The sequence below is a fragment of the Gigantopelta aegis genome, chromosome 10 (genome assembly GCF_016097555.1).
Source record: "Gigantopelta aegis isolate Gae_Host chromosome 10, Gae_host_genome, whole genome shotgun sequence".
Classification (NCBI taxonomy): Eukaryota; Metazoa; Mollusca; class Gastropoda; order Neomphalida; family Peltospiridae; genus Gigantopelta; species Gigantopelta aegis.
The window spans coordinates 60,709,900-60,964,020 of NC_054708.1; the positions used below are offsets into that span (position 1 = coordinate 60,709,900).

General features: G+C 36.6%; 6 protein-coding genes and 1 long non-coding RNA gene across 16 annotated transcripts; 2 read left to right on the plus strand and 5 right to left on the minus strand.

The window, feature by feature from the left end:
• The first annotated feature begins 2,790 nt into the window (after positions 1 to 2,790).
• LOC121383423 lies at positions 2,791 to 11,713 on the plus strand. 2 transcript variants are annotated; one of them, XM_041513441.1, is made up of 4 exons: positions 2,791 to 2,940; positions 4,336 to 5,381; positions 6,895 to 7,062; positions 10,172 to 11,713. In XM_041513441.1, the coding sequence occupies exons 2-4, from the start codon at positions 4,344 to 4,346 to the stop codon at positions 10,544 to 10,546; spliced, it is 1,581 nt and encodes a 526-aa protein (XP_041369375.1). In that variant the 5' UTR covers positions 2,791 to 2,940; positions 4,336 to 4,343; the 3' UTR covers positions 10,547 to 11,713. The 2 variants fall into 2 exon arrangements, with proteins under 2 accessions (XP_041369375.1, XP_041369374.1); XM_041513440.1 differs by lacking the exon at positions 2,791 to 2,940 and having other exon boundaries at positions 3,736 to 5,381.
• Positions 11,714 to 17,478: 5,765 nt separating this feature from the next.
• On the minus strand, positions 17,479 to 69,882 carry LOC121384006. 2 transcript variants are annotated; one of them, XR_005959325.1, is made up of 4 exons: positions 69,648 to 69,882; positions 58,391 to 58,527; positions 21,585 to 21,755; positions 17,479 to 18,151 (listed from the first exon to the last, which is right to left on the minus strand). It is a non-coding gene; the product is annotated as an uncharacterized LOC121384006 (long non-coding RNA). The 2 variants fall into 2 exon arrangements; XR_005959326.1 differs by lacking the exons at positions 58,391 to 58,527; positions 69,648 to 69,882 and adding an exon at positions 25,335 to 25,644.
• A 14,492-nt stretch (positions 69,883 to 84,374) lies between these two features.
• On the minus strand, positions 84,375 to 124,703 carry LOC121383369 (vacuolar protein sorting-associated protein 51 homolog). Its single transcript, XM_041513356.1, has 20 exons — positions 124,606 to 124,703; positions 122,418 to 122,713; positions 121,403 to 121,558; positions 121,142 to 121,215; positions 119,470 to 119,602; positions 119,067 to 119,155; positions 118,064 to 118,184; positions 117,629 to 117,738; positions 115,239 to 115,338; positions 114,278 to 114,378; positions 113,548 to 113,627; positions 111,454 to 111,596; positions 103,509 to 103,631; positions 93,351 to 93,455; positions 91,021 to 91,161; positions 89,595 to 89,824; positions 88,930 to 89,050; positions 86,925 to 87,037; positions 85,912 to 85,990; positions 84,375 to 84,854 (listed from the first exon to the last, which is right to left on the minus strand). Exons 1-20 carry the CDS (start codon positions 124,622 to 124,624, stop codon positions 84,825 to 84,827), a joined length of 2,364 nt encoding a protein of 787 aa, XP_041369290.1. The 5' UTR covers positions 124,625 to 124,703; the 3' UTR covers positions 84,375 to 84,824.
• Positions 124,704 to 124,831: 128 nt separating this feature from the next.
• Positions 124,832 to 184,211, plus strand: LOC121383103 (dynactin subunit 1-like). Of its 4 annotated transcripts, none has more exons than XM_041512884.1 (37): positions 124,832 to 124,905; positions 130,059 to 130,178; positions 132,148 to 132,263; positions 133,553 to 133,700; positions 134,714 to 134,928; positions 135,455 to 135,745; positions 136,639 to 136,710; positions 137,276 to 137,383; positions 138,060 to 138,156; positions 139,594 to 139,672; positions 142,158 to 142,317; positions 142,872 to 142,976; positions 143,807 to 143,908; positions 144,886 to 144,975; positions 146,097 to 146,216; positions 150,059 to 150,158; positions 151,005 to 151,090; positions 153,506 to 153,633; positions 154,015 to 154,129; positions 154,826 to 154,879; positions 155,907 to 156,038; positions 157,703 to 157,786; positions 158,961 to 159,023; positions 159,673 to 159,775; positions 161,603 to 161,632; positions 165,490 to 165,589; positions 167,019 to 167,112; positions 167,690 to 167,818; positions 170,341 to 170,483; positions 171,384 to 171,526; positions 173,289 to 173,306; positions 176,223 to 176,299; positions 178,989 to 179,060; positions 180,994 to 181,149; positions 181,843 to 181,992; positions 182,430 to 182,525; positions 183,479 to 184,211. In XM_041512884.1, the coding sequence occupies exons 2-37, from the start codon at positions 130,070 to 130,072 to the stop codon at positions 183,611 to 183,613; spliced, it is 4,020 nt and encodes a 1,339-aa protein (XP_041368818.1). In that variant the 5' UTR covers positions 124,832 to 124,905; positions 130,059 to 130,069; the 3' UTR covers positions 183,614 to 184,211. The 4 variants fall into 4 exon arrangements, with proteins under 4 accessions (XP_041368818.1, XP_041368819.1, XP_041368820.1 ...); XM_041512885.1 differs by lacking the exon at positions 161,603 to 161,632 and adding an exon at positions 162,955 to 162,981; XM_041512886.1 differs by lacking the exon at positions 173,289 to 173,306.
• A 3,848-nt stretch (positions 184,212 to 188,059) lies between these two features.
• On the minus strand, positions 188,060 to 204,178 carry LOC121382828 (arsenite methyltransferase-like). The gene is made up of 9 exons (XM_041512454.1): positions 203,830 to 204,178; positions 201,905 to 202,055; positions 200,816 to 200,952; positions 198,165 to 198,234; positions 197,181 to 197,262; positions 196,684 to 196,815; positions 193,730 to 193,869; positions 191,884 to 192,003; positions 188,060 to 189,654 (listed from the first exon to the last, which is right to left on the minus strand). The coding sequence occupies exons 1-9, from the start codon at positions 204,000 to 204,002 to the stop codon at positions 189,580 to 189,582; spliced, it is 1,080 nt and encodes a 359-aa protein (XP_041368388.1). The 5' UTR covers positions 204,003 to 204,178; the 3' UTR covers positions 188,060 to 189,579.
• A 9,441-nt stretch (positions 204,179 to 213,619) lies between these two features.
• Positions 213,620 to 229,147, minus strand: LOC121384352 (arsenite methyltransferase-like). Of its 3 annotated transcripts, none has more exons than XM_041514712.1 (10): positions 229,019 to 229,147; positions 226,473 to 226,662; positions 222,782 to 222,932; positions 221,427 to 221,563; positions 220,731 to 220,800; positions 219,996 to 220,077; positions 219,338 to 219,469; positions 216,824 to 216,963; positions 215,248 to 215,367; positions 213,620 to 214,177 (listed from the first exon to the last, which is right to left on the minus strand). In XM_041514712.1, the coding sequence occupies exons 2-10, from the start codon at positions 226,646 to 226,648 to the stop codon at positions 214,106 to 214,108; spliced, it is 1,080 nt and encodes a 359-aa protein (XP_041370646.1). In that variant the 5' UTR covers positions 226,649 to 226,662; positions 229,019 to 229,147; the 3' UTR covers positions 213,620 to 214,105. The 3 variants fall into 3 exon arrangements, with proteins under 3 accessions (XP_041370646.1, XP_041370644.1, XP_041370643.1); XM_041514710.1 differs by having other exon boundaries at positions 228,947 to 229,087; XM_041514709.1 differs by lacking the exon at positions 229,019 to 229,147 and adding an exon at positions 227,044 to 227,104.
• An 8,484-nt stretch (positions 229,148 to 237,631) lies between these two features.
• Positions 237,632 to 254,070, minus strand: LOC121382769 (transmembrane protein 230-like). Of its 3 annotated transcripts, none has more exons than XM_041512353.1 (4): positions 253,864 to 254,070; positions 249,143 to 249,294; positions 238,883 to 239,005; positions 237,632 to 238,051 (listed from the first exon to the last, which is right to left on the minus strand). In XM_041512353.1, exons 2-4 carry the CDS (start codon positions 249,227 to 249,229, stop codon positions 237,914 to 237,916), a joined length of 348 nt encoding a protein of 115 aa, XP_041368287.1. In that variant the 5' UTR covers positions 249,230 to 249,294; positions 253,864 to 254,070; the 3' UTR covers positions 237,632 to 237,913. The 3 variants fall into 3 exon arrangements, with proteins under 3 accessions (XP_041368287.1, XP_041368288.1, XP_041368289.1); XM_041512354.1 differs by lacking the exon at positions 253,864 to 254,070 and adding an exon at positions 253,570 to 253,696; XM_041512355.1 differs by lacking the exon at positions 253,864 to 254,070 and adding an exon at positions 253,622 to 253,642.
• Between the last annotated feature and the right edge of the window lie 51 nt (positions 254,071 to 254,121).

Sequence of the window (254,121 nt, forward strand, 5' to 3'; positions counted from 1 at the left end):
TCTAATGTCCAGGAATATCTGACTTTTTTGGTCTTTGGTGAAACCCTTGCTCATTTATTATTTGTTCATTGTTTTAGACGAAGTGACAGACGGCAGCTGTGGTGGCAGCACTCATGACGAGGCAGGATTTGTTCAACTTTCACGAACACATGCCCCGAGTTCAGCCAGCAAAGGTTTTGCTAACGTTCGCGAACTATTTGATTGGATTTCTAAAGTGGTACTTCGGTTTACTGTTTAGCGTAAAATCAGCGTGACGTAAAAATCAGTCTAGCGAATGTTAGCGCCAAGCGGTTGACTGAACTTACGCCGGATATCATCACTGTTATAAAAGAGATTCGTCAAAGCATGTCATCACAGCTGTGCCTATTCAATTAAGCTCTATTCGATGCTAGTGTTTATTTAGTAAATTTAGTCAGGAGTGACAGTCCTCCAATATAAAGGATGTCCGAAAATTTCAACAACACTTAGTCTTATAAGTAAACTATGAAATTACTGTAACATATAACATTAAGGTGTTTCTAAGTTATATATTATTAGGCCTAATTTAAAACTTTATTGTTTAAAATAATACGTCTCTTCTTATTTTTCTTTACTGAGATTTCAAGATATTCTGATATTTATATTCAAAAAATGCTTCAAAACCCAGCAAAACTTTTGTTAACAATACTCACTCATCAGCTTCATGTTTACGTTTCCTGAAGAAGAAAAAAAATTAGTCTTACACTTTACACTTGAAAACGTTTTATGTGACAGAAAGGAATGCGTTGATAACCTGCAAAAAGCGAACCAGCTTTGATACAAATTTCAATCTATCCAGTCTATATTTTCATTCATACAACTGATTAATATACACAAAAATAAAATTTAAACTACTCTTTTAAGCATAACTTAATACCAAAAAGCCAATGCTTTACCACTGGGTCACATCTCCCCTCCCCCACCACATGCAAAATATAAGTCAGATAGTCAAACCTAGGTGATTCTTAATTAATTTTCAGGTTTATTATTTCACGTTCCTGTCCGTGCACCACGACTGGTATATCAAATGCCATGGTATATGCTATCCTGTCTGTGGAATGGTGCATATAAAAGATCCCTTGCTACTAATCGAAAAATGTAGTGGGTTTCCTCTCTAAGACAATATGTCAAAATTACCAAATGTTTGACCACCAATAGCCAATGATTAATAAAGCAATGTGCTCTAGTGGTATCGTTAAACAAAACAAACTGTTTAACTCTAAGACAATATGTCAAAATTACCAAATGTTTGACAACCAATAGCCAATGATTAATAAATCAATGTGCTCTATTGGTGTCGTTAAACAAAACAAACTTTTTAACTCTAAGACAATATGTCAAAATGACCAAATGTTTGACAACCAATAGCCAATGATTAATAAATCAATGTGCTCTAGTTGTGTCGTTAAACAAAACAAACTTTTTAACTCTAAGACAATATGTCAAAATGACCATATGTTTGACAACCAATAGCCAATCAGCGTGACGTAAAAATCAGTCTAGCGAATGTTAGAGCCAAGCGGTTGACTGAACTTACGCCGGATATCATCACTGTTATAAAAGAGATTCGTCAAAGCATGTCATCACAGCTGTGCCTATTCAATTAAGCTCTATTCGATGCTAGTGTTTATTTAGTAAATTTAGTCAGGAGTGACAGTCCTCTTTGTGACGGTGCAAGAACGATGACATCTCCAGTAAAGGATCTCCTCGGCAGTGGCTGTCATGGAATCAACTACATGTACTATTTTGCGATATGGACGATGTGCAGAGATACGGCCCTGATCACGTATTACGGTTTTGTCGGTCAGATTTTATACTTCTCAACTACAAAACAAATACATGTAATCATAAAAACATAAAACAAAAAGCTTACTTAAAATATGTATATCAATGGATAAGAACTCTGTGGGCGTACTTCTGTAACGTTAGAGTATATTTTCTACATACAGATGATGACATAAATCAAATAGGTATACACGTTCATTCGTTCGTTCATTCGTTCGTTCATTCATTAATAGTGTACTGACGAAAGAGAACATATATATGCATGTATATGTATATATATAGATACATACATACATACATACATACACTACATACATACATACATACATACATATATATATATATACATATATATATATATATATATATATATACACACACACATACATACATACATACACATACACACGTGTATATACATGTATATACACACGTGTGTGTGTGTGTGTGTGTGTGTGCGTGTGTGTGTGCGTGTGTGTGTGCGTGTGTGTGTGCGTGTGTGTGCGCGCGCGCGCGCACACGATATATATACGATATCCCACAAAGATATGCAAGAATATACTATTTATTACAACCCTCAGGGTGGTATTCTCCCAAGTTATTACATACACATTTAATATTAAAGATATTATTTTACACATATAAAGCTGACATTTTATGACCACACACTCGCACATATGCTCACTGACACACACATACACACGCGCGCGCGCTCATGCACGCGCACACGTTAAATAACAAGTGATCATTTTAAAAACAGTTCTTGGCATATCTTTATCTAATCTATTACGCCTAAATGCTGTGCAGACTGTTTATCTCCATTCTGTTCAAACCCACTTCATTACAGCAACCTGTTGGCGTTTGTTCGCGTTCGTTTCACCCACTGACCTATTACGAATAAAGGGGGTGAGTTCGCGCACGTGTGGAAGTCACCGCAGACAAATGGAACACCTCGATTTTTTACCTGCCTTTCGCCCATTATAACAGGTGACGTCACTTTCTCTTGTTGTTGAGCAGACAGCCTCGCTCTCGAAACATCACGTGTGTTTTGGTTCTATAAAACTCTGATAATGCTATTGCACCTTACAAAATCTCTTTTTACAACAACCTACCACATTCAGTGTTTACTTGAAGCAGGTAAAGTGGTTCTTTAGTTCTTTAATTATTTGCATGTTTTGAAAGATTATTTTTCTGTTATCAATCAGATCATTTGTAAATATTTATATTGGGCATTGACTATAAAATGTTATCATTTTTTTAATAAATATTTTTGATATATTGACATTTGGATAAAAAGTCAATATATTCCATAGTAGCTGGTGGCATTAATAATTAACATTAATATACAGTTATTGCCCATTGTTCGTAAATATTGTATCATTTCTTAATCTGAAAAAAACTATTTTTTAATATATCAAATTATTTTAAAATAATTCCAATGTCATTTACACAAAAAGAAAATGGTATTAAAATGTATATATTAGGCCTCCCGACAAATTTGGCTAAAAATTAAATGAAATATTCGTTTAAATATATTGACAGTGCAGTTTACATTATTTGTATTGTAGTAGTAGTAGTAGTAGTAGTAGTAGTAGTAGTAGTAGTAGTCGTCGTAGTAGTCGTAATAGTGGTGGTGATGGTGATGGTGGTAGTGGTGATAGTAATAATAGCAGTGATATTTACCATGACAAGATTCTCTATGTATGTTTATTCAACATTAATTTGATCAGCGCAGTTTTAAAGCATGTGTTTTCGAAGAACAACATGGTACCTTCAATAACATTCAAACAAAAAGTACGATTGTCATCGAAACTAATAATTATGCCATATAAGTTCGCTATCGGCACAGTTCGAAATGGGAAAGGCTATATACTTCGGGTATATATAAATATGTCAGGCCAGAAAGCTAAACGACTTATTCCTTGTGACGAATAAAACCACCCCATCTCTACCCTACTTAACATGTTCTATCCCCGTGGTGTGATCTGAATAGTTAAATAAAATAGAATTATTATATAACTTGATCATTTTTGTAATCTTCTTGTTCACTGATTTATCAGAGAGCAAGAAACTTAAAAGCATTTAAAGAATGCGCTTTCGTGGCTCTTCAGATGGAGGAAGTGTTTCTCTATTAAACAGCGGATCGAGTTGACACACTGCCAGGATTGGATTCCAAGTTAAACAGCCCTTTATCTTCGGTGGCATAAAGAGCATGGTGTTCTATATTCCTGGTAGATTATGTTAGTAAACAAAAGTCACGTGCGGTGCTGGCGGGCTATTTTTAACCTTTTCAAATCGGAACTGGACCGAAATACGCAGTTGGCAGCACTAGCAGACTCATTTCTGGCAGACATATCGTTGACATGGCAACGAACTGTTCACATCTGTTATATTTTGGTGGGGGAAGTTGGGAGGCAGGAGGGCACTTCTCTTGTACATTGAACCATGTGTTTTACAGAGAGATCGTGTTACACGGTAGCTATGTTTTCGCTCTCTGACTCTGTGTGTGTCTCTCTCTCTCTACGTTTGCAGGGTGAGTTATGCCAGCCTGCTTCATGACGTCAACACATCGCGAGATTACCGTCGAGAGGCTCGTCGGCACGGTAATGGCGACAGCGCCCTCTATCGCCCAGCCAGCATGTCCCGCCTGTCCGGACGTCGTCGCCCAGAAGGCGATTCTCGAGCAGCTCTTTGACCGCAAGTTCGTGGAGGGCGAGTACTGGTACGTGTTGCTGGCGGAGTGGATCGAGCACCTCAAGAAGTACCTGGGCATCTCGAGCACGAGGAAGTACTACCAGAAGCGCGTCTCGTCCCCGCCGGGGCCCATCGTAACGCGGCGCGACTACGCGCACACGGTGGACGCGGTGCACGAGGACGCGTGGCGCATGCTCGTGCAGTGGTACGGTCTGGCGGAGGGACACAAGCCCATGAAGCTGATCGTCTACAGCTACTCGCGAGCCGCCGAGATCGAGCACAACCTCAACTCGTTCAAAGTGATGCTGACCACGTCCCCGCTGGAGGACTTCCACAACGTCAGATTCAGCAAGATGGAGAAGGTGGGCCACGTGGAGGCCAAGATCCGAGACCTGTACCGCATCCCCAAGAGCCACGCGTCCAGACTGTGGGCCAAGGCGGACGTCGACAGCGACTGGAAGCCACTCTTCTGCAGGGACAAGTCGATCGGAAAGTGTCTCGAGATCGACTCCGACTTCACGCGACCCATCTGCGCCCTGGAGGTCAACGACGGCGACGGCGTTTGGAGCCACAGCCCCGAACACGTCGAGGCCAACTACGACTTCCCCGTGGGCCCCCTCTACGAGCACAACCTGTTCGAGGACGTGACGTGTGCGTGGGAGGTGGACATCCACGAGCAGATCGAGCAGATCGGAAAGGTGTTTCTCGAGAAGCTGCACGCCAATTTCAGCGGCTTCGTGATGCGAGCTCGGGAGTACGTCGACGACCGGGAGAACCACGTGCGTGAACGGGAGCGGGAAATCTGCGACAGAGAGACGGTCACGGACAGGCTCAACGTCAGACTGCAAGAGAAGGAGCGACATTTGAATAACGAAATTGTCAAGGTGAGTGATGTAAAGCTGTATCCCAACCGGACGCGTGCGACGCGAGCGATGCGAGCGACGCGATAATATTCATATCCTAACCAGACGCGACCATAACGACAGTCTTGTTTTTAAAATTGTTATCAACAGTTGAAACCGCCAAGTAAAAGTTGTTTGATTAGTATATAGAAACAAAAAATAGACACAATTCCTATCGGTATTGTATCGCGCGCTCGACTATATCAATCTGTCGCGCCGTACGCGGATGCAGTAATAATTGAAAACAATGGTTTCTAAAAAAAAAAAAACCCACCAACAACCTAACCGGCAGCGAGCGATTATTTTTGAAATTATTGATTTCAATTGCAGTATCCTAAAGCTGTATCCTAACGGGACGCGGACGACGCGACCATACCGACAATCTTCTTTAAAAAAAATTGTTATCAGCAGTTGAAACCGCCAAGTAAAAGTTGTTTGATTAGTTAATATATGTTTGTCGCTCGTGTCGCGCGACAAAAAATAGAAACAATTCCTATCAGTATTTTGTCGCGCGCTCGAAATGAACCAAATGTCCATAGTTTAAAAGTTACAAGCTCGCCTTACCAGAGTATAACAGTATTTTTGCTAATGATACATACAAACAACTAATTTTAATTAACTCGAATATTATCGCTATCAACTTTATTGTTAGTGGCCTTTTAGAAAGTAAACGTTTTGTGTTTTGTTTAACGACACTACTAAAGCACATAAATATATTAAATACTTAAAACACCACCTTAAAATGTGTTGCGTTGTCGTTTAAAACAAAAACTTTCTTTCTTTTCTGTATAGGGGCGGATCCATGAAATATTTTGCAGTGGGGCGGGGGGACAAGGGGAAAGTGAACATGGAACCAAATGGGAAAAACAAAATTAAAAGTGGGGGAAACGGGTCACTTGAATATTTTAGGGGTTGACGGATTCCCTGGTCCACCCTAGACCCGCCTCTGCTTAGCTTCATTCAGCAGTGCGATAGAGCGCTCGCCCAAAGTGCTTTCGTCGTAGGATTCATTCAGCAGTGCGATAGAGCGCTCGCCCAAAGTGCTTTCGTCGTAGGATTCATTCAGCAGTGCGATAGAGCGCTCGACCAAAGTGCTTTCGTCGTAGGATTGAATCACCTCAGTGGACCCTTGCTCTAATTGGGGGTTTTCCCGCCCCAATCAGTGCACCTTGGCTGGTACACCAAAGGCCGTGGTATGTGCTGCCCTGTCTGTGGGGGAAACTTCATACAAAAGACCTCTTGTGCTGATGGAAAAATATAGCGGGTTTGCTATATATATGTCAAAATTACCAACAAATTTACATCCAACAGTCGATAATTAATACATCATTGTGCTCTAGTGGTGTCGTCAAACAAAACAACATCCCCACCCCTCTAAGAGTATATGTCAGGTTTACCAAATGTTTGACATCCAATAGCCGATGATTAATAACTCAGTGTGTTCTAGTGGTGTCGTTAAACAAAACTATAAAACCCTTTAACTTTTATTCCTTAGTGCGAGCAGACGATATCCGAGTACGAGAGCAGACGACTGGAGCTGGAGAAGCAGTACAGCGAGCAGATAGAGACGGCGGAAAGGACGCTCAGACAGAGACAGGACGAGTTCGACAGAGACAAGACGGAGCTATGCAAGGAGAGGGAGAGATTTGACGCAGAAATCAAGGTAAGCTCTACAGCAGTGTCTCCAAAAGTTAACATGACAAGAGAGAGAGAGAGAGAGAGAGAGAGAGAGAGAGAGAGAGAGAGAGAGAGAGAGAGAGAGAGAGAGAGAGAGAGAGAGAGAGAGAGAGCGACAGAGACAAAGAGACCGAGAGGGTAAGCTAGCACTTTGCCAATATCTCCAAAAGCTATTTGGCGACAAAACAGAAATATGTACGGAAAGGGACAAATTTGACACAGAATCAGGGTAGCCTGGACAACTTATCACCGAACTCTAATATTTAACTATCTAAAACGTGTACGTCAATATCTCTAAAAGTTAACAAAAATTAAAAATTCACAATATAAACGTTTTCTTTTAGACTCGTTGGATTGCAATCAATGAACTCTTTGCGCCAATTTCTAGAAAATAACTTGCCACAGTCTATATTCCTTTTCATTGTCTCGTATGTAGACTTTTTAAAACCACTGGAATCCTTGGAAATAATCTGTTAATGAAATTTTAAAAATATATTCACATTTTTTTTTATTACGTGTATATTTATTATTTAAATACTTATTTTTAGAAAAAGGTTTTTGACACTATACTACGTTTGCCTTTGTTGTTTTATTTAATTAAACTTAACCTAATAGACCGGCCTCGATGGCGTCGTGGTTAGGCCATCGGTCTACAGGCTGGTAGGTACTGGGTTCGGATGCAGTCGAGGCATGGGATTTTTAATCCAGATACCGATTCCAAACCCTGAGCGAGTGCTCCGCAAGGCTCATTGGGTAGGTGTAAACCACTTGCACCAACCAGTGATCCATAACTGGTTCAACAAAGGCCATGGTTTGTGCTATCCTGCCTGTGGGAAGCGCAAATAAAAGATCCCTTGCTGCTAATCGGAAAGAGTAGCCCATGTAGTGGCGACAGCGGGTTTCCTCTCAAAATCTGTGTGGTCCTTAACCATATGTCTGACGCCATATAACCGTAAATAAAATGTGTTGAGTGCGTCGTTAAATAAAATAAAAAAATCTTTTTCTTTCTTAACCTAATATTTGTGAATACTAATTATATAGAGCGTATCCTTCGACAAAGATGCTATGTAACTGTCTGGTACAAACATCTGGTTTGGATCAAAGATCACCGATATATGAAGGTAGCAAGTTCAGGAACAAGGAATAATAAACAAACAGCACATGTCTGGTGCGAAGTAAACTCACTTCTCTCACACTACATTAAAAACAGACATGATTATGGGTTTAGCTGGTATAAACCTCATCACTTACAATTACAGTGGCGGGGTCTTATTTCTGTCATAGAAATATTACACACGCCACAAACACGCTAGCATCTTCTGTTACAAAGACGATACTGCGTCTGCGTGTGACGTGTCTTGTCAGGTGATGTACCAGTGTATGCTTGATGCTGAACATCCATTAGTTTGAATGCAAGTCAGGGACCAGATGTTCAAATGTTAGTTCAGTTTAACCAGTGGTTAACACACATGTTGAAAATCAAGGACTGGATCAATACAAATAATACATGAAAACAACGTTGAAACATGATTTAGAACAGCCGAAGGTATCCATACAAAATCAAATCTAAAGTTTATTTTGTATTTGTGATAAAAATAATTAATGCAAAACTATTGGACTAACCCAGGATTAATTTAACTAGGCTTTGAAAAATTGCATCAGCGACAACGTGCAATATAAAGCCCCAGTCACACTGTCAAGGATCGCTGGAAGGATCCACGTCGGATGAAAACCTCACGGATAACCCCGGATAGTGGTTTATCAGCGGTGCCCTACGGATGCACCACGGTTTACTAAGGTTTTCGACGGATAATCCAAGGTTTATTAAGGATAGGGGTTAGTTGACAACGGGAAGCGCTACGGGTCGCTACGGATCACCAAGGATCGGTACAGTAGCTAACCCGGCGTCCTGATCCTTGACAGTGTGACCGGGGCTTTAACGTTCAAGAACAATTTTATGGTCAAGCGAACATGCTTTCCTTTTCTGATTTGCTGAACTCGACCCAGTATTTTCCGAACATTTCATGCACGCGCCACAAGATGGGCTGAGTGTGTAACTTTAGTAGTAGAGCATTCGCCAGATGTACGATAGCTCGTAGGATCGATTCCCCTTCTTGAACCCAATATGGTTTTGTTTCCCAGTTAATACCAGAACCCTACGACGGCTATTCCAAATCCGTTGTTAAAGAGACTGTTCTGAGTTTGCTACATTGTAACATGTTTACGACTAACAAATCCTTTCAGATGACTAAAATTACATATTAAAGACATTTTCTTGTTCAGAATATCAGTATCTGTAAAAACAAGATGTTTGTTATAAATATATGATATATATATATATATATATATATATATATATATATATATATATATATATATTACTACGAAGTAAATTGTATATGTAATTTTAGTCGCCAAAAAGGTTCTGTTAGATGGAACCGTGTATCAATGGCTGCAAACTCTCAGGACAGTCCCTTTAGATGCTTTTCTGTAAGTCAAAAAAACCCAGCGCATCAATTTTCTCTTACTGCTTTTAGGTAAGAAAAATCAATGTGGCAACAGTGGATTTCTTTTCTAAAATATGTTGAGGTGTTGTTACAAAAGCATAGATAACATTTTACATAGAATCGGCATAAATGTATATCCTAGGTATGGTGAATTGTGGGATGGAAGCAGTTCAGTAGACTCAATGAATTCTCCTAATTCACATACACATACCTCTATTAGGTAACATGTATTCCACATGTGTTCTGATGTATGTGACGTATACGTTGGTATTTACCGATTTACACATACATGTATCTAAATACCAAAATGCATATACATATAGTTTTGTACAAGTAAAACTCAGCGGTAAATATTTGATAAAGTCGTCTATTGGCAAAAGTTGACTGCGTCTTGCCTTAAGCCTGCTCATGCCATGTACATCTGGATAATCGATCAGAACTACGTGTTTTAAAATAACCATTTTCATAAATGTACTTTGTTATCAAGCTCCTTAAAGTTCAATGACTAATGTCTTCTGTTTCCCTCTAGTGCTGGGGTATCATTAAACATCCATTAAGTTTCCTTGTTTTTTTTTCTCTTTTATTTAGAAAATGTCAGAAATCTACCGCATCCAAGACAGCCGCATCAAGCTGGATATTGGCGGCCACCAGTTTACCACGTCAGTACTGACACTTACGAAAGACCCTCTCTCCATGCTCGCCGCCATGTTCAGCGGGCGTCACGAACTGAAACGAGAACCGGATGGGAGTTATTTTATAGACAGAGACGGCACGCACTTCCGGTACATTCTGAACTATTTGCGAGACGGGTGCATCAAGGAAGGTGTTCTCCCGCAGAGTGAGAGTGTGTGGCGAGAGTTGCTCACGGAGGCCGAGTTCTACCAGCTGGGTGGACTGGTCGAGTACCTGACGTCTCTCGTCTATGAGAAGTCGTACACTAAGGAAGGAGACACGTTTGTTTAACTTTCAGGACATGTATTAAGGAAGTAGACACATGTGAAAGAACATACACTGGAAAGATCGTCTGCTGCTTTTCGGAACGAGTAACCTGTGCGGCGATAACGGAGTCTCCCCCCCCCCCCCTCCCTCCCTCCCTCTCTCTCTCTCTCTCTCTCTCTCTCTCTCTCTCTCTCTCTCTCTCTCTCTCTCTGTCTGTCTGTCTATATCTCTCTCCCTCCCTCCCACTCTCTCTCTCTCTCTCTCTCTCTCTCTCTCTCTCTCTCTCTCAGGTACCCCACTCTCTATCTCATTCTTTCTTTCTATTTCTCTCTATTTCTAGAGGGCACTCTAATACCCGACATTTCGAATTTCCAGAGCTCTAGTTACTAATAACTCGTTACCAGAAAGGGTGCTAAAATTAATAATAACTCAGGGCGCAAAAATTAATAATAACTCTATTATGAAAGGCTCCCTGCGTTCAGCCAGAACGAGCGATGCTAACGTTCGCGAACTGTTTAACTGGTAACACGAAGCGCATAAACCAGTCTAGTGAACGTTTTTTTGCTTGGTCTGGCTGAATTCGGTCTAGGTGCTAAAATAGCGGACAGTTTAGTTTGCTCACGGTGTTATTAATATAGTTGAGTGATGACTCAATGTAGCGTGAGGTAAAATCATATTTAACTGTTGGGCAATACTTCGGTGACTCATCTTTCATGTTCAGGCAATTTTTAAAATTTCTTATATCAGTATTTTGGTAATTTTTATCTCCAGGCAATACATCAGATTGTCTTGAGTGGTCTTTAATGACTATTTAATTTAATGTCACTGGCGTTTTCTAAATACGATATTTGACGGATTAAAAATGCAAAGTCAGTCAAGGCGGAATTGTCATGTTTCGTTAGTCATAATAATGGGAGGGATTTGTTTGTTTTATTGTTTTGTTTTGTTTTTTATTGCTGAGTTAATATTTATTCCATCCACCATTTTAAATACGAGCATGCATATTGTGACTCAGGGCCTTGTTCGTTCATGTCGGTCAAGAATGAAGACTTAAACCCAAAATGTGGACACAAAATGCACCGACATTTCGAATAGCTCTACTGTGTTAGGCCCAAAACCTAGCCAGTTCTGAATCTGGATCTGGCGAGTAGGTCTATGGTACAAGTCAAAAAATAAACGCATTGAATTGAATGTGACAAAACATCACATCTGTTGTCGTTTTAACCAGTGCATCACGACCGGTATTTCAAAGGCCTGGTATGTGCTATCCCAAATTTCAACATATCCAGTCTATATTTTCACTCATACGATTAATTAATATACACAAGAATTAATTTTAAACTACTCTTTTAAGCATAACTTAATACTTAAAAGCGTGCACTTTAGCACTGGGCCACATCCCCCTCCCCCCCCCCCCCCCCTCTCCATGTGAAATATAAGTAACAGTCAAAACTAGGTGATGCTTAATTAATTTCCAAGTGTATTATTTCTCGTTCCAGCCAGTGCACCACGACTGGTATATTGAATGTTATGGTATGTGCTATCCTGTCCGTGGAATGGTGCATATAAAAATTCCTTTCCTACTAATGAAAAAATGTAGCAGGTTTCCTCTCTAAGACAATATGTCAAAATTACCAAAAAAAATTACATCCAATAGCCGATTATTAATACATCAGTATGGTCTAGTGGTGTCGTTTAACAAAACAAACTTTAACATTACGTCTGTGGCTGGCGCGAACTACAGATCTGACAGCAGACGACTTTGAACTTTCTGCTGACTACGTCTCAGAATTACCAAATGTTTGACTGTTCAAAGGCCGTGGTATGTGCTTTCCTGTTTGTGGAAAAGTGCTTATAAAAGATTCCTTTCTGCATTAGGACAAATGTAGCGGGTTTCCTCTGATGACTATGAGTCAGAATAACATCCAATAGCCGATGATTAATTAATCAATGTGCTCCTGTAGTGTCATTAAACAAAACAAACATTAACTTTTTAAATTTTAACATCGAACTTACGCTACATTCTGACAGCGCCAGACTGACCGGATCCAAACCTAGATTCGCTCTGTTTTGGCCTAAAGTAAATTTAAGCCACGATAGAAACTCGTAAACCTTTTAATAAGCACTGCGCCAGGTGTTGCTGTCGTTAGCTCTAGACGTGACTAGGTAACATGCACGTTTAGTCGATTATACCAGAAGTCGTCATTCGGAATAATAGCAATCTGTGATTTAATAATACAGTAATAATAATAGACGACAGAATTTGTGTTGTGTGTTGTTGTTTTTTGTTGAATTTTCAAAGATAGTGTTCTACAAACGAATCACTAATAGTAGTCACATGTGGTATTGTTACTAGGGCCTCCACGAGTCCACAATATTAGATTCGAGTACTCGAGAGTCAAACTCGACCCGGACCCGAGTACCCGACACTTACACTAGATGATGATGAGATTAAGGAATAAAGTTAAATAGAATTATGCATCTTAATTCCAGCGCTGATGATGGATGTCAAATCATGCCATTGTATTGCGTTCCTCACATTCTCATAGACCTATAATGTAACCAGCTGCTAGCATATACATTGCAAAATGACGTTAAAAATATAATTAAATGCACGGGTACTAGAGTCCTGTGAACGGACTCGAGTCTTGCTAGACTCGGCCCGTGCCCGAGTACTCGTGGAGACCTTATTTGTTACTGTGGAGGTTTTAAAGCGACTGTCCTGACTTTGTTGACATTTTCGGCCTCGACGGTGTCATGATTAAGCTATCGGACATATGACAGGTAGGTACTGGGTTCGCAGCCCAGTACCGGCTCCCACAAAGAGCAAGTTTTAACGAGTCAATGGGTAGACCACTACACCGACTTCTCTCTCACTAACCACTAACCTGGACAGATAGCTGAGGTGTGTCCAGGACAGCATGCTTGAACCTTAATCGGATATAAACAAGAAAGAAAGAAATGTTTTATTTAACGACGCACTCAACACATTTTATTTACGATTATATGGTGTCGGACATATGGTTAAGGACCACACAGATATTGAGAGAGGAAACCCGCTGTCGCCACGTCATGGGCTACTCTTTTTGATTAGCAGCAAGGGATCTTTTATATGCACCATCCCACAGACAGGTTAGTACATACCACGGCCTTTGATATACCAGTCGTGGTGCACTGGGTGGAACGAGAAATAGCCCAATGGGCCCACCGACTGGGATCGATCCCATACCGACCGCGCATCGAGCGAGCGCTGTACCAGTGAGCTACGTCCTGCCCCTGTAAAAATTAGACCACCATGAACTAAAGTAATGTCACACACAAGTTTATCAATACAGTACATATGCAGAGTATCTTTACTATATACGTGTTTCCACGCTCGAGCATTCAGCACACAGAAAATCAAAGTCGAACGAGAAATAGGCCAATGGGCCCACCGACGGGGATCGATCTCAGACCGACCGCGCATAGAGCGAGTGCTGTACCCACTGGGCTACGTCCCGCCCCCGGATATAAACACGAAAGTAAGTTGAATTAATGAATGTGTTGCCATTGTTAGATGTTGTCGACCAACAGTTGCTTTAATAGCTGAAATTCCCTATTAAATATGTTTTCTGCATAAAATATCAGTAGCTGTATATTAAACGTGTTTCTGATCGCCCTGGTGTTTATACCAGGTAAACCTTCGTTTCATTTCCTGGTACATATTTTTGTTTGTATGTATGAAATTAATGAGAGACCAAATCTAGTTTGGGCTACTTACAAACATTAGGACGGCCAGAAACACGTTGAATATACGGACATAAATAGTCTAAACAATTTTATTAGTCGGAAACTAATGGACAGTAAATGGATATTTAACGACACCCCAGCACGAAACATGCATCGGCTATTGGGTGTCAAACTAAGGTAAGGAATGAATGAATGGATGAATGAATGAATGAATGAATGGATGAATGAATGGATGAATGCAAACTCGGGACAATCTATAACATATCTTGATGAGTAATGGAAGGAAGGTTTATGGTTTATTTAACGATGCACTCAACACATTTTATTTACGGTTATATGGCGTCGGACATATGGTTAAGGACCACATAGATATTGAGAGAGGAAACCCGCTGTCGCCACTTCATGGACTACTCTTTTCGATTAGCTGCAAAGGATATTTTTTATGCACCATCCTATAGACAGGCTAGCACATACCACGGCCTTTTATGTATCAATCGTGGTGCACTGGCTGGAAAGAAAAATAGCCCAATAGACCCACTGACGGGGATCGATTCCAAACCGACCGCACATCAAGCGAGCGCTTTACCACTGGGCTACGTCTCGCCCTCTAATGAGTAATGGAGTCGAACTTGAAAATAACACAATACAAAGAAAGACGCACTTAAAATGGGCCCACCGACCGCGCATCGAGCGAGCGTTATACCACTGGGCTGCGTCCCGCCCCAAATACAATACAACGACCTGGCGGAAAACGGATTTCACATAAGTGCTGAAGTGTAGGTGAATCAGTTTGTTTTCTTTAACGACACAACTAGAGCATATTGATTTGGTAATTTTGACATATGGTCTTAGAGAGGAAAACCGCTACAGTTTTCTTTTAGTAGCAAGGGATCTTTTATATGCATCATTCCACAGACAGGATAACACATACCACGGCCTTTGAAATACCAGTCGTGATGCACTGGCTGAAACGAAAACAGACAGGATAACACATACCACGGCCTTTCATATATCAGCTGTCCAAAATTACTCTTTATTTAATTCAAATAAATGTAAATAATTATTATGTTATGTAGTAATTTTGTATTTGATATGATACTGATAATGGTTTGACTATTATAAGTATCATAGCAAACACAAATTACTGCATAACATAATATTATAATAATTATTTACATGCATGTTTAACAGGCTTCAGAATTGGTGAACCTACGTGCCATGGGAGAGCACTCTGTTCAGACTGAGAAGTATGAGCCAAAACGTATAGTGAAACCGGTGTTAAACTGCCACCCAAAGACGTGTATAAAACAACACGTAGTACGGGTGGGATACCGGCTTCGTTGATGTCGCGGTTAAGCCATCGGATATAAGGCTGGTAAGTACTGGGTTCGTATCCCGGTACCAGATCCCACCCAGTGCGAGATTTAACGACTCACTAGGTAGGTGTAAGACCACTACACCGACTTCTCTCTCACTAACGACTAACAGCTAACTCACTGTCCTGGAAAGACAGCCCGGATAACTGAGGTGTGTGGCCAGAACAGCGTTCTTGAACCTTAATTGGATATAAGCACGAAAATAAGTTGAAATGAATGAATGAATGAATGAATGAATGAATGAACGAACGAACGAACGAACGAACGGATGGGATCTGTAGGAGGTAGACTGGTGTTTGCCCGAAATAAAGGAAAATACCCGAATCTGGATAACAACATTTATTCATATTAACATTACTGCCAAACAGCTATAAAGGTTACAAACGAATCACTACACATTTTTACGTGGATTACAACTAATTTTGTGGGTAGAATGATGGAAATACATGATAAAAAGGTATCGGATTAGCACATTTTTCCCCCAATATCTCTATCGTTTTTGCCTGAATGGGCAGTCAAACCCCCCCCCCCCCCCCCCCCCGTACACTTATGACTTTAATAGTAGATTATGTCGCAACATTAGGGTGAAGGGTAACCAATACTCAAATAGGAGAATCAGTGAATCTCCTAGCTTTTAACTGTTTGCCATACGACTACGAATATATCTATTGGGATTGCCCGTCATTTCACTGCGTTTAATACATAAATACCTTAAAATATAAAACAATACACATCTAATGAATTCATAATAATGATAAAAGTGAATATATATAAATTCAAGGGATACAAAATAAATGATAACTCATGTCAAATTAAGTATTATGTGTATGTACTATTTTGTCTCGTTATTTGAACCTTGATTATACTCTTACTCAGAGCCGTACATAGGGCATCTTCTTAAATCAAGGCTAATATTCGTTCCTCGTATTCAGCCTTGATACATGTCGTCAAGAAATCGTGCTACAAAATGCTTAAATTTCATTGGATGCGATGAGATCTGATTGCAACGAATCGCAACGCTCCTTATAGATTCCCTTGTTATTGTAAACAAAGATGGCAGCGTCAGCGTCCGGCGGTTAATTTTTGATATTGCTTTCAAGATTGTCACATGTTACCGATGCTGTGATTGGTCAGCGATGTCATCGTGTAAGGGACATAATCGATGTTACAAATGTTCTTCCAATAGAGGGCGCTAGTAGTGGATATCAGTAATCTTGACTACATGTATCAAGGCTGAATACGAGGAACGAATATTAGCCTTGATTTATGAAGATGTACATAGGGGTGCGGATGGGGCAAAGGAGGTTTTGTACCTCTAGACGAAATTGAAATAAGGAAAAGTTTTTTTTTTATTACGGTGACCTATTTAAAAAAAATTATTATTACTTCCTCCCCACTTATAGCCTAGTCTTGTATGGTTGTTTTTAATTACGCCTTTTCAATAAGCGTTTCTTAATTAATGAAATTTGCTACATTTCAGTAAAAAGTGCATTTCTGACGATTTGACTGCTGCGGTATGTACTATCCTGTCTGTACAATAACACAACCAGTGTCTCACTACTGGTATATCAAAGGTCATGGTACATGTTGCCATGCCTGTGGGTAAGTGCATATAAAAGATTATTTGATGATAATGTGAAAATGTAACGGGTTTCGTCTAAAAATATGTCAGACTTTTCAAATATTTGACATCCAATAACCGAGGATTAATAAATAAATAAATAAATAATGTGCTCTAGTGGAGTCGTTAAACAAAACAAACTTTAATCTATAAGACGTTATTCCCTGCAATCTGCAGCGAGCATGACATCTAATAACTGGTCCACATATATTACAAGACAAGACAAGACAAGACAAGAATTTTATTCTCATAAACTGCACCGAGTGCAGTATGGAGAAAATATAAACAAAATAAGTTACAAAGTGTTTTCTGTTTTGGTAATGGACATACTATTTAAGTAATATTAACCCGGAAGACTGACCCTCTCAATGACAATTTGCAAATATTTACATAGTTTACACAAAAGTGATTTTTTAATTGTAGAAAATAACTGGTAAAAGGTAATTGCACTTGCTCTATTGGTATAGTAACTAGGTATATACACATTTCGATCAGTAGATAAAGACGTACATTTAAAAATATAGTGAAACTCATCACCAACATCAGTGTTGCACAAGTGACATATTCTGTTTTCTCTCTCAATATTAAACCATCTACCGGTTTCAATAGGAAGTCTGACATTTCCAGTTCTAAATTTACAAAGAATTCTAGCATTTTTTGTTGAGTTTCAACAAATAATTTTCTAATTTAAATTCATGCTTGAACATTCTGTAGTTAATACCTTTCGATGAGTCAAATTTATCACTATTCCATTTTTGTAAGTACTGGTCACATAGTATTCGTTTAACTGCATGAATGTCCATCATGTTCAGTGCTGAGTGGTTTAACCGAGAACAATCGGTCCCGTCCCTCGCGATCGGCGCTAAGTAGATTCAATGCATAACACGCTGCAAGTGTGTTAATCTGTAAACGAAAGAAAATTAAATAAATATACTGAGCACCAACTGAAACGCGAGTTTAGTTTAGCCGCTAAGTCGTATGGTTAACACGTTAATAATCAACATAATCATAGGCTACCATCCGGACATTCTTATCATTCCAAAGAATTGTGTAGGCCCTATATGCAAAAAAAAAAAAAAGACCCCCCCCCCCCCCCCCCCCCCCCCCCCCCCCAAAAAAAAAAAAAAAAAAAAAAAAACCCCACAAAAACACCCCCACACCCAACAACAACAAAAAACCTATTCAAGTAATTTAAATAAACTAGATGAAGAATTATCAAATGTTGGATATCAAATAGCCGGTGATAAATAAATCAATGTCGTTAAACAAAACAAACTTTAATTTTCAAACTGCAGTCAGTGTTTCCTCAGGGACCGGACGGACCCCGCACCGATCCCGCATCGACCCTGTGAATTTCTTTGCCGGGACCGTAAAAAGGTGTAGCCATTAAAAAATGGACCCACCTCTGTGATCAATTCGTACATGAAAGATTTATTCGCTGTTCTGTTTCAGACGTTTAACACATATTAATATAATTATATAGAATTAATAGATCAATGGATACACAACAGCGCCAAGAATAGTATATTAATAATAAAAAAATTACCGTTAAATGAATACCAATATTGTAATCAGCAAAAATGTCAATATTGCCAGCAGATTATTAGTATTACTGTTTTTACCAATAAATCAGCATTGCAGATATTACTCGTGAGCTAATATATTATTGCTGTTAATAATAGTAACATTTAATAATTCAACTACTGGCAGTATATCTGTATCACTAATGTTAAAAAGCAATCAATTTTATAATTTTAGTATCATGATTTCCGTGCTTATATCCACTAATGTTCAAGCACGCTGGCCTAGACACACACCTCAAGTATATGAGTTGGCTGCCCAGGATATAGAGGTTAATAGTTATTAATTTTGTTTGTGATTAGTGCGTATACATGTGAAGAAGTCATAAAACGCAAGTTCTATGTGGAAGCCGTTACCGGGTTGCGAACCCAACATCTGACAGTCCAGTATTATTCATGTAATAAGTAGTTCAGTATCACGGATACATGTATCCATTAAACATAAAATCAATATGAACGATATTAGAGATGTTTTACAACCACACAATTACTGTTACGGATGCCGATAGCTAATCATATAGGGCCGAATTTACAAAGCCTCTTTATGTCTTAAACGCGTGTACACCGGCCTCGGTGGCGTCATGGTTAGGCCATCGGTCTACAGGCTGGTAGGTACTGGGTTCGGATCCCAGTCGAGGCATGGGATTTTTAATCCAGATACCGACTCCAAACCCTGAGTGAGTGCTCCGCAAGGCTCAATGGGTAGGTGTAAACCACTTGCACCGACCAGTGATCCATAACTGGTTCAACAAAAGCCATGGTTTGTGCTATCCTGCCTGTGGGAAGCGCAAATAAAAGATCCCTTGCTGCTAATTGGAAAGAGTAGCCCATGTAATGGCGACAGCGGGTTTCCTCTCAAAAAATCTGTGTGCTCCATAACCATATGTCTGACGCCATATAACCGTAAATAAAATGTGTTGAGTGCGTCGTTAAATAAAACATTTCTTTCTTTCTAAACGCGTGTTACTACATACATTTATAATACTTAAACATTCGCGACCGGCCTCGGTGGCGTCGTGGTTAAGCCATCGGACACAAGGCTGGTAGGTACAGGGTTCGCAGTCCGGTAACGGCTCCCACCCAGAACGAGTTTTAGCGATTCAATGGGTAGGTGTAAGACCACTACACACTACACCCTCTTCTCTGTCAATAACCACTAACAATTAACAACTAACCCACTGCTCTGGACAGACATCCCAGATAGCTGAGGTGTGTGTGCCCTCGACAGCGTACTTGAACCTTAATTAGATATAAGCACGAAAATAAGTTGACACACACCACACTAAAGGGGAAATGGCGCATAGACCAACTTGCAAAAAGGGCAACTTAATGTGTGTTTTTTAATTTAAAAAATGTGGCACTTTAATTTATATAAGGGGGACGGGTCCTCTGGTCCCACCCCACCACATGGATCCGCCTCTGGGTATTGAACTCGCGATCGCCTGCAACTCAAACGGTCCACTTATGGCATGTAGTTTTTTTCAAAGTGTGTCTGTACTTGGCCAATAATATTAAATCTGGAATCCCGTAAGGCGACAGTCGCACACGTTCTGTTGTTGACTTAATGAGTAATTAGCGGTTGTTGTCAAACAAGTAGCTCCACTGTCCACGCGACTAGCTTGTTGACTGGAGTATGCACTCCTTGGCACTGACTGCTCCCCGAGTACAGACAGCCTAACAATAACCCACATCCCACAGAAAGTGTTACAACTTATAGTATAAATAACGCGCTGGACTAAAACCGCATCTTGCAGCTGTCAGCGCAAACAGTTTCCAATACGGATGCATCACGTCCGCGCCAGTATCGAGATGTGTACGGTATGGAGTGCAGTGATGTGCGTTATTTGTAAGTGCGATAAATAGACGTCTGCTTAAAAGTCATGTGGTCATTTGCATAAGAATCAAATATATATATACATGCATTCTAGTTCACACAATGCCATCTGACTGACCTACAAATTAATGTGTAATGTTTGTGTCTGCAAATGTGGAGTGTACGAGTCTATATTGTCTAATATATAATGTTAGCTTATTTCAAGTTGATTTTTTAAAGAGTTAAAGTTTGTTTTATTTAACGACACCTCTAGAGCACATTGATTTTTTAATTATCGGTTATTGGATGTCAAACATTTAGTCATTTTGATATACAGTCTTAGAAAGGAAACCCGCTACATGTTTCCATTAGTAGCAAGGGATCTTATATGTACACCATCCCACAGACAGGATAGCACATACCACAACTTTAATATACCAATCGGGCACTGGCTAGAACGAGAAATAACCCAATGGGCCCACCGACGGGCATTGATCCCAGACCGACCGCGCATAAGGCGAGCGGTTTACCACTGGGCTACGTCCCGCCCCAATTTTAAAGGGACTGTCCAGACTTTGCTGCCATTGTGTCATATTTACGACTAACAGATCCTTTTTCATGACTAAAATTACACATTAAAGATATTCTGGTTACAGTAGCAGTATAAACAAGGTGTTTATAATTGTACCAATGTTTGTAGTAGCTCTAACCAGATGTTACCTTCCAATAATTTCCGAAGTACGAAAGCATATATATTACTAAAAAAAATAAACAATGATTTCTACAAATATTAGCACACGACCGCAAACACATTGGATATACAAGCACTTGTATTATAAACAATTAAAATAATAATACTAATAATATGTACTATTTAGAAAGGTCACACACACACACACACACACACACACACACACACACACACACACACACACACAAACACCATTAGCATGTCCAGGGGCGAGCTCTAGTTCAGTCGGTAGAGCACTCGCTTGAGGTGCTTGGATCTTTGGATCGAATCTTCTTGGTGGACGCATTCTCTGACTGGGCTTTTTCTGTCTCATTCTGTGCCCCACAACTGGTATACCAATCGCCGTGGTACGTGCTGTCCTGTCTGTTGGGAAAGAAAGTGCCACAGAATTACTCAATCCTACTTGACGACAGATTCGACCTATAATTGTGGCAACGACTCCCAAAATATACCTTGTTTACTTACCACCCCTCTCCTAAATGGATTTTATATTGGGGGCACCCATATTGGTGTGTTTCTGTGTGTGTGTGTTTGTGTGTGTGTGTGTGTGTGTGTGTGTGTGTGTGTGTGTGTATGTGTGGTGGTGGTGATGGGGGGAGGGACAAACGCTGTGATTCGTAAATAAGTATGGGGTGACAGGCAAATAAAAAAGGTGTTGAAATAAAAAGCGCCATAATTGGCTTCTTTTCGATTAGCAGCAAAACAGATCTTTTATAGTCAGACAAAAATTACTTCTTACCTTGTATTTAGATTACAAAACTTAATTCAACAACAACAATAATGTAATAATACAGAAAGAAAAGGATTTATGACAGACTTTACAACTATTAAAAGACTATCATAAATATTTTTAAAGTTTTACCAAACATTTATATATTTTAAACCATAAATTTTGTACGTGTCTATATATATATATATATATATATATATATATATATATATATATATATATATATATATATATACACATATCTTTGGCAACTTTTGGCTGTAATTTTAATAATATTCGAGTGGCTTTGTACGCAGCAGCATCCCATTGGCACAATATTAGAATTACAACGTTTAGCACGTTCTAGTTGTATGTTTCCCTGTAGATCAGCTGTTAGCTGGTGGTGATCATTTAATGACTAATATTCTAAATATACATGCACATAACTAATGAGAAATTTCAGTATCTGATAGCAGCTGTCATCAAATCGATGAATTAGAATATTCATACATATATGCGTCGCACGTTATGCGCATTCAACTACAGATGCCATAAACAAAACAGTGGCTGTATTATGCATAACAATGACATTTCATTTTGCATTTTTAAATTGATGTTCGTGCTTAAATCCATCTAAGGTTCATCTACACGCCCCATCCTAGTGTATGGATTTTTATGTTCTACATGACTGTATACCAGATGATCCAGATGGAGATAAGGGGCTAGACATCTGAGGCTTCCAGAGTGTATGGCTCTACACGGGGGATGATTACCCGGCATGCACTGCATTTTCTGTGTACCCCGGGCTCGGGTGATACCGAGATAGGTCAGCTGACAGCAAGTGTGGAACAAAACATCTTTGTCTCTGTGTTAAAAATTTATGTTTGTTGTGTTTTTAAAAAAAAAGAAGAAAACGAATGGCTAATATATACATTTATGTACAATATATATGTATATATGTATGTATGTATGTATATGTATGTATTGATGTATGTGTATGTGTGTGTATGTGTATGTATGTATGTATGTATGTATGTATGTATGTATGTATGTATGTATGTGTGTGTGTGTGTGTGTGTGTATTTGTGTGTGTATGTGTGTATGTATGTGTGTATGTGTGTGTATGTATGTGTATGTATGTATGTATGTATGTATGTGTGTGTGTATGTATGTGTGTATGTATGTATGTATGTGTGTGTATGGTGTGTGTATGTATGTATGTATGTGTGTGTGTGTGTATGTGTGCATGTGTGTGTGTGTGTATGTATGTGTATGTATGTGTGTGTATGTATGTGTGTGTATGTGTGTGTATGTATGTATGTATGTATGTATGTATGTGTGTGTATGTATGTGTGTATGTATGTGTGTGTATGTATGTGTGTATTTATGTGTGTGTGTGTGTATGTATGTATGTATGTATGTGTGTGTATGTATGTGTGTGTGTATGTATGTATGTATGTGTGTGTATGTATGTGTCTATGTATGTATTGATGTATGAATATCTATATATTGTATGTGTGTCGAGGTTGACTATTACATACATAAATATTAACGCACTGGCGCAGGGGATAATTAAATCCTTTCTGGCCTCAAAAATTGTCCCATGCCGTTGCTGGGACTCGAACCTGTGGCACCGATTCGCCCGCAAATTGCAAGACTAACCACGATACGCTCTGAGCTATCGAAGCTTCCATAAAAAGGAAGTTTCTTTAACTCAACCATATGCATGGGGCCTACAATCTACGCGGTACCATGATGTACCAGTTTGGTTTGTTGTATTGCTATTATGTTAATATCCGAGCATTGCTTTAAATAGATATATATTGTATCACAGGAGGGCGCACGCCACAAAATCAAATCTCATAGATGATAATAGTAACACGTGGTTATAGCTGCTCCATGCAACCTATTATTCAACATATATAAACCACAAATATAAAGACAGTCATCAGACCCATATTTATGGGGGGGGGGGGGGGGGTCGGGGATTAAAGCCAGTCGGGCAATACACCAAATACCTAGTCGACCCCCCAACCCCGACCCATTCTAAATGCTGGCTACGGACCTGTTCATCGACTTCAGCGTTCAAGTAAATCAGAGATAATAGGGTGGTAGTGGTGGTAGTGGTGATAGTGGTGATGGTGTCATGTTGCTAGTTTAATATATAATAGGAAGCGTATTTTGCTATCCGAGTTTCGTGCATTTTTTAAATCCTAATTTTAATGGCATTCTGGACGTTTTAAAGTTACAGTGTCTGGTTACCATATAATAATATCATGCACAAATATGAAATACAAGTTCTACTGTACTTTTAACAAATTCGTGTGTGTTCGCTATGAACGAAGAACGTCAAAAGTATACGCTCGATTCGTCGCCTGTGCGGCCATTGCTCGGCAAAACACAAACGACAGCCTGTTGTCAATTTCAGAGGAGAGGACAATTAAGGCATTTGGCCTGGTATGCATATTCAACGATATATAATGCACATTATTGCTTAATATCAACACGTATAATCGTATAGTTAATTAATAAAACGGTTAAATGTGACGGCTATTATATATTTTTATCATAGCCCATTAGTATTTAGCGCTCGCTTGATGCGCGGTCGGTCTGGGATCAATCCCCATCGGTGGGCCCATTGGGCTATTTCACGTTCCAGCCAGTGCACCACGGCTGGTATATCAATGGTCGTGATATGTGTTATCCCGTGTGTGAGATGGTGCATATACAAGATCCCTTGCTAGAAATTAAAAAATGAAGCGGGTTTCCTCACTTAGGCTATATGTCAAAATTACCAAATGTTTGACATCCAGTAACCGATGATTAATAAATTAATGTGCTCTAGTGGTATCATTTGACAAAACAAACTTTTTAATTTAAGCAAAATAGTTTAGAACTTTTCTTGGAAACTCCTTCCCTCCCTTCACCTTATCTCACTCAGCCCAATCAGACGCACCAATTACTTTCTCTCTGTACTGCTTCGAGATAAGCGTTGTTCATAACATCCAGTGCAAAGGGGGGTAATATTAATTTTCTAAATAAGTAAACAAAAAGAACAACACAAATTTGCTTACAAAGTTGTTAATCGATTTCTATAAATATTATTGCTATTGTTATGATCATTATTTTTTTTTTTTATCACTATTATGATTATCATTATGTAATACGTGCATATATTTATGAACGTATATATAATTACGTAGACTGAGCGTATTAAAAATGTTCGTACTTACAGTAATAAATTCCGGCACATTTACCAGTGTGTAGTTTTGACGAGATAGACCACGAGACTTGTCACTGCTTAGAACAGACGTGGGTATAATTCGTTCACGCCGATTGAGTTCACAAAGTAGTACAGCCGAACCAGAATATATTAACCCTCAGTGTGCCAACTCAATATACTCACTGAAAATAGTTCCTGCATATTTGTGACAGCTATGGCCAGTGAGTATTTCGTCACAACAAATAATGATCTTTTTATTTTCGAAATAACAAGGTTAATGTTTTAAAAAATAAAATTGTTTAACGACACCACTAGAGAGCATTGACTTATTAATCATCGGCTATTGGATGTCAAACATTTGATAATTCTGACATATAGTCTTAGAGGGGAAACCCGCTACATTTTTCTATTAGTAACAAGGGATCTCTAATATGAACCATCCCATAGACAGGATAACACATGCCACGGTCTTTGATATACCAGTCGTAGTACACTGGCTAAAACGAGAAATAGCCCAATGGGCCCACCGACGGGGTCGATCCTAGACCAACTGCGCACAAAGCGAGCGCTTTACTACTGGGCTACGTCCCGTCCCTTCGACATAACAAATAGCATAGCATAATAAGAGTTTTTGTTATATTATTTATTATAATTTGTTAAACAAAGAAGAAAAAAGAAATATTAAACTACATCTCATAATATTTCAAATTCTTTGGCTATATTTGGTGGCTAACTTATGGTTATTTCAGTAATTAGTCTACATCGTAAGTGAGGAAACCCACTGCCTTTACACTAAAACATATTTCAAATATGCGCTTTCCCTATTAATAGATTGATTACCAAAATGCGCCCTTGTGCGGAAATCGTGATAAATAACTGGGAAACCATTTAATGACAACTTTGGAATTGACAATAGAAACAAAAGGTGTAATGAAATACTGCTCATATGGAACAAGACAAATTAATTCGGATATCTAAGACAGAAGAAAGAAAATGTTTTATTTAACGACGCACTCAACACATTTTATTTACGGTAATATGGCTTCAGACATATGGTTAAGGACCACACAGATATTGAGAGAGAAAACTCGTTGTCGCCACTCATAGGCTACTCTTTTCGATTAGTAGCAAGGAATATTTTATATGCACCATTCCACAGACATGATAGCATATACCACGGACTTTGATATACCAGTCGTGGTGCACTGGCTGGAACGAAACTAAGACAGAAAGACATATTAATGATTAGGAGCGGACCCGGAAGTGTCTGTGGTGTCACACCCACCCTGAACAATGCAAATGCCCTACTAGGCCTACAAATCTAGCTTAAGAGAATATTTCATCGGACATAATAAACATCATTTTTAAATCTTGTTTTAGGTCTGTTTTTGTTTAGTTTTTTGCGTTGTTGTTAGTAGGGTTTGTGGGTTTGTTTTGTTTACTACATCGCGTTTAACATTTAAAATTATTTTACAAAAATGAGTTGGGGAAAAAAACCCCCAAAACACCAGACAACAACAGACAACAATAACAAATAGAAATGAAACACATGGAGCAGATCGGAATTATTTTTACATGCTCATATACCACTTTGGTTTCGTGCATGTCGTCCCGGATCTCGTACCTGGAGATAGCCAGGGGCCCGATCCGGGACAAAAAAACCCATAGAGCTTCGTTTCCTTTGTATGTGATTACATAATGTTACATAATCTTACAATGTGCAACATCCAGTTTCCATTCTGAAATGCAATTATTCTTTGTGTTTTTGCAAAATATCATTATATATTAATTAAACTTTATTGTAACTGCAGAGTACTTCAATTAAATCAAACTTTATTGTAACTGCAGGGTACTTCAATTAAATCATTATTATTGTTATTAAATAACTTTCCGCTATTTCTGAATACAGCAATTTCATAATTATCAATATTGATATTCCGGTTAGTACTATATGTGTACAGAGTACCGAGCTACTCTTGAAGACCCTCTGATGACTCATCTACCGTCTCAGATAAAGTAAGGATTCCGTCTAGAATTAATCTTAATTTAAAAAAAAAAAACATTTTGATTTTAATACTGGTGTATTGGTAATGTATTGTGCTTTTACCCACTACACTTTACATTGTGGGTTTTTCTTTTTACATAATTATATAAGTTTTATTTTTATTGAATATTTATTTGATGGAAGTATGCAAACATTTACCCACACCCACCAACAATCATTTATATACATAAAAAATAAAAAGGGTGATAATATTCCACCTTGCACTCAACCGACATTAAAATCAAAGAAATCTAAAACCGAGATTCATTGACACACTTTAAAACTGTTTTTTTTTAAATCCCACTGCTCCCTTTCCATTTACTCCATTGAATTCCATCTCATTTCTTCCCGACCTGGCAACTCCTCCTATCTTTCAACTTCTTTCGCTGTCCACCTCCACATCCCAGTCCTTGTCTCACATTTTAAAACTTTCCTGTACACAGATTTTAAAGTATCACTATCTTTCAGTATTACCTGGTCGTGCTAATTTGTATTCAGGACTATTCAGCATTTATTTACAATTTTCCATAATCTATAAAGTAACAATACAAAATCATTTTATTTCACAGCATTATAGGGTGTATACTACCAAATCAAATCCCATAGACGACAATAGTAACATATGCGGCTAAAACTCCTACCTGCAACGTATCAACCGACATAAACGCCACGGATATAAATACTACCACCCCTTACACTTAAAGTGAATCAGAAAAAAATGGGGGTCAAGCTGCTCGTTTCTGAGATAACGGGTAGCGTCTATGACTACCCTAGTTTCGCACAAAATTTGAGTACTTTTTTTTACAGGTACCCCATACATGTTTCAAGCACAAGGCTACTTGACACATTGGTACTAGATGAAATAAAATTGCACATTTATTTTACCCAGATGAAACTATTATTTTTTACAACCAACACACTCACATTTATAACCAATCACAGGACTTGTGGTGTTCACTTCTCTATCAAAAGTTCGGTGCACCTCGAACTTTGACCCAGCCGGAAGTTATTTGGTATAGTACTACCTATACTGATAACATACATTTTTCAAAAAGTGTCCAGCTATGTGTCTTTATGACAACCAGGATCTGGTGTATTCTGACATAAACTGACAACCTCACTGAAAGTGTTGTTTCTACAGTGCAACCTAATATAATGTACACCTCAAAAAGCATATATATTGCATATAGTTTTGTACAAATGCAATATGTCATATTAAACAACAAAATGTTTTAAAATAAAACTCCTGAAGATATTTACTTTCAGTTGGGTGTGTGTACTCAGGTATATATGTAGAGACAACAAAGATAGTCAGAGTACCTCTACCCCTTTAAAGAATGCCATTAAAACACATGCACTTGATTGACCCCTAGACTATGAAGACCTTAACAGGCACATCAAAGAAATATCAGTATTAAAAAAATACACTGTCTGAGGAAGGAAACACAAACATGACTGTACCTGTATGAAGTAATGACTTAATGTCCTGAACATTAGTGTTGGGAGGAAATCCTGTATGCTAGGTGTGGGTGTCTTCAAGTTACCAGGTGTGGGAATTTCAAATCCATCGGCCATGCTGATTTTCATAATGAACCATCAAAACCATTGGCAGCCACCAATATTCCTGACCATATTTTATTTATAGCCTACTGTAGTTGGAGGTTTTAATAGTTGTGATATCTGGAATAATCATGCAGCTTTAACACATTTATTTTTGATTAATTACTGAAAAAAACTATTTTAAATGACAAAATTACCCGAACATTTATTTTCTTGCATTATTTTCTAATCCGGATGAATACAATATGTACATTAGATGTATTCCTACAATCTGTAATCCAGCATTTTATTTAGCTAGTAACATTAGGTAATACAGCTTTAACAATAAAATAAATTATCAACTTAATCCAAGGCAGATAATCAAATCTGAAAAAATTGGTTCTGAATCTAGTATAAACTCAAAATGCTTTTCATGAGAGCTAAGTGATTATTAAGAAACAAAAATGATCTGGAGATCTAAGTATATGTTTAACAACCTTATTGTTATGTACAAATAAGAACAGAAGGCACAATAGTGACAACAAATTTAATTATGTTTTTGGTAAAGTTTTTCTTCAAATTTACTTTAAATTTTGCATAAAACTACAAATTTGTCTAAAATATAACTTAGCACCCTATAAATATGTCAAAATGACAATAAAAATCAACTTCTTTACAAATTTGAGTTTTCAGAATTTCATACATAAAAAATTAACAATGTTAATGGAAACTAAAGACATTAACCCACTATTGGCACATGCTATTTTTAATATAAAAATAAATTGCTATTAAAATCTTAGTTCAGGTTGCCTATATATAATACCATATTTAAGAGCAGTTGTATATGGCAAGTCAAATACCATGTAAAAAGAAATTATTGAAATCTTTACAGTATGAATTATAGGCCAAAACCAACTTTTCTTCAGTGCTAACTTTGATTCAAACTCCATTCAGAGCCATGTACAGAGATTATTGTCAAGGTCAAGGTCATTGTGAACTTGCATGATCGAGTGATGGCTAATTAATCAACCAGTATAGTTTAATTAAATAAAATGACAAAATCATAATATTTTTTATTATGCACTGAATATGTGCTATAGGGTGTATACTACCAAATCAAATCCCATAGACGACAATAGTAACATATGCGGCTAAAACTCCTACCTGCAACGTATCAACCGACATAAACGCCACGGATATAAATACTACCACCCCTTACACTTAAAGTGAATCAGAAAAAAATGGGGGTCAAGCTGCTCGTTTCTGAGATAACGGGTAGCGTCTATGACTACCCTAGTTTCGCACAAAATTTGAGTACTTTTTTTTACAGGTACCCCATACATGTTTCAAGCACAAGGCTACTTGACACATTGGTACTAGATGAAATAAAATTGCACATTTATTTTACCCAGATGAAACTATTATTTTTTACAACCAACACACTCACATTTATAACCAATCACAGGACTTGTGGTGTTCACTTCTCTATCAAAAGTTCGGTGCACCTCGAACTTTGACCCAGCCGGAAGTTATTTGGTATAGTACTACCTATACTGATAACATACATTTTTCAAAAAGTGTCCAGCTATGTGTCTTTATGACAACCAGGATCTGGTGTATTCTGACATAAACTGACAACCTCACTGAAAGTGTTGTTTCTACAGTGCAACCTAATATAATGTACACCTCAAAAAGCATATATATTGCATATAGTTTTGTACAAATGCAATATGTCATATTAAACAACAAAATGTTTTAAAATAAAACTCCTGAAGATATTTACTTTCAGTTGGGTGTGTGTACTCAGGTATATATGTAGAGACAACAAAGATAGTCAGAGTACCTCTACCCCTTTAAAGAATGCCATTAAAACACATGCACTTGATTGACCCCTAGACTATGAAGACCTTAACAGGCACATCAAAGAAATATCAGTATTAAAAAAATACACTGTCTGAGGAAGGAAACACAAACATGACTGTACCTGTATGAAGTAATGACTTAATGTCCTGAACATTAGTGTTGGGAGGAAATCCTGTATGCTAGGTGTGGGTGTCTTCAAGTTACCAGGTGTGGGAATTTCAAATCCATCGGCCATGCTGATTTTCATAATGAACCATCAAAACCATTGGCAGCCACCAATATTCCTGACCATATTTTATTTATAGCCTACTGTAGTTGGAGGTTTTAATAGTTGTGATATCTGGAATAATCATGCAGCTTTAACACATTTATTTTTGATTAATTACTGAAAAAAACTATTTTAAATGACAAAATTACCCGAACATTTATTTTCTTGCATTATTTTCTAATCCGGATGAATACAATATGTACATTAGATGTATTCCTACAATCTGTAATCCAGCATTTTATTTAGCTAGTAACATTAGGTAATACAGCTTTAACAATAAAATAAATTATCAACTTAATCCAAGGCAGATAATCAAATCTGAAAAAATTGGTTCTGAATCTAGTATAAACTCAAAATGCTTTTCATGAGAGCTAAGTGATTATTAAGAAACAAAAATGATCTGGAGATCTAAGTATATGTTTAACAACCTTATTGTTATGTACAAATAAGAACAGAAGGCACAATAGTGACAACAAATTTAATTATGTTTTTGGTAAAGTTTTTCTTCAAATTTACTTTAAATTTTGCATAAAACTACAAATTTGTCTAAAATATAACTTAGCACCCTATAAATATGTCAAAATGACAATAAAAATCAACTTCTTTACAAATTTGAGTTTTCAGAATTTCATACATAAAAAATTAACAATGTTAATGGAAACTAAAGACATTAACCCACTATTGGCACATGCTATTTTTAATATAAAAATAAATTGCTATTAAAATCTTAGTTCAGGTTGCCTATATATAATACCATATTTAAGAGCAGTTGTATATGGCAAGTCAAATACCATGTTAAAAGAAATTATTGAAATCTTTACAGTATGAATTATAGGCCAAAACCAACTTTTCTTCAGTGCTAACTTTGATTCAAACTCCATTCAGAGCCATGTACAGAGATTATTGTCAAGGTCAAGGTCATTGTGAACTTGCATGATCGAGTGATGGCTAATTAATCAACCAGTATAGTTTAATTAAATAAAATGACAAAATCATAATATTTTTTATTATGCACTGAATATGTGCTATAGGGTGTATACTACCAAATCAAATCCCATAGACGACAATAGTAACATATGCGGCTAAAACTCCTACCTGCAACGTATCAACCGACATAAACGCCACGGATATAAATACTACCACCCCTTACACTTAAAGTGAATCAGAAAAAAATGGGGGTCAAGCTGCTCGTTTCTGAGATAACGGGTAGCGTCTATGACTACCCTAGTTTCGCACAAAATTTGAGTACTTTTTTTTACAGGTACCCCATACATGTTTCAAGCACAAGGCTACTTGACACATTGGTACTAGATGAAATAAAATTGCACATTTATTTTACCCAGATGAAACTATTATTTTTTACAACCAACACACTCACATTTATAACCAATCACAGGACTTGTGGTGTTCACTTCTCTATCAAAAGTTCGGTGCACCTCGAACTTTGACCCAGCCGGAAGTTATTTGGTATAGTACTATCTATAGTAATAACAGTTTGAAGTGAGTTGTGCCGCAGACAGGTTTTAAAATGTGCATCATGTCAGGTCAGGTCAGAGTGTTTAACATGCACATTCAGAACAAGCTGTTGTAGCGCACGCCTGTCCTGGACACAGGTGCCAGCCTGGGCCAGGTTCCCCAGTCCAGGACAGGAAAGAGATGTGATGCATCTGTTACAAAATTATTTTATATGACCCTTTCAATAGTATGGTGTGGCAGTCCTCTTTGTGGCGGTGCAAGAAGGATGAAATCGCCAGTAGAGTGGCTGTCCTCCTATAGACAAGGCACTAATTAGAGATTCATGGAACCCACTATTTTGCCAAATGACCATACAGTTTTGTTGTTCAGATTTATTTGAGGGGTTTGTGTGTGTGTTTTTGTGTATGTTTTTTGTTTGTTTTGGTCAGTTTGTTTTTGTTTTGTTTTTTGGATAGAAATTAGGTGAACACACAGCTGTTCTCTTGTCCTCTAGAAACAATGCGACAACATCTGTATTGACGGAGCTGCGTCATGATGTTGCAATTTGAGGTAACCTGTTGTTATAAGAGAGTATTTTGTATTTATCATAAACAGAACAACACGTGCTAATGCCTTTAATAAACCAGCCGTGGCGGGACGTAGTCCAGTGGTAAAGCGCCCGCTTGATGCGCGATCAGTCTGGGATCGATCCTCATCGGTGTACCTGGTTTGGGACAGAAACCAGTGCAGCACGACTGGTATATCAAAGGCCGTGATATGTGCTATCCTGTCTGCTGGATGGTGGAAATAAAAGATCCCTTGCTACTAATGGAAACAATTTAGCGATTTTCTCTAAGACTATGTCAGAATTACCAAATGTTTGGCATCCAATAGCCGATGATTAATAAATCAATGTGTTCTAGTGGTATCGTTGAAAAAACCTTTAGACTCTTAATAAACCAGTCGTGTATCATATTTACCACTTTACCAACGGCTTTTGTTCTTGTTTGTTTTGTTTTTTTAATGAATATTATAACAAAACTGTACGTATTTCAAATTATATACATGCAATTGTAAAGTATTTTAATATCATGTCAATAATTGTTTACCTTATACACATTTTATTTTGCCAAAAAATATACATTTTGTAGGCATACATACATATTTATAGATACAATAATATAGTGTGCACATTGCGGGGAATGGTAAGTAGCAATGGGTTACAATCGATTAAAGTCAATAATAAATAGGTATTACATGCATGGGCGTCGATCGGTTAGGGACAGGGGGGACGCGTCCCCCTCACTTTTCAACGCCGGGGAACAATCTATATAAATGCCCCCCCCCCCCACTTTTTCGTGTTTCGTTTAGCAAAAGCAACAACAACAACAACAACACCACCAACAACAGCAAAAAAAGGAAAAAAGCGACACACGACGTACTGTTTTTGGTCGATTTTAAAACATAGACAACTATTTTGTTAAACTGTCAGACAGCAACGTTTTGATGCAATTTTCTTGAATTAAAAGTTTAACCACTAATGTTTAGCTTTATGATTTTCATTCACATTCCTTTATCACACACACACACACTCACACTCACACACACACACACACACACACACACACACACACACCCCCCCCCCCCCCCCCCCCCCCCACATTTTTAAAGCCGGATTGACGCCCATGATTACATGTATAGGAATAATATACAGTATAATAACATGTCATGTATCAATGTTGTCTGTTCTATGCGTGGTAGCAGTTTCAAATACTTACACAATTTAATTAGCTGTTTTGTATTGTCGCTGGACAGCAGTTGCGTTAATTTAAATGTTGATGGTTTATTATAATAAAAAGGTTCAATATATTTATCTCTTAGGGTACTGTAGAAAGGACACACTAGAACAAAGAGATATTCATCTTCTACTACGTTCATATTGCACATACAAATTCTATTATTCCTGTCAATATTGTGGTATCTGCCCGTTTCTATAAAGAGATTATGGGAAGATAATCTATATTTTCAGGGCAATAGGTTTCTGAAGGCAAGGTTGTAGGCAATAATTATTAACAACGAATTTGTATAACAGACATTTTGGAGAATTGTTGAATACAGCAAACATAGATTGGATAAACTGATCAGTCATTCTCTGTTTGAATAGTGATATAAATGTGTTGCACTTTTCTACATTTTGATTATACCATATGTGACCAAAACCATTAGTGAGAAGCAGGTTTCGTATTTGACTAACCCAGTTAACAGAACGTGGTTTTCTTATGCACTAGTTATATTGGGTGGCATAACACTCTTTTAAAATACAGTTATTTGTATTCAACAAATTTATCCAATATTTAACAATACGAATGTTCCTACTTATGTACAAAGGTGATCTACCTAATTCAAAACAGACCATCATATTAGTAGTGCTCATTTTTACGCCAAAAATACGTTTATATAATTGTAAATGTAGGATAACGTGGCTATTTGCTTTGTTAAAAACCCAAACTTCACAGCCATAATTTAAAATACTGCTAACATATGTATCAAGCAGTGATAGTAATGGTTCTGTATTTTAAAAAATAGTTACTAGTTTTACCAAATAAGAGCAGCCATAGCTTTTCTAGCTTGGTTGTATATTACCTTCTGAGCGGTATTAATATTATTAATATTATTTCAGTAATAAAGACGTTAAAGAGAATGTGCCAGTCTGTGTTTCGGTCAACTAAGACAGATTCATGTGGCTGATGAGATAATTACGCTAGAGATTGGATTAACCTGCCGCAACAGACAGACGTTTATAAGATTAACCCATTTATCCCATGTTTCTCAGTTCGGTTTGTCCACCGAGACTATCTCATCCCCTCTGGGTGCAGCTGTCGCCGTGGTGTGTTTGTATAACCATATCTTATCATTGCCATAAATTACAAAAATGTACATAAATCTGCTGAAGTGTTATTTTGATTCACTAACCACTACCAATTAAGCACTAACCCACTGTCCTGGAGAGAGTCCAGATAGCTGAGGTGTGTGCCCAGGACAGCGAGCTTGAACCTTAATTGGATATAAGCACGATAATAATTATAAATATAATGAAATATTTTGGGTGGTGAAGTAGATAAGCCATCGGACTTAAGACTGGTTGGTACTGGGTTCGCAACCCGATACCGGCTTTCACCCAGAGTGAGTTTAGTGACTCAGTGGGTAGGTGTAAGGCCACTATACCAACTTCTTACTTTTCATTAACAAGTAATGATAAATCACTAACATTGTCCTGTACAGACATTCCAGATAGTTGTGGTGTGTGGACAGGACAGCGTTCTCGAACCTTAATTGGATACAAGTACGAAAACAACTAGAAATGAATGGATATTGTGTTTATGTGTGTCCGTCAAAGATCGGCATCTCGGTATGTAAGTATTACGTTATATGGATGAATTATATGTTTTTACATTTTACATATTCTGAAATCTTCGCTAACATTTCTATGAAACAAGTAAACATTCTTTAAAGTTAAAACTTCAGAAATGATAACAAAAAATTAAATAATTATTAGCAGTTAAAAACAAAGTTTTAGTCGAGTCAACCAACATAACGTAATCTAAGTGTCAAATACCACCACCCGAAGTTTATCAGAGGATTGGGGAGTCACTTGTTAATCTAAGTGTCAAATACCACCCGAAGTCTTATCAGAGGATTGGGGAGTCACTTGTTAATCTAAGTGTCAAATACCACCACCCGAAGTCTATCAGAGGATTGGGGAGTCACTTGTTAATCTAAGTTTTAAATACCACCACTCGAAGTCTATCAGAGGATTGGGGAGTCACTTGTTAATCTAAGTGTCAAATACCACCACCCGAAGTCTATCAGAGGATTGGGGAGTCACTTGTTAATCTAAGTGTCAAAAACCACCACCCGAAGTCTATCAGAGGATTGGGGAGTCACTTGTTAATGTAAGTGTCAAATACCACCACCCGAAGTCTATCGGAGGATTGGGGAGTCACTTGTTAATCTAAGTGTCAAATACCACCACCCGAAGTCTATCGGAGGATTGGGGAGTCACTTGTTAATCTAAGTGTTAAATACCACCACCCGAAGTCTATCAGAGGATTGGGGAGTCACTTGTTAATTTAAGTTTTAAATACCACCACTCGAAGTCTATCAGATGATTGGGGAGTCACTTGTTAATCTAAGTTTTATCACTTGTTGATCTAAGTTTTATCACTTGTTGATACTGTGGCCCAGGGGCCCAATTCACTAAACTTGCAACTTTGCGATTTCTCTGTACAATGTAAAAAGACATATAAATAAGGACGATGCGATTTCTCTGTACAATGTAAAAAGACATATAAATAAGGACGATGCGGTTTTGGTTATTTTAAGAGAGCTTAAAATAGCTTTGTGAATTAGTCCCAGGGCTCTATTTTACGAAGCGATCTCAGCACAAAGATCACCGTATGCATTTAAGGTGATCTTAGCACTGTGATCACTTCGTAAAACGGGGCCCTGGCCTGGTGCTTATAAAACTTTTAGAGTCTAGATTCGAGACTTTAATAAGAGTCTGAAATACTAATGTCATGACAACGACATACAAATTGTATGCGTGTGACGTCATTAGAGATTGAGTCTGGACTCTAAAAGTTTTATAAGCACGAGCCCTGGTCCTCAAACTTCGGATGGCCATATCTCCCTGGACCTCTGACGTCCGCCCCTACCCTATTAGATCATAATATATAAATAAACATTCGGCATTACATGTATGTCTCAAACATACTTAACATATAATTCAACAGCTTATAGAGTCCCTTTTTTTGGTAATGTTTATGTCAAATAAATTAATATTCATTAAAGTTGGGTAAACTGTGTGAAGATATGTTTAATATAAAAAATTGTACGTTTTATTTCCATTTGTTAATCAATATTTTCTTGTCAAATCCAAAATTACAACAAACACCACGTGCCTCTTCAATCAGGTACATAACGAATGTACAAACTGTGACCACTGACCAGTTCCCTTAATGGCATCTAATTAAAAACCTCTTACTTCTCCATTACAGTTCAACGTTTACACCACCATAAACACGAGCGTCGCGGATATATTGTACAGGTGCCAATAGGTCTGACAATAGCATACGAATCCTATCCGGACACAAACAATGTCAACAAATCAAATTAGCGTGTACAACAAATAGTCCCGTGTACATTAATATTTTCATTTCGGTGTTCCATAAACATAATACACCAAAAAAACTCTTCATTCCTACATAATGCGGGATGCTTTTAAACAAACCTTTACACAAAATGTTATACACTTCATTAAAGAGTGCAGCACCACTAAATACAATTTATTACCCACACGCAAATAACCTTTTAATGTCGAGTGGCAACGGCTTGCGCCGGGACGTTTAGAACAATGGCTGCTGACAACGCTGTAATGACAAGGTGCATACACAAAAATGTGAATGTCGTCGTCGACATAATAAAAAAAAAAATTGGATCCATGTTGTAGAATAATTGTCTATTAATATGATCAAAAGCGTCAGCTTGTGATTGGGCCGCGATATGCAACACGTGTGTCCACCATTGTTCGGGCGTATGGCGGAGGGATAGAAATACAACGTCCTACCCAGCCCGGGTTAGTGTCATTAGCGACAGCCACCTCTAGCACACAGCACCACGTGTCGGCGCAACTCGACGACTTTTGTTGGTTTTTTCCCAGCTAAAGACTTCTCGGGAAGCGGTGACCACGGACACTCCGGTGGTACTGGGTTGTCTTCTCCTGGCGGAGCGCGGGCCACTGCGACGCCGGACCAGATTGAGTGAGAGAGAATTACGTTAGATTTAAAAGTATGGGACGGCAGGTCACGTCCGCGGCGGGAGAGATGCACTACGCCGTCTCGCTGTTTGTTTTCTATGTTGAGACTATCAGAACCTGCACTGGACATTTAACTCACAGCCACGAATAGACCCATCTGCAGCTACCACGACGCAAGAATGTTTAGATTTCATATTTGTTGTCGCTCGTCTGCATATCAGTTTGGTCATTACACAGACTTAGAGGTGCACACTTATCCAAGTAAGTCTTTGAACAATGATTATATATATAGATATTTTTTAGTTTTAGTTTTAAATCATAATGAATATTAGTATGGTTTATTTTTAAGTATATTTATTTATTTAGTAAAATCACTCGAATTTAGAAGTGACTATTATTAAGTGAGTTTTCAAAGTAGGCCTAAGTCTTTAAATTAGATATCTATTTGTGATTTTAGTTTCAAATAATATTTTAATATTTTAGTTTTTAATAAACCAGTTAGTACTAGTATAAGTATAATTTATTTGTTACACTTTACATTATTTTCAAAAGTATATATGCTACTGATAATCGACGATAATTTTGAAAATGCATTTTTGTTTTGTACATGTATTAAAAATCATGGTGAATATTTGGATAAATATGTATGAAATATATCATTCATAGCGTGTTGTGTTCAAGGGTACGAGGAAATTTTTATTTATACCAAGACTATTCCAGGGCCGTAGCTAGGATTTTTTGTTTGGGGGTGGAAGGGTGGGGGCAACTGAGTAGTTAATAGTCTAAAACTCCTTAAACGGTTAAGAAGCTATAATTTTTTTCCGGATTTCCTTGCCCCCCCCCCCCCCCGCTAGCTACTGCCCTGTATTTTAAAATAAATTAAAATAAATACATTTAAAAAATTTAAATATATGATTATGTGAACATTAAATGTATTTCTACAACAGCATTTTTGATTTATATCTCGTAATGGTGTATCGTGGATAAATGTTTTGTTTTTTAAATGTTTAAAATGCAGTATCGAGTATCCATGAAACCTATAAAAAAATATATGACTAAAAGCTACAAATTATCTCATTGTTCTTTCTTTTACTGTAAGATGGGAACTATTCTTAAAGGAATAGTGTCACAGATTTAGGAACCTTATTTCTCTAAAAATGGATAATGAATGAAAATTACATTAATATTTGGAAACCAAATCTAGCTATCGCATCACCTTAACTGAACCACGATGGAGAGAAAGCCATGTCAAACCTCTTGGCAATATTAGTTTTTGAATTATAGACCATTGTAATAATTCATTTATTTTTACGAAATATCATTAATAAGTGGAGTATGGTGGCTACGTAGATGGTTAAATAAAGTACATTTAGAGACAAATCAAATTTATATATTTTCAGGTAATAATAGGTCAGTGGTCTGTGACAATATGCCTTTAACCCAGTGTTCTTCGGTGCTTCGCTTACAGAGCATTATGTGTGAAAGTGGTCTCTAGTCTATATTTAAGGGATTATCCTAAGTTTGCTGTATTGTAAGATGTTTTCGACTAATACAATTTTTAATAACTAGTAATACATATATATTATAATTTGTGTTAGAATGTTAGTGTCTGTATATTCAATGTGTTTCTGATCGTCCTAATATTTGTAGAAAAAAGTTTGTTTTGTTTAACGACACCACTAGAGCACATTGATATATTAATCATCGACTATTGGATGTCAGACATTTGGTAATTTTGACACATAGACTTAAAGAGGAAACCCGCTACATGTTTCCATTAGTAGCAAGGGATCTTTTATACGTACCATCCCACAGACAGAATATCACGTACCACAGCCTTTGATATGTCAGTCGTGATACACTGGCTGGAATGAGAAACAGCCCAATGCGCCCACCGACGGGTATCGATCCAAACCGATCGCGCACCAAGCGAGCGCTTTTCCACTGGGCTACATCCTGCTATGAATGTTTGTAGAAAGACAAAACTGGATTTGGTAACCCAGTACTTTCGTACGTAAACAAAAATTATATATATTAGAAATAAAATGTTTGACCTAGTGCAAACACTAGGACGATCAGAAACACGTTTACAGAGGCGGATCTGGGGGGAGGGGGGGAGGGGCAGGGGCCCGGGCCCCCATAAATCCTAAATGTTGCGTAGTTATAATTTTATGATATATTAATTTTCATTTTTTTACGATATTTTTTACCCCCCCCAAAAAAAAAATCCCTTGGCATTCCACCTCATGTAACTGCCCCCCCCCCCCCAAATGGATTTTCTGGATCCGCCAATGGGTTAATATATAGCCACTGATATTGTATTTAGAAAAAAGTATTTAACATGTAAACACAGGCGATAAAAAGTCTGTTAATCGACATCATATTAACAGCCCCTGCGCGTGCTGTAACCTCACCGTGGTGCAGGGGTGTAACATTCTCTTTGAGAATGGCCAATACAGCACAAATTGAAGTTTAGAGTAAAATTCAGTATCCGTATAATTCTGTGATATTTGTATTTGTATTTATGCACAGTTCTTTACACTGTTTTTGTTTAAACCTTGAATTTTTATATTGATGTTGATCATCACTTTATTTATTTGCATTACCATAGTTTGACACCCAATAGCCGATGTATTTTTCGTGCTGGGGTGTCGTTAAACATTCATTCATTCATTCATTCATTCATATTAACATTGACAGCAAACTCAGTATAGTTCCATTTCTGTATACAGTATTTTTTTAAACCAATACTATGATAACCTTTTAAAAGGGGGGTAAAAAAACCCAAAAACAATTTATTGATGAGCGACCAAAATTACTTTTGTTCGTTTTAATCCGTTTAGACAGTGAATGGCGACTGCACTTTACGTTTTTGCAACACAGAACCTGTTGCACGTCGGTTCGATTGGTCGACACAGCTGTTGAACAGTCAGGTGATTCACTTATCGCGCGTCTATCGATCCCTCCGCAGCATGGCGGCGTGAGCGGTGCAATTTCACTGGGTTTGTCACCCTTTGTGAATAAAACCCAGTCCCGGTGTATTCTGGGATGTTTCATGAGATAATAATGGCTATTTACGAACCAATAAACGTCCATTAAACACTAGGACCCCTATTATTGTTGGTTTGCTGCATAATTACTAATATTTAATTAAATTCGAATCATACCGCGGAAGAATTAGCGAAACTTGTTTTCTTTCTGATTTTAATATTTCATTAATTAATTTATTTTTCAAAACAGGTTGCTAACAGGCATACAAGTATGGTACACTATTACTAGATTTTAAAAATACAATTCTCTCTCTCTCTCTCTCTCTCTCTCTCTCTCTCTCTCTCTCTCTCTCTCTCTCTCTCTCTCTCTCTGCGTGTCTCTTTCACTCTCTCTGTCTCTCTCTTTGTCTTTCTGTCTCTGTCTCTGTCTGTCTGTCTGTCTGTCTGTCTCTCTCTCTCTCTCTCTCTCTCTCTCTCTCTCTCTCTCTCTCTCTCTCTCTCATATCTTTGAATTTTGCATATAACTGTATACAGGTACATGAAATCGTTTCGCATTTATCATATATCTCCGAGGGAAAAAAACGATCAGATAAACTAACATGCAGTGGCAGTAATGAAATCCATGCAGGCTGCGTCGAGCATGGGCGAGATTTTAACACTGTACATATTGAACCTGTACCCCATATCGCGACAAACGCATAAATTACTAGTAACACCCTGGTCGTGCGCAATTTATGCGCCACGCTTCAGTAAATGTATCTGGGTCGCGTGCCGATCGCGTGCCCACTGTGCCGTGTCTGTCGCCCGAGTTGTCAACAATGACAGCTATACTACCTCTAAATAACCAACCTGTTGTTATCCATTGTCCATTTTGTTATATATATATATATATATATATATATATACTACGGCGCAGTCTCTTTAATTTTATGATTTTCGGAATATATCGGCGACTATACTAGAACTTTACTTAAAGGGACATTCCTGAGTTTGCTGCAATTTTTAAGATGCTATCGACTAACAGAGACCTTTTTACAATTGTAATTACATATCAAATATATTTTCTGCAAAAAATATTAGTAGCTGTATACTAAACGTGTTTCTGATCGTTCTTATATTTGTACTAAGTTAAACTTCATTTTATTTCCTAAAATATTGTTTTTCGTACGTACGAAATTATATGAAGACAAAATCCATTTTGGGTTTCTTACAAATATTAAGACGACCAGAAACACATTGAATATACAGGCACTGATATTCTAAACAAGAAAATATATTTAATATGTAAGTTTAATCGTAGAAATATTTTATAAGTCGGAAACATCTTACAATGCAGCAAAGTTAGAAATGTCCCTTTAAAGCGACTGTTCGTAGTTTGCTGCTAAAAGTAATATGTTCACGACTGGTATATATACTTTTTAACGGTTACTATTATATACTTAATGCACTTTCTCATTTTGAATATCGATGTCTTATATTCATTACATTTCTGGCCGTCCTAATGTTTCTAGAAGTCTAATGTTTCTAGAAGTCTAGAAGTCTACTTCTTTTTCATTCCTAAACATTTTGTACGTACCAAAAATATTTTAGGTACGGTAATAAAAAGACGTTTAAGCTACTACAAACATTAAGATGATCAGAAACACACTGGATAGAGATTTGTCTGTTTGTCTTGTTTAACGACACCACTAGAGAGCATTGATTAATCATTCATCGGCTGTTGGATGTCAAACATTTGGTAATTCTGACTCGTAGTCATCAGAAAAAACCCGCCACATCTCTCCCAATGCAGCAAGGGATCTCCTATATTCACTATCCTACAGACAAGACAGCACATACCACGGCCTTTGATATACTAGTCGTGGTGCACTGGCTGGTACGAGAATATTGGCTATAGAGTGACTGCGGTTCTAAACACGGACATTTATTTGAAGTGTAAGTTTATTCGTTAAAAGGCCTTATTACACAACATTAGTCGCAAATATCTGATAATGCGAACAACCACAGGACATTTCCTTTAACACTCAGGGTCAAACCTATGAACACTTTAAAATAAACTTACTAAATACTCTAATATATGTGCCTATATACACGCAACACATAAAGACACACACACACACACACACAGACACACACACACACACACAAAACCACGAACGTCTAGGAACGTACGCACGCAAAGGCAAATATGGGATTATACAACTACAATAAAACTGTATTTTAGCAAAGCTTTTTAGACTTTAAAATTAGTTGTACATATTTTAATATTCTTATATATGGAGTATGGGAAAATATTTCGCGTGCTTCGAACAGAAAACGGTTCAAGCACGCCCGTCATAACACAACTTCTGACTTCGCCAGAGCATTCTGTTTACGACAGGTTTCGTTATTGCATATTTTACAAATATCAATTAACGTGTTTTATAATAGTTTTATTATCTTTAAACAAAAGTACCTATTAACAATACTATTAAAAAAAAAAAAAAAAAAAAAACAACAACAAAAAAACAATACTATTAATAATTTGATATTTGGAAATCTTCTAATCTGTATAATTTATACTAGATAGGGGAAAGTCGCTGGCCTGAATTCTAATACGTCTGTGTCGTGTCGTTAAATATATGTGTCACGTAGATCAACGTGACGTCTCCGTGTCAGCTGACTGTCAAGTGACATGTTGCTATTGACGACCAATTATATATCGTGACATACATACACGTAGATCATATGTGGTGCCTCTTATTTAACATTCATTTTAGTTGTCTATAGGATCCGTGTATAGCTGACTGGGTCAAGTGACAACTGTTGCTATTGACGACCAATTATATATCGGGACATTTTACATACACTGATGTCCTTGTGCTTGGAACATGTATGGGGTACCTGTAAAAAAAATACTCAAATTTTGTGCGAAACTATTTGCAGAAACATCTGGTTATACCGAAAATGAGCCATGAAATACCATTTTCTGCAGTTAATACTTTGAGGTAGGGGTTGTAGTACTGATATTTATGGGTCACAGTTTGGTTGATATATTGCATATAGTGTTTTTAAACACAAACGTTAACATGGTAGCCTATGGGATTTGAATTGGTATAGTCCAACCTACATACCGACTGTATGTTCTTTCCTCGGACCGTTTTATTGCTAAAACAAATTTTGCAAATTGTTATAGGCTTACATGTATCTTTAAAATTATTTGAAATAAACCCAAGTAAAGAATGTAATTTCAGTCAGGTTTTTTTGGTAATATATAAAATAATCACAACTCATCAGTCACTGTGACAAATGTTTCACTCCCGATTTCATCCATCCATGTTGTATACAGACTTGTTATGTGTTTAAAACGATTTTATAATTGTAGGCACAATACTATTTTGATAAATCATATTATTTGGGAGATGAGGGGCGGATAAAATATCGGAAAGCAATTTAATGAATTCCATATTTCACATCCCATGTTAAATGTATCTTTAATGACAATAGCTACGAGTGGCCTCTTGAATATTGTGCATATTGCAGCTGTAGACTAGACACCAAAGAAAATCTAATCGCTAGAAAAAGTTGTTAGAAAAACAAAATTCGACAATATATTGTAACGAATTAAATGAATAGAAGCTTTATTTATGTGGGGTAGAATAAGTATGGCAGTAATTTAAACTGTATTTGTCATTCCTGTACATGGAACACAGCAAAGTGCATGTAATCTAAATATGCATGTTTATTGTATACCTGTAATACTGTATCTAATTTTCAATATTCACTTTAGGCTCATCACAAAGATACGATTATCATCACATACCTTAGCTATTGAAGTTGGTCGCTATCATAGCATATGTAGATATAAAAGATTGTGTGTTTTGTGTAACTTAGGTGAAATTGAGGACGAGTTTCATGCTATATTATGTTGTCCTTTTTTTTTTTAGCGACTTTAGAGTTTTATATATCAAGAAATATTACAGAATCCATCCATCTATGTTTAAATTGACAGAATTACTATTAACTAACAATGTAAAAGAATTATGTAAATTAGGGAAATATTTATTCAAAATGTTTAAAAGACGAAAATCAACAGTTAAAAAGTATCTACTAATACAGAGTTTTATACACAAGCATTTATATTCTCCGTGTCCTTTTTATGTCGACACCTTTCATTATACCATTATACATCTCTTGTATATGTACATGTATTTGTATGTAACACTGATGAACTGTAAATGTTCAAAGTTAATAAATGAATTGAATTGTAAGTTTTCTGTCCTGAGCATACACCTTATGAATCTGGGCTGGCTGTCCAGGTCAAAGGAATGAATGAATGAATGAATGAATGTTTAACGACACCCCAGCACGAAAAATACATCGGCTATTGGGTGTCACACTATGGTAAAAAAGGTCAAAGGTTAATGAGTAGTGTTTAGTAAGAAAGAAGTCGGCATAGTGGCCTTACATCATCCCACTCAAGGGAAATTCAAGGGAGGGGATTCGACTAGTTCTAAAAACAATTAAAGTGCTCGCTTTTTGTCAACAATTTGTTTACAATTATCATTGAAGTGCCCTCTTCAGGGAATTGATCCATGTGCCCTTGGTCCCGTCCCTAAAATATTCCCTGGGTCCGGTACCGAGGTGCGAACCCTGTTCAAAACACAGGATTTCACTTAAGCATGTCAAACACATTTAGTATTGATCGTTCGTAGTGGGTATTTAACTCAGCATTTATTGCTGCCGGGCACAGCTGGTATAAATGAGTCACGGACTGGCAGTCGGGGACTCCATCATGTCCAAATAGCTGTTGCCCCTTCACCTGTCAAACAACCACAGTTAACCACCAGCCTCGGCGGTGTTGCACCTGGTAATGGCATCGGCTTTATGGCTAGGTACTGGGTTCGCATCCACCCAGAGGCGAAGTGCGAGGCTACTACACCGTACCGCCTTCTTTCGCGATAACCACTATAATTTTACACGCGTCCCTGTACATGTACAAAAATTATACTGAAAGAGTAAATTTTAACGACTAAAATTACATATTATATATATATATATATATATTATACTTTTTGAATATCGATGTCTGTATATTTAGTGGATTTCTAATCGTGCTAATGGTTGAAGTAGTACAAACTTCATTTTCAATTCCTAAATTAATACTTTTTATCCGTACGTACGAAATTTCTAGGGTGTAAACTCCAGTTTAAGCTTATATACAAACAACTGAATAAACAGAAATACACTGAATATATGATACAATACATTTAGTATTAATTGTTGGGGTTATATGTATAATGATAATTGGAGTATTACATATATACAGACAGACAGACAGACAGTACAACAGTAACTGGGTTGTTCAACTTAAACAGATAATAAAGGAAAGGAAACGACTGTTCCTTTACACCTCATCACATTGTACACTGGGGCTATTTCGTATATAATATGTTTGTCTATTTCGAAAGATAGGAAACTTTCTACCTCCACCGAGGCTATTCCTTTCTAAAATCAGCAAGCGATCTTTTATATGCCCTTTCCAATAGACAGGACAATACACACCACGTCCTTTTGGTGTATTAATCATGGATCATTGGTTTGGACTGGGAGCGGGTAAAAACAGTAGTTCACCGACATTGGTATACCAATGACTGGGGACTGAGTATTTTGAAGGAGTTCTCAATGATACCGACATAAAGCAACATTGGAGAAGGTTTGTACATGGATGGGTATTACCATGCAAGTGTAATGCAAGCGGTCACTATTTTTAAAAGGCGACACAGATTTCGCCCTCCAGTGACTGACATGGCGAAGTCAAGCTGGTCAAAGCGAAGTTTGGGCTCACTTCGCCCGCTCGCGTGATTCCTGGGGTAACCAATCTAATATATTTATATAGGTTTAGCACCGAGGTACATACACAGTTAAGTTAGAATATATTATTAAGAAACACCGAGGAACGAGTATCGGTATGTAAAATAACGTGTACTTGATAGTATATGTAAAAACATTAGATTAAGCTATACAAGTGGAATTAACCGTGTAACAACATTCCATGACGATCTTTAGATTTGTTGAAGTAATTAGAATTTCTATTAGTTTCATGTCTTAGACGAATCAGTTGTAAATACTGGTGTTTGTTTTTGTTACAAGTTAATAATATAATAGTTATTTGGATATAAGCACGAAAATAAGAATGAAAGTAAAGTAAGTAAAGTAATAGTAAATATAATACATGTGTTTGTAATTTATAAAATTGAAAATTTAATATAACAAACTATACTAGTATTAGACGGCCGCCTAAGAAAATAACTCAATGATCATTTTGAGACAGAAAATTCACCGTGCATAATTTTTAATTTTAGTGTGTGGTTCCTGGATAGTAGAGGTGTCCATTAAAACAAATCCCTCAAATAAGGATCATATCTAGCAAGGAAGGGGTGGGTAGGGGTGTACGAAAACATGCTCTTTTTAATCTAAAATATGCCCATTTTGGCTAACAAGAGAAAACGTTATTTAACTTACTCCGATTCCCTTTTTACACACACACACACACACACACACACACACACACACACACACACACACCCATCCACCCGCGCGAGACAACTATTTTACGCCTTGCCTCTACATTAATTCGTATACCGTCCTGTTTAATATACTTTTTATTGACAAGTCACCGGCTAACACTTTTCACTTTCTGGGATATATTTACGTCAAAGTCTATGTAGCTTACGGTGACACTTCCACCGTGTAGCTTCCCTCACCTGTCGGAGTACTTCGACATCTGTTACCAGCGTGCATCCGCCAGGTACAACCACTAAAATCGCTTCTGTCAATACGTGCAGGTTTTATGAGACTAACAGGCTAATAAACTATGGTGGTGTGCCTGAAATACGTTAGTTTAATTCCGTGATCGTAATGCTAAAATTTATATTTAAATGTTTTATATTTCCAAATCGGATGTGTCATATTTGTGTTTAACTGTTTGACTGTGGTCGGGGTTTTTTCTTCGTTGGTTTGTGTGTGTGTGTGTGTGTGTGTGTGTGTGTGTGTGTGTGTGTGTGTGTGTGTGTGTGTGTGTGTGTTTTGTTATGTCAGCATGATCTTTAACATCTTCACTCTCACAAATATCATTTTCCCCTTGATATTTCTGGCGATTATGTCTGGACTTCAAGAATTAGAATTCAAATTAGCTAAAGGACATAAACACTAATAAATATATATATATATATATATATATATATATATATATATATATATATATATATATATTAACACACTTTGTTCATGTCATGACATTGCAAACGTGTTACGCTATCCCACATCAAAACATAAAACATATTTTTAAAATAATAATAATAATAATAATAATAATACTAGCCTTAATAAAAAGAAAACCTAAAAATTCTTAGGAATTATAATTAATTTTTTCACGAAACTGTATCCAGTCGGTAAATATTTAGAGAAAAAACTGAATAGTGTAAAAACTCGCTCTCATGTTAGAAACAAACTGAAATTGAAACAGTGAAATTATTATATAAAGAAAAAAAAGACGGTTATTCACCTTTCCTGTCCTGGACGGAGGAGCCGGCCAAGGCGGGCACCTGTGCCCAGAACAGGCGTGCGCTACAACAGCTTGCTCTGAATGTGCACGTTAAACACTCTGACCTGACCTGCTTATTCACATTATTCAGAAATTATCTCTTATCAAAAGACGGTTAATTTATTAATTATACACATTCTATTTTCCTCCTTTATTTCGGGCGGCCCTATATCTAAGCTTCACAAATTTTCTATTTTTATGAATAATTTGTTCGAGAACTACAATTTAATGACTTGCTAAATTCGTGTCAACGTTGTCAAGCGTAACATATATCTCATATTACATCTTTTATAACGATGACAAAGAGTTTATAACAGTAATAAAGTACTCTACAATTTGCTATAAATTATAATTTGCGCTCCAAATTTTATCCTGCATATTTATGTTAGAAATAACCCATATAACTGTTAATGTTAATACTATTGACAGAACTAATATACATCTGCATGCATCCGATAATTTGCTCTACGGAATATGCATGAATCATATTTTTGTTAGTTGCCATGGACACGGAAACAGCTGGTATCATTGATCCGTCATTTGTAAATTAAAATATTCAAACTTAGTTTACGTTTTTGTAAAACAAAAATGTTAACAGTTGTACAGATGTCACTTTTAAACTGTTATTATTTAATTTTATTTTGCGGTTTAATTTAGCAGGGTTTTTATTTTGTGTGTGTGGCGCTGTTAGCGATGTTTCTAATATGATTATGGAATAATAATATACTGTACATCTATTACACATCAGTTTACATAAGAAAAGATACTTATTGTCTCTGCCGCTTCCCTTTTTTTCTTTCTTTCTTTAATTATTTATATTTATTATTTTCGTTTTTACTTTGCCGGCCCGTAGTAACCGGGGTCGTGGCCCAGCCCTACCCCCCTCTCACATACACACACAGGTACACCTGACCACACACACACACACACACACACACACACACACACACACACACTATGACGTAGCATGCAAACACATTCACATATCATTCATAAAGGTCTTCTTTGTATATTTATGTGTTAAAAGCAGGAACATTGTTTATTTGTATTTAGCCGTTTCGTCTTTATGATTTCTCCAATTAAGGAAATAACATCAGCTAAGAAATTCCTGAATATCGAAAATTTAGCGTTGTGGCTATGATCAATTTAAAATGTAAATGTTGACGATGACGACAAAATTTATCTTCGTGCTTATATTCATGTTTGTAAGCCGTCTTCACCACAACTCAGGAAATAATTTTGTTAATGGCACGGGCGTTCGGGTCCTGGTTGGAGTTTGTGGGTGTTTCGTTAGTAGCGCCATGACTCGTTTCATCGAGTGGGACTAACAGTTCTAGACCACTCAGGAACTTAAACCAGGGCCCAGGTTGATAAAAGGGCAGACGCAATCTCTAATGACGTCACACGCATATAATTTGTATGGTGTTGCCCTGACGTTCACGTCTCAGACTCTAGACTCTAAAAGTTGTATAATGCACGAGCCCTGGACTCGAACGCCCGTGTGTTATTTGACAGTGGAGACCACGACATGGACTACTTCTATCCATTATGATTAGCAGCAAGGGCTCTTTTATATGCGCTTACCATTTCATTCATTTCAACTTATTTTCGTGCTAATATCCAATTAAGGTTCAAGCACGCTGTCCTGGGCACATACCTCAGCTATCTGGGCTGTCTGTCCAGGACAGTGGGTGTAGTGGCCATACACCTACCCATTGAGCCCTTAAGAACTCGCTCTGGGTTGGAGCCGGTACCGGGCTGCGAACCCTGTACCTACCAGCCTGTAGTCCGATGGCTTAACCACGACGCCACCGAGGCCGGTATGCGCTTACCAACGGGCAGGAAAGTAAATACCGTTACCACAACTGCTAGTGTATGAGGTGTACACTGCTGGTATTAATATTATGTACAGTACTTGATGTCCCTCTCGATTTACTTTTCAAATTATTCACAGAGTGCAACCTTTTCAGGCGTGTGTATAGGAAATTATACAGGGGGTTGGGGGGGGGGGGGGGGGGGGGGTCAAGACCGTGGAGAGCTAGGTTTGTAGGGGACTGCATCGGAAAATGTTGGGGTTTTTTGTTGTTAGGTTGGTTTTTTTGTTTTTTTGTTTTTTTGTTATTTTTTGTTTTTGTTGTTGTTTTTTATTTTTGGGGTGGGTTTTTTTGTTGCGTTGATGGGTGGTTGGGTGGCCGGTGCGTTCTTTTTGTTTTACAACTTTGGAAAATAACGATAGGCTACCTGTCAATCATTTATCGAAGGTTCAGCAGCATTTGCCCTGGAAGACACCCGGATGTATCTAAGACAGAGAACCGGTGTTTGAACGTGGATTGATCATATTCGGTTTCCTTTTAATTTAACTTGATTGTCCTGCTTATATCCAAGCAAGGTCTGCCAAAAACATAAGGTTATATTAATGGTTAACAGTTCGTAAGAAAGAAGTTATGTAATGCTTAATATTCACTCTGGCTGGGATCCGGTACCGGGTTGCGAACCCAGTGCTTAAGCAGTCTTATAGCTGATGGCTCTGCCAATGTTTCGCTACTGATCTGAGATGCCTTGTTTAAAATAGTTTTAATACTTGTAAACGCAACAATCCAATTATACCAGCAATACTGGCAGGGATCTAAGTGAATTGATTATGATCATGGTATTTCACAGAGCCAGGAATAATCAGTGATATTAGTAATCCAAAAAAAAAAAAAAACTGTTATCGAATCCATAATTGTATTTCTCTATAACATCGTCCAAGGAATATCACGGCATTATGCTTCGTGGAATAACACCATACTACAAGCTTTTTACTACAATAAATAATTTACCGCATATATGCAGTTAAGATTCCAGGAATGATATCTTTTTGGTCTGGATGAGAATTACTGTCCAACTTCAAAAGCATACAAATTCAGGGATTAAAGAAATGCTTCAGTTCATGCTGGACCAAAGTTCGGAAACAGTTGTGGAACTAGTTATATATTAATTTGGTTCTTGACTGGGGTTGGAAGCAGTGCATTATCTTCATAGTTAGGGGTAGTGCTCCATCCCACCCCTGGTCAGCCCCTCACACTTCCGACGCCTATGCATTGTTCTCATCTAGATAATTCTGCAAACATAACGCTGAAAATTATGAACTACGTATTTAATCATTTTATAATGAAACTCTTTTAAATTGAATAGTGAAGTTTCATTCTGTGAAATATGTCATGGAAAATCTGTTGCCACCTTGACACCACACTTTAAAATAAAAGACCGCTAGATTGTAGGTGTGGCTTCATACAGTTTCATTTTACGGATTGTTGGTGTTTATCAATTTAATTGAAGTCCCTGATAAATATTATTGAACCATAGCCACGTATACGTCCCAGTGTACACAACACTTATATCATAGGCAGGAATTCATCACATACTATCCATAACTGGTTCAACAAAGGCCATGGTTTGTGCTATCCTGCCTGTGGGAAGCGCAAATAAAAGATCCCTTGCTGCCTGTCGTAAAAAGAGTAGCCTATGTGGCGACAGCGGGTTTCTTCTAAAAACAGTGTCAGAATGACCATATGTTTGACGTCCAATAGCCGATGATAAGATAAAAAATCAATGTGCTCTAGTGGCGTCGTTAAATAAAACAAACTTTACTTTTCAGCATATACTTGTCAAGTTCTCGTGGAGGTTGACTTATAGTTCGTCCCACAGGGAGCGCCATTTTTTATACTATGTAATTACTACAAGTTATTTATTTCCGAGCCGATTGTTTTTGTAACTTGGACACAAAAATAGTATATTTCGAAAACACTTTTACTTTTCTTCTTACATCAAAGCATACAAAAATTATTAACAAAAAACCCCAACATTTTTATAGAAGGAGGGAAGGACTATAGATCTCGCAGAGGCTGGTGAAATTCTGGTGGAGGTTGGACTTAGTTTTCGTAGACGCTAACCTAGTTTTCGTGGATGCTGACTAAATTCTGGTAAAGGCTCATTAAATTATTTTAGAAGTTGACCTAGTTTTCGTGAAGTCTGACCTAGTTCTCAAGGACACTGGCCAAGTTTCTTCGTGGATGCTGACCTAATTCTGGTGGAGGCTGATCTAATTCTAGTGGATTCTCGTGGAGGCTGACCTAATTCTCGTGGAGGCTGACCTAATTCTCGTGGAGGCTGACCTAATTCTCGCAGAGGCTGATCTAATTCTAGTGGATTCTCGTGGAGGCTGACCTAATTCTCGTGGAGGCTGACCTAATTCTCGCAGAGGCTGACCTAATTCTCGTGGAGGCTGACCTAATTCTCGTGGAGGATGACCTAACTTTAGTGGAGGCTGACCTAATTCTCGTGGAGGATGACCTAATTCTCGCAGAGGCTGACCTAATTCTCGTGGAGGATGACCTAACTTTAGTGGAGGCTGACCTAATTCTCGTGTACGCTGGGGCTGACTGAATTTTCGTGGAGGTCGACCAAGTCCTTGGAGACACAATACATGGCATAGTCTCGATGTTGTGACCGTTATAATGGGCATTTTAGTTCGATAGAAACAATGCTCGTTGTTACGTCCACAATATCGCGGCGGTGCCACTCATCTGACATCGTCACATGTTGCAGGACACCCGGAGACAACATCCGCATCTGTCGGTGATTAATATGATGTATGTTATCTGTAGCATTGCCAGGGTGTGACGTGGGAGTGGACGGAATAAGGATCAGAACACATTAACTTGTATACAGGTTGATTAATACCATTAGTTATCAATGTCCATGAAACGGACTTAGATGGAGTTATTAAGCAGACTGGATATTTGATAAAGGGAAAGAGAATATTTGTGTGTATGTGTGTGTTTGTATATGTTTACTTTGATTATTGTTTTTGTTTTGTTTTATTTTTGTTTAGTATTGGGTTTTGTTTTGTCTTGTTTTGTTTGTTGTTGTTTTTTGTTTTGTTTGTTTTGTTTTTGTTTTGTTTTTTGTTTTGTTTTTGTATTTTGTTTTGGTCGTTTTGTTTGTTTGTTTGTTTGTTTTTGTTGTTGTTTAATTTCTTTAGCATTTTTTTTTTTTAATTGTAGTTTTTTTTACGAATCACCGAGTACATAATATGTGTTTCTTACTTCCAGAAATCACCAAGTAGCAATCACAACTGATATTCTCTGTCAGTCTAAAAGTAATCTCAAATTCATAACTCTTCATCAAGAAAAGTTTGTGGAATATTTCGAGATATCCATTTGGAACTAATATGCAGAATACCAAGGCGTTCTTGGCCAAGAAAGGAATGAATCGAAGACAACAGAAAAGGTAACAGATAGCAAAGTCCCATACGTATATGGGTCTCCCATTGGCTGTTATACAAAGTATTTTCTGATAGTTTTTGTTTTCATTCGACACTTTTGAATGAAACTGTAACGAAGTTAAATGCTTGTTTGTAAAATAGCAGAATTGTCATTCACGTGGCAGTAGTGTTCAAATTACTTCAGTCATTCAGGCCTACTAACCTTTTTTTTCTTTCTTTTTTTCTTTTTTTCCCCCCCAAGAGGTGAATATAGGCTACTTGTTAATGTATTAATTCGATTTATTCTATACTATAACAAAGATACTATACACTATGTATGCATCTTTTTAAAGCCTGACCATGTAAAATTAAAAGTTTGTTTTGTTTAACGACACCACAAGAGCATATTGATTTACTAATCATCGGTTATTTGATGTCAAACATTCGGTAATTTTGGCGTATGGTTGATCACGTAGGGATTCGATTATTGTTTCGCGAGGAACAAAGCACGCACGACAGTGGTCAAGGATGTGTAAATGGGTCCATGCGACAATATATTTTAGACAATGGCCTGCTATATGTTCGCTGAAAGACGAATATCACTTCGCTCCAGATGCCACAGGTTCTGTAACAGTTGTATGCAGATGTTACCGACCGCTTCACGATTCGCCGGCTTCACGAGCCGTAGTTTTATTGTTTTTGTTTCGGGATGTCGCCTGTTTAGCGGGGCTTAACACTTGTTCGTTTTTTATTCGCCGTGATTTGCGATACCGAGAGACGAAATAAGCGGCTGAATGCGACGACATTAAATGTAATTTCCACCTGCGTGGTTTTTGAAATGACACGGTCCAGATGGCATTACATTAATGCTAAACTCCATTGAAATCGCACCGTCCTATTTTTAGTTGATATATATATATTTTTTTTATCGCATATGCTGTATAACACAGAGTAACATTTGTTTTAACAACTATGATTTTGTTTTATACCCCAGTAACATTCATTATTATTGTTATTATTAAAATCCTATTTGTATCCAATATTGTTTTTTTTAACTTCCAAAGCCGTCTATATTTTATAACCTTACTGGCTTGTATAGATATGTCCACCAATTTGTTTATTCTCTTGATGTTAGTTTTACATAGACAAAAAGTCGAATATTTATGTGTACATTTAATTTTAAGGTGGTTTCAATGAAATTTAAAAAAAGTTTTATACAACAAAATAACCCTCGATTGTTCAGTTAAAAATACATTGAGTTGTACAAAATTAATTAAATGTATTAATTTTTTCTTTTCATATCCTTTTATTAACTACAAATCTGGTTTTCAATTGATTTCAGTAGTAATTTTAATAATATAAAAATATTTTATTTGCCGAAAACCTTTTAAAATGAATCGGTGTCATCGTTCAACTGATAGCACACAGAGCATTTCTGAGCAACAGCGTTCAGTGTTTCTGGGCATACATACAGAGAGTGTTTTCGAGTGTCAGCGTTCAGGCAATAACACGCAGAGAGTGTTTCTGAGCAACAGCGTTCAATGTTTCTGGACAAATATACAGAGAGTGTTTTCGAGTGTCAGCGTTCAGGCAATAGCACGCAGAGTGTTTGAGGGCGTCCCGTCTATAAGTAGTGGTGCCGCAGGTATGGGCTAGATCTACCTGCACCCCATTGCTTACCGATGTGGCGCCTAACACACACCACGACGTCTGCTCTTAACACTCTAACCAAGATGGATAGCTCCTATGGCCAGTTGATCCACCATGATGGATATCAGTAGATCCACCAAGATGGATATCAGTGGATCCACCAAGATGGATATCAGTAGATCCACCAAGATGGATCAATCCTACGACCAGTGGATCCACCAAGATGGATATCAGTAGATCCACCAAGATGGATCAATCCTACGACCAGTGGATCCACCAAGATGGATTATTAATTGTTAATTGTTAAAAATTAATTGTCACACAGCTTGACGATTCAATGGCATATATTTTTAAAGGAACAATAACTCGATATCAAACATTGTTCTATAAAAAGGAATGAATGAATGTTTTATTCAACGATGCACTCAACACATGTTATTTACAGTTATATGGCGTCAGACATATGGTTAATGACCACACAGATATAGAGAGAGGAAACCTGCTGTCGCCACTTCATGGGCTAATCTTTTTTATTAGCAGCAAGGGATCTTTTATATGCACCATCCCACAGACAAGATAATTACACCAGTTGTGGAGCACTGGCTGGAACGAGAAATAGCCCTATTAGGCCACCGACGGGGATTGATCCTAAACCAACTGCGCATCAAGCGAGCGCTTTACCACTGGTTTATAGTTTTGTTTTGTTTAACGACACCACTAGAGCACATTGATTTATTAATCATCGGCTATTAGATGTCAAACATTTGGTCATTCTGACATGCATATCCCACAGACAGGATAGCACATACCTCGGCGCACTGGCTGACTATTAATAAGAAAGAAAATGTATCAACCAGAAAGTATGTACAATGGTGATTGTGGGCGTTTTGTTTGTTTGGTGGAGGGTTTTGTGGGTCACGTGACTTTAATGTTTTCTATAGATTTGTTTAACAACGTGTAAAAGTTTTAAAAGTTGTTTTGTTTAAAAACACCACCAGAGCATACTGATTTATTAATAATCGACTACTGGATGTCAAACATTTGGAAATTTTGACATATAGTCTTAGAAAGGAAATGCGGTATATTTTTCCAAATAGTAACAAGGGATCTTTTATATACACCATCGCACAGACAGGATAGCACATACCACGGCCTTTGATATTCCAATCGTGATGCGCTGGCTATAATTAGAAATAACCCAAATGAGCCCACCGATGAGGATCGATCCTAGACAGACCGCGTATAAGGCGAACGCTTTAACATTGGGCTACATCTCGTCCCATTCTGAGCAAGAAACTGTATCGACAAATGTATTTTTAGAAGGCCACGTGCCTTTAAAGTTTTATATAAGAAAAAATACCTGTTAGATTCGTTAAACAACGCGTAGTGCCAATATATGATATTGATTAAAGGTTCGGTTTCCAGTGTCCTCATGTTGGGGTGGCAGGTTGTCACGATAACGTGTACAGTTACAAACAGCTGACACCGCCTTCACCTTGGAGCAAATTAAGTTCATTTTGTTGTTTGTCAGGCTGATACCGATTGGTGTTCCATATTAAACATAAGGCTGGTAGGTACTGGGTTCGCAGCCCGGTACCGGCTCCCAACCAGGGCGAGTTTTAACGACTCAATGGGTAGGTGTAAGACCACTACACCCTCGTCTTCTTTCTCTCTAACCACTAACAACTAACCCACTGTCCTGGACAGACAGCCAGATAGCTGATGTGTGTGTTCCCAGGACAGCGTAATTGAACCTAAATTAGATATAAAGCACGAAAGAAAGTTGAAAGGAAATGTGAAAATGATCGTTTCGTTCGCGCATTGTTCGTGAACGTATCGTTGTACACAACCTATAGTACGTGACTTACATAATGAATTATTCAAATTTAAATGGGTTACCTGAAACTGAATGGTTTACCAAATGATCCAATCGAATCGAAGAAGAGTACGTAGCCCATAGCGTGGTGTCAGCTGGTTTCTACTGTCATTATCTATCTGGTCCGTAACCAAATATTCGTAATTATATCCGTAAATAGAAAATGTCATGAATGTGTTGTTAAATAAAACAGTTTTCTGAACCAAGTGTATGCCGAGGTATTGTTAAACAAGTATATTTTTTGCTTTACTTATAAATTCCATGTTTATAAAATAACTCAATGGTCTAATCAATAGAACATTTGGGTACCAACAGCTTTCCTTTACTCTGTAATATATCTAAAGATTAATACAGTTCTATAAACATGAATCAAATTTTAAAACAAGGTTGATAATTTTTCAAGCTAATTGTTACCACAGGCACATTAGTGGCAGACAATTATTAAGTTTATGGATATTAAATAAATGGATTGCTATAATTCAGCTAGCAAGACAAAGATTTAGTTTATACGATACTAGTAGTATGCATTTCTCTTAAACGTAGAACTGTAGCGTACATGTATACAAATTAGACGAGAGATAGCTCTTGCGAACGCTCACAATCCACCGTGTTCGCCCTCCTGAACACACGACTATTATGCAAGTCCTCATTAAGTGTTCACTATGAAGGTAAATTGAAATGCATTTTTAAAAATGTCCAAACTTTTAAAATTATAATAATGTTAAACTCTTACTGTTTTCAGATTTGGAACTGAGTTCAATTTTGTCTTTGTAAATGGAATACGAAACACAAAGTGATGATCAGCTACTTCGGAACCTCTGGTTTTCGGAGATCCATGCAATCCGACTTCATCGAAACATCTCTTCAACTCTACATTATAAAACATACGGCCTTGACTATAAATGTTTCGTCAGATCAAATACAGAAGACTCGGATGTTTCTCAGCGGAAGCTAAATGCTGTTCGTTAATAAGTACTGGTGCCGCGGGAGGTCATGTTAAATGCTCCTGCGACTCTGGTGCTTACTATCAGGACAGATACAACTACATGATACTACTGAGACTGGTACTTACTATCAGGACAGATACAACTACATGATACTACTGAGATTGGTACTTACTATCAGGACAGATACAACTACATGATACTACTGAGACTGGTACTTACTATCAGGACAGATACAACTACATGATACTACCGAGACTCTGGTACTTACTATCAGGACAGATACAACTACATGATACTACTGAGACTGGTGCTTACTATCAGGACAGATACAACTACATGATACTACTGAGACTGGTACTTACTATCAGGACAGATACAACTACATGATACTACTGAGATTGGTACTTACTATCAGGACAGATACAACTACATGATACTACTGAGACTGGTACTTACTATCAGGACAGATACAACTACATGATACTACCGAGACTCTGGTACTTACTATCAGGACAGATACAACTACATGATACTACTGAGACTGGTGCTTACTATCAGGACAGATACAACTACATGATACTACTGAGACTGGTACTTACTATCAGGACAGATACAACTACATGATACTACTGAGACTGGTACTTACTATCAGGACAGATACAACTACATGATACTACTGAGACTGGTACTTACTATCAGGACAGATACAACTACATGATACTACCGAGACTCTGGTACTTACTATCAGGACAGATACAACTACATGGTACTACTGAGACTGGTACTTACTATCAGGACAGATACACCTACATGATACTACTGAGACTGGTACTTACTATCAGGACAGATACAACTACATGATACTACTGAGACTGGTACTTACTATCAGGACAGATACAACTACATGATACTACTGAGACTGGTACTTACTATCAGGACAGATACAACTACATGATACTACTGAGACTGGTACTTACTATCAGGACAGATACAACTACATGATACTACTGAGACTGGTACTTACTATCAGGACAGATACAACTACATGATACTACTGAGACTGGTACTTACTATCAGGACAGATACAACTACATGATACTACTGAGACTCTGGTACTTACTATCAGGACAGATACAACTACATGATACTACCGAGACTGGTACTTACTATCAGGACAGATACAACTACATGCTACTACTGAGACTCTGGTACTTACTATCAGGACAGATACAACTACATGATACTACTGAGACTGGTACTTACTATCAGGACAGATACACCTACATGATACTACTGAGACTGGTACTTACTATCAGGACAGATACAACTACATGATACTACCGCGAACTCTGGTGCTTACTATCAGGACAGATACAACCACATGATACTACTGAGATTGGTACTTACTATCAGGACAGACACACCTACATGATACTACTGAAACTCTGGTGCTTACTATCAGGACAGACACACCTACATGATACTACTGAGACTGGTACTTACTATCAGGACAGATACACCTACATGATACTACCGCGACTGGTACTTACTATCAGGACAGATACACCTACATCATACTACTGAGACTGGTACTTACTATCAGGACAGACACACCTACATGATACTACTGAGACTGGTACTTACTATCAGGACAGATACAACCACATCATACTACTGAGACTGGTACTTACTATCAGGACAGATACCACTACATGATACTACTGAGACTGGTACTTACTATCAGGACAGATACACCTACATGATACTACTGAGACTGGTACTTACTATCAGGACAGATACCACTACATGATACTACTGAGACTGGTACTTACTATCAGGACAGATACAACTACATGATACTACTGAGACTGGTACTTACTATCAGGACAGATACAACCACATGATACTACCGAGACTGGTACTTACTATCAGGACAGATACAACCACATGATACTACCGAGACTGGTACTTACTATCAGGACAGATACAACTACATGATACTACCGAGACTGGTACTTACTATCAGGACAGATACAACCACATGATACTACCGAGACTGGTACTTACTATCAGGACAGATACAACCACATGATACTACCGAGACTGGTACTTACTATCAGGACAGATACAACCACATGATACTACCGAGACTGGTACTTACTATCAGGACAGATACCACTACATGATACTACTGAGACTGGTACTTACTATCAGGACAGACACACCTACATGATACTACTGAGACTCTGGTACTTACTATCAGGACAGATACAACCACATGATACTACTGAGATTGGTACTTACTATCAGGACAGACACACCTACATGATACTACTGAAACTCTGGTACTTACTATCAGGACAGATACAACTACATGATACTACTGAGATTGGTACTTACTATCAGGACAGATACCACTACATGATACTACTGAGACTCTGGTACTTACTATCAGGACAGATACCACTACATGATACTACTGAGACTCTGGTGCTTACTATCAGGACAGATACAACCACATGATACTACTGAGACTCTGGTACTTACTATCAGGACAGACACACCTACATGATACTACTGAGACTCTGGTACTTACTATCAGGACAGACACACCTACATGATACTACTGAGATTGGTACTTACTATCAGGACAGACACACCTACATGATACTACTGAGACTGGTACTTACTATCAGGACCGACACACCTACATGATACTACTGAAACTCTGGTACTTACTATCAGGACAGATACAACTACATGATACTACCGAAACTCTGGTACTTACTATCAGGACAGATACAACTACATGATACTACCGAGACTCTGGTACTTACTATCAGGACAGATACAACTACATGATACTACTGAGACTGGTACTTACTATCAGGACAGATACAACTACATGATACTACTGAGACTGGTACTTACTATCAGGACAGATACAACTACATGATACTACTGAGACTGGTACTTACTATCAGGACAGATACACCTACATGATACTACTGAAACTCTGGTACTTACTATCAGGACAGATACAACTACATGATACTACCGAGACTCTGGTACTTACTATCAGGACAGATACAACCACATGATAGTACTGAGATTGGTACTTACTATCAGGACAGATACAACTACATGATACTACCGCGACTCTGGTGCTTACTATCAGGACAGATACAACCACATGATACTACTGAGACTGGTACTTACTATCAGGACATATACAACTACATGATACTACTGAGACTGGTACTTACTATCAGGACAGATACAACTACATGATACTACCGCGACTCTGGTGCTTACTATCAGGACAGATACACCTACATGATACTACTGAGATTGGTACTTACTATCAGGACAGATACACCTACATGATACTACCGTGACTCTGGTGCTTACTATCAGGACAGATACACCTACATGATATTACTGAAACTCTGGTACTTACTATCAGGACAGACACACCTACATGATACTACTGAGACTGGTACTTACTATCAGGACAGATACAACTACATGATACTACTGAGACTGGTACTTACTATCAGGACAGATACAACTACATGATACTACTGAGACTGGTACTTACTATCAGGACAGATACCACTACATGATACTACTGAGACTGGTACTTACTATCAGGACAGATACAACCACATGATACTACTGAGACTGGTACTTACTATCAGGACAGATACCACTACATGATACTACTGAGACTGGTACTTACTATCAGGACAGATACCACTACATGATACTACTGATACTGGTACTTACTATCAGGACAGACACACCTACATGATACTACTGAGACTCTGGTACTTACTATCAGAACAGACACAACTACATGATACTACTGAGACTCTGGTGCTTACTATCAGGACAGATACAACTACATGATACTACTGAGACTGGTACCTACTATCAGGACAGATACCACTACATGATACTACTGAGACTGGTACTTACTATCAGGACAGACACACCTACATGATACTACTGAGACTCTGGTACTTACTATCAGAACATATACAACTACATGATACTACTGAGACTCTGGTGCTTACTATCAGGACAGATACCACTACATGATACTACTGAGACTGGTACTTACTATCAGGACAGATACAACTACATGATACTACTGCGACTCTGGTGCTTACTATCAGGACAGACACACCTACATGATACTACCGCGACTCTGGTGCTTACTATCAGGACAGATACACCTACATGATACTACTGAGATTGGTACTTACTATCAGGACAGATACAACTACATGATACTACTGAGACTGGTACTTACTATCAGGACAGATACAACTACATGATACTACTAAGACTGGTACTTACTATCAGGACAGATACAACTACATGATACTACTGAGACTGGTACTTACTATCAGGACAGACACACCTACATGATACTACCGCGACTCTGGTGCTTACTATCAGGACAGATACAACCACATGATACTACTGAGATTGGTACTTACTATCAGGACACATACAACTACATGATACTACTGAGACTCTGGTACTTACTATCAGGACAGATACAACTACATGATACTACCGAGACTCTGGTGCTTACTATCAGGACAGATACAACCACATGATACTACTGAGATTGGTACTTACTATCAGGACAGATACAACTACATGATACTACTGAGACTCTGGTACTTACTATCAGGACAGATACAACTACATGATACTACCGAGACTCTGGTACTTACTATCAGGACAGATACAACTACATGATACTACTGAGACTGGTACTTACTATCAGGACAGATACAACTACATGATACTACTGCGACTCTGGTACTTACTATCAGGACAGATACAACTACATGATACTACCGCGACTCTGGTGCTTACTATCAGAACAGATACAACCACATGATACTACTGAGACTCTGGTACTTACTATCAGGACAGATACAACTACATGCTACTACTGAGACTGGTACTTACTATCAGGACAGATACAACTACATGATACTACTGAGACTGGTACTTACTATCAGGACAGACACACCTACATGATACTACCGCGACTCTGGTGCTTACTATCAGGACAGATACAACCACATGATACTACTGAGATTGGTACTTACTATCAGGACACATACAACTACATGATACTACTGAGACTCTGGTACTTACTATCAGGACAGATACAAATACATGATACTACCGAGACTCTGGTGCTTACTATCAGGACAGATACAACCACATGATACTACTGAGATTGGTACTTACTATCAGGACAGATACAACTACATGATACTACTGAGACTCTGGTACTTACTATCAGGACAGATACAACTACATGATACTACCGAGACTCTGGTACTTACTATCAGGACAGATACAACTACATGATACTACTGAGACTGGTACTTACTATCAGGACAGATACAACTACATGATACTACCGCGACTCTGGTACTTACTATCAGGACAGATACAACTACATGATACTACCGCGACTCTGGTGCTTACTATCAGAACAGATACAACCACATGATACTACTGAGACTCTGGTACTTACTATCAGGACAGATACAACTACATGCTACTACTGAGACTGGTACTTACTATCAGGACAGATACAACTACATGATACTACTGAGATTGGTACTTACTATCAGGACAGATACAACTACATGATACTACCGCGACTCTGGTGCTTACTATCAGGACAGATACAACCACATGATACTACTGAGATTGGTACTTACTATCAGGACAGATACAACTACATGATACTACTGAGACTGGTACTTACTATCAGGACAGATACAACTACATGATACTACTGAGACTCTGGTACTTACTATCAGGACAGATACAACTACATGATACTACTAAGACTCTGGTACTTACTATCAGGACAGATACAACTACATGATACTACTGAGACTGGTACTTACTATCAGGACAGATACAACTACATGCTACTACTGGGACTCTGGTACTTACTATCAGGACAGATACAACTACATGATACTACCGCGACTCTGGTACTTACTATCAGGACAGATACAACTACATGCTACTACTGCGACTCTGGTACTTACTATCAGGACAGATACAACCACGTGGAACTACCACATCAACAATGACTTCACAACAACGCGTCAGTTTACTTGGGTTGAATAGTGTTAAAGGGACATTCCTGAGTTTGCTGCAGTGTTTAAGATGTTATCGACTAACGGAGACTTTTTAACGATTGTAATTACATATCAAATATATTTTTATGCATAAAATATTAGTGGCTGTATATTAAACGTGTTTTTGATCGTTCTAATATTTTTATTTGGTTAAATTTTATTTTATTTCCTAAAACAAAATCCAGTTTGGGCTTCTTACAAATATTAAGACAACCAGAAAGACACTGAATATACAGACACTGATATTCTAAACAAGAAAATATATTTAATATGTAAGTTTAATCGTAGAACTATTTTATTAGTCGGAAACAATGCAGCAAACTCGGGAATGTCCCTTTAAAAAAAACACCTAATGATGCTAATTTGGCACCTTTCGTGTACTAATATATAGGCCTACATGGTCCAAAAGATAAACTAGAAGACTTCGCAATCTATTTGTAATCAATAAAAAATGCAGAAAAGAAACTGAGAAGAGAGAGATAAATAGAGAGAGAGAGAGAGAGAGAGAGAGAGAGAGAGAGAGAGAGAGAGGGGGGGGGGGTTACCGTGAGAATTTTTAAAATGTGTGCGTTCGTGTAGGGTTAGAATTAATTTTAGACTTAGAATAAACATTCTAAAGTACTTTATAGTCTTGGATGTAACCTACGGCGGAACTTAATATTTCCAGAAGGACTCAATATATTACCATTATAGTCTGAAGGCAGAGACCACATTCTTAGGTTTTCGTTCTACCCGAGACAGTCAAAGCGACCAACATCGTTATTAAAGGTAGGATGATGTGCTGCATCATATTCCAGCGGATGTCAACTTTGAAAAGTATGTGGTCATTAAAAGTCAAGTGGATACAAATTTTAAGAAAAAATACGGTTTTAATTTCTTCATAAATATCATCTTGATAGACATTACTTTTATGTGGCATTATTTATAAACACAAGCAACACACTGAATTTGCCAAACTGTTGCTTTAAAATTTCGATTTGCATAGTATTCAATTCAGTTTTACTGATTTTTCCATTTAAAAAAGGAGTTTCAAATAGGATATCGTTCTACCAGAGAGCAAGTAATCCAATATAAAAGGTAGGGCTATGAAGATAATATTTATAAAGAAATGACCTCTGGTGATCTCCTCACACGTTTCAGTTGAACTCGACTGGGATATGATGCAGCACAGCATCCTATATGCAATAACCATGGTGGTTGCTTTCACTCTTTCGGGTAGAACGAAATCGTTTTCTGAGCCACTTTTTCTTTTCTTTTTTTGCCTCTAGACTGTTATAAGTAATAAAACTAGAGCGATAGCATAAATTAGAAAATATTCGTGTATCGGAATACTTGATATATTTCTATTAATACACCATGAAGTTCAATAAAAAAAAAAAAAAAAAAAAATTATTTAACGACGCACTCAACACATTTATTTACGGTTATATGGCGTCAGATATATGGTTAAGGACCACACATATAATGAGAAAGGAAACCCGTTGTCGCTACTTCATGAGCTACTCTTTTTCGATTAGCAGCAAGGGATCTTTTATATGCATTATCCCACAGACAGAGTAGTACATACCATGGTGGTGCACTGGCTGGAACAAGAAATAGCCCAATGGGCCCACCGACAGGGATTGATCCCAGATCGACCGCGCATCAAGCGAGCGCTGTACTACTGGGCTACGTCCGGCCCCTGCTAACTTGAATATGACTGGGTATGTTATAATATGATTCATTTAATTTTCCAGTTACAGATATTGGGCAATAACCATAACAGTTTATCCAATATAACAATCCGTTTTAAAATAACTAGCAACAGACAAAAGAAGACATTGATTTTGCGTTCATACTTGTCACCTGTCGTTTCAATCTGATTAAAATTTGCTCTACTGGGTCTACCAGTAGATCTAACAGCATTGCGTGGACTGCCATTTCCAGGTGACATTCCATCTACAAATAACAATTTAAATATCGACCAATTACACTTCGCCTTTATAGCGTTATTCGGGAGCATACAAATTCAAAAAATATCGGGCGAGACTATTTATGCAATAGGCGAACTTGTTGGTCTATTTCAACATTGAAAAAACAGGGGGGGGGAGTGCAGTAATGAACTCTGGATTATATACTAGTATAAACAGATTGTATGGCTATACCATCACGATTTTTTTTTTTTCGTCTTGGAAACGAATTTTATATAAAATTTTATATTGCAATTAGTTTCGGGCATACTTCGTAATTCACCCGAATCATTTCGTATACCCTTAGCATAACCCCGAATGTTTTCAAATTATTTTCAAATCATTGGCATAATTTTGCAAGTAAGGTTTTGATTGGTCGAATGAAAGGTCAACTGGACATGAGCTCCAACGGGCTGCTGTTAGATCCACATGTAATAGTGGAGCTAATTTTAATTAGATAGCTGTCGTTTTCGATATACATGTGAATGATATGACCAGGTGGTCACCAATGAGTGATGTGGAAGAGATAACTATGTTAAATTAGTATCACAAGGTACGAATAATGGATCCACCTAAATCATTAGTTTGTGGGATGTTGACTTACGGGGAACATTTTGTTGTCAAAATGTTAACGGTTTCTATCAAAGGTAAATAATAGTAAAAAATAATCGTTCTTTTTGTTTTGAAATATAACAGTTATACGTTAACCAACATGCCATACGAATTGTAAGTATGATCTACTGATTTAAGTGAAGGTAACGTTACATTTATTAGAGTATTTACGATTTCTCTACGTAAAACGTCATTGAAACGTGTGAGAGGCGTGTGTCTCGCGGACATGTTGCGTACACGTAGTTAACAACAACAAAACAGTTAAGATTTTTATGTTTCATGTTCATGTGTGATATTACAAAAACATAAAACATTTGAAAGTACTGTATTCTTAATTATATTTTCATTTCTTTTAATTTGATGAGGGAACAAATGTATCAGCTTACATGTGAATCGTCTTCACGTAAAAGTGCGAACCACACGTCCGTGCAAAGGAATTTCTCTGACCTAGATATACGTCACGTATGAGGCGCGTTACGCAGGAACTCACTTAGAGAAATCTTATACGTTTAATTTTCCACGTTTCGTAGTGTAGCATACAATATTTGTCTTAGCGTTCTTTTGACTGGAGCAGTTGATCATTGTTTGACCAATCCTATTAGTTGTAACAATAGATTTAGTATAGAAAGAAATGTTTTATTTAACGACGGTTAAGGACCACACAGATTTTTGAGAGGAAACCCACTGTTGCCACTACATGGGCTATCTTTCCGATTAGCAGCAAGGGATCTTTTATTTGCGCTTCCCACAGGCAGGATAGCACAAACCATGGCCTTTGTTGAACCAGTTATGGATCACTGGTCGGTGTAAGTGGTTTACACCTACCCATTGAGCCTTGTGGAGCACTCACTCAGGGTTTGGAGTCGGTATCTGGATTAAAAATCCCATGCCTCGAATGGGATCCGAACCAGTACCTACCAGCCTGTAGACCGATGGCCTAACCACTACGCCACCTAAGCCTAGATTTAGTATAGATGCATGTGTATAAGTTCGTAGACACATGCGAAATTGCTAATTTCTAGCACCCATTTTGATAGGACAGCCATGTTGATAGAACAGCAAACTTTCCTATTGTTTTTTTTTTTTTTTTTGTGGTCTGGTATTCTCCAGGAGACGGTGTCGACATTTCCCATGTGATACAGGTTTTCAGAGATTTTTGTCCCTTTTTGATATAAAGTATGGAGGTTTGTTTCTGGGGGTTTTCCTGGGCGATCGAATCGTATAAGAGTCTCTTTTGCATATTTTGTATATTTATCCAGGGCTTCTAGAATTATTTTTAAATCCACTAGCCATGGGATCAGTACTTTAAATATTTACTAGCCACGATTAAAAATTCACTAGCCCTACTTTACTTTAAGTTAATACAATTTTACTAAATAATAGTAATAATCAAATATGTCACCTAAAGAGGGAGATAGAGCTTTAAAAAACTAACATTATGGGTTGGAGTGGGGTCAGTATATTCATATTTACAAAATAGACTTAACTGCAACATTTGACAATTGTTCACCAGCCGTCGGGCATGGCAATTGTAGTTATTTACTAGCGCAACATTGAATATGACTTGCCACGGGAGTGGGGCTACCATAATCTAGAAGCCCTGGTTTATCATTGTACTGAAATAAACACGTTGGCGTCCATCTTATCGGTACGGCTGGCTAGTTGGCATAAAAGTGTTTTTTGTTGTTTGTATAGAAATTTGTAGTGCTTATTTACAAACAAGTATCGACATTATGTAGCTAGGACTGAACTATATTTTGTGTATGAGTTATGCCAATAATTGTTCATGGTGAACTGGACGATGTGTGGATGCAACGTGAATTTTTCTATTTACTTTTTATTTTTAACCAGAACTGTTGAGGAAGCTACTGAACAAAATTCTCAAAATGCAGACAAAAACATATATATGTGTTATACAGTCATTGGGTCAAACGTAGTACGTTTTCCGTGTACGTATTGCGTAAACCCGCGAATAAATTGATGCAACAAACTGAAATGAACTGAATTAACCTAGCAAACATTTCTTGCATTTTTTATTAGTATGTATTGGCGTAGCCGACGGGGGGGGGGGGGGGGGGGGGGGCATGGGGGCAATGCCTGCCAATCCACCCCAACATACGTTATATGTACCTGTCACCCCATAACACGACGTATTGACAGTGTGGGTTTCTGCTCCCAATGTGGGTGTCAATCTACAATATAAAATACTGGCTACGGTAATGCCTACGCACCCCACACCCTACTTCAACGATCCTGATAAAGAAATAAGTAAACAATCAATTACTTACCTCTAGTGATATATTCACTCAACATAAATTGCAGGAAATATCGGAACAGAACAGCACAGAAGTTAGATGTCATCATTAGGTAGTATTAGATCCATGCACAGATATTTAATATGTATACACATTTAAAATAAATATGGTTATAAATGTCAAACAGCGATACTTTCACACATTTCTGAAGTAGAACTATCTTCTGACGAATGTGCGTCGTATCCCTTTGACATCAATAAACGTATTAAAACGTAAACGCATTGTTGACGTCACGTAAACGGAATGTTAACGTTTTTATGGTAACGTCTTCGGCAATTTTCGTAACTACATGTAAACGGAAAACTGTCGAAATACCATTGGAATGCGCACCTCCAGCACCCTCCCACTGGACCCGGGCCTGGCAGGGAATAAAAGTAGCGCAGAACAGTTACTATGTGCAGTTATAATCCATTGTCCGTCACCGGCAGGATTGAAAGAAAGAAAGAAAGGTTTTATTTAACGACGCACTCAACACATTTTATTTACAGTTATATGGCGTCAGACATATGGTTAAGGACCACACAGATTTTGAGAGGAAACCCGCTGTCGCCACTACATGGGCTACTCTTCCGATTAGCAGCAAGGGATCTTTTATTTGCGCTTCCCACAGGCAGGATAGCACAAACCATGGCCTTTGTTGAACCAGTTATGGATCACTGGTCGGTGCAAGTGGTTTACACCTACCCATTGAGCCTTGCGGAGCACTCACTCAGGGTTTGGAGTTGGTATCTGGATTAAAAATCCCATGCCTCGACTGGAATCCGAACCCAGTACCTACCAGCCTGTAGACCGATGGCCTGCCACGACGCCACCGAGGCCGGTCCGGCAGGATTGATGATGTAAACAATTATTAAGTACATAAAAAATTATATTCGTGCACTAAAACAATAGCCAGTTCTTTGTCAAATTCAAAATGTAATGTAATATCTTAACCAGTCGGTAATTTTTGTGCACTTATCCTCTGGATTGATTGTTATCTAATTTTCGCACAGAATTACAGCATAACGGAAGATGGATTAGTGTAAGGACCACAAAAAAGAAGAAATAAGTATATTTCAAACTATATAAGTTGTACTGTTTGTAGTTATAAAAAACTTGGACAACTCGCCGGTTGTCTTGTAATTTTGCCAACTCCCGACTTACGACGGGTCCGCTCAGATTAACAACTAATGGTTTATTCGACGAGAATAGTTGTAAGAATGCTCAGACTAGCAACTGGACAGTCATAAAGTCCAACTCGCCAACTCTATAATGCTAGAATCAGACTACCAACGGCCAGCACAAAGTTGGTCAATCTTCTGCTGTCACGACTGTTCAGTTGCCAGTCTAAGCACTTTTACAACTCGATTCTAGTCGTAAACAACTCCTACGACCAATTAGTTATTAATTTGAGCTCACCCGTCCTAAATAGGATGTTGAGAAAATTACAACGAAACCATCGACTTAGCCAACTTCGTCGTGACAGTTGATAGTCTTAGACTAGCATTAGGCTGATCTCGGTCAGATTGAACAGAAAAGAAGACACACTCAAGAGACACGAGCCTCAGTCGCCAGCATCTCTTTGGAAACAAAGCAATTAAATACATAAAAAGTAATCTTATAACAGATCCAGTGTCATAACTTGTTTATCAGTTGTCACCAGGGGCGGAACGTAGCTTAGTGGTAAAGCGCTCGCTTGATGCGTGGTCGGTTTGGGATCGATCCCCGTCGGTGGGCACATTGGGCTATTTCTCGTTCCAGCCAGTGCACCATGACTGGTATATCAAAGGCCGTGGTATGTGCTATCATGTCTGTGGAATGTTGAATATAAAAGATCCCTTGCTACTAATGGAAAAATGTAGCGAGTTTCCTCTCTAAGACTATATGTCAAAATTAGCAAATGATTGAAATCCAATAGCCGATGATTAATAAATCAATGCGCTCTAGTAGTGTCGTTAAACAAAACAAAAAAGTTGTCACCAATAGGGCATCTTGGACGACTTGTATATATCAGTTACGTCATCAAAACTCCACGACCTTATTATCAGTTATATGTCACCAATATAGCATGTAGCAGGCTGCCACGACAGGTCAAGTGAAATTTATAACTACATGTTGGTATAACACGAAGTTAATTATTACGATAAAGTGGGCATTCCGAATAATAAGTTACCATAGACCTTAATCCATAATTTATTCATACCTCGGGGGGGGGGGGGGGGTATGACGAGAGTAAAAGGTCATACGACCCACCCTCCTGTAATATAAGAATCACGGACTTCTCATACAAACTTTGATGTCCCAGCGTGCGTAATAAAACAACAACCTTCACCACTACCCAAACAAAACAACAGCAACAACAAAAAGCCAATCTAGACCTGGTTTGAGGACAAAGACGCCATACGTGGTTTTAAAAACGGTACTCAACATATTAAACATATTTCTTTTTTTAACATTACAAAGAGAAAAAAAGAAGAAAAAACGCCAGCCACCTGTTGCACTTTCATTGTCCTTAGAGCAATTCCATGGTGACCGATGTTAGATGTTCAGACAATGTTTGACTTTTAAATATCTGTATTTTGGAAACTTTAGTGTCCAGGCTTTTCAGAAAAAACATAGCTAAACAATTCATCCGACTATCTTTAGTGGTCTTTGGTGAACATTAAACTGATCACCACTGACGTTGCAAAAATGTTATATATATATTTTGCAATGTTGGCCATGATAAATTAAATGATCATCAATGTTTATTTAAGGTAGATTGTGAATTTATTTTATTAGCATTTTGTAAGGTCTGATATGAACTTAAAAGAAACATATGCTTGGATAAAATAGCGATGAAAACAAGTATTTTGAAAATAAATATGGACTAAAAATGTACCGTCAGTCACCTTAGAATTTCCCTTTAACTATCGAGTGATAAAATACCCATCGATTATTTTATAATTAACAAGCCAAGGTCATTTTCATATGCTGAATTGTTAAGCAAAGGCCCCTCAGATTTATATTTTTCGGGAATAGACTTCTACGTTTACCTTTTGAATCCATTGCGAAATAGGGGGACGGGACGTAGCCCAGTGGTAAAGCGCTCGCTTGGTTTTGGATTGATCCTCGTCAGTGGCCCCATTGGGTTATTTCTCGTTCCAACCAGTGCTCCACAACTGGTGTAACAAAGGCCGCGATATGTACTATCCTGTCTGTGGGATAGTGCATATAAAAGATCCCTTGCTGCTAATCGAAAAAGAGTAGCTCATGAAGTGGCGACAGCGGGTTTCCTCTATATATAATATTATGTGGTCCTTAACAATATATCTGACGCCATATAACCGTAAATAAAATGTGTTGAGTGCGTCGTTAAATAAAACATTTCCATCCTTCCTTCCATTGCGAAAGGTGTTCATTAACATGATATAGTATATGTGTGGCAACATTCTCATGGTGGCAACATTCTCATGGTTTTCCTCGAGTGGCGAATACTGTACTGTAAAATATGTTATATTATATTTTTTAATGTTTGATCTGCAGCCTTTGAATTGTCCACTTTGGATGTACAAAAATGGATAATGTAAACAATAAAATTTAAGTAATGTCCGATTTTAATTATAGAAAAAACGGCTCCAATAGTGAAACATATCCTGTAGTGTTTGAAATACTACGGTCCAACTTTTAAGAGTATTCTGGGACATTTGAAATTTAGCTTTTTTATTATGTTCATACTAAGATGAACAAAAATGTCAGTGACACAAGCCCCCCTTCCTTCCCCTCCCTCCAACATACCTGGATAACTCTCCAATGTCCACAAGTTAAAACATCTTAAATAACAAAACCATTAACAGTTTCAGTCTAAACTTAAGGCTGTCTTGACAAAATCTTCACTACTCCCATTAGTTACGGTATTGTAACGGAAACTTTCGCCTACGTCGATGTTAGCGCTACGTTATCGTATCTATGCTCCCATGAAAAGTGTAGCACTTGTTTGCAGCGATTTAATAGTCACATCACTGTTCTGTACAATAAATTATCCTCTAAAAATATGATACAATGAAACCTGTGTAAACCGGACCCTCGACAAACTGGAATCCTGTCAAAACCGGCCAAGTTTCAGTCCATATTTTCTAAATCGTGACCCTCTAAACACCGGATCCGGTCTAAATCGGATAAATATTAGATCCAGTTTAGGCAGGTTTAACTATATATGATGACTGGATATATCCCTTTGTTGAAAGCAAGGTTACCTCCCTTACCGAGTTACCATGCTTCACCGCAGTAACTAGGATAACATCTTTCTCCACACTCCTCCTTTCCTTTCCATAATGAATGAAAATTTCCGCTTTACAATAAAATGTAAAAATTCGAAGTCCATAATCAGGTACAATCTTTATAGTCTACAGATAACTTCATTAACTTGTCTGTGAAGCAAAAACTGATCTGATATCACTGCAAATCAGATCCCTTTCAGCCAAACTGCCATTAAGCATCAAGTTGGTAATCAAGAATTCCTAAAAGGATTCTTTGCTTTATTGCATTTGTAAATGCTAAATATTCAAAATGTCAACAACAACAAAAAATATATACATGTATATATTTTAGTGTAACAATTCTGAATTATAACGAAACGGAATACCCATGTAAAAGATCATTAGCTGTATTCCGTCAGCTGACACACTCACAAATCAATAATGTGAACACTTAAACAATGGAATTCAATGAACAAAGCGCTCTACTCAGGTATGCAGTAAAGCAGGGGAATTCATACACTAACAGATGGTAGAGAAAGGAAAAGGATTCTTGTTTTCACACACCATTCCACTGCTAATCATCAGATATTAAATTTAAAATGAACAATAAAACTCTGTTAATACAGTATTTTATTAATATTATATTAGGTATGGAATGAATGTAAGTTTAGGATGTAAATCATGGAAATCCACTGTGCTATCACCTGAGGAATTTTGAAGTAGAGTTCGAGTGCTCGCTAGGCTGATTTTTTGCACACCTAATGTTAGATGAATGTGATGTGTATGATAGATGATGATGGTACCAGTTAAATTGTTCCCAGGCACATGACCTCCTGAACACACCATTGAACTACAAAAGACTTTAGGTCTGTACCAAAACAGATAACATTGGGGGTGGGGGGGGGGGGGGGGGGGGGGGGGGGGGGGGGGGTCGGGAGGCAGTTATTTTGAACAACCACTACACACAAAACATTTTTATTTAAACCTAGTATGCAATTTTTTTAAAATCCACTAGCCATGGGATCAGTACTTAAAATATTTACTAGCCACGATTAAAAATTCACTAGCCCTACTTTACTTTAAGTTAATACAATTTTACTAAATAATAGTAATAATCAAATATGTCACCTAAAGAGGGAGATAGAGCTTTAACAAACTAACATTATGGGTTGGAGTGGGGTCAGTATATTCATATTTACAAAATAGACTTAACTGCAACATTTGACAATTGTTTCACTAGCCGTCGGGCATGGCAATTGTAGTTATTTACTAGCCCGACATTGAATATGACTAGCCTCGGGAGTGGGGCTATCATAATCTAGAAGCCCTAGTTTATCACTGTACTGAAATAAACACGTTAGCGTCCATCTTATCGGTACGGCTGGCTAGTTGGCACAAAAGTGTTTTTTGTTGTTTGTATAGACATTTGTAGTGCTTATTTACAAACAAGTATCGACATTATGTAGCTAGGACTGAACTATATTTTGTGTATGAGTTTCGCCAATAATTTTTCATGGTGAACTGGACGATGTGTGGATGCAACGTGAATTTTTCTATTTACTTTTTATTTTTAACCAGAACTGTTGAGGAAGCTACTGAACAAAATTCTCAAAATGCAGACAAAAACATATATACTGAACAAAAAAAGAAACTTCCGATTTGTACATATAGTATTTGTTGTGTTAAAGAATTCATTGTGTAATGAAATTATATAGGTAGTATTAGCCTTGAGCTGTATTATCAGGATTCATGAATTTTATCGATTATTTTTGCACTGTTAATCGTCGACAACGTGAAATTCAATTTGCACGTGCATGCATGGTTCGACATGTCCCGTGTAGTATTCGGTCAATTTGTTTTACTTGTCTTACTGACATTGTTGTCAAGTGAACGAAAACGCTTCAAAATTTGTAAAAAAAATTAACGTTTTTTACATTGTAGCATTTTTAGTATGCCAAGAATACCCATTGATTTACGCAAACGGGCGATTGGCATGCTTGATGCTGGCATGTCGACAGAAGACGTTGCAATGCATGTTGGGAGTTCTAGTCGAGCGATACGAAATCTTCGCGTAAGATTTCGAACGACAGGAAGCACCAACGACTTGCCACGTCGTGGACGTCCGCGTGTTACAACGCGTGGTCAAGACCGCTATAACATGAACACGCATTTGCGCAATCCATTCCAAACTGCCACTGCTACTGCTGCTAACACACCTGAGCTTCATAATAACCGAATCAGTTGGCAAACTGTTCGTAATCGTCTGCGGGAGAACGGTTTACATGCACGACGTCCTTACGTCGGATGCGTTTTAACGCAACGTCATCGTCTAAATCGTCTTAATTGGGCACGTGTACACACTCGATGGATACGGCGACGCTGGAATACCGTTCTTTTTTCGGATGAATCCAGATTTTCTTTACAACGTGGTGATGGCAGGGTGCGCGTCTTCCGTAGGAGAAATGAACGCTATGCTGACTGTTGTGTTCTTGAACGAGATCGTTTCGGGGGTGGGGGTTGTGTCATGGTCTGGGCAGCCATTGCCCATGCTTATCGTTCACCACTAGTCGTCATTGATGGCAATTTAAATGCTCGACGTTACCGCGATGACATTCTCGCTCATCACGTCATTTCTCTGTTCCATAACAACGCCAACATCTCGATTTTTCAGCATAATAATGCCACCTCTCATACAGCTAGAGACACTGTAAATCTTCTTAGGACAAATAACATTGATTTCATTGATGACTGGCCCGCTAAAAGTCCTGATCTCAACCCCATCGAGCATGTCTGGGATAGTCTGGACAGATGATTGAGGCGTCGTCGTCCCAACCCACCCGCTAACGTCAACGAACTTCGTCAAGCGCTCATTCAAGAATGGAACAATATTCCACAGGCAGAAATCAACACTTTAGTCAATTCTATGCGCCTGCGATGCATTGCAGTGGTCAATTCAAGAGTTGGTCATACCCGTTATTAAGTGGGTGGGGTTTTTTTTAACCCCTACCACACTTGGTCAAAATTTCTCCCAGTTTCTGTTAACCTATGGCTATTATTTTTGCACCAAACGATGCATCATGGAACACTCTTTAAACGCATATATAACAATTATTCCCCCGGTTTGTGTTCATCAAGTTATGTTCAAGCAAAGTTAGCGGAAGTTTCTTATTTTGTTCAGTATATGTGTTATACAGTCATTGGGTCAAACGTAGTACGTTTTCCGTGTACGTATTGCGTAAACCCGCGAATATGTGTCCGTGTTCAGTGGCAGATCCAGGGTGAAATCGAGCAGGGGTCACAACAAGGCTGTGAAGCTGGCGATGGAAAAGTAGGTTGTGATAATTTCGCTATTTTTTTAATAATGTCATAACTGGCAGGGACGGACGCAGGATTCTTCAATGAATGAATGAATGAATGAATGTTTAACGACACCCCAGCACAAAAATACACATCGGCTTGGTAAACACGCTTAAAAGGGGCATCTACAGAATTCAAAAGTAAACTAATATGTATTATCTGTATAGTAATCATCATGCACAGAAATATTAAGCTGAACATTGTAAACATGTTTACCGCAAAAAAAAAAAAACCCAAAAATAAATGCATTATTTTCATTTACTAAACACTGGATTTTTCGGGACACTTTGAATTTCGGATGGGGATAGGGTGGATACCCTCCCAACAGCCTCCTCTTGCTGTCCTTCGGAAACCGTTATTATGCTTAAATTGATGCAACAAACTGAAATGAACTGAATTAACCTAGCAAACATTTCTTGTATTTTTTATTAGTATGTATTGGCGTAGCCGACGGGGGGGGGGGGGGGGGGGGGGCATGGGGGCAATGCCTGTCAATCCACCCCAACATACGTTATATGTACCTGTCACCCCATAACACGACTCACTGACAGTGTGGGTTTCTGCTCCCAATGTGGGTGTCCCTCTACAATATAAAATACTGGCTACGCTAATGCCTACGCACCCCACACCCTACTTCAACGGTCCTGATAAAGAAATAAGTAAACAATCAATTACTTACCTCTAGTGATATATTCACTCAACATAAATTGCAGGAAATATCGGAACAGAACAGCACAGAAGTTAGATGTCATCATTAGGTAATATTAGATCCATGCACAGATATTTAATATGTATACACATTTAAAATAAATATGGTTATAAATGTCAAACAGCGATACTTTCACACATTTCTGAAGTTAAACCATCTTCAGACGAATGTGCATCGTATCGCTTTGACATCAATAAACGTATTAAAACGTAAACGCATTGTTGACGTCACGTAAACGGAATGTTAACGTTTTTATGGTAACGTCTTCGGCAATTTTCGTAACTACATGTAAACGGAAAACTGTCGAAATACCATTGGAATGCGCACCTCCAGCACCCTCCCACTGGACCCGGGCCTGGCAGGGAATAAAAGTAGCGCAGAACAGTTATTATGTACAGTAAAAATCCAGTGTCCGTCACCGGCAGGATTGATGATGTAAACAATTATTAAGTACATACAAAATTATATTCGTGCACTAAAACAATGGCCAGTTCTTTGTCAAATGTAATGTAATATCTTAACCCGTCGGTAATTTTTGTGCACTTATCCTCTGGACTGATTGTTATCTAATTTTCGCACATAATTACAGCATGACGGAAGATGGATTAGTGTAAGGACCACAAAAAAGAAGAAATAAGTATATTTCAAACTATATAAGTTGTACTGTTTGTAGTTATAAAAAAACTTGGACAACTCGACGGTTGTCTTGTAATTTTGCCAACTCCCGACTTACGACGGGTCCGCTCAGATTAACAACTAATGGTTTATACGACGAGAATAGTTGTAAGAATGCTCAGATTAGCAACTGGACAGTCATAAAGGCCAACTCTGGCGTGACAGTTGGTAGTCTGATGTTAGCATAATGCTAGAATCAGACTACCAACTGCCAGCACAAAGTTGGCCAATCTTCTGTTGTCAGGACTTCTACAACTGTTCATTTGCCAGTCTAAGCACTTTTACAACTCGATTCTCGTCGTAAACAACTCCTACGACGAATTAGTTATTAATTTGAGCTCACCCGTCCTAAATAGGTTGTTGAGAAAATTACAACGAAACCATCGACTTAGCCAACTTCGTCGTGACAGTTGGTAGTCTTAGAATAGCATTAGGCTGATCTCGGTCAGATTGAACAGAAAAGAAGACACAATCAAGAGATACGAGCCTCAGTCGCCAGCATCTCTTTGGAAACAAAGCAATTAAATACATAAAAAGTAATCTTATAACAGATCCAGTGTCATAACTTGTTTATCAGTTGTCACCAGGGGCGGAACGTAGCTTAGTGGTAAAGCGCTCGCTTGATGCGTGGTCGGTTTGGGATCGATCCCCGTCGGTGGGCCCACTGGGCTATTTCTCGTTCCAGCCAGTGCACCATGACTGGTATATCAAAGGCCGTGGTATGTGCTATCATGTCTGTGGAATGTTGCATATAAAAATCCATTGCTACTAATGGAAAAATGTAGCGAGTTTCCTCTCTAAGACTATATGTCAAAATTACCAAATGATTGACATCCAATAGCCGATGATTAATAAATCAATGCGCTCTAGTAGTGTCGTTAAACAAAACAAAAAAGTTGTCACCAATAGGGCATCTCGGACGACTTGTATACATCAGTTACGTCATCAAAACTCCACGACCTTATTATCAGTTATATGTCACCAATATAGCATGTAGCAGGCTGCCACGACAGGTCACGTGAAATTTATATTAACTACATGTTGGTATAACACGAAGTTAATTACTACGATAAAGTGGGCATTCCGTATAATAAGTTACCATAGTCGTTAACGGACCTTAATCCATAATTTATTCATACCTCGGGGGGTGGGGGTATGACGACAGTAAAAGGTCATACGACCCACCCTCCTGTAATATAAGAATCACGGACTTCTTATACAAACTTTGATGTCCCAGCGTGCGTAATAAAACAACAACCTCCACCACTACCCAAACATAACAACCCAAACAAAACAGCAACAACAACAACAACAACAACAGCAACAAGAAAAAGCCAACCTATACCTGGTTTGAGGACAAAGACACCATACGTGGTTTTAAAAACTGTACTCAACATACTAAACATATTTCTTTTTTTAACATTACAAAGAGAGAAAAAAGAAGAAAAACGCCAGCCACCTGTTGCACTTTCATTGTCCTTAGAGCAATTCCATGGTGACTGATGTTGGATGTTCAGACAATGTTTGACTTTTAAATATCTGTATTTTGGACACTTTAGTGTCCAGGCTTTTCGGAAAAACATAGCTAAACAATTTATCAGACTATCTTTAGTGGTCTTTGGTGAACATTAAACTGATCACCACTGACGTTGCAAAAATGTTATATATATGAAAACAAGTATTTTGAAAATAAATATTGACTAAAAATGTACCGTCAGTCACCTTGGAATTTCCCTTTAACTATCGAGTGATAAAATACCCATCGATTATTTTATAATTAACAAGCCAAGGTCATTTTCATATGCTGAATTGTTAAGCAAAGGCCCCTCAGATTTTTATTTTTCGGGAATAGACTTCTACGTTTACCTTTTGAATCCATTGCGAAATGGGGGGACGGGACGTAGCCCAGTGGTAAAGCGCTCGCTTGGTTTTGGATTGATGCTCGTCAGTGGCCCCATTGGGTTATTTCTCGTTCCAACCAGTGCTCCACAACTGGTGTAACAAAGGCCGTGGTATGTACTATCCTGTCTGTGGGATAGTGCATATAAAAGATCCCTTGCTGCTAATCTAAAAAGAGTAGTTCATGAAGTGGCGACAGCGGGTTTCCTCTATATATATTATGTGGTCCTTAACAATATGTCTGACGCCATATAACCATAAATAAAATGTGTTGAGTGCGTCGTTAAATAAAACATTGCCATCCTTCCTTCCATTGCGAAAGGTGTTCATTAACATGATATAGTATATGGGTGGCAACATTCTCATGATTTTCCTCGAGTGGCGAATACTGTACTGTAAAATATGTTATATTTTATTTTTTAATGTTTGATCTGCAGCCTTTGAATTGTCCACTTTGGATGTACAAAAATGGATAATGTAAACAATAAAATTTAATAATGTCCGATTTTAATTATAGAAAAAAACGGCTCCAATAGTGAAACATATCCTGTAGTGTTTGAAATACTACGGTCCAACTTTTAAGAGTATTCTGGGACACTTGAAATTCAGCTTTTTTATTATGTTCATTCTAAGATGAACAAAAATGTCGGTGACACAAGCCCTCCTTCCTGCCCCTCCCTCCAACATACCTGGATAACTATCTAATGTCCACAAGTTACAATATCTTAAATAACAAAACCATTAACAGTTTCAGTCTAAACTTAAGGCTGTCTTGACAAAATCTTCACTACTGCCATTAGTTACGGTATTGTAACGGAAACTTTCGCCTACGTCGATGTTAGCCCTACGTCATTAGATTGGCGCTACGTTATCGTATTTATGCTCCCATGAAAAGTGTAGCACTTGTTTGCAGCGATTTAATAGTCACATCACTGTTCTGTACAATACAGTATCCTCTAAAAAATATGATACAATGAAACCTGTCTAAACTGGACCCTCGACAAACTGGAATCCCGTCAAAACCAGCCAAGTTTTAGTCCACATTTTCTAAATCGTGACTCTCTAAACACCGGATCCGGTCTTAATCGGATAAATATTACATCCAGTTTAGGCAGGTTTCACTATATATGATGACTGGATATATCCCTTTGTTGAAAGCAAGGTTACCTCCCTTACCGAGTTACCATGCTTCACCGCAATAATAATAATAATAGATTTTTATTTCAGATCAGAGATCCATAGAACATATATAAACATCACGTACAAAACTGATTACATAATATACAGCAGCTTGTCCCAGCGATTTACACATACAGATTTGACGTACACAGTTGTACACCGCAGGTGGGCAAGTAGGTTGTTTGAAGTTGTTTCGATTCTGCTCTTCAGCGAATATGCTGTTGAGCGAAGTAAAGCGCCAAAGCTTTTTACTCGATGACTGACAAACATCTTGCTGGCACTGTATGGTCGTCGTTGTCCGATCATCCATCGGTATGCATTATTATAACATATGTTAAGATCCTTCATGGTATCCTGCTTAAATTTCACCCATAATGCACCCGCGTACAAATTACTACAATAACTCACAAATAATTGTGTTTTAACAGATTCTGAACACTTTGCAAATCGCCGCAACAACATGTTTGCACGTACACAAAGGGCTCTATACTGTCGTTTAATGTCTTTATCGTCTTTCATGTTTTTGCATATAATATGACCTAAATATTTATAGTTGTCAACAAATTTCAGTACATCACCACACAAATATATCGAAGGCACATTGATCAACTTCAGAGTTTCTGGCTCAATACACATACAAACAGTTTTCATTGTATTATATATAATATCATAATCTTCTGCAAATTTCTCGCAAATCGTTAACATTTTTCTTAATGCAGAAATAGATGGGCAAAGAAGTGATATATCATCAGCAAAACTGAAGTTATTTAGAAACACCCCACCAACATTACACCCAACTGCACATTTTGACAACTGTAGGTTAAGGTCATCAATATATATATTAAATAATAAGGGTGACATTACCCCACCTTGACGGACGCCATTTGTTACATTAAATTTACAGGAAATATATGCACCCCATTTTACACTAAACAATTGGGTTAAATACCATGCTTTGAGAAAGCGAACTACAAAAGTAGGCACGCCTTTTTTCAAAAGTGTCGTATATAATGTCCAGTGATTTACTCTGTCAAAGGCCTTTTTCGCATCCAAAAAGCAAATGTACACAGGACTACCTTGTGAAATGTAAAAGTTATTAACTTCCTTAAAAGCAAATAAACACATATCGGTGGATGTCCCACTTTTAAAACCAAACTGATAGTCCGATGTACTCAGGTCTGTTCGTGATAACAGTACATGTTTCATAACTTTTGATATCACAGTTGCTAATGCAATTGGACGGTAATTGCCTTTATCTGTTGTCTCCGGTTTTGTTTTTCACAATAGGAACAAGAATAACATCTGTCATACTACTAGATACATGCCCGTGTACAAGCATGGCACTGAAACAAACTGATAATAGAACGAATAATCTCTTGGACGCAATAACTAGGATAACATCTTTCTCCACACTCCTCCTTTCCTTTCCATAATGAATGAAAATTTCCGCTTTACAATAAAAATGAAAAAATTTGAAGTCCATAATCAGGTACAATCTTTATAGTCTACAGATAACTGCATTAACTTGTCTGTGAAGCAAAAACTGATCTGACATCACTGCAAATCAGATCCCTTTCAGCCAAACTGCCATTAAGCATCAAGTTCGTAATCAAGAATTCCTAAAAGGATTCTTTGCTTTATTGCATTTGTAAATGCTAGATATTCAAAATGTCAAAAAAATATATATACATGTATATATTTTAGTGTGACAATTCTGAATTATAATGAAATGGAATACCCATGTAAAAGATCATTTGCTGTATTCCGTCAGCTGACACACTCAACAATCAATAATGTGAACACTTAAACAAAAGCGCTCTACTCAGGTATGCAGTAAAGCAGGGGAATTCATACACTAACAGATGGTAGAGAAAGGAAAAGGATTCTTGTTTTCACACACCATTCCACTGCTAATCATCAGATATTAAATTTAAAATGAACAATAAAACTCTGTTAATACAGTATTTTATTAATATTATATTAGGTATGGAATGAATGTAAGTTTAGGATGTATATCATGGAAATCCACTGTGCTATCACCTGAGGAATTTTGAAGTAGAGTTCGAGTGCTCGCTAGGCTGATTTTTTGCACACCTAATGTTAGATGAATGTGATATGATAGATGATGATGGTACCAGTTAAATTGTTCCCAGGCATATGACCTCCTGAACACACCATTGAACTACAAAAGACTTTAGGGCTGTACCAAAACAGATAACATGGGGGGGGGGGTCGGGAGGCAGTTATTTTGAACCACCACTACACACAAAACATTTTTATTTAAACCTAGTATGCAAATAGAAAACACTGTATCAAATCCACTTGACTAACCCTATGTTGTAAACTCTGGAACAGCCCTTTACTAACTCACATAGTGTTTGGATGGACAGGCATGAAGGAAGGAAGGAAGAAAGGAAGGAATGTTTTAATTAATGATGCAGTCAACATATTTTATTATACTTATACAATACTGGATATATGATTAAGGATCACACAGATAATGAGAGAGGAAAGCCACTACCACCGCACGCACAATGGGCCACTCTTTCCAGCAGGATAGTACTTATTACGGCCTTTGTTACACCAGTTGTGGACACCAGACGGAGAGGAGCGCTTTACCACTGGGCTACGTCCCACCCCTGGACAGACACACCAAGACTGATGAACAATCTAGGGCTTCTTACAAAGCCCCATAAAACAAATATTTATTATCCATATAGTTCAAGATTAACAATTCTGTAATAATCATGCCACAAACATGTCGTTAAGTGTTTGTAATACTTATAAAGTAGTTGTGATATCATGTGCATGCAGAACATTCAAGTTTCAAAGGCTTTTGCAGCAGATGGTCAAAACTATTTTGCAGATGTTTGTACCCTCCACCAGTTTCTGTCAATCTTCATCCAGTCTTAAATATGATTCTCAGAAAGCCTGTCACCTCACAACTATTATTACAATGTTCATTCCTTGATAAATATCATTATCAACAGAAAGTTCATTCTCTAGTAGAGATAATGCTTTTTAAAAATATATAATAGCATCGTGACAAAGTCCAGAGTGTCCATCCTCCCAAACATCATCACCAGAAAGTTGATTCTCTCCTAAACAGGATGATCATCCTCTCTCACAAATCAGATCAATCACCTGAAAAACAGACAAACAATTATATACTTATAATTGAATACTTATCTCATATACATACATACATACCAGACAACAGTAAAACATTGGTAATTAAAGTAAATAATGAGAGAGAAAACAGACATACAGAAAGGGAAAGACAGACAGAGGGAGGGAGAGAGAGAGAGAGACGGAATGAATGAATGAATGAATGTTTAACGACACCCCAGCACGAAAAATACATCGGCTATTGGGTGTCAAACTGTGGTAATGGAAAAACAATGTGATGATCGACATCAATATAAAAATTCAACAGTTAAATTAAAACACAGTGTAAAGAACTGTGCAAAAATACAAATATCACAGTGAGATAATATTTAAAATTTACAATAAAATGCAGTATCATGTAGGAACTGTAAAATAAGGTCTGGATGGAATCGAAACGATTCCATCAGAGAGACGGAGACAGAGAGAGAGAGAGAGAGACAGACAGACAGACAGACAGACAGACAAAGACAGGGAGTGTTTAAAGTGGAGATATTTTATATTTTGCCAAGTATAATTGATATCTCTTTAAATAAGTTTGCAATTCACAAGCGGAAATATATGGTAAAATGCCCAATGCTTTAATAGACATTGTTTACTAAAACTGAAATAAACTGAATTGACTTTTAAAATCTTTATTATTTCAGAAGTTTGATACTTTATAAAATAAAATTATTGATGAAACAGCAACAAACGTAAACAGTTGTTAAATAATTGTTTTATATATAAACTGTTGGATTTTTATTTTGATAATTTTTTGCCAAGATATACTATTGGTGTCATTTGTTATGCTGTGACAACATTTGTTACAAGTGAAAAGGGTGTTATCTTCACTTTCTTAACCATATTTCACAACATATTTTCAAATCACTGGATATATTTTCACCCCAGCTGTACACTTTGTTAATTACAAAAAAGTGCAGCCAAGTTTAACACAGAGAGACTTGTTAATATTACACAGAGATAAAAATATTCTCTGGCATTATAAGGACAGCTGAAAATGGCAATGTGACACTGAACGATGTAAGTGACATACACTTGGCTCCATCATGATGGCGTCCAGACATCGGTGCATCGTGCTGCAGACAATCTCATCAAGTAACACCTGAACCAGGCTGTAGAAGAAAATATTATACTTTACAACACTTGTCTACACTAAATACAATTTATTTACACCAGGTTCTCACATGAAATATATTTGATTACATTTGTCTTGTTTTGTTTAACACCACCACTAGAGCACACTGAGTTATTAATCATCGGCTACTGAATGTCAAACATTCGGTAATTTTGATATATAGTCATAGAGAGGAAACCCGCTACATTTTTCTATTAGTAGCAAGGGATCTTTTATATGCACCATCCCACAGACAGGAGAGCACATACCACAGCCTTTGATATAACAGTTGTGGTCCACTGGCTGGAACTAGAAATAGCCTCAAGAATGAAAGTCAATATTTTATTACATTTGTCTACACCAGGTTTTGAAATGAAATACAATATTTTATCACATTTGTCTACAGCAGGTAGTAAAATAAAATACATTATATTACCTTTGTCTATATAAAACTACATTTCCCTGTATAAATTAAGAGTATAATATTATGTCAAATCTGTGACATTTACAAAATTAATTTGCAGAAAAAGAATCTATCATCACTAACATCACCAAACATTAGTTTTATTTAACTGGAACAATGAAAATATAAAAAAAAGACACCCTACCCATGAGCCGAATCTATTAAAAGAGTCGGTTTGAGATCAATCTCCATCAGTGAGGCTATTTCTCACTCCAGCCAGTGCACCATGATTTGTATATCAAAGGCTGTGGTATGTGCTATCCTGTCTATGGGATGGTGCATATAAAAGATCCCTTGCTGCTAATCGAAAAGACTAGCCCATGAAGTGGCGACAGCGGGTTTCCCTTCTCAATATCTGTGTGGTCCTTAACCATATGTCAGATGCCATATAACCGTAAATAAAATGTGTTGAGTGCATTGTTAAATAAAACATTTCCTTTCTTCCTATTAAAAGACATCTGTGACTTACTTTTCATCAGACACAAATCGCCAGAGGTAAAGCTGCAGGTAGTGGGTGTCCACCTGTATCTGCTGGAAACCATAGCGACCAAACGTCCGCAGACGAACACACTCGAGGAATGTCTAAATAGAGGATTGAAAGTGTTTGTTAGTAAGTATTCAATGCAGTCTTTGTGCTGGTGTAAACACAAAAGTGTGATTGTGTCCAAGCAAGGATCAAACATGTCATAGCAGAGCAGTTTATTTCCCATGCTGCATCCCTAAGAGAGATAGTAATGGGCCAACATGCAACCACCACAAATGGCTATTCTTACTCTTGCCCTATTTATTGAAGTAGCTAGCTGCATCCCTAAGAGAGATAGTAGGGCCAACATGCAACCACCACAAATGGCTATTCTTACTCTTGCCCATTTATTGAAGTAGCTAGCTGCATCCCTAAGAGAGATAGTAATGGGCCAACATGCAACCACCACAAATGGCTATTCTTACTCTTGCCCTATTTATTGAAGTAGCTAGCTGCATCCCTAAGAGAGATAGTAGGGCCAACATGCAACCACCACAAATGGCTATTCTTACTCTTGCCCATTTATTGAAGTAGCTAGCTGCATCCCTAAGAGAGATAGTAATGGGCCAACATGCAACCACCACAAATGGCTATTCTTACTCTTGCCCTATTTATGAAGTAGCTAGCTTCCCTAAGAGAGATAGTAATGGGCCAACATGCAACCACCACAAATGGCTATTCTTACTCTTGCCCATTTATTGAAGTAGCTAGCTGCATCCCTAAGAGAGATAGTAATGGGCCAACATGCAACCACCACAAATGGCTATTCTTACTCTTGCCCATTTATTGAAGTAGCTAGCTGCATCCCTAAGAGAGATAGTAATGGGCCAACATGCAACCACCACAAATGGCTATTCTTACTCTTGCCCATTTATTGAAGTAGCTAGCTGCATCCCTAAGAGAGATAGTAATGGGCCAACATGCAACCACCACAAATGGCTATTCTTACTCTTGCCCTATTTATTGAAGTAGCTAGCTGCATCCCTAAGAGAGATAGTAATGGGCCAACATGCAACCACCACAAATGGCTATTCTTGCTCTTGCCCTATTTATTGAAGTAGCTATTCCCTAAGAGAATAGTAATGGGCCAACATGCAACCATCACAAATGGCTATTCTTGCTATTGCCCTATTTATTGAAGTAGCTAGCTGCATCCCTAAGAGAGATAGTAATGGGCCAACATGCAACCACCACAAATGGCTATTCTTGCTCTTGCCCTATTTATTGAAGTAGTTGGCTTTTGCATGGGGCTAGAAAGAAAATTCTCTCTGACCCATGGGTTAAACAATTTCTATATAAACCAAGAAGGGCAAATAATGTTATAACTTTATGTTTTACGATAACTGACATGATCATAACTTATGGTTAAAGAAATTTTTGGAATCATCGTTTTCGAAATATTTAACAAATTAACATGTTAAACTTAATATTTATGGCGAAGTTGTTAATTTTTATGTTACTGAAGAATGACAACTGTATCTTTATGCATATGATTAAACACGTTGGTTGGTGAAGTACTTACGAATGGGTCAAGACTAAACATATCTCAGCTTACAAATATTATTTGTTGTAATTAAGTGTGCATGAAAAGGAATCAGTCAGCATTGTGAAGTATAGATAAGGCAATTCCAACCTGAAGGACAAATTGTTATGACTATGCTGTAGGATCTAATCACAAAATATAGAAATCTTCAAGGCGATTTTGTAGACTACATCTATAAGTTTTGTTGTTTTTTTCCCCAAACTTAAAACATTTATGCCTTAAAAAAAAAACTAAATAAAGAAAACATTATCAAAATGTATTCTCATTGCATAACCATCAACAAAACAGAATAAAGGCTGTAACTGGCACTGATACCAAATATCTGTCATAATATGTATAATTATGTTAGCATTAAAATACAATAGAACTTAAGAAACAGCCTCAGTGTCCAATTCTATGTGTTCTTACCTTCAGACTGATTTTTATGATGCCAGTTAACACAGACACCTTGCTGAATTCAACTGCACTGAAGATCTCAATTTTCTCAGAAAATAATTTCTGAATGTTGCTGATCAAGCTATTGTCCACACTAAAAAACCCCAAGAAAACAACAAAACAAATGATTAAATAAGTCACTAATAATAAAATATTCAGACATATTATCTAATACATGTACCTAATTCAATTTCAAAACAACAACAATGTGACCATATTAGGGTACCCTGAATTAATGCTCAGCTCAGAAAACAGTAATCTATAGTCCATCCCACAGCGAATGCCTTTTTTCATACTATGAAATATACAAGTTATCTATTTCTGAGCCGATTGCACACAAAATTAAACATTTTTTGCTATTTCCAAAACACTTTTACTTGTTTTCGTACGTTAAACCAAATTGAAATTATTTACAAAAACAATTTTGTAGGATGAGACGGACTATAATATTTTCTTTAAAACTTACATGTAGCCTAGATATACAGATTTAAATTTTATGAAAAAAAAACACAATAAAATAAATGGCTCATGCATTTTGCAGTATTTGGATTATTTTCACAGCAATATGCTACATGTTTGAAGTGTTCTATCTCTTATGTTTTCTCCACTATTCAGAGAGTCAATCAGAGTTATCTAACCTTGGTGAGTAACTCCACGCGGGTCTCTTCTGCTGCTGCGACAGACTGTGTGGGTGGGTGCGACGACTCGAGTCACTGCTCCTCTCCTTACGCACCCCCTCCACAAAGAACTGACCCACCTGGCTGTCAATCGCCGATATGTCCTCAACAACACGCTTCATTACCGCTCGCACGTTCCGCGGTTCAATGGTGTTCAGCCAGTCCCTCGTCTCCACACTCTTTCTTAACATCTAGATAACCAAAGCACATTAAATAGCAAACTAAGGTTATTTCTTCAGACAATAATACTTTGATCTTTGAATGATAAAAAGTTAGTCAGTGAAAAAAGCTCCTTATAATTAGGGTTTAAATCAGTACTGTATATTCGTTTCTAACTAATGACTTATTAGCAGAGAATTCGTGGAAAATACATCGAAGCTAAGTTTCTCAATTTTTGCTCAATATCAATTGATAGTAAGTGTATGTACAGGGGAAAGGTTTTGGGAGTCGAAACCCCTCCCTGCTCAAGCAAATTTTATTTTTTCATATTACATTTTCCAGGAGAGGATGATTTAATCTGCCTATAAACGTCCGTCACAACAGTCTAGACCCATCTCTGCTAAAATTCATGCACATGCACCTGATGATATAATAAACAGGAGTGGGAATTGGTGAACTGTAAAAAAAAAAGAGGAAATCTAGAGGGGTCCGGGGTGGTGAACTGTAAAAAAGAGGAAATCTAGAGGGGTCCAGGGTAGTGAACTGTAAAAAAAGAGGAAATCTAGAGGGGTCCGGGGGGCAAGGACGATTAAAATGCGAGGAAACGCAATGTTCCAGGAGAGGAAAACCGTGGATCCGAGGAGAATTCCCACCCCTGAATAAAATTCAGTAACTTAAATTGACACACATTTAAAGAGGAAAATTGATAAAAAAAATAAAAAGATTCCATATAACTAACCATTCCTCCACCTTTCTGATACTTTATATACTTTTGACTTATGAAATGAATGAATGAATGTTTAAGAACACCCCAGCACACATCAGACTTTTGACTTATGGATGCATTATATTAAGAAAGAAAGAAAGAAAGAAATGTTTTATTTAACAATGCACTCAACACATTTTATTTATGGCTATATAGTGTCAGATATATGGTTAAGGACTACACAGATATTGAGAGAGGAAACCCGATTTCGCCACTTCATGGACTGCTCTTTTCGATTAGCAGCAAGGGATCTTTTATGTGCACCATCCCACAGACAGGGTAGTACATACCACAGCCTTTGATATACCAGTAGTGGTGCACTGGCTGGAACGAGAAATAGCCCAATGGGCCCGCCGATGGGCATCGAGCAAGCGCTTTACCACTGGGCTATTTTAAGATAGTATGTAACTTAATACTTTCACTTATGGATGCATTATGTAAAAGACAGTATATTAAAATTACCTGTGAAGTCATAAGACCTTGAACTCTCACATAGTGATTTAGCAACTTCTGAGCGGTATTCTTCGCCATTTCAGACAGCTCTGATTCCGGGGTCATGTGACTCTTATCAGCCAATAGGAACTGTTCCTCGGTCAATGTTAGCTATAAAAAATATATAATAAGTACTGTTATGTCTTAGAGACTGGACTCGCTGAGGTTGTGGTTTAGCCATCTGACTTAAGGCTGGTAGGTACTGGGTTCCCAGGCTGGTATCGGCTCCCACCCACAGAGTTTTAACGACCATTACACAGACTTCTATCTCACTAACAACTAACCACTAACCCACTGTCCTGGACAGCAAGCCCAGATAGCTGAGGTGTGTGCCCAGGACAGGGTGCTTGAACCTTAATTGGATATAAGCATGAAAATAATGAATTAAATGAATGAATGAATGAATGAATGAATGAATGAATAAATGGATGAATGGATGAATGGATGAATGAATGAATGAATGAAAGAATACAATAATAGTGACCAACAATGCAGTACCCTACTGCCCTGTACAGCCTGTTCTGATAGCCGAGAGGTCTGCATGGGTAAACCAATGGAAGCATAAAAATAAAGTCTAACAACAGATCAAAACAGGCATTAATTTAGTGGCATAGTAGTGAAGCGGGTAGGTACTGAGTTTCTTTGTAGTACAAGCTTCAACCGTGTTTTAATGGTTCAGTGGAAATGTTTGATGTATGCTGTCAGTGGCAGGTATAGGATAATCTCAGAAGTACCCAGGAAAGATATGCTTGAACCTCTATTGACTAAAGTTTTTTATTTTGTTTTAACGACACCACTGGAGCACAACGATTAATTAATCATCGGCTGCTGGATGTCAAACATTTGGTAATTCTCACTCATAGTCATAAGAGGAAACTCGCTACATTTTTTCTAATGCAGCATGGGATCTTTTATATGCACTTTCCTACAGACAGGAAAATACATACTACAGTCTTTGTCCAGTTGTGGTGCACTGGTTGGAATGAGAAAAAACTCATCAGCTGAATGGATCCACTGAGGTGGTTCAATCCTGCAATGCAAGCACCTCAAGCGAGCACTCAACCGACTGAGCTAAATCCCGCCCTCTATTGACTAAAAAAAGAGAAATGTTTTATTTAACGACGCACTCAACACATTTTATTTACGGTTATATGGCGTCAGACATATGGTTAAGGACCACACAGATTTTGAGAGGAAACCCGCTGTCGCCACTACATGGGCTACTCTTCTGATTAGCAGCAAGGGATCTTTTATTTGCGCTTCCCACAGGCAGGATAGCACAAACCATGGCCTTTGTTGAACCAGTTATGGATCACTGGTCGGTGCAAGTGGTTTACACCTACCCATTGAGCCTTGCGGAGCACTCACTCAGTGTTTGAAGTCAGTATCTGGATTAAAAATCCCATGCCTCAACTGGGATCTGAACCCAGTACCTACCAGCCTGTAGACCGATGGCCTAACCATGACACCACCAAGGCCGGTTCTTTCTCTATTGACTAAAACAAGCCTCTGAGAATTTTTAAAAAGTCTGGTTTTGAGGGGTTTCACTGGACTATTTAACTTTTCTGAACTGTATGGTGATCTCTAAAATTAGTGTAGCGAATGGTGCCTCAATACTGAACAAAATGTTTCCTGCCAATGTTTTTTTTCCTGGTAGTCCTAATATCTGTAGTAGCTCAAATTGCACTTATTTTCAAATATATCTTTTTTCATACGTATGGAATTATTGCAAGGCGAAATCCAGTTTGGGTTATTAGAATCATTAGGATGACCAGAAAAGCAAAGCATGTACAGACACTGGTATTCTAAACAAAGTTTGTTTTGTTTGACGACACCACTAGAGCACATTGATTTGTTAATCATCGGCTATTGGATGTCACACATTTGGTAATTATGACATATAGTCTTAAGAGATGAAACCCGCTACATTTTTCCATTAGTAGCAAGGGGTCTTTTATATACACTATCCCAGACAGGATAACACATACCAAGGCCTTTGATATACCAGTCGTGGTGCACTGGCTGGGACGAGATATAGCCCAATGGGTCCACTGACGTGGATCGATCCCAGACCGACCGTGCATCTAGCGAGTGCTTTACCACTGGGCTACGTCCCGTCCCTCCAGTATTCTAAACAAGAAAATGTATTTAATATGCAAGTTCAGTTATTATTAAGCTCTGTTAGTAGGAAATATGTTACAATGACAACAAAATCGACTCAGGACAGTCCCTTTAATTATTTTAGAAATGAATTAAGATGCCACAATCCATTTCATGTTTATGTATATGTATTTACTTACAAGGTATGAAATGATGGAACTTTCAAGATCTAAACAGAATCTGGATAGAATCAATAACAAAGCAGGTGGTATGGAGCCCTTTTCACCAAAACCTTCACAAAACTCCTGAAAAATAATTAACTGTACATTATTAAAAAAAAACACACACAAAAATTAATACAAAATACAACTGTTACAGTTATTCCTGTGTGCATATCAATTAATTTTATTTATAAGCAATAATATATGAAAAGAATACCTTAAAAAATAAACCATTTTACTACTAATGAACAAATAATTCCACTATGCTTGTTAATAAATCAACAATTCCTAAAAAAATACAATAGTTAATTTAGTGTATTATATCTGCACTGAATGATACTAGTATTACACAAAAACTGTGAAGAACATTGTTGCAATAGGTTAAATGAAGCCAGTAAATATAAAACTAAATCATTGATTCCACAAAATCAATTATGTGCACCAGCTTACAGAATTAATAATACAACACTGCATATGGCAGCAGTATATTTAATAAAGGCTGTTGTGAAGAAATAAATAACTCAACAGCGTTTAATAAATGCATCAAGGTTACATTCCTAAATAAAATTATGAACTACTGGTATGAGCTATTCAGTTTAAATGTATATTTTGTATTCCCAATAACGAGAAAAAGTGTTATTCCTACTTTTGCTGTCACGTAAGTATTACATAGAATAGAACAGATGTTTAACGACAACACCCAAGCATGAAAAATACATCGGCTATTGGGTCATAAGTCTTGCGTTATCATCTTACAAAATACCTAAGTTAAATGTTACAAACTTTATTCGAAAACAAGGATGGCATCGTTATTCATTATGTGACATCATTTGTGATAATTTTTAGTATGTCATTACACAGCCGCAGTTGTGGAAAATCCTCACAACTTTTGTCACTATTCTAGGTGGGTTTTTTTCTTTTACCCATAAAACAATATTTTAATGCAGGATTTTCAATACATTTTATAAAAATGAAATAGCCTTTATTAAAAATAAAAATGTACATGATGTCATCTCCTGATACTTTTTTTTACTTTTTTTTTATTTTATTATTATTATTATTTATTTTTTATCCCAGTGCCCCCTTTCCTTTCTCTCCTTTGAATTCCATCTCATTTCTTCCCAATCTGGCAACTCCTCCTATCTTTCAACTTCTTTCGCTGTCCAACTCCACATCTCAGTCCTTGTCTCTCCAACCACGACAGGTGCTGGTCTCTTGTGGCTATCTGTGCCACACACCTGTTCCCCATCAGCTTTTAGCTGTGGGCTTAGTCTGACCATTTCGGTGTTCAGTAGTTACTTCTGGCATTGTTAAGGAGCCGTCCATAATTTTCAACATTTTCACAAGTGTACAAAGAGTACTCTTTTGACAAACCCCGTCAACCCCCCTAAAAGTGTACATCCCCAAATGAAAAATGTTGATCAACATTTTTCATTTTCAAAAAAAGTGTACGCTGGCCCCTTAACCCCCCCCCCCCCCCCCCCCCCCCCCGTACAGTTTGTATGCTTGTGAGGCATTTGTAACCACCTACTATGCACCACTACTACCGGTGGTCGTTAGTTAGTGCCATGGGTCAGACCAGCTTTATTAGCGGCATAGGACGAGGATGCCAGGTGGGTGCAAGGAAACTATCTCCTGATACTTAACTACAACATTTCAAGATGGGTTTTTTTGTCCAGTTTTAATTTTACTGTATTATGAAGTTAACCGTTATGGTTCCTGCACAAACCTGTTTTACACAGAGTGGCATTACATTTAGGACCAAGTGCTGAAGAACAGTTCATAATTACATGATACTGTATGTAGGTTGCTATAGTTGTGGCAATATGTTAATGAATGCAACACAAAGATCCACCAAAATAATACTGGACAGCACTTCAGAAAGTTTACATTGCAAGAGGTGCTAATATGTTTAATTCAGGCCTTGAAATTCTAACAATTTTACTACGGCAATTATGTGCCGTTGTAAATGAATTTTGCAATTTTAAAGAAAAGACTAATGCTGTCAAAATTATTCATATATGATCTACTGCAGTAATAATATGCTAAAACATGACATGTCAGTGGTTTGGTTATTTCTGTTTCATGAATACTGTCTGCTAACACACAAACCATTTCACAACATGACTTGTCAGACAAACAGGCTCTCCCTAAATCAACTTCATGAAACTCCCTTTCAAATTTTGCAAAACATTCGTAGTCTTTGAATGGCTTATTATTGATAGCAATGAAATTAGTTGCTTTCTTTGAAAAGCTGTATTTAAAAAAAAATTGTAATAGTTTCCAGTATCGTTGACTGGATGACAGGAATTACTGTGATAAAGAAATGCACAGTAGTTCCTGTCATCCATTTTCCACTTGGGCAGCAACAGTTCCTCGAATCCAAGACCATCGAAAACACGACTCATCGCCGTATACATCGCAATATACTCTCACTACTTCCTCGCCACTTTCATAGCCAATACAGTCTAAGTTCCACCCATCAACTGTTGTTTTCTTAACACTCATGCCCTATGTCGGTGCTGGCAAATACAAAACGTGTCGAAAATCGACAAACACATTTTTCGTCTGCTAATCTTGAATAACTGTTTCCTTAGTGTTGTTCTCGCGAGACTTTACTTCCGTACAGTTCTATACCGAAATGAGCCAATTAATATTATAGCAGTTATTTAAATAAAGCAGTTATTTAAAAAAAAAAAAAAACCATTTGGGTGTTGATAGAAAAACCTTTCCTTTCTATCCTTTCTTTCCCTTTCTTTTCTCCCCTCTATGCTCGTTTTATCTATCCATTTTTGACCCTCAGATCATTAAAAAAAATATATACAAAAAGTATATGGATATGCTTGTGCAATATAGACGACAAATGAAATGAATGTAACTACCATATGTATCATATATGTATGTATGTATGTATATACCGGTATGTGTGTGTATATGTGTACATGTATATGTATGTGTATGTATGTGTGTATATGTATGTATATGTCTATGTATATATGTATGTATATATATATTTATATGTGTATGTGTATGTCTATGTCTATGTATGTATGTGTGTATGTATATATATATATATATATATATATATATATATACTCTTCAAAAGAAGAAACGCAAAACCACATTGTCGTAACATTTGGAGAATTGATTTAATTATTAAATGGTGAGTCCGATAATTACCAAATGTTGCAGGATTGTTCACAATTCACTCTAGTCCATTGTGAGTAAGTGATAGGACACACCACCAAGGTCAAGGTCATCTGGAGTCAATACCGGGTGTGGCCTCCGCGTGTGTTGACAACTGCCTGGCACCGCCTGCCCATTGAAGCAACCAGAGTACGGATGACGTCCCGGGGATGGTGGCCCACTCGGCCTGCAAGGCTGCTGCCAGCTCGGGCAGGGTCTGGGGCTGTGGTTGTCGCTGTCTGAGGCGTCGGTCCAACTCGTCCCATAGATGCTCAATTGGGTTCAAATCCGGTGATATCGATGGCCAAGGAAGGACATTAATGTTGTTGTTCTGTAGGAAAGCCGTTGTGAGACGTGCTGTGTGAGGCCTGGCATTGTCATGTTGGAACACTGCGTTGGCGTTGGCCATAACTGGAACGATGTGTGGCCGGAGGATCTGGTCAATGTAGCCCTGTGCATTCAGGTTGCCCTGCACGTGGACCAGGTCAGTTCTGCCAGTGTGTGAGATGGCTGCCCACACCATGACACTACCCCCGCCGAATCTGTCCACTTCCTGCATGCAGTTTGCCGCATAACGTTCACCACGACGCCTATACACGCGACATCTTCCATCATGACGTCGGAGCAGAAATCGGGACTCGTCACTGAACCACACCTGTCTCCATCGCAGTTGAGGCCATTGTCGATGAATCTGGCACCACTGCAGTCGGAGTCGACGGTGTTGTGGTGTTAAGATGACACCTCGAACTGGACGTCTGGCACGAATTCCTACCTCACGTAGGCGGTTCCGTACGGTCTGGTCGGATATCCTGCGCAAACCTGGTATTGCTGCGGCTGTGGAGGTGGCAGTAGTCAATCGTTCCCGAAGGTGGCGTACCCGGATGTAGCGGTCCTGCCCGGGGGTAGTGACCCGTGGTCGACCGGATCTAGGGAGGTCACGTGTTGATCCATGTTGCTGGTAACGGTCCCACAGTCTGGAGATGGTGCTTGGGGACACATGGAATGCCCTGGCAACGGCCGTTCTGGATTCGCCTGCGTCTAGTCGGCCGATGGCATTGTTTCTCTGCGGTTCACTGAGACGTGGCATGTCCTGGATTGTCAACTGTCGGCCAGATACAGAGGCCAGGCAAGCGAACACCCTGCACTTTTATACTGTCGGTGTTCATGTTGCACGTGCAGACAACGCACGTGCAGTGGTGACATGGTTTGCACGTGGCTGCGTTTTTGCGAATATTCACATTTTGGAACTTTATTGTACAGTAGCTGCGTTTTATCGAATGTAACCGTGGGAATGTGTTTGGGACATGCAATGACCTTATATTCACAAAGCATGAACCGGTAGGAAACATAAAATCGGAGTTATAACCTATTTGTACCCTTTTGCGTTTCTTTTTTTGAAGAGTATATATATATATATATATATATATATATATATATATATATATATATATATATATATATATATATATATATATATATATGTATGTATGTATGTATGTGTGTGTGTATGTATGACAGTATGTGTATGTGTGCATACATGTATATATGAAATATGTTATAATTTTATTATTTTTGTACATTTGTAAGACGATGACTCAAGGCACCCCAACCTTGACATTGCCAACGATCTGGGGTAATTAAGTTTAAAAAAAAAAAAAAATCTGTAATAGGACAAAGAGTGCAGAGTAAAATGCCCACAGATTTTTCACTACTCTCAGCTTTGTGACAGCATTAAAATGTCGAAGCAAATCAATTTTGTAATAGCTTTTGCAGCGGCATTGCCGATTGCTGCCGCCAATTTTGAGGGCTGTTAATGAATGCAACACAAAGATCCAAGAAAATAATAGATTAGACAGCACTTCAGAAAGTTTACATTGCAAGAGGTGCTAATATGTTTAATGAATGCAACAAAGATCCAAGAAAATAATGCACTAGGCAGCATTTAAAACATAAAATATTTTAATATAAAAGCCTATGTAGTGGTAATATGTTTAATGAAGGCAACATAAATGAATGTGATAGCATTTCAAACTGTATGTTTTATAAAGGTACAGTGAATACAAAAGCGCATCACTTGCACTGTACATTGTGGCAATATGCTTAAGGAAAGCAAAAACACTTTAGAAAGTATATGTTATAAGATTCATAAAGAAGCCCAGTTCAAGTACTTACATCGCATGTAGTACCAATATGTTTACTGATAAAGAAGCCCAGTTCAAGTACTTACGTCGCATGTAGTACCGATATGTTTACTGATAAAGAAGCCCAGTTCAAGTACTTACATCGCATGTAGTACCAATATGTTTACTGATAAAGAAGCCCAGTTCAAGTACTTACATCGCATGTAGTACCAATATGTTTATTGATAAAGAAGCCCAGTTCAAGTACTTACATCGCATGTGGTACCAATATGTTTACCGATAAAGAAGCCCAGTTCAAGTACTTACATCGCATGTGGTACCAATATGTTTACCGATAAAGAAGCCCAGTTCAAGTACTTACATCGCATGTAGTACCAATATGTTTATTGATAAAGAAGCCCAGTTCAAGTACTTACATCGCATGTGGTACCAATATGTTTATTGATAAAGAAGCCCAGTTCAAGTACTTACATCGCATGTGGTACCGATATGTTTATTGATAAAGAAGCCCAGTTCAAGTACTTACGTCGCATGTGGTACCGATATGTTTATTGATAAAGAAGCCCAGTTCAAGTACTTACGTCGCATGTAGTACCGATATGTTTATTGATAAAGAAGCCCAGTTCAAGTACTTACATCGCATGTAGTACCGATATGTTTATTGATAAAGAAGCCCAGTTCAAGTACTTACATCGCATGTGGTACCGATATGTTTATTGATAAAGAAGCCCAGTTCAAGTACTTACATCGCATGTGGTACCAATATGTTTATTGATAAAGAAGCCCGGTTCAAGTACTTACATCGCATGTAGTACCAATATGTTTATTGATAAAGAAGCCCAGTTCAAGTACTTACATCGCATGTAGTACCGATATGTTTATTGGTAAAGAAGCCCAGTTCAAGTACTTACATCGCATGTAGTACCGATATGTTTATTGGTAAAGAAGCCCAGTTCAAGTACTTACATCGCATGTGGTACCGATATGTTTACTGATAAAGAAGCCCAGTTCAAGTACTTACATCGCATGTGGTACCGATATGTTTACTGATAAAGAAGCCCAGTTCAAGTACTTACATCGCATGTGGTACCGATATGTTTACTGATAAAGAAGCCCAGTTCAAGTACTTACATCGCATGTGGTACCGATATGTTTACTGATAAAGAAGCCCAGTTCAAGTACTTACATCGCATGTGGTACCGATATGTTTACTGATAAAGAAGCCCAGTTCAAGTACTTACATCGCATGTGGTACCGATATGTTTACTGATAAAGAAGCCCAGTTCAAGTACTTACATCGCATGTGGTACCGATATGTTTACTGATAAAGAAGCCCAGTTCAAGTACTTACATCGCATGTGGTACCGATATGTTTACTGATAAAGAAGCCCAGTTCAAGTACTTACATCGCATGTAGTACCAATATGTTTACTGATAAAGAAGCCCAGTTCAAGTACTTACATCGCATGTAGTACCGATATGTTTATTGGTAAAGAAGCCCAGTTCAAGTACTTACATCGCATGTAGTACCGATATGTTTACTGATAAAGAAGCCCAGTTCAAGTACTTACATCGCATGTAGTACCGATATGTTTATTGATAAAGAAGCCCAGTTCAAGTACTTACATCGCATGTAGTACCAATATGTTTATTGATAAAGAAGCCCAGTTCAAGTACTTACATCGCATGTAGTACCAATATGTTTACTGATAAAGAAGCCCAGTTCAAGTACTTACATCGCATGTAGTACCAATATGTTTACTGATAAAGAAGCCCAGTTCAAGTACTTACATCGCATGTAGTACCAATATGTTTACTGATAAAGAAGCCCAGTTCAAGTACTTACATCGCACGTGGTACCAATATGTTTACTGATAAAGAAGCCCAGTTCAAGTACTTACATCGCACGTAGTACCAATACGTTTACTGATAAAGAAGCCCAGTTCAAGTACTTACATCGCATGTAGTACCAATACGTTTACTGATAAAGAAGCCCAGTTCAAGTACTTACATCGCACGTAGTACCAATACGTTTACTGATAAAGAAGCCCAGTTCAAGTACTTACATCGCACGTAGTACCGATACGTTTATTGGTAAAGAAGCCCAGTTCAAGTACTTACATCGCATGTGGTACCGATACGTTTATTGGTAAAGAAGCCCAGTTCAAGTACTTACATCGCATGTGGTACCGATACGTTTATTGGTAAAGAAGCCCAGTTCAAGTACTTACATCGCATGTGGTACCGATATGTTTACTGATAAAGAAGCCCAGTTCAAGTACTTACATCGCATGTGGTACCGATATGTTTACTGATAAAGAAGCCCAGTTCAAGTACTTACATCGCATGTGGTACCGATATGTTTACTGATAAAGAAGCCCAGTTCAAGTACTTACATCGCATGTGGTACCGATATGTTTACTGATAAAGAAGCCCAGTTCAAGTACTTACATCGCATGTGGTACCGATATGTTTACTGATAAAGAAGCCCAGTTCAAGTACTTACATCGCACGTAGTACCAATATGTTTACTGATAAAGAAGCCCAGTTCAAGTACTTACATCGCACGTAGTACCAATATGTTTACTGATAAAGAAGCCCAGTTCAAGTACTTACATCGCACGTAGTACCAATATGTTTACTGATAAAGAAGCCCAGTTCAAGTACTTACATCGCACGTAGTACCAATATGTTTACTGATAAAGAAGCCCAGTTCAAGTACTTACATCGCACGTAGTACCAATATGTTTACTGATAAAGAAGCCCAGTTCAAGTACTTACATCGCACGTAGTACCAATATGTTTACTGATAAAGAAGCCCAGTTCAAGTACTTACATCGCACGTAGTACCAATATGTTTACTGATAAAGAAGCCCAGTTCAAGTACTTACATCACATGTAGTACCAATATGTTTACTGATAAAGAAGCCCAGTTCAAGTACTTACATTGCATGTAGTACCGATACGTTTATTGATAAAGAAGCCCAGTTCAAGTACTTACATCGCATGTAGTACCGATACGTTTATTGATAAAGAAGCCCAGTTCAAGTACTTACATCACATGTAGTACCGATACGTTTATTGATAAAGAAGCCCAGTTCAAGTACTTACATCACATGTAGTACCGATATGTTTATTGATAAAGAAGCCCAGTTCATAGAAGCCCAGTTCAAGTACTTACATCGCATGTGGTACCAATATGTTTACTGATAAAGAAGCCCAGTTCAAGTACTTACATCGCATGTAGTACCGATATGTTTATTGATAAAGAAGCCCAGTTCAAGTACTTACATCGCATGTAGTACCGATATGTTTATTGATAAAGAAGCCCAGTTCAAGTACTTACATCGCATGTAGTACCGATATGTTTATTGATAAAGAAGCCCAGTTCAAGTACTTACATCGCATGTAGTACCAATATGTTTATTGATAAAGAAGCCCAGTTCATGTACTTACATCGCATGTAGTACCAATATGTTTATTGATAAAGAAGCCCAGTTCATGTACTTACATCGCACGTAGTACCGATATGTTTACCGATAAAGAAGCCCAGTTCAGGTACTTACATCGCACGTAGTACCGATATGTTTACCGATAAAGAAGCCCAGTTCAAGTACTTACATCGCACGTAGTACCGATATGTTTACCGATAAAGAAGCCCAGTTCAAGTACTTACATCGCACGTAGTACCGATATGTTTACCGATAAAGAAGCCCAGTTCAAGTACTTACATCGCACGTAGTACCAATATGTTTACTGATAAAGAAGCCCAGTTCAAGTACTTACATCGCATGTGGTACCGATATGTTTATTGATAAAGAAGCCCAGTTCATGTACTTACATCGCATGTAGTACCAATATGTTTATTGATAAAGAAGCCCAGTTCATGTACTTACATCGCACGTAGTACCGATATGTTTACCGATAAAGAAGCCCAGTTCAAGTACTTACATCGCACGTAGTACCGATATGTTTACCGATAAAGAAGCCCAGTTCAAGTACTTACATCGCACGTAGTACCGATATGTTTACCGATAAAGAAGCCCAGTTCAAGTACTTACATCGCACGTAGTACCGATATGTTTACCGATAAAGAAGCCCAGTTCAAGTACTTACATCGCACGTAGTACCAATATGTTTACTGATAAAGAAGCCCAGTTCAAGTACTTACATCGCATGTGGTACCGATATGTTTATTGATAAAGAAGCCCAGTTCAAGTACTTACATCGCATGTAGTACCGATATGTTTACTGATAAAGAAGCCCAGTTCAAGTACTTACATCGCATGTAGTACCAAAATGTTTACTGATAAAGAAGCCCAGTTCAAGTACTTACATCGCATGTAGTACCGATATGTTTATTGAAGGAAGGAAAGGAAGGTTAATGTTTTATTTAACGACGCACTCAACACATTTTATTTACGGTTATATGGCGTTAGACATATGGTTAAGGACCACACAGATATTGAGGGAGGAAACCCGTTGTCGCCACTTCATGGGCTACTCTTTCCGATTAGCAGCAAGGGATCTTTTATATGCACCATCCCATAGACAAGATAGCACATACCACGCCTTTGATGTACCAGTCGTGGTGCACTGGCTGGAGCGAGAAATAGCCCAATGGGCCCACTGACGGGGATCGATCCCAAACTGACCGCACATCAAGAGAGCGCTTTACCACTGGGCTACGTCTCGCCCCCAATATGTTTAATGAAGGCACCACAAAAACCAGACAAAATAACTGACTAGACAGCATTTTAAAACATAACGTTTTTCTATGGTATGGTTCATACAAAAGTCCAGTACTTACATTGCATGTGGTAGCAATATGTTTAATGAACGCAACAACAAGTCCCTCTCTCACATCCTGCATACAAAATGGTCCTCGGAAATATGGCTTCATAGCAAATGTGATGTCTGTAGCAAGGAATGCCTGAAAGAAAAAAACAAGAACTCCTTTACAGTAATAATAACCAAATTATATTACTTTTTAAGAGTGTGAGATTTACAGGCACATCAATAAAAAAGAAGGAAAAATCCATCAAACAATCTGTTTGTTGTGAAGTGTATACTACAGTCCATCCCATCCTACTATAAAAATGTTTTTTGTTAATAATTTCAGTTTGGTTTGACATAAAAAGAAAAGTAAAAGTGTTTTGTAAATTAAAAAACCCCCACCCTATTTTTGTGTGCAAGTTACGAAACAATCGGCTCAAAAATAAATAACCTGTAGTAAATTCCATAGTAGGAAAAAAGGCGTTCCCTGTGAGACAAACTATAGATAAAAAGAACATTTATGGGTGTGTGGTATTACAAGGATGAGTGGGTGAGTTTTATATTAAAATTATAGACTTGTTAACTGTAAGATTATGAGAGGGAATGAAGCAAAAATATAAAACATCCCTATGTCAGAATTTGTTGGTCTAATGTAACAAAACACATACATGACATGTAGACAAAGGTGGACAAAGCAGGTACATCCCCACACATGCAATATCCCTCCCCCCATATACACATATATGCACACACACACAACCTATGCGTGCGCGTCCACACACACACACACACTGATCCATACCTCCACCCACACACTCAAACACTACTGTATTATGTAAATTACATGCTAAAATATGTTGCCTCATATGCATCCTATAAACATTTATATTTACACTAAAGAGAAGCCATGATTACCTAGAGTTGGATGGACTCATACAAGCTGACACAACATTTGCATGCTTACAATACATGTACAGTACTTTTAAACACAAAAGTGCACTGTAAAAACTAAAACTGTAACTACATGTAGCTTGTTAGATCAGCATTGTGAAACAAAGCATCATTTTAGGGCTCATTTTAAAAATGTTTAGTACCACAAGTCCACAAAAGTAAACACAAAAATAAATGAACCCTTTTGTCAACATTTTTCCTGGACACCTATAGGAATACCCTATTGTTTTAGCCTTAGTAAAGTTCGTCCAGCTAACCCCACCCACTCCTGCAACCTCACAAACAATCTGAGACTCATTATTACTTTTACGAGTGGATGGTAAGCCCAGTGGTAAAGCACATGCCTGATAAATTTCTCTCCTAGAACTAGTTTGAGGGGAATGATGGTAAGCGAGATTGATAGCTCCCCGAGGTAAGCTGAGGCATGTTCACCAGGTAAGCCGAGGCATGTTCCCCAGGTAAGCCGAGGCATGTTCCCCAGGTAAGCCGAGAGGCATGTTCCCCAGGTAAGCCGAGGCATGTTCCCCAGGTAAGCCGAGGCATGTTCTCCAGGACCCATATCTTATAAAACTGTAGAGTCTGGTCTCAAATGTCTCATGGTATCATGCAGATACAATTTGTTAGTGAGAGAGAAATCAGTGTAGTGGCTGTTATACCTCCCCACTTAGTTGTGAACCAGTCTTGGTTTTACGTAGGTACTGACAACTGAACCCAGTACATACCAGCCTGAACTAAATGGCTTAACAGTTGCATATATCAAGACTGGACTAACTCCTACTAGGTCAGGCTGGTCTGATGTCATATGGTTATTTCACTCGATGCTTGTAAATTCATCACATGAAACCAAATACCATATATATAAACAGGAAGTAAATATATTATAAATAAAGAAACACATAAATGAATTAACACCGGCCTCGGTGGTGTTGTTGTTGAGCCGTCAGATGCAAGGCTGGTAGGTACAGGGTTTGCAGCCCGGTATCGGCTCTTACACTGAGCGAGTTTTAACGACTCAATGGGTAGGTGTAAGACCACTACATCAACTTCTCTCTCACTAACCACAAACAACTAACAACTAACAACTAACATAGATGATAATGCAGATAGCTGAGGTGTGTGCTCAGGATAGTGTGCTTTAACCTTAATTGTATATAAGCACTAAAATAAGTTGACATGAATTAATTAATTAAAAAAATTGTATGAATAATAAATAATAATAAATTAATTAATTAAATAAAAAAGAAAGAAAGAATAAACAAAGAATGAACGAAAGAAAGAAAAAAGATAGATAGAAAGAAAAAAAGAAAGACAGAAAAAACAAACAGACAAGACATATTGTTACATTAAAAATAACATGTACATGACTGTATGAGAAATTGAGAATGAATGCTATTATTTCAAATGTTTATTATTATAATATTAAATATGCAGACCCATGCATGTAGGAATGCTATCTGGAGCTGGGGAGCACAATCTCTAGTGTGGATGGGATGGGATGGGAACTCTATATACGTGCCCATATCCACAGAGGTTCAGGCACGCCCACCTCGGATTTAGCCTCTGACTTCGCCAGTGACCAATTCTGGTGTGGACACATGTTACATTTTTATCTTTCTTTATATAGAGTAGGATTAAAAAAACCCAAACATTTTCATCCTCAAGTGTGGGGTATGGGGGAGTTCAGTGTGGGATGTGGGTGTGTGTGTGTGTGTGTGGGATGTGTGTGTGTGTGTGGGGGGGGGGGGGGTTGGCCAGTGGCCACCAAGCTCCCTTGATTCTTACAGGCCTCATATGTTTATGGTTGAATGGTGTACATGTACTAAATATTTTGCATTTTATGTTTTTGTAGTTTTATGTTATACATTATGCAACACAAATGACAATACTCTGGTACAATTTATGCAGCAGATAGCAGACAGCAGATAGCTGATGACAATGCTAATTACAAAGAATGGACAGGCTGCAATGATCCCACAGATGAATAACAGGCAACAGGTGTTTTGACACCTGACACGTGGAAAACGGTTTCTATACCACAACCATCAAATTAAAAACTGCTTTCTATACCACCACTACAGCTGTTTGGTGAAAGATTGTGTTAAATTAAAAACTGTTTTGTGTATGTAACAACTGTTTAATGAATGTTACCTGTACATACCAAAAGAAAGGAAAAATAATCAATCACAGGTGCATCTGCTACGTACAGACCATAAAAATACAAACTCAAATCTGTGTAAAAAAAAACCCTGTTATTTGTAATATTATAAAGAAAGAAATGTTTTATTTAACGACGCACTCAACACATTTTATTTACGGTTATATGGCGTCAGACATATGGTTAAGGACCACACAGATTTTGAGAGGAAACCCGCTGTCGCCACTACATGGGCTACTCTTCCGATTAGCAGCAAGGGATCTTTTATTTGCGCTTCCCACAGGCAGGATAGCACAAACCATGGCCTTTGTTGAACCAGTTATGGATCACTGGTCGGTGCAAGTGGTTTACACCTATCCATTGAGCCTTGCGGAGCACTCACTCAGGGTTTGGAGTCGGTATCTGGATTAAAAATCCCATGCCTCGACTGGGATCCGAACCCAGTACCTACCAGCCTGTAGACCGATGGCCTAACCACGACGCCACCGAGGCCGGTTTACACGCGTTTAAGACATAAACAGGCTTTGTAAATTCGGCCCATTATAATTAGCTATCGGCATCCGTAACAAGAATTGTGTGGTTGTAAAACATCTTTAATATCGTTCATATTGATTTTATGTTTAATGGATACATGTATCCGTGATACTGAACTACTTATTACATGAATAATACTGGACTGTCAGATGCTGGGTTCACATGTATACGCACTAATCACAAACAAAATTAATAACTATTAACCCCTATATCAGGCTGACAATCTGAGCATGAAGATAGGCAAAGGTTCTTTTGAGGGGTATATTGTGGTATACTGAGAATAAATCAATTATCCTGTCATCAAGTGCCTATGGTCATGTATAAAATTGTTTGATAAAATGGAGTAATTACCAACAAGTAATTACAAAACAAATATATCATTTTGCAATGTATTATTTTCAAGTACTATGTAGGACTTCATGGACATGCCACAGACAATTTTAAACAGTAGATGTCCTCAAATGCATAAGTAAAATTCATCATCACAAATACATGCAAATGCACATAATATGTTTTTGATTCATAATTATTAGGGTAGTTAAAGTCCCACCCAATCCCCACTCATTCCGCCATTCTCTAAGGGAATGCACATTGCATGTTAGTGTTGTTTTGCTACTATTCTGTTTGGAACATTTTGCGTAATGAAATTTAATTATGTAATATATGAATATCATTTAATAATAATGGGAAACTGAAAGCGAATTTTGAAACTTTATTATGGTACACTCAGACACCAAATGACAGCATGTACAGGAAACAACAACACATGTAAAGTAATATTAGGTGCATTCAACTATGTTGGCCCAGATAAGTATGAACCCACTGCCTTTGAATTAAAATGAAACTATACATATTAATGACTAACCTTTTTATCAGTGAGTTTTTTTTCAAAATTGCTCTTTTCAGGTACTTAATTTATCGTCATGAACCTTGCTTTATTGAGGTTTGGTTTTTTGGGAGGGTTTAGCAAAAACAAACTTAGATGAAATACTGCAATATCAATAAATTTAGGAATAAATTTAATGACAAATTGTATTTTTAACATTTTCAGGGATTTGTTAAATTAATAATGAAAACAAAGAGATCTCATAAACAATATTATACAGTTTATATAATTTGTTTATAATTGTCTTTAATTTAAGACATCAAATAAAACAGATGCTATAAACACGTAAGATATGTATTATATCTCTACATAATCTTCACATGTGTATCATTTTAACATATGAAAACACATTACATAGTGTTTTCATATAAATTCAAGAAAAACAGACATCAAGATGACTTGCTTGATGACTGATATTAAGCAATGTTTTTGATCAAGCTCAGGTCTTTTGCCATTTCTAGATGACTCTATTTTAGTAGATGAACTTTTTCTGATGGTAAACTTTAATAAACATGGTTATCAATGGTGAAAGCAGAGAGCTGTCCTATCCATTGCATGGTAAGTTAGGAAACTTTCAACTCCGCAATTTTATAGATACAATGTTTAAATTGTAGAATGTTGCACCTGGGATGATGCAAGCTAGACCATATTTAGCTGATATAAATAGCTTCAGGATTTCCCTATCCGTAGGATGTAAACTTGAATTTGTACACATGTAGTGCACAATTCATTTGTTTTAAAAGTAGTTATCTTGGTCATGTGGCCTTAATAACTGAATAAATGTCTTGTCTTGTATTGTTTGTCTGGATGTAAACTTGAGCTTTATTATACAATGTATGATGTACTCAATTCACAAAAGACGAAAAGTAACTTAAATGGAAGTCAGTTATGGACGATAGTTGCATATCTGGGGCCGAACATGCACCGGGACCGAAATGTCTCGAAAGTAGGTCGATGCCAGTCATTTTTTGGACCCTTGTTTTGGTTTTGTACACAATCAATAAAATATATCCAATGGTAACATTTTGATATGATATATTTTATAAAAGGTACTTTTTATTTCTTTCATCTTTTAAAACTTAAAATTAACATTTTGTCCAGAATTATGAAAAAAAGTATAATAATGACCTGTAAACAGCGTTGTCTGCTTGTTATAGCAGAATTGTGACAGGGGTCAAGGTTAGTAGACCAGTTTTTATTTTAATGTGGCAAAGCACTGTAATAATATAGCTAATTTTGAATGTTAGCTCGAGTCACCTCCAGCCCTCCCTTATTGATATTGATATGTATCAATATTAATAAGGGAAGGGCTGGAGGTGACTCGAGCTAGTAGTATGTCTGCGTTAATAAACATACTGTAATCGTAAAGTTTGCAAGTTTTAATTTCCTAACATCTACACAGGTCATGACATAACTGATTTGCGGTTTGCGTAAATTTAATTTTGCATAACAGACATGCGAACAGAATGGCGGTTCGCATGAAATATCATGCCCTGAAGAGACCGATGTATCTCATCTTCTAGTTAGCTGTGGCTGAGCTCATGATTCAGTTTTATTTTAATTTTATAATGCTCTAAAATACATCTCAAAGGTCCTAACTTTCCACACACTGTCCCAAACACTCCCACCAACCTGTGCTGTCTTATTTCCAGCAGGCCATATTTATTCTTAGCATGACATATTTCTATTTGCTTGCTATTTAAAAAAAACTAAAAAACAGCAGGCCATATTTTACTTCATATTTCAAGCCCTGGATTTGCTACCCTCAATGAAACTAGGAAAATGTGCAAGTATAATATTACTCCCCCTGAATTCCATGGCAAAAATTTTTAAAATTCAGCAGTAAAATTTGACATATTCTGCGGTAGAATTTGATGAATTCTGTGGCAAATTCTGAAACACATAAAACTGAAAAATAACACATAAATTAGGTGTTCAAAATGTTACATATTTATTTGAAATTCCAACAATCGATAGTTATATGTTAATATAATTATTTATATTAAATAGAATGGAATTGCTGAATCCCTATTTCGTATTTGTGGAATTTGTCAAAGTTTAATTACAACCGTCTTCATCGGTTTCTTTAGTTTCTGGAGTATCCCTGGTGTGTCAAAACAAGGTTGGTTGATGTGTTGTCATTGGTGACTTTTCTACTGAATGTATTGGAGCATACTGCTAATGTTTTAATATTTTTCTGATTTTTCTGCAGACCAAATGTAATTGAAGCTTTTCTTTGTCAGATATTGCTATTTTATGACTAGTAATTTTTTTCTGTATCCACGTGATACATGTTTTCATTAACAAAATGTTAGTAATTGTTATGGCCTGATGTTAATTTGTTGCATTTAAGTGGTTATATAGTTAACATAAATAGATTTCTATGTATCCCATATCAGGGTGTCTGCCAGAGGGTAAAACAGGTATGGTGCCATACCCAAAATTGTTTTGCACATTGTTTTTCTTAAGTTAATCTTTTGACAAAATTAATTACTCTTATCATTACTGTATGATTTTCTCAACCCTAACTCTAAACTTAACCCATATTCTTTCTGTGGGAGGCCGCCTATAACTGTGATTGCATTCAATTCTATAGCGCCATACCCAAAAATGTCTTTCTGGCAGAAATACTGCATATTGTCATGATAGTAAGATACCATAGCTAATGGCGTTATAAGTACTCTTGTATCTGCTCTCTTAAATCCAACACTGGATGTTAACCATTCTGGTGGCTAAAAATTATCACAACGTGGTCTCAAATTTTATGAAGACACAGCAATACATGTTCAAGTAAATTTTTACACACATTACACTTTTATTTTTGAAAAATCCGTGACATTGAAATATCATACTCCTCAAAATGTTGAGCAGGAGAAGAATGCCCTTATCAAAATAATCTGGTATGAAGCACACATATCAACAGGAATCAGGGTCTCAAGTGACTCTTCTTTAACCTTTAATAGTTTTGTACCATGGATATGATAAATTAAAATAGTGAACTGAAAAAAAAAACCCCAACATTTGATTCACAGTTTCTTCAAATATAAACTGACAAGAATTGACAAGTCCGATCACACTCCTCAAAAACAAAAGGCTGATACTGATTCCCAGATCTGCATTAGAATTTTCAACTGCAGGGATGTGAGAGGAGCTGGAACAAAAAAGCTTACTGTGGCCGGGGTCCAGGGGCCATCAAAGGCCCCTAAAGGAAAATTGTTGTTTGCAACCCCTGGAACTGCCAGAAATTGCATTCAATGCTAACAAATCTAAACTGGTTATAACTTATAATATAAGGCACAAATCATAAACCTGAAACCGTGAAAAGATGCAAATGAACCTTGTGTGGTCAACAGTATTGAACATCCTGTTTTGGGGTTTTTTAGACAAAATGGAAAAGTGCATTTACGCATTTCCGCGTAGCTCTCACATCCCTGCAACTGGAATTATACCAACCTGTAAATTTGCTAAAACCGATTTGATCTGCTCCATAATGGAGGACTTCATGTTGCTCAGGAGATCGGAGAGGTTTGATGAACCTTCCTGTTTTCCAAGTAATCGGGGAGCTGCCAGATTATGGCGAATATCTGTCAGGCAATCTGAAATGGGTTGAATAAGATCATTATAACATCACTATTCATAATAGCTGAATAGGATACTAGAGGATACTCCACAAGGGAGGTATTCTTTTTATCATCTATTAATTATCATTCTTTTCAGTTGCGACAATTGTAAACAATGTAAGTAATGTGGGTTGAATGTCACTATATATTTGGCAGCGGTAGACTTGGTAACTGGCAAAACGACAGTGGTTTGACATCACTAATGAAAGGTTTAGCAATGAAACTTACACAGTGATGTAACAAAAGAAGTGATATCTCCTAGGAGAATATCGCAGGAGATATGACAAATTATTACCCACCAGTGTAAGATATTACTCATGTCATAACAATTACACAATATCTAACTAGTGTAATATTGGCACGTGCAGACTGGCGTGGTAGATTTTTTAATTTGAATGACGTCAGTATTCAAATGACGTCACTTTGCATGTCCCTGCAATAAAATAAACTGGGTGCATGATGCGTCCTTTTTATGACCGCTAGAAAATATTAAAAGCAAAATTGCTGTTGTAAATGTTTTGTTCAGATATTATTAACGTATCCGACTGTGTTTGTACAAAATAGCTAATTTAAAAGTGTACCATTATGAAATATGGCCATGAATTGAAATAGCAATAAAATAGGCTGTTATATTTGGGCCTTTATGGCCCTATGTACAAATTGTCAGTATTACATCTAGTCAATCCCATTCACTCAGCTCAATCTTTGCTGGTCCGATCAACAATCCAGTCATTATTATGAATTTAAAGACCTCATTAACTGACAATTAATGCAAGTTTCGCACGAAAATCTAAACTGTACATTGTTGACATCTCGTTACTCATCGTGACATCCTTTAAATTTATGTACGACGTAGATCACTGAACCAATTCGTAGAAAAATAAAATATAGTAGGTCTTGACATCTGCTTATTTCTGCTTTGCAGCTTGTTTGCAGTTGGGTTTGTAATAAAGAAAGAAATGTTTTATTTAACGACGCACTGTTATATGGCGTCAGACATATGGTTAAGGACCACACAGATTTTGAGAGGAAACCCACTGTCGCCACTATATGGGCTACTCTTCCGATTAGCAGCAAGGGATCTTTTATTTGCACTTCCCACAGGCAGGATAGCACAAACCATGGCCTTTGTTGAACCAGTTATGGATCACTGGTCGGTGCAAGTGGTTTACACCTACCCATTGAGCCTTGCAGAGCACTCACTTTGGTTTGGAGTCAGTATCTGGATTAAAAATCCCATGCCTCGACTAGGATCTGAACCCAGTACCTACCAGCCTGTAGACCGATGGCCTACCATGAACCCCACCGAGGCCGGTTGGTTTATAATAAATAAAATACTAAACTAGCTTGCCTGTCATACCATTTTTATGAAACTTGTTTTCGCTTGTCAGATACCAAAACTGTTCACTCATTTCATAAAAATGGTATGACAGGCAAGCTCATTTAGTATTCTATATTTATAGTGCCAGCAATATCTCCTACAAAAGCCTTTAATCGATGATAAAAACAGTAATGATTAGTGTTGCTACAACCCTGGCAGTTAACCATGGCCATCAGAAATGCCATGGAGACTGCCATGGTGTTTTAAATTTTCTGCTGCATTTATGCTGCTGTGGAACTTAAAACATTATCTGTCACTTTTCTTAGTTAATTATTTATTTGTATAATACTGACAAACTAAATTCCTCTCTTACATATCAACTGCAGCATTTCTGTTAAAAATGTGCTGTAGATTTTTTTTTTATTGCTGCATATTTTTGCTGTGGCAATTTTTGTAATTGCCAGGTTTGTAGTAACCATACTTTACCCATTTTTATTAAATATTTTTAATTTGTGATACTAACTGTGGTACCTAAGGACACCGTAACAATACTTTTGGATGTTAACAGTACTGCAGTAAGCCACTTTGTAAATGCAATGAACCTACCAGAGAAGTGCTGTCTCAAAGCCTGAAGGTAATGGGTGACTCTGTCCTTCGCAGCCTTTGACACAATCTCAGTTCCAGCCCTGAAATAAGGGGATTCAGTACATGAATACCAGTGTCTACACCCCAACACCATCCCATATATTAATCATGTAATTTGCATTAGAGGTCTGAAAAATTAACTCTTTAACATATTGGCACTGTAAATACGAATATAAATTAAACCATTATTGCAATTTGAAGTTTTTCTTACAATACGGTAAAAATAAAATGTATCTTGAGTAAGGTTTCATCATATTGACTTTCAAGACATGGATTAATTATTATATGTATACCACTACAATCCAAATGAATTCTGCAACATTAAATGTCTTGCCTACCATAAAATGATGTAGTGTCACTTAACGGCATCCATGGATGTTCATTTTAATGCATATTTTAACAAAAATTTAACTTTAAAAGATATATTTTAAAAATTCAATTAAAATGTTTATTTAATAAATTAAAAATTTGCTTTAACATACATGGAGATGAACATTCATAAATGTAACTATAAATAAAGTTTTGCTGATTTATACTTTGTGAGAAATGTAACAAAATGTTAAACTTTTACCTAAGGTACACTCCACAAAATACTGTAGATTTGTGGAATTTCATTATTTATAAATGTTGTTCACACATTTGAAAGTTATTATCTTCCACAATACAATTCACTGATCTCTTATATATTTACCTTGAAAAATCTGTATCAGGCAGAAGTTTATTCATTGCTTGCAATCGACGATGAAATCTATCCAATGCACGAACAAGAATAGTGTTGTCGCCAGTTTCTTTCTACAAATTATAATATCAAAATTCCTCTTAAATGTGTTAAACTATGCAGAATAATAATATTTGCTTCATCACTGTAAAGTTTCAAAAAGGAAGGCAGTTTTGGATAAAACATAGGCATTTGAAACAATAATTTTTCTCTCAATGTTTTAGAGGAGCATTTAATCTAGTTTTTATAAAATAAATAAAAATAAAAAATTACAGATAGATTAGAATGTATATAACAAATATAACATAAATTTACTAAACTCTGCCGCATGTGAAAAAAATCTTGTACTGTATGCCAGGGACAAATAGTTTCAAACAGCTTGTATTAAAACATACACTCTGGCACTCGCCAAATTCGCCAATTGCGAATTTTGAAAGTAGTTGGCGAATTTTATTTTAATTTGCCAAAATAATTTCATATAATAATTGACATTTTTCAAAATATAACTGTTGATTTCTGCAATTATTTTAAGTTTAATAAATAATTTGGCGAAATGTTTTGCTCACCCAGAGCTAGTCCTAATACTTCATTATATACCAAAACAAAATTGTGAAAGAATGTTCATTCATTTCATTTTCATTTGAACTTATTTCGTGCTTATATCCAACTGAGGTTCAAGCACACCATCCTGGACACCCACCTCAGCTATCTGGGCTATCTGTCCAGGACAGTGTGTTAGTTATTAGTTGTTAGTGGTTAGTGAAGAGAGAAGAGTGTAGTGGCCTTACACAAACCCATTTAGTCGTTAATACTCGCTCTGGGTAGGAGCCGGTACCAGGCTGTACCTACCAGCCTTATGTCTGATGGCTTAACCACGACACCACCGAGGCCGGTAGAATGTTCATAAGAAATATAAAAATACTGTGTTGCGTACCTCCAGCTGAACTCGCTTTCGAATATATGTGAAGTACTGTTCCATCAACTCATTTACAAAGGTGACAAGTTTTCTCAAAGCCATTGTGTCAAGGTTTTCACTGTAAAACAGAAACATCTGTAACCATACAGGTATAAATAGAAACCCCTCAAAACCGGACCCTCTGTAAACTGGAATTCCCTCAAAATCAGACATTTTTCACGGTCCCTTTTTAAATAGCAGTACAGAGCATAACCTCTATAAACCAAATGCCCCTTAAAACTGTACTTTATACTAGCTACTATGGGTGTTCGGATTAGAGGGCTTTCATTATATCTTTGTAGTAAATATTTATTTGTATAGCCATGATAACAAAAGGGTTTCCATTTAATGAGTTTGTAAAATTTGTACCATTTGCAGATATCTTGTTAAAGGCACAAACATGTATTGATCCTTAAAGGTGCAGACCCTAGTTTTAACCTGTGAAAAATGGACACTAAGTTTAGTTAATTTACAAACCTGTAACTCATTTGGATAAAGTTACAATAGAGTGAAAGAAGAGTCTGTGACATTAAAAGAGGAAATATCGTTAAAAACAGACTGGAACTCAAATCAGTAAACCGCTACTTCTCAGACACACATAAATTGTATCACAAATTAAAAACAGACTAGAACTCAAATCAGTAAAGCGCTACTTCTCAGACACACATAAATTGTATCACAAATTAAAAAATACTGTGAAATCGTTTATCTTTGTGGGCTTAAATTTGCATGATTTTTCTAAAAAAACACACACACTTCATTGGGTACTAAAATTTGTGCATCGAAAAGGTAGTAACATAAATTCTTATTGTAAGCATACATGTATAATATTTTCATTGCATAATTCATTGACTGCACTAGTTCACAAATTACATAAAAATTAGACCACCATGAACTAAAGTGATGTCACAGTAAGCTACCCCCGTTTTTCTTTTAAATATCCTGATGTAAGTCTTGATTCCTATCATTTATGATAGTACAGCCATTGGCTGGGTGACTGGTAGGGTATACGTTTATATATTAGTAACTTTTAACTTTTGAGTGAGCAGTAAGGCCTGCTTTCCATTAATGCGATTCCACAAGTTTATCGATATAGTGCATATGCAGAGTACCTTTTCTATACACGTGTTTCCATGCTCGAGCATTCAGCACACAGATTAGTGAGCAATTTTTTAAACGCAACTTTTCAGTGCAGTGTCGTCACAACACAAAATACTTACTAGTGCCTTAAAAGTACAGTTCAACAATGTTAATTTGTTGATAGAAATTTTCTTTTGAAAACATAAATATGGAAGTGCACATTCCCGCCCATGGAATCGTGTTTATGGAAAGTGAGATTAACTGTTCAGTTAGTAGGTGAAAGGTCTTTGTTACTAACCATTAATCCCTGTTATAGAATTTGCTCGAGTATGTGTTAACAGGGTTCATAGCCGTAAATGTGTTTCTTAGCAACATGTAATATGCATTGTATGAAGCTATCACGAGGCACATGCTGCTAAGAAACGCATTACATGTTTACATTGCTATCCATGGCAAAACATTTAGCTTTTTTACATGCATCATGACAGATTAAACCTTGTAACTGGAAAATATCAAAGACCAAACAAATTCAAAGACTTTTACCAGCCACTTTCAAAGACTTTCAAAGACTTCTACACAGCAGTCAAAGACAACAGAATGTGATAAAAATAACAAATCAGTTTGGTTACATTGCTGTCCATGGCAAAATATTGAGCTTTTTTTACATGCATCATGACGGATTAAACCTTGTAACTGGAAAATATCAAATGTACACAGCTGTAAAAGATATCATCATTGCTTTGGCTATGATTTGTGAGAATTCAAAGACTTTTAAAGACTTATTACAATTCAAAGACTTTTAAACACTTATTACAATTCAAAGACTTTTAAAGACTTATTACAATTCAAAGACTTTTATTACAATTTAAAGACTTTTAAAGACTTATTACAATTCAAAGACTTTTAAAGACTTATTACAATTCAAAGACTTTTAAAGACTTTTATTACAATTCAAAGACTTTTAAAGACTTTTATTACAATTCAAAGACTTTTAAAGACTTATTACAATTCAAAGACTTTTAAAGACAGACTTTTATTACAATTCAAAGACTTTTAAAGACTTTTATTACAATTCAAAGACTTTTAAAGACTTATTACAATTCAAAGACTTTTATTACAATTCAAACAAAGATCTAAAAAAAAACAAATTCAAATTCAAAGACTTTCAATGAATATAAAGACCACTGCGAACCCTGGTTAAAGACAGCATGCTTAACATATAACTATATTCTGGTGCTGTACAACTGGACACTTACTGAAGTCACAGATTAAAATATAGCCACACTTACTTGTCCTGCTCAAGATGCCGGTTGAGGAACATGTCATTGTACGAAGCTATCACGAGGCACATGTTGCTAAGAAACACATTACAGCCAGAATCAACAAATTCTAAAACATCCTGTAAAACAAGAATCTCTTTTAAAACATAGATCTTCATTGACTAAAGGAATATAATTTAGTCTTATAATACAGCAATTGCGTGCACTTTCTTTAAAGAAAACACACTGATCATATTTTGATGAACTATACACAGTAAACACTGATTAACTAGTTTCATTCACCTTCAAATTTTAAGTGGGTTTTTTTCACATAATAAAACTATTATATGTTACTGGACAAAATACATCATATTAATTCTATAAAATGTGAACCAAACAAAAACATCAGAAATACATATCCACATAAGGGTGTAACATATCGTGAGTAAATCGACAAAAGATTACCATTGGATTGTTCATATATGCTTGTGCAGGTCTTTGGTCTTCTGTAACAGTTATCTCCCCTGCCTGCAGCTTTATCTGATGATCTAATTCATTAAGATCTTCATCAAGTTTCTGACGAGCACTGTAAGAAAAGAAAAAGTAGGTAGAATTTCTCATTACACATTTTATAATTATATGTAACACAAAACATTTCTAGAACCCAAGATAGTGAGTATAACATTTGAAATAAATACTTTGACAATAAAGTTTGTTTTGTTTAATGACACCACTAGAGCACATTGATTTAATAATCATTGGCTATTGGATGTCAAACTTATGGTAATTTCAACATATAGTCTTAGAGAGGAAACCCGTTACATTTGTCCATTAGTAGCAAGGGATCTTTTATATGCACCATCCCACAGACAGGATAACACATACCACGGCCTTTGATATACCAGTCTTGGTGCACTGGCTGGAACGAGAAATAGTCCAATGGGCCCATCGGTGGAGATCGATCCCAAACCAACTGCGCATCTAGCAAGTGCTTTACCATTGGGCTACGTCCCACTCCTACTGTGACAAACTCTGTTCACTGTGACCATATATTTCATTTCAACTTATTTTCATGCTTATATCTAATTAAAGTTCCAAGCATGCTGTCCTGGGCACACACCTCAGTTATCTGGGCTGTCTGTCCAGGACAGTAAGTTACTTGTTAGTGAGAGAAAAAGAGGGTGTAGTGGTCTTACACCTACCCATTGAGTCGTTAAAAATCGCTCTGGGTGGGAGTCAGTACTGGGCTGCAAACCCTGTACAAACCAGCCGTATGTCTGATAGCTTAGTCACGACACCACCGAGGCCGGTGACCATATATAAAACTTTTTTTTTTTTTAAATCTGACTCATTATTTAGAATAAATAGCTGAACAGCCATAATGTTTCGATATGATCTATCAATAACTGCTTCAAAAGACTAAAACCAATGGATTTTTCTCTTTTTTTGACAATAAGAAAGGACTTACTGTGATAGAAACTCCTGACAGAGTTGCTCTGCTGGTTCGTTTAGCTGCAGTAGTAGATTAACACACTCGGCCAGCTGTTTGGGGGTTGACTGAAGAAAAAACAGTAATATTATTACAAATTAGGCAGTTAAACAGAGACAAGACATACAGACATGCAGATTGACAGATAGACAGAAACTGAGATCAAACCAACAATGATAAATAAAGTAGACACATGCATTTTGTTAAAAAAAAAAACATACACAAATTCAACAAAATAGCTACATATTCAATATATACATATTTACATCGCTTAATAAAGCAAATATTAAACTACATTAATAAAATCTATGCATTTCAGCAAATTGTCAAATTTTATTGAAAGGTAAATGAACAAAAATGATATTAAAAGCCTGGTACCCACTTCTCTGTCTTTAAAATGATCTCGCAGCTTGTTGCTTAGTTCCTCAATAATAACATTACAGTCTTGGTTGATTGCTTGAAAACTGGGCATATGCTGATACTGGTGTAGCACTCGTTCAGCCTTGGTGTAGTATCTTAAGAAATAAAATATGACAAACTTTGTTTTATTTAATGACACCACAAGAGAACAATGATTATAAGTTGTCTTCAGCGGAAACACCCTCTACTTTTTTCAATTAGCAGCAAAGAATGAATTATGTGTATTTTCCCACAAATAGAACAACTCGTATGATATATACCAAATCAGAGGCATTGGTTGGGACGGGGAAAAAACATTATGTCTGCCAAGGAGGATGGATCCTATGAACCAAGCATTTTGGGCAAGCAGTCTCCTGACTGAGCTAAATGACAGTAAATCTCAACCCATTAATAAACATGTACGTACAAATAATTATTAGTATATACCATTATCATCCATTAAAGGCTTTTGTAGGAGATATCGCTGGCATTATAATTTGTGATATCTCCTGTAATATTCTCCTAAGAGATATCGCTTCTTTTTGTTACGTCACTGTGTATGTTTCAGCGCTAAACCTGTATCATTAGTGATGTCACGCCACTACTAGAACGAGTCTACCACTGCCAAATATAGTGACATTCAACCCACATTACTGACATTGTTTACAATTGTCGCAAATGAAAAGAATGATAATGGATGATAAAAAGAACATGCCCCTCATATCTTGTGATATCATAATTTATGTTGATGAAAGTATGAAATTAATTCAAAAATATTAGTACGAGTAAATTACTTTCAATGCTAAATAAATGCTTTTTAATCATTTTTTTAAAAACTACTTCACAGTAATTATTTTAATTTATGAATTAAAGCTGAATTTGAATAAATTGGTATTTTTAGTGATTTTTCTAAACCGGCCTCGGTGGCGTAGTGGTTAAGCCATCGGACTACAGGCTTGTAGGTACAGGGTTCGCAGCCCGGTGCCGGCTCCAACCCAGAACAAGTTCTGAAGGGCTCAATGGGTAGGTGTAAGGCCACTACACCCTCTTCTCTCTCACTAACCACTAACCAACTAACAACTAACCCACTGTCCTGGACAGACAGCCCAGATAGCTGAGGTGTGTGCCCAGGACAGCATGCTTGAACCTTAATTGGATATAAGCACAAAAATAAGTTGAAATGAAATGAAATGATTTTTCTAAACTTAATTTACCCACAATATGTATGGCTTTATAAATACCCCCATAAATAGACCATATCAGATTCTTGTAAACATTGGATTACGTACTGGCCCTCAAGAGATACATACACATGTTTGTTAACTGAAATTTTAAGATGGTGATGCCAAGCTAAATAAACCAATTGAATATAAATTACTCAACTTGAAAAAATATCTTTAAGAAAATCTTTTTGCAATTTGGATGAATGAATCATCAATTTAAACAATGCATTAAGAAGCAAGCACTGAATCTAGCTTCTTCTTTTTTTAGGATTCTGGTAAAATTGTAAAATGATGTTACACAGATTCCATCTCATAATTTTACAACTTTTAACACAGAATCTGGGATTTGTGAAAGCACAGAAACCTGCTAATTCACAGCCTGAGAACTTTCAAGCAATTGTTACTATATGAACTATGTTGGTTCAAACTCACCTCACAGCTTGGCTATAGGCTTGCATTTCAATACATTTCTTTAATCTAGCAGGCAACTCGAACAGAAACTGGAGCTGAAAAAAATTAAACATTTAAATTGATTCCTTGTCAAAGTGTGAGTTACAATCATATGAAAAGAAAAATATTAATTATATCATCATCATCAATGTCAGTCCTATTTCTCACAGAATCTTAATTTATTATATTGTCAATTCTTTTGATGAAGAATTAGATTTTTGCTTATAAGTTATATATGCATACCTTTTTTAATAATGAGTGAACCCCTGCTAACTTAGTAATTTTCTGTCTTCGATCTTGTAAAGTGTTACTAATATTGCCACTAAATTCTGTGATAGAACTCATGTTGGTTGCAAGGTGATCCATTTCATCTTCCATCTTCTTAAAATCATTCTTCATCTGGAAAATTAAATTATGTAAAAATAATTATATAAAGGGAGATAATCTCTATGATCGGAGAAAAAGAGAAAACTTATTTACAAATACAAAATAGTTTAAACTACTGTAACTGACAATAAGAAAATAAACATGGGTTATAAATTATCAAAATGTTCTTACATTCATTACCATCTTAATTTTTATGTATTATATTTCCTCCCAAAAGAGCAAAATATTGGACAAAATAATTTTAAACTAACAAAATGTATAGATTATTTGGGTTTCAATTTTACTCTAATGCGTTGGTTTACCATATATTTTTAATTACGATAACATGCATGGTTGCAAAGACCTAAAATTGATGTTTTTAGTTAATTCTCCTGAAAAAGAATTTGTCATATGTCAGAGATGGACATATATTTACACTTTTAAACTATAGTAACTTACAAAGTTCACATAATTTATTTAGTATATATACTTCCAGGTATAAACTAAACAGTGAATGTAGGAGGTTAAATATTACTGCAGAAATGGTTGGTTACTTTGAAATGATGCACAGGTTTCTCAAACTACAACAACTTAACATTATTACTATATACAGTTGAATCCCATTGGCTCGAACCCCGTCTGTGCTCGAGAAACGTGCAAGTGTAGATGAGGACTCAGGACTTCATTTTTGCTTCGAGCACTGCGGTGTATTTGACCCTTCCGAGTTCGACCCAACAAGATTCTACTGTATTTAGTTATTCAGCATTAATTAGTAAGTCAATTTTTTTTTTATTAACATTACTATTTATTCAAGAAAAATTCATTATCAGTTATTATTATTAAAAACTAAATAAATAAATTCTATATTATGGTTAAATGTAAAAACACCAACTTTTCTTATTGTGTCTGTTGCACTGATGAATTTGTTGTAGTTTTCATAAACCAAGGTTTGCATGTCGCTGTCCAGGGATCGAATCTGTCGAACCATGTCATTCTCCCTGTCCATAAGTTCTGTGAGGGAAGCTTTCTGTATGAGTGTGTCCAGGTAGATAGATGGCTTGAAGTGAGCTCCGTCAATATCAATCGGATCAACTGTAGTGGAACCTGGCTGCTCTTCGTCAATCCCATAATACATTTTCAAAACTTCATGCTTCTTTCTTCTACCTTCTGCATCTAGTTCCTCGGACTCTGGAAATGATCAAAAGAAACGTGCGATTATGTTACTAAACTTTTTCAAGATTTCCAAAGACAATGCCGACTTTGTATCACTGCGATGTCCACTTTGTGCTGATTTCAAATGGATACATTGTATCTTTCTCACACCAGCAATGTAGGCCTGTTCTATTATTTTCTTTAAAAAAAAAAAACAATGATAAAATTAGCCAACACATCTTTTCAGATTTTTTTACGAACAATTACAGCTTTTGCATGAATGATCTGTCGTTTATGTTAATATTGGTTTTGTATAACTGACAGATGAATGACAAAATTGTACATGCCAAATTTTATGCACTGCTAAGTGACAACTAGTATGATTATGATTTTCACAATGGTATGAAATGACTATGGTACAAAATGAATGCTGGTCAAATCGCCCCAAAATCAGCTCGCCCAATCTGGTGATCAACTCACTCGAAACAATTTAGTCAACTTGACCCAAAAAAAGTTACCAACTCTCCCCAGTGTTTGGTCAACTCTTCAGTGTTGGCTCAACTTGTCCCAAATTCAACTTTACTGGTCATAAATAATTTTGACGATATCATTAAAAATGGACATCTACAACTTTAGTGTATTTTTTATTTATTAGTATTACAGTGAAACTCCGCTATTATGACCATTTATGGGTCTTATTAAAACAGGGAAGTCCTAATATCGGCTAAACAATATATCGCCAATTGTCGAAAACCGTACGAAATCAAAAACCGTATTATTTTACTTCTGGGCATTTTGTAATGGCTGCACATGTTCGATCGTTGATACGACAGGAACTTCTTATTAAGGAAGTACACTTAAAACAAATTTCCTTAAAAATGCGGGGAAAAAAGTAAGAATAAGTTTTCTGCACAGTGAAATTTTTTATTACAGTTAATTTGCACCCTGGAATCTTAATGAATGCAATGCAAATGCATTCCTAAACAGTAACAAGTGCACAACGGAATCCACACAACCAAACACGTCTGCTAGCACTGCCAAATGAGTAATGACGGATCATTTCCGGATAGCCGCTTTTAGGTCACGTGACTGTCATGTTACTGTTTTCGCAGGAAAAGCCGATTTTATGTAGTTGCCATTACGTTGATAACGTCATAGTACGGTTTTCGATAATGCTTTTAAAATGACGTTTTCTTACCACCTGGTGTAATTTTTGATGGAACAGGGACAACATGCGAGTATGTACTTACCTTTTTATACATTTTATTTTAAAATTGAACAAGGTAAACATTAATGTCGTTAAATTGATAGCATGACATGACTGAGCATGCGCACCAGCCATTTCCTCTTAGTCGTACGGTTTTCGATTAAACGAGGATACTTGCCCATTGCTCCTGCTACTAGTACTATACTGTGACAATTTACATTTTTGGTGACGCCATGTGACTCTTGAAAACAATAGCCCGGTTTACGGGAGTAGCTGAAGAATGTCAACATTAGACTACGACATACAATTTAATCTCTTCACAACAGAAAATCATATGGATATTAACATTTGTTGGTTGATTTTGACAATAAAATGAACATGGTAAAACTACTTCAAGTAGATTGTACATTACAATATGTGTGTGCAGAAAAATTTCCCATTAATAGGCCGGTTCACGGTTACTTGAGGATAATGTTGACAATACCGGTAATCAAACTTGTGCAGTTGTGTGTTTGTGTGTTTGTGTGTGTGTGGTGGGGGGGGGGGGGGGGGAGAGGCCTGCCAGAAACATGCATTATTCAATGAAGTCTGACTGACAACTCCTATGTACGGACCTGCCCACATTATGTGAATACTAAATTATTTGTTTCTCTTAAAAGCGAGTTCCAAAAAGTTGAACATGAAGAAAAAACAAGTTTTCTTTTCGGTCTCGTCTACACACCTTCTTGTTGGGTGGCCATCTTTTATGAATTAGCAACAACAAAAATGGTCATACGCTTTTAGGTATTTTAAAAGTTTACAAAATGTGACAAAGGATATTTTAATTAGCACTTAAATATGTTCAATAAATAAAGACCAAAAAGAACTTGTGCATTAAAAAAGAGTTAAAGCATAATGATATAAGCGACCACATAATTACTATAACTTCCGGTAGACGTAAATAATTTCCGGTGAAAGACGTCATTTCATAGATTTTTGCAAAATTATAAGAAATTCTCTTGCTACCCTTGTGTGGTGTCAGGTAATAATTTCACTTCACATACAACATTATTAGTAAATAAAATGTGTCATCGTTTCGGTGTAACGTTGCAAATTGCATCAGAATTGTCCACTACGAGTAGTAAGACTAAGCACTGAAGGCAGTGAAGCAGGGTTCGACGGTAACAGGTCGTTTCGCCCTTATTACTAGTTCACCCCGAGTCGTTTTGAACAGGGTCGGTTCGTACCTCTAACGTTTCGCCCCATGTTTCGATTTTTATTTTGTTAATAAAGTACAAACAAAGTATCCAAAACATGCCAATCGAAATTGTATGATGGTACCATAAATTAACCCTATCTAATTTAATTAAAAACTGTCAAACTAACATGTAAAGGGAAGGGAAACTCTATTAACGTGCCCCTATCCACGAAGGTTCAGGCACGCCCACTACGGATTTAGCCTCTGACTTCGCCAGTGACTAACTCCGGAGCAAGGGGGGTGGGGGGGTGGGGGGCTGAAGTTTGAGGTGGGCAGAATTTGGAAAATAGCCAGTTAGTAGAGTCCAGCGAGAAAGTGGACCAAATCGTAGCACCAAGTGAGGCCAAGCTGTGATTGGCTGAATTCCGATTCCTTGGTGAAAACTTGACAAACTACGACTACCGAGAATAACTGCATCCAAAAGCATGTCTGGACAGTAAAATTAAAGCCAAAAGTAGTTGAGACTGCTCGGTCGAAAGGTTTTTAAGGTGATTGTGAGCAATTGAACGGGCGCCAAAGTAAAGTGCGTCGGACTATTTATAAAAAAATAAACATAAGAATTTTGAACAACCATCGAAACTTTTTAAGTCCAACTAGCCCAAAAAAGGAGATTGATACCTGTCCTAGGAAAGGTTGGCTTCTAAGGCGATCCGATGAAGTCGGTGGTGTCCAGATGTGGAAGATCAGGCTGGTAAGGGGAGGCCGCTAAACTCTTGGTGATGTATCTGTAATCTTCCCCCGCTATGGTTTTGAGGATGCGATGTAGGGTGGGGTTGTCCATCTCCTTGAGTAGCAGCGCTTGGTTGTATCGTCCCCCCCCCCGGCGGATGGTGACGTAAACTGTGTTGATATCCACATCTACTTGGACTCGGTGGACGGCGAAGTCCACTTCATCGGGATTGGCTGGCAGTGGGTGGTACGCCTTGTGTTTGGGCTCGCTGATGAGCTGGCGCACGTCCTCTAGATTGGTTTTGATGAGTTGATGGAACCGCAGATGTAACTTGCTGGCCTTAAGTGTCCATTGTCCCGTTGATTGTTGCTCTGGCTTCGGCGGTTGAGTGGGGCGACATGGCTTGGCTGGGGTGGCACTTGGGGGAGTGGTTGCCTTCCTCTTCACCACTGCCGTCTTCCGGGCCTGGATCTCTACGGGCTTCGCCGGTTTAATTGGCGACACATCCGGAAATCCAGAAGAAAAGGCCGGTGGATCAGGTCTGTTGTAGGGTGTGACACAGATCGCTGTGTCAAACTCGTTCAACTCCTCCTTCTCCGTCGAAGAGACTGCGATGGTTGGAGCCGGGGCCACTTCCTTCTTCGTCTTCTTCTTCGGGAGATCGGCGTTGGGCAGTCCAGCAGACGGAGTCGCTGCCGGCGGTTTAGCCGCCAGTTTTGACTCCCCCTGCGCCGCCGCTGGCGCACGTCTCCTCTTCCTCCACCTTCCCTTCTTCGGAATCCTATCTCCGTACACCAAGGTCACGGTTGCCCGTGACCCGGTGTACGAGACTCGATACTCTAGTAGGCTTCCATACGAGGCAATTAATCCCCCCAGGTGGGGGGTAATTGCACAGCACACTCGACAACGTCTTGTTGGATAGGCTGCATAACTGGAATGGAAAGTACAGAATGAAAGTACAGAATGCTAACATGTAAATGATCATGTATTGGTTTTCATTGACTTTAGTATAGATGGAAACATGCAGTGTAACAGTGTTCGAGATAACATTTTCGGCCAGATGTTGGAACTAACATTTCAGCATCTCACCTGTGTATTATATTGTATCCCGGTGGGATACTGGGTGTTGGTATCGAGATATCGGGATACTGTTATTTTGGAAACGTATGAACGTTCTTGAATATATGTTTTGCTATATACACTTGTTATACTATTTATGTATAACTATTTGCGTATTTGTGCGTCAACGACAGTCACCTATTTTCGTGTCACCCGTATGTTCAAAGTATGTTCAATCATGTATAATTTATTCTGTAACAAGCATCCAATGAATAATAAATAGCTGGCTAGCAGATTTGTCGAACTCTGCATAAAAACTACACACAAGTTCTTGAAGTTGCTATATAGTTACTAGTATACAGTATAATGAGTATTGGATATATCAGTTTGTAATTTCCATACGAGTTCACTGCATTTTCCCCCATATGAGCAAGTCTTCCATACGAGTTCACTTGTGGATTTCCATACGAGTTCACTGCATTTCCCCCCATACGAGTAAGTTTTCCATACGAGTTCATCACAAGCCCTGTTAATCTCATACACTGAACATGCGGGTCACTTTTCGTATGTTCGGCATAATAAAATCAGAATTTTAGCCTACGTTAGAGGAGTATATTTGAAAAACTGGGAAGGTTGACAGGGATTTGTTTATATATTCTAGTTCAGTGGCAGATCTAGAAAATAATAAGAGGGGGTGGCTGGACTGGGATGCAGTTAACCGGCGGGGGCTAACCCATGGTGAAGGCTTCTGGGGGGAAAAAACCTGAAGTTTCGGCATCCAGGACATTTTAGAGCCTTATTACATTGATTTCCGAGGATCTAATTCCTAATTAATAATTCTGTAAAGTTGATAAATATTTTGCGGTTTTTCTGATTCACACCAAAATATATAGAAAATTATATAATTTTGTCTTACCGATGCAAGCCATACTCGGTTCAGTTGTACACCTGATTGACAACAGGGCAATGCATATTATGTTCGATAACGGAATGGCTTTATATGCATCTTCCTGAACAAAACTTTGAAGTAATAGCATATGTTTGGAATGAACATTAAAATTTTAAAAAAATGCCCAGGAAAGGAGAGGGTAGCTAGCCACCCTATTCAGCCCCCCTCCCCTGGATCCACCACTGTAGTTGTACACTTAGTGTGATACATAGAAACCAATAGCAGTGGTTTCCATCGACTTTAGTATAGACGGAAACATGGGGGTTACTTTTCATATGCTTGGCATTGTAAAATTGGAATTTTAGCCAAGTTAAATAAGTATATTTGAAAAACTGGGAAGGTTGACAGGGATTTTTTTTATATATTCTAGTTGTACACTTCAAAACTATAATAAACATAACTTTTTGAGGGTGGGGGGAAATGAGTCGGTACGAATGAGATTTAGGGCGAACCAACCGTGGGTGAATAGGACTAAGGGTGAAACAACGCAGAGTTCGAAATGGTTTTAAAGCAAAACGACCCGGATTCGGGTTCGGCCTAAGCTATAGCCCAGAATATTTTGACATACATGTATTAATTTAAAAAACTTTTTTTTTTAAATAGCTCAGACAATCAGATTCACAAATGCAACTTTGGGACCTGGTTTAGGGAGGATTTAGTTAAGTGTTGGCATGCTTGTCATCATGGATTGAATGATTTATGTTGTTTTTCCCTCCGCCCTAGCTCGGGTCACCTCTAGCCCTTCCCTTATTGATATGTTGTAGGAGGGGGCTAGAGAGGAATGTGTAATACTTTGGCAATCGTCGACGACCAAATGGTAGCATGCTACTGTGTCTCAAATACAAATTTCTTCCTAAATCTGATGCCACAGAGCTTTAGTTTGATAATTCTCAAGTCCAGTCATGATATTAAACTTAAATGTTGTTAACCAATACCAACTTATTACATGGGCACACACACTGTGCTCTACGTTACCTCAAGAAACTATAGCACCAGGTTTTTTTCACATAGAGGCGTTGGGTTTCTTTGTATACCACTGGTACTTTTTAGGGTACTGTCATTTCTGACTGCTCTATCAAATCCATAATCTAGAATTTAAAAAGTTGAAGTTTTGTGTATTGGTACATTTCTTAGTGTTAATGTCATGATCTATATCCATAGTAACTGACATGGTACCGTCTTTTCCAGGAAAGGCAAATGATCACACCTGCTCCCCTCCACACTCACCTGGACATTTTTAAGATAGTGGCAAATTGATCCCCTTTCCATAAAATTCTTAATGTACATTAAACCTGTATTTGAAACTTCATGTGATTGCTTGTCAAGCATCATTTCAAAGAGTGATCTTCAGCTTGCCTTGATTTCTCTTATGGTCATAATGTCATATATTGTGGGAAAGTACCTATAAAAGATCCCATGCTGATAATCCATAAGCTGATGATTAATTAATCAGTGTGCCATAGTACTCAGTAATAGTAGAGTCGTTAAACAAAATAAAAACTGTTTTTTAAGTAACTCATAATTAATATATCATTTTATTAAATGGAAGTTACTAATTATTAGTCATTTTTGGCATTACTCGCGTCTAAGTAAAACAAGGGATCAACAAGGTGCTATGTGAACCATGACACTAAACAAGTCGTGTCTTGACGTCTGTTGTATGATTTTGTTTTTGAAATCAGGTTAGGTCCAAAATATTACATGGTGACTTCGACTTCGACTTTTAACTACTCAATAACTTCAGACAGCTTTTAGCTAAATATTCCTCATTTGAAAAAAAGAGCTCATATCCAAATACAGTAGAATCTTGTTTGGTCGAACTCAAAAGGGTCGAATACACTGCAAAGCTGAAACTAAAAATGAAGTCCCAAGTTACAAGTTGTTGACTGAATGATTAGGTCGAACTACTTGATGGGTCGAACACTTTCTCTAGCACCGACGGGGTTCGAGCCAATGGGATTCAACTGTATATAATTATGTAGGTTAGTCATTCTGTTTGGATACATAGTCCAGGAGTTTGGTCTGTTTTCCCAGTTTTGCTCAGTATCACGTCGCGATTCACTATGCAAGTTTTAGAGATCACTACACAATTTTAAAACATTAAACAGTGGTTGCTAATCAATTTTCAATTGACTAGAAATATCACTAATTATGATTTTGAAAACACAGTGTTCCCTGCCAGTATAGTGGAGGCAATATATAAAGATTCGAATGAAAGGGTGTGCTATTTAATACTCATTCTGTATTGTTTGTTTTCAGGTGGCCGTTAAATGATGGCAGATTCACCTAAGACAACCAAAGTTGGCACACGGGTGGAAGTTATTGGTAAAGGTCATATTGGGACAGTGGCCTATGTTGGAACCACACTTTTTTCCAATGGTTTGTATATTATATCAATGTGAAAAACATATTTCATTGATATACAGATTAATTCATTCTGTGCTGAATGAAACAACAACAATTGAGGGGTCAAATATACTAAAACGCAAAAGAAACGCAGGTCCTGAAAATGCGAAAGAATTGCACTTTGTAAAGCAGTATCTTTGGTGGAATTGAACCTCAACTGTGTTAAAGGACATGGCACACACCCACACCGCAGTCCCACCTGCGTGTCAATTTCATTACCTGTGTGACGTCACGAATTCTCAAAACACGTTGTTTGCACGTGCTGGAACATCCGTATCATGAATCCAGTGCAAACACACTCATTGAAATGCTTATAAAGCCTACACACCTGGATTTAATCGCATAAATTCAATTTGAGTAGTGACAGACAACAGAATCACATTTTAAAAATGCCGCGACTGACGCAACTCCAGCGAGGGATGGCCATCGGGATGTTGCAAGCCGGACAGACCCGTACTGCTGTAGCCAGACAATTGGGATGTCATGTTTCGACAATCGCACGCCTTTCTCAACGTCACCAAATCACTGGATCTGTGAACGATCGACCACGCACCGGCCGCCCGAGGGTGACAACCGCAGCCCTAGACCGGTACATCCGGGTGACCCACCTTAGGAATCGGATGCTGCCAGCAGCTAACACCGCTCACCAGGTGCGTGGTCCACGTGGTCCAGTGTCCGCCGATACCGTCCGACGCCGTCTGAGGGCAGCAGGACTCCGTAATGTGGGACCAATATTGACCCCTCGGCACCGCCAACAACGTCAACAGTGGGCGCAACAACATCAAAGATACGTGGCCATGTTTGTTTACTGATGAGAGCCGTTACAATGTTTCCAACGCTGATGGCCGAATCCGAGTATGGCGACGTCGACATGATTACTCCGACTGCTGCGTTCTGCAGGCCGACCGATGGGGCGGGGGTAGTGTGATGGTGTGGGGTGGGTTCTCATTCAACCACAGAACACAACTTCATGTGTTCAGACAACGCGTTAATGCCGCCGTGTACCAAAATGACGTCATCAACAATCACGTCGTTCCCTTCTTTGCCGCTCACCCACGTGTGCGCTTGCTGCAGCAAGACAATGCCAGGCCGCACACTGCCAGGGCAACACAGGCGTTGCTGGCTCAGCACAACATCCCAACGTTGCCGTGGCCAGCCTTATCACCGGACATGGCGCCTATCGAACACGTCTGGGATGAAATCGGACGTCGCCTTCAGGCTCGCGGACAACCTCAGAATATGCAGGCGCTGGAGGCAGCATTGGTCCATGAATGGAACTCACTCCCTCAGGCATTCTTTCAACGGCTTGTCAACTCAATGAGGAGACGTTGCACTGCCTGTTTGAATGCCCAGGGTGGTCACACGCGATACTGACTTTGACAATGCTACAGGTCGTCTCTTTCACATTTTTAACATGGACCCCCACCCTACTTTATGACATGAAACAATAGCCAAAAAGGAATTCAATCAAAAATTTCCAACACCAATGTGTGCCGAATTGGTGTAGCTCCAAAATAAATGTTGAAATCTTCATTTCGTTTTGTTTTTTTAATATTTTATATCCAATTTAATGAGAACCTGCGTTTCTTTTGCGTTTTAGTATACAAAATATTTCTGAAAAAGAATGAGGTTGCCTATTGAATCGGTTGTTTTATTTTTTAAACTTATTTGTCACAACTTTCAGTTACATTTGGCTTGCAAGCAGATTAGTACATGTACCTTCTGCACCCTTGTTAAATGAATTTGCCATCTCCACATATGATTATTAACTTAAAGCATTTAAACTCTTTTGAAAACATATATGTAAAATAAGAGTAGAATGATAACGTTTACATGTATATTTTAAATATGGAGTTATATATATGTACATTGTAGTTAATGTAATATGAGTTATATGATTTGCTCACTAATGGATACAACACTTTTACTTTTTGGGACATAGGCAAATGGATTGGAGTAGTTCTTGATGAACCAGTTGGCAAAAACAATGGCACTGTGCAAGGGAAGACCTATTTCTCATGTCCAGATGGTCATGGCATATTCGTCAGGCAGTCACAGGTATCGAGGTGTTTTCTTTTTAATCTTTTATGATCTTACCTAGTGTAACTAATGCTCTTTCTAATAAATTAAATATAGCAATTGTGTGTAGATCATCCATTATATTGCAGATATTACAATTTTAACTTTTACATCTTTTTGCAATTAAATAGGTGTAACTTATGACACTTAAGATTTTTTTGACACATAAACATTGTGTTGGAGCATAATTAAACAAATATAATTTCAGTCTATTTTCCCAATCATAATTATCTTTTCCTGTTGTTTAGATCTGTTACAGAATCTTTCTAGCTAATACTAATCTATAGTAAAGAACTACTGTTCACAATTAGAAATCTTTCAGGTTTTCAGATTCATTGCTTTATTACTTAGAAGATTATACTTTTGTATGAATGTAGGAATGTAATAAGTGATCTGTTTAATAAACACTCAGGTGTAATTATGCAGGTGACAAAGATTCTTTAAACTCAAACATGTTTATTTATTGAAACACCACTACACTAAATGATGTCCTTTAACAGCTGACTATTAAGGTTGTGACATCACAGATCTACATTTACAAAATACAGTTCAGTAAACAACTGCATATTATACAATGTTACTTTCTAAGCATCACTATAAACATTATAATTATTTTAATGATTGTGTTCATTTAGTAACATCACTAGTCTAATAGTTTCTGGCATGAAACCATTTACACATGTAGATATTTTTTCTGACATGAGTCTTGAAGAAAGTCAATCTTTGAAACAAGCTTTAGCAAACTCCACTCGAGACTTGTGTCACAAAAAAAATCTACAAAAGGACGAGTGCCAGAAGTATTTTCTAGTTCAATCAATCTTATAATTTTAGTATAATTATTATAAAATTCACTGCATTTCATTTTTGTACTGTGACGTCACTCCTTCTCTCAGCTCATATATATTACATGATGAAAAGGAATGCATGTAGTGGTACATATTACATGTCGTCACATACTGTCTTGCTTTTGAAATGACATAATCAACATTTAGCAACAGCCATCTACCTCCTAAATGAGAAGAGAAATTAACCAATGAAAAGGTTGCTTTATCATCTAGGGTTAGGGATGTGTGCTAGATGTTTTTTCTAGCATGGTGTTTTTCTACCAATTTATATAACCGTATATAAAATGTGTTGAGTGCCTTATTAAATAATACATTTCCTTCCTAACCAGTTTGAACTAGAATACAGTGTCAGCTTTGCTTTTAATGGAGCATTTGTTTAATGGAGCACTATGTTTAGTGGTGTTTATTTGTACTGATTTTCAGATCACACCTATTGAAGGTGTAGGCGATTCACGATCAGTTCCCCCTGATATTCCCGCCAAGCCGCCTGGCATCCCTTCGGCGGGGGGTGACGGGAGAACGCATCTCCCACGCAAGTCTGGAATTAGACCTCCGAGTTATGTTGGGAAAAGTAAGTTTTGTTGTCAGCTTCATTAAACTGAATGCTAATAATATGTCTGTACTGACACATCATCCTTTATTAATGTTGTAATTAGCTGTTGAGATTGTAATTTTGAAGTGATATACCCCACTTTTTAAACACGGCGTATAGTGTTTTCCCTAGCTTGTTTTAGCATGGTGCAGCACCATGCCTCAATAGTCTAGCACCATTTTGCCTTAATCAGCACCATGCTGCCCTGAGATTAAAAAAGCCTTTTTCACTAATTCTAAAATTGCCTTTATAAAACACTCAAAAAGGTAATTAATTAATTAATTAATAAAATATGCCTTTTATATCTTTTGCCATTCATTTATTAAAACAAGCACATAAATTACATTAATGTTTATTTCAATTAATTTTTGTGTATTTTTAATGAAAAACAAGTGCCCCGAAAATGGTGAAAATGCCCCAAAAGTGTTTGGTCTACCATGCCTTGCCAAAATTCTAGGGAAATCACTAGCATAATACTACTAGTAGAGCCATTTTTGATAACTGAAATCCAATATTACTTAGATTTTATTATTTAGATTATCCATTTCTGTACATCTGAAGTGTTTCTGGTCATCCTGGTGTTTTTAATACCTCGGAATGTATTATCCATATTTAAAAACAGCACATACTTCTGAGAAAAACTAACGGTGATGGAGACAAGCTGTGGTTTATTTTGCAGGGTATTTCCCTGTTTTAACGTCACAGACTCTTGTTTCACTCTGTTGTAACTTTATCCAGATGTGTTACAGGTTTATAGATTAACAAAACTTAGTATCCATTTATACAGGCTGAAACTTGGGTGCGCTACATTGTTAAATGAAAAACTAGGATTTTGAGACAGTTTTAAAACATTGAGGGCTTTGAGTCTGCTTGTCTTGACTTTACTACGTAGTTTTTTTAATGATTGATATCTAATATCATCAAATGGCGCCATTAGAGCCTGGTTAATATGCTGTTGTTTTTATCAATTTGTATAAACATGTTGTTTTTAGGTACTGAGAACATTGCTGAGTCAGGCGTTCCGACACCGAATCCTAAGAAGGAAGCTGCGTCCAAGGTCTCTCCCACCAGTACCCCAACTCCAGCCAAGTCTAGACTGCCACGCAGCAAAGAAGCAACACCTGTGGATGACAGAGCTTCAGAACCTACTGCGACTCCAGCCAAACCCCAGTCGAAGATGCCGGTCCATGCCTCACAGCCTAAAAAGGTGAGTAGGACAGAGATGAGAGTTTTCCCAAATTATCTACAATCCTGGATTTTTAATCGTCTGTACAATGATTCCGAGGTTTTTGCTGTTTGTCAAAAAAAAAATTATATTCTCCATCCAAAAGTTACGATATGGTTTGCCGTTCTGCTTTCAGTTGATGCTTTGCATACATTTTGAAGGAGAGCCACCATTTTATACTCCATTTGAGATCATTGTGCACTTTCTCAATGTTTGCTTGTCTTTTATTGTCTGATATGATTAGATATTGCAAACATAATACCATAGGATGAATTTATGAAAGGTATTTAAACCGTAGTCACATCTAACTTTACGATATAAATGTATGCATTTAATAATTTACCATAAACACTGGATATGGGGTATTATGAGATGTTTTTGTATCACGATATAGGTTCCATGTATTACAATACATATAATATATTCATTATGAGAGTACTTTACTATATATATATTCAGTAAATTTACTGCTTTGTTCATTTCGTTCACTTGAACAATTATATTTTAGGCCTCCTCCAAAACGGACTTGTCAGCAAAGTCTTCCTCGAAGGACAATCTTTCTGAAAAGTCCTCTTCCAAGACTGACCTTAGCTCTGGTCAGCAGATGAGTTCGTGGACGAACCCGGCCACGATGAGTAAGTCGATGGACGAAATGAGTCTGCACCAGCAGCAGGAGATGGTCGGGTTGAATGCGGAGATCAAAGATCTGAACGAGAAACTGGAAACATTGAAGTTCAAGCGAGCCGAGGACAAGATCAAACTGAAGGAATTTGAGAAAGTGAAAATTCAGCTGCAGCAGGTTTGTTTACATTCATATGGGGCGGGACGTAGCCCAGTGGTACAGCGCTCCCCAGGTGCATGGCCGGTCTAGGATCGATCCCAGTCAGTGGGCCCATTGGGTTATTTCTCATTCCAGCCAGTGGACTACGACTGATCTCTCACAACAGCTGTGGGATGGTGCATATAAAAGATCCCTTGCTACTAATAGAAAAATTTAGCAGGTTTCCTCTCTGAGACTATATGTAAAAAATTACCAAATGTTTGACATCCAATAGCTGATGATTAATAAATCAATGTGCTCTAGTGGTGTAGTTAAACAAAACAAACATTAAGGTTGTTTACATTGAGATGAAATAAGTGCTCAACCAGATTTCGCCATGAAAAAACTTTGAGGGGGGTGATTAATTGTTCCCTTAATTTAGAATAGGGAAGCTATTTAAGATATTACCATATTGATATATAAATTCACATGCTATGGGGAGCTAAAAATTAATGGGTAATGGGGAGCGAGAGTGACTGTTCTCCTTAACCGAGTGCTGCTCTATAATGGGGGGGGGGGGGGGGGGGGGAAAAAAAAACCCATGTACAATGTCCAACCATCCATCCATGTACTTACTGAGATTACAAATTTTACATTTTATTTTTCTGAACTTTATGTGATTTTAGAGCATTAATTGATTACGATGGTTGCATTAATAATACAAAACGGTATTATTTTAGCCAAAAGTTTATTCATATATTTTTTTTAAAAGATAATCAGATACTTGCATTTTGTAAAATATTTGTTATAGTATTGGATTAGTGTCTTTAATTTTTTTAATTCAAATACCTTTATGGTATTTAAAGCTCTTATACTAAGTAAAACAAAAGGTTACGTCTGTAATACTGATTTGTATGTCTGTCTGTTTTCAGCTCCAAGAATACAAGTCTAAGATGACTGAAATGCACAGTGATTTACAGAAACAACTTCTGGCTGTTAAAAATGCAAGTTGATTTTTATTGAAAATTACATATGATTGTAATTAATTGTATACATGTGTTCTGTCCATATATGTAATGCAAATCAATGCTGATTGCCGTCATAAATATCAAGGGCTGTTTAGCACATTATTCAATTCATGCTGGTCTCTTCAATTTCAAGAAGACTTCGATTAGTTTTAATAAATGTTTTGGTTCTTCAACTTTTATTTAAAAATGAATTACAACTAATTATCAATTACTCTTCAGCTCTAATACAAATAAATTTAATTATATTTTTTTCATAATATTTACTTAGTATTTGCTCTGATTACACAGATGTCATTTATATGGTGGGTATGGATGACAGTTTCAAAATAATTCAGATCTCATTATTTTAAGATCTTGAATACAGACAAAAAACAATAGTTTCAAAATCTAAGACATCCTCAATCTATCAGAATTTCCCTTAAGAAACAAGAATTTCATTAAAACTAATATAAACTGGTTAATGATTTACAGTTTGCTTTTAATGATTAATTAATTTCCTTCCCTGTACAGTTTTGGTTTATTTTTAATTTGAATTTTTCAGGAAAAGAAGGAAATCATGGAGGCATTTGATGGTTATAGGGAAGAAATGTCTGATGTGTCGGAGATGATTGAGATTGCAACGCTTGACAAAGAAATGGCCGAGGAGAAGGTACATAGATACCTGTAGTAAACAGGATGTTGATTTGGAATATTTTTTTGATAATAAACTGTACCTGTATGACAACAATAGCTGCATTTTATTAATAATGTTGTTAAGTGTGAAGAGTAGCTCAGGTCCTGTGCTTATAAAAAATAATTTAGAGTCTAGTCTCGAGATTCTAAAAATTAAAGTTTGTTTTGTTTAACAACATCACTAGAGCACATTGATTTATTAGTCATCGGTTATTGGATGTCAAACATTTGGTAATTATTTACAGATAGACTGGAGAGGAAACCTGCTTTATTTTTCCTTTAGTAGCAAGACTGTTTCTAGTTATAGTGGTTGTGTTTTTGATGGGGGTTTTTGTGTGTGGTGGAGTATACAGAAATGATTGAAGAGAAAACTTTTTATGCAAATCCATCGTTAGTTTAACCATGCTTTGAACAACCAGGTCCTGCTTGTTACAAGTATCCCATATGGCAACATTGGGTTTCTCCTGCAATACTTTAGACAAGTGTCACAATGACCTTGTTTTTAAATTACTAACATTAGTTACAGGTAAAAAAAGAATGTACTGAAGCATCAGTGAAACAACATTGTGTTTTATTATTGAGGACAGTTCAAATCGGCAGGTGTTTGTGTATGTTTGAGTTTATTCTCACTGTTTGTCTTGGTTTGTTTGCAGACTGAGGGTCTGCAGGCTGAAGTTGATGCCTTGAAAGAGAAGGTGGAGGAGATTACCCTGGATCTGGAAATACTCAGATCTGAAATATCCGAGAAAGGTTTGTGAATTGTTGTTTTTGTTTGTATTCAAGATCTTGAAATACTGAGATCTGAAATATCGGAGAAAGGTTTGTGGGTGGTTGTTTTTGTCTGTATTCAAGATCTGAAATATCGGAGAAAGGTTTGTGGGTGGTTGTTTTTTGTCTTTATTCTAGATCTTGAAATATTGGAGAAAGGTTTGTGGGTTGTTGTTTTTGTCTATTCTAGATCTGAAATATTGGAGAAAGGTTTGTGGGTGGTTGTTTTTTGTCTTTATTCTAGATCTTGAAATATTGGAGAAAGGTTTGTGGGTTGTTGTTTTTGTCTATTCTAGATCTGAAATATTGGAGAAAGGTTTGTGGGTGGTTGTTTTTGTCTGTACTCTAGACCTGAAATATCGGAGAAAGGTTTGTGGGTTGTTGTTTTTGTCTGTATTCTAGATTTGATATATTGGAGAAAGGTTTGTGGGTTGTTGTTTTTGTCTGTATTCTAGATCTTGAAATATTGGAGAAAGGTTTGTGGGTGGTTGTTTTTGTCTGTACTCTAGATCTGAAATATCGGAGAAAGGTTTGTGGGTGGTTGTTTTTGTCTGTATTCTAGATCTGAAATATCGGAGAAAAGTTTGTGGGTTGTTGTTTTTGTCTGTATTCTAGATCTGTAATATTGGATAAAGGTTTGTGGGTTGTTGTTTTTTGCCTGTATTCTAGATCTTCAAATAATGAGATCTGAAATAACAGAAAGGTATGTGCTTTTCTGTCTGTATTCTATATCTTAAGATACTGATATTTGAAATATCTGTGATTGGTTTGTGTTGTCCTGTTTATAAACAGTCTCTCTGTCAATATGTTGACAGTCTTCCTTATGTATATGTTTGTCAAAGCATATTTTAACAAATTAATTTGTTTTTTTGATGACTAAGATGCAAAACAAATCAAAATTGGATTTGAGTCTGGTGAGTGTGGTACCAGTCGAAAAAGAAATACATTTAACAGTTAAATGTAATATGCTGGCACAGAGTCCAAATATGGCAACAGACGACATAGAACTAGAGCTATATTTTGACACTGCCAGACTGACAGCTGCACAGTGATTGAGCCTTGCTTTTACATTTTTGTTAATAAACAACAGGAAAGGTATTTCTTAATCAATGTGGAATTCTTATACTTATTGTTGGTGATTACACGTATCAGTTAAGACCCGGACATTAAAATACACCAGACATGTTGCCTTTGCCACACTCGCCAGATTCAGACCCAGACCCAGCTTTGCTGTGTTTTGGGCCTTTCTGGGAATTATCATGCACGCAAGGTGGACTACTTGAAAATAATAAAATAGTATGAGATTTGATTTTTAGTGCAGTTCTTAATTCTCCGATAATGATGGGTTAAGAAGAGATCTATTTTTTGGTCTTAAATGCAGACTTTGAAAACATTTTATTGATGAATCGTTGTTTTCAGGTACTGAAGGTGTAGCTGCTTCGTTCGAGCAGAAACAACTAGAGCAGCAGAACGAGCGACTGAAAGACGCACTAATCAAGTAAGTGTAAATCAGCTTTATCCTGTGAAAGTAACCATTGAGAATTCTGTTAGGGAAGTCTGTCTGTCTGTCTGTCTGCCTGTCCATCTGTTCCACATATAGTTTTCTGGATCTTGTTTTCTTTCACAATACCTCAAGATACTGAGCTGAAATTTTGTGTATAGCTTTATCATGTATTTTTACAGAACAAGTTTGACTTCATGGTGATTTACCTATTTGTGACAGAGTTATGACCCTTGAACTTAGGCAATGCAATAATTTGTTTTCGCAATGTCTCAATATACTAAGCTCAAATTTTGTGTATAGTTTTATCATATACTCTTACAGATCAAGTTTGATTTTCATGGCGATTTATCCATTTTTCCCAATTATGGCTTTTGAATTTAGGAGATACAAAAACAATTTGGGCCCAGTAGACGGGGAAAGTCTTTGACCAGTTATCTTTCCTTCCATTCCATTGAAAATGCTTTAGCCAAATTTGTTTTACGCAGTAGGGACCTACTATATAAAGTATTTATATATGAATATGGATCTTTTTTTAGCTAATTGTGTACAAACTGGAATAAATAGGAATAACAAAACCTCAATGGAGGTAGGGGCAGTTAATATATTACTTCGATTTTTTAGTGGGAGTGGGGTGGGGTGGGGATGGGGTTATGCATTATCTTCAGAGTTTGAAGCCAGTACCCCATACACCCACCCCCACTTCTAAGGCCTATGACATTAAATTAACAAACATAGAAAAATATGGGGGTGGGTGGATGTTTATGGAGTGTGTTGTTTTTTCTTCTTCCTTTTTTCCCAAATAAAAATTTGAGAGCTTTTTTTATTATATATATATATATATAGAGCTCATTATTTCTTTAAATAGCAATCTTTATGTTAGTTTGAATTGTTTGGGTTTTTTTTATTTGTTTTGTTTTTATTTTGTATAAGTGACCCATCAATTCCCCACCCCAAACAAATTTCATAATTTGTGTCATGTTGTTGCTGTTGATTTCAGCGTTGATGCCGCCTTCACAGTATACTCCATTTATTAAAAAAAAAAAAAAAAAAAAAAAAAACGTTAATAAAATTAAAATTTAAGGTCTTTTTAAAATCCAGCTAACTTATTAAATGTCACCTCACAGTCTTACAAATTTATAGCTAAAATTATCTAACAAATATGATTATTGTAAACTTGATTATTTTATTCAGTGTACATTTAACTGCAATTTGTATAAATACTGCATGTTCATTTCCCGCGATCGCGATCTGCATGCGTGCTCTCGACTATGGGTACGAAATTAATAAAGACAAAGGAATAAACAAAAACTGCAGTTAGGTATTCATTGATGCGAACAACTATTGTTTTTCTACAAATTTACATCAAGATTTACTTTTGCGTAATCATATTATTTAATGTCCGCAACGATGTCTCTTGACACGCAGGTGTCAGCTGACTGAAGCGTGACGTATATTCGCACCGAGAGCTGCCCTCAGTTCAGCCAACGAACGTTCTTCCTAACGTTCGCGAACCATTTGATTGGTGTTCGTCGTGTCCATCTGGTTTAACGTGAAGTGCACAAACCAGTCTAGCGAACATTTTGTTTTCGCTCAGTCTGGCTGAACTCAGCCCTTGAGTTGGCCTACATGTCTTTCGGCCCTGAACTGGCATGTGTATTAAAAATGACACGCATTGTCGGGCTGTTTTTATTACTTTGGTTCAAAGACTTTACAAAGTAAAAATAACAAGTTACAGATCTTCCAGACATTGCTGTCATACATGTTGAATGCATGCTGTTAGAATTAATAACCGTGATTATTAAAATAAGCAAACATTATAAGGCCTACGCTGAATTCCGCATGACACCATTTCTTGTTACCGGTCGCGAGATCGCTATTACGCTAATTGAATATTTGGTATTATTATTATGTTTGAGGTGTCGGATAGATTACATCATAAGACAGAAAATGGCTTAGCCAAAATTTTAGCCACTTGCAAATTTTATTAGCTATTTTTAGTAAAAATTAGCCAATGGCTAATTTGGCTACCGACAGTGCGAGCCCTGGTACCAGTGTACCATTTTCATATCTGGGGTGGGACGTAGCCCAGTGGTAAACCTTTGCTTGATATGCGATCGTTCTGGGATCGATCCCCGTCGGTGGGCCCATTGGGCTATTTCTCGCTCCAACCAGTGCACCACGACTGGTATATCAAAGGCTGTGGTATGTGTTATCCTTTCTGTGGGATGGTGCATATAAAAGATCCCTTGCTGCTAATTGAAAAGAGTAGCCCATGAAGTGGGGACAGTGGGTTTCCTCTCTCAATATCTCTGTGGTCCTTAACCATATGTCCAACTCCATATAACCGTAAATAAAATGTTTTGAGTGTCGTTAAATAAAACATTTCCTTATTTTCATATTTGCATGGTACCAAAATAGGAGCTGTTATGTTAACAGTTAAGAATGACATTGACATTTCATCTTTATGTTTTGTTTTTAGGTTGCGTGATTTGACAAACCAGGAAAAACACGATGCTGCTAAACTGTCCAAGCAGAATGAGAAGTTGGTAACCGAGTTAACGGCTCTGAAAAAAGACAAAGACAATCTTCAGACTCAAGTGACCGAGTTACAGAATCAGATATTTGAACTCAAGGAACAAGTAAGCCACTCATCAGTTTTCTTAACTGTATAATAAATTATTAATTATGTGCAAAACACTTTAAACCTATTGCTCCCAATAACCAGTAGAATGTGATATTCCTACTATTGCGTGCACGTAAGCATCGTAAATCATCATACAAACTGATGCAAAATGTTCCAAATATTATTCTAAACAAGGATGACATCACAATTTTTTGTTTGTTTAGAAAATAAGACTTTCTGTCGTTTGTTGTAAAGGCACATTTTTTCAAAACAATTTAACAATGACCCCTTTAATTACTCACAGGGTGTCTGCCATTCACATTATGGGCAATTAAGATGAAATATGTTCCTCATACATGAAGCAGTAGTACCATTAATACCAAGGTGTCAGATTTGTAAAATCGCCAAAATGTCATGACCTGTTGTCCTCAGGTGTCCTAATTATTAAACCACTTTATACATATCATATATCAGTCTGTAGAGGTGTTTAATATAAACGTTTTGAGTGGTAATTTGTGTTGCTATATTAATTGATTGTAAAGTTATGATATGTTTTGTTTTGTTTAACAGGTGGATTCTGCACTTGGAGCTGAAGAGATGGTTGAAAAACTCACAGAAAGAAATCTGGAGCTGGAAGACAAATTGGCTGAGCTTAGAGAAGAAAATTCAGTTCTGGTATCTCAATAACTTTTTAAGTGATTTTGAATTGAAATAATCTGATTAAAAGAATATATTTAATCAGCAAAGTGCTAAATAGACATTTACAGGAAGAAAACCTAAACTATGACAGTTTGCATTGTGTATCATAAATATGTGATCCTTAATAGGGCTTCATATTATTACATAATTATTGCATGCACTAGCTTCTTTTATCTCATACCAAAATCAAGAGTTTAAATAAAACGTTTATCATGTAGGTTTGGGGGTTGTTTTTTTGTTTTTTTATTTAATTTTGTTTTTAATAATAATATTTTCCTGTCTACAGGCATGGATCCAGGATTTTTTAATAGGGGTCCCAAAACCTGTTTTTTTGAAAATAGAATGTATTGGTCCTGGACAGGTAGACAGGATAATGTGTATTCTGTAATATATATTGTTTGATCAAAAATAGGGGTGCATGGGCCCAATGGGTCCCCGCCTGAATCCGCGGCCTGGTCCATAATAGAATAGTGTTAAACTTTCCCATACTGATATGAACCTGTATAGATCCTGATTTGATAAACAGTTAAAGAAGTGATTAACTGCTCCCCTAACTTAGATTAGCGATTTAAGATATTACCACATTGATACCATATAAATTCACATGCCAAGAGAGCTAAAAAGTACTCTCTTTGAACTGGTCTCAAAGGAGTGATGGGGAGAGATAATGATAGCTCCACTTACATAGCACGGTCTGCTGAATGCGTACATACTGAATATGTGTAGATTGAACAAGTACACACTGAAAACATAATAATTATGTATACTGAACATGTACATATTGAACACTGATGTTATTTAATCAGGAGGCACTGAATGAAATGAATGAAGAGATGCAGGAGAACGCTCGAGAGACAGAGCTGGAACTCCGGGAAGAAGTAGATCTTGCTAATGTCAAGGTTACGGAGGTAAGTGAAGGGTTGTTTTATCTTGATAAATGTAAGTTTAATACAATTTTGATTGGATATGTTGCAGTTTATAAATCTTAAGATGGAAGGAATAGGCAATCATAAACAAAAAAATAAACGGCTACAAGGAAAAATATCATAGACAGAGAATTACTATCTCCTGATGATGGCGGCAGGATGCCACTGAAACATAGGGAATAAATTGTGACAAAAGTGATTTATGCAAAAAAATTAGATTTGTGTGTTTTTGTACGATTTTGTGTGGGTAGCATGAAAACCTGAACCGGGCTACCCCATAAACCAGTCTATTTACAGTATGACTTGTTTTTAAAGAATCTACACATGTGTGAACCCTGACATAGGAATTTGTTTTATTGAATTAATAAAAAGCTCTGAAAAAATTTAACTACACAAATGAGAAAAAGACATGTAGACATAAAAATATTTTTTATGCAGAAGAAAATTCATACAGGGCAGCCATTTTGCACTGTAGCGCTGTATTAAATGATGTGCAATATTACACAAATGCTGTGGTTATCAAAGTCTTGTCTGCTTCACAGATTCAACAGTTTTACATGTCATGAGTTTTTGAAAAGCAATAGCTGGTTTATGGGCGGATCTGGAGGATGTCAACATTAGACTACGGCTTGCATTTAATTTCTCCACAATAAAAACTGACATGGTTATAAACATTTATTGGTCGATTTTGAAAGTAAATTGAACAAGGTAGAATATTATTTCATCAGGTCGATTGTACATTACTATGCGCGTGCACAGAAACCATTTCCCGTTAATAGATGGTTCATGGTTACTCAAGAATATGTGTGTTTGTTTGTGTGTGTGTGTGTGTGTGTGTGTGTGTGTGTGTGTGTGTTTGTGCATGCATCATAGATGAAGTACATAATGATCATGACAGTTTGGGTGGGGTGGTGGATCTTGGTATTTCATAGTTGAATTTAATGTGTTACAATTCACAGATACAAAGAAAACTGGAAGCCTCCCTTGAGACAATTGCTGACTATGAGAAAACCATCAACAAGTTCCGAGAGCTAGTGGCTCACCTGCAGGTAATGTGCTAGTAGTTCACCTGGGAAATAGTTCACATTTTACAACTGGTATTTCAAATGCAGGGAACATTTTGTGTTCAAAATTTTATTAGTAACATTTCTAGTCAGTTGAAAATTGATTAGCAACTACGGTTTAATGTTGTAAAATTGTGTAGCGATCTCTGAAACTTGCATAGCAAATCGCAACGCCATACTGAACAAAATGTTCCCTAAAATGGTTAGACACATTTGAATACAAAGCTTCTCATTAAGTTTTAAAGTAACCATAACACTGTCTTTTGAAATACTGGGAATCAGTTTGCTATAATTGTTAAAATCTTTTGCTTTGTTCATCATCCTACATGTATCAAAGAGATTATTACATGACTGAAATGTTATTAATTGTTTTTTAATACAATTTTCACTGAGTATTACAAACCGAAGGTTTCTAAAGATTTTTACTGAATTGAGTGAGGGTGTTTTTTCAATGACAGTGGAGCTTTTGGACAGCTCTAATACCTAGAGTTATAGATTTCATCACCGACATCGGTGGTAGTTTAAGCCATCAGACTTTAGGCCGGTAGATATTGGGTTCCATCAGTACTTTCTGGGTAGGTGTAAGTACACTGATTTCTCTCTCATTGGGATAGTCATAGCGAGTATGTGCCCAGTATGCATGAATTCCACCCAGAGTGAGATTAATAACTCTGTGGTTAGGTGTAAGGCCACTACACTGATTTCTCTCTCCTTAACCACAAACCCACTGTCATGGACAGATAGTTGAGATAGCTGAGTGTGTGCCAAGGACAGTATGCATGAACCTTAAATTGGATATAAGCATGAAAAATAAATAGAAATTAAAGAATCAATGAAGATTTCACCAACTAATAGGAATTTTTAGTGGTGTGGCATCACAGAGTAGCATCTGATGTCATTATTCTTTTTTATCTCAAAATACAGCCCTATATTCAACTGGTACGCCACCTTGATGGTATGTAGTGCTTGCTAACTTGGTTAAATGCAGGAACCAGTCCAACCTTTAGTGATCACACCTGTATGAAAACCACTGAACTGACTGCAGCTCAATACTGACAGCATCATTATTTGGCGGCGTATGTTTAATGAAATGTTTTACTGTGCAGGAAACGAACCGTGAGTTGATGAGCAAGCAGCAAGAATCTGACCAGAAGGCTCAGAGTACACCCAGTCTTGAGATGTTCGACTTCAAGATGAAGTTTGCTGAGACCAAGGCGTATGCAAAGGTTGGTAATAGTCAACTGTTGTGAGAATATTGGGAATAATTGATAATTGTGATGATAATGGACTGTTGTGGTAATAGTGGACTGTTGTGGTAATAGTGGACTATTGAGATAATGGACCTGTGGGAATAGTGGACTGTTATGGGAATAGTGAACTGTGGTGGGAATAGTGGACTGTTGTGGGAATAGTGGACTGTTGTGATAATAATGAACTATTAAGATTATGGACCTGTGGGAATAGTGGACTGTGGTGGGAATAGTGAACTGTGGTGGGAATAGTGGACTGTTGTGGGAATAGTGGACTGTTGTGTCAATAGTGGACTGTTGTGGCAATAGTGGACTGTTGTGACAACAGTGGACTGTTGTGGTAATAGTGGACTGTTGTGGTAATAGTGGATTGTTGTAATAATAATGGACATGTGGGAATAGTGGATTGTAGTGGACTTTTGTGAATAGTGGATTTGTGGGAATAGTGGATTATTGTGGGAATAATGGACTGTTGTGATAATAGTGGATTGTTGTGGCAGTGTTAATAGTGGTCTATTGGACTATTGTGATAGTGTATTAAGAGAGTTGAAAAGTATACTAAAATAACTTTTTTCATCAGAGATGTAAAATGACAGGATTATAATTATTTTTTAGTGGTACTCTGTAATAATAATGAAACAAATAATTCTTCTACGAAAAAAATGGTGGATGCATTAAACAAGAATTCATAGTTTACTTTTAAAATATCACATCCATATTTTGTGGAATTGATGCAATATAATTTTAACTTGTGGTCAGTGAGTATGACAAACGTAGTTGAGATAATGTCTACCATAGCTGTACCGTTTGCTCATATGAAAATTGGTTAATCTGTTGAGCTTCTTTATAGGATCCTGCTTCAGTACCACTACCAGTAGGTCGAAAGAAGGATTATAGGGTATGGTACTACACTGTGGGCTGCAATTTCAGCTACATCATGGCATTTTCCTACCTTTGCTTCCTTTTAATGGGGTGTTTTCCTTTCAAAAATTCGTTTTTGACAACTTCATTAGTTTCATTTATGAGTTGTGTCAATTCAGCTTATAAGTTACTTAGCAGATAACCATAAAATTGTTTGACAAATGCCAAATGGATGAGTGTATCTTTTTTTTTTTTTTGTCTTGCCATCCAAAGTAAAAATGCAAGATATACAATGTAGTTATTAGTGTTCCAGAGGCGGCGGTGGAGGTTACAGCATTTTAGTTGAAGTTTAACTTTAACATTTCTCACAAACTATATGTTCTAGGTCAATGAAACTTGGTTTATAGTTGCACCTTATGAATGTTTATCACTGTTCACCAAAAACAATTTATGGTAGGTGAGGCATTTAATTCTTGTTTAACTTTTTGGGAAAGATTATGATCTCCAAAAAGCAAACCTTGTCATTTATAAGCAAATACAATTGCTTTCTTCTACTAAAATCAAAATCACATAAATTTGAATTATAACCATTTCTATAACATCTTAAAGATTACTGCATTGGTGAATATAGTTCAAATGTAACACACTCGTAGCTTGTCAATAATGCTCTAAATTAGGTGATCCATTATAAAGTCTAAAGATCTAAACATTCATCTCCTGGGTTTTTTGTGGGTTTTTTAATTGCATAGTTATTTGTAATCATTTTGCGAATTAGCAAAAGCACTTTTGGTGATGGTATTTTCATTTTTTGCATTTTTTATTTTACCTTAGATAACTATTAGACCATTTGTGTTAATATTTTATATACAATGTATATATATATATATATATATATATATGTATATATATATATATATATATATATATATATGCTTTATATTTGAATTATCAAGATAAACCTTTAGTACAGAGAATAGTGGAAATGGCACAGAAGAGACTACAGAAAAAGAATAACAATTATTCTTATTTTTTTCAATCTGATTATGATGGTGATGGAAATTTGGTGATTGGAATATTTGTTTTAATGATGTCTTTTGAATCATATATGCTTGCTGGAAGTAGTTTCTTTATTCTGTGAATTTAGATACAACATTTAGAACTACTTTAGAACTACTTTGTTTTCATAACACAGTCTAAATCATTTGATTTACAGTTGATGACATAAAGAACTAGGTATCTTCAGTCATATTATTTTGTTTTTGTTGTTAATGAGAAATAGGTATAACTTGAATGTATTTAAAACAATTTTTGGAACAAAATTATTATTACATTTACCATCAGAACATGCATTTGCATTAGAGATTAATAATTTATTTTTTATTTATGGACCATGAAAGTCTTAAAGTTTATTAATGAAATATATATATAGAGATTTTGTAAAGTTTCCAAAATAACAGTTACACAATGCAGTCGGATGTAGCTCAGTGCAATACGTCATATGATCGATCTTCCTCATGAACATGTTTTTCCCATTCCAACTAGGTCCCCATGTCTGATATATATCCAAGCAGTGGTATGTGCTGTTTTTTCTGTGGGAAAGTTCATATAAGAGTGCTATTTGATATGAGAAGCCTGTTTGGTAGCAACATGTTTCCTCTTTCACTGTTAAGAGACAAAATGTTATAATAACTAAATGGCTGTATGTTAAAATGTGTTGAAGTTTTGTTAAAGCATTCTTTAGATAATGTCACAGTTTAATATTGTCTGCTATTTATTTTACATTCATCAGGGTATGTAAAAAAGAATCATCCACAAACTGTAAATCAGCAAAGCCGTTCTTACAGAAGTTTGTGGATGATTTTTTTTTATTCATACTCAGATGAATGTAAAAGAAATAACAGATATTACTTATAATTAAATTAAAAACATACTTACTAATAATAATGTTTAAAGTTCATACTTTATTTTGAATTATTTTCATCCATAAACAGTAAGACAACTTGCCAATATAAAATGAATTCATCAGATATGACATTCCCTGATGATGTAATTTTTACGTTCGACCAAATGAACAAACTCCCTTTGCTATGGCTGGTCCAATGGGATGATGCTATATTGTAATGAATTTAATGGAAATTTATTTATTTTTAGGCATCAGATATATTTATGAAATATATCATTAAGTTGAATTTGGAAAATATATCTCATAATAAGTTCACCAAAATGCTAATTTCAAGCACATTAGCATGTTTAGTAAGCCTTGGTTTTGTTACAGTTTGTTCAGCTAGAACATAATTAGTTAGGTTACACATTTTCAAATAAAACTCACCCAGTTAGACCATTATAAATTAAATGTTACATTTTCATCCAAATTTGTTTTCAAAATGCCAAATTTGTTTTCAAAATGAATGCAGGGGGTGAAATTTTGCTTTTGCTTTTATGTTTTCAGAATATTAAAAATACCACACATCTGGCAAAAAATTAATTTTGGCTAATGAAAACAATGAAGGATATTTTATGCTTGGGGTGGATGAGGACAAAAATTTAGGATTTATTTATAATGGCCTTACTAACATTGTTTATTTTATTTATTTTACCATCTCGAATACTAAATAAGCATGATTCTCATGGTTACCCAATTAGGCCATTATTTCACCATCTCTAATACTAAATAAGCATGGTTATTCACATGGTTACCCAATTAAGTTATTATTTTATCATCTTGAATACTAAATAAGCATGATTATTCACATGATTAGCCATGATAAGTAGAATTTTACTGTTGACTAGTGTATGTATAAATTCATTACTGTGCTCTCACTAACCTAGTGCTATGTGCAATAACAGGTGTTCTAACATAACTAACATTTGGAAAATAGACTACTCACATGATACTGTTCGAAGTATTTGAATTGTAAGTTTGTATTGACTATAATTGTTAATGTATTTGTTTTCAGACTATTGACATGGAGCTGCGTAAGCTAGAAGTGCAACAAGTGACGGCTCATGTTCAACTACTGTTGTCCTTCATGCCAGATTCATTCATGAAGAGAGGAGGCAAGTACAATTATTGCTTTCACTTTTTCAGATGGGGCAGGATGTAGCCCAGTGGTAAAGCAATCGCCTGATGCGCGGTCGGTCTGAGATCGATCCCCGTCAGTGGCCTATTTTTCATTCGAGCCAGTGCAACACGACTTGTATATCAAAGGCTGTGGTATGTGTCATCCTGTCAGGGATAGTGCATATAAAAGATCCCTTGCTACTAATGGAAAAATGTAGAAGGTTTCCTCTCTAAGACTATATGTCAAAATTACCAAATGTTTGAGACTCAATAGCCGATGATTAATAAATCAATGTGCTTTAGTGGCATAGTTAAACCAAATTAACAAACTTTTTTTCTCAATTTTTTTAGATACTGAGGCTTTCAAACATTGCTGATTGTATCACATTAATTAATAAATATTTTCAATTGAACCTTTTAAATACTGGTAACACAGTCAAAGATGACTCCTGTTTTGCATGTATTGAATGCATATTGTTTTTATTGAATGACATAGTTTTGTTTGTATGGTATGGTGTCACAATATTTGTATATTTTAAATTGATGCTTTAAGTACTGCTGATTGTTACATTACTTCTATATTTTTAATTAAGGCTTTTAAAATCTGCTGATTCAGTTGTTCCAAAATTGTTGGGTTTTTGGGGGGGGTTTTGGTGGGGGTTTTTAATAGAATGGTGATGAGGGTAGGTACATGTTGTTTTGTTGGCCTGATTTTCATTAAAATGTGTATAATTACAATGTTATTAGTTTACTTCAGATTTGTATCCATCCATAAAGAATGTGATTATCTTCTAATTAAGTAATTGTATTTGTAAATTAATGTAATTGTTTGATTTACACAGGTGATCATGATGCTATCAATGTACTGCTAATGGTGCCACGTGTCATCAACAAGGCTGAGCTGTTGTCCTCTCAGATCAAAGACAAGGTAACATGAACTAGATCATATAGCAAACCAACAAACAGTAATACCAGTACCACTATGATTTGTAAGCCACAGTCGGATTTATGAGAAAAAACAGATACATCTGACCACGGCTTAACACATTCTAATATTCCACCGCTACATCTATGCAACTACTTAATCTAATACGATGATCATTTTAAAAATAATATATATTATCAGTTATATCATTTGAAAATTAAACTAAAAGAAGCAATGTTCAGTAGCCAAACTGGAATATTTTTTAGGAAATGTATACAAATGACATATTATCAGAAATAAACACAGATGATTTAATGTATTTTAGCTAAATCTTAATGTATATTAAAAAAACATGTTTTATTTTAACTTATAATTGTATTTCGGTTCTCCATCTACTGTAGATTTTCTTTTCATATATTAACCTGACCTCTGACCTATGGCATCCTCCACTTTCACATGGATGGTTCCGAATATCCCAACAGCCAGTCAAATGGCTAAAATATTCTAATGAGCCAATGGCATCCAATTCCAGTCTTGTGATAGCTACTTTTTTGTTCTACAAGGTTTCTTCATTAAATTAGCAGGTTTTTTCTCTAAGACTATGTCAAAATTACCAAATGTTTGACATCCAGTAGCTGATGATTAATAAGTCAGTGTGCTTTAGTGGTGTCAAACTTTTGATATACACGCACAATGTAAGAACAAAAAAAAAAAAAAAATATATATATATATATATACTCTTCAAAAGAAGAAACGCAAAACCACATTGTCGTAACATTTGGAGAATTGATTTAATTATTGAATGGTGAGTCCGATAATTACCAAATGTTGCAGGATTGTTCACAATTCACTCTAGTCCATTGTGAGTAAGTGATAGGACACACCACCAAGGTCAAGGTCATCTGGAGTCAATACCGGGTGTGGCCTCCGCGTGTGTTGACAACTGCCTGGCACCGCCTGCCCATTGAAGCAACCAGAGTACGGATGACGTCCCGGGGGATGGTGGCCCACTCGGCCTGCAAGGCTGCTGCCAGCTCGGGCAGGGTCTGGGGCTGTGGTTGTCGCTGTCGGAGGCGTCGGTCCAACTCGTCCCACAGATTCTCAATTGGGTTCAAATCCGGAGATATCGATGGCCAAGGAAGGACATTAATGTTGTTGTTCTGTAGGAAAGACGTGCTGTGTGAGGCCTGGCGTTGTCATGTTGGAACACTGCGTTGGCGTTGGCCATAACTGGAACGATGTGTGGCCGTAGGATCTGGTCAATGTAGCCCTGTGCATTCAGGTTGCCCTGCACGTGGACCAGGTCAGTTCTGCCAGTGTGTGAGATGGCTGCCCACACCATGACACTACTCCCGCCGAATCTGTCCACTTCCTGCACGCAGTTTGCCGCATAACGTTCACCACGACGCCTATACACGTGACATCTTCCATCATGACGTCGGAGCAGAAATCGGGACTCGTCACTGAACCACACCTGTCTCCATCGCAGTTGAGGCCATTGTCGATGAATCTGGCACCACTGGAGTCGGAGTCGACGGTGTTGTGATGTTAAGATGACACCTCGAACTGGACGTCTGGCACGAATTCCTACCTCACGTAGGCGGTTCCGTACGGTCTGGTCGGTTATCCTGCGCAAACCTGGTATTGCTGCGGCTGTGGAGGTGGCAGTAGTCAATCGTTCCCGAAGGTGGCGTACCCGGATGTAGCGGTCCTGCCCGGGGGTACTGACCCGTGGTCGACCGGATCTAGGGAGGTCACGTGTTGATCCATGTTGCTGGTAACGGTCCCACAGTCTGGAGAGGTGCTGGTGCTTGGGACACATGGAATGCCCTGGCAACAGCCGTTCTGGATTCGCCTGCGTCTAGTCGGCCGATGGCATTGTTTCTCTGCGGTTCACTGAGACGTGGCATGTCCTGGATTGTCAACTGTCGGCCAGATACAGAGGCCAGGCAAGCGAACACCCTGCACTTTTATACTGTCGGTGTTCATGTTGCACGTGCAGACAACGCACGTGCAGTGGTGACATGGTTTTCACGTGGCTGCGTTTTTGCGAATATTCACATTTTGGAACTTTATTGTACAGTAGCTGCATTTTATCGAATGTAACCGTGGGAATGTGTTTGGGACATGCAATGACCTTATATTCACAAAGCATGAACCGGTAGGAAACATAAAATCGGAGTTATAACCCATTTGTACCCTTTTGCGTTTCTTTTTTTGAAGAGTATATATAGATATATATATATATATATATATATATATATGCAAATACAGAATGTTCAGAATTTAGACTCAAATCTTAAACTTCTAGATTCTAATGTGATTATGAACAGTACTCTAAAGCCTGTCCCACACTAGTGCAGTGCCTCAACAGTGCATCAAACGTTATGTGTAAGACAGTATATTTTGTGTTTTCAGTTTGACGTTGTTGATCGTATTGAGCGGGAGGACGTTCTCAAGAGCCACAAGGGGGATCAGTGCAGCTTTGCCAATCAGATGATTCTCTTGGTGAATACCCTGCAGAGTGTCATGAGGCAGTATGAAAGGTACGAACGCCTTCACACTAGCTTCACTGAATATACAGTTTAAGAAAAACATTTAAACTAGTTCATCGAAATGTTCAAGTGCAAAATCTATAGTTAAGAATAGGTTATTTCATCTACATGTTTAGATTAAAAATCTAGAGTTAATAGATTTACGTTATTTTCTCTAAATGTTTAGATTAAAAATGTATATTTAAGAACAGATTTACATAAAATTTAGTTCATGTAAATGTTTGGATTAAAAATCTTTATTTAAGAACAGATTTACATAAATTTTAGTTCATGTAACTGTTCGGATTAAACAGCTTTATTTAAGAACAGATTTTAATCAGTTAATAAGCAGAATAAAAAATCCATATTTAAAAAGTGAATGCTTTGTTTCAGTGCTCTTCAAACCTGCAGTGTAGAGTTGTTCACCAAGGTGGGCACGTTGGTTCCTGAGATGTCGGCCCATGAGAAATCGATTGATTACTACATCGACCTGCTTCGAAAAGATCAGGTTTGTATACTAATATTAAACAAAACAATGTAAATCCAGTTTGTCATATCTACTTATTATTAGTCCCCTACCAGTCCTCCAACCGGTCGGTCTATCTGTCTGTTCATCCATCTATCTGTCTGTTCATCCATCTGTCTGTCTGTTCATCCATCTGTCTGTCTGTCCCACATGTAGTTTTCCGGATGTTTTTTTTTTTTAGAAGGCCTTGAAATATTGACCTAAAATTTTCTATATAGCTTTATCATGTACTGTTACAGATCAAGTTTGACTTTCATGATGATTTACCCACTTTTCACAGAGGTATGGCACTTGAATTTAGGAGATAAGAAAAACATGTGGTGCCAGGTAGGGGACATGTATTGCTTTAGCAGTACTCTCAGAATGCTCATTACTTTTAAAACAAAAGTCGACAGCTATAGTCGGGGAACATTTTGTTCAGTATCGCGTCGTCATTTGCTACGCTAGTTTCAGAGATCGCTACACAATTTTGAAACATTAAACAGTAGTCGCTAATCAATTTTCAATTGACTAGAAATGTCGCCAATCAAGATTTTGAAAATAAAATGTTTCCTTAGAGGCTAGTAGTTTGCTATACTCTTTGTGAGTTTTAATAACCACCATTTTCAATTTCAGCTGGATTTAACCATATCATTGGATTTGCTGTCTGAATTTATTATTTACTATTTCTAATTTCAGCTGGACGAAACCGTATCTTTGGATTTACTAGAAAAGTCCATCAGCTTCTTCCAGGTATATGCTTTTAAATTTTTCTGTGTAAATTTGGTATAGCTGAAACATACAGGATTTTTCAAATGTAAAATATTTCTCAAAATGTACAATTATAATTATATGCTCGAAAATCTTTAGTTAAGGAATAATCCATACATGAAAAAAAGTTAGAATTCGGTTAGAGATGTGTAGGTACATTCTTATAATAGCATATTGTTCCAACATGTAGTTTCCTTTTATTATGTAGTCCATTTTAGGGCACAGCATAAGACAGGAATGTAGCTCAATGGTAGAGTGCATCAACTTTGTTTTTTTCTACGTAAGCTGTGGTATGTACTGTCCTGTCTATGGGAAAGTGCAAATAAAAGATGCCTTACTGTCTTATCCGTAGGAGTGTCTTTTATGGTGGCAGTGGGTTTTGTTTCTTTCTATTGACCAAATGTCAAAATAAGCATATGTTAGACACCAAACGGCCATAGTTTATAAATGTGCTGATGTATTAAACAAAATATTCCTTCTTTTAAACACATCAAAGAGAAGCCTTTGGTAAAAACAAGCCTCTGTAGTATTTTTAGCAGGACATTTTGCCAAATCATCTTAAAAAATGCTAAATCACTGTTATTTTCCAAAAAAATACCAATTGGTACATGAAATTTGTTCGCCAAATTAAAATAAAATTTGCCAATTGTTCCTAAAATTTGTAATTGGCGAATTTGGCGAGTGGCAGAGCTAGCCCTGTTTAGTACTACATGATAACCAACTGTTCAGTTGGTATGCTGTCACTTACATAACTGCACAATAGGTGGTGCTTTGGTTGGTAACTGAACATTTTTATTGTCAACCTGTGTTAATTTTTTTGCCAGTTAGTTAAGGGAGAGTATATCCTAAAATTGGCAATGACATAGCCTTCTCGACATTGTTGTATTCTTCACAAAATATATTCTGACATTGTATTCTGACATTGAAATTGTATTGAGATGCATGCAAAAGTGAATGATGCTGTGCAACCTTAAAGTCTAATATACTGTATATGTGTGTATTTCTGCAGCAACTATACAGTGTGCACCTGGTTAATGAAAAGGTAGACTGTACATCACTGATGGCTGACCAAGTTCGACTGGTTCTCAGTGCCTGTGACTGTATTACTACGGACATCACAAGACTTAAAATTCTCCTCATGGTAAGTCTTCACCTTGTAGATTCTGTATGCAGTCTGATCTATGTTAATCAAATCATTCACCCAGTGGAGTGTTCATTTGTATCCAATTTTTGACAGGTCGATGCTTAATGCAGGTCTATTTGTACAGCAAAATTAGATGATTTAGGAGCATACTGAAATTCCAACCCTATCAAAATAATAAACAAAATTTTAACAACAAAATAATAATAATAATAATTTGTATGAGTGTTCAGACATTTCACTGAAGATATCTCTTTTTTTAATAACAATGTGCCAAAATACAGTTGAATTTAAAAGCAGTTTCTTTGATTTGTTAAAATTCTTTGGGGGGGGGGGATAAGTAGGAAGTACAGTAGAATCTCGTTGGCTCGACCTCGGAAGGGTCGAACACATCGCAACACGCAAACCAAAAATGAAGTCCCGAGTTTTTTGGTCAGTAAACCCTTATATTAACTGATGATGGGTCAAACACGCCCAGGGTCAACTATAAGCCTTCGCTCGAATTAAATTATCGGTCCCGTATGTGTTATTAGCTATATTTCCCTCGAACTGGTGATCCATCAAATATCAAATGGAAAACCACAGAAAAGGACCAGCAATTGCTGCGTTTGCGCAGTTGGTTATTACAACCTTCGGATTAATATAGATGGAATGAGCTATAGATGAATTGGAGAATCACAACAATAGCCAGGCAATCCTTTCTTTACCATACCGGTCATGTTGTGTGTTAAGCGGCTATCGGTAATGATCTTTCAAGTACAGCTAGTGTTACGGTACCTTGTAGATGAACCGTGATACCAGTCAAACAATTGGTGCACAAAATGGCCTCGGCGTGAAGCGTTACTTTAAACATGTCTACAAGTTAGTACAAGACCAGTTTTAAATGAAACAATGGGCGAGTTAATCAGCAGCTGTCATCAGTTCAGCAATCACACATTTAATTAATACCGACAAGGACATCTGCATCACACAGTCGGAGTAATTTCTAATACATTTTTTCACTCTGATATTTTGCTATATAACACCTTAATGAAATTTTTAAGTTTGCAGTTACCAAAATAATATGTATCTAATTCAACTCTCTTAACTGATGTTACGGAAATATCCAATGTTGACCGAATGGTTAGGTTGAACTACCCGATGGGTCGAACACTTTCTCGAGCACCGACGGGGTTCGAGCCAACGGGATTCAACTGTATTTTAATTGTTGGTCAGAAGGGCAAAATTTATCAAATTCATAATTAAACTATTAAAAATTTACTGTTTTAAAACCCCAAATTGGGACAGGTTACAGCGATATATTTGAACTTATCCCAATTTAGGATGTTCAGTTCAAATGTTGAACATTTATAGGAACAAAACCACCAAACATTTTATCCATAAATGGTCATGAAAATTGGAGCCATCGTGTTTTGTGGATTTTTTTTCACAAAGTGTTTAATTTTAATATTTGACTACCTTTCTTATCCTAAAACCCTATGTTTGTGATATAATCATGTAGAAAACAACAAAGAAACGTAAATTAATTATCTGGTAACTGTAAATGTACATAGTGTAATTTGAAGTACATTTTTATGATTTAATCTTGTAGGAAAAAACAATGAATCATAAAGTAATTATTTGGTAACTGTAAATAGTGTGATATGTTTGATGTACTATTTCAGCCTGGTCAAGAACAAAGTGAGTTTTCCATCTTACTGCGAGACTTGGAAACCTGCAACAATGACACACGAATGTGTGCTAGGAAGGTGAGAATATTCACAGAAATCTCTTAATTAGACCTGCAGTCTCCAGTATATTTTTATGGTTTAAACAATATTTATTCCCAATTATAATGCTGGTTGGGGATCGGCCAACAGGCAAAATGCCTATATCAAGGCCTCTCCCTATTCTTATCATTTAATTATTTAGAAGAGACCATCTACATTAATTTTCATACCTTCCAATGCTGTTCTTCAAAATTGTTTGGCAATACTTGCTAACAATGTCCAGGTAACATTTTGTTTTTAAAACTTTTATTAGCAACAGTTGATGATCAGTTGAAAATTGAATAGCAACTACTATTTAACATTTTAAAATTGTGCAGTGGTCTGTGAAATTTTAGTAGCGAATTGCAATGTGATACTGAACAGAATGTTGCCTGGTGTTACATTAGAATTGTATTATTCTTCATTTAAAAAGCGAGAGATGGTCTGTTATTTCATTGGTTTGTGTTACATGATTACAGACTTGTATGTTGTATGAAGGCCACTAACAATGACAGTTCAAAGGCATAACACACAAATTTATCAAAACTGTAGGTGTGTTTGTGTTTTGCATCAAATAGTTCATGATGTTATAATATGATGAAGCAAGCTTGTAACTTGAAACAAATCTTGAAGTCTGTTGTATATTTGGAGTAGCTATCCTCATAAAAAAGATTTTAATACTGCTGTTTCTTATTGTAAGTCAATGTGAATTACAATCTTGAATTTTCTGCTCTTTGCCCTCATTTTTAGAATGATTTAGACATATCTATATATTTAAAATATGGTCATTCATTTATCTTGAATATCATGTGTTTTATGCCAATTGTAGCAATTAGTTAACCACTACTGAATGCCTTTTTTGATGTTTACAAATAAAAAGAGGGATGAGATATAGCCCAGTGGTAAAGCACTTGCTTTTTGTGCAGTCGGTCTGGGATCGATCCCCGTCGGTGAGCATGTTGGGCTATTTATCGTCCCAGCCAGTGCACCATGATTGATATATCCCTATTTGTGGTATGGTGCATATAAAAAATCCTTTGCTACTAATGGAAAAATGTAGCAGGTTTCCTCTCTAAGACTATATGTCAAAATTACCAAATGTTTCATATCCAACGATACATAAATTGATGTGCTCTAGTGGTGTCATTAAACAAAATAAACTTTAACTTTTTAGATAAAAAGAAGACTTCCACAAGAAGGATCAGCGATTGTGACACCCTTGAAGTTTGTAAAGGAGGTTTGTTTTATCTTCAAGTTGAAAGTCCTTAAAACAGATTTCTCTAAACAATTTTTGATAAGCCAGATTTTGTCTATCTCTAATATATCTTAATAAACTGTTAGGTGGCTGTAGTAAAATATTTATTGTTATTTGTTCTGGTGTATATTAATATATCATTTGGCTCCTTATTAAATTCACAACTAATTTATTTTGTCTATATGTAACAGTGCAGTGAAACCTATTTTAAGCATTCAGGTGGCTGCTTAGTGCAGTCGGTTTATTCTGCATTAGAAGATTTGAGAAAGTAGTGAGGAGGTTTTTTAAGTCATGTGGTCGTTTAACAGAGTTGACAGTTTAAGCAGTCAAATGTACAGTGAAACCCAACTAAACTGGACACCCATGGGTCCAAATGAAAAATATGGTTTAGAGAGGTTATGTCAATGAGAGCTTGGGTAACTACCTGGATAGGTTAAACGGTCAAAGATATTTAAAAAGGGACAGTGAAATTTTTTCAGTTTTAGGTAATTATGGTTTACATAGGATCCAGTTTAGAGGGTTTCACTGTACAGTTCACTGCTTAAAATGTCAACTCTGTTAAACAATCATATATATTGCCTGAATTAATATTTAAAAATATTGCTGAATTAATATTTTACTTGTTTACTAGATACAAGACTTATTGTTGGACAGCTCTAGGAACATAACCAATGTCTCAAAAACACTAGCATTGGTAGCACACGGTGCCATGCAGCAAGCCTCTATCATGACAGGTGCGTATGTCCATCACTACCTGCACACTTAATACAGTCAAGAAACTAATATTCTGTTTCAGGTTCTTGTGATTTGTTTTTAAAGTCTCTTACTGCTCCCACCGGAGGGGACTGTGGGTTTTATCTCTGTCTGTCTGTCCCACATGGAATTTTGTTGAGTTACAGATCAAGTTTGACTTTAATGGGGATTTACCTTTTTTTAGATAGAGTTATGGCCCTCAAACTTAGGAGATATGAACATTTGTTGTACCCAGTAGGGGACATGTATTGTTTTAGCAGCACTCTGAGGATGCTTGTTTTCCTTTGTTTTATTAGATATCTGTTTGTGTGTAAAATTATTATTATACACTCAATTTGAGTTTGTCACCAGTCCTATAATAGTTGGAAATAATGGAGACATTGTGTAACCATGTGATGATCATTTGATCATAATTAAAGACATGAGTAACAATATTTTTAGCACATGAAATAGGTGTCATATCCATCATGATAAAAAAAATATACAGTAACCATTTCATTTGATGATTAATGACATTCACCAATCATCTCATATGAGTAAAGACACCCAGAACCATTTTATTTAATGATTAGACATTTGTTAACCAGCTCGTGATAAAAAACCCACAGTACCCATCTCACATGATTAAAGACATTTGCAAACCATCATGATAAAAACCACAGTAACCATCTCACATGATTAAAGATACAGTTACCATTTCACTTGATTAAAGACAGAAACCATCTCACATGATTAAAGACACAGTAACCATCTCACATGAATAAAGATACAGTAACTATCTCGCATAATTAAAGACATGCAGTCATCATTAAAGATACAGTTACCATTTCACTTGATTAAAGACAGATACCATCTCACATAAAGACACAGTTACCATCTCACATGATTAAAGACAGTTAACATTCGCATGATTAAAGACACAGTTACCACCTCACATAATTAAAGACAGTTACCATCTCACATAAAGACATAGTTACCATCTCACATGATTAAAGACAGTTGCCATCTCACATAGACAATTACCATCTCATATGATTAAAGACAGTTACAATCTCACATGATTAAAGACACAGTTACCATCTCACATGATTAAAGACACAGTTACCATCTCACATAAAGACACAGTTACCATCTCACATGATTAAAGACACAGTTACCATCTCACATAATTAAAGACACAGTAACCATCTCACATAATTAAAGACAGTTACCATCTCACATGATTAAAGACACAGTAACCATCTAACATTTTAAAGACACAGTAACAATCTCACATGATTAAAGACACAGTAACCATCTAACATTTTAAAGACACAGTTACCATCTCACATGATTAAAGACACAGTAACCATCTCTCATGATTAAAGACACAGTAACCATCTAACATTTTAAAGACAGTTACCATCTCACATGATTAAAGACACAGTAACCATCTCACATGATTAAAGACAAAGTAACCATCTAACATTTTAAAGACAGTTACCATCTCACATGATTAAAGACACAGTAACAATCTCACATGATTAAAGACACAGTAACCATCTAACATTTTAAAGACACAGTAACAAGCTCACATGATTAAAAACACAGTTACCATCTAACATTTTAAAGACATGCAGTTATGATCTCAAGATGTTTTAGACTTTTATATAATATGAATAGATGTGATAATTTTTGCATTTTATGATTAACATCGGCTCTTTTTTCTTTAAAGAGGTTCACATCAGCCCTCACAATCCACCCTCTGGTTGAGATATTAAACAGATCACTAAGCTGGTGCTGTAGTTAATGCTTTGTTTTTCTCATAGGGGGAAACCTCAGTGTGGAGACCTATACTGGTAATGTTGCTTGCAGGGTTCTGTTTCCTCTTGCAAGTGTATCTGACTCTGCTGTCTGGTTGACCTTTGACCTGTGTAGAAACCTCTAGTAGCTGCCTGCTGAGCTGTAACATGTATACATATAATCATTCTCTTACAGAACATCTTCCTCTTTCAGTGCATGAAGTAAATACTTCACATTTATCATGTGGGTTTTTGTTTCCTTCACAACCAAAATCACAGTTGAAAATAAATGGTTTTTAAAAATGTTTTAAATTTATAATTTTAAATATGTTTGACGCTATTAAAGTTATAATTAATATAATTGAAATTATTGAGCTAATTATTTGGTTTTTTATCTAGCAACATCTTAGTTATTTTGTACTGTTATTGGTCTGGAGTTTTATGAATATGATTTAAGGAGAGGCTTATCGGTAAACATATCTAGGAATGCCTTGGTTTTCACAATAATGCAGCAAATACAAATGACATAGAGTTCAAATGAAAACTGTTGAGCCATGAATATGATTTAAGGAGAGGCTTATCGGTAAACATATCTAGGAATGCCTTGGTTTTCACAATAATGCAGCGAATACAAATTACATAGAGTTCAAATGAAAACTGTTGAGCCATGAATTCTTTACTGTGTTTCTGCTTTTCTCCTGTCTGAATGGTAAATAATATATTATCAGGCCTTAAATTAGTGACTTCTACTTCCTAACCTTGAGAGAAAGATGTCTTCCTTAAAAGGAATACTTGAATTTTAACAATACAAATTCTTCTTAATAATTAACCCCCCAAAAATTTAATTTAAACTGTTAAAACATTTTAACAATTTGTATGAATATGCAATATATATTATAGTGATAAATTAATTTGGTCTGAAATCACTAAAAAAAAAGAAGGAAAATAAGGTGCAATAGAAAATTGTTATAAAACAATTACAAGTACAGTTTGCTATGGTGAAGTTTAAAGATATTCAATATAGAAGAATTATGTTTTAAATCATAGTATTTGTGTATCTTTCTTTGTATGAATAATAGACCAAATTTAGATGCTAGTATGGAGTTATGAAGATTGAAAAGATTGAAAATGTGTTGATTAACACCAATGTTTCTGTCGGTTTGTGTGACATTTGTTTTGAGATGAAATTTGAATTAGTTATTAACAGGCATGAATAAACCAACTGTTTAGATAACATGATCTTAATTTTAAATATCTATGTGCATGTGTTTATTCGTCTGGACAACTCATAATTTTCATAGTTGAAAATCTGCTTTTATCTCTTAATTGTGTGATACGTTTAAGAAATACATTACAATACCAAAGGTTAACTTTTACAGAGGCTCATCCTAACAAGGAGTTTTCAGGTATTTCATTCTGCGATTATTTTTGGAGCATTTTTTTTTTGTGTTGGGATTTATGCCATAATTGTATTAAAATATTTTTTATAAAGTTTTCCATTCATGTGTTGGGACTTTAACATATGGAATTTTTTGACTTGAGAATATTGGATTTTTATTATATTTGTATTAATTATTTTTCCATACATGTATTTGTAAATGTTATATTTCTTTATTGGGATTTGTGCCATGATATTTGGATTGGGATTTTAGTAAATTTGTCTTACTAATTTGTTCATACAATTAATTTTATTGTCATTTTAACCATACTTGTATGGGGGTGTTAAATTCTTGTGTTGGGGAGAGATGAATGAATGCAAATTTACACAACACATTGACTGCTATATGGTTGATCAAATTTTATTTATCAATATGTTGCTCTTTTTTTGTTTTTGTTATCTCTATTTAAAATTTGGAAATACTTTTATCTCTACTACGTTTTTGACTCGATTTTTTGATATCATGAGTTATCTTATAATAAACACATGTCTAATCCCTAATAATACAATTTATTCAATAAGGCCTGTTAAAACCTCACAGGTAGTAAAATAGCATCAAATGAACTAGTACTAGGGCCCAATTTCACAAAACATAAGCCTAGTTTTGCACATAAACATATATTTACGACAAAACCACAATTCTTATTACTATTATAGTACCATAAATAGTTAGAAGTACCCGGTACATATATTTTATTTTATTTGGTCCTTAAAATGCCCCATCTTGCATAATGATATAATTTTCTGTGTGAAGTAGATGCCAAACACATGTAACTGTATGACTGGTATTACTGCCAGTCGCAGATGTAAACTTACGATGCTTTGTGAAATTGGCTCCAGACCTTGCCATTTAAAGTGGGGGGGGGGGGGGGGGGGGGATTTAGCTCAATTGATTGAGTGCTCACCAAAGGTGCTTGCATCATAAGATCAAAGCACCTTGGTGGATCCATTCAACTGATTGAGTTTTTTCTCATTCCAACCAGTGGCCCACAACTCATCAAAGGCTGTGGTATGTGCTTTCCTGTCAGTGGGAAAGTGCATATAAAAGACCCCTTGCTGCTAATGAAAAAATGTAGCGGGTTTCCTCTGATGACTACGTGTCAGAATTACCAAATGTTTGACATCCAATAGCCGGTGAATAATTAATCAATGTACTTTAGAGGTGTCGTTAAACAAAACAAACGTTTGCCAATTAAAGGGCGCTATTACTCTTGTTCCCCATCACTCACTTGAAACTACTTCAAAAATATTAATTTTTAGCTCCCCATAGGTAGTGAATTTATATGGTATCAATATGGTATTATCTTAAATGATTCCCCACAATCTAAATTAGGGGAGCAATTAATCACTCGCCTCAATTTGTTTTCAAGTCAAGGTCTTTAATACAATTCAAATGAAAACATATATACAGTCATGTATGGATTTTAAGTGAATAATGGTACACAATGTTGTATATAATTTAAATGGTTTAATAATAATTAATAAAACTATACTGCTTATACTGAAACATACAAGTTGAAATAACTACTAAATTAAATAAAATTTATTCTGATGGGATTACCTTTTTTTTCTTGACAGTTAATGTTTGCTTTAATTTATGTCTGCAGTAATCAATAAATTATTGTGTTTAACATGCCACTGATCTGAGGTTAACTTAATCAGACCAAGGGACTTAAATTGACCTCAGTAATAATTTATATATTATAGTAAAACTAGCAGATAACTTTATGGTACATTTATTACTGTTAAACTCTTACTGCCAAGCACGTATAACTGTTTCATTGGGGAGGGGCAATATAACCGAATGCATAACAAGTATTGAAAACCTTAGGGCCAGCTGGTCAAAATAACTATAGAACTAACAGGATTCTGTAGCCATGGGAGTAGAAATGTTTAGCTTTTTGCATCAGTTAGCCAACAGCTGCTAGGTATACTAAGTACACTAACACTGAATATATTTGCATGTCACAAAAGGGATAGAGGCTGCACATGTTATATCAGTATTATTATGGGTAATGGTGGTCATGTCTCTTATGATTTTTTTCAAAAGTTTTGTTTCATTTTCACATTAAACATTTGTATAACAGATTTTTAGTGTATTATTCAATATTTTTTTAGCTTCATTACATTTTTAAAAATATTTATGTTTTGAAATTTTCATGTAATATTTGAGATTTATTCCACAGTGGATCTGATTAATGTTTGATTATGAGAAAGATTTCGATACTGGAATAAGTTCAATGTTGTAATAGTATTATTTATGAGTGAATTGACCCATCTTTTATCTCAGTGTATGGAAGAATGATACATTGATAGTCAAGTGATACAAACTAAATACAAGATGACTATATTGAAAATTCACAAGCTGGTTTGTTTCTTTTTGCTGGTATATCAAGTTAAAGAGTATACTTAACTAAGGCTTTTGGGCCTCTCTACACTTTTACTTTAATGTGACATACTTTTCAATGATGCTCAGATGCTGAGGGTCTCATGCCAAAGAAGATGGAAGAACTTGCATACCAGGCTGTAGACAAAATCTACAGTAAAGAAGACAATGGGCCTTACGAATGTCTCAGGTAAAGTAAATGACTAAACGGTTATCATATTTAAAATCATATCTCAGCACAAGGCAGAATCAAAAGGAAGTTTTGATATGATCTTGAATGCTTCCATGAATCACCATATATAAGACTAATGTTCCCTAGGAAGAATCTTTTCAACTTTGTAAGAGGACGGCAACTCTCCAGTAAAATACATCCCTTCGGTCTTGTAGGAAGACTGCCACTACCTAGGAGATGCATCCTTTCTACTTTGTAGAATGTCACTACCTAGGAGATGCATCCTTTCTACTTTGTAGAATGTCACTACCTAGGAGATGCATCCTTTCTACTTTGTAGAACTGCCACTACCTAGGAGATGCATCCTTTCTACTTTGTAGAATGTCACTACCTAGGAGATGCATCCTTTCTACTTTGTAGAATGTCACTACCTAGGAGATGCATCCTTTCTACTTTGTAGAATGTCACTACCTAGGAGATGCATCCTTTCTACTTTGTAGAACTGCCACTACCTAGGAGATGCATCCTTTCTACTTTGTAGAATGTCACTACCTAGGAGATGCATCCTTTCTACTTTGTAGAACTGCCACTACCTAGGAGATGCATCCTTTCTACTTTGTAGAATGTCACTACCTAGGAGATGCATCCTTTCTACTTTGTAGAACTGCCACTACCTAGGAGATGCATCCTTTCTACTTTGTAGAATGTCACTACCTAGGAGATGCATCCTTTCTACTTTGTAGAACTGTCACTACCTAGGAGATGCATCCTTTCTACTTTGTAGAACTGTCACTACCTAGGAGATGCATCCTTTCTACTTTGTAGAACTGTCACTACCTAGGAGATGCATCCTTTCTACTTTGTAGAATGTCACTACCTAGGAGATGCATCCTTTCTACTTTGTAGAACTGTCACTACCTAGGAGATGCATCCTTTCTACTTTGTAGAACTGTCACTACCTAGGAGATGCATCCTTTCTACTTTGTAGAACTGTCACTATCTAGAAGATACATTCTTTCTACTTTGGAGGAGGATATGTTGTCTATCCTCACTTTCTTCATCCTACTTTTCCTCAAACTAGAAATCATTGTCATCATCTTTTACTGTCCATTAAGAGTTGCTACTGCAGTATTGTAAGTAGGCAAACATATAGTGATTGCTTCAGAATCTGTAAATTTAACCATAATGGCTTCCACAATTCATAAATATTTAACTGTGAAGTAATATCTTTCTTTAAGTACACGAAATAATTGCTTGTTCAAGAGCAGATAGCTGGAGGGGGGGGGGGGGGGGTGTTGTTGGTTTATTAGGATTTAAACAAAAAAAGGAATAAAGCACTAACAGTGCTTTTTTAATTTTTCATAGTGCTCATTTAGATTGAAATACTGGGCATACAGTTTTTGGGAGGAAAGCTATAGTTTTGTTGATGTGTAAATTTTTGTGTCAGGTTGTCGTTTGGAACTGTTGTTGGAACAATGAACCAGCTGGCTAATGCAATGGAGAATGGTGAATATGACTTTGATGGGACCCACGACAAAAAGGTACACAGTAATATACTTCATGATAACAAACTCAGAATGTAGTTTATCACATTACAAACAACATTATGTTCTAGATGTCCATGAAAATATAAACGGTGTGCTTGAACTTTACATGAATAAAAAAAAATATTAGTCTTTGGCTTGCCTCATTTGAAAGCAGGGCTCAAATGAAATGATGGTGCCAAAGGTAATTGCTTTCATTGGAAATATAAATTGCCATAGGTCGGCATTATTAAAACTACTGCTGGTGGTGAAGCTCATCAACAATGGCAAAATGTATTTTCAATTTTGTACATTTGGAATAGACTTCCAACAGCAAAATAACCTTTCAGTCATGTTTATTTGCTGCAAAAAAAAGTTACATTAAAAAAATAACTGCTGTAGGGAGGCTCAAAATTACTGTCAATGGGCTATTTTGCTAACAGCAATTTTTTTTTTTAATTGCCATGGGTGATAAATTCTTACGTTCGAGCCCTGTAAAAAATATGTATTAAATAAAAGTTATAAATATTGATTACACATCGATTAATGGAGTGAAAAAAAGAAAATACGAAATGTGTTGTGTTTCTTCTGTCAGATTGTGGCGCCGGTACGTCAGCGAGCGAACACGGTGAAGGCCCAGATTGCCGACACGGAGGTGATGAAGTACAAGCTGGACAACAAAGAGGAGGCCATCATGGATCTGAAGAAGCAGCTCAAGCTCAAGGTTAGAGCCTTCGTGCTGTGTGATGAGTGATTATTATCGAATGTTGAGCCTTCGTGCTGCTGGTGTGATGAGTGATTATTATCGAACGTTGAGCCTCCTTGCTGCTGGTGTGATGAGTGATTATTATCGAACGTTGAGCCTTCGTGCTGTGTGATGAGTGATTATTATCGAACGTTGAGCCTTCGTGCTGCTGGTGTGATGAGTGATTATTATTGAACGTTGAGCCTTCGTGCTGTGTGATGAGTGATTATTATCGAACATTGAGCCTTCGTGCTGCTGGTGTGATGAGTGATTATTATTGAACATTGAGACTTCATGTTGCTGGTGTGATGAGTGATTATTATTGAACATTGAGCCTCCTTGCTGCTGGTGTGATGAGTGATTATTATCAAACGTTGAGCCTCCTTGCTGCTGGTGTGATGAGTGATTATTATCGAACGTTGAGCCTTCGTGCTGCTGGTGTGATGATTGATTATTATTGAATGTTGAGCCTTCGTGCTGTGTGATGAGTGATTATTATCGAACGTTGAACCTTCGTGCTGCTGGTGTGATGAGTGATTATTATTGAACGTTGAGCCTTTGTGCTGTGTGATGAGTGATTATTATCGAATGTTGAGACTTCGTGCTGCTGGTGTGATGAGTGATTATTATCGAACACTGAGCCTTCCTGCTGCTGGTGTGATGAGTGATTATTATCGAATGTTGAGCCTTCATGCTGTGTGATGAGTGATTATTATCGAACATTGAGCCTCCTTGGTGCTGGTGTGATGAGTGATTATTATTGAACATTGAACCTCCTTGGTGCTGGTGTGATGAGTGATTATTATTGAACATTGAGCCTCCTTGCTGCTGGTGTGATGAGTGATTATTATCGAACGTTGAGCCTTCGTGCTGCTGGTGTGATGATTGATTATTATTGAATGTTGAGCCTTTGTGCTGTGTGATGAGTGATTATTATCGAACGTTGAGCCTTCGTGCTGCTGGTGTGATGAGTGATTATTATTGAACGTTGAGCCTTCGTGCTGCTGGTGTGATGAGTGATTATTATTGAACGTTGAGCCTTCGTGCTGTGTGATGAGTGATTATTATCGAACATTGAGCCTTCGTGCTGCTGGTGTGATGAGTGATTATTATTGAACATTGAGCCTTCGTGTTGCTGGTGTGATGAGTGATTATTATTGAACGTTGAGCCTTCGTGCTGTGTGATGAGTGATTATTATTGAACGTTGAGCTTTCATGCTGCTGGTGTGATGAGTGATTATTATTGAACGTTGAGCCTTCATGCTGCTGGTGTGATGAGTGATTATTATTGAACGTTGAGCCTTCGTGTTGCTGGTGTGATGAGTGATTATTATTGAATGTTTAGCCTTCATGCTGCTGGTGTGATGAGTGATTATTATTGAACGTTGAGCCTTCGTGCTGCTGGTGTGATGAGTGATTATTATTGAACGTTGAGCCTTCGTGCTGCTGGTGTGATGAGTGATTATTATTGAACGTTGAGCCTTCGTGCTGCTGGTGTGATGAGTGATTATTATCGAACGTTGAGCCTTCATGCTGCTGGTTTGATGAGTGATTATTATCGAATGTTGAGCCTTCATGCTGCTGGTTTGATGAGTGATTATTATCGAACATTGAGCCTTTATGCTGCTGGTGTGATGAGTGATTATTATTGAATGTTGAGCCTTCATGTTGCTGGTGTGATGAGTGATTATTATTGAACGTTGATTGGTTGGGCTTTCTAGGTGTGATGAGTGATTGTTATCGAACATTGGTTTGTTGGGCTTTCTGGGTGTGATGATTGATTATAAAAGTCCACAATTGATTGTCCTGGAAAATGTTAGCTGTAATGATTCCTAAAGATTAGATGATGAAACTGTTGTGGGTTTGGGGGTTTTTTTTGTGTAAGTAAAAGAGATCAGATGATGAATAGGATTTAAAGTTAAAATTAATTATTTAATGTTCTATAAAAAAGTAGATCCCAGCAAAGTCGATATAGGTGACATGGTTACAAATTTGTATGTTGAATCTGTGTCATTGTAATGGGTTTTTTATGATAGATTTATGTCTAGGCAAAATGTAGGGGAAATATAATCGTAATTAAAGGAGGGGAGTAATTTATCGTAGTTGTAATTTTTACATTGATGTTGATCATCAATTTGAATGAATGAATGTTTAATGACACGCCAGCATAAAATACACATCGGCTATTGGGTGTCACAAAAGGTAAGTATCATCAATTTATTCATTCATTTATCAGTTTGACACCCAATAGCTGATGTGTATTTCATGCTGGGGCAGGGCTAACTCTTGGTGAGCAAAACATTTCACCAAATTATCTCATAAATGCAAAACCAATAGCTATTTTCACCAAAACTATCAATTATTACACAAATACTTTTTGCCAAATTAAAATAAAATTTGCCAATTGTTCTTAAAATTCACAATTGGTGAGTGTGTGACCTAGCCCTTCTGGGGTGTTATTAACCATTAATGACATTAATTCATTTGTTTATTTCTAACAGCAAGAAGAGATCAGCGAACAGCAAGTGCGGATCAGTCTGCTTGAGCGGAAATTTGAAAACGCCACACGCGGCTCGAATGAACAGGTGGACAAAATGAAGAGGAAACTCGATGACGCCATGATCCAGTTTAAGAAAAAAGAAAAGTTAGTTACGTTTTTGTTTTAGTTTCAAGGCTGTCATCAAGTTTCAAAATCAAAGAAGTACACCAATTGAAAACAGTTAACTAGTAACCCACAGTTGACCAATTTTTTTAACATATTAGAGACATAATTATTGTTATATACAGTTGTTTTACTTTGGTAAGTATTGTAAAATTGTTGCTAAAAGGATTCCAGTATTTTCTGTTTATATCTTTATTGTTGTTTATTATGTAATATGTTAATTTCTTACACACTCTTTGGTGAGAACACCATGAGTTATTTATCATCTCACATGGCAATAACACATGTGTGTTATCAATTTAAAAACATACAAGTGGATGCTCCTAGGTGATGACCCAGTCGCCACAGCCATACCATCCAATGAAATAAGCATAACTCAAATTGATAGCTCCATGACTATAAGTTAATTTGAAACTCTGTGAGACATAAGTTAACTGCAAGCACAAACACCATAAGTAAGTTTTAATTGGAAAAGATGTTTTGTTGTTTATTGTGTGTTAATTTTTTTGTGTTTATATGGGGTCAGGATTTAGCTCAGTCAGCTGAGTGCTTGCTTGAGGTGCTTGCATCACAGGATCGAACCACCTAAGTGGATCCATTCAACTGATGGAGGGTTTTTTCATTTCAACCAGTGCACCACAACTGGTCAAAAGTGGTGGTATGTGCTTTACTCTCTATGGATAACTGCATATAAAAGATCCCTTGCTGCATTAGGAAAAATGTAGCGGGTTTCCTCTGATGACTATCTATCAGAATTACCAAATGGTTGATATCCAATAGCTGATGATTAATTAATTAATCAATGTGCTCTAGTGGTGTCGTTAAACAAAACAAACTTTAACTTTTTTTATGCTTATGTTTTCTTTTTTTTGTGTTCTTCAGAGAACTTGAAGACACCCTGGATGTCTTGCAGGGTGACATCGATGTCCTTGAACGTGAGAAGCTGGAGCTGAAGGAACGACTTAAAGTGTTGTCGAAGAAAACTCTCCTGGAAGGTCTCACGCGTCAGTCGTCTGGCATGTCAGGTTGTTGTCTTTAATTCTCATGATGCGGCACTAAACATGAACAAAATTATCAATTCACTGTCTTTATATATCATGTTTATGTCTCACCTCAAAGAACAATATGCCAATCATTACAATGTTTTTCAATTAGGATATAAACTTACATGAATGCATAAAAAAAAAAAAAAAAAATTATTTGACATGCAATTTCTGATTATTATTTTTGTCATACTAGGGTGCTGTATACTTATGAGAAGGTGTGTAATTATGAGAGGCTTTGTAACTATAATAGGCTGTATACTTATGAGAAGGTGTGTAATAATGAGAGGCTTTGTCATTATAAAAGGCTGCCTGACGTTATAAGAGTGTTCCTGTCCTGGTCGTAGGAGCTGGCCAATTTTAGAAGCTAGCATATTAAAACATCTTGGTTGCAAAATAGCAAAATAATATGTTTTACAATGCATAAAGTGGTTACAGCAAGATTACAACATGAGTATATTATAAATATAAGAATTGAATGTGATAATGTTTGACATTCATGGAAGTACATGTATGAACGACAGGATCACTTTACAGCAGAGTGCATTAGTGCGAAGCCATTCATACATGTATATGTGCGTAAAGCAGTTATGTGGTTCACACTTCCATAAATGTCAAACATTATCATGTTCAGTTATTGTTGTATATATATATGTGTATAACTATTTCATCAATACCAAAACCTATGCAGGGTTACGCCTGAAGCCCATAAAATATCTGCAATTTGGCAAAGTTACTAAGAAAATCTTATGCCAAATTCAAGTTTCATTTAGCAAAAAAAAAAAACATTTATTAATGACAGATGATTTTTTAGTTAGCTTTTTGGTGAATAATTAATGAAATATATTCACCAAATTCAACTTTAATTTGCATTTGGTGATTTGGCAAGCTCTAGCTTAAACCCTGCTATGAAATATCAAACTCTTCCTTCAGAAAATTAATACACGGAATAAGAGCTTAAACCCTGCTATGAAATAACAATCAAACTCTTCATTCAGGAAATTAATACACGCAATAAGAGGAATTTTTATTCTGCGATTCGGCTTCTTCCGTCAGTAGTGAAATGGGGAAATTCTTACATTCTTTCACATGTTAATACAAACAATTTAAGACAATTAATAACGTTTATTGATTCAATATTAATGAATAACATAAACAGTTATTTTATTAATTTTAAATTAAAGAAACCTCTGAAAAAAGGTATATAGATTATTATACGAGCTTGTGTGTCGTACTGATTTTATGAAACAAGTATCAGGATTATTGTATTACTTGAGAGAGAGCAAGAGTAATACATGAATTCTGACATGAGTTTCGTAAAAACCAGTACGAATCACACACAAGTGTAATAATTTCTCTATTATCCGTATTATTTTTATGAACAAAGATGATGTCAAAATGTTTCAAACATAACTAGAAGACGACAGAATGACTTCATTTTCAGGAATGACGTCATTTTGTTAAGCAATTACACAGAGCTAAAACTGGGGAAGCCACATTGTTACGATGTCACTTCCCAAAATGACGTCATTCGTTGTGCACATGAAATCATTATGACTCGTGTGTCATACTGGTTATATTTCCCTGATTATCTTGAACTACTTGGTATGTGGATAATAAAAATGTTATTTTGACCAGTTATGTTATTTTGACCAGTTCAGCATTTATAACAAGAGTATTTACAGATTGGTATTATTTTACTATAATATAATTCATTAGAAAGTTCACCAAATTTTAATTGCAGCTAAATCCAAAAAGAAGGGTATTGTTTGTTTTTGTTTTGTTTATCAGGAATCTTTGAGGGATATTTTATGTATTGGTGCTGATTGCAATCTTTTTCACTCTGGTCTTCACTGTTATGCATGAAGGTTGCAACCTATGTTTGTCTCGCTTTTACGAAATAAAAGGGCAAAAAATAAGTATCACTTTTCCCACGGCTGCAGCAGCAGTAGATATGGCTTCAAGTTTTGCATTAAAATTTCGTGTTTAGATCAGTTTCACCCATTGGGCTATTTCTCGTTCCAGCCAGTGCTCCGCAACTGGTGTAATAAAGCCCATGTTATATACTATCTTGTCTGTAGGATGGTGCATATAAAAGATCCTTTGGTGCTAATCAAAAAGAGTAGCCCATGAAGTGGAAACAGAAGTTTTCCTCTCTCAGTATCTGTGTGGTCCTCAACCGTAAGTCCGACAACATATAACTGTCAATAAGATGTGTTTTGAGTGCATCATTAAATAAAACATTTCCTTCCTTAGATCAGTTTCTCACAAACTACAAGTCCTAGGTCATTGAAACTTGGTCTATAGTTGCACCTGTAAATGAGGTCAATGAAACTTGGTCTATAGTTGCACCTGTAGATGAGGTCAATGAAACTTGGTTTATAGGTGCACCTGTAGATGTTCATCACGTTGCAGTAAAAAGGTTTATGGTAGGCGAGACATTTAATGTGGCGGATTTCTTGTTATTTATTCATTGTATTATTTTTGTTGTTTATATCACGTTTTCTATACATAATTTTATGGTAATAAAGTGTCATTTGTTCATTCTAGATAGTGTTAATAATGTTAATATTTTAAATCACATAATGTTTAAAACTTTTATGATGAAATGTATTATAATCAAGAATCGTCAGTCTTAATAATGTTAATACCAAGCTGTATAATTTTTAAAGAAACATTTACACTATACTAAGTGCTTTCAATGAGAAGAAGTATAACACGTTTGAACTGTATGTCACTTTTTTCTTTCTGGTTTTTTCTTGTTTTTTTTTCTTGTTTTTTTTTCTCTTTTTTTTGGGGTGGGGTGTGAGTTTTTTGGGGTTTTGGGTGGCTTTTTTTTTGTTATATTTTTTACCTTCCTCCAAAACTTGCAGTTAGCAGAATAGATTATACATAAACTTGATACTATTTTACTTTTATGCATTGTTAATGTGTTAATGTAAGCAATAATAGGCAAAGCTGTCGCTATTTAGTAGCCAATTGTTATTATGTAGTAAAATATATTTGACCATAATATTTTTATAATCCAGCCAGTATTATAATTGACTCATTATATTTTTTAAACATCAGGCCAATACACATATATGGATACTGGTACTGTATATAATAACTGAAAAAGAAAGTGTATTCTACTAAAGTTGCAAATCACATTTCATAAGTGGGTTTCACTATGTAATAAATCATATGGTTATATATTATGATGTAATAAAGTTTGTACTTACAGCAGTGCTCACACTGGAACACATTTTAGTTGAGCCAATTTTTAGATATGCAGTATTTTAAAATTAAAATGTGGTTAATTTAAAGAGAACTTCATTAGCCAAAGACTAAATGTTGTATCCATTTTGTATTTAAAAAAAAAAAAAAGATCAATTGTCCAATTTGGCAGTGACAGGGTGAGCCATGGTACATGCAGGAATAAAAGGGAACAATAAATAGAAATGGATAGTAGGTAAATTATATATATAAATAGTGATGAGAAGTGTCTCTCTCTCTCTCTGTGGTATAGTTTGCTGTCACAGCTACAACCATGTCACATTACTTTAAATTTTATAGTTTAATGCATGCTTTTAATCTTTATCCTCTTATTTGTGGTTTGGGATCTTTTGGAACTTGTATGATCTCATGATTTTATACAAATGATGGTTTTATTATTTTATTTTTTTAAATTATTATTAATTTTTAACATAAATAAATTACCCACCAGTATGACATTCTTTACTGTAATGTGTGCACATAAAAAAAGCAATTTCATAATTTATTTGTTATATTCACAGTGTTATAAAAGGTACAATTGGCATAGCCAGGATTTTATATTGTTATAAGGCAAGAAATTATAGAAGAAAGTAGTGAAAAAAGAGAGGTGTGATTTGAGGGAAGGGTACGGCCCCTCTATTGTTCAATTTACTTTGCACATTACTTCTCTTTTTTCATACATCTTTCTTTCTAAGGCAGGGAAAATTATAATTTCAGGTTTAAAAAAAAAAAAAATTAAAGTCTGTCTTATTTGAAAAAAAAGAGTATTTCTTACTTGATGCAGTATCGTTATTGATTATAATGAATTTATACCAACCATTCAACTTTGATTATACAATGTACTTGGTTACTGATTTAAAGCATATTTCTTATTTAGGTCCATCTATGTAATTGGTGTAAACTTAGCTTAAAGAAATAGAAAGAGACATTTAGTTAGATGGGTATTAAACATTTCATGTCATGTAATATATTGATCAGTGTGATGACGTTTTAAAATGTCTGTACATTATACATTAAATATTGTTCAATGATAAATGTTTCTTATTTAGGTATTATTATATTTAGTTTGTGATTGTTGTAAATGTTTCATTTTAAGGTGATGGTAGAAATAAAAAACATAAGTTGTCATTTTGAGACCATCATTCAAAACAACAGTGATTAGAAAAAGCAGAAAGTTATATAAAACTTAAAATAAAGTACAATTTTTTTTTTTTTTTTAATCCTATTATGATGTAGGGAACATTACAGTCAATATTTGTCACCTGATTGATCTTCAAGATTATTACAAGAGGTCATCAGATAGGACTAATGTCACACACAATTTGGTGGGTGGGGGGTGGGGAGGGGTTGTAACATTTTTGATATTACCTGCTGTCTATAATTGTATTGCATTGTTTTTTTAATTGTTATTTTGATTTTACAGCTACCTCCCCATCCGGGTCTTTCTCTGGAGTCTTTCCCGGAACGCCTTCCCAGGAGTCGCCACTTCTTTTACAGCAGGTAGCACCAACTTGTTTCATTTCAATGTGCTTGCATTTATCCTTGTCTTTATTTCTCTTTTTTCCACTGCTTTTGTTAACACTCTCCCTCATGATTTTTATTATTATTCTTCTTTTTTAAAGGGGGGGTGGGGGGGGGGGGGGGTGAATTTATGTGCCAATAAGGCATTACTTAATCTCTTGCTGCTATTTGTAAAAGTAATGTAAACAGAATAATCTTGACCCATTGTGCATGTTAAAAACTATTGCAGAATTATAATTTATTTACCTTTTCATACTTAAAGGGACAAACCCTAGTTTCAGCCCTTTGAAAATGCACACTTTGTTTAGTTAATCTACAAACTTGTAACACATTTGGATAAAGTTACAATTCAGTGAAACCTGAGTCTGTGACCTTGAAATGGTGAAATACCCTCTAAAAATAAAGACTAAAATTCGACTCCATAACTGTTACTTCTCAGACACACGTGCATTTTTAAAAATATGAGAAATGCATTTTTTAATATTAAAAACACCAGGATGACCACTTCGAATGTACGGAAATGGATAATTTAAAAAAGGAAATCTAAGTAAAGTATGATTTCAATTATCAAAAACAGCTCTAATAGTAAAAAATAATCCTTAGTGTTTAAAAACTAGGGTATGTCTCTTTAACCTCACCTCTCAACTTTTTTACTTTTCTCCCTTTAACCACTCAACTTTTGCATTTCTCCCTTTTAACAGTGGACTGGTGATTAGGTCTCAATAGCCAGTCAATGGCTAGAATCATCTGTTGTGTTCTGTATATCCTGCATTCAGTCATTTGATGACTTCCTGGGATTTTTTTCCTTAAAGTGCTGTTCCAGATGTATGATGTATTGAGCTATATCAATCAAGATATTATTTAATATGATTAGAAAATTTAAAAAAAAATATGTAAAACAATTATATACCAGTATATTTTCCATTTAAAAATATTCCCCTGAAAAACAGAACCAGCTGAATTCGTTTCGGGAATTTCCGTAAGATTTTATCTGTGACGTCACGAACGGAACTCCTTTCGATAGTTAGCGCCATTGTTCATTGCTTCTTTTGTGTTTATTATGGTTAAACGGCGTGTTATTGGCGGCTGTAGCAATAAAAGCCGATAAATTTAGTCTTCACGCATTTCCTAGTAATGTTGCTGTGAGAAAGCTGTGTGTGAATTTGATTAAAACAACGTGGAAATACTGGACAGGAAGAAAATGCCGGAGACCGTTGCAACAGCAGACACTTTAGTTTCGATTTGTCCGAACTGGCTTGTCGGCTTAAGTGAGATATGGGAATACCACGTGTTATGGCTTTTAAAAAAAGATGCCATACCAACAATTTTTCTGCAACACAAAACAAATGACAACAAGCCGACGCCATCCACACCGAAACGACCTTGGGGTGCATATCGTCTATGTCCCAAATTGCGTTATGCTTTCAACTCCGGTCAGTTTGTTTTCTCATGCACGGTTTATGCAATCATCGAGATCCGATTTGTTGTCGTTTGCATCTCGTTCATTTGTGAGATTTTTCTTTACAGTTCGAGAACATTAAAACAATAAAGTACAGACAAGTAAGTATCTATAGCCTACAAAAATGTAGGGTTTTTTTGTAAAAAAAAAAAAAAAAAAAAAAAAAAATGCTAATTCTGTATGCATCTTAGAAAACAATCGGCTCAGAAATAAATGACTTGTAAATTCCATAGTATGAAAAAAGGCGTTCCCTGTAAAACAGACTATAAATACATTAAATTAATTTTACTATACCTTCCCACAGAGAAAACCTTTTTTCATACTATGGAATGTGCTATAAGTTATTTATTTCTGAGCAGACTGTTTTCACAACTGCACACAAAAAAAATAGTATTGTTTTGTTATTTCCAAAACACTTTTACTTTTTTATTTTGACGTCAAACTAAACTGAAATTATTCACAAAAAACCCCATCTTCATAGAGTGATGGGACGGACTAAAAGTCGTTTTTGTTTATTTTTTAAAATTACCGATATCGGGTCCACTTGACTTGTAGAATTCAAGAGTTATTTATCGTCTTTTCTACTACATCACAAGTATTAGAAGATACAGTGTAGCAAAATAATTCGCACGAAAAGCTAAAGAACAAAACAAGAATGAAAGTTGTAAATTAGTGGTTAGCTGTCTCCACGACCATTTTCATAGTCATCTGTCAGGCCGGTGGTTCGTCGGAAGATGTTCCAGGTTCAAACTGATAAGGCATTATTTGTTGTGTTGCACAAATATTAGTCCAGTCGTCATTACTACACTATTCATCATCGAAAGAAGAATCGCATGATCAATGAGCTTGGCAGTCACTGTCGGTTCCACTTTCGCTTGCGCTGGAAGTCATCTCGTAATAGGTTTCTGTGAAGTGCGTTCCCTTCGTGACGTCATGGCTATTTACAGGCAAGTGTTTTTACCGAGAATTTTACTCGGTCGTTTCCGGCAGTGTTCTACGGGAGTGATGTTTTAATACTTTTATGGGGCATTTTCGTAATTATTGATTTACATATCGGTGTAAAATATTATTGCAATGAATTAAGAAAGCATTTAATTGTGGAATTTGAAATTTTAGTGTATGGTCTGGCACAGCACTTTAATCTAAATCATCCTTGTAAATATGATGTCACTGTACCTGCTAAACAGAATTTTTATCTTCCATTGTTAGAATGAATGTCTCCGAGAAGCATTACGTGTTGTGAAGAATGAAAATATTCGCCTGACTGCAGATAAATTAAAGGTAAGTTACATTCAGAAACATTGTACATATTGAAATCATTACCTTTATGATTTATTGAATTATAAATTTGATTTTATAAATTTCAGCAAGCAAAACAATAAAAAAATATTGTTTATCCCACTGCCCCCTTTCCTTTCTCTCCTTTGAATTCCATCTCATTTCTACCCGATTTGTTCACCTCCACATCCCAGTCCTTATCTCTCAACTGTGACATGTGCTTGTCTCTTGTGGCTATCTGTGCCACACACCTGCCATTCCCCATCAGCTTTTCAGCTGTGGGCTTAGTCTGACCACTTTGGAAAACAATATAATTTTTAATACATACGTTTTGATAACTGTCAGGCAAACCTACGATAGTTTGATCATTTATTTTCACATTCTAAACAGAAATGTTTTCCCTTTGTTATGGGTTTGTGTATATATTATTTAGTGCTATTTATTACAATATTGTGGTATACATAAGAAGTTGTAATTAAATTCAAAGATTACGCTTGGTATGAGTGGTAGTTCTGCATGAGCGAGCAGAGCCGTGTTTCAATGACTGATTGATTAGCTTGGATTGGTGTTATATAATAAGATTGGCCTTTAGTGAGTTTTACAAACTTCTTAGCTTATGATTACCCAGAATTCAGGGTTAGAGAGGAGAGAGAAGTTCAGTTGATGTGTAGACCTGCTGGCAGACGGTCACTATGCATTATGATATTTGTAATCCATGTCGGAGACAATACTGTGTATTAATATAGTGATAACTTGTTCCACGTCGGAGACAAAGTATAATATATGATTTGCTCGCTTGAACTTTGAATTGAAGAATATGTGCTTTGCTTATGTGACTTTATGGAAGACTTGTGTGCACTGGATCTTGATAATGTGATTTGATTGAACTTGGACATTCCTAGACTTTGGGTAAATATAACCTTGATTGTGGACTTTTGCATTATATTTGTTTGCCCACTTGTATTTGTATATTCATCTGCCAAATTAGAAACTGTCATACTCTGTATTTGTATATATCTTATTGTCTTCCTATTAAATATTCATAAACTTTGTTAATTTGTTGTGTGATTCATCACTTTCAATGCGTGTTATGGGTGAGTGTTGGGAATCCCCCTTTTTCCAAGGCCCACTCGTAACACCTTTGACTATCTTTCATGACCTGATCATCATCTTAGATATTATGGGGCGAGACGTAGCCAAGTGATAAAGCGCTCGCTTGATGCGCGGTCGGTTTGGCTTTTTCTCGCTCCAGCCAGTGCATCACGACTGGTACATCAAAGGCTGTGGTATGTGCTATCCTGTCTATGGGATGGTGCATATAAAAGATCCCTTGCTACTACCCGTAATAGAAAAATGTAGCAGGTTTCCTCTCTTAAGACATATCAGAATTACCAAATGTTTGACATGCATTAGCCGTTGATTAATAAATCAGTGTGCTCTAGTGGTGTCATTAAACAAAACAAACTTTAAAACCTTCCATGACCTGATCATCATCTTATATATTATGTGAAATAATTTTACCATTGACAGGGCCTCTAAATTATGGTAGCCCCACTACCATGGCTAGTGATATTCAATGTTGGGCTAGTATATAACTAATATTGCCATGCCCAACTACTACTAAAACAAAATAGTCAAATGATGCATTTATGTCTATTTTGTAAATATAAATCAACTGCCCCCATCCCAGTCCCTCCAGTGTTAGTGTCTTTAAGCTCTATCTCCCTTTTTCAGTGACATATCTGATTATTACTATTATTTAGTAAAATTATATTAACTTAAAGTAAAGTAGGGCTAGTGAATTTCTAATTGTGGCTAGTGAATTTTTAAAATCACTTATCCCATGGCTAGTGGATTTTATACAAATTCTAGAAGCCCTGCATTGAATAAACTTTAAAATTTCATTAATATTAAAACATTTGGTTTTCACTTTCAGAAAACTATGGCTTCTCTGCCCCCACTTAAGGTTCCAAAGAAGCCAGTAGGACTGGCAAGTCCCACAGGATTAGTTTCCGTTGGTCAGCTGCCAGACTCGACTCTCGGCAAGAACGAGATAAACATACTGCTTAAGAAAACCTCCACTTTACTGGCTGTTTGTATATTTACTTACATATTTACTGTTATTTTGTTATATTTCACAACTTAATTTTTTACATTACATGAATTTTGCAGAACTAAATGTCTTATTTACCACAGATGGATTTGATCAGTTTATAAACATCAGCTAGGGTTTTTTCTCTTTATTTTAAAAATATGTAAAAAAAATAAAGTATTATTTTTTTTAATCCATGGCTCATTTTGATCTGTTCAATATGTAAAAGTAACCTTATATTAAAACAGTTTTTTTAATTTATTACTAATTTAGCTGTTTTTAATATAATTTTTTTTTTTTTAAATTAATACAAATAATAACAAACATTCATTGAGATAAACATCGACACATGCAACTATTTCTCATTTTATTGATCAAGGCTTACAATTGTTAAAAAAATATCTAAATAAGTAAGAATATAAGAACTAAATGCAAAATGGTATTGCTGAATTTTAGCAAATAAATGTATAAATTTCTTTTACATTAAATCAGAGAAGTTGTAAGGTTTTTACTTTAATATTAGCAACACAATCATTTTACAATTATTCTTTTCATGGTTATGCAATACATTTTAAACTAGATGGAAAAGAACTGTTTTCTTTTAATCGGCTCATTATATGATCGGTAAGAAAAGGACGGTGATACTGCTGTATGTTTGTTTGTATGTTCTACTGAAGCCTTTCCATTATACAGGATGCCAATAAGCTGAGTGCCTGCTGCAGAGTGATTGATATCAGCAAGAAGAAGCCTGGCGTGAAGCCCACAACAGAGAACACCGGTCCCGCCAAACAGCTAGTGGAGCAGACGGCATCGCTTGTCTCCCTTAACAAGCAGATACAAGAGGTCAAGTATTACATGATGATAAAAATACTAGAGGTCATATTGTATACTGATGGGGAAAAAATTAGGGATAATACAAATTGTAACAGTAAATATTGACTAACTAAAACCCCAAATCCATGGTGTCAGAAGTTGACCGTGTAACTGGCAGTCAGTTTGACACTACCGATATTCAGTCCCACATTACAACTTTGTATAAAATAGAGACATTATTACACTTAGTAATAATAAATTAAATTTTATCTACAATTCCGTGTGTTCCCTTCACTTAATTCTTTCCATCAGCCCCATATCAGTTTAAAAACATTTTTCATGGAAGAATAATTTCAGCATGGCTCTTCAAGCAATGTTATTTTTATATTTCTGAATTGAGGTCTCAATGTATGGGTAGTACTGTTTTTGACTTGGTTTTTCACACACATATTTTGTTTTAAAAACAGGTGCAGGTGCAGATTACTACGTTGTTGGCATCACACCGACCTGGAGGCCAGGTCCGCACAGACTTCGCTACTTTCCCAACACCACAGTTTGCTAAGGTACAGTTGTTGTTGGGCTTTTGATACAAATTCCATTTGGTGGATTCATGGGGAGGGGTCTCGGGGATCTCGTGAACCTCACCCAGCCTTTGAAGTGACCTTTTTAATTACTACTACTTCTTTTTTTGGTGGCTTTTAAAAATTTATTACCAATATGGCTAGAAATATCTTGGTATATATCAATGTAATACGTCCCACTAGAATGCCAATTGGGATGTAACACTTAAATGTCACACGATGACGTCATCGATTGGCGCACTACAACCGTACAGGAACATCAACCAAATGAGTTGAGTGATATAAATTAAGATCGATTATGGCTAATAAATAGGATATTAAACTCCCTACCATTTTGTGTCATGTTTATGTCCCTCTTGAAATAATTTTCATTGTCACTCACTAAAGCTCGTGACAACTAAACATTATTTCACTCAGGACATAAACATGATACGAAATGGAAGCTTGTTTAATATCCTATAACTATCATCCACAATCAACAAAACTAACTTGCCCTTAAAACGCGTTTCAGGACATTTTGATTTCAAACTTTTCAAGAAAGCCTGCAACAGATCTCACTCTCTCGGCAACTCGTTTAACTTGCCTTCAATAAATCCAAAGGCCTTTTTAGATTTTTCTGGCACACCCCACTCCTGTTACAAAATTCTGGATCCTTCCCTGAATTCATTATAATTCTATTTGTAACTAACTTTAGTTACATATAGTTACATTGCATTCTGACAAATATAAGAACAAGGAGTTTTAAATATCTCAATAACTTGGGACTCTAGTTATTTTACAGTTATTTTGTATTTTATATTTAATTCCTTTAAATGTTTATGTAAATTTTGGTTCTTACTAAATTGTTAAATTAAAAGATCAGACTTCTTTGTGTGTTGTTGATAAGATAATTAGCACTAGTTTAAGAGTGTTTTTATACAATAATTACATTTCAGGTTTTGCATGAAAAGGGTGGTGACAGTCAGCTGATTGGCCGAGTCAGTGTCCCAGTTCCCGGACAAAATGAAGTTATTCCAGTGAGCGTCACGAAAGATCTACTCCGACAAATACATCTCAAACTGAGCATGTAGACAGAACAAGCTAGTTAAAGCTGCCGTCTCGCCGCCACATCTTATAATATTAGTTCCCATTACAAACACATCAGATTCTACTGTTTCAATAAACTTGACAATGTGTGCTTTTACTCTAATGTTGGTTCCCATTTTAAAATATAAACACATCTACTATGGTCAGCTGTCTTAGGTACAACAAATGAGTCTTCAGCTATTATTATAGAGAACAGTAGAGAAAGTTTTCTATGAATCAACTGTTGAATGGCATTCACTGTTCATGATGTTCATCATTCTTGGCAGATGAATACATTCATACATAATCAACTACATTAACAACAGCATCAGTACATTATTCCATGCCCTAGATTAACAACGGCATCAGTACATTATTATTTAACAGCAGCAGTTCATTATTATATGACCTAGATTAACAACAGCATCAGTACATTATTATTTAACAGCAGCAGTTCATTATTATATGACCTAGATTAACAACAGCATCAGTACATTATTTAAGGATGGGAATTCTCCTCGGATCAAAAGGAAGAAAATGTTTTATTTAATGACACACTCAACACATTTTATTTACGTTTATATGTCGTCAGACATGATTAAGGACCACATTATATTGAGAGGAAACCCACTGTTGCCACTTCATGGGCTACTCTCTTCGATTAGCAGCAGAAGATCTTTTATATGCACCATCCCACAGACAGGATAGCACATACCACGGCCTTTGATGTACCAGTCATGGTGCACTGGATGGAGCGAGAAATTGCCCAATGGGCCCACTGACAGGGATCGATCCCAGATCGACCTCGCATCGAGCAAGTGCTTTACCACTGGGCTATGTCCTGCCCCTCTCCTGGGATCAGCTGTTTTCTGGAACATTGCGTTTCCTCTCCCGGAACATTGCGTTTCCTCTCTACCGGAACATTGCGTTTCCTCTCTACCGGAACATTGCATTTCCTCTACCGGAACATTGCGTTTCCTCTCTCCCGGAACATTGCGTTTCCTCTCTGGAACATTGCGTTTCCTCTCTCCCGGAACATTGCGTTTCCTCTCTCCCAGAACATTGCGTTTCCTCTCTCCCAGAACATTGCGTTTCCTCTACCGGAACATTGCATTTCCTCTCCCAGAACATTGTGTTTCCTCTCGTGGAACATTGCGTTTCCTCTCCCAGAACATTGCGTTTCCTCTCTCGTGGAACATTGCGTTTCCTCTCTCGTGGAACATTGCGTTTCCTCTCCCGGAACATTGCGTTTCCTCTCTCCCGGAACATTGCGTTTCTCCTCTCGTGGAACATTGCGTTTCCTCTACCGGAACATTGCGTTTCCTCTCGTGGAACATTGCGTTTCCTCTACCGGAACATTGCGTTTCCTCTTGTGGAACATTGCGTTTCCTCTCCCGGAACATTGCGTTTCCTCTCGTGGAACATTGCGTTTCCTCTCCCGGAACATTGCGTTTCCTCTCCCGGAACATTGCGTTTCCTCTCGTGGAACATTGCGTTTCCTCTCGTGGAACATTGCGTTTCCTCTCCCGGAACATTGTGTTTCCTCGCATTTTAATCGTCCTTTCCTCCAAAATGTGTCAGATGGCACAGAATTTAATCTAGGATTTCAAGAATTTACGTGACGCCTCTTTATTTCCTCTTTTTTACAGTTTACCAATTCCAACCCCTCATTATTATATGACCTAGATTAACAACAGCACATTATTATATAACGGCATCAGTACATTATTATATAACGGCATCAGTACATTATTATATGACCTAGATTAACAACAGCACATTATTATATAACGGCATCAGTATATTATTATATAACGGCATCAGTACATTATTATATGACCTAGATTAACAACATCCAAGGATATTGAAGAAAGTCGTGTTAAGGGAAGAAAAATGATGTGGATGGTCTATTTTTAAGACGGCAGCTTTAACATATGTGCAATACTGTGGCCATACGGTGCTTATTTATTGACTTGTTTTACTTAGTACTATTTTGCTTTGCCTAAAGTCATTCAAAACATTTTTCTTATTGTGCTTTACATCCAGTTTGAAAATGGTAATATGGTACACTGGGATTTTTTCAAGAATATATTTAATAGTTGTGAAATGCTCTATTGTCTATGCTGTCTGTGATGTTCACAATTTATGAAATGAATATGCTAAATATAGAGCTTGAGAACTGACTTTGCATTGTGTTGAGGTTTTGTTGCTTTTACTCACATTTCCGTGCAAACGGAATGAACCAACAGGCTGTTCTGTTGGGGGGGATGTAGTCAAGTGGTAAACCTGTTGGTCTAGGATTAATCCGTGCCACTGGCTCTGCTGGGCTATTTCTTATTCCAGCCAGTCACCACGATGTGTATATCAAAGGCAGTGGTATGTGCTATCCTGTCCATCTACTTTTCATGCATTACTACACATAAAAGGAAATCCTTGTCTGGGTCGTATCTTCCTCATTATTTCATAAAGGATCATTTAACTTTGCATGACCATAACTTGGTCACCAAGACCTACTTTTCATATATTACTACACATTAAAGGAAATCCTTGTCCAGGCCACATCTTCTTATGATCAAGTAATACAATACATCCAATGTGTGCTCCCTGTAACTCCCGCATATCATGTACATCACTGGTCAATCTAATTAAAATTAGCTCCACTATTACATGTGGATCTAACAGCAGCCCATTGGAGATCATGTCCAGTTGACGTTTCATTCGACCAATCAAAACCTTACTTGCAAAATCATGCCAGTGATCTGAAAAGAATTTGAAAACATTCGGGATTATGCCAAGGATATACGAAATGATTCGCGTGAATTACGAAGTATGCCAGAAAATAATTGCAGTATAAAATTTTATATAAAATTAGTTTCAAGATGAAAAAAAAAATGTGTTGGTATAGCCATAAAATCTGTTTGTACTAGTATACAATCCAGAGTTTATTACTGCACTTTTACCTGTTTTTTCAATGTTGAAATTGACCAACAAGTTCGCCTATTGCATAGTCTCGCCTGATATTTTTAGAATTTGTATGCTCCCAAATAACGCTATAAAGGCGAAGTGTAATTGGTCGATATTTAAATTGTTATTTATAGATGAAATGTCACCTGGACATGGGAGTCCACACAATGCTTTTAGATCTACTGGTAGACCAGTAGAGCTAATTTTAATCAGATTAATCACTGGTACTCTTGTTGGATTTTATGTTGAATGAATGCAACAGCACGAGAACCAGTCAAGTAGTACATCTTTGTAACAAAATCTATGTTCTAAATAATTATGGGTGGGACGTAGCCCAGTGGTAAGGTGTTCGCTTGATGTGCGGTCGGTGTGGGATCTGTCCCTGTCAGTGGCCCCATTGGGCTATTTCTCGTTCCAGCAATGCACCACAACTGGTATATCGAAGGCCATGGTTTGTACTACCCTGTCTGTGGGATGGGGCATATAAAAGATCCCTTGCTGTTAATCGAAATAGAGTAGCCCATGAAGTGGCGACAGCAGGTTTTCTTTCAATATCTGTGTGGTCCTTAACCACATGTCCGACATCATATAACCGTAAATAAAATGTAAAATCGGTGTAGTAGTGTCGTAATTCACAACACAAGTTTCTCAGATCATTAGACAATTGTGCAATGTTAAATATTAGTTGCTAATCAGTTTTTAAACTGATTGGAAATATTGCTAAGCAAAATATTGAAAACAAAATGTACCATCCTACTGCTAGTAGCTAGTGATAAATTCCGTATGAGCTAAATTGGTAGAGTTCTGGTTCAAACTGCCTCAACGGACGTTACATTTAGCAGGGGCATTATTGTTGAAATGTTACAAATGCACGGTGTCAAGTAACCTTGTGCTTAAAACATATATGGGGTACTTGTAAAACTAAGTACTCAAATCTTGTGCAGAACTAGGGTGGTCATAGACACTACCCATTATCTCTGAAATGAGCAGCTTCACCTCCAATTTTTTCAGATTCATTTTAATGGTGAGGGGCTTAGCATTTTTATCTGGTGTATATGTCGATTGATAAACATTTTGTATAGAGAGGAAACCTACATTTTTCTATTAATAGCAAGGTTCTTTTATATGCACCATCCATCCCACAAACAAGATAACACATACCATGGCCTCCGATATACTGGTCATGCAGGTGATTCAACTATGAAATGGTAGGTTCAGTAGTCAATACTGAAAAAACATTAATCATAAAACTAGTGTTTGTTATAGCATAAAAATCGAGGACAATTTTATACAATTACTATAGACTGATACAACTTTTGAAATAAACTTTAAAATATTCAACAAACAAAACCATTTAAAAGTCTTTTGAAATAAACTTTAAAATATTCAACAAACAAAACCATTTAAAAGTCTTTTGAAATAAACTTTAAAATATTCAACAAACAAAACCATTTAAAAGTCTTTAAACAATGAAGAACTAGGACACGTTTATAGATGGAATGTTTATTCTGTTACAAAAGTTTCTTCATATTTGTGTTAACAAACTTGTAATTATATATCAAAGCATATATCATGGACATGATTAAAATATTGCTGAAAGACAATGAGGGCCATTCTACAATTGTACAACTGATATTAATTAAAGAAAACCAGTGTACTGATCAATGAATTTAGGACCAAAACATACCGTTATCCTGAAGTCAAATGCTTACATTTCAAATCCGAATAGTAAGTATATGAAGAATAAACTAAGTCTTTATGTATACACTCGTATATTAATGGCAATGACAATGTTCAATGACATCTCAGCACATTTTAAACTGTGGCTATTTGATATCTCACATATACTATTTTACCACTTTCTAAATAATGATAGGAGAGCCTATGCTGCCACAATGGCAACTACCGAATAGCAGAAAAGAGGTTTTTTAATACACACTTCCCCATATGGCAACTACCAAATTGCAGTAAGCTAGTTCCCCATAGACAGTACATACCACTGCTTTTGATGTACTTGTGGGGCACTTGTTGGTACAGAAAAACCCTGAGGGGTAATTTGGGATTATTAATTCTATTACCCATCACATCTCCAGTAAGCTCTCTACCACTGAGCTACATCCCACCCCCATTAACGGCAATAAGCATTTTCTGACAAACTGAAAATCATCCTTATAAAATTAACACTTTTTCAAAGACGACCATTTAAAGTATATTGGTATGTTAATAAGTTATTACTTTCCAACATGTTCAAGCGAAGTGAGAGGGGTCATAACCTGAGGGCTGTATTCAGTACATATATAAAATTTTAAAATATTTGTAAAAAAGAAATATCGAATATGTCTAGGGATAAAATTTGGACAGTTTCACGACCCACTCCTTATTTTCAATTTTAAGATCCTAATTACGATTCAATATGTCCAGTTAATAGATGTCACTTTTCATGTGTGCTCGTGTCCAGTTCAACACCTCTTCTTCCTGTAAGCTTCTATTTATGGCAAATTCATTCAGGAAAATATATAGCACTAAATATTATGCTATACCATGAACAGATTAAAAATCTACAAATGCAAACTAGTTGTTTTTTGTAAAGACATTATATATTATTTCATTTGTGTCCCTTTTTTATTGCAAACCATCACTAAGCAGAGAGTAACTAAGACAATTTTGCTTAGATACAATCTTCTGTAATACCACAGGCCTCAACATCTAAAATCAATTTAACCCGACATTGGGAGATGCTATTTTGGTTTGCAAAACCTGTTTTATTTTTAAACAAACTAAAAAAATACATTGCTAGTACTGATTGTTCTTGTAATTTGTAGAAGTCTTTGTGAGTAGATTAATAATTTTATAATGGTAAATGTATGGGATTCATAGTAACCAGCTACCATTGTGGATAAAATGGAAAGTCTTTGATTTAATCCAGTAGCTTATGTCATGGAAATAAAATGATTACTACTGTGGTTATTAATTACATAGCACTAATCAGGTGAGAAATGTCTGATGCCTAGCAACAACAGGGAGAGGCTGGTAATTTGCCATCTTTCTTCAGGATTTCCATGTACTCAAATGGATTCAATTCCTAGAAAAGATAAAGTAGATATAAGACATTTGTAAATATTAAACATCATCAAGAAGACCAAAAAATTATTTTGTCAATCTGCAATCTGGCCTAAAGAAAATTGTGCATTTCCCGGAATGTGCCGAAAAAAATTAGGCAGGGTTGGTTTGGGTTTTTTATTCACCACAACACAATTTTTCTGTCTGTTTCATAACTGTTTAAGATAACTTCATAAATTATTATGTGTACAGTCTTTTGCTATGAAGGAGCTTTCATTTTCAATACAAAAAAACTTACCATGGAAACAAACAGCCAGAATGATCAAATTCACAACTCCAAAACCATTCAAGATAACTTCATCAAACTTTGTACACATATCAGTCTAGTAGTTCCTTCTGCTATAAGGGAGTTTTCATTTTTTATATTACCATGGAAACAAATGGCCATAATGACCAAATTCACAGTTTCCAAAGCATAACTCCAAAACCGTTCAAGATAACTTTACAAAGTGTACATAAATCAATCTAGTGGTCTAGTTGTGCTTTTGCTATGAGGGAGTGTTCACTGCTGATATTTTTCCATTTCATTCATCGTTTCCAGAGCACAACTCCGAAACTGTTTGTGAGCTTTGTACACTTGTCAGTCTAGTGGTCTAATAATGCCTTTTGCTATGATGGAATTTTCATTTTCAAAAGTGTGGTTTCCATTTCAATAGCAATCGCCACTTTAGGTCCAAATAAAATGTTTTCACCTACATATTATTTTTTTTTTTAAATTAAAAAAAAAAGTTATGGTTTTTTACCACTGAAACAACAATAAAACAATAACATTTTTCATCATTCATCAAACTTGTAATGCATTCAAGAACAAAAAAGTACATAATATTGCATCATATGGGTGTTTTATTAATACCATGCACAAGTTATTGTTACATAAGCTTTCAAAAGCTTTAAGTGTTGTTGCCAGCCGACTCTCTTCTTCAAGAAAACCCGCTAATACGTGGCAATACCCGGTATACATGCTGAAAACACTGGCTTACCATGTTTGTAGTGGGGACACAACACAGCTTGTCAGCCGGCTGTAACTTGACTTACCATGTTTGTAGTGGGGACACAACACATCTTGCCAGCTGGCTGTAACTTGACTTACCATGTTTGTAGTGGGGACACAATACATCTTGCCAGGAGGCTGTAACTTGACTTACCATGTTTGTAGTGGGGGCACAACACAGCTTGCCAGGCGGCTGGAACTTGACTTACCATGTTTGTAGTGGGGACACAATACATCTTGCCAGGAGGCTGTAACTTGACTTACCATGTTTGTAGTGGGGGTACAACACAGCTTGCCAGCCGGCTGGAACTTGACTTACCATGTTTGTAGTGGGGACACGATACATCTTGCCAGGAGGCTGTAACTTGACTTACCATCTTTGTAGTGGGGACACAATACATCTTGCCAGGAGGCTGTAACTTGACTTACCATGTTTGTAGTGGGGGCACAACACAGCTTGCCAGCCGGCTGCAACTTGACGTACCATGTTTGTAGTGAGGGCACAACACAGCTTGCCAGCCGGCTGTAACTTGACTTACCATCTTTGTAGTGGGGGCACAACATGGCTTGCCAGCTGGCTGGAATTTGACGTACCATGTTTGTAGTGGGGGCACAACATGGCTTGCCAGCCGGCTGTAACTTGACTTACCATCTTTGTAGTGGGGGCACAACACAGCTTGCCAGCCGGCTGTAACGTGACTTACCATCTTTGTAGTGGGGGCACAACATGGCTTGCCAGCTGGCTGGAATTTGACGTACCATGTTTGTAGTGGGGGCACAACACAGCTTGCCAGCCGGCTGTAACTTGACTTACCATCTTTGTAGGGGGGGCACAACATGGCTTGCCAGCTGGCTGGAATTTGACGTACCATGTTTGTAGTGGGGGCACAACACAGCTTGCCAGCCGGCTGTAACTTAACTTACCATCTTTGTAGTGGGGGCACAACATGGCTTGCCAGCTGGCTGGAATTTGACGTACCATGTTTGTAGTGGGGGCACAACACAGCTTGCCAGCCGGCTGTAACTTGACTTACCATCTTTGTAGTGGGGGCACAACATGGCTTGCCAGCCAGCTGAGATTTGACTTAACCATATTTGTAGTGAGGGCACAACACAGCTTGCCAGCCGGCTGTAACTTGACTTACCATCTTTGTAGTGGGGGCACAACATGGCTTGCCAGCCGGCTGTAACTTGACTTACCATCTTTGTAGTGGGGGCACAACATGGCTTGCCAGCCGGCTGAAACTCAAACTCTTCCTTGTATCTGGAGCTGTCTAAAATAGTCGACAGTTCACTGTCAACAGGTACAACATCTCCTTTCTGAAACCAGTAAAAATAATAATTTATCATTCTTCATCTTAAACATACCTGAAATGTATGCAAACAATTAAGTACTAAAATAAAAATTTAAAAGGTCAGCCATATTTAAATAGCGTGACTGTATGCCTATACATCATTAACATGTTAAACCCCCAATGACGTGCATTGAGTACAGCTACTTCCAATTATTGGTACACCAACGTTCAGTTAGGACGCACTTCAAACCCATTCCACATCCATATGCAGGGAACATTTTATTCAGAATCGCGTTGTGATTCACTATGCAAATTTGAGAGATTTTTAAAACATTAAACAGTAGTTGCTAACAAATTTTCAGTTGACTAGATCTCTAATTAAGATTTTTAAAACAAATTGTTCCCTAATATGTGAAAGTTGGAATTCACTACCAGTTTTGTTCCGTTTGGGTTTTTATTTGTGTCTGTCAATATTGAATTACAGAATGCATTTCAATTCTCTTCCAGTTATCATGTCACAAAGCAATGATAATAGTATTACAGTCCCAGACATGTCAATTCTATGCAGGGCTTCTAGATTATGGTAACCCCACTCCCATGGCTAGTGATATTCAGTGCTAGGCTAGTAAATAACTATCATCACCATGCCCAATGGCTAATGAAAAAAAGTAGTAAAATGCTGCATTTAAGTCTATTATGAAGAATTAAAATGAATATCCTGCCCCCACCCCCAATCTTAGTGTTTTTAAGCTCTATCTCTCTGTTTAGGTGACATAATTATTTGATTATTAATATTAGTAAAATTATATCAACTTAAAGTAAAGTAGACTAGTGAATTTTTAATTGTGGCTAGTAAATTTTTTAAATCACTGATCCCATGGCTAGCAGATTTTGTAAATTGTAAAAAAATTCTAAAATTCTAAAATTCTAGAAGCCTTGTTCTATGAAAGCAACTAGACCTTCCTGTTGTGTTGTAACCGTATTTGACATACACACATCACTCCGCTTCAGTGCATTTTAGAAGCTGGCGTGTTAACAGGTAATGTCAAGGAATCCACTTCCAGTTTAAAACACGTTAATGCACATTCGGGAAAACAAATATGGTGTGCCAACAGCATTAATTTAACATCACAAAATGACGAAAAAGCTTAGTCCATGACCTCATTCCAGCACAAATACTTTGCCACTTTTGTTAGTCCTCCAACAGTCCAACCAGTAACTTTGGGTATAGCTTTATCATGTAGCATCATAGATCAAGTTTCACTTTCATGGCAATTTACCCATTTTTGACAGATTTATGGCCCTTAAACTGAAGGGATAAGAAAATATTCAATGCAATGAGAGATGGCAAAATACATATTGCAGGCCTAAACACAAACTGAGGACACGGTCTCCTCTTCTAACATTTGATCCTGGCATGGTGGCCATAAGAGATCAAGTATTAAAAATGTAACAAAATGTAGCAAAGTAAATAATATGAAATATCTATCACTTAGTTTTTTTTCAAAAACAAAGACAAAAGGTTAGCAGTTAAGCTGTATCTTAACCGGCTGCGAGCGACTATTTTAGAAATAATTTATTTCAATTGCAGTATACTAACCGGACATGTGCGACGCATGCGGTTAGGATGTGGCAATTGAAATCAATGATTTCTAAAATAATAATAAGGATACAGCTTTATTACTGATTATATGACATCACACACGGTCATAATGTCTAAAGTCCAATTATGACAACTTGACACAATTTACCTTAAAGGTTGCTGCAAAGTCAAACTTGAGTTCTGATTCATGTCCTGTTATCTCCCCGTTGTAGATGACTTGGCGGGCTGGTTGCTTGGTTTCGGGTAACTTGAAAAGTCTGTATGCGGCCGACACAAACTGAGCATCCCCTGTAAAAGTGGACAAATGTTTTAAATACAAGAGAAGATGTTGCTGAATACATGCAACACGTTTTAAGACAATTTGTACATATTTTTTAACAATTATCTAGCTATCGATGAAAAACACACACTTTTACCACAGCACAAATTTGCTCCAGATTTTAGTGCTTTGCAACAAATGTTCCTGTTCTCGTTCTTTGTTGAAACGTGCACAGGAATACCCTACTTTTTAACACCCTTCAAAGTTATCTGCAATTTTGTACATGAGGAGGAAATGTTTTGACAATAAAAAATGTTTTAAATAAATAGGAGAAACTACACTGTAAATTCTATTATGTTAAACTGTGGTTAATATGTACAAGAAGTATGTCATCAGGATAAGTGTAAACGTCAATTTTAACTAAATATTGATGGGCCTATTTGAACTGGTAAATACCATACTATGGACATATACTACTCAAAAGAATTTAAGGGTCAGACGATATTTTCGACATTATTTTGTGAATGTCAGTTATATTAGCTAGACCATAATGTCACGCATGGTATTGTTCCATTTTGACGAAAGTGGGTCTAAGCAACCCATAAATGAATTAAAATCCACTGTCACTGACACTGTCGACTAGTTCTAATGGCGAAAACATGCTTACATTTGCACGTAAATTAGGGCGAAAGCGAAAGGTCTGCTAAGTTCCCATAACTTGCTTTTTCACAAAGCGCTTCATTTGCACGTGTATTCCATGTTCCCAATGCTGAATTTCCGTATAATTGGAGCTTGCGTTCGTGTACGGTGCACACTCCAAATTCGACAATGGTACGACTTCAACTGACTATCGAAGATCGAGGAAGGGCTATTGCTTGGCTTCAGGATGGCAATACGCAAAGAAATGTTGCTCTGAGACTTGGTGTCAGTCAGAGTGTCGTTGGCCGACTGTGGCAACGATACCAAGCAACAAATTCTGTTCGAAATCGTCCACGTTCGGGGAGACCCCGAAGCACTACAAATAGAGAGGACCGCTACATCACCAATATGGCTCTACGTCAACGCACAACCACTGCACGCCGATTACGTGACAATCTGCGGACTGCGACTGGAACTCGAGTGTCTGATCAAACCATACGCAATCGTCTGAGAGCCAATAATCTACGCTGCCGTCGCCAGGCTGTTCGACCACCACTCCTACCACGTCACAGAACGGCCAGATGTCACTGGTGCACGCTTCATCTGCGGTGGCAACGTGTTCAGTGGGGTCGAGTGATGTTCACTGATGAGTCCAGGTTTAGTCTCCTGTTCAACGACGGTCGGGTTCGTGTCTACAGACGTCCTGGGGAGCGCTTCGCTGACGTTAACGTTAGACAACGTCACCGGTTCGGTGGTGGCAGCGTCATGATGTGGGGCGGCATCTCTATCCACCACAAGACCCCCCTCTATGTGGTGGATGGCAATCTGAATGGAATCCGCTATCTGAATGAGATTATCCGGCCGTTGGTTCTCCCAGGCCTTCAGCAGATTGGCGGCAGGGCAGTTCTGTAGGATGACAATGCCAGACCCCACCGCACCAGGGTGGTAACGGACTTTCTCAGACAACAAGGTATCGCCAGGATGGATTGGCCAGCATATTCGCCTGACTTGGCCCCAATAGAGCACGCCTGGGATGAATTAGGCAGGAGAGTTCGGGATAACCATGCCCCTCCGGCCAACCTTCATGATCTGGGTCAACTTCTTATGGCAGAGTGGCAGGCCATTCCCCAAGAGTTCTTCAGACGTCTGATCAACAGCATGAGGCAACAATGTGTCGAGTGTATTCGTGCCAGGGGTGGATTCACACACTATTAAACGAATGTTCTAATGTGTAAAATCCATGTTTGACAACCTTCAACTTTGACGGCATGTCATGTGACTTTCTTGTATACAGTGACGTTTATTTGTGGGTTTTTGTAAATATGGAACAATAAATAAAAAATTTGGTGTAGTTTACATCATCAATCTAATACACTCTGAAACTTATTTGGTTATAAATTTTTGACCCTTAAATTCTTTTGAGTAGTATACATTATACATTGCATGCTAAACAAAAACTACAAAATATATATGATGTAACCCAGTAGTAAAGTACTCGCTTGATGCGCGGTTGGTTTAGGATCGATCCCAGTCAGTGGCCCCATTGGGCTATTTCTCGTTCCAGCCAGTGCTCCACAACTGGTGTAACAAAGGCTGTGATATGTACTATCCTGTCTATGGGATGGTGCATATAAAAGATCCCTTGCTGCTAATCGAAAAGAGCAGCCCATGAAGTGGCGACAGTAGGTTTCCTCTCTCCATATCTGTGTGGTCCGTAACCATATGTCCCGACGCCATAAAACCATAAATAAAATATGTTGAGTGTGTCGTTAAATAAAACATTTCCTTCCTTCCTTTCTACCTATGAACTCTAAAATGCATTTACCAGTTTCATATAATGTGTGTATTTATTACTGCAAACAAGAAGTTTGTTTTGCTTAACGACATCACTAGAGCACATTGGTTTATTAATCATCAGCTATTGGATGTCAAATATATGGTCATTTTGACACAGTCATAGAGAGGAAACCCACTACATTTTTCCATTAGTAGCAAGGGATCTTTTAAAGCACCATCCCACAGATAGTATAACACATACCACAGCCTTTGATATACCAGTCGTGGTGCACTGGCTGGAATGAGAAATAGACCAAAGGCCCACCAACGGGAATCGATCCCAGACTGACCGTGTATCAAGCGAGTGCTTTACCACTGGGCTACATCATGCCCTCTGCAAACAAGAAGGAAAATAAATCTGAATTTACCTAAGATCTCTTTGAAGTCTGGTCGCGTGATGGGAACTGGTGATACGGAAACCATCCTGGGTGTACTGAATCCAACCTCTTTGGCCAGACTAAACAACTCTTTCCAAAACAACGCACCAGAAATACACTCACCTGTAACGAGTAATTTACAATACAAATATTTATCAAAGTAACCATCAAATCAAAAAGGAATAAAACTCATATTACTAACCTTTCTAAGTTATTAAATAAACAGTCACTGTGGTATTCTGGCATAATCAGAGAAAAACTAAATATATTTGTTTTTAACATGGATTTTATTATAATTAATAAAATATTAAAATATGTGTAACATTAAAAACCTGAAACCTTTATTTAGCTTTATATATATGAATTGAAATTCTGACAATTCAATTATTCCCATTTAGTTGGGGGGGGGGTAAAAAGACATTGCTATCATATTTACTCCTTTTTTAATGATTAAATTAGCAAAACAAAAATGAAGAGAACTCGCTTACCCCACAAGACTTTGTGTTTTCGTGCCGATTCCGGGAGGGTCTGGTCACAGTAGATATCACTGAAATACACCTCACCACCAACCTGAAGAAAAAAGGACAGAACGTTTTACTTAGTGACAGCCCAGCACATAGTTTTTTTCCCAGCTATTATGTATCTAATGTGGTCTGTAGAATATAGTCTGTTTTTACTGATTAACAGCAGAAGATCTGGAATATGCACTTTCCCAAAGACAGGTGTCATCTTCAGAATTCAATATATCCCATCTATTTTGTAATGGGTCTGAAGAGAAAGTGTTGAAAAACCCACACCAGTACCCTGAAAACTCATTGTATTGTGCCTAATTTCCACACAGCAATCATCAGTTGCTATGTCACATGAATTTGTTACATTCTTGACTGTTTATCTCAACTAGGGGTGTCATGATACACCTACCTCACGATACGATACATAGCCCATGATACGATACGTAGGAATCGATACGTAGGAATCGATACATAGTCAACACAGAAATTGATACACAAGCAAGGATATTGTGTATTTTATTATCAGCAGTAGTATTGAGATGTGTCGGTGTATTGACACCCCTAATCGCAACATAATTTTATTTATTTATATTGTAATGAATGCATGGGATCACAATTTACATCTAGAGACGACACATCAACAAACATCTAAAACAAAATTTAACTGATAAATAATTTTGATTTAAAAGCCAAAAATTGTGAAAGGAGCCTTTTTTTTCACCCTTTAGAGAGGTTATAAATGTTCTGTACCGTTATTTCAAAAGGGACCGTTTTGAGGGAATTCTGGTTTACAAGGGTCTGGTTTTAAGGGGTTTCACTTTAGTAGTACTATAATACATAGGGCACTAGCCTTTTGAAGCTTCTGTGGGGGCTAGCAACTTTCTCAAATGTTTGTCAAAAATGGTAAATCTAAACTGAATGAATATGGCTGAAGTTACCAGTTCTGTTGATGACAAGTACCTTTAGAACTTTGTAGGCTTCTCGCAGCACTGATTTCTTGTCGGGAGACAAATTCACCACACAGTTGGAGCTGAAAAACAGTTTCAAATTTCGTAAACATTGGTGGATCCAGAAATGTGTTATCACGCAGTGTCCTGTGACCTCTCCCCCCACCCCCCAATTTAAAGTGCCTCTTTAACAGGTTGTGCTATATGTGCATGCTCTAGGTTCTAACAAATATCAATTAAGCAATCAAAATTAAATGGAAACGTATAATATTTGTTATAAAATAACTGAAGTACACATTATTCAATACGTTTATTAAGTGCTTTGTTGTTATATAGTTATTTCAGTTTCGAATGTGAACGGAATTTGTTGACATCTCATAGGCCTCATCGCAGTGACTAGGCAGTCATGAATTTTATTTTTCTGTGGTAATTTTTTTTAACGTACATTTAACCAAATGATTTTTTTCAACTAGGCTTCGTGGAAAGATATCAACTGTATTTTATTTCCAAATGAAATTGCAGCATGTCAGAAAGTATGATGCCCCATCCCCAATCCAAGTGCTTATAAATTGCATCACTTTATCCACATTTGATTGTAGCAACAGTTGTTATTTGCTGGTTATATTACTTTTTTATATTTAATAGTGAACATAATACATGAGACTTACCTCAATCCAAACCCCTGTAAGCTGAATACCCATGGTTTGTGCTATCCTGCCTGTGGGAAGTGCAAATAAAAGATCCCTTGCTGCTAATCAGAAGAGTAGCCCATGTAGTGGCGACAGCGGGTTTCCTCTCAAAAAAATCTGTGTGGTCCTTAACCATATGTCTGACGCCATATAACCGTAAATAAAATGTGTTGAGTGTGTCGTTAAATAAAACAATTCTTTCTTTCTGTCATTCTTGTTGGTCCGAAGCATCTGTACTGTCTGTTTCTATTACTGAAACAAATTTAATTTATTGGCAGTATTTCTGCACACGTTTATTTGTCTACATCAATCAAATGATGTGCATTTTGATTCTCAAAAGACTTGAACCGGTCCCAAATTTAATAATAATTGTTCAGTTGGATGAATGAATGAATGAATGTTTAATGACACCCCAGCACTAAAAATACACTGGCTATTGGGTGTTGTCAGTAGCATGTCCCACTGTTATTTGTTTCTCCATCAGTAGCCAGTAATAGAAATTGTGAATATACTATTTGCGTCACTTTTCAATTGGACCTGCCCAGGCATTGATATCTTGTACATGATTAAAAAAACCAAGAAAAAGCAAATAAAAGTGTAGTCAGTATGTCTTGTCTTTCACATGTCTGTGATTTTAAAGTCTGCCATCCCCTGTCAAAGAAGTCGGACCTACGGTAGTATCAGTCCTCTACCACTAGACTAGACATTTGTTCAAAACTGCCAAGCCGGTCACAAGATTAAACAGTTGTTAACAAGAACACCATTATTGGTCAAAAAGCTATCACAGTATTACACTCTAATTAAAATGTTAAAAACCCAGTTTGCAACTGGTTACAATCAATTGAAATATCAGTGTAATCAACACCCATGTATGGAGTCCTGTCGGCTCAAGTGTCTGAGTCCAACAGTGTTGGCAAGAGGCCTTTGTTAAATAAACATTGCTTTGAAATAGCATAACATGCACTGAAATAATCTATAAATGTATATGTTGACTGTTCACCAATGATAATAAAGATCTTGAAAAGTACTAATGGTTTCAAAATTTTTTTGTTGTGGTGAATAGCTACACTGGTTATCACTAGAGCTAGTAGAGGTGAAATTCATCCAATCAGAGACGACGTTATTAATAGTTATGTTTAAATATGTGCCCGAAATAATTACATGTAGCTCAAACTGTGAAATGTCCCAACGTTGTCATCTATTATTAATTTTCTACATACAGTACTGAATACTTGTACTTTATATACAAACATAGGAGTTAAAATTCATAACTTTAAAAAATTAATTTTAATGTATACAATTCGAATTTTTTTGTTGCCAATAATTTGATGTTTATCGTTTCTGATACAAGATAAAAACATACAAATGCCACAGTGCCATAATGATAATTTTTATACTATTTGGCAAATATCACCTTTCAAGTGTTAGTTTATACATACAGGTATATTATAATTTTTAATCCTTTCTTCTTTCCCTCTCCTCCACTGGGGTAATGATGATGTCACATGGGACCGATTGACAATTTTATTTTCCTTCACCCTTGGTTTGAAAAATTGGCCACAGAATGCCCAAGCATAATCATATACATGGTATATGCTACAAATTACATTTTCCATTTTTAAATAACCTGTACATCAATTATGATCTATTTTTCCCTGGACAAGAAAATAATAATTTTTTAAAGTTAATATTAAAGTTTGTCTTGTTTAACAACACCACTAAAGCATATTGATCACTGGCTATTGGTTGTCATGGGGGGGGGGGGGGGGGGGGGGGGGGGAACCCAAGAGTCCACTCTACCAAATGAGCTGGATCCCACCTATTACACTTTTTAATTCTAATCCAGTACTTTATAAACAATTCCTACTATATATACATAAACATAAACCAAACAATAAATATTATGTACAGTACTCTAATTTTTGCAAAAAGATTGTAACAAAACAAAACAGTTACGGTTTGAAATCTGACCTACATAATGATGTCAAAACTGTTCTCCTTTAATCCTGCCTCAGTGAGCTTTTCAATATATCCCTTGACGAACTCCACATTGGACTTCTTGTAGCCGAACTTGTCTCTGTGATAATCGATGTACTGATTTGCTATCTCCAGCTGAAGCAAAAACAACTCATGACTCTAGAGACCTATTCATCACCAATTGTTTATTTATTTCAAAATGGGGATTAAAAAAAAAAAAATATTCAAACTTTTATTACTATATGATTTTTATATACATACTGCAATGTTATCTAAACTGAATATAAACTGGTTGAAATGCTCAGTTGGTTATAATATATATTTTTTTTATGAAATCTGATCAGTTATTGAGTCAACGTGTTCCAAATGGTAAAGATGGTAACACATGCACACTGTAAAAAGATATCACTAATACCTCATGTAAGTACAATACATGTATAACAGATGTGCTAACAGCATATTCATATGGTCTTGTCTACAAAAGTTTATTTTCCAGAATGCTTCTAAGAGTGAGATAAGGATGCCACCCCAACAGTTTAAAAATGACAGATAAGCTGATTTAACATCTCCCAGAAGACCATTTAGTAGTACATGTGTCAACATGTATCATTCAAAAACCTAACAGAGATGCATGACTCTGCACCCCTCAGCCCCCACTAAATAGTTTGTGGTCAATGTTATTAATATGAATCATTATTTATATTCATGTCAATCCCAACCACATCCCTAAGTTGAAAATGTAAAAAGAAAAAGAAAAAAAAAGAAAAGAATTTTTTTTTTCACATCAATGCAAGATTCCATAACTTTTGCAAAGGATTGTTTTGTTTGTTTATCACTCATGAAAAGAAATCTAGTTTTACGCAACTTATTTTTTGTTCTCGCATTAAATTTAGGACCCGATTTACAATGTCGTAACGGGTTGCACAAACATTTAATTCTCAGAGGTCTGCAATCCAGGATGGTAGGACAAAGACTGAAAACAATGTGAGGAAAGACGTCAGTATGATCACCTGTTCATCTGTCATATCAATCCCAACAATGTAACCATTCTCTCCTACAACGTGAGGAAAGACGTTAATATGATCACCTGTTCATCTGTCATATCAATCCCAACAATGTAACCGTTCTCTCCCACCAGTTTGCTGAGGGCGAAGCAATCTCGACCTGTCCCACTGCCCAGGTCCAGTATCCTCATCCCCTCCACCTTCGAAGGGATCACTAAACCACACCCATAGTACCTGCAAAAGAAGGAAGGAAGGAAATGTTTTATTTAACAACGCACTCAACACATTTCATTTAAGGTTATATCAGCATCGGACATATGGTTAAGGACCACACAGATATTGAGAGAGGAAACCCGCTGTCGCCATTTTTTTTCAATTAGCAGCAAGGGATCTTTTATATGCACCATCCTACAGACAGGATAACACATACCACAGCCTCTGATGTACAGTCGTGGTGCACTGGCTGGAGCAAGAAATAGCCCAATAGGCCCACCGATGGGGATCGATTCCAGACCGACCGCGCATCGAGCGAACACTTTACCACTGGGCTACGTCCCGCCCCCTGCAAGAGAATGACATTGTGGTTTTCTCTTTGATGTTGCATATTAGTACTACAACTGTGATATCAGTTTATGACATATGACAGTAAGGAATAATAATCAGTTACGACAAATTAAATTTACAACTGATGACAAAATATCAGACGACAGTGATGGGCACAAAAGATAGAACGACCATTCTGATCACGTGACATATTTGGCGCCAAATAAGTGATTTTCCAGCTGGAAATTGCCGATACAATATAAATAAAGTAAATGTTTTTATTTTTGCTCAAATTAAATTTTACTTTTCTTGTATATATCAAACAGACAAATGGACACTGGTATCGGACATAATAAGTCTTTGTCAACATATTTCTGTACTCGCAGAAGACTTTTTTTTAATGTCGAGTGTGCAGATATAAGTCTACATAAGTTGATGTTTTCAGTGTGTGTGTCTTGGGAATGGGGTGTCAGGACAGAAACGGTTGATTGCCAACTTAAACTGTACAGAGAAGGCGCAACAGATAATTAATTGACAACTACTTATAAACAGAGTAGGCGTGGACACAGCAGTTTTAGTGATTATGTATAAATACAAGAGAACAACAGCTTTTGGATTGGTTGATAGCAGTCGGTGTCTGGGTCACCTGTGTCGGAAATAATAAACAATTAACTATGTGTGTTAATAATAGTGAAAATAATCAAATGTATTAATACAGGCCTCCGAGAATTGAGAATCTGGTGACCTATTTATCAGTTACACAGAAATAAATCCAGGTAACTTATTTCCTTTTTGCTTAACCCGTTATAACCAAGTAAATCGTGCTCCAAATTTTGCACGAACAAAAAAATTGATTAAACAAAATTAGATTTGAGCGAGCAAAAAGAAAGAAAGAAGTGTTTTATTTAACGACGCACTCAACACATTTTATTTACGGTTATATGGCGTCAGACATATGGTTAAGGACCACACAGATTTTGAGAGGAAACCCGCTGTCGCCACTACATGGGCTACTCTTCCGATTGGCAGCAAGGGATCTTTTATTTGCGCTTCCCACAGGCAGGATAGCACAAACCATGGCCTTTGTTGAACCAGTTATGGATCACTGGTCGGTGCAAGTGGTTTACACCTACCCATTGAGCCTTGCGGAGCACTCACTCAGGGTTTGGAGTCGGTATCTGGATTAAAAATCCCATGCCTCGACTGGGATCCGAACCCAGTACCTACCAGCCTGTAGACCGATGGCCTGCCACGACGCCACTGAGGCCGGTGATTTGAGCGAGCAATGCGCAAACAAAACAATCGTTATTGCAATTTTTAAGAGGCCTGTACTATAATACATAGGTCTGTACTAGAATACATAGGAAACTAGCCAAAGCTTCTGTCAGGGCTAGTGACTTCCTCAAACATTTGTCTAACACTGCTGGCCACTCACATCTATAGTAATATTGAAAAACTGTTTCACCTTTTCACCACTTCGTCATGGACATCCGCCAGCGCTTCTCGGACTGCTTTTGGCAACCCCACAGATGGTGTCTTGCAGGTTGGAGTCTTCAGATCGTCAGTGCACTTCAACTCTTTCCCATAGTAGTCCTTCACCGAATCTAGAACATGTTCATCACCAGTTGCTGCGGCCATCGTGAGATTCAGTAAATGTCCCTGTTCAGTGTTGTTTTCAGTCTATACTGATGTGTTTCTGTGCAATGATATAATAAGTACTGTTGATAATTTGCTGAGTCACCCTGTCACAATAGTTACCAATATTGCATCACAAGTACAAACTCCTGTTTTCAAAGTATGTAGCAAATTCTGGTAACCTCCTAATGGGTAGATAACGTAAGACGCAGTCATTAACTAAAAATCAATAAAAAATCATTTAAGTAGGTGTGACATAATTATAAAATAGGATAGATAGCTGGAAAGAATCATGTACTTTTAGGAATCTATACAATCAATTAATAAAATCAAAAAAATAAATGGTTTTAAATAAAAAGGAATTAAAAGAACAGATTTAATTTTTAAGGGAGGGGGGCCCCGTCCAGGAAACCTTGGCCCCCCAAAGAAACACTTAAAACCAAAAAAGTCCTGTTGAGTGATTGGGTTTGTTTTGGTTTAACCATTGCTAAAAAGGGAAATAAAAAAGAAAGGGTTCGGTAAGTTTAACCTGGAGGGGAAAAGAAAGTTAAAACAAATTACAAAGGGTCAATAATTTGCATATTCCATCTACAAAAAATTCTAAAAAATACCTTTTAACTATTTTAAGGGGGGGGTTGGGTAGTTTGAGAATTGCCCCCCTTCCCATTTAAAACCATTTGGTAAAAAAAAAAAATGTTTTTGTTATGTATAAATTTTTGGTTTTTTCTTTAAGAATATCTTAAAAACCCCAAAAGGTAAAGGGTGTTTTTTAAAGCTTTGGGAAAAGCATTTGGGACTAAATCGTAAATCCCTAACGTGTCACCGTTAAAAGGTTAGTTATGAATTCATTTAACCCTCCAAGGGCATTAAATTCACAAACCTTATTTCCAACATTTACGAAAAATATTTGTCAGAATTTTTAATTATGGTTAGGTTATGAAACCAAAATTTAACATACAAATTTTAAACTTTTTAAAACCCCAAAAATTTTAATTTGAATAATGCTAGTTTCCTTTAAAAATTGAAAATTTATATTTCTGTGAAAATTCCTCCAAACTTTTAGGGGCAAAAAAAAAAGCACACAAGACAAAATAAGGATTAAAGGGCCCTAATCCTTTTAACCAAAAGTTGGTTAAAAGGTAAAAAAATTTAAAAATTTAAAATAATTTCATTTTTCCCTCCTCAGGTTGGGTAAAAACAGTATTGTGCCACGTTTACAAAATACAAGACTCGCAAACCATATGGTAATAATTTAAACCAAAAACCCACATTTAATAGATCCAAAACCTAAGAAAAACCAAGAAAACCAACTTTTTAAGAAAATTGAACCACCACCAAACCAATAAAACTGTCAAATCTGAACTTTGAAAGGAATAAAACTTCATGATCCAAGATCCGACAAAGGGTAAAACCCGCCCTACTCCTAAAAACCAAAGCCGGGGTTGCCCGGGAAACCAAATTTAAAATAGAAAGGAAACTAATCCCCTCAAAAATTAAAATTCATAGGGAATGTCCCTTACGGGTTAACAAAATCCCAAAAGGATATAAACAAAGACCCAAAAACTTAAGGGTTATCTCCCCCTTTAGGGAAAAATTTTCCTCCATTTAAATAAAGGTAACCATTGAATCAGAAACCAAAGCAAACAAAAAGCGGTTAGAGAATGAAAACAACAATCATTTTTCTAAAAACCTGAAACAAATCATTTTTAAAAAAAAAAAAATTTTATTCCTTTATATTTAAAAAAATTAAAATTTTAAATATTTAAATTTTAAAATTAAAATTCAAAATTTTAAATTTAAAAAAACAAAAAAAAAACCAAAATCGAAAAAATAAAAAATAAATAACTAACCTTTTATTAAATAAAAAAGGGAGAAATTTAAAAAGGTAAATTTTAAATAATTTAATTTAATTTAGTATTTCCCCAAAATAAATTAAAAATTTAAATTTAATAAAAACCATATTTATAAATAAAAAAAAATTAAAAAATTTTAACAAAAAAAATCCTTTTAATTAAAAAAAAATTAGGTTTAATAAAAAAAAAAAAATTAATTTCAAAAACCAAATAAAAAAAAGAAAAAAAAAAACACACATTAACAACCTGGAAAATGCAAACAAAACAATCTTTGCCTAAATAAAACCAATTAACTTAAAAACCCGATCCCTCCAAACCTAGAATTAAAAACAAACTTAAAAACCCTTCAAACCACCTTCCTATAACTTAATTTAGAACTTATAAGGGAAATCTGTTAATAAATTAATTTTAAATCGGGACCTTAAAAACTTAATTTTGAATTCACCTTAAGGTAGGAAAAAAAACCAATTGCGACATAACAGCTATTTGGCACTACCCAAAAAACAAGAAAACTCTCAACCAACTAGTAACTGAAAAAACTAACAAACACGACTACAGAATACTTTAAACAAAAATTAAATAGACTCCGAAAAACTGTTATATTATACACACATAGGCGCCATAATCACTTGCCCTATACCTCGAAACATTAAATAATTGTAACCTAAGAAAACATGTAACTAAACTTAGATATGTGCACACCGCCTCGAAATCGAAAGAGGCAGGCATCACAATATTCTCAGAAAAGACCGACTCTGCAAGCTTTGCAAAGAGGCGGTGGAAGATGCAGGCACATTTTCTTCTCGTGGACTGCAACACAGCTAGAAACGAACAGAAGAAAATATTTTATTACACTCGCACAAGAATTCCCAATATTCCAAACACTAAATAAATACGATTTTTTTTATTATATCATCAACTTGCCTAAACCACAACTCATTACAGTCGCACAACTCTGCTCAGATTTGGACACAGCACGAACTAGTCTTCTAACTAGACCCCCTGCCACTTAATAGTATTTATTTATTCTAATTAACCAAATATCGAAGAACAGACAAAAGACAACAGAGCCTGTTACTCTACATGTACTTTATTAGACAAGAGTTGTAGTTTAGTTTTTTGATGTTGGCGTTTAATATTTTATGTACTTTATTTTTGCTGGTCAACCAGACTATGTTTTTATTATACATATATGAACATGGAAATAAAGTTATTGTATTGTATTGTATTGTATTGAAACCATAAAAAGGTATATTCTGTGATGTCATATTTTTGACTAAATGTTATTTCTTACACACCCGTTGGTGAGAACACCATGCGTTATTTATGATAACACATACCATGTTTACACACGTACGTGTGTTAACAATTTCAAGACATACGACTGGCTGCTTCTAGGTGATGACCAGGTCACTGATGCCATATATCCAATGAAAAATAACACGATGGAAATCGATTACACTGTGACGTATAGTTAACCTGAAAATCATGTCTGTGACGCGTAAGTCAGCTAAAAGTGCAAAGGGTTGCAAATATATTTTAGTCGAAAAAATATATTAAAATTTGCTTAAAACCTGGGGCTTTTTTTTAGGATATGTAAGAAATGGAATAATACTCGTTGTGTGCGTAGGCATGGTGCAGCGAGGGTTTTTATCTTGAGGGACCACCCACATTGTTTCCGTGTATGGGGGACGGGGATGACCGAGGAGGGCCGTGGTCCCCTAGCTCTGTCAGTGCAAGAAATGTTCGCAAGGTTAATTCAGTTCAATGAATGAATGTTTGTTTAACGACACCCCAGCACAAAAATACATATCGGCTACTGGGTGTCACAAATGGTAAGTATATGAACATATTTATATACACTCATGTAAAACCACAGTGTAAGGAGCTATGGGGGGAAAGTATAATACAATATTTAAAACTTTACAGTTAACATTGGATGGAATTTAAACGATTCCAAAACATTTCTGTTGCCAAATATATCATTTCTTGTCGGCTTGAGATGATCACACTCCACCAAAATTTGCCGCACAGTCAGTGTACACTGACAGTATTCACACTGAGGAGGAGGGTCCCTCTTTAAAATAAATGAATGCGTCAAATATGTATGGCCGACGCGGGCACGGCATAAGACTACTTCATTCTTCCTGCATCGCCTGTAGGATGACTGCCACTCTCCCAGGACTGCCTTGACAGAATGAAGCTTATTCGCAACCGCACCGCCCCAATCATCTTGCCAAGTCGAAAAGATATATTGGTTAATATGAAATTTAAAATCACTATAGGGGTCACCAACATGGACACGGGGCAAGTTCAAAGCAGACTTGGCAGCAACATCTGCCTTTTCGTTACCCCTAATGCCAACATGGCTGGGTACCCAACAAAATATAACATCTTTATTGGCAATTGATAAAAAGACACACTTTCGTATCACCATCCCAACTAAGGGATGCTCCAATTTCATGTACTGTAGAGCCTGAAGACACGAAAGTGAGTCTATAAAAATAATATACTTGGATGCACATTAATCCTTAATCTGTTCCAGGGCTTTAATGATTGCCCAAATTTCAGCAGTAAAGATTGATGCTGAATCGGGCAATCTCATGGAAATTATTGTGTCTGATGGAAAAACTGTAGCACAAGCCACAGAATTCCCATCCCGTGATCCGTCTGTTGAAACAGGAATGTAATCACAATACCTCTCTTGGATTTCCATGAAATGTTGTTTATAAATAACTGCATCTGTGCGATCTTTTTTTAGATGCACAAGATCGAATACAATTTTTGATGGTTTGATACACCAAGGTGGAAAAATAAAATATGAAGGCGTGTCCAAAATGTCTGTTAAATCAATGTTGGAAACTGATAAAAACTGCTTAATGCGAAGACCAAATGTTCGAATCGCATTCGGTTTCGCATCAAATAACTTCATATATTTATTATCAAACACCGCATTGTGTGCAGGATGTTTTAGCATTGCTTTAATCTTTGTAGCATACTGCAGAGAAAGCTTTGCATGTCTAGCACCCAAACTAGGTTCGTTTGCATCGACGTACAAGCTCTCCACAGGAGATGTTTTGAAAGCACCAAGACAAAGCCCAAGTCCCTGGTTGTGTATAGGATCTAGCATTTGCAAGTAAGACTTACGTGCTGACCCATACACAATGCACCCATAATCAAGTTTAGATCGAACTAAAGATCTATAAAGTCGGAGCATAACCTTTCGATCTGCTCCCCATTCAGTCTTGCCAATAACTTTTAAGATATTGAGGGCCTTTAAGCCCTTCTTTTTCACATACTGTAAATGAGGAACAAAAGATAGCCTCCTGTCAAAAATAACCCGCAGAAATTTGGTCTTCCCCACAACTGGAATCGGAGTTTTGTCCAGAAACAGCTGTGGATCTAAATGGTGACCTCTTTTCTGGCAGATATGCATACAGACTGTTTTTGACTTTGAGAATCGAAATCCATTGTCAGTTGCCCATTGTTGAAGTTTATTCAAACAAAGCTGCAACTGACGTTCAGTGATACTCATAATGGACGACCTGTAGCAAATCTGAAAATCGTCGACATATAACGAGCTATCAACGCCAGGTTTTAAACACTGGGTGATGCTGTTAATTTTCACGGAAAATAAAGTTACTGACAGGATGCTACCTTGAGGCACATCCATCTCTTGGGAGTGAGAATTGGATAACGTAGATCCCACTCGTACCTTGAAAGACCTATTCTGTAAGAAATTTGAGATAAAAGTCAGGCATACGGCCTCTTAAGCCCATGCCATGGAGGTCTTTCAAAATCCCATACTTCCACGTGGTATCATAAGCTTTCTCGAGGTAAAAAAAGATCGATACCAAATGCTGGTTATGGATAAAAGCATTTCTACAAAACGTTTCAAATCGAACAAGATGATCAACCGTGCTACGTCTAGTCCTCAACCCATATTGCATGTTAGTAAGCAATTTGTGGGACTCAAGATACCAGACAAGTCTACGGTTGATCATTCTTTCCATGGTTTTACAAATGCAACTTGTCAAAGCAATAGGGCGATAACTGGTATGGTTTGTTGGATCCTTACCAGGCTTAGGAATAGGAATGACAATGGCTTTTCTTCAATCAGAAGGAAAGTCACCCGAAATCCAGATTTTGTTAAAGATATTTAACTATAGAACCATTTGAAGATGACAAAAACCCCCCACCCCCCCCCCCCCCCCCCCCCCAAAATCAAAAAAACCTCAGGTAAGTGTTTTAAGAGTTGATAATGTATTTCATCTGGTCCTACCGAAGTATCACGGGCTCTACGTAGAGCGTCCTGTAACTCCTCCAAAGAGAAGTGCCTGTTGTAGGCTATACTTCAGCATTTTCAGATGAAAAGTTAATTGGTTGCTTTTCAGCTTTATTTCTGACAGATGTAAAAGCATCTGTACTGAAAGAAGAAGTGTTATGAGAGAAATTGTCTGCCAATGCATTGGCAATGTCACGATGAGACGTCACATCCGTGTCATTAACAGACAAATGGCGAACTGTATTATTGGATTCTTTCCCCTTGATTTTACGTATCATATTACCAGACAGATTTCACAGATGTTTGAGAAGTCAACTTGGAGACATAATTTCTCCAAGATGATTTCTTACTCTGCCTAATAGCTTTACGAGCCTTTGCCCGAGCAATGCGATAAGCATTCAGGTTATCCCCGGTAGGCTCGCGTTTGAACCTCTCGAGGGTCCGTTTCGCTCTTTGATTGCATCTTTGCAAGTTTCATTGAACCATGGTTTATTGAAACGCTTTGGTACTGCCGAAGTCTTAGGAATAGTTTCCTCTGCAATATCTTTCAAGATGGAGGTGAACAAAGACATGGGATCATCGGCACCAGCCATGGCAGTTTGATGCAGTAGAGTGCTGCACAGATGCCGAAATTCATCCCAATTTGCCTCCGTCAACCTCCATCTCTGAGCTCTTTCTAATTGTTTACCTCTTATTATTTATGTCATCGCATCCCCACAAAGTGTGGTGAGCATTAAAATCTCCCATGATAACAAAGGGAGTAGGGAGTTCAGTTCGATTCAATGCATTAATTTAATCATATGAAGTGCCCTCGAGGCTTGGGGGTGTTGGACGTGCGCATCTATACATAATTCGAAGTGTTCTGCAAACTTCAGTGTTTAGCAGATAAACATGATGCATTCATTAGTTTTTAGGGGTGTGACGTAGCCCAGTGGTAAAGCGCTCGTTTGATGCAGTCTGTTTGGGATCAATCCCCGTCTGCGGGCTCCATTGGGCTATTTCTCGTTAGTCAGTGTATCACAACTGATATATCAAAGGCCATGGTATGTGATATCCTGTCTGTGGTATGATGCATATAAAAGATCCCTTGCTACTAATGAAAAAATGTAGGTTTTTCTCTCCAAGACTATGTCAAAAGTACCAAATGTTTCACATCTAATAGCTGACGATTAATAAATCAGTATGCTCTAGTGGTGTCCTTAAACAAAACAAACGTTCTTTTTTTAAATTAGTTTTTAGTAAGGAACATGTTTATAATGGTCAGTGTTAGTGTATTTCTGGATACTGTTAGTAGGGGCCCTCTAAGTATTGCACCTCCTCCCTGGGGAAATCCTGCATTTCGCCCCTGCCGGTTGTGTTAATATTTTTAAAAATGCAATATTTAATACTAACACCCATCCTTCCCCATCTGCCAGCTTCACAGCCTCGTTGCGACTCCTGCTCCATTTCACACTGGATCCGCCACTGCCAATTCCTATAGTATACTGAAAATAAGTAACCACACCAACACTAACAGGAAAGAGTGACTGCAACCAAAGCCATCATCTTCTTCTGCTGCATTCAAGCTATAGTTGATCATCTGTTTCATGATCATAGAGCTTGGTGCATGTACAGACATTTCCTTTCAGTTTCCACGCTAATGCTGATACATAGCTTCTGTACTCTGACTTCAGTGGACCAAATCCATCATCCAATAGTGTCGGAGCATTCAGTCCCACATTATATCCTTGTACTTTATACAGACAAATCTATCTTATGGTCCATTCCTCGACTTGGTGAGGTAGCTTGCATGTCTCAAAGACTCGAAGAGCCATGCTAGCTGGAACATCAGCTCCTGGTAGGGTCACCCAAGCTGGACTGGTCAAAGGGTAGAGACTAGACTAATATGGACCAGACAAGAGAATTTGAGTCAAGAAAGACAAGAAAAACTCCAAATTCAAACCAAGTTCACTGAAGTCACAGAAGCTATGCATAAGCATTATCATGGAAACCAAAAGGAATGTCTGTACATGCACCAAGCTCTATGATCATACAGACGTATCAACTCTAATAGTGACTGACATTTGGTCTACAATACGAAGTGCTCCCTTCTCTCGGTATATAAATTACATAAAACGATGAGTACTAAAATCCTTCCAAGCCTTCATGAACATTGTTTTTTAAAAATAATTTCAGTTTCATTTAACAGAAAAAAATAAAGTAGAAATGTTATGGAAATAACAAAAAAAACTGTGCACTATTTTGGTGTGCATTTTACAAAAACAATTGGTTGGGTTCAGAAATAAATAGATTGTAGTGCATAGCACAGTAAGAAAACAAAGTTTAATGGACATATATAAAATGTGGACGTTTAAAATTATTACTGGTAAACATTGAAGGCTGTTCTAGAATTATTTAATGCTCTAGGGAGGGATGGGGAATCATGGGCAACATATGGGGGTTGGAAAACAACATTAATAAACTAAATACAACCAGTTGTGGTCAATTCGTTAACATTACACATGATGTTTTTGTTGTAGTTAATTTAGTATTTATGACACAACAAAATCAGTAAATCTTAGGAAGAGAAACGCCCCACACAATGTTTGTCAAATTATGTTACTGACAGTGAAAGGTGCGACATAATTTTAAGAGTGGGAGGGGTCTTTAACATTACACAATATTATATGGGGTGAAAAAAATTAATTTAAAATCAGATCTTGCATTGCGTAATTGTTGAATAACCCCTTGAACAATTACAGATTAATGTTAGCAAGAAGCATTAAGTTTAAAATATTATTTTGCACATTTATTGTTTATGTTAAAAATGATTGTCTTATGGTGTATTCCTTGCTTTAATGACTCTTTTGGCCCATTTCATGACTTACTTTTTATTTCCCCATTTCAAGAAACTACTGTATAGATTTTTATATGACACTATAATGTGTTTGTGTTCAGTTCAACACCTCTTCTTTGGTCTCACTACACAGGTGTCATCTGCCACTGAAACCCATGTTAAATTACACAACTTCAAATGAAAATTGCCAATAGAACGGGTTCATACATTATATAAGCATTTATTTTCACTCCAAAATTGAGAACATTTCCTGTCTCAGTATTTTGCTATATGACTGCATCTGGCTGTAGTACCGGTCCGAACAGGTGGTTCATTAACCGATTCACTCCGGCTGTCTCTTGCGCTGTCCCAAAAGGTCAATGCACAATATTACAAAATAGCACAGGCAAAATACAGCCAGAAGGCTTAGCATTAAAAATACATATTATTTTAATTCTTCACCATTTCCTAGAAGTGAATATGTGAACTTGTGGCACAATTAGGAACTATAGTGGACCGTGATCAATGAACTCTCACCCGGAAGTGATCCGTATAGTGAGACCTTTGTTAAATCTTTTATTTATTGCAAATTCATTCATGAAAATATATAGCACTAAATATTATGCTATACCTTGTACAGATTAAAAATCTACAAATGCAAATTTAGTAAGTTTTTTTTTGTTTTTTGTTTTATTTGGGTACTTTTTCTAGCATACCACCACCAAGCAGACTAAATAAAAAACATTTGCTTACATATAATTTCTTTTGATACTCACAGGCCTCGACACATTTAAAATCTGTTTACCCCGACAAGGGGTAATGCCAAAAAAAGAGAGAGTAGCATACCCGTAACCTATTTTGGTTTGCAGAACCTTTTTTATTATTGAACAAAATAAAAAGCACATTGCTAGGACTGATTATTCCTGCAATTTGTGGAGGCCTGTACCAATAGATTTATAATGTTGTAATAGCCTATACATGTATGGGATTTAAAGTAATCAGTTACCATTCTTTCATTTCCATAGTCGATAAAACTGTAAAGTCTTTGATTTAGTCCAGTAGTTTATGTCATCTACGTAAATGATAGCTACTGTGAATTAAGGTATGTGGTTATTAATTACATAGCACTAATCAGATGAGAAATGTCCGTTTCCTAGCAACAAGATGGAGCTGGTAATTTGCCATCTTTCTTCAGGATTTCCATGTACTCGAATGGATTCAGTTCCTAGAAAAGATAACAAAGTAGATATTAGACATTTGTAAATATTCTCAAGAAGACCAAATATTTATTTTGCCATGCTGCAGTCGTCTAAAATAAAAAATTGTATGTTTCCAGGAAGGTGCTGAAAATCAATTAGGACTATATTGCTCACATTAAGAGGCCCACCCATTGGCTGGAGTACTGGTATGATCCAACAGTGTTTAAAACTTAGGGTGTCTCTTAAAGGAACACTCAGGTCAAATATGAGCTGTATGTGTTGGAAAGACACATACCCGGACCACCAGTACATACTGACAGTTTAACAAATGAAAAACATGTAATTTTAGAATTAATTAAAACCATGATTTTTTCCTGCCATTTTGTTTCTTTTTTGTCGCCTCCGGTTTTCTACCTTGGATGGGAAGTGACATTACCTACTGTAAACTACTCCTTGTATGATGGTGCAAAATACACAAAGTAATTAAATAAAACTAGTCAAGACTAGTAAAAGAACATAAATGCCTAAGTAATTATAATGAAGTACATGTAGTTAACATTGTAGTTAAAATTGGATTTTAGTATTTTTCCCCTTTGTAAAAATTCAAAGACAAAAATGCAAACTAGCAGTAGTATGCTCTAGCAAAAACCACCACCCACAATAACCAACTAATAATTTTCCTTTTTGTGACAGGATGGGACTGTCTACGTAACAAATATTATTATAGAATTATTTACAGTAATAAACCTTGTCAGTAGATAATTTATCCTTTACCATTTTAGGGGTTACAGGTTATTTGTTGGAGAATTGTTAAATTTCCTTGATTAATATGGTGACACAGGTCGTGATCCATTACATTCTAATAGCAAAAGTGCTTATATTTCCCCCATTACATTTAAAAACCCCTAATATTAGGACACGTCAGGAGATATCTGATTGGTTACAAAATGCATCACAGTTGTAATGTTAATAATATCGTATGTATTTAGGGCTCGCTCTGGGTAAGATTTTTTCTCTCGAAATTATCTTCAATTATTTTTAAAACAGTGTAATTTTTCCAAAAAAATATCAATCATGGCATGAAACACTGACTTACCATCTTTGTAGTGGGAGAACAACACATCTTGCCAGCTGGCTGGAACTCAAACTCTTCCTTGTATCTGGAGCTGTCTAGAATAGTCGACAGTTCACTGTCAACAGGTACAAGATCTCCCTTCTGAAACCAGTAAAAAACCAAAAAATCATTCTGCTTCTTAAACAGATTTGAAATGTATGCTAACAAGTCCTGAAATAAAAGGAATATTCTATTATTTAATACATTCAATACATTTTATTTATATGGCATCAGACATATGGTTATGGACCACACATATAATGAGAAAGGAAATCTGTTGTCACCATGCAATGAACTACTCTATCCAATTAGCAGCAAGGGATCTTTTATATGAAGCATCCCACAGACAGGACAGTATATACCATGGCCATTGTTACACTAATTGTGAAGCACTGGCTGGAACGAGAAATAGCCCAATAGGCACACCACCCAGGGATTGATTATAGACCAACTGGGTATCAGCCAAACATTTTATTTCCCGCCCCAAATCCTGAAATGTATGCCAGCAAAATATTTCATACTTTAATTTATTGAGGCACTTTTCGTTATCTTTTCAAGGAATTACTTTACGGAGAAGTCAGAAGATTATGGCAGAGGCGCATCTAGGCCCCCCCCCCCCCCCCCCCCCCTAAATTTTTTGACAGTTATAATTTTATTATATATTAATTTTCATTTTTTTTACGATCCCCTCCAAACCTCCCCCAAAGTTCCATTGACATTCTACCTCATGTCATTGGGACCCCCCATAATGGATTTTCTGGATCTGCCACTGTATGGAATAAATAGTTTAAATACGTCAATTTTTTTAATCTGTATTAATATTATATTATCATGGATGAACACTCGAATATGAATCAGACATTGAAGAAAATCAATCAAACTTATTGTGCGGTTTGCTTGTTGTGGGTATCATGCATATGGGAAAATAGAAGCTGCACAACAATAATACAGCATCCATTTAATAATACAGCATCCATTCACAACAAGGGGCAGGACGTAGCCCAGTGGTAAAGTGTCCGCAGTTTGAAGCCATTGTAAGATGTTTCCAACTAATAAAGTCTTTAACAACTAAAACTACATATTACATACATTTTCTTGTTTAGAATACCAGTGTTTGTATACCCAATGTGTTTGTGGTCCTGTACTAATATTTGTAGCAGCTATTTTTAATTTTACTTCGTTTTCTCCCCCGTACATACAAAATTATTGGAAGGTAAAATCTGGTTTGGGCTACTTCAAGCTCTAGGATGCCAACAAACACTTTGGTTATACAGATACTGGTATCGTAAACATGAAATCAGAAAGGATCCATTAGTCATAAACAAACTCAGGACAGCAGCACAGGCATCGGAAGATGGCAGCAACTGGGAGGCATGTATTAAATACAAGTTTATATTGTGGCCCCCCAGTTTCAGAGTTGGGGGGACCAGTGCCCCATGGTCCACCCATTTCCCCAAAGCCTATGAGCAGTAAACTCAAGACAGTCCCTTTAACAAACCTGGATGAATTATTACAAAGCACACAACTTCCGGAAAAAAGATTACTTGTCACAACCTACCTTAAAGGTTACTGCGAAGTCAAACTTGAGTTCTGTTTCATGTCCTGGTATCTCCCCGTTGTAGATGACTTGGCGGGCTGGTTGCTTGGTTTCAGGTAACTTGAAGAGTCTGTATGTCACGGACACAAACTGAGCATCCCCTGTGAAATTGGAGGAAGATTTTACATGCAAGAGAAAATGTTAAGCAATATATACAGAGTGAAAACTCACAAAACTGGACCATAAGCACACTGGAATTCCCTCAAAACCAGCTGTTTTTCACAATCTCTTTTTAAATATTAGTAAATAACAGAACCACCAGTTTAGAGGGTTTCACTGTATATAGAGGATAATAAACGAGTTACCAGTTATTATCAAATTTATGTCCCGAGCGAAATAATTTTCACTTGTCACGAGCTTTATCGAGTGAACAAGTGAAAATTATTTCACGAGGGACATAAATTTGATAATAACTGGTACCGAGTTCAGGGGACAATATTTCGAAATCTGAAGTAACTGGAAGTCGGTTCACGTGGTTTTTACCTAGGTAACCAATACGTGAATTATATTTGCATAACCCGTGGGTTATCTGATCAGTTACCTCAAAATTACATTGAAATTATATTTTACATACATAGTTTTTAGCTCAAACATAAAGTTAAAACAAATACAAAAGAAAACATTTTAAAAAAAAAGAAAAAAAAGTCTTTAATGCTTGCTAAAGTTAACAATATTATAAAAGAACTGAATATCAGCCCCAGTACTGAAACAAAATACAGGGGCATAGCGAAAAAGTTTTTTAGCATTTACACACGCCGAAGGCATGCCTGACTGGGGAGCCTCGCCCCTGAAAATTATGCAAATCAGAACACCTGTAGATGCATTCTGAGCCTTTTCTGAGGCAGTTTTTTCCATCTCTTTTTTCAAGTCAGTTTTAAAAGGATATTTTATAGAACAATTACAGACAGCCTTGACCTATTCCCGGATATTTGTTTTTGCATTACACACATGTGTATATTGTGCGTAATGGGCGCTACGCCTTTGAAATAGATACATAATCATTTGGAGGGATTCTTTTTTCATTTTGCAGTGGCTATGTTACTTTCACTTTATCGATGGAACTTCTATACTGCAGTGACATTCTAAATATTAGTTTTTTAAAGCTCATTATGCGATGTTAGTATTTTTAAATTTTTGTGACACTTTTGGATTCCTGTTTACGTTAAAACTGTTTTCAACATATGCAAAATTATAGTCAATCCAATATTATGTCTACATATATTCCTTTAGAGATAAAATAGCAGCAGATAACTTAGCCGTCCCCAGCGGTCTGAGCACATTTCTTTAAAACTTTTTAAAAAGTTTAGACTGGTTACAATTGTTGCAATATAACATTGTTTACTGGTTTGCTGCGTATCAAGTATCTAAAATTCAGTCTAAAGCATTTGTCAGAATACTAGTAGTATGTCTGCGTGAATAAACGTCCTGTAAATGTGAAGTTTGCAAGTTTTAATTTCTGAACGTTTACAGGTCACGACGTAACCAATTTGTGGTTTGTGTAAATTAAATTTTGCGTAACCGACACGCAAACAGAACGGCAGTTCACGTGAAATATTGTGCCCTGGAGTTTGTTATTCTATTTATTATCCCAGCTATTTGGAGTTTTTAAAAGCCTTTATTTTCGATATAGCGTACATTGGCTACACGTCCATGTATATAGAAATGACGTAAACTACTTTACTGTTCTGGGTATTGCTTTAACTTTGTATTTTATTCACGGTTCACAGATAATTTTCAAAGCCCAAAGCTCTATATATTCTATAAAAACTAAAATCTGTAATGAATTGCATTAAACTACCATTTTATTACAAGTTTAACGCTGAAACCAGAAAGACGCAAACGCTTTAAACTATGTGAGGTCATTGTGTACGCTTTGTCAAAACGTGATGATGTCATATTTAGTACCGACAAGGTGACTGGTTTGTCGATGTCAAATCGTCCAATGGTAGTGTATGTTAAACCAATGCAGGATAATTTCTCAGTAAGAAATTATGATTTTTATTTTCCTCATTATGAGTGCCTGCTGGGGTAATAAATAATATTATTTACTTAGCTATCAATGAAAAATCCTTTTTCCCCCCACAGCACCAATCCTCTGAATTTTATTCCTGATGTTAGTGCTATGCATAAAATCTTCCTGTCCCCATTCTTTGATGAAAAACTAACAGCAACCCTCTACGTTTTAAGACCCTTCAAAGTTTTCCAAAACAATTTTTAGTGACTATTTTTTTCTGAAAAAAACATGATATGATGAATTTAAAAAATAAATAAAAAAATATTTAAAATAAATGAGAAAATTTCACACATATATTATATTACGTCAAACTACGTCCTCAGGATAAGTAGAAATGTTAATTTTAACTAAATACTGATGGGGACTACCTGGTAGGAGAAATGGTAAATGCCATACTGTGGACTGCAATACATGCATGTATTTATTACTGCAAACAAGAAGGAAAATAAAGCCAAATTTACCTATGACCTCTTTGAATTCTGGTTGTGTGATGGGAACTGGTGATACGGAAACCATCCTGGGTGTACTGAATCCAACCTCTTTGGCTAGACTAAACAACTCTTTCCAAAACAACGCACCAGAAATACACTCACCTGTAATGAGTAGTTTACAATATAAATATTTATTTATTGAATTATTGAAATGAACAAGGAAATCAAGATGGATTAATTAAAATCACTTAGAACTCTTCTGGAGTCATTAAATATTAAGCAGAATGTGTATTCTATTTTAACTGCAGTGAATAACAAAATGCATAAAAGTTGTGTTTTTAACATCAATATTATGACTGTTAAGATTTAAAAATAGGCATTACATTACAAACCTGGAAATTTTATCTTTATACACATGAATTTAGATTCTATCAGACTTTTCCTAGGTGCTACAAACACACTACAATGGAAATTATATTGATCCTTTCTGTAAGAAGGAAATGTTTTATTTAACGACACACTCAACACATGTTATTTACGGTTATATGGCGTTGGATATTTGGAAATGGACCACACAAGGAAACCCGCTGTTGCCATTTCATGGGCTGCTCTTTTCGATTAGCAGCAAGGGTTCTTTTATATGCAGCAAATTAATTCAGCAAAATAAAAAGGAACAGAACTTGCTCACCCCATAAGACTTCGTGTTTTCGTGCCGATTCCGGAAGGTTCCGGTCACAGTAGATATCACTGAAATACACCTCACCACCAACCTGAAGAAAGAACAGGAATATTTTGTTTAGCGACAGCACATTGTTAATTCAGTGTCTGAAGAGAAGTCCAGCATTGCCTATATTATACGGTGTTTCTGCCAGAAAGAAATGTTTGGGTATGGCACTATGGAATTGAATGCATCCACAGTCAACGGGGTATGGGGGCCCTCCCACAGAAGAAAAGTGGGTTAAGTGTAGTTTTGGGGTTAAGATAATCAAACAGTAATAATAAGAGTAATTAATTTTGTCAAAAGGTTAACTTAAAAACAAAAATCTGCAAAAAAAAATAGGGTATGGCGTAATACCCATTTTACCCTCTGGTAGAAACCCTGATATAGGCTGTGTTTACCAATTGCTGTAATATCCTTTATTGTCATTCATTCTTAAATCTGTGGTAATATATTAAATTTGCATTACACACATACACATTATATATTAAATAAAATTAGACAATCATAAATAAAAGAGATTTCACAGCAAAATATCTTGCACTTGCATTTTCCCAAAGACAGGATAGCACATACCAGGTAATTAGTCACACAGTAATTCTTAATAGCCAGTCTGTTTGGCTACCAAAACGATTAGCCATGATGGGTCCTAAACTTGGCAAGGATTATAACAGGTGTATTTTCCTCTCTGTTGATGACAAATACCTTTAGAACTTTGTAGGCTTCTCGCAGCACAGCTTTCTTGTCGGGAGACAAATTCACCACACAGTTCGAGCTGAAAAACAGTTTCAAATCATTTAAGAAATTTCAATGGCAGTGTATCGTGTTTGTTTTTACTTAGAAACTGACAACACTGAACATAAGCAGACAATGTTCATTTAAATTATATCTTATTATAAAAAACTATCCAGAACATATTTTCATTTATGCTAAAAAGAAAAAGAAGAGAAAAAATATGTTTATGAATTTTTTTTGGTACAAAATTAAAAAACATATTTTGTGAGAGAATAAAAATGATATTGGAGATTGTTGCAGGGTTTTCACAAGTTTTTCATCAAACAACAACAATTCTGGCAAAAATACCACCCCAAAATTTGTAATGCTAATCCAGTACTTTATGAACCATTCCTACCAAGTTTTCAATATACAAAAAACAATTTAGCTGAACAAACCAATAAATATTACTTACAGTACTCTACTTTTTTCAAAAGGATGGCAACAAAAACTTACAACAAACTCTACTTTTTGCAAAAGGATGGCAACAAAAACATACAACAAACTCTACTTTTTGCAAAAGGATGGCAACAAAAACATACAACAAACTCTACTTTTTGCAAAAGGATGGCAACAAAAACATACATAAAACTGATATATACAGTTTATGTTTAAAATCTGACCTACATAATGGCATCAAAACTGTTCTCCTTTAATCCTGCCTCGGTGAGCTTTTCAATGTATCCCTTGACAAACTCCACGTTGGACTTCTTGTAGCCGAACTTGTCTCTGTGATAATCGATGTACTGATTTGCTATCTCTAGCTGAAGAAAAAACAACTCATGACACTAGAGTCATTGTTCATCTTCAACAGTTTATTTTCAAGAAAATAGCTTAAAAATAATCTTTCGTCCAGAAATTATATCAATATCTGATTTATATATATATATATATATATATATATATATATATGCATGGTTGTATACTGGTTCAAAGTTCTAATTTAGTAGCTGATTATGAGTCAAGGTTTTCCACATGGTAATATATACACACACAGAAATGCACACTGTAAAACGATATATCTAAAAAATCTAAAATGAGTAGTTAAATTTAGCTTGTAAGACAAATGCCTAGTTTCTAATAATATAATCATATAATTGTATCTACATTAACCATTTCCCAGAATGCTCTTAAATTTAAAAAGCAACTGTCACCGATATTTATCAAGTATACAAGGCCAACCTCATCATCTCAGTTTAAAGAAAATGACAAATAAGCCAATTTAAAATCTCTCCAAAAATTATCTACAGTTTGAACATCTATCAGATGTGCATGCCTCTGCACACTTTCCAAAGTAACTTGTGGCCTTTTCTCATAAATATTATTTATATTTATGCATGCCCGTCACCCCTACCCCAAGTCCAAAATTTTCTCAGATACCAAATAAAAATGATCCCACATCAATGCTGGTTAGAAGCAGTAAGTTAATTCATTGCAATTTAAAGAAAGACAATCTAATTATTAATTCATCAGACCTCACCGTTTAAGGGGAGGCTATCACTCTATCCTGAGAATAGTTCAAGGAGAGTAAATTTAGCTCCCCTTAGGATGTGAATTCATAGGGTATAAATATCATAATCTTAAATGACTCCTCATAATCCAAGTTATGGGAGCAATTAATCACTCCCTCAACTTGTTTCACAGAGGCCTGATGCATTAGTAAAGGACAAGAAGGAAATGTTTTATTTAATGACGCACTCAACACATTTTATTTACGGTTATATGGCGTCAGACATATGGCTAAGGACCACACAGATATTGAGAGGAAACCCTCTGTCACCACTTCATGGGCTACTCTTTTTGATTAGCAGCAAAGGATCTTTTATATGCACCATCCCACTGAGAGGATAGTACATACCACAGCCTTTGTTACACCTTTGTTATTCCCTAGATCGATCGCACATCAGCCGAACACTGTACCACTGAGGTACATCCGACCCCCCAAAAGGACAAGAGCAAAGATACAAGAAATATATGATCACCTGTTCATCTGTCATATCAATCCCAACAATGTAACCGTTCTCTCCCACCAGCTTGCTGAGGGCGAAGCAGTCTCGACCTGACCCACTGCCCAGGTCCAGTATCCTTATCCCCTTGACCTGCTCGGGGATCACCAGCCCACAACCATAGTATCTGCAAGAGAATGGCACATTCTAAAATTCTCATACAATGTAAATCATAAAATATTAGCGATCTTAAAAGTTAGCAAAATCCAAATAAGTGACATATTTGCGACATAACATTTTAGCAAGGTCATCATATCAGAAACTGAAAAAAGATAAAGCTCAAGATGTAGGATCAGATTAAATAATACTTTTGATCTATTTTGACTTTATGCAGCTTACAGACAGCTAAATTTTAGTAGAAAATTGCAGAATGTGCATGCTAACCAACAGTGTTACTATTGCTGTTTGTTATCCATTTTGGTTTAATCAGTAACCTGTAACCATTGTTGTGTGTTCAGTTAATCACCGACAGTTCAGTCACGCAAACCTTTTTCAGGATAGTCTTTTATGTCTCTTTAAATTCAGAGACACAGAATTTTAGCGTCTTGTATGGCTTTGCTAAAGTTTTACGCTTGCTAACATTTCCTGATTTACAGTATAACTACTAGACTATAAACACAGGCACTGGCCTCTGTGGTACTGGATTCATATCCCCAGTAGCAGCTCCCACCCAGAACGAGTTTAATGACCGAAAGGGAAGGTGTAAGGCCACTACATCCAGTGTGCTCATTAAAGGGAAGGTGTAAGGCCACTACATCCAGTGTGCTCATTAAAGGGAAGGTGTAAGGCCACTACATCCAGTGTGCTCATTAAAGGGAAGGTGTAAGGCCACTACATCCAGTGTGCTCATTAAAGGGAAGGTGTAAGGCCACTACATCCAGTGTGCTCATTAAAGGGAAGGTGTAAGGCCACTACATCCAGTGTTCAAATAAGCACTTGTCCGTTTGTCCCAACAAGTAAAAATCTATTCGGACAAGCAAAATATGCCTCGGTGATTGTCCAGTGGACAAGTAAAACATTTCAGTGCAGTTTCATTTTGAGCAATCACAAACATCATCCTGGTACTTGAATAAAACAAATAATTTATTTCTAGATTTCTTGATTTCTAGACAAGTAAATATTTTTAAATACCTATTTAATGATACTCTACCTAATTTAGCATTTACTTGTTTGGGCTCTCATTGATGTACAAGGTGGTGTTTACTCTTGAAATAAAAGTAAAAATATTGGTAAACAGGAGATTTGTGACCTTTATTGGAACAAACTGTAACACTTGTTGATGGATATGTGTCAGTTTCATTTACCCTTAAACAAACTTTTTAATTTAAAACTGCAAGATAACCGATTATTTTGAATTGCAGCATAAATTATTAATTTTGACCAGCATATTTAGTGAATATAAATTCAATATAAATACAGTAGAAATTTACACAATCTTGCAACCACTTAAAGGTGCTATATCAGAAGTTATATGTAAGCATCTGTTTGTGATAAAGATTCTCCAATAAAAATGTATTTTCTACTAGTAGATAAAATAATTTCCTATAATCATTTATGGGCATATAGTTAAAGGTGTAGTCTTTAAATGTTAAAGCAAAATTTAATAAAAAACATGATTTGCAATAGCTGTCATTATGCAACTTTGAGATAGCACCTTTAATACCAGAAAATAGATCACAAACTCAAAATGGTTCTTGACAGTTTCGCTCAAAAATTACTTATAAATGTCTACAAATATTTTGTTTTGGAGAGGAATAGGGGTAAACCATCATCAGAAACAGTCTCTCACATATTGTAACAGCAATGAAATTGACATACATGTGTATGTTGATCAAACTTTGTTATAGTCTGTTCCAATAAAGTGCACAAATCACCTGTTTACTGACATATTTCTTTTAATTTCAAGAGTAAACACCACCTTGTACATCAATGAGAGCCAAAACAAGTAAATGCTAAATTAGGTAGACTATAATTAAATAGATATTTTAAAAATATTTACTTGTCTGTTTAATATGTAAGAAATAATCGACGAAATTTTTTTTTATTCTATTTCCAACAGCACTTTTTTATAGTAACTTTTTTTGCTTATTTCTATCACTGACATCGATGTTTCTCTTATCAACCACTACGTAACAACTAATCCACTTTCCTGGACAGACAGCCCAGATAGCTGAGGTGTGTACCCAGGACAGTGTGATTGAACCTTTATTGGATATAAACATGAACCGAACTGTAAACTGACAATGAAGTAAACACACAGACACACTGTGACAGGTATTAGAAGTGGGGGACAGGGTTATGAGGTCACGGTCTCTCCTAACTCTCCAGCTGATGAGGTCAGAATATGCACTGCACCCCCACCCCCTCACCCAGTTGAGTTTACTCAAGGATCATATTGTTCCATTATCTGAAACATGATATGCTGTTAGCACTTAACCCTCACCCAGGAAAAAGCTTTAGCCACTTACCAACTCACCTTGACCTATATTTGGTGTAAGATAAATGTACACACCTTGAAATCTGCCTAAACCAGAACACACTGATGACCTACATGTAATATTCATCTCATTAAAAGACAGGATCTGCTTGGACAAGCAAAATGTACCAGTGTACAAATAAAAATGTACATTGCAGTTTCATTTTAAGCAATCAAAAACATTGTACTTGAATAAAACAAACTATTTTATTTGGACAATGAAAATATTAGTAAATTTCTAGATATATTTGTCTGGTGGATTAGTGAAAATTTCTGCTTCTGTTACTGAGGGTCCAGTTTAGACAGGTTTGACTACATAGTGTATATTCATATGTTATGTCTATGTATTTTATACACACCCATTTGAGAGAAATTATGATTTAAGGTAAATTACAAAGTAACATTCAATGTCAGGCCCGTAGGAATGACTTTGGGAGTGGTGGTGGTGGTGGGGGGCACTGATGGATCGGGTACAAACTCTATATCCGATTTTGGTTACAATGGCAAACATTAATGTGATATAGAAAAAAAAAAAAAAAAAAAAAAAAAAAAAACTCGCAAGGGGGGGGGTCACATGCCCCCCTGCTCCCACCCACCCCCCAGTTCCTACCGGTTGAATGTTGGAAGTCCATTTAAAGACAACCAATTCACTTCAGCATGGTGATAACCAAATTTTTGAATGAAATTAACACTATAGATGTCAATTTCTACCAATGACATACATTGTACATCATCTGTGCAACAAGCACTGTAAATAACTTAGAAAGATGGGTGTTTTAGTTTGTTTAAGAACATGTTAAAAATAGAATACTACATTCTTATCTACTAGATAGCATTTATCTCAATACCTAAAGTACTTGTTTAAAAATGTATCCAATTAACATTTCCTGTTAATCATGTTGTGAAACAACTCATGAGATAAATGGTATCTAAGGACCACTCATTTAGTATTCTAGGGCTAGCCCTGGGTGAGCAGAAACATTCACCAAATTATCTTGAAAAATGCACACTCACACAAAATTAAGAAGTTATTTTCCAATAAAATATCAATTATTACATGAAATTGTTTTGCCAAATTAAAATAAAATTTGCCAGTTGTTCTTAGAATTCGCAGTTGGCAAATTTAGCAAGTGGCAGAGCTAGCCCTGTATTCACGCTATGTCTGTTTGAGTTTTTAAATAACTGTTTCACCTTCTAACCACTTCATCATGAATATCAGACAGGGCTTCCCGGACAGGTTTTGGCAACCCTGTGGGTGTTGTCTTGCAGGATACAGTCTTTAGATCTTTAGCGGACTTCAACCGTTTCCCATAGTAGTCCTTCACCGAATCTCTGACATATTCATCACCAGTTGCAGCTGCCATCATGAGACTAGAGAAAACTGTAAAGGGATTTTTTAAAAATATATTAAAAATTTAAATGTATTGCTTTAATCTACCTGTTGAATATGACTTAGCCTAGAGAATAGTGTAATTTTAACATAAATCAAGATTATTTTTACTGTTTATTTATTATTTCAAAACCACTTACCAAAAAACCCCAACAAAAAACATAATAATAATTAAAATATGATTATATAATGTAAAATAAATAAATAATAATAATTAAAACCAATTAGGCCTATAAATTAAAATAATAAAAGGTAAAACTAGATAAAAGCAAAATGCAGCAAGATCCCAGAACACAAAACAATAATAAATAATGAAATAAAGATAGTAACAATAAAGTGAAAATAAAGCTTAATGCGAGTAAAGTAACACACTTCCACACCACGTAAGTGAGGGGGGAGAAAGAAAGATTGGTGGCATTAACCGCCTGCAAGTACTCAGGGTACACCGACTGATTACACAATTTACAGCCATCTGATTCGCTGTAGGGGATGGCCAGACCAGTCCATTAAATAGGGGTTTGGGTTCACCTAGATGTTAGGTCAGGTTAACAAAGCCATACCTAGTCTTTTTTTTTAAAGTATCAAAGTAGTTGTATTGGGCAATCTATCAGTCTTACTCTACAAATATTGCATTTCTAAACTAAAATAGTTTTTTTTTCGTATTTTTTAAGAGTTCAAACCCAGCAAGAACAAACCCTGCACCCCCCCCCCCCCCACTCCACGTTTGAGAAGAATAACGTACGTTATGGCTTGTGTGTAGTATATAACTACTTATTTTTCTTAAAAGAGTGCACCGATTCCTAACAGTTTAAAAAAAAGAAAAGAAAAAAAAAGGATTTTCAAGAGTCGTATCATGCCGAAAATTTTAAATGTCAATACACTAAGCACTTGACCGAATGCAAAAACACGTTTACTTCTAAGTAATAGTTAGAGGACGAGAAACAATACTTTATCGGCGTATAAAGATAGTGTCGCACGAGACAAAGGCGAGGCGTAAGCCGAGCGTTTTCTCGTGCGACACTACCTTTATACGCCGATAAAGTATTGTTTCTCGTCCTCTAACTGTCTTAGAGCAGAGCCAAAATCTCGTGCAGCAATACCGCTTATAAAGTGAATGTCTGAAGTACTTTATCGGGATATAAATGTACTTCACGTGACCAAATATGAAGCTCCCATTGGGATAGAAATTCAACTGTGCTCTAATCATTGTCAAATCAAAATGTTCTGATCGGTTATATCGAGATGTATGACATATACTACGTCTATACCTCATAAAACGTAATCTCCGTACGGTAAAATTTTAGCGCAGTTGCCAAAATTAAAGCGTAACTGGATTTATTAAACATTCGGAAAACTTCGGCATATTACGGAGTCTTCAGTATGATTCGTAGAATCGGTCGAGAGGTTCCGAGTAGTAAAATGAAATTTCCTCAAAGGGACAGACGTGTCGCCTTGTCATGGGCGTACATGGGGGGGGGGGGGTTCGATGGGTTCGACCGAACCCCCCCGAAATCGCTTTTTTTATAATTTAATATATCTGACATTATTATATTTACTCAACATAGAAATATATGCCCAATATCTCTGCAATCTATTTTGGAACCCCCCTTTTCAAAATCCTATGTATTGGAAACCCCCTTTTCAAAATCCTATGTACGCCCATGGTTGTACTCCCGAGTTGCCCCCCCCCCCCCACACACACACCTGGGGGGACTCTTATGTAGTTATGGAAATTTTTTGGAGTATCGCGTTTCGTACACTGGGTCACGGGCTTCCGTGACTGGTGTACGGTGACGCGATCGTACCGACGAAGAAGAGATGGAGGAAGAGGAAAAGCGCGCCAGGAACGGCACGGGGGGGGGGACCAAAGCTGGCGGCGGTCCCTTATGCGACGCCGCCCCCAACCCAGCCTGAGTTGACGAGACCAGCCCTGCGGGAACCGTCGACCACCGAGAGGGACCGACTCAACACCGCGGTGTGTGAGACACCCCACGACGACCCTCCATCGCCGACCGTCACGTGGCCCAGGCAGAACTGGCCGGTATCGCCGGTACAGCCAGTCGCCACGCCACAGGCCCGATCAGCCGCCGTTGGCAAGAGGAAGCCAACATCACCGACCAACCAGCCAGCCAAGACCGAGAGACCAGCGCCGGTAGTCGCCCCCCCCCCCCCCCAAGAGTCCGAGTGGACCGTCGCAGTGAGTGGACTGAAGAAACACCTTCATCAGTACATGCAGGGGGACACGACAGACCCGACCAAGTTCCGTGGCAGTTACCTCAACGCGGACTGGAGACCCCTGGAGGACGGCAGCGAGTACGAACTTCACAGCAAGATGTTCGGTACTCACCACACTGTAGTCGTGACGCACCGGAGGGAGCAGACCTATAGACAGGCCATACTTTCGAACAAGTTGGACAACCGGAATCTACATAAGATGATCCGAGCGGTCTGCGGCCCCGACTACGGTACGGTAGTCAGTATCCTGTTACGACGCCAACATCTGCTGCCGAACCTCCGGGACACTCCAGCCTCGCCGACGTAACACCTAACGGCCTTAACGAGGCCACTCACGTGGACGTATAGATCGGACTTTAAACACTTTTAGACCTTCGTTCAAAAATTCATGTCGAAATTACTTGTTTTTAAAAAAAATATTATTAAATAGTCCGATCCTCTCTTCTTTCTCTTATTTATTTTTGGACTGTCCTTCCAAAATGCTCCAAATTAAATAAATATTCGACCGAGCAGTCAATTCTTTTTATTTTTGGCTTGTAACTTTTTTCTTTCTAATTTTAATCCTACTAATTTCTTTTACTAATTGCTATTTTCAAAATTCTGTCCATTTTCACCCCCCCCCCATCCCAAATCAGGCGTGTTATCTAGCTAATTTAATTTTGACTGCCCAATCTAATCTAGCGACCAAATTTAATGAGTAGAATTTTCTTTATTAATTATATTAATTAGAGATGCGCATCAAAATTTTAAAGGCCCACTATTTAATTTTTGGATGTAAATTTCAAAATTGTCCCCTTAATTTTGTTCTGTCCCGGAGCAAGTCACTGGCTATCCAGAGACAGGCCCCGGGACGGACATGCTCGAAACTCTAGTGGTATATGAGCATGTTAAAATTATTCGCACTCGCTCTCAAAGGGACTGTCCCGAGTTTGCTTCCATTGTAAGATGTTTCTGACTAACAGAGCCTTTTTGATGAAGAACACTATACTTTCTTTTTTGAAATATCAGTGTCTGTATAAACATGTTTTCTATCGTCCTAATGTTTGTACAACCCAAACCACTTTTAAAAGTTTTTATTACAAGTCGCCCAATAATTTAATGTATACAAATAATATATATATATATATATATATATATATATATATATATATATATATATATATATATATATATATATATATATATATACACATTGTATATACATGTATCTCTAATTAGATTGCTCTCTCTCTCTCTCTCTCTCTCTCTCTCTCTCTCTCTCTCTCTCATATATATATATAGATAGATAGATAGATAGATAGATAGATAGATATATATATATATATATATATATATATATATATATATATATATATATATATATATATATATATATATATATATATATATATACATACATACATGTGTGTATATATATATATATAGATATATAGATATACATGTCAGGGGTGGGGAAAAGCTCTTTTTTCCCGGTCTGGGACCGATTCTCGATCTCTGAGACCGAATTTTTTTTTTTTAAACGCGCGTTTGCCGGTCCCACTTTTGTCATTCTTGTCGGTCCGAAGCACCTGTACATTTCTATTACTGGAAAAAATTCCTATCGGTCAAGCGGACCGGCCACCCCAGACATCGGTATATCGTGCATGATTTAAAATAATAAATAAATAGTGGTCAATAGTGGTCTGGTGTTTCAGACGTTTGTGATTTTAAAGTCTGCCTAAGTATATCGCCAGTCAATGAAGTCGGACCTACAGTAGTGTCAATCGACTGCCACTAGGCTAGACATTTGTCAAAGTCGCCGAATCGGTCAAGAGATTACACAGACATTAACGATAGCACCATTCTTGGTTTAGAGAGCCATCAATGTATTACACTCCAATTAAAACAAAGGACCCTGAATTTGCAACTGGATACAATCAACATCTGTCAACACCTGTGTACGGAGCTCTGTCGGGTCGAGTGTCCTAGTCCGAAGCAAGAGGCTTTTGTGCAATACAAACTGCTTAAAATAGCATAAAATAAAATGAAATAATCTATAAATGTATTTATTGTTGACTGTTCAGTATAGTGTATCCAATAATTATAAAGGATTTTAAAATTAACAAAAGGTTTCCACCTTTTTTTTAACAAGTGGGAGTAAGCAGAACAGCTACATGTACTGTTATCTCAAGAGCCAGTAGAGGTCAAATTTCATCAAATCAGTGATGACGTTATTACTCTCTTTGTCTAAACATGTGCTAGCTCAGGCTGTCAAACGCTTCAACGGTGCCATCCTTTATTCATTTTCAAGATACAGTACTGAATACTCGTACTTTTTATACATATATGGGAATTAAAATTCATAACTTGTATTCCTTTTTTATATTATTTATTCTATTATGTAAAATATATACAATTTGTGGGGGTTTTCACTGATCATATGTGATTAAAAAAAAAAAATCATTTTTTTTTTCATGTTAATTGTTTTGCGTTCATGATTCAAGATAAAACTATACAAATATCACTATGATTTAAAAAAAATCTATTTGGCAAATATCGGGGTTTTTTTTTAATTCCCCCCCCCCCCCCGTTGTGACGACATCAAGTGGTTTCCCCACCCCTGATGTGTGTGTGTGTGTATATATTTAGATATATATGTTATATAAAGAAAAAGTCAGAAGCCTCCTTTAAAAGTCATATATCCCTCTTTAATTAAAATGTTCGCCAATTCAGGCTTCATCAGGGAAATCTGTCAACAAAAATAAAAATACGCACATAAAACCACTAGCAAAAACAGAGTTAAAGCTGTAACTAAAATAATAAATAATATACTTAAGTCTGTATAAGAAAAGGACCTACAAATATATATATGGTCATTTCGTACCATAGTCATTTCGTACCGTAGTGCTTTGGTCATTTCGTACCATAGCCATTTCGTACCTACTTTTTACCATCTCGTACCATAATGTTTGGTCATTTCGTACCATGTAGTGGTTTCGTACTCAGTATCTTATTTTTGTCATGGCATACCACTTCTTATTTTTATTGTTTACGAATAAACGTTGACGTGTAAACATACCTTGTAAAGTGAGCAAAGGTTTAAATGAACATATGTATATTGCCACTGATGATCATTTCATATGATACGAGACTCCCCCACCATCTTATATAGGCTTACGTTCTTAGCCCACTGTTGACAGATTCTCTGCCTATGCTTGCCTTATTGCTGTTGGATAAAGAATCATTATAATCAACAGTCACATCAGTATCGATGTAGAATATCACTATGTGGTCTAGTCTATGATTAAGTATAACAAAATATACACGATCTTGAAATCATTATAACTTTTATTTCACAGTAATCAGTAATTCGACATTTTACTATCTATCAGTCAACTAAGCTGCACAATAAATGATTGAGGTATGAAATGATCAAGGTACGAAATGACCAAACAGACATGGTACGAAATAACCATGGTATGAAATGACTTGGGTACGAAATGGTAAAATTGGGTATGAAATGACTATGGTACGAAATGACTATGGTACGAATTGACTGGTTACCATAGATATATATATATACATGTATATACATTGTGTGTGTGTGTGTATGTATATATATATATATATATATATATATATATATATATATATATATATATATATATATATATATATATATATAAAATGAAGTAAAATGAAAAGTTAGTCTTACAAACATGCAAACACATGGGATATATAGACAGTTATTTTATATAATGGCAGCAAACTCGATCAGGACAGTCCCCTTAAAGTTTATTTAGCATGGACAAATTCTAAACTAATTGTATTTTATTAATAACTGATTCACATTATTACGATACCAGGAATATAGGCTACATGCATATAATATACACAACGAAAATAAGTTCAGTTGCAATTATTTAAACATTATCACTATAAAATTTCAAAAACATTCATATAAAACCAGACTTCTTTCAGTTTTTTTTTTTTTTTTTTGATTTTTTTTTTTTGATGTGACAGTAATATTGATTTTTAAATATCGATTTAAAGTTCTATTATTGACTGCTCCATGGTGATGACTCAGACGTTAAAGCCAAACTATCCACTGGCCAAATTATATAAACTGTCCTGAGTTTACAGTCACTGCATGTATTGATTGAAACATATTTTATTGCTTTTTAAAAGAACAAATGGATTAGGCACAAGTTATACAACTTACTAGCCTTCTCCAAAATACATACATATTACGACAGTAATATATTTTTGCAATTTAAATATGAACAGAAATAAATATTATTGAGAAAAGAAAGAATAAAGGAAACCCAAAAAAATGAGACGCAATAAAGTTTTCTAGGTGTCCGATAATTAGACAGGTTTGATAAAAGAAAACACAAAACACAAACAAGGCATCGCAATGATTACACAAATAATAATAATGGCAATAAAATAAATAAATAGTAATAATTTTAAAGATCCATACTTTATTTACTACTTAAGGGAAACGTTTTGTTTCATTTATATACATGAAAAAAATATTTCTTTATTGTCTTCTTCACTTATTTTTACCATTTAAAACTAGTTGTAAATCTATTGGCTGAAATCTTTGCAATGAATTCCAGTGTGCGTGTCTTTGCCTTTCATATAAAATGCATTCACAGAAGAAATAATTGTTTTCAAAATTATACCCACAACTGCACTGTAGCATGTTTCCCACTAATAAATCCATTTAAATGAAAGAAAAGAAAGAAAGAAAAAAAACCCTAGCAAACATATATTTTCTTGTTCAGAATATCAGTGTGTGTAGGGCTTCTAGATTATGATAGCCCCACTCCCATGGCTAGTGATATTCAATGTTGTGCTAGTAAATAATTACTATCACCATGCCCGACGGCTAGTGAAAAACATTGGTCAAATGCTGCATTTAAGTCTATTTTGTAATTATATGAATATCCTGTCCACCCCCCCCCCCCCTCCCCCCACACCAACAGCCCAATCCAAGGGGTTTTAAGCCCTAACTCTCTCTTTATTACTATTAGTAAAATGGTATTTATTTAAAATGGGGCTAGTTAATTTTCAATGATGGCTAGTAGAAGCCCCAGTGTGTGTACCCGATGTGTTTTTAGTTGCCCTACCCCTGCATGTGCTGTGGTGGTGTGTGTGTGCACACATAACAGATCCACCCCCACCTCCCTGGTCTCCTTATATTATATTGTTAAGCACAATTTCTATGATCAGGACATAAAAACAAGATTTTAAACAACATGACATGTGTGTTATATTAACACATATCAATAAGCTTATGAACCAACATAAGAAATGACAATGACAGGTGTGTTATATTAACACGTATTAATAAGCTTATGAACCAACATAAGAAATGACAATGACAGGTGTGTTATATTAACACGTATCAATAAGCTTATGAACCAACATAAGAAATGACAATGTAAAATTTCCACAACTCATTTATTCCACAACTCATTTATCCAAATGCTAGGCACCAAGACTCAAAATGAGGCTCACACATAACATCACATGTAATGTGATACAGCACATATAATTAAAAGTGCATTATCCATAACAGTACAAAGTGTGCACTAAATATATGCAGTTTGTTTTATATTGCATCATTTCAGTACTAATTGGTTGTCTGTAATATCGTAATATCATCTCAATAATATTTTTTGGAAAGAGAAAAAACAAAAACACATGTAAAGCAAATTCATTCTGTTCACCCTTTTAAAATAATGTTTAACCCACAACACAGTTAGTATATAGAATCATTGCAAGAAAAGTTATTAAATTTTTGTTCAATGATACAAGTAAATAAAGAAAAGCTGACTAGAAAGTACAAGTACGTGTACATGTATATACACACACATACACAAACTTTCATAAGATAGTTTAAATATATACACTGTATATCCAATATAGTAAATGTATAACAAATGGATTGTTCAAGAATTGCATAACATAAAATGCGATGATTTTGTAGGCACAGATCCTCGGGAGGGTGCTGGAGTGTGTGCACACCTCTCGTATTTTGAAGTGCCCCCAAAAATCCAGTAATAACAAATGAATACATTTATTCGTGATTAGTGGAAAACATGTAATTTGTTCATTGGCTTGGTGCTTTGGGGTGTATTGCGGTCTATAATGTATGTCATAAAGCAGTGTAGTTTTGAAGTGTAGGTGCCCTTTCTAAACATTGCACCTCTTCCCTGAGTACTGCATGTGCCCTGTTTAAATGTTGCAATCCCTCCCAAAACAAATCTTGCATCCCACTTTTTTTTAATCATCCACCCTCAATTTTTTTTTTAGCAATTATATTGAATGCAAAACACATTCCATACCTCTCCCTCAGCTCGACCATTATGTATTTATTCAGTAGCCCTATTATATTTTTCTATCAAGCCTTAAATATGTAATTATATTCATATAAAATATTTAAAATCACTTTGCTCTACATTGGTCTGTAATATTTGTCAGCAAGTCTCATAATGCCCTAGTATTTGATATTTCATATTTCAACAGTTTTTGTTTTCTTTATCACACATCATTGTTCCGTGTCTATTATCAATTTTTTCATATACATGTATTTGTGTAATACCCAATCAAACAATATGATTTGTCATTCTTTCTGGGAAAGTGAACTTAAAAGATCCTTTACTGCTGCATCTGTAATCAGTAGTGGCAGGTTCCCTCCCTTGTTGTAGACCTAAATTGTAAAGTGTGAACCCCGAAATTGTTATAAATTTTGGAGGTACCGGTATTACAAGTTGTGATGACATCATAGTAATTAAACATGTTCTATTCTCTACAACAAATTGCTACCACAAGTCATTACTATGAGAATGCTGCATAACATTTAGTCAGATAATACGAAAACTTGAAAGAAGATGTATGAAAACAATGACAGTGGCGGATCTAGTAATTCCATTTAGGGGGGTGCGGGAAATGACATAAGGCGGAATGACAAGGGAACTTTTGGGAGGGTTGGAGGGGGATCGTAAAATATATAATAAAATTATAACTGTCACAAAATTTAGGGGAGAGGCCCCCTGGGGCCCCCCTAGATCCGCCTCTGAATGACAAACACTTGATGTTGGTTTATATCTCTCGGAACACCATACACATTTTTTAAAAATATAAAACCCCCACATGAAGACCTGTTGATGTGTGAATTATCTCCCTTGACTAACACCAGACATTGTTAATGAACTCTGGGTCTCATTCAGTAATATTGGTCATATTAACTCTACACACAACACTGGCCTTGGAGATGTAGTTGTTAAGCCATCGGACATAAGGCTAGTAGGTACTGGGTTCGCAGCCTGGTACCGGCTCTCACCAAGATTCGATGGGTAGGCTTAAGACCACTACACCAACTTCTCACTAACTACTAACCCACCGTCCTGAACAGATAGCCGAGGTGTGTGCCCACGACAGCAGGCTTGAACTTTAACTGGATACAAGCACAAAAATAAGTTGAAATGAATGAATGAATGAACAAGATGCTAAACCCAGTGTTCAGGTTTTACCCATGAGGCCAACAGACACTGTTAAATGAATCTTTCTTTTTTTAACATCAGCCATACTGTTAAATATGAAAACAAACTGATGTGGCCATGATCTTAACATTAGGCACACATGATGAAAAGTAAGACTTGATGTTTTGAGGATGGTGCATGCAGGGTTTAAGCTGGACCTATCAAGGTTATGAACAATTTGGTCAGGAAATATTCATCCAAAGTAAGATATTAGCAGCCAAAGAGCACATAACTAAATTAAGGCACTTTAATGAAATGTAGGCTACTGATTTAATTTTCAAATTATCTTTTTGATGAATTAACAATGGAATATATTGACTTTTAATTCAACTTTCATTTGCATTTGTCATTTTGGTAAAGGACAGCTTACCTGTGAATGATTTCCTAGATAACACAGGTCACACTGTTACAAGAAAACCAACATTTTCAAGGTTGGAGTTGATGCTGGTTTGTTTTGTTTAACAACACCACTAGAGCACATTGATTCACTGGCGTAGGAAGCTGGGGGCAAGGGGGCATGTGCCCCCCCCCCCCCCCCCCCCCACTTTGTGGGAGCAGAGATACTTTTTAAAATATATTTATACATGTATTAATATATATATATATGTGTGTGTGTGTGCCCCACCACTTTTTGGCATCTTCCTACTCCTGTGTTGATTTATTAATCATCAGCTATTGGATGTCCGGAGTTGATGCATATGCACCTCGTTATCTTGATTAACACCAGATATACATGTACCTTTTGACATATACATATATTAGCAAAAAGATGGACCTTTGTTTCTTACACACCTGTTTATGAGATCACCAACTCCATCATATGTTAGAGATTACTTCAGAGGCTTGGGATTGGCTGTTCAGAGGTCATGACCCAAGTAACCATAATGCATCATTTTAGTATGTCATTAATGTCTATGATGTCATCAACTAACTGGTATACTTTCGCCTAATGTTCAGTCTTTCTGTTTAGTATTTCTGTTAAATAATATGAAGAAATTACTGTTAGAGATGATTTATCATACAACTTGTGGTTGCCAAATATATTTCACTCACTTTTACTCATTAAATACATTTGGCAACCTCTCACTGTAAGGTACATTGTCTCCAACAGGTACTCCTGTATTATTCTCTATGGACAAGATGACCATGTTGGCCAATAAACTTAACAACACAAAAAAAGATAAATACCTCTAGAAAATAACACATATTTATAACATTATTTAAGAAGACAATATGCGTACAAGTTGTTGCAGGAAGCCATATTCCTCCAACCATTTTTATGGTACCGAATGGCAGCTTATAACCATATGTGTGTGTGTGTACCACAGTGTATGCAACATGTTTGAGTTGTTACAATGTACATTTTCAAGATGGTGTAAACAGATTGATGATGCAAGCCTAGTTATCAGGCTCTAGTCATATTTGGTAAGCACCAATCTCCAAATATTACACAGGGGTCAGCTGGAGGGTGCTAGCTATTCGAACTCTGGAATATCGTCGTATGAGTAACCCGTATATCCCTTGTAAGCATAATATGCTATCCTGACATGGTAGAAACCAGGAATAAACATCACGCCTCCGATTAGAAGAACTGGCCACGTTCTGTCAGAATACTGAAAGACAAGGAAACCGTAACTGGTAACATTTCATCAACAGTAACAGGTGCAGATCTAGGCTGGTTTGTAAAAGGGGCTATATATGTATGTGAAAGAGGAAGGGGAGGGCACCAGGTATGGTAAAAGGTGTTTGAATAGGCTTTTGTTTATTTTTGTAAAAAAACAAATTGGGGGGGGGGGGGGGGCATATGCAGGGAGGAGAAGAGGAGCATGTGTCTCTTGGTGCAAACACCTGGATCCAAGCCTGGTTAACAGACCCCTAAAAATCATGTAATTGCCAGATACTATTATTCAGGATTTAAAAACAATCCTCAAATGCACATGTACATTTACAAATGCATCACTTTCTCATCTGCTTCAAACAAATTGTTTAAGATTGGAGACATCGTATGTATGGATGGATGGATGGATGGATGGATGGATGAATGATTTAATGACAACAATAATTTTTTTTTATCATATACTGATCATCAAACATAAGGTACTGAGGTCTAATGCATTATTATTAAGCCTGAAACTTAGCCTGACTTTAATATAGTTAAATTATTGGCAGCATAATATGTAGGCCATGTCAACAGTTCCTTGCGGGCTGGTAACAAAAAAGGGGAAATCTAAGCATGTTATGTACAAGGCACATTTACATAACTACTAGTGTACTCTGATAATAAACACAAATAAGCGCACATTACACAATCATAAAATAAAGTTACCAAGAGTCTAGCGATTGTCAAAACAAATGTTGACTTCTTTTGTGAAATAAAACTAAAATATAGATACATTATGATTTTTGTTTTTCTCTATCACAATGCAATACTATCACGATTTTACCTGAGCATCAATGTAACCAGTGAGAAGGAGCGCTCCGATGATAATTAACACAGATCCTCCAACAAACAAAACGGTCGCCAGAAGAATTGCTTTATAAGGTACCTTTGGAGGTGGTTTCTGAAACTAAAAACAGTAATGACAAATATAACAATTAACTATTACAGTTAAATATTACAAACCACTTTTTGCTTTGTTAACTTCTTAGGTATAATAGTTTAAAGAGTGACTCTTGGTTTTATACAGAAACGACCATGCTTTTTGTTTTAATCCTACTCCACTAGCTTAATGGGTTCTTACAATGAGATGCAGGTTGTTAGAGACTGCCGTTTTAAAGATGTGTAAGGCCACTATACGGATTTCTCTCTTTGCTAACCACTAACACTACTAATCCCAGATAGCTGAGGTGTTTGCCCAGGCCACTGTGTTTGACCTTTAATTGGATAGAATATAGATGTAATGTAATGAGTTGTAACTGTCCAGTTGGGACACCAAATTGGGGTGGGTGGGCGAATAAAATTGTCAATTGGTCCCATGTGAGGTCATCACTAAGGTACCTCTTGGGGTGGGGGGAGAAAAAAAGGAATACATTTTAAAAAATAATATATATGTGGTTGAAAAATCCTATACGAGCACAATTAATGTCCCCTTGTTTCTGTACAAATTTAGATTCTGATACAGTGTGTTGACTTTTAGAAGTTAATACCACTACAACAATTTCTCTCTCACTAATCACAGGGCAGGTGGGATGGAGTTCAGTGGTAAAGCACTCGCTTGATGCGCGGTCAGTCTAGGATTGACCTCGTTAATCAGCCCATTTGGCTATTTCTCATTCTATCCAGTGCACCAGGACTGGTATATCATAGGCTGTGGTGTGTGCTATCTTATCTGTGGAATAGTGCAAATATAGAAGATCCCTTGCTACTAATGGAAAAATGTAGGAGGTTTTTTCTCTAAGACTATAAGAATAAGAATAATTTATTTGCATAACACCCGAATATGGGCAGAGCAAAAATAACAATATAATATACATTTATCTGCAGTAACAGTAACATAAATATACATTAATTACATGAACAAACATCTGAATCAACAAATACATATGTAATTTAAGCCTTATTACTAGTGATATTAATATTTAGGTAAAAGCAAATATTGTCAGAAGTGGAGAGCCATAAAAAACCATCAACTATGGCATTCGTGAATTATTTTTCACGAATCCACACACCCTCGTACATTCTCCATTAGTTTATACAGACGTGAAATGCAAATAATTTGAAATTACTTCCAACTCATATGCTTTCACGCAACTTAAAGCATCTCTTTACAAAATTGCAAATGATAGGGCATAATTCCGGAATATTGTTGCGTGTAAGAAATAAGAATTTTTCATTATTAGTCAAAAAAGAAAAATGTGATTCTTGTTTTATTATTTTATGATGTAAATCATTTCTAAAAGCATTATATATAGGGCACGTCATAATGAAATGATATTTGTCTTCAACTTCTAGGGGACAGTTGGGATAATATCTCTCATTCGCAGGGACAGGTGGTTTCTTGTATCTTCCCTTTTCAATCATAAGTGAATGTGAACTTAAACGAAGCCTACTAAAAGCTTTTCTGCTTTCATAGTCTTTGGTATGTAATAAATAGGACTCAACTGAACTCGAAATTTGTTTGAATGACATATATGTGCACATTTTATTACCATATTTGTTAGAATTTTTGTTTGATGTTAACTGTGTCGTAATATACTGCAAAAAGTACTGCTCGCATTTAATTACGATTTCACCTAAAGTGCATGCAGTCGGTAATTCTGGAGTTGAAGATAGATGCGTAGGAATTCCAATTAGGTTTGCAGCATTAATAAGTTTGTTGTTCTGAGCTGACTTTGAGCTATCAATAAACGCAGAAGTTAACAGTGGGTTGTTTGAAGTCTGGATATGTAATACATATTTAAAGGCATTAATAATGATATCATACGTCAGTGGCAATCTTCCTAATTCTGCTAATGCTGCAGCATTACTGGTATATTTATTGACCCCAAAAATCCATTTACAGAATTTTATGTGTACTTTTTCTACATCAAGAGTAAAATAATTTGTGTTACAAACTTGTGGTCCCCAAATTTCACTCCCATATAACAACACTTGTTTAATTAATGTATTGAATAGTTTAATGCAAATATTGATAGGTGGATTGTGTTTGAGAATTGATTTTAATAAGTGATTTAAAGATTTAAGTCCTTTGTTTTTTTAAACACTTTACACCAATGTTGAATTTACCATGGCTGTCTATAGTGATACCCAAATATGTGTAGTCATTAGATATGTTGATTTTGGAGGACCCTATGGTAAAGTTAAGATGATCTGTGTTCATTTTACGCTTATTAAAAACAATAATGTTAGATTTTTCAACATTAATGGGAAGATCATTACATATAGCATATTGATTGACAGCATTCAGCATATTTTGGAGCCCTGATGATGAAGGGGACAGAAGCACCAAATCATCTGCGAATAAGAGATGGTTGATTTTCAAATTATTCACATCAATAGGTTCACATTGTGCATCAAAATACTTAACAATATCATCTATAAAGATATTAAAAAGCAAAGGGGATAAATTACAACCCTGTCGTACACCACGGCTGGGATGGAACATGGGTGATGTACCTGCTGACGTTTTAATTTGATATGAGTCACCTATATATACTATTACTATACTATTGCCAATTATAATGTATACTACTCAAAATAATTTAAGGGTCAGGCGATATTTTCGACATTATTTTCTGAATGTCAATTATATTAGCTAGACCATAATGTCACGCATGGATGGTATTGTTCCATTTGACGAAAGTGGGTCTAAGCAACCCATAAATGAATTAAAATCTACTGTCATTGACACTGTCGACTAGTTCTAATGGCGAAAACATGCTTACATTTGCACGTAAATTAGGGCGAAAGCGAAAGGTCTGCTAAGTGCCCATAACTTGCTTTTTCACAAAGCGCTTCATTTGCACGTGTATTCCATGTTCCCAATGCTGAATTTCCGTATAATTGGAGCTTGCGTTCGTGTACGGTGCACACTCCAAATTCGACAATGGAACGACTTCAACTGACTATCGAAGATCGAGGAAGGGCTATTGCTTGGATTCAGGATGGCAATACGCAAAGAAATGTTGCTCTGAGACTTGGTGTCAGTCAGAGTGTCGTTGGCCTACTGTGGCAACGGTACCAAGCAACGAATTCTGTTCGAAATCGTGCACGTTCGGGAAGACCCCGAAGCACTACAAATAGAGAGGACCGCTACATCACCAATATGGCTCTATGTCAACGCACAACCACTGCACGCCGATTACGTGACAATCTGCGGACTGCGACTGGAACTCGAGAGTCTGATCAAACCATACGCAATCGTCTGAGAGCCAATAATCTACGCTGCCGTCGCCAGGCTGTTCGACCACCACTCCTACCACGTCACAGAACGGCCAGACGTCACTGGTGCACGCTTCATCTGCGGTGGCAACGTGTTCAGTGGGGTCGAGTGATGTTCACTGATGAGTCCAGGTTTAGTCTCCAGTTCAACGACGGTTGGGTTCGTGTCTACAGACGTCCTGGGGAGCGCTTCGCAGATTGGCGGCGGGGCAGTTCTGCAGGATGATAATGCCAGACCCCACCGCGCCAGGGTGGTAACGGACTTTCTCAGACAACAAGGTATCGCCAGGATGGATTGGCCAGCATATTCGTCTGACTTGGCCCCAATAGAGTACGCCTGGGACGAATTAGGCAGGAGAGTTCGGGATAACCATGCCCCTCCGGCCAACCTTCATGATCTGGGTCAACTTCTTATGGCAGAGTGGCAGGCCATTCCCCAAGAGTTCTTCAGACGTCTGATCAACAGCATGAGGCAACGATGTGTCGAGTGTATTCGCACCAGGGGTGGATTCACACACTATTAAACGAATGTTCTAATGTGTAAAATCCATGTTTGACAACCTTCAACTTTGACAGCATGTCATGTGACTTTCTTGTATACAGTGACGTTTATTTGTGTTTTTTTGTAAATATGGAACAATAAATAAAAAAATTGGTGTAGTTTACATCATCAATCTAATACACTCTGAAACTTATTTGGTTATAAATTTTTGACCCTTAAATTCTTTTGAGTAGTATACATAGAGTTAATTAATTTTACAAAGTTACCAGTGATGCCACTTTTCACTAATTTCATTAATAGTTTTTCTCTATTAATCATATCAAAAGCTTTTTTAAAGTCTATGAAAGCTGCATATACAGGTTGGTTAACAGAGATATATTTTTGTACTATGGATTGCAAAATGAACAAATTGTCAGTAGTTCTGTGGTTCTCACGAAAACCACTTTGATTCATACTAAGTATATTGTTTTGTTCCAAATAATTTTTGAGTCTTCTTGACAAATTTTTTGTAAATAGTTTTCCAACACATGAACTTATTGCAATTCCTCTGTAATTGTTAGGGTCTGTTTTGGTTCCCTTTTTATGTAGCATTTTTAAGATTGATTCATTCCACTTTTCTGGGAATGACGAATTTTGTAATACCAAGTTAAATAATTTAACAAAGTAGTAATTCATTGGCAATACAATCTTTTCCACTGGACTTGCCATTCTTTAATAATTTAGTGCTTGCAATAATCTCTGTAGCTGATATAAGCATGTTTAGAGATGGGTTAGGAATGTTCCATTTAGGCGGCATTTTAGTGTGGCCTTCATTTGAATAATCTGAAGTGAGTTTCTTAAAATGTTTGTAACAACTATCTGGATTAGGTAGAATGTCTATATTATTATCTGATAATTGCAGTTGTTTTATTAGATACCAACATTCTTGTTGATCACCATTTATATGATTTTCAATTTGTGATATTATATTTTGTTTATATTGACGAGCTTTATATTTACATAGGCGTTTATATGCTTTTTTTGCGGAGTAAAACCTTTCAAGCAATATTCTGTTATTGGGATATTCTTGCATGTTTTTACAAGCAGTAAGTGCAGAATTTTTTTATTCTTTGCATGCCTGATCAAACCATTTCCGCTTACGTTTAGGTTTATTTGAAGATTTAACAAAAGTCATGGACTTAGGCTTATGGTGGAAAGAACTACCTTCATATCAGCTTCTGCTTTATTAACACCGTCCTTATCATTGCTATAGTTATTCATTATAAAGGATTTTAGAAGAGAATCAACATCTGGACATTGAATGGAACATATAGCCTTTGCTTGACTTTCTTCAGTCCACTTAAATCTACCTGGTAATTTCTCATATTTATATCTACATTTGTTTTGTACATGTTTTTTAGATACTAGATGGACAACTACAAGACAATGGTCTGTTAGTAATGATAATGGTTTAACACACATATACAATATATTTTCAACAAAATCTTCTGAAGCAATCATGTAATCGATCATACTAACGCCACTGTATTTATAACATGTGTATGCGCCTAATGTGTCACCGTATGTCCGACCATTAAGTATTCTAAGTTTAGTCGACATACAAAGATTGGTAAGTTTAGTGCCATTGGAATTAATTATTGTATCTTTGTTATTTCGATTACAACATGAGTCTAATAAGTAATCTTCTGGAACCGGAACATACTGGTCATCATCTTGGGGTATATAGTCAGATAAATCTGCAGTGCGAGCATTGAAATCTCCACCTAAAATAATGTGACAGTCATTACTTCTTAAACTATTGATATCATTTTCTATTTGTAAGAAAGGGTCTGTGGCACATGTCAAACTGTAGCTAGAATTGCTTGGTGGTATATATACTGATCCCAGCAAGACATCTTTTTGCAGTTGAAGCAGATTTCCTGATATTTTCACCCAAAGAACATACGGACACTTTGTTTTGATAAGATGAACATACTGCTTCAGATGTTTCTTGAAATAGAATATAATACCACCTTTAGATTTTACAGATATTCGATGTTTTTCAAAATATTCAAACGAGTCAATGTCTAAACTATTTTTGGACTCCTCAGAGTGCCAAGATTCAACTGGCGTAACAAAATCTAAATGCTTAACACAACGCAAAAAGTCAAAATCGTTCAATTTTATCAAAACTCCAGAAATGTTCCAACAAGAATATTTAAACCTCATATCAATGTATAACGTTGAAAAACTAGTAAATAAATACTCGTATTTGCTATGTGAAAGACTAACTTATAATAATTATAGTCTAACTAATTAATGAATGAGCATCGACCAGACTATATGACTAAATGTGACATTCTAGAAAAAGTTATACATGCACATGTGTATATTTTCTAGTTTGGGAATCACTTTAAGAAAACTTTCCACTCCATTGTTCAAGAAGAATGTTGAACTGCTGGAAGTGATGTTTCATCATTTCAAGCTTATCCATGGAGCTTTTGTTAATATCAGGCTGAGTATCTTTGTAGTGAGGCACGACGACCTTTGATTGTGTTCGCTGTGGCCACTTTATATTTTTCACGATGAGACTGGTACCCATGACACTTGGATGCAACAAGTCTCTAATTTTTCTGTTGAGGTGCACCATAGCAAGTGGTGAAATATTTTGTATGATCAATGAAATGACATTCTTTTCCATTGCAAAATGCTGACACTGTGTCATTTGATTTTAAAACCACACCGTTGATGTCTTTGTTTCCTTTAGTTGGGATGATGGAGGAGAAATATATATGTGCATTTGGTACTGTTGACCTTGTTGCTGCGATCAGTGCATCCAAATGTTTTCTTTGAACAGGTTGCATGGTTTTGCATTGGTTGATACCCAAGTGGAATGTAATTCTTTTAACTCTGTGATTAACATGTTGTTGGTTAAGCCAGTCTATCAGCTGATAATATTTAAGACCAGGCTTACATATTATTTGACATGTGTCATTTTCGTGTGTTGCCATCTTAGTTGCATGTAGTCCTTTAATGACCGAGTCTCCGATGATTAAATTAGTAGTATTGTGTTTAATGTTCTCTGTACTGTTTGGTATCGTAAACATCAATGTTGATGACGTCGACGCATCATTTTGGGTCATACGTGGCATTGTAGAGTTCTGGCCAAAGCCTGTAACTACTTCTATTTCTTCATACTCAGGTTTGTCTTCTAGTATTTCATATTTATTTCGTAATGGTATATTTCTTGTGACTAGAACTTGTTCATTCTTTGTAGCAATTGGCTTTTTTCTTGAGTCAGTAATTAATGCATTTGTATTTGATGTTTCTTTGTTTATTGCATTGCCGACAATGTTAACTGATCCAGACGCCAGGTTTCTTTTCACTACATTACTGTAGCTTTGTGGAGCTACACATGGGACTTGGTTATGAGAATCTTTTGACAAATGATTATCATTGTTGTCTGTGGATATCATTGTACTTTGTATCATCAATTGCTCAGTTTTAGATCTGTACTCTTGCAACTTTTTTCGAAGATTTCCATTCTCATTTTCTAGATGAGCTACCCGATTTGTAAGTTTTTCTATGATTGCATTTGTTCGTGAATTAATCATTTCTATGTGTGTTACATCCGTAGATAGGTGTTTCGCTTCAGTTTTCATTTGGTTGGTGACAGCTACTCTGAGATCAGCAATTGTTGTATCTATGTGATCCTTGATGTCGCTGTGTGACTCTTGTAATTGGCCAACCGTATCTTCCAGGGATGATATTCTGTCGATGAGTAATTTGTGTGCATTTAATTCCTTTAATGATTTGTTATGCATCGATAATATTTGTTTACGTGAAACTGTAGATTTTCTCTTGGGTGTGAATTTACATTTAGGAGATGTAGAATGGACAGTTTTGATATAGGTTTGATCTTCGTCTGGTGTTGAGTTCTCCATAAAAGAAAATTCTCTCATTTGTGTTATCGGGCTATCTTGACTTTGTTTCTTTGGACTATTATTTGGATTTGATGTAGATGTTGAGGTTTGTGATTGTTCATCAATGCAATATTGTACGGCTGTTTCAACTGATTTGATTAACGACGGCTGTGAAATGTCAACAAGAGTATCACCTGCCATGTTAGCAGCTTGTTCAAATATTGCTGGCAGTTCATTTTCAAGCCACCACGCAACCATCAACTGTCTACCCTGAACCATAACTTTCATCGTCGTGCGAAACAAATGAATCATTACAAGTTGTTTGCCTGTGTGATCAAGGACTTTAATTTTATCTTCCACGATAGCACCCTGTTCATCTTTTGACTCTATCCATTTTATTTCTAAACGAGTATCTTGTTCGTCTACAATATCCCAATAACGGCGCTGTATTTCCCCTTTTACATTCTCAAATCGCTTTGTGTCCAGTTGTATTACAACAGTTTTACCGTTGTTTTTTACTTGTATGTCTTGTACATTTACATTCCATAATTTCAATTTTCTTTGGAGTGCTTTAGTTTTGTTAAGTATATAGCTTTTGTTTTCAATTTCACGAACTGGTAGTATATTTGGACTGAGACAACTCAAGCTTGATACTGTACATACTGTGTGTTGCTTGGACGTTTGTGGTGTATCATTCATTTTGAAGAGTGTTTATTTTTATCAAATAGTTATATCATAACATCCGGTCTGGGCTCTTGTTCATTTCATTAATACTTACATATTTAAAAATAATTATTTATATTTCACAATATTAAAAAGTTTTGTTTGGAGTGTTCAGAGCGTCATTTTAATAATTTGTTATGGATCCGCCATTATCAAATATTTTCCGTTGGATCAGGAAACTATTCATCAGTTGATATAGACAAATAAATCACAGTAAATATAACAAATGTACACAAATATTACCACAAATAAAGTTCCACACAGTTTTCCACTTTCACATTGTAGCTTTGTCACATATCTCATTACAGTTTTGTCACACTGTTAAACTAAGTACTTTTGAACAGCACCATCATGACGTCTATATGTCAAAATTACCAAATGTTGGCCATTCAATAGCATTAATGAATCAATGTGCTCTAGTGGTGTTGTTAAACAAAACAAACTATATCTCTAATTATCCCACCAACACTGTCGATAGACACTTTTTTATCTGTTGCAAATGAACTAACCAGGATGAGTATCTGGAATGCAAGTTTTATGCACACTGAACTAAATCTTCCATTTTCAAAACTACATCTAGGACAGATAATGCTTACAAATTTCCATAATCATTAATGACATGTGACAAAATGTAAGACTCTTGTTATAATGTACCTGTTGAACTGTTCCTAGCTAAAATTATAATACAGGTCTATCAAATGCTCATGAGTGGGGGTCCTGGGAATGTACCCCTACAGATATATATACCAGTATTAAGACAAAAAGATTTAGCAATTTGGTAAATGTGGTTAAAGAAAAGAATCTGAAGTAACAAGAGACTTTCAGTACAAAATAAAACGTGTCACTGTCACCTAACTGAATGTAAGCTTGTATTTTACAGTACAATGTAGTACATGTATTGGTACCAAATGGCTGAACTTTTTCATCTTAGTACATGTGTATATGTAAGAAAAACAAACTAAAGACAATGGTGAGTAAATTACGTACGAGTCAAATACGAACCAAATCAAATCTTTCACAGTCTGACATTTGCTGGACGGTGAAGAAAGCTGTTAAAGTTCATTACCAGCACATTCGTATTATGACAACATCAAAGAAGGAACACACGAACAGTGGAACAGCTGCTGGCTTAGACTGTGATATTATTTGCAGTTCAGGCTGTTGCCGTGTCAATAATAGAATCTTAAGCATTTCTTAGCCCTATCTATTTCATGACACAATTATGAAATGTAACATTTTTATGAGAATTTTTTTAAAGGAGTGGATGTAACATTTAAAAGGGGGCACCTACAATATGCAGACGAGTGCAAAATTTAGAAAGAGAACCTACAATATTCAAAAGAACAGTTTTATAACATACATTATAATTGGCAATACCCCCCACCCCCCCCCAAAAAAAAAACCCTGCCAAGCCAACAGAAATATTACATGCCCCCCACCCCCACCCTCAACTAACACAAATGCATGCATTTATTTCATAAACACTGGGGGAGGGTGGGGTGGAGATGGCACTACACACTGCAAAATCAACACTATTTTATGTTTACTTTTAGAAAGGGGACAACATAAAATCAAACGCTTTGAATGTTTGTGAAAATGTTGGTAACTGTAATAATTATATATTTTATTGATTCAAAAACAGCTAAAACTTCTAATAGTTCTATCGTGAAAAAGAAAAATCATTAAAAATATGAACCTGTAAATCTATGTAACCATCATCAGCTTTGGTGAGCTTGTGGTACCTAGCTCCGTCTGTCATGGAGGAAACAGCCCGTTTGGACATGCTACTGGGAAAAAATCAATTCCTGACACGTACTGAGGCACCCAGCTGCTGACTGCCAGTCATCACTGTAGTAAAGAAACATCAATAATAAGCATATGTGAGTAAGTAAAGCAAATCACTCTGCTGCTAAGATATAAAAGGTTTAAGACAGGAACCAGCTGTTAACTTAGGCATGAAAATAATCATAAAAATAATTATTATTATTTATTTATTTTTATTTAAAGGTAAAACTAGTAAATACCACAAAATCATTCTCCCTTGAGCAAACACATGGCATAAGGCAATGAGTGTTTTTATGACAACAGCAACAACAGATTAACACATCATATCATTATAAATGCAAGTGTGACCTAAAACAGACATGAATAGTACCCCATACTGTTTGTTGTATTATTTATGTGGGAAATTGCTGTGGTAGGCCACTCAATTCTTATGTGGAATTGCATCACAGACAGCAATAATAGTGAATTGTGAATATTAGGGTTGTATACCTGCCTAAAACAATTTGGAATGCAATACAAAGTAATAATCAGGGTAATATAATAGATCTTCTCCAGCAAGACAAAAATGAAATTCTAAACTAAAATTGGCACATTTATGCAGGTTTTCGAGGGTGAGGAGGGAGATCAATTTCAAGCCCCAGGACTTCCTATTTTATGAGAAGTACTTTTTCGGTTCTGTGCCTAGTGATCACTTGAAGCCACTGGAAACTGTTTTTCAGTATTCTCAGTAATGAAAAATTAAATGACATAACGATGGGTAACAGACATTTGGTTTCATTATTTTGCCAACACAGTACTGGAAACATGTTTCCAGGGTTTCTACCAGAAAGAAATTTTTGGGTATGGCATCATGAAATTGAATATTTACAGTGTGTGTGCTGCATGCACCCGCTGTCCCCCAGAAAGAAAATGGGTTTGGTTTAGGCTTAGGGTTAAGAAAATCTTACAGTGATGATAAGTCATTAATTTTGTCAAAAGGTTAACTTAAAAAAATAAAATCTGCAAAAAACTAATTTGAGCATGTGTAAAGTATTTTTCTAAATGATAAGTAGATTTAATAAATGTCGGAAGAATTTAACAAACATTGCCAACATTCAGTAATCATTAGCATTTAATGAAAGTTGGTACATTTAACAGATAGGCCTATTTTATATATTTATTGCATCATATATTAAAAAAAACCTTATATATTTATAATTTAGAAGATTAAATAAACTATGTAAACATGTCATACATGCTTAATTTAAACCAGTTAAAAATAAAACAATCATTCTTGTTCCTCTGCACTCATTTCGTTTTGTTTGGTGCCTGCTTATTCTTTTTGCCTTTTTTTTGTTTAATACTATTTGCCACTTTGTTCTTTTTGGGTAGGGAAGGTGTGGGTTTTTTTTTTATTGCCTCATAATGCATGATGGTATTAATTACTTGTATTTTCAGTATTATTTCAGTCTGATGTAATTAGTCTGCAAGAAGGAGGAAGGAAATGGTTTATTTAACGACGCACTCAACACATTTTATTTACGGTTATATGGCGTCGGACATATGGTTAAGGACCACACAGATATTGAGGGAGGAAACCTACTGTCGACACTTCATGGGCTACTCTTTTCGATTAGCAGCAAGGGATCTTTTATATGCACCATCCCATAAACAGGATAGCACATACCACACACAGCCTTTGATGTGCCAGTCGTGGTGCACTGGCTGGAGCAAGAAATAGCCCAATGGGCCCACTGACAGGGATCGATACCAAACCGACTGCGCATCAAGCGAGCATTGTACCACTGGGCTACGTCCCATCCCTCTGCAAGAAAGAAGGTTACCATCTGAGCATTCACACCTCGGTGATCTGATACATACTTGTTTCACCATTGCATAAATAAAACTAGTGACACTACAGCTTATCTTGTATTTGGTCTATTTTTTAAGTTTCTGTGTCTATCCTATTAAGATAGTTTACCATTTCTACTAAAAGGTATTGTATTTACCAATTAGTAAATACAGAATGGCAGGCTTTATAGGAAGGAAGAAGGAAGGAAGAAATGTTTTATTCAACGACACATTTGACATATTTTAATTATTTATATGGCATCGGACACATGGATAAGGACCACAGAGACAATTAGAGAGGAACCTGAACATTGCAGCCATGCCATGGTCTACTTGGGATTTTGTATATATCTGATGTAACCATTATATGTACTTATTATGTTGTCAAATGTATGCCCTCTTTTATGATTCATATATGAAATAGACGATTTGAACTTGAATTATATGCACCATCCCACAGACAGGAAGTCACTGGAATATTACATATTGTCTTTAAATCGCTCCCAGTACTTATTTGAACATGCCTCTTTTACATGGCAGTTAACTTATCATTAAATGTCTTGCCTACCATAAACTGATTTGGTATCACTGACAGCTGCATCCATAGCCTGAGTACTCTACCGTTTGAGAGCAAGTCAGACGTCTGAATGGTTATAATCACTCTCTCAGTCAGAGATAACTCTGTATAACGAAAACATAGAATTGCTGCTTACTAGCGGATAAGCTCAGTAGACAACAATTCCCGCTCTATTACAACAATAATTTTATTTTGACATTAAATACCATTACATTTATTATTTTTGAGTTTGCCGATAACAAATATTTCACATATTAACCACTAATACACACACTACTGGAACAAACTCATCAGCAACCCTTTTCAACAATGTTTCAGTTAAATATGTAGGTGCCGACAGGTTTCTTCTTGTAGTGTATGTATTAGTGATTAAAATGTGAAAAAAAAATTATCAGTGAATAAAAAATGACAGGTAAAAGTATTTAATGTCAAACAGGATTATTGTTACATTAGTCGATTAAGGTTGACGACAGTCGCTTTTCGCACCCTTGTTTTGGCTTCATACACAATAAATATAGCATATCTTATCGTAATTTCACTTGAAATCCATATTTCATAAAAGCTACAATTTTTTAATCACAAGATTTTGTTCAAACACATTCAGGTGGGGTGCGACGATTTACCCAATACTACCCAATACAGAATACTTACCCAATACTACCCAATACTTACCCAATACTTACCCAATACCACTACTAACTGTTATATCATCACGCAAGGACCCCTAAACCTGGATATTATTTACACGTGTTTAATGATCATACTGATATTAACAACAACAATCATATTCATATTTGAATAATTCGCATATTACTTATTGAATGTTTGCTTAAAACGCACTCCCACTTTGCGTCTTGGGAACATAACGAGGGGTGTGAATTTTGAGCACAATCACAAGTAATTTCTATTTTTTTGTCAAAGTTTAAAAAAAATTTAGAATATCTTTAAAAAATATTTTTAGACTTGCCCACTCAAAAACTGCATCTAATAAACTGGTAATGTAAATATATAATATCTAATGACTAAAGGTCTTGTACCTGATTTGGCAGACGCTTCAAAAATGTATGTTTTCTGATCACAGTAATGTGATAAAAATTGTCCATATCATCAAGATTAGAATAATATTTATTTTTTTAGTGGTTAGTAGTGGTATTGGGTAAGTATTGGGTAAGTATTGGGTAGTATTGGGTAAGTATTGGGTAAGTATTGGGTAGTATTGGGCAAGTATTGGGTAGTATTGGGTAATTCGTCGCACCGTTCAGGTGCATTAGTAATATTCAAACAAAACAATTTCAATAGCAATTTTGTATTGGAATTTTTCCAGCATTCTTTAAACAGAAATGTCATGTACCCAGTTTAGGGTTATTGTAAGGAGATGGAAAGTGACGTCATTCAAATTCAAAATTAGCTATATTATTACAATGCTTTGCCACATTAAAATAAAAACTGGTCTACTAACCCTGACCCCTGTCAAATTTCTATAACAAGCAGACAACGCTGTTACAGGTCGGTATTTTTTATTTTTCATAATTCTGGACAAGAAATAAAAAGTACCTATTGTCAAATATATCATATCAAAAAATTACCATTGTATATGGCTTATTTATTGTGTACGAAACCAAAACAAGGGTCCGAATAGTGATTGTCATAGATCTTAAATCAAGACTCTTTGCCAACCCGGTAGTAGGCAGGTAGTAGGCAGGTCAGAGTATTTAACGTGCACATTTTGAACAAGCTGTTTCTAGCACCTGCCGGTAGTAGGCAGAAAATCTGTTTTTGTTATATAAAGTTATTTGTGATGTCATAATTTAATAAAGTACAACTTGTTTTAACATGCATTAAGATAAACTAAAGCAGCTGTAACTATAAACCCGGGACGGATCTACTATCTAGTTCATCAAAATAAACAACAATAATAATAATAAAAAGACCTCGCTTATGCTGGAGCTTAGTTACGGTATTGTAATGGAAACTTTCGCCTACGTCTCGATGACCGTGTCGATGTCAGCGCTACGTTATCGTATCTAGCTGGAGCCTCGTCCAGTCGTCGAGGTTTATTTTGATGAACCAAGCGGATCGGATGAAGTTGGAACTTGTAACATAGCTACCGGACAATCTATCATCTATGGCTGTACTTTACACAAAATCGGCGACAACATCTAATATGAACCAATCCCCATGCTCAAAGTAGCGCTGGAGAAAGAAGTACAATGTCAATATATTACCTGGTACGATAAGAATGTTTGCTTTTCGATGATCTGTCAAATAAAGACGGAAGTGCGATAAGAATTTACAGTGACCTCCCCAATACTCCTTTCTAAACGTTCAGTTTTTAAATTTATATATAAAATAATATGTTTCATTTATATTTTATTTCAACTAGCATATTACAACATTTTAAGTAAATTATACACTACGTTAAGTATTTTTTTTAATATATAAAGATTAGTATAATGCCTTGTTCATCGGGTTTATATAAAATA

Coding starts and splice junctions, on each gene's coding strand:
- LOC121383423 (XM_041513441.1), top strand. CDS start 4,344: ATGCCAGCCTGCTTCATGACGTCAACACATCGCGAGATTACCGTCGAG. Junction 5,382..6,894: donor TGAATAACGAAATTGTCAAG/GTGAGTGATGTA, acceptor TTTATTCCTTAG/TGCGAGCAGACGATATCCGA. Junction 7,063..10,171: donor GATTTGACGCAGAAATCAAG/GTAAGCTCTACA, acceptor TCTTTTATTTAG/AAAATGTCAGAAATCTACCG.
- LOC121383369 (XM_041513356.1), bottom strand. Junction 113,628..114,277: donor CCTGATACAGATTTTTCAAG/GTAAATATATAA, acceptor CCCTTATTTCAG/GGCTGGAACTGAGATTGTGT. Junction 93,456..103,508: donor ATATTGCTACCACATGCAAT/GTAAGTACTGGA, acceptor ATTATTTTTCAG/GAGTTTTGTGAAGGTTTTGG.
- LOC121383103 (XM_041512884.1), top strand. CDS start 130,070: ATGATGGCAGATTCACCTAAGACAACCAAAGTTGGCACACGGGTGGAA. Junction 136,711..137,275: donor AACTTCTGGCTGTTAAAAAT/GCAAGTTGATTT, acceptor TGAATTTTTCAG/GAAAAGAAGGAAATCATGGA. Junction 161,633..165,489: donor CAGTGTGGAGACCTATACTG/GTAATGTTGCTT, acceptor AATGATGCTCAG/ATGCTGAGGGTCTCATGCCA.
- LOC121382828 (XM_041512454.1), bottom strand. CDS start 204,002: ATGGCCGCAGCAACTGGTGATGAACATGTTCTAGATTCGGTGAAGGAC. Junction 198,235..200,815: donor AACAGTTTTGACATCATTAT/GTAGGTCAGATT, acceptor ACTGTTTTTCAG/CTCCAACTGTGTGGTGAATT. Junction 197,263..198,164: donor AAGCCTACAAAGTTCTAAAG/GTACTTGTCATC, acceptor TTTTTTCTTCAG/GTTGGTGGTGAGGTGTATTT.
- LOC121384352 (XM_041514709.1), bottom strand. CDS start 227,089: ATGCCACCAATCTTTCTTTCTCCCCCCTCACTTACGTGGTGTGGAA. Junction 220,078..220,730: donor AAGCCTACAAAGTTCTAAAG/GTATTTGTCATC, acceptor TTCTTTCTTCAG/GTTGGTGGTGAGGTGTATTT. Junction 215,368..216,823: donor ACTTCGCAGTAACCTTTAAG/GTAGGTTGTGAC, acceptor TACTGGTTTCAG/AAGGGAGATCTTGTACCTGT.
- LOC121382769 (XM_041512353.1), bottom strand. CDS start 249,229: ATGTCCAAACGGGCTGTTTCCTCCATGACAGACGGAGCTAGGTACCAC. Junction 239,006..249,142: donor ATGGTTACATAGATTTACAG/GTTCATATTTTT, acceptor TACTGTTTTTAG/TTTCAGAAACCACCTCCAAA. Junction 238,052..238,882: donor CTGGTTACATTGATGCTCAG/GTAAAATCGTGA, acceptor CTTGTCTTTCAG/TATTCTGACAGAACGTGGCC.